Source organism: Anolis sagrei, chromosome 4 (assembly GCF_037176765.1).
Source record: "Anolis sagrei isolate rAnoSag1 chromosome 4, rAnoSag1.mat, whole genome shotgun sequence".
Taxonomy (NCBI): domain Eukaryota; kingdom Metazoa; phylum Chordata; class Lepidosauria; order Squamata; family Dactyloidae; genus Anolis; species Anolis sagrei.
In genome coordinates this window covers 189,816,940-190,105,297 of record NC_090024.1, presented here as the reverse complement: position 1 = coordinate 190,105,297, position 288,358 = coordinate 189,816,940, and the positions used below count along the sequence as shown (strand labels likewise).

At 40.7% G+C, this 288,358-nt stretch overlaps 6 protein-coding genes and 1 long non-coding RNA gene across 17 annotated transcripts; 3 read left to right on the top strand and 4 right to left on the bottom strand.

Annotated features, from left to right (window-relative positions):
• Nucleotides 1–89,026: 89,026 nt before the first annotated feature.
• LOC132772655 (triggering receptor expressed on myeloid cells 2-like) lies at nucleotides 89,027–100,649 on the top strand. The gene is made up of 5 exons (XM_060771532.2): nucleotides 89,027–89,208; nucleotides 94,160–94,504; nucleotides 95,922–95,976; nucleotides 97,816–97,982; nucleotides 98,583–100,649. Exons 1-5 carry the CDS (start codon nucleotides 89,070–89,072, stop codon nucleotides 98,600–98,602), a joined length of 726 nt encoding a protein of 241 aa, XP_060627515.2. The 5' UTR covers nucleotides 89,027–89,069; the 3' UTR covers nucleotides 98,603–100,649.
• Nucleotides 100,650–102,690: 2,041 nt separating this feature from the next.
• LOC132773385 (uncharacterized) lies at nucleotides 102,691–115,727 on the top strand. Its single transcript, XM_067467998.1, has 8 exons — nucleotides 102,691–102,929; nucleotides 104,960–105,358; nucleotides 105,841–106,248; nucleotides 106,998–107,046; nucleotides 108,098–108,139; nucleotides 108,547–108,650; nucleotides 113,412–113,464; nucleotides 115,191–115,727. Exons 1-8 carry the CDS (start codon nucleotides 102,884–102,886, stop codon nucleotides 115,425–115,427), a joined length of 1,338 nt encoding a protein of 445 aa, XP_067324099.1. The 5' UTR covers nucleotides 102,691–102,883; the 3' UTR covers nucleotides 115,428–115,727.
• A 1,306-nt stretch (nucleotides 115,728–117,033) lies between these two features.
• On the bottom strand, nucleotides 117,034–131,889 carry FANCE (FA complementation group E). Of its 5 annotated transcripts, none has more exons than XM_060773083.2 (11): nucleotides 131,731–131,889; nucleotides 130,106–130,339; nucleotides 127,626–128,295; nucleotides 126,622–126,666; nucleotides 126,233–126,292; nucleotides 124,754–124,897; nucleotides 122,217–122,340; nucleotides 120,859–120,934; nucleotides 120,074–120,140; nucleotides 119,377–119,502; nucleotides 117,034–117,468 (listed from the first exon to the last, which is right to left on the bottom strand). In XM_060773083.2, the coding sequence occupies exons 1-11, from the start codon at nucleotides 131,871–131,873 to the stop codon at nucleotides 117,364–117,366; spliced, it is 1,794 nt and encodes a 597-aa protein (XP_060629066.2). In that variant the 5' UTR covers nucleotides 131,874–131,889; the 3' UTR covers nucleotides 117,034–117,363. The 5 variants fall into 5 exon arrangements, with proteins under 5 accessions (XP_060629066.2, XP_060629062.2, XP_060629065.2 ...); XM_060773079.2 differs by lacking the exon at nucleotides 131,731–131,889 and adding an exon at nucleotides 131,428–131,690; XM_060773082.2 differs by lacking the exon at nucleotides 131,731–131,889 and adding an exon at nucleotides 131,609–131,690.
• A 3,871-nt stretch (nucleotides 131,890–135,760) lies between these two features.
• Nucleotides 135,761–159,003, bottom strand: LOC132773685 (probable E3 ubiquitin-protein ligase makorin-1). Its single transcript, XM_060773085.2, has 8 exons — nucleotides 158,885–159,003; nucleotides 150,964–151,083; nucleotides 146,981–147,303; nucleotides 141,791–141,894; nucleotides 140,298–140,518; nucleotides 140,001–140,111; nucleotides 138,039–138,183; nucleotides 135,761–136,679 (listed from the first exon to the last, which is right to left on the bottom strand). The coding sequence occupies exons 1-8, from the start codon at nucleotides 158,941–158,943 to the stop codon at nucleotides 136,530–136,532; spliced, it is 1,233 nt and encodes a 410-aa protein (XP_060629068.2). The 5' UTR covers nucleotides 158,944–159,003; the 3' UTR covers nucleotides 135,761–136,529.
• A 7,678-nt stretch (nucleotides 159,004–166,681) lies between these two features.
• PPARD (peroxisome proliferator activated receptor delta) lies at nucleotides 166,682–210,339 on the bottom strand. 6 transcript variants are annotated; one of them, XM_067468001.1, is made up of 9 exons: nucleotides 210,242–210,339; nucleotides 203,842–203,932; nucleotides 183,995–184,067; nucleotides 181,619–181,857; nucleotides 178,202–178,353; nucleotides 176,840–176,978; nucleotides 175,586–175,788; nucleotides 173,698–174,148; nucleotides 166,682–171,219 (listed from the first exon to the last, which is right to left on the bottom strand). In XM_067468001.1, exons 4-9 carry the CDS (start codon nucleotides 181,752–181,754, stop codon nucleotides 170,972–170,974), a joined length of 1,329 nt encoding a protein of 442 aa, XP_067324102.1. In that variant the 5' UTR covers nucleotides 181,755–181,857; nucleotides 183,995–184,067; nucleotides 203,842–203,932; nucleotides 210,242–210,339; the 3' UTR covers nucleotides 166,682–170,971. The 6 variants fall into 6 exon arrangements, with proteins under 6 accessions (XP_067324102.1, XP_060629071.1, XP_060629069.2 ...); XM_060773088.2 differs by lacking the exon at nucleotides 183,995–184,067; XM_060773086.2 differs by lacking the exons at nucleotides 166,682–171,219; nucleotides 173,698–174,148; nucleotides 175,586–175,788; ... (2 more) ...; nucleotides 181,619–181,857; nucleotides 183,995–184,067 and adding an exon at nucleotides 191,089–193,658.
• A 98-nt stretch (nucleotides 210,340–210,437) lies between these two features.
• Nucleotides 210,438–215,290, top strand: LOC137096997 (uncharacterized). Of its 2 annotated transcripts, XR_010909884.1 has the most exons (3): nucleotides 210,438–210,507; nucleotides 211,809–211,851; nucleotides 214,430–215,290. It is a non-coding gene; the product is annotated as an uncharacterized lncRNA (long non-coding RNA). The 2 variants fall into 2 exon arrangements; XR_010909883.1 differs by lacking the exon at nucleotides 214,430–215,290 and having other exon boundaries at nucleotides 211,809–213,121.
• Nucleotides 215,291–216,555: 1,265 nt separating this feature from the next.
• On the bottom strand, nucleotides 216,556–286,828 carry DEF6 (DEF6 guanine nucleotide exchange factor). The gene is made up of 11 exons (XM_060773089.2): nucleotides 286,658–286,828; nucleotides 244,137–244,277; nucleotides 235,443–235,628; nucleotides 231,333–231,560; nucleotides 229,600–229,746; nucleotides 228,172–228,280; nucleotides 226,778–227,076; nucleotides 224,988–225,154; nucleotides 222,392–222,590; nucleotides 219,959–220,049; nucleotides 216,556–219,440 (listed from the first exon to the last, which is right to left on the bottom strand). Exons 1-11 carry the CDS (start codon nucleotides 286,751–286,753, stop codon nucleotides 219,232–219,234), a joined length of 1,872 nt encoding a protein of 623 aa, XP_060629072.2. The 5' UTR covers nucleotides 286,754–286,828; the 3' UTR covers nucleotides 216,556–219,231.
• Between the last annotated feature and the right edge of the window lie 1,530 nt (nucleotides 286,829–288,358).

Below are 288,358 nucleotides of genomic sequence, written 5' to 3'. Positions count from 1 at the left end.
CCTCCTTACTCTTTATTTTATTTCTGCTCCTTTTGCGCTGCCTGCCACTCCTTCCCTGTCGCTGACCATGGCATATGTTTTGTATCAGAAACTAGAGCTGATGTGGTGTATCCAATGCAGTTTTCTGAATTGGCACCCCAAATAACCAAACTGAATCTAAAGTTGACCAAAAACTGATTCGTAACCCTTTTGGTACAAATGTTGTAGAGTGGTCCCTGGTCAAAATGGCCCCTGGTCAAGTAGTCCCTAGTCAAAAAAGATTGGGAACCACTATCTAGGACAAGGAACTGGCAAAACCACTGTGAGTTTTCTTTGTCTTAAAACATTATTTATTTGTTTATTTGCCCTATTTATACCCCGCCTTTCTCTACCCCGAAGGGGACTCAAGGTGGCTTATACGTATATAGGCAATTATTTAATGCCTTAAAAACATACAATTCAATGCCATTAAGATTAAATTAAATTACAATTAATACATATTAAGCATTTAAAAACATTACATTCCATATAAAATCAAGCCATCCATAATCGTATTTCAGAGCCGTTCCATAATCATTGCACATATTATAAATCTGTTATTGCACTGCACTATTCTCCAAATGCCTGATCCCAGAGCCAGGTTTTAATTTTCCTTCCAAAGGCTAGGAGGGAGGGGGCTGATCTACTATCGCTGATGAGGAAGCTCCACAGTTGAGGGGCCACCACTGAGAAATTAATATGAATTTAATGGGGTCACCATAAGTTGGCAAGCAAAGGCATACACACAATGTGGCTTAAATCTAGTTCTGGTTACCCCATTGATTTAATGGGATTTACCATCCAGCAACTGATTCATTTAGTCTATTCCAGCTGAGTCTAGTATTTAGGCAACAATCCCTGGACAAAGACAGTTCTGGATCCAAGGAAGTTCTATTTTATTGCCCACAGTTTTTGATTTGACAACTACAATCTGTTGTTGTCATCAGCCTTCAAAACAGCTTCAGCTTATGGCAATCGTATCCTAGGGTTTTCTTGGCACGGTTTTTTCAGAGAAGGTAAAACAGCAGGGAAGGGCTGCTTGATAATTTCACCCCAACCAGTTTACATATACAGGGTACACAGTGGTGATTATGATTGTATGAAGGATGCTCTGATTCGGGTCCATATCAGTGTGTAGCACTTTTGACAAAAGTGTAGCTTCAGCCACATCAGTCCACTTGCCTATGGATGTAACCTTAACTGAAATGAGACTCAAAACTTTGGATTGTGCCTGTTATTGCAATCAAAGGCTATATGCACACTACAGAATTATAGAATTTTTATCCTACATTAATTGTCATGGCTCAATGTTATGGAAATCTGGGATTTGTAGTTTTGTGAGATATTTACCCTGCTCAGTCAGAGAGCCAGTGTGTCACAGCAGACTACAAACCCTAGGATTGCATAGGATGGAGCCATGGCAGTTAAATTTGAATGAAACTGGTACAATTCTCTAGTTTAGATGGTCTGAAGAGAGGAGATGGTGCTCCTTTGAAAAGGGAAAGTGTAAGTGAAAGATGCCTCCTTGGCATAGTAAACATCACTAGCAGAAGCTGGGAAAAGTCAAGATTGTTTTACTACGATTCCCAGGAGCCAGGAATTAGCAGGACCACTGATCCAGGGAGATGTCTGGTCAAAGTTATTTCCATGATGGCGTGCAATGTCCTTACGGAGATAGCCTTTAAACATTTTGCAGAAAAGTCAAATGGTACTCCCAGTGGCAAAACAATAGCAAAAATAGCAACAGTAGCCGTCATAATAGATCAAATGTTTGGCAATTTGCATTCCTACTGGAAATAAATGACTTCATACTATTTAATTGAGAGTTTTCTCTGTTCTTTTAGTCAACCATGTTTCTTTAAAGGAGGGTGCTGTCACCAATGATACCATCCTATTGTTGTTATTCATTTTTAAAGTTGCCACCCTTGAAAGTTTGGAGACTCTATTTCTTGGAGACTAAAATCAACATTTTAAAAGAATCAAAGTTAAATTCTAAAATGTCAACAGAATACAACTGGCATGAAGTGTGGAACCTATCGTTTTGCTTACAACAATAGTACTGTTGTTACTAACAGGGACAGGAAAAGCGGCTTGGACCAGAAAACAGGTCTTAAGCTAAATATTTATTGGCTAGTTTCAGTTGTTTCACATCAGTTCAGTAGTGAAGGAGTTAAAGGTACCAGTCAAAAGCTCCTTTCTTGTCTTCCTCCCGCCTAACTCTTTGTTTTACAAAAAACACATCATCAGAAAACCTGCTCAGAATCCTCTCAGCCAGTGACACAGAAAATTCACATCCGAGGGAGCTGCCAGGGCAACAACAAATAGCAACAGTAAATACAGCTGCCTAAATTTCACTGGATGGTGTGCTGGCCTGCAGTCTAGGGATCAGAGAGGGCGTCATGCTTCAACAAGACTTGCATGGTGTCTAGATTTCAAGAGGACGCTCTGGGTTTTTTTCTTACTCTCCCCTTGCACCAGCCCAGACATTCTCACACACACCTCCTATTATTCTGCCTGTTTCTCCCTTTAAACAATAGTGAAGGCTCCATACTCCCCCCCCCCCGCCCATCTTCTGTTTTGATCCTCTTTGAACTAGTTCTCACAGATCATGATCTATTTCACATCCGCAGTCAACACTTTGTGTACTTTTCCTTCTCTGAATTCCCATTCTCAGTCTTCCCCTTCTTTCAGACCACTTTTTTCCAGTCCCTCCCTCCCAATTCTCTTTTTTTATAGTTAGGATCCAGCACTCAACTCTGTTTAACTCTGGTCATTAAAGTGACAAACTTTTTATTTAATGTATAATCAGCAGGAAAAGGGAGGCATGTCCCCATGGCAATCCAAACATCAGACATTGGGGGGAAACTAGTCACATAATAACAAGCTAATTGTCATTAGTTTTTCCAGTAGCATGTACTCCTGTTGTCATTGTTATTTATTACCTGACTCTTCCTATGGATCGAGGTAGGGAATAACATAACTATTGCCTCACAACTGGGGGAAAATCAAGAGCAACACAATTTTGCCATGTAGTGTTTTAATTGCAAAGGAAACAACATGTAATTTTAGTAATGTTCTTCCTACTGAGAAAGTCCTTGAAGACCATGTGTTTTTTGAAGACCATTTGTGGTTCAGGACCCATTTTATGTAAAATTCAAATGAGGTTTTATATGAAGGAAATAATATTTCTGCAGAGAAAAATTGCTATTTCCATCAAATGTGTGCATAGAAAATACTGTAATTATGGAATTATCCTGTGCAAAATTTGAATATGGGTTTTTTTTTGTTTGTTTTGCATTGAAAGCAGTCAGCAGAATCATAGACTGGCTACGTAGAGGCATAAATAAGTAATGTATTGTGACCTGGCCACCACTCCCAGCCCAGCTGAAAAATTGGGTGGCCCATTCAGCTAGCAATCCAAAAACTGGCAACAATGGACCCACAGCCTTGTTCGCTGGCGGAAGGGCATGGAAATATTATCTTTGTTGCACCTCAATCACCAACTGAATTGACTTGCTGATTTGGTGACTGACTCTTAAGATGAATTTGGGTGTCACTTACATGGGTTTCCAATGAGACTACATAGTCTCACTGAATACAAATCAGTCACATATTTATAACCCTAGGCTATGAATCTGAAACTCCAGTACTGAATAGCAGCTATGATCTTCTCCACAACAAACAACTTTTCTGCATAGAAAATATTAATGTGCAGAAAAATGCTGTTTCCTACATAGAACTGTTTTCTGTACAAAAAAAACCCCATGAGTATATTTTCCATAGAATAACTACCATCCTATCTGGTCCACTGTGCTATGGGTCCAATGTACTGGAGTCATTTTTCACATAGATTCCAATACATCTGGTCAATTATGGTCCCAGACAACATACAGTCTCTGCCACGCGTCCCCTGCCTGAGCAGAGAGTGATAAGGGAATCTGAGGAAACTATGACTATGTCCCCCAAAGCAAGATGCAAAATAATTACATCTCCCACTGAGGTCTGCTTTGGTCTTCTAGTGGTCTCAGCAGAGGATGTGATCACATCACATCTTGCAGAAGGAATATAGACAGATATTTTTCTCATCTCTCCTCTCCACTGCTCTTTACTAGGCATGCAATGGGTGATGGAGGGCTGAATGGGTGCAGCAATTGTATCAATCCTAGGACTGGATTTGATTGGTGCAGAGGAAGAAAAGAATACCAATATGAGTATTGGTCAAAAAGATATAGGTGAATTTGACTTACACCTGTGCATACCACTAACAGGATGTCAGCCAATGGTTCTTAAATGGTGAAAAGCCTTGTCAAGCCAGGATCCTCCTCAACATGGTTTCCTGACATTCATTCTTCAAGAAACACATTTTCAATTATTTTTCAACACTTCTTCCATATCTAATGTGGCTTTACTAAATGATGAAATGGAGAATATCACATGGTTTGAGTGCTGACTTCTGCTTTGTCCCATATTGCTATTGTGGGGATTCAGGCAATGACAAGGAGAAGTCAGGCAGAAAGTATGCGCTGTACTGCAGACCAAACAGCTACCCCTGGGAAACAGTACAATTTCAAGCAAGAAATAAGTAATTTTTTGCAGTATCTTCCCAAGCTCTGCCCCATAGACACAGACCTGCTATTTCAAAGTGGAAGAAGATCCCATAAGCACCACTGAGAGCTTTCCCCTCCTTATGAATAGCTGGGAATGAAGTTTCTCCGGATGGAACCAAAGGTTAATCCCCCTCCCACAACATGGTCCTCATCCAGCTCAGATCTCCTGCTGTGGCTGTCTGCTATTTGTTAAAGCATAATTAATGATGTAAGAGCAAACAATGTGGCAATAATCACATCTGGACTAACTGTAATTCACTGAGGATTTAAGTGCTGCAGATGTGTGTACCAGGCATCATAGATGGTAATCCTTTGCTCATCAGTGTTGGTTGAAGTGAACTTATGGTGATTACAGACTTATAGAATCATAGAGTGGAAAGAGACCACAAAGGCCATCCAGTCCACCCCCTGCCATACAGGAACACACAATCTAAGCACTCCCAACAGATGGACATCCAGTCTCTGTTTAAAAACCTCCAGAGAAGGAGACTCCACCACACTCCAAGGCATGACATTCACTGACAAACAGCTCTTACTATCACGAAGTTCTTCCTAACGCTGAGTTGAAATCTCTTTTCTTACCATTTGAATCCATTACTCTGTGTCCTAATTTCTAAGGCAGCAGAAAACAAACTTCCCCCCTACACAATATGCTATTATTTCAAATATTTAAACATGGCTTTCATGTCCCCTCTTAGGCTCCTCTTCTCCAAACTAAACATACACAACTCCCAATTGTAAAAAGACTTGGCTTCCTTTTACGCTTTTGGTTGTCTTTCTCTAGACCAATTCCAGCTTGTTAATATTCTTCTTGAACCACAAGGAAAAGACAATCATCACCAAAACCAAGCCAAGCTTGCTAAGTTATGTTTAAGAAGAAACAATCTAATAACACGTTTAAGTTGTCTATTGCTGAGAAGAATTAGAATGATGTTTTGGGGCATAAACATCACCTTTCCACTGCTCAGTTATGAATGGCTTCCACATGTCGTTAGGAGCCCCCAGTGGCACAATGGGTTAAACACTTGTGCTGGCAGAACTGAAGACTGACAGGTTGCAGGTTCGAATCCGGGGAAATCGTGGATGAGCTCCCTCTGTCAGCTCCAGCTCCTCAGGCGGGGACATGAGAGAAGCCTTCCACAAGGATGGTAAAATACCAAAGCATCTGGGTGTCCCCTGGCCAACGTCCTTGCAGACAGCCAATTCTCTCACACCAGAAGCGACTTGCAGTTTCTCAAGTCACTCCTGACACAAAAAAAATGTCATTAGATTCATTCTTCTTAAAAGTAACTTCCTGGGTCGTGAAACTAAGCAACAATGCCTCCAAACTAAATCGCCTCCCAGTTAACAGGCACTTCTTTTATCATGTATTCCTTGTGTCAATGAGATGCAGGAATATACATTTACAGTATGAAAACGATACATATTTTTATGTTCTGAGCATTTAATTCTGGCCACCAAATTCCCGAAAAGCTGCACAATGTAATCCTGTTTGTTGTAAAGTGTAAACATTTAGTCTCAACAACGGTTTGCGAAAGCTTATCTTAAGCTGCAGGGCACAATCTTGTGCATATTTAACCAAAATAAAACCAGAAAAGGAACCATTCAGGTATTATCAAATCATTAGACTTGCAAGCTGCTTTGCTCTCTTGTGAATTCTAAAGATGTAATTAAATTGTTTTAAACTACACAGGCTTTTACAGCAGCTACTCCAATGCAGGCTTATTAATTAATAAATACAGACCTGCCTTCTCCTTCTCTTCCTGACATGTTTCGTCCCATGGCAATACTAACTCATGTCTCTTTACTCTCATTCTTCTGCCCCCTTCTACAGCTTCGTTTTATCATCTTTGCCCCTTCTTTCCCAATTTAGAGTAGCCGCCAGCTCTCTTATTCTACAGAGAACTGTATATGTTTGAAGGGCTTTCAAAGTAATGGCTCAAACATCAGTGGGAGTGGTGACCCCATTCTGAGATTTAATCCAACCTTCAAAAGGAATTGTCCATGGTGCTTAACACATTTTGAGAATGGGGTCGAGCAGACTAAAGTCCAAAGTGGATTCATCATCCCACAGAATGGAGCACATCAACCATTGCAACTGGGGCTGAAAAGCCAAGGAAACATATAGGGACATAAAATGAATGTTGGCATCACATTAGTGGTTTAAAAATGACTTAAGTCCAATTTACACCAGTGCTACTTTCATCTTTGAAAGTACCCATCTACCCATCTCACAAAATGACTAAAATCTCCCTTTAGCTGCAGTAACATCTTCTCCACAACCTGATAGAGATCAAAGGGCACTGAAGAAGCATCTGGCTATGTTCTAAAAGCCAGGTCAAGGACATCATCCACTGAGACCTTCTGATGACTCCCCGAGAGATTTGTGAATGACATCATTGTTCTGTATCTGGCTATTAGGACATAGCCGGATGCTCCTCCAACATACCTTGCATAGAGGACACCTGAAAGGGGGAGGGGGGCACTGCAGTTAAAAGGTAGCTTTCCATGGGTAAGCAGGGAGATGCAACATAGTTCCATATGCAGAACTTTTATATGATGTCACCACAATTAACTAAAATCTTGACCAAAATCATAAGCAAGTTACTATTTTATTTTATTTCTCATGTCAGAAGCAAGTTGACGGAACAATTAAAATGCATTTAAAAATACAAAGTTTTTTTTAAAAGAAAAACTTGGCATTATGCTAAATGTCCTTTGACTGGAGGCTAGCCACTTGAGTGCTTCTGGTGTTGCTGTGAGAAGGTCCTCCGTTGTTCATGTGGCAGGGCTCAGGTTGCATTGTAATAGGTGGTCTGTGGTTTGCTCTTCTCCACACTCACATGCCATGAACTTCACTTTGTAGCCCCATTTCTTAAGTTTAGCTCTGCCTCTTGTGGTTCCAGAGTACAGCCAGTTCAGTGCCTTTTAGGTCATCTTCTGTGTGCCCAGGACGGAGTTTCTCAGCCAGTCTCAGCCACTGATTGAGGTGCTGGGTTTTAGCCTGCCACTTTTGGACTCTTGCTTGCTGAGATATTCTTGCAAGTATTTTTGTAGATCATAGGAAGCTGTTTCTTGATTTAAAGCATTGACATGCTGGCTGATATCCAAACAGAGGATGGGCCAAAGATGTCAATGCCTTGGTCCTTTCATCACTGGCTGCTACTTCACAGCAGATATCAGGTGGTGCAATACCAGCTAAACAGTGTAATTTCACCAGTGGTATGGGACGTAGACATCCTGTGAAACTGCAGCATGCCAAAGAACAACTGCTTTATGAACTGTGTTGAGATAAGAAATGTGACATGCTGTGTGTTCAAGAAAAAGGGATAAACAACAGAAAAGACCACCCCCCCCCCCAAAAGCAAGTTACTATGAGAGAAGCTATTTATTGCTTTCAAACCAAAGATGTTCAACCTTTTTACACTTGGGACCAATTTTAAACTCAAACATTTAATTGTGGATCTCCTTTTGAATTATTGATCATTTCTGTGAAATACAACTCTTATCAAGTCAATACAGCATCTCCCCTTTTACATCCTCAAGTCCATTTTTGATCTGCAGGAACCTCCTTTAACTTCATCCCAGTGATTTAGTAACTGATAGGGAACATCACAGAAATGCCTAGCTGTTTCCCTATGGCCAGACCCAAAATAGTGACATCACCTGCCACAAGCTCCAGAAGACAGACACTAACAGACTATGGAAGAGATTTCCTGCAAATGACAAATACTTTAGTCTCTGTCTTAAGTCAGTAGAACATTTCAGTCTTCATGAGGACTAAAGAAAAAATGGCTAATAGGATGCCCACCAACAAGCAGGAACCGTGCCTGGATTCCTCCCCACTTCCGTAACTATTACATCATGTTTAGTTTGGCCCCCAGTCTAACCTGTCTTATATAATTGTTGCTATCTTATAGGATTAATGATTCCCTGAGCTCTTTGGATAATAATTATGATGATGATGGGTGAAGATTATGGCAGCAATTGGATTACAAATAAAACCATAATACCAAAATGTTAAAAACTGCATTATTTTCTAATTTAACACCAAATAAAGATAGTGTGGCATTGTTCCTAAATGTCAGCATTTCTTTCTGGCGCTCTTTCGTCCACTGTTGACATTGCTGTTAAGTCCACAGTCACTGTCAAAAGTATTTTTTTTAATCGGTCCCTAAAATACATAGCAGAAGGACTTTTAAGCACCTAAGATTCCTAGAAATTAAATACCATAAGCCCAATAGTTGTGTTTAAAGGACAGGTGCCCCTGGCCTCCAGCTAACCACTACATGGAGAATGTTGCTTAGACAGTGATGATGTATCCTTGCAAAGGCTTCTAGGCACAATTTGACATTCATTCAAAGGTTTGTGTGACAGCCACTTGAGTACTGAAAAGGCTAGGACACGGAAACTGAAGGCAGAGAGGGAAACCACAGCAAAGGCAGGTAACATGATATCAGGCAACATCCTAGCTCTCCCCCCCCCCCCCCAAAGGCAGGTAAGGAGCAAATACTGTAGCCGATGGGAAGAGAGGAGGAGAGAACAAGGCAAGGAAAACTTTCCCCATCATATTTACTGAATGGTGCTGAGTTATGACTGGAGGCCAAGATCTGGCTGCAGGCGATTGCCTAAATCATTTAGGAGCTGACAAGGTAGGGAGGGGGAAGAATGTTCTTGTAATTCTTCAGTCTGAGGTACATTAAGGAGCCATAAGCCATGTCGAGAGCTTGAATTACATTAGAGAGATTATCCTGTTACAGTTCATAATCCTGGATAATATACCATCCTGCAGCACACCTGCCAATGATAAATCTTGCCCTGTAATGGGGCAGTCATGACCCTGGCAATCCTCAGGACCCTCCTGGCACAGTAACACTGGGCAGACAAGAGTCAGAATGGAAAGCATGTAGAAATAACAGGCTGGCACCACTCTCCACACAGGAGCAAAATTCACACCTTCCCAGCTCTTAAATATTTTCAGGACAGTGTAATTTGTAATGCTTACTCAAGGGAATGTCTTCAGTTCAGGGTGGCTGCTGCAGTGAAAATTATGTTATCTACCCCAGTAGTGGGAGAAGGACTACCATTTATCTAGACCAGCATCCTTCAGAAGTGCTGGACTATCACTCCATCACCCAAAGGCCAACATGATTATGAGAGTAATAGGATTTGTATTTGGAAGAATCTGCAGGGCTAGAAAGGGTCTTCACACCTTGCTAATAAATGTGTCCAGGGCATTCCATAAGGATGTGGTGGCCACAGAAGTGGCTCTGTGCAGCCCATCAAGTGTGAAAAACAATGGCCGTCTAGATTTGTTGGGCTACAACTCTCAGAAGTCCTAGCCAGATAGGTAATGGTGAGGAATAATTGGAGATGCTGTCCAACAAAATAAACTTGGATAGGTAGGGCCCCCTGGTGACGCAACAGGTTAAACTGCTGAGCTGCTGAACTTGCTGCCCAAAAGGTTGGCAGTTCAAATCCGGGGAGCAGAGTGAGCTCCTGCTGTTAGCCCCAGCTCCTGCCAACCTAGCTGTTTGAAAACATGCAGATGTAAGCAGATCAATAGGTACTGCTTCTGTGGGAAGGTAACAGCACTGCATTCAGTCATGTTGGCCACATGACCTTGGAGGCATCTACAGACAATGCTGGCTCTTCAGCTTAGAAGTGAAGATGAGCACCACCCCTGAGTCGGACACAACTAGACTTAATGTCAGGGGAAACTTTTACCTGTTTTATGGATAGGTAGCCAGCCTTCTGTGACAAAATGCTTACATGATTTTTTTTCAGATACAAGTGATAGTTCAAATAGCTTGATCAAAAGGGCAACCTCCCTCAACATGATACCCCCAGATGTGTAGAACTACAACCCCCATCATCATAGGCCAGCATGGGCTGGTGGCAGTTGCAGTCCAGAACAATTTGAAGATTACCAGATTGGGGAAGTCTGGCATAGAAGGAGCCATGAAACACTTGTTCCATGGAGGCAAAGGAAGAAGCTTAGACTGGAGACATATGCTTTCCAGAAGGTAGTATGATGCAGCCCCACATCATCATTATTATTATTATTATTATTATTATTATTATTATTATTATTATATTTATTATGTTTATTATGTTTATTATGTCAGATCTCACTTCTCAAGGAACGGGCACAGGTGGCACACAAGTTTTAATTGTTCAAAGGCCCTCCTGGCCACCACTGATACCTGGGCCTCTAGGTTCAATGCCGAGTCCAGGAGGACCCCCAAACTGCAGACTTGTGTCTTCAGCAGGAGTGTAACCCCATCCCACAAGCTGAATCAGTCTGCCCTCCAACTGACCAGGAGTACTTCTGTCTTGTCTGGATTGAGTTTCAGGTTTTTTGCCCACATCCAGTCCATTACTGATGACAGACATTGGTTTAGGGTCACTTTATGTGCACTCTTATTATTTTTTCTGTTTCACAGTAGCTCCAGTCAAGTAAGATTTGAAAATATATTAAAACTACCATACATGTATGATCATAGATACACATTGAATTTTTTAAAAGGAGAAAATCTATCATCTCACTTAAAGCTCTTTTTCCAGGCTGTTGCATGTTGAGCTTCTGTTGGAGACGATTCAAAGATAATGCTAAACCACAGTTTGTGCCAAACTTGTACATCATTTTCTGGAGACTAAGAGAGAAACAAGAAGCTTCATTTCCATGCTGTGTATGGAGTACAGGGTTTCTTTATGCTATCAGCCTGCTTGGTTTCAATGCTGTGTATTGAGTAGTGTGCTCCATTAATCTATTTAATTTGTTGTTATTGTTATTGTTGCCTTCAGGTCAACTTCCACTTATGAATTGGAAACATCCAAGTCACGCTATCATCAACAATCCTGAGCAGGTCTTGCAGACAGGACATGACTACTTTGATTGAGTCTATTCTCTGTGATGTGGATTTCTTTTTCTTCTCTTATTGCCTTCTACCTTATCAAGCATTGTTGTCTTTTCTAGTGAGTCAATTCTCCTCATAATATGTCCAAAGCATGACAGACTCAGTTTAGCCATCTTGCCTTCTTGGGAGAGTTTATGCAGTCTGTATAACTCTTCTTTAACATCATATTTCAAATTAGCTGATTTTCTCCTTACCATCTTTCTTCACTGACCAGCTTTCACAACCATACATAGTCCAGCTTACTACACATCAGGACAATCAAATTTTGTAGCACACTATTTTGTTAAGGATGATCCATAGTTTTTCATGATCTATGTAATCAAACACTTTGACAAGTTTTCTTCTGAAATTCTTCGTTGCTTCTTTTTGAAAGCACCCATAGTTCAGACATCAAATGTTGTCTGTGTGCCAGGCCCAGGCATGTAGCCGAAATTCTCATGGTGGTTCGCCAAAAGGCCTTACTGGTGCATTATTTAAACTGTTATGTTTATTGATATCATGATCTGATCACCATACTCAATATATCCCATATGCATGGGGGTATTCGGGTAATGATACAAAAGGTTTGCTAGGCTAGACCCTCTTTCACTCAGACTCAGCCCCCCCGAAACTCAGCCCCCCCCCGAAACCCCCCCTGAAAATTTTTTAGGCCCCCCCCCCCCCCGAAACGAAATCCTGGCTACGGGCCTGGCCAGGCCTATAATGGTTTGTGTGCCATGCCTATAATCTGTGGTTTTTCTTTGCCTTGACTTTCCTAAAGGCCAATTTACATGCTAGATTAAATGTTCTTATTTCACATTTTGATTAAGACATGCCATTTCTCTTTCTTAACAAAACGTAATTGCCCTGAACCAAACCAGGACCATGATGTGGCAAGATGGGAATTTCATTCTCTTCCCTATTTCCCCACCTAAAATTGTCCTTTCAAAGCTGATATTTACCCCCAAAGGTAATTAGTACTGTAAATAATTAGTCCATTGGTGAATTAGCTTGCAAAAGGTAAAATAATAGTTTCTGGAGGTGATTTCTGTTTGGAGAATGCAGCCACATTCTTATATGGTTCACAAAACACAAAGCCCATTACTGCTTTTTGTTTAGAAAGAGATGTATTATGTCCTCTTTAATTTGTAAATAATGTACCAAGTGAAAGGTGCAATTTGGCTCAGTGAATTTTGGCTCAGTGGATTCTCTGATGCCACAAAAGTAAGAAAAAGAGCCAATCCATCAAATGACCAAATATGATCTTTGTATGCCACCAGCCCAAGACTGACCAAGGTGTTTTGTTGCCTGAAGGAAAATAGCAAGAGGTGCCTCCCTCCGCCCAAGTCAAGGTGTACAGCACACTGAATCAGCTAAGTTATTTTGGCAGATGAGGCAGAAGTGTTTCTCCCATTCTTTGAAGTAAAATTTCAGTCATAACAGAATAAATAACAATTTGTTGCACTTTTGCAATATCCAGATCCTGCCACCAAATCAGCTATGTTGCACACAATCCTCTTCACACAGTCCTTTTCAGCCGTGCCATTGCACCAATAATTGTCAGCAAAAAAAGGGAAGGTCCGTGGCATGGCTTGTGGCACCCTGTGCACTCTCCCTCATTCCCTCATCTCATGGAGGGGATGGGAGAGGGTACACTGGTACCCTTTCCCTCCCCTCATCAGATGACAGAAAGGGTGGTAACATGCATTGTCCCACTGCTCTTTCTGCCATCACATGGCAAAAAAGGAAGGAAAGGGTGGGTAGCTCCATTGGAGCAACCCAAATGACACTTTCCTCCCCTTTCAGCACTTCTCTTCCGCTTTAGGAGTAATGTGAGTGGGGCCTGGCAAGCATTGTGGGATGGTGCATGGCAGGCCCTGTCCTTGCCACAATTAAAAGCAGCAAAACAGAGCAAAAGTGCCCTGTGCAAAGAGGTCCTTGATCTGTCTAAATGGTAGGGATAGGCTTACATCTGCCCAAAAGGTAATGAAAGTTCTAAATAGTAACAGTCCATAAACCAGTGGAGAATTACTGAAACATAGTAACAAAAATTTACAAGCTATCCAGGTGAGATTTAACTGCTGGAAATGGAAATTTATTGTTCTGCTATCTACCTTGGAAATTCCTAATTACCAATAAGCAACATTGTACTTTTCAGCATCATGCTTTTTAGCAATTCATAGCAGAGGCTTAGCTCTTTATTGCCCCAGGCTCAGAACAAAAACAGTTGCTGGACAGAAGAGCTTGCTGTTAAGATGAAAGACAAGATACTACAACAAACAGATAGAGAAAATGAACAAAGAGCCAAGAAAACCAAAATTAGTAACTGGCTTTGCAATGACTTTTGCTATTCAGCTCCACCTTGGTTAGGTCCCTAACAATGTCCACTGACTCCTGCCCTTCAGACTTTGCTATTGCTAAGAGGGCTTGTGTGAATTACAAGCTCACAGCCAAGGTAAAGCAGCCAGTGATAGCCTGACCCTACGGCACATTGCTCTGTTTTCACCAAATGCTCCATATAAAGAAAGTGCCTTTATATTGTGCCAAGGATTTGTGGTTTTCCCGATGGCCATGGCTGATACATGACAGAGTCTCCTGTCTTGGCTGGCCCTTGTGGGTTTTGTTTAAGTGCTTCTAGATAAAGCCCTTTTATCACTTTTAAGAGCACTGTTGCCCTGGTTTCTTGCCCTGGCCTGAAGGCCATTCTTTCCTTCCTTCTCATCTTCGACCTCAGGTTCAAGAGTGCCAGACCTCCCTGGTTTAAAGGAGGCTGCGGCAGCAGGCGCTCCAGTGAGTGTGGGAAAGGCCAAGAGACAAGGGCTTCTTCCACTCTGTTTTTCACCAGGGAATGCTAAATCAAAAGGCCTTGGAAAGTGGCTGTTTAAAAGGCAGATAACTCATTAGTACAGGTTGAGTATCCCTTATTCAAAAGGTTTGGGATCAGAAGTTTGGTTTTTAAGTTTTATTTTTGAATGCCTGTCCTTGTAGAATGAGATATCTTTAAGATTGGACCTAAGACTAAACATACATTTCATTTAGATTTCATATACACTTTATACAATTTTGGATTATTTTGGATTTTGAATTCCAAATTCATTTTTAAATGTTTATGCCCATTTTAATAATGTCAGTTTCATTTTTTTAAAAAAAAAACTAATTGTTAATCCTACAGCATTGAAATAGACAAGAGGTTTGCTTTACCTCTAGTATTTTGGCTTTCTGAATAGCAAAACAAAAACCTTTCCTGTTTGAATAATTTGGAGATTACGGAATATTTCCTGATGAGGGAAATGGATAAATGGCAAAGGTGGGGGGGGGGGATGCATTTTACAAATGCAGATTTCCCCCCAGCATTTGTAGAAAATGTTCCAAAACTGTTGACAGATGAAGTAGAAAACTACAGTACCAATGGACTTTCAGGAAGGCATTCAAGGCCCACTCTCTCAAATAAGTCAAAAGAATATTCAAATACTGAAAGACTAAGAGCACATTTTTAAAGTAAGCAGATATGATCACCTAAAAGACAAATGACAGCTAAACCAATAACCAACCAAACGAAATCAAGTCACATTACCAACTAAAGACATCCTCCCTTTAAGTTAACTAAATCTAGTCTGAAATAACCGAAGTGTGCCACCGAGTGGGAAAAAGATGCCGGAAATCCTCCTTGGATGTTTTCCCTCTCCTGTTTCCACCAGTGAATTTGGCCTGTCCCTGTTGTCCCCCCTCCCATGCCCATCCACCTTTCCCACTCATTTGTTCTTTCTCATCCTACTTTTGCGTTCCCTCTCCTCCCTCGCTCCTTTTCTTTCTCCCCTTGTGGCTTGCCAACTGCCAGCGGATGACATCTCCTTTCATGTTTGGGGCTGAGCAGAGGCTCTGAATATTCGTTTGATTCCGTTAAGATAATAGCTGGTTCACTGTCAGATGCAGACTGATCAGTTAAAACCTTAATCACTGCCTGTCTACTCACATGGCACTTATTTTTTAAGAGATTAATCCCCTAAGCACTGCACCAGCATATATTCAGTGTAGAAACAGGGGGGAAAGTGGGCTTTGTATTATTATTTGATGCTGTTTCTTTTCCTCTTTTCTTTCATTTTCTTTCAAACTGGCTCTTGTTCCCTCCTTCCCTCCCCCCCCCCCATTTTCTCTCTCAAAATTGTTTTTCTTTTTAATCTGGTTGTTGAGAAGTATTTGACCCCCTCCACCTCAGCGCACTTCTCCCTCTCACTAAAGTGGTCTGGGTACTAAGCGAACAGAGGCAGAGGAGAGGCACCAGGCAGTCCCTTGGCAACTGGCCTGCAAATAGAAGAGTGAGGGGAGGATCAGGCAGAGATTTCGGGAGGTATTTTGAGGATACCGGACCAACTTGTTCCTGCCATATGTAGGCTTCCTCCTTATTTGTTATTCCTTCCCATTACTTTTGGAATTCCAGGCTCACTTTGGGATTATTGAAGAATTAAATGCAATGATAAGTCCTTGTGGTTGTCTTAGAAATTTTAGGACTGAATTATACATTATGCAATAGACACACATAACAGTTGTAGTTTCTCAAGCTTTTTCTCATCCAAAAATGCTATGGGAAGTGGAGAGTTGAGTGGAGGATTGCTTTCTTCTTCCATTGACTTATTTATTATTTATTTACAGTATTTCTATGCTGCCTTTCTCAGCCCAAAGGCGACTCAAGGCAGCTTACAAATTGGCAACAATTTGAGGCCACAATAGTCATAAAACACAATTAAAAACATTTAGCACACATTATAAAACAATTTAAAAATCATTAAAAACATAATCACCAAAGACTTCCTGTTAACTCATTTTCCTTTTTAAACACAGATCTTTCCCTCCCAGGAATGGCTCAAAAACTGTGGAGGCAAATTTAAACAGAAACATGGGGTGGGAGTTAAGCAACATTTCCCTCTCCATTCTTCCTCTGTTGTTTCTCACACAACACTTCATTTTTTAAAAAAAATGATAAGAGATGGGAAATTATTACACATGTCTGTCATGTAAAATTTGGTTTGACCCTCAGATCCATGTTCTGACAGTCAGTGTGATAGCAACAACAACCACTGCGGCAATATAAATCCAACCAATAAATTGCCTCTGAAGAGGTGGAATCTTTCTCCATCTCTCTCTGTTCCAGCAACCTAATGCACATCAAGCATCTGTCTATACTGCTCCCCCACCCACACCCCCACCCCAAAAAGTAGATTCACACCTCAGCTGCTGCAGGGAGTCCAAATGACATATGGCTAGATTTTCAGCAAAAGCATTGCATCCAGCCATTAAAGCAGTTCCAAAAAAAACCCATGGATTTACTCTGAAACTTCCAGAAATCTCCAGAGTTACCAGAAAGACCAGATGTTCCTCTATGAACCTACCCATGCCTGAAGAGCCATGTGCAAAGGCTTTTGCTCTTGGGGCCACTGCCATCCCGGGCTCATTTGGTGAAGACATGGGTGATGGCTGTGAAATTTGCTTCCATGCGATTTTCTGCTAATCTCCTGTTCATTTTTTATTGGCAGACAAAGACCTTTTTGGCATTTGATAATTAATTGATTGTGAATAGGGAGGTGTTGCATTTTTATCTTACTTGTTTTTTAATTATTTTAAATTTTATTAAAAACCAATAGTGTTTTAATATGATAAAAAGGTAAAGGTTTTCCCCTGGCATTAAGTCTAGTCGTGTCTGACTCTGGAGGGTGGTGCCCATCTCCATTTCTCACCTGAAGAGCCAGGGTTGTCTGTAGACACCTCCAAGATCATGTGGTCAGCATGACTGTATGGAGGACTATTACCTTCCCGCAGAAGTGATACCTATTAATTTACTCAGGTTGGCAAAAACTGGGCCTAAAAGCGGGAGCTCACCCCGCTCCCCAGATTCAAACTGCCAACCTTTTAGTCAGCAAGTTTCGCAACTTAGTGGTTTAACCTGCTACATTTAATGTGATAGTTTGTTTAATTATGTTCTTAACTATTGTAAAGTTTATCCTTATAAAATTTTGAAATGTACAAAGTAATTCACAAGATCCAATCACAGCATATAGTCAACATATAAAAACAACATAAAAAGAAAAAGAGAACAAGAAAAAGAGAAAAACATCCTACATATACATAATCCCTATTAAAACCAAAATACCTACACAAGAAAAACACAATAAACACAATCTACGAATAATCACAAACACAAACTCCTATGCAAAAAAAAGAACCCAAAAAAGATAACGGTTATAGGAGGGCAGGTAATAACCGCACATCTGTAACCTTATAATGCAGAGCAAAGGGCAGCAAGGGGAAAAGATTCGAATAGAAAAATTGCTACTGACAAGAAAGAATGAAGCACTAAATAGATCTTGCCACTCCTTTGCTCAAAATCATAGCCTCCCAGGGCTATGTTATTTCACATACACACACACCTAGCAGATCTACATAACATTATCATGCAATATACTGTTTTCCCTTCATCTTGGGATTGCAGCAATTTATCCGTATTTTCCAAAATCTCCTGTCCTGTTCACTTGGGAATACGTAACATCATAAAGTATGTTCTTCTTTTCACTTGAATTTTTTCTTTTTAAATGAACATCATATGTATAATGTAGACATATCCCAAGAGGATCTCAGTAGGGTTTTTTTTTATAAAAAGATCTTTAAAAACATCACCCCATTACCAAGATATTGTACTGAAAACAAAAATAGCAGAACTGGAATTACTAACACACTCAATACATATGTCTCATCAGCCTTTTAGAGACTGACACTCAGGTGGGAAGTGGTGCAATTGAATTCCTTGCCAGCTTCTGCAGAACGGAAGAATTTCGCTCCAGGCAAACTAAACTGGCATGATGGATTTCTAAGAGGAAATGTTATTTATGCAAAGACAAACACATGCTTAAGCGGGCATACTGTCAAGGCAAGTAAGAATTTTAAACAATCACTCTACAGTCATTAATGTAAATACTGCAGTGTAGTAGTGGAGCTGCAAATAGGTTTAGCTCATGTTGAAGAAAAGACTCCTAGACAAACTAAAAAGATCTTCACCTGGAGCCGCTGAAAATATGGGGTGCCACAGATGAAAAGGCCCTCTTTCAGGTGGCAATCTGTCTACTTCCTGGTTTCAAGTGCATCCCATGAACAGCTTACAACAGCAGTCTAAACACGGCAACTATGTTCTACAGAAGATTCTGAGGACTCAAGCCATATATAGCATAATAATAATAATAATAATAATAATAATAATATAACAATAATAATTAAAAAAAATCTACCCTGCCACCATCTCCCTGAAGGGACTCAGGGTGGCTAACAAAGTACAGCAGTGCCACATATGAACTATACATAGATCTAAAAATGATTAAACCGTGAAATTACAATCACACACACACATAATTACATTATAAAACATTAAAATTCATAAAATTCAGTCATAGCTGTGGACAAAAACAAGTTGTTTTCAATTGACAGACACCCAGTGCCGATGTAACGCCAACAGTAAGTCCTCGAAACTAACCCTTCAAAATCTATGTAAGATCAAAGGCTTGTTTAAAAAGCCATGTTTTAAACTGAATCAGAAGACTTGAAGCGAGGGATCTCTAGGGAGGGCATTCCAGAGCCAGGGGGGCACCACCAAGAAGGCAATCTCTCTCGTGCCCACCAACCGTATTTGGGACAGTGGTGGGACCAAAATAAGGGCCTCCCTGGCAGATCTCAGAGCTTGCACTGGCTCATAGGAGGAGATACGGTCTCAAAGCTACAGATATAAGAGGTGGATCACACTAGAAAGCCCAGACAGACGTGGAATTCACTTCTGGCTTTTCCCACAGTATTTGTTGGGTTCTGGTAAGTATTGTGCATTTGCTAGTGTCTTAGAATACTTTGGAGCTTACTGGAAACCCCTAACTATCCTGCAAACTCAAGGCAATCTGGACAGTGAAATCAAGTCCAATGCATGCCAATCTACTGTCCAGATGGGACAGCCTTCCCTGCACTCATCAGCACAGGGAAAGTGGGTGGATCATGCCTGTGTCACCCCTGCTGCTACTAGCTAGCCAACCATACTGGATATCCTATTCTGACAAAGCAGAGTTTCCAGCATAACAAAAAAGATGGGTAGATCTCCTTTTTCCTGATCACGCAAGTGCTTCTGCAGATGTCAGAATGGGATGACCATCAATGGCCAAATCTTGCAAGGAGCTCCATGGCTGGCTGGTAGCAGCAGTGGCAACATGGAGAGTGAGATGACAGTACAATGCAGCCAATACCACTTTGGCATAGCTGTTTGGATGCCAATACAGCACAGAGGCAGATTTGGCCAGGTGTTTCTAAATACTTCTGGGGCCAGTCTGGTGCATTTCTGCTCCAATTTGGGCCCAGCTTTAGCAGTCATTGTGGATTCCCCCAAATACTCACTTTGAGCCTTGCAAGCCAATAAAGGTGTTTCCATACTGGCAAGATAAATCTTTATCAGAGAAGACAGATGCAATGTTTTGAACCAGTTAAAGTTTCTGCAAAGTTCTTAAAAATAGCCCCTTGTATAAGACCCTCCTGTAATCTAATTTAAATAATGATAAAACTGGAAGTGCAGACTCTTCTTTGTTTTCCATAATATCACTCTCAGTGGGGACACCAGGAGGAAAAAATCAGGGAAGATAAAGGGGCAAAGTATATTTCTACATGGCTGAACACCTTTGCATATTGGTGGCAAGCTGCAACATATATTTTCTTTAAGAATTAAATGGAAAGTTGCACAAAGGTGGCAACAAGATGCATGAAGCTTGTGGGTAGTACTATGCCTGCCTATGCCTGACATAAAAAATATAATATAAAACAACTACTTGTTATACTAAAAGAACTACAAAGTTGTTCTTATTCATTACAATACCTTTTTTAAAAAATTCTTTAAACCTTTGTTACAAAGAACTAACTACTTGCAAGTAATTACACTGTTTGTTGCTTTGGAAGTCTATGCCACAATAAGAAAGAGGGTGGGAAACTATTTTGTTCATTTCATCCAGTGATGTCTATTCCTGGCATGGTCAAATTTCAGCTTTTCAGGTGTTTTGGACTTCAACTCCCACAATTCCTAACAGCCTCAGGCCCCTTCTTTTTCCTTCTCAGCTGCTTAAGCCTGAAGCTCTTGGGAACTGTGGGAGTTGAAGTCCAAAACACCTGGAAGACCGAAGTTTTCCCATGCCTGCTCTAGTCCAACTGAGCAGTCTTTCCAATAGATTTTCCTGTTACCTGTTAACCCAATCTTTTTGAACTTGGGGCCTTCTTCTACATGCCTCATTAAGTCTGTTATCAATATGTATTATTAAGTTGGTTTCAATTTATGATGATCCTATGAATGAGAGACTTCCAAGAACTCTGGTCAAGAACAGCCTTGCTCAGGTCTTAGAGACTTAGGTGCATGACTTTCTTGAATAAATCTACCCAGAAGTCGGTCTTATTCCCCCACCACCGAAGTCTACCCCAGCCCTACTGCCTTATACTTTACGAAGCATTGGCCTTTTTTCAATGAGTCACATGATAGCATATGAATAAAGTATGAACGGCTCAGTTTCGTTATCTTGACTTCTAATGAGAAGTCAGACTTGATTTGTCCTCAGGCTCTTTGATTTGTCTTTTTTTAATCGTCCATGTATCAATAGAACTGTGCTTCCGTAACTGGTTGGTTTTCTTCCTGTCTGCCCAGCTTTCACAGCCATCCATAAGAACTAGGAATGCTATGGAATGAATGATTCTGACTTTGGTATAATTATCTGTTATGGACCAACTCCTCAAAATAACACCAACTCAACCAGAGGCAAAAGAAGGAGGAACATTCCTGACAACCCATTTTTATTTGTGTTATGACAGTGCTCTGGATAAAAACCTTGCAGAATGGGGAACTCCACATAACCAATGATTGACAGTCTTCGTGTTATTAATATGATTTTCTTCAACCACCATTATTATGTTGAATGTGGGAACTGACAGAGTACTCTTTAGTTGAAAGTGTTTTGCCATTATCATATGTTTGGCTCAACCCATAGGCTCTTTACAGCTATGCCCTGTTTAGCAAATTATTATTCCGGGTAAGTATTACTGCTTCCTGATTCAAAATTATAATAGTGGCAGTCCTAAAGTAAATAAATGAAATGCTAGTATTTTGCAAATATTCTGTCCTGGATTTATCAAAGCAGCAATATCCATACATGTGTAGCTAAATCATGTCTTTGTTGGTTCAATTTATACAGTATAAGGTTTGTCTTCAGAATAAGGATTCCAGTATAAAACTCCCAAGGTGAATGATGAAATTGGATTTGAGATTGTTCAGTAGGGATGCAAAAAATATCTGAAATTTTAAAATGGTAGAAAATATTTCTCAGGTGTCAGGAAATTTGAAGAATTCTGGGCTGATAAGATTCCTCAAATTTTGGATCTTAATTGCTTGCTTGTTTCATTTGTATGCCTCATTTCTCCCAGAGGTTCTAGTATCTAACATGGATCTCAGGCAGAGTCCATTAAAAAGCACCTTCACAATGATTTAAATACATATACAAGTATTAAGAGAGAGATTAGTAAGACTCTCATATCCACTAGTTGTGAGTTCCTGAACTTATTACAGAAGCAAGAAACTATAGGTAATCGTTAATCTATTGAACTGAATAGCTTTTGCTGGAAGTTAGTATGCTGGGGCACATAGATAATTTGTATAGAGGTATTCTTTCTAGAAATTGGTTAGATCCTCCAGCAGAAAAACACCATAGAATCTTGTGGAAGAGTTGGAAAATTCCCAGGGAAGACATATTTTATCAGGTGCCGATTGCGAAATCACAGGTACCAGTTCTGAGGATATAAGAATTGTACTGTAAAACATCTGAATAAGAAACTCCTCTACTTACTCAATAAACATCTGCTTAAACAAAAAGTCTGCGAGCAAGGGGAATTCAGGGAGAGGGCCAGATTCCTGCAGAAAGCAATTCCAGAAGATGGGAGCAACCACTGAGAAGACTCTTTCTCTCATACCACTCAATATCAAGTTTAACATGCGAGGGAAATATACCTGATTTCTTTTATTCTAAAACACACCTTAATTTCAGTACCACTACCATCCTTATGCCGGCTGAACTGCTGATCTGAAGACCTGATGGTCGGTGGTTTGAATTCGCGAGACGGGGTGAGCTCCTGTCTGTCAGTCCCAGCTTTCCATGCAGGGATATGAGAGAAGCCTCCCACAGGATGGTAACACATCCAGGCATCCCCTGGGTAATGTCTTTGTAGATGCTCAATTCTCTCACACCAGGAGCAACTTACAGTATATTCTAAATTCACTTCTGACATGATAAAAAAACATCAACATAAGATAACCTGCAATTCTGAGACAAACCCCATTTTAGAGATGTTTATACAGGATGGGAGTGTGTTGTAGAATTGAAGAAATACAGTATCTCAATTCATTCATTCCATGGGATTCCTCCCTTTGCCTTGAGACCTGGAGAAGAGCATCTGGCCCCTGAGATCTGGGAATGCCTCCATTCTACATTCCTACATACAGAAGTGATTCATGTTTGCCATTGAATTTCACTTTGATTGAACAATATCCTCCACTGCAACAGACTAGTTTAGGTAAGACAGTCACCTAAAGACTAGTTTGAGAGGTACATAATAGACTGTCTAGCACAAACATTTAGAGGAGATGGATCAGGAGGAATATTTTATTTATTTATTTATTAGATGCACTTATTGACCGCCATTCTCAGCCCTTACGGGCGACTCATGGCGGTGTACAGTACACATAGCTGCCAGGAGGTTGTTATTCCTATCCTCGAGGTGCTATTGACTGAAGCAGTTGCTTCACTCTGCTTAGTGGTAGGACTGGTCATGCCCTGGGAGGGTTAGGCCTGTGTCCCTATGCAAACTTAGTATCCTGAAGGAGATTTTTCAGAGCAGGTCAGAATATAATGTGGCAGAAGTAAAAAGTGTGTTTTACCTTTAAGCTGAAAATACCTTCAAGTGTACTGCTCTAATTTTCTCTTCAAAAGGGAAAGACATTTGGCAATCTGTGGAGACTACCAGAAAAATAAACCCGGAAAGAGAAAAGTGCACTTGAGGATTTTTTTTGGATAGAAGGTCTAACAAAGGCTGTACGCTCTATACTGGAAATTAAGGATAACAGTCACAGCTAATGTGTTAGTAATTGTACAAATGCAGTAGAAGTATACCTAAGTTTTAAAAGCCTCTAAGAAAGAAAATCCTTTTTAAAAAGGCTTTTAATGCCTTCCATTTCTCTTCTTGCTCTGTCTGGTGGCCCTTTTTCTAAAGCAGCATGACAGAAGGGCTAGAGAAACACAGATGCTCGGTGTTGAGTTGCAGCTGCAGTAAACAATGCAATAAAACTTGAGTGGTAAAAGAATGGGATTTTACTCTAGCTGACCCTATTGCAATTATGTGTACCTACCTACAACAGGCAAGCTAAAGAGCAGCTGCCTCTAGCATCACTTACTGAGCCTGCATGAATGGCAAAACAAAGAGAAAGAGGGAAAGCATAAAAGCCTACTTTCCCAGATACCTCCAGCATGTGAGTGAAGTACAGATTTATAAGTTTGGGCTTTGAAGGAGAAATCATAAGAAAAATGGCAGGTGGTGAAGGAAAGGTTGGCCCTGGATACATTTTGGAAGAAGACTTCAAGTGGTTTCTAGAAGGTTTGAAATTATTTGGCTGAGTGTCTTGCATGTGCAAGGCTTACCAACTTGGTTTTTTGTTGAAGAAGTAATGCCCAGGAACATATCAGCTTCATTCACAGTGATATACCTGTGCTTCATCTGGTTAAACAGTGTTCATTCACAATGTATATCAACCTCAGGCCTCAAGAGTTTTGCAGATGTGGCTCATATTTTCCCTTCAGGGGGAAAAAAAGCAGCTGTGGAGGAGCCTGGAGAAAAGAAATGACTGGACAAGAAAGTCCTTGTCCTCAATTACATGTCCACTTGGTGAGAGATTAGAAATCTTATATTGATGGAATAAATTGGCCATGTTTATTAGCAGATACTAGGAGCTGTCAAAAATAACTTACCTAAGCTTCAAACTTGATTCACACAAAGCTGCCTTTTGTTTGAAAAATGATGAAAGAAATAAGAGTCCAACAATGGATCATGTCTGTTTTGATATTAATTTCAAAATGAAGACATTAGGTGCTATCTGGCATCTGCAACTTTGGAAACATATTCAGCTACACTGTATCCAAAGATACATATTGACCTCAGCAGTGGATGTATATAATGTTTGCAGTGAGAAGAACCTAAATGGTCCTTTATAGAGACGAAAGATTGGATACTAGTGACAGTTTGGTTTTGGACCCCGTATTTCTTCCATCCCAATCTAACCAACCCAATTGAACACATAAAGAGAAGGATTTTTTTCCCACCAAGTCTTCATGGTCCTTTGCTAAGAAACACAATGAAAACCCTTGGTTTCCCAATGGAAAATATATAGCACCTTCTTCATTGCTGTAACAAGGGGATAAATTTTAAGAAGACCCTTTCCCTCTAAAGAGATAAATCCTTCAGGATGAATCATCTAAGAGAAGCAGGGAACAACCAGAAACCTATTGACCCTTTCCTCAACCGACAGAAATCCTGAAGTGAACAAGTGGTCAGTCTGAGGTCAAAGGCCAGTATGGGGCCAGGGAGAGCCTCTTTGCCTCCCCCAGACCCATCTGCCCGTGCACAGACAGCATCCACCCCAAAAGGTGCACTATTGATCGAGCTGCAGGCCTTGAATGCATCTTCCCCAGACAGTAGCAATTATCATAATCAAGCAGTTGACTCCAATTACGCCTTCTTCTCATTAAAGCCAAGGGGATGGCCACAGCCACCGCAGCAAAGGGAAAGTTCGCAGCCATGTCCCCTTTGCATATCTTAATCTAAAATGACAGGGTGTGACACAGGGGGCAGGTGACCCTGCCAGCCTTCAGCTGTTCGTGTGGCAACAATTTCCAACACCAAATTGCTCCCAGGCAGGCCTTGATTGGAGGTTCAAGACAGCCAGGGAGAGGAGGGAGAGAAGGCAGTTAGGGGACCTGAGCATTCTTCGCAGGCTTATTTAAATATGGTCAATTTACATTCAAGACCTTACTCTTTGTACATCATTAAATGCGTCTTATACCTTGGTGTATTTTCTATTTCTGATGTTTCATGCAAGAAGAGATATGTGAAGTTATTTTCCAGCAAAGGGAAAAGGACAGAGGAAAAATCTTGACTCTACTAATATCAATGGGACTATTCCTATTTTCTCAATGCTGCACCGATTACACCAGGGGTCCTCAAACTAAGGCCCGGGGGCCGGATATGGCCCTCCAAGGTCATTTACCCAGCCCTCACTCTGGATCAACCTAAATCTGAAATGACTTGAAAGCACACAACAACAACAACAACAACAATCCTATCTCATCAGCCAAAAGCAGGCCCACACTTCCCATTGAGATACTAATAAGTTTATATTTGTTAAAATTGTTCTTCATTTTAATTATTGTATTGTTTTAAAGTGTTTTTTGCACTACAGATAAGGTATGTACAGTGTGCATAGGAATTCATTCTTTTTTTTTTCAAGTTATGATCTGGCCCTCCAACAGTTGAGAAACTGTGACCTGGCCCTCTGTTTAAAAAGTTTGAGGACCCCTGGATTACACTTTCACCTGGGACTATGTAGGCATTGATTAGATTCTGCATTTTCTAAAATTCGGGTCAGAACAACAAACAGCCCCCCAAAAGAATCCAGAAACAGAATCTCCTTGGTAAGTTATGACATATGGAAGGTAAGCAAGTCTGTTTCAGAATGACAGGCTGAACTTGGAAAGTTACTTTTGGGGTTACAACCCCAGCAAACTGGCCATTTGAGCTGGAGGAGCCTGGGAGCTGTAGTCTAAAAAAGTAACATTTTCAAGCTCCAAATCTTAGTCAGTACTGCACTTATTCCCTCCAGTTGAAGAAATTCTGTACCCCACAGTATTGCCTTTTTTAAAAAAAGGCATCATGAGGGAGGGTTGAAAGCCTCTTGAGAGCAGGTAGCGCCATCTGCGCAAGGGCTCTACCTCCTCCAAGGCAGCAGCAGGGGGAAGGGGGAGGGCATGGAAGATCAGTTTACATAAGTGCTTTACCATATGAACAAATAATTTAGTGGTATTAATAGAGGTTAAAGTTTCCCAGGAATCCAAAACAGGCCCCTCAGGCACAGGTGGGTTGTTTCACTCACAGGGAGGGAGGGAGTAACCTGACACCAGCGGAGAGGAGATGACAGGAGGCAGAAACCCAGCCAGAATTTACACTGTGCAAATAGGGTGTGGTGGGTCTTTGCCTGCATCCCAGCTGATTTATTGGGAGACCTTCAAACAAAGGCTTTGTGGGGAATGTGCTGTCCAGCGCTCGGCCTCCTCAGACTCCATCATCAACAAAATGCAAGGCACGGGCGAAATGAGACAAGAAGATACAAGTTAGATGTCGAGAACAAGGATCATTTAAGAAGCATGAGGTGATGAGGTTGGCGGTCAGGGGTAAAGAAATAAGACAACTACAGGCACATAGGAAATAGTGTATAGCTTGGCGTATGAATAGAACACATAAATGTTTTGCTTTACTGGATCTGGCAATTAACTAATTATATCGTATACAGATTTTTTTCCCACTACTGGGACTCACGGCAGCTTACAAATGATTAAAACCAGTACTGATTAAAAACATACAGTAAAATATGTTTGTGAGAGTCATTGGAAAAAGCAATTATATCATTAATATTCATTAAAAGAGAATACGAATCAACAAAAACACATTTGTAGCCCATTGTAATCAATTCCTAAAAGTCCAACAAAATAGTCTTCCTTTCCAGCAGAAGGAGAGCAAGCTTCTCATGAAAGGAGTTGCAAGGTCTCAGGGCAACCACTAAGAAGGCCCTCTCCATTGCTCTCACCAATTGTGTCTGGAAGGTCGTGAGACTGAGAGAAGGTCCCCTCTTGAAGGCCTTAGAGTTCAAACAGTGTTCATATAGGAAGATGCAGTTCCCCCAATAGTATAAACCTGCTTTTCATGTTTTGAATATGCTTCAAAAGACAGATGGACATGCACATTCAAATATACAAATTGACACATTGTGTGTCGTGTCATCGTGTCATCAGCAACCATTGTGTTACAATTCTAACAGAGCAAAACAAACACAGAGTTTAAAAAGAAAAAGGAAAAAAAAGAAAGAAAAAAAACCCACACAGATTTTGTAAATTTGGTATTTGGTTAAATGTCCTTTGACCAGTATCTGGCCACTTGGAGTGCCTCTGGGGTTGCCACAAGAAGGTCCTCCATCGTGCATGTGGCAGGGCTCAGGGTGCATTGCAGCAGGTGGTCAGTGGTTTATTCTTCTCCGCACTCGCATGCCAAGGATTCCACCCTGTAGCCCCATTTCTTAAGATTGGCTCTGCATCTCGTGGTGCCAGAGCGCAATCTGTTCAGTGCCTTCCAAGTCGCCCAGTCTTCTGAGTGCCCAGGGGGGGAGTCTCTCATCTGGTATCACCCATGAATTGAGGTGCTGGGTTTGGGCCTGCCACTTTTGGACTCTCGCTTGCTGGGGTGTTCCAGCAAGTGTCTCTGTAGATCTAAGAAAACTATGTCTTGATTTAAGTCGTTGACGTGCTGGCTGATACCCAAATAGGGGATGAGCTGGAGATGTCTCTGCCTTGGTCCTTTCACTATTGGCTGCTACTTCCCGGCGGATGTCAGGTGGTGCAATACCGGCTAAGCAGTGTAATTTCTCCAGTGGTGTGGGGCGCAGACACCCCGTGATAATGCGGCATGTCTCATTAAGAGCCACATCCACTGTTTTAGTGTGATGAGATGTGTTCCACACTGGGCATGCATACTCAGCAGCAGAGTAGCATAGCGCAAGGGCAGATGTCTTCACTGTGTCTGGTTGTGATCCCCAGGTTGTGCCAGTCAGCTTTCGTATGATGTTGTTTCTAGCGCCCACTTTTTGTTTGATGTTCAGGCAGTGCTTCTTGTAGGTCAGAGCACGGTCCAAAGTGACTCCCAGGTATTTGGGTGCGCTGCAATGCTCCAGTGGGATTCCTTCCCAGGTAATCCTCAAAGCTCGGGATGCTTGTCTGTTCTTAAGGTGAAAGGCGCATGTCTGTGTTTTAGATGGATTAGGGATCAGCTGGTTTTCCCTGTAATAGGCAGTAAGAGCACCTAGAGCTTCGGAGAGCTTCTGTTCTACCATCTCAAAGCTCCCTGCTTGAGCAGTAATGGCACGATCATCAGCATAGATGAAACTCTCTGTCCCTTCTGGCAGTGGCTGGTCATTTGTGTAGATGTTGAACATGGATGGAGCAAGCACACTCCCCTGAGGCAGGCCGTTCTTCTGTTTCCGCCATCTGCTTCTCTGGCCCTGGAACTCAACAAAAAAGCTCCTGTTTTGTAGCAGATTTCCTATGAGGCGGGTGAGGTGGTAGTCCTTTGTGATATTATACATTTTTCTCAGGAGGAGGCGGTGGTTCACAGTATCATAGGCTGCTGACAAGTCTATGAAGACAGCTCCTGTGATCTGCTGCCTTTCAAAGCCATCTTCTATGTGCTGGGTCAGGTTCAGCACTTGCGATGTGCAGCTTTTGCCTTTTCTGAAGCTAGCTTGCTGTGGGATCAGACAGGGGTCTATATTTTCCATAATTCTATGCAAAATAAGTCTCTCCAGAACTTTGTAGAGGTGGCACAACAGGGAGATTGGTCTGTAGCTTTTTGGGTCATTGCGGTCTTTGCCTGGCTTCAAGATGGCTATGACTCTTGCTTTCCTCCAGATTTTGGGGATCTGACAGGATGCAGTGCAGTTGTTCATCAGCTCCAGCAGCCAGCGCCTTGCTTTTGGACCAAAGTTCTTGATTTGTTCCATCCGTAGATCATCCAAGCCAGCTGCTTTGCCATTCTTACATTTGTTGAGAGCCATGTCCAATTCAGTAGATGTAAAGGGTTCATGGAGGTTGTTGTTCTCAATCTCTGGTTGTCTGGCTATTGGTTTCTTTCCTACTTTGGTGGCAAGGTTGGGTTTCCCATTCTTCAAGAGTTGGTGTGCTATCTGATCTGCCTTTATGTTGGCATGGGTATTAGTTTGTGAGGGATCGTTGCTCAGCCGTCTCAGCAGCCTCCACGCCTTCTGGCTGCTCCTACCCATGTCGACCTCTGTGATCAACTTGATCCACTGTTCTTTCTTGGCTTCAGAGATGGAGGACACAATGCTCTGCGCTGCCTGAAGAGTCTGCTCACTGAATGGGTCTTCGTTGTGGAGCCTGTAATAGTTTTCCAACAAGGCAGCTGTTTCAGGAGTAATGCCCTGGAGGTAGTGGGTTCTGCAGCCTCTCGGTATAGAGGCCCGTGAGCAGGTTTTCACTATTTCAATAAAATGTTCGTATTCCTCAGGGATTGGCGCGACCGATGTGATCATGTCGTCTAACATGTCTGAGAATTTAGTCCAATCTGCCTTTCTGAAGTTGTATCTTCGTTTAAATCGAACTTCCTGAGGCCTTATTGTTGGGAACAGTTGGCATATTATTGGTCGGTGCTGTGTGTTTGGGATTGGTGGTCCCACTGATTTGGTGCATTGCTGTACGATGCTGTCGCTCACAAATAAGAGGTCTGGGTTATAACCTCGGTGCCATCTCCCGCTGTTGTAGGATGGTGGGAGCTTGCTATCATGGATGAGTGATAGTTTGTGCAGTTCAGACCAGGACAGGACAGCCTCTCCATTTCTGTCCTCTTGGGCATAGCCCCATACATGGCTATGGCTGTTGAAGTCACCAATTACTACTGCCCTTTGGTGCCTGTCAAAGTTCTTGGGGGAGGAGAAGCAGAAATCTTCATTTGGGGGCTTGTACACAGAGGTGATGGTGATGTTATTAAGCTCTACTGTTATAACCTCGATATTGTTTTCTTCAGTGTTGTGGGCACTGCTGACTTGGAGGCCTGGTTTGACAAAGACAGCACTTCCATACTGCGCATGTGGTCTTTCCGCCACTAGGATCATTCCTGGAACTTTGGGTCATTTCTGTCGTTCATCCCTGTGTGTTTCTTGGACACACAGCACGTCACATTTCTTATCTCGGCACAGTTCATAGAGCAGTTGTTCTTTGGCAGCTGACATGCCTTCGATGTTGATTGCGATTATTGTCATGGTTGGTCCTGAAAAGGACCGTTGGTTGTTTTGCTTCCTTGTTTGCATGCTTCAAGTCGTCTCTGGTTGCTTCTGGGTTGAGAGAATCGGCCGTCTACGAAGACGTTGCCCAGGGGACGCCCGGATGTCTTGCAATCCTGCGAGGAGGCTTCTCTCATGTCCCCCGACACATTGTAATATAATATAATCATGTAATCAATTGTATTATATGCAGACCATACTCATAGTTCACTGCTACATTCCAAATACACTTAGGTAACAGCAACAACATAGAAGATAAGCCCATGCATTGAACATGTAGAGAACACCATTTATAAACTAAAAACAGGAGCCCCTGGTAGCGCAGTGGGTTAAACCTCTGTGCCGACAGGACTGAAGACCGACAGGTCGCAGGTTCGAATCCGGGGAGAGGCTCCTCATGCGGGGACATGAGAGAAGCCTCCCAGAAGGATGATAAAAAACATCAAATCATCCAGGCGTCCCCTGGGCAATGTCCTTGCAGACGACCAATTCTCTCATATCAGAAGCGACTTGCAGTTTCTTAAGTTGCTCCTGACACGATTAAAAAAAGAAGAAGCTAAAAACATAATACTGTTTCCTTTTTTTCTTGGAATAAATTAAACTCGATTCAAGCCAAAGCCATGGCTACTCTGACTAATGATCAACTCCACATGAGAGATAGTTAGAGCACTTACTATGACAGCTTATTGGATATATCTGTGGGGTGGTAATAGCATGCAATGTGTTATCAGGGATTTCAGTCCTACCAGAAGGCTTTTTTTAGATGAGTACCCATTGCTGGGTGTTCATTTTATGCCCCAAGCTGTAAATATGTATATCAAGCTGCTAAATGAGGTCTTTAGGAGATGGAGTTGGGTGCCATCAGCGACACTCAGGTACAGCACATTTCCCCTTGTCAGCCAGTTGGGACTGTATATAGATGCTGTAATTTGCAAGATGAAGCCTGTGAACTGATGCAGAATCATGACAAGATGGAGGTTCTGCAGATGAGAACCAGGTAAGTAATAACTGCATAACTTGAGAATCATAGGATGCATCCACACGTAGAATTAACACAGTATGACACCACCTCAACTGCCATGGCTGAATTATATGGAATCCTGGGATTTGTTAAGACATCAGCACACTTTAGCAGAGAAGGCTAAGACCCTGTAAAGTTACAACTTCCATTACTCTACAGAAGTGGTTCTTAACTTGTGGGCCACAAACACCAGTGGGCCACGAAGATGAAAATCTGGTCCACCAGCCTTCTTCCTCTTTATTTATTTATTTCATTTATTTTATTTTCGCTCCTTTCGCACCGCCTGCCACTCCTTCCCTTTTGCTGACCATGGCATATGTTCTGTAGCAGAAACAAGATCTGATGTGGTCTATCCAATGTAATTTTCTGGATCAGCACCCCAAACTGAATCTAAAGTTGATCAAAAACTGATTTGTAACCCTTTTGGTATTAATGTTAGAGAGTGGTCCCTGGTCAAAGTGGTCCCCGGTCAAAGTGGTCCCTGGTCAAAGTGGTCCCAGATCAAAGTGGTCCCTGGTCAAAGTGGTCCCTGGTCAAAGTGGTCCCTGTTCAAAGTGGTCCCTGGTCAAAGTGGTCCCTGATCAAAGTGGTCCTTTGTCAAAGTGGTCCCTGGTCAAGTGGTCCCTATTCAAAGTGGTCCCTGGCCAAAGTGGTCCCTGGCCAAAGTGATCCCTGGTCAAGTGATCCCTGTTCAAAGTGGTCCCAGGTCAAAGTGGTCCCTTGCCAAAGTGATCCCTGGTCAAGTGATCCCTGTTCAAAGTGGTCCCAGGTCAAAGTGGTCCCTGGTCAAGTGGTCCCTGTTCAAAGTGGTCCCTGGGCAAAGTGGTCCCTGGTCAAAGTGGTTCCTCATCAAGTGGTCCCTAGTCAAATGGTTCCTTGTCAAAGTGGTCCCTGGTCCATAGCAGTGGGGCATGGCAATGTTGTACATCAACATTATACAATTAAAGCATTTTGATGCCATTTTAACATTAAAAATTCTGAAATCTTTGGACCTCATTATTTCATCTCAAATATTTTGCAAAACACTCAAAATCTGATTCAAAGTTATTTAAATGTGAACAGACCTGCTTTGCTCGACGTGATTGCTGGCTGTTAAGGTGAGCTTGAGGGGTTGGACTAGGAGACGTTATTTAGTTATGCATACATAACTAAGTGACCAATGTAGGATATCAGCAATCATTTTTAGAAGTGTGCAAAATGTGGGTCATGGAAAGGTGATGACAACTTCCAGGGCTACAGCCAGATATAGATAAAGGACAGGAAATGTGCAGGGGAGGCACTACAAAAGTTCTGGGTGGGCACCACAAATGGCTCCTAGCGTGGGAGATCGAAAGTGTGAATGATAGCTATAATCACGGGACTGAAATTGAGGTGTGAAGGCAACTTTACAGTCCTTGTTCTCTAATGGAATGAGCCAGTGTGAAAAGAACAGGTTGGATGCAAAAGCCATATTTTTTTAGTAGAATGGGAGGGCAAGACAATATCCCCAGGCATCAAAGACTTCCCATCATTCTTAAAGGACTAGGTTTTAATGCAGAAAGTAACATAGGAGGGAAAAATTCAGAGCTCAGCACACATTAATTATTACTCTCAGGGTGAAAGCCACATTATGATCCATTTAATTGATAATTAAATATTTAAAAATAGCTACAATTTGAATTAGCTCTTGCTTTTAAAAATATATTTAAAAGGCTCTTTTTGTCATCATTATTAACCACATTGCTAAAATGACACTGCCCTGAAAGTTTTGTAAAAAAATCATTTTAAGTTACTATAATTGTAGTATAGCACTCTAATTGTATATTACTAGGATGCAAATATTGACCAAAATAAAGTGTTAGGATGTCATAGCATTATACATATACCTTTTTAAGAATGGACATAGAAAAGCATTTTACTGCTAATTGAAATATCAGTTCAAAACAATTAATTGGTCTCTAGATTCCCTGTGAGTGAAACAACCCATGATCTAGTAAAGTTTATTCTTTCTTAATAAGTATAAATATAAGTATTGTAAACAACAACAACAAAAATAATAAAACTTTACTGTACCCCACCACTATCTCCCATGCGAAACATGGACTATCTACAGACATCACACTCAACTCCTGGAACGATTCATAATACATAAAATAAAATACATTAACAATAATAGATTACACAAACCAGATATATAAATTGGATAAAACAACCTCTATTAAAAATAGAATCAGTTAAAAGATCCATGTAATCAATATAGCTATACTAAACTGAGTTTGGACTATGTATTTTTTTTTTCCCAAAGCCAGGACCCACAAGATCTCACAAAATAAAATAAATAAAAACAAAAATGCATAGATGAAATATACAAAAATATTTTAATTGCACCTAAACTATACAATCATGTCTAAGTCTAGTAACTTTAGTAAAAAAAATCAATCTGAAAACCCTGGGTCAATTTATTTATGAATTAATGTCATTATTGTACATATTCTTACAAAAAAATAAATAAAAAGGAACCATCTCATTCTCTGAATATAGTGGCATAAGGCAAGAGCTCCCTGAAGAAGTTAAAAGAAATGTCAAACCCTTCTACTCTCTCTGGCGTGGCACTTTTTCTGGTCTATTTAAATGTCTGAGTGGGGAAATGGTGGCTAGCAGGAGTGGCTGGCTTTAAGGCCACAGTAGTGATGTTCCTCTCTCCACAAAATGGCCCTTAACTGATCCACAGGTCATATTACATTTCATAATTTTGGCCCTAAAACCTCCTTTCAATTTATACATGAGGCTGCCTTATACATGAGTAAATTCAGTAAGCTGTCTATAGAATTAAAACTATTTAAAATATATCCATTTTTAAATATATATATATATAATACAGAACATGAATAAACATATTTTCTTATAAAGCAATCATTTTCCAAAAGTCTGTAAGAGGAGAATCCTCTTCACTTGCAGATAAAAGGACAATACACACTGCCTCCTGAGGGGTTTCCAGAGCCTGGGGGCAGCCACCATGAAGACCATATCAGTTCATTACCAAATGTGGCTGTGAGAATACTGGGGTTGAGAGAAGGGTTTCCTTAAAGACCTTACAGCCCAGAAAGGGTCTATTTATTTATAGTATCAGAAGCACATTGAGAATACGGTTATAATGTATGAAAAAAACACAAAGTTAAAAACTCGGCATTATGCTAGATTTCCTTTGACCAGAAGCTGGCCATGTGGAGTGCCTCTGGTGTCGCTGTAAGGAGATCCTCCATTGTGCATGTGGCAGGGTTCAGACTGCATTGTAGTAAGTAGCCTGTGGTTTGCTCTTCTCCACACTTGCATGTAATGGACTCCACTTTGTAGCCCCATTTCTTAAGATTGGTACTGCCAGTCTTGTGGTGCCAGAGTGCAGTCTGTTCAACACCTTCCAAGTTGCCTAGTCTTCTGTGTGCCCAGGAAGGAGTTTCTCATCCAGTCTCAGCCACTGATTGAGGTTCCGGGTTTTAGCCTGCCACTTTTGAACTCTTACTTGCTGAGTTGTTCCTGTATCTCTGTAGATCAGTGGTTCCCAACCTGTGGTCCGTGGACCACCAGTTGTCCACAAGAATGAAAACATGGTCCACTGCCTCACCATTACTACACCATTGCCTTGAAACCACGTGGCAATGAGAGTGACTGATCTCACAAAACCCTCTTATAGTTCTGAGGTAATGGGGATGTCGGGAGAGGAGAGACTGACTACCCAGGAAAGATTACTACTACCACATCAGCTCTTGATTATTAAATACGTTTTTCTGTAGGAGAGCAGATGGCGACTACTGGATGGCACATGTTCTGTATCAAAAACTAGAGCTAATGAGGTCTATCCAATGCAAATAACCAAACCAAATCTAATGTTGGCCAAAAACTGATTTGTAACTCTTTTGATACTGATGTTGGAGAGTGGCCCCTGGTCAAAGTAGTCCCTATTCAAGTGGTCCCTCTTCATAAAAAGGTTCGGAACCACTGATGTAGATCTTGGGAAGCAGTTCTTGATTTAAGACATTGGCATGTTGGCTGATATCCAAACAGAGGATGGGCCGGAGATGTCTCTGCCTTAGTCCTTTCATTGCTGGCTGTTACTTCCCAGCAGAAATGGTGGTGCAATATTGGCCAAACAATATAATTTCTCCAGCAGTGTTGGGCGTAGACATCCTGTTATAATGTGGCATGTGTCATTAAGAGCCACATCCACTGTTTTAATGTGGTGACATGTATTCCATACTGGGCATGCATACTCAGCACCAGAGTAGCAAAGCGCAAGGGCAGATGTCTTCACTGTATCTGGTTGTGATCCCAGGTTGTGCCAGTCAGCTTTCGCATGGTATTATTTCTAGCACCCACTTTTTGCTTGATAGTCAAGCAGTTCTTGACTAAGTCAGATTATGCTTCAGTCCTTCAGGCACTGGGTTGCTCCCCTCTTAGAGAGCCATATAAGGCTTTGTATGATATTCTGATTATCAGGGCGATTTAATTCTGGTAATTGTTCTAATGTTTTACTGTTTTTACAATGTTTTTATAATGTTTTATACTTTTTTTCTAAGATGTATATTTATGCTTTTGTTGTCAGCCGTCCTGAGTCCCTCTGCGGAGGTCAAGATAGGATGGGATATAAATGTCCAAAATAAATAAATAAATTACAGATGAAACAATCTTAAATAATCCATCCTAGCAATAAATCTGGACCTATCTTTTTAAAAGTCTCAAGACATCTACCTATTTTACTAGTGCAACCCTAATTGTTCTGCTGGGCATTTGTACTCTGGAAGTGAACTTTGCTAAAGAAAGGGTCTGCTGCTGCCTTTGCATTTGCATTTTTTTATTTCTGTTACTATGGCTTTCATGTAGTTACTACGGTCTTTTTATTATAATATTCTGTTGTTCTAATAGTGAACCATGCTGAAGGTGGCCAAAGACTTGATTATAAATGAAGCAAATACTGAGAGCGTATATGTTTGGTGTTGCCACTAAAGAAATGGCAGATAATGCTATTGATACCATCCGCTTGGTTTAAAACACTATTTGGCTGTGTAGCAAATTTCTATCCCACTCTTCAGCAAAGCGTACAATTAAAAGAATCAAGTTACACAATAAAAGCATCTCACATTAAAACAATAGGGAATGGGAAATAGTATCCAGGCTCAAACATAAACAACTATTAAAACAACTATTCAGCATACTGAAATCCCTGGGAAGGTCTTTAAAAAGTCTTTACCTGGCACTGAAAGTACATCAACTTAATGTGAGGGGAGTATTTAAATATGAGGAATCTCTACAATTGAGAAGATTCTCTGAAGAGTGACCACCAACGTGAACTCAGATAGTGATGGGACCCTGAATAGACTTTCTGTTGAGGTTTGTGAGATTCAAGCAAGTTCACATGGGCAGAGAATGAGACAGACCATCTAGCTCCATACTTTCCAACTGTCTTCATTTGGAAGTTCAAATGAAAGAGTAAATGACAGAAAATTAATTTAAAATAAATCTGCCAAATCTCCACAAAAACTCAGGGTGGCTCACAACACAACCAAGTTATAATACATACATAGACAAAACCCAAAAAACAAGACATAATATGGAACCAATAATCATATAAAAGAAAATTTTAAAATATCACAGTTTAAAAATGTACTGGCTTTAAAAACATATTGCACTTCAGAGACAAAACCAGTTAAAGACCAATAAGTATTGATAGAGCTAAAAGACCACCATAATGATGAAAAGAAGTCATCCATTTTTGAAAGCTAGTTTCCCCATCCAGGTTTTTAGTTCTTTCCTAAAGTTAGCTAGAGAGGGCACCTGTCTGATCTCCTTAGGGAGAGCTTTCCAAAGCCAGGGGGCCACCACTAAGAAAGCCCTCTCCCTGGTCCCCACAAACCGTGAGAGAAGGGGGCCCCCAGAGGACCTTAAGGCCTAGGTGGGTTCATAGAAGGGATACAGTTACACAAATAGGCTAGACCCAAACTGTAAAGGGCTGTATAGGTGATAATTTGCACTTTGAATTGGTTCTGGAAATTCACAGACTGCCAGTGGAGCTGCTTTAACAAGGGAATAGTGTGCTCCCTGTAGTCCACTCCCATTAGAAATATGGCTGCTGCTCTGGGCACTAATTGCAGTTTCAGAACTGTCTTCATAGACAGCCCCACGTAGAGTGCATTGCAGTAATCCATCTGAAATGTAACTAAAGCATGGACCACTGTGGCTTGATCATGCTTTTTGAGGTATGGGCGCAGTTGGCAAACCAGTTTTAATTGTGCGAAAGCTCTCCCAGCCACCACCAACACCTGAGCTTCAGGAGTCAATGCTGAGTCCAGGAGGACACCAAACTGCGGACCTATGTCCTCAGGAGGTGTGTAAGGTACAGGTAGCCACCCTATACCCCGATCGGTCCCATGACTGTCCAAGAGAACCTCTGTCTTGTCTAGATTAAGTTTCAGTTTGTTAGCCCTCATCCAGCCATCACAAAAACCTGAGCGGCTCCCTTGGCACTAGCTAGAAATGAGTAATAGTGTTGTGTACAGATGGCACCGAACTCCAAAACTCCGAATGACCTCATCCAGCGGTTTCATGTAGATGACTACATGAATAAGAGCACCTTGCATGTGCTGTTGAGACTCCATTCCAGATGCCCTTATTTTGTTATATGTTCATGGGTTGCTAGTAGGAATCAAACAGTCATTTTCCATTATGGCGCCTAGATTTTAGAGTCTTCTCCCACAATCTCTTTATCCAGACTCTGAGCAATTATTTTCTATGTAGGCATTTAGCTTTCCTTAAAATTTAGACAACATTTAATTATTTATATTAATCCACTGATACTTGTTGATTGTTTTCCGTTTTATTCATGTGTTCTTTTTATTACAGCAGACTGTTTTCAACTTTTGCGGTAATCTTCAGAGCCTTCTATGTGTGGAACACTGGAGTCAAAATGTTTTCAATAAATCAAACTTAGTGTTGTTTCCAAGAAATGATTACCTTTCATCAAGCAAAATATATTGGCCAACAAATTTCCCCAAGTAGTGACAATCTGGTTTTGTTTATTTTAAAAGGGGGCGGCGAAGCTTATGTTGTAAAATCTGGACCCGAGCAGTTGCCTGATTAATAATATCCAAAATCAAGGACATGCAGGAGCGCTGTTGCCGAAAATAAGGAACACCCACTGTGTTCCAGGGACTTGTAAAAGTAAGAAATATCAATTCAGTCCTAATCAGGTTGTGACGTTCTATCGTACGGGGTGGCACCTGTTAAAATGAAGCCCATCTGTGTAGCCCAAGCTTCATTTGTGCGCAAGCGATGCCGAAAGAGGCAGCTCCAAGTAAAGAGTCAGCGTGTAAAAGATTGTGGCATTCGTATTTTTCTTCACACAGTTCCCTCTCTATGCTGGGACTGTGCTACACTGCTGGAATCAAAGGTTTTTCTAATACCCTCGCCAGTACATTTAAACATCAGTTTGTCTGGGGCATGAACTTTACACACTACAGCTCCTGCAAAACGCTTTGCTCTTTCCCCCCCCTTAACCTCCTCCCTTCTTCCTCTCTCTCTCCCTTTATGTGCTTGCCTTTTTTGTCTTTCTGTGCCATTGCCTGGCTTCCTCTCCTATCCCCCCACCTCCACATGCCTCCAAAGAAAAAATCCTCCCAGAAGCACTGGTGTGTTTTTGAGTCCAGGTATGAAACAATTCCTCAGCCATGGCTTGCGATGCTGCAGATAACGTAAGGAGAATGTAAATCCTCTCAGCAAGTGCAGCAGCCATAAAAGGCTAAAATGGATTCCTGTGGATTAGAAATAAAACACAGAAAGGGCCCTGTTCTCTCGCTTTCCCCATCCTACTACTCTACCTCCTGCCCCCCCTTTAAAAAAAACTGTTGGAAATGCAAAGGGCTTTTCAAAAAAAAATCACAGACTTAAAAGAAAAATAAAATACATTCCAGGAAAAGGACTGCTGCTAAGAAAACTAAAACCAGAAAATGTTTAAAGATGTTTTAATGACTTAAACACAGAGCCGGGATTGTGCCTAAAAGTTTCCACGTTTGCAAAAGAAAAAAAAGAGAAAGAAAGAAAGAAAAAGCAAATTCAATATTAAATATCCCCCTGCCACTAGTACTACCGCTGTATTTCCCCCCAACACACGCACACGCCGTCTTATTTAAGTTTCGTGTTATTAATACAGCAGACGTGGTCTTCATAAAGTTTTACTGTTACGTTCCCATTCCAGCTGCAGTTCCTTCTACCATTGACCAAGGATCCGAGGAACTTTTAACAAGCAGCTGACAGGTTTTCACACTAGGAATTAACTGTCATTTAGGGGAGGATTAGCTGGGATCTCCCCTCTAATTGCAGAACAAGCCTGGCTCATGAGATCCACCTTCCTCCCTTTTGATGACCGCACAAAGACACAGACGTTTCCGTCCTGCCAGAGAGAAGGGTCTGGTCCAAGTCTAGTCTGAAGGCCTTGAAATGAGCTAAACTGCACCAGACCTCAGCTGTCTCAGTAGAGTCCTCCTGCAACATCCCCAGCTGCCACTTTGTGTGGCCCAGCAGCTAACTTTAGTTCAAAGCCTGAAATGAAGCTTTTTTTGTGGAAGGGAGGAGGGGTAGGTCAGAGGGGAGGTTAGGGCAAGGCAGCTGTCTCCACTATATATGGTCCCTTGGTGCATTGACAGAGAGATGGGCATAGAAAAAAGCATGATTCCAGTGGAATTATCTCCTGGGGACTCATCACACTTGAGCATTTTCCCACTTCAATTCACTTTAAATGCTGTGACTGTCTCCTGCAGAATTCTGGGGTTTGTAGTTTAGGGAGGCCCTGGACTTCTCTGGATGAACAGTTTAAAGGCCCCTCCCTAAACTACAAACTCCAGAATTCTGCAGGAGGCAGTCACTGCATTGAAGGGGGGAAATGCTCAAGTATGCTGAGACCCAGTCTAGCTTGCTATTTGAAACTTTGATCAAGAAATGTATATGGAGGGATGTAGCAAAATTAGATCTTTGTCATCTTCCAACAAGTATCCTACACACATACAGCCAGGAAATTGTCCTTCAGCCTCACAATTTGTGGCATTACAGAAAGTGAGACATTGAATGTGATCTGGAACTCTTATTTTTTTTTTTTTGTGCTCACATTAATCTTAGAGTTGGAAGAGACTACAAATGCTATCCAGTCCAACCTCCTGCCATGCAAGAGCATATATCCGAAGCACACCCAGCAGATAGCCATCCAGTCTCTACTTTAAAACCTCCAGAGAAGGAAACACCACCACATTCCCAGGCAGCATATTCCACTGCTGAACAGCTCTTACCATCAGGAAGTTCTTCCTAATGTTTAGGTGGAGTCACTTTTCCTGTAGTTTGAACCCATTGTTCCAAGTCCTAGTCTCTAGAGCAGCAGAAGACAACCTGGCTCCCTCTTCAATATCACATCCTTTCAAATATTTAAACATGGCTATCATATCTCCTCTATGCCTTCTTTTCTCCAAGCTAAACATAACCTGCTCCTTAAGCTGCTCCTCAAAGATCTTGGCTTCCAATCCTTTGACATTTTTGTTTGCTCTTCTCTGGACAAGTTCCAGCTTGGTACCTTTGTCTGGCCTCTTTCTTTGGAAGCCTATATTTCATAATGTTCATCTGATGCTTCAAGTTACTAACAGTAACTTAGTTACAGCTAGAAATTTGGGAACTGATGGAAAATGTAATTGGCATGACAGAATTCTTGTTTATGGAGGCAATCACCTCAATTTGCCCATGTTGTGACTATACCTTTGAACATGTACAGCATGATATACAAAAGTGTATGAGAAAAATACAGCTTCAAATTATTAGAACAGATGGATGTCATAAATGGAAACCATTGTTTTGAAAAGGCAACTGAAGTTGGGAACAAACCCAATGAAAAGTAACAATTTTGGAATCATATTTCAGATTCTACCACCATGTATAGGAACACACCTAAAAATGTGCTTACTGATAGTCCTCCAAAGAAAGATCAGCAATTCTATAGGTATTAACACCTAAGCCAAAGAGAAACACAAATGAACACATGCAGACAAATACATAATGAGAAAGATATACAGGCAGGCAATCCCAGAGTTACAAACATCCAACTTACAAATTACTCACATTTAAGAACAGGAGTGAGCAACAGGAAGTGAGAGAAAGCTACCTCTAGGAAGAGACATTTTCTCCTGAAAGAGTTATCATAGAGGAAAGGTGTCTCAACTGAAGCTTTATCACCAATTCTTCTTTCCACAACAAGCCACATTTTTCAAAATCCAATTATCACAGGGACAGAAAGCGAGGTGAAATCTTCTGAACAGGGGCATAGACAGCAAAACAAACACCACAGGGTTGTTAACCCTTTTCTGTGCTATCCACTTCTTATATATAGTTTGTGTGTGTGTGTGTACATGTACCTGTATATTTTGCACTTGAAAACATACCTGTTCCGACTTACATGCATATTAAACTTAAGAATCTATCTTGTTCCTAACTTGGGAACTGCCTGTGCAATAGGATGTTGGTATCTGCTGGAGTTTGATTTGTGGATTCCCAAATCTGTGATTGCTCAAGTCCCATTATATAAAATGGTGTAGTAAAATGACATCCCTTATATAAATTGGCAAAATTAAAAAAAATGGGGATTTGATTTATTTATTGGACAACTTTCGGGCTATGTTTATTTGAATCTGTGGATGCCAAATCTGTGGATGTGGAAGGCCGGCTGTATTTTTAATGTTTTGCTTTTACACACCATAATATAAATCTAGATATATCTACCTTTTACCAAGTCAACCACACAAATGAACAAATACATGAATAACTAAATTAAATGACAGCATTCATAGCCTGTAATAATTTGAGGGGGCATTCTCCCCACAAAAATACAGTTTATTAAGACTGATACAATATTTTTATGACTTAGGGTGGAAAGAAAATAATGGAATTGTTCTGGAAATGTTGGCCTCTTTGTGTTGTTGCTTCTGATACTCTGTGTAGCTAGGTTAACCTGAAAAAAATAGTGTCTTTACATTCATGGGGCAGACTTTTAGCAATTTCAGTGCTAAAATAGGTGCTTTCAACAAATTGGTGTTCTTCGGTTTTATTAGCAGGCTTTTAAACATCTTTTTTAATTCTATTGTGTGTTAATCTTGTAATTTGCTTAGTTGTGTTTTGGCAGTATGACTCTTTGGCCAGATCCTGTTGATGACATATATACACTGGTATAAGCTTTGGTTGCATATACAAGAGCAAGTTCTATTCCACATGGTAAACTCGCGAACCAGGCGATCATCATTGAATAGAAAGAAATAGGGCACAACTTTATTTAGTTACAGTTTCAAATAGTGTTGGCACTCACGGATCTGAATCCAGACATCAACCAACCTACATGTTGATTAATAAACCCACCAATCCAGCCTAATATAAAATCCTGTAGGATGACCCAATATGCACCATCTGGATGGAATACTATCACAGGATGCATCTGCAATGCAGAAATAATGCAGTTTGACACTACTTTAACTCCCATAGCTCAATGCTATAGAATCATGGGAGTTGCAGTTTTAAAAAATCTTTAGACTTCTCTGCCAAAGAGGGCTGGTGTCTCACAAACTACAAATCCCAGGATTTCATAGCATTTTAATATGGCAGCATTTGTTTTGTGCATGTGTATGTCAGGAGTGACTTGAGAAACTGCAAGTCACTTCTGGTGTGAGAGAATTGGCCATCTGCAAGGATGTTGCCCAGGGGACACCCAGATGTTTTACCATCCTGTGGGAGGCTTCTCTCATGTACCCTCATGAGAAGCTAGAGCTGACACAGGGGAGTTCTCCCCGGATTCGAACCACCAAAGTGATGACAAACTGCATTAATTCTGCAGTGTAGATGCATCCCAGGTCACACAGACATCAGAATGTATAGGAAATTGTCCACCTTTAGCTAGGCATGACCATCTTCAAGTCTCCAAGTCGTCAAAGTTGAGGAAGAGCTCCATATCATTCCAACATTTAACAGCCACTGTTCACCCATTTCCGAATCTATAAGCCATGCCAACAAGTACCACAAAGTGGTGAGAAATTGCAGGAAGAGACCAATCTCAGAGAGAACTGACTCTCTGGCTACCTGGCAAAACTAATTTAAGTAACCTATCATCTGACTGGAGTGGAACTGGCACATCCAGGTCACTCCAGCTGAGGTGGGGAAAGCCACCAATCAATTAAGACTAAGCAATTTAAATTTATTGGCTGGAAGCTAAAGGAAACCTAAAGTTACCTTTCTGGGCAGGGAGGTGCCCTCCGAGGCTCCTATCCTGCCCTGTGCTGCAATATTGGCTATGGCTATCCATCAGTCAGGTCTCATGTTTATGCAATATAGCTTCTTGAGGAAAACTTGCAAAAGAAAGTATTTCATATTTCTACAATTTCTTCACATTGGATTATAGCCATTGCCAGGCATCACCCAAGTTAAGCTCTGTCCAGCCACTGATCAATGCATCTCTGTGATGCCTTCCAATTCTATGATTCTATAACAGAATGATTTTAGGAGATATTTTCATGGAGCAATTGCCTTGTCTCTTTTGTGGAATTTCTCAGGGGATCTAGATGTTGTACTCATGTTCCATTTGTAATCTAATCTTCCTGTGCTTTCCTGACATTCCTTCCCTCTTTTTTGTTCTCACCATCACCAACATCCCAATAATCCGTAAAGAAAGGATAGCAAAATAATGTTACGATTGGGAGCATTCACATCTAGAAACACTGAAGGATGTATATGTGCTCCATGTTTCAACACCTAGAAAGAGGTAAGCCAACAGTGTTTATAGAACTAATTAAATTAACATATACAGCAGAAGCAGAAGAACGGGGGACTGTCACTTTTTATGCATGTCCAATGTAACGAGTGTCATCACCACTTTGCATTGTGATTGACAGGTGTTGATGGTGTTAGCTTGGATGCTAGAGGTGTATCTGACTGTGTCCTTCATTATCTCTTGTCAAAAGTGGTGTCCTTTTTCTTCAGTTTGGCTGTTGTGAGTGCATGAGCCCACCTACACTTCACCTACATAAAACTAAAGTTAACATGCCAACAGTTTGCCAGGATCACAGAAGACAACAATCTAGACAACAAAATAATTAACAGTTGGGGCTTTATAGTACCGAAAAAATTAATAATTTATAGGAATGTGTTGTCGAAGGCTTTTATGGCCAGAATCACTGGGTTGTTGTGTGTTTTCCTGGCGTTTCGCCTGCATCTATGGCAGGCATCCTCAGAGGTTGTGAGGTCTGCATCTATGGCAGCCATCCTCAGAGGTTGTGAGACCTCACAACCTCTGAGGATGCCTGCCATAGATGCAGGCGAAATGTAGGAGTATATGTTGGTTCATATACTGTTATTTCTGGACTTTGTTTCAAACTGGAGTTTTACTCCCAAATTAGTGACTACGTACCTTGCACCACAAGGACACAGAGACCTTTTCTGTTCAACTCCTTTTTTGCTTTTCCAGCTGCATTCTTTTAGATTAACTTTTCAAATGTGAAAGAAAAAGGTTCCTTCTGATTCAAAAGTATTTTGGTAGGTTAATAAACCACCCCATTGCCTAACTGGGTATGTGTGTCAAGAGGGAAACTGGTGAGGGTCTTTAATCCCAGCTTTTAATAAATAGAAGACATTCTAGTCATAATAAAATGTGTTTTACACTCAAAGGGGGAGCAGGGGGTGGCAATTGGCTGGGTATCGCTGCCTTCTGAGCCCAAACAATGAGGTTAAGAAACATAACTGTAATGCATTAGTAAATTGACAATGAAATTGCAGTTACTTCACTGGCTCTTTATTAAATAAACACAGCCTGAAATGGACCTGTCTGCCCTGGAGGTATTTGTGTAGGGTTCATATTACTAACTCAACACTGCTGCTAACACACACTCTTTAGCCCTGCATACCCTGGCATGCAAGCGCATTCCAGAACAGCCCCTGCAAGGTGGAGCAGACCTCGCTTTTCCCCTTGTCATTTTTTCCTTTTCATTTTGACCTCAACTTTTATAGCCTCTGGCTGCTACCTCAGCATCTTATCCCCCACCGCCACCATTTTAGCTCCTTTGGAAACTAATAGAGAAAAGACTATGCTGGCTTGCACATGCCAACAGCACCTTCCAAGACCACACCACTCGAGAAACAACACACGCCCATCCTGTCTTATCCACAAGCAAAGGAAAATGCCTCCATCCACCACAAGCTCTTTACATGGCCTTTGAACAACGGCAGCCAATTCATGCCATTGCCAGTCTTGCCTCCCTATACAAGAATCATTTGCACACGTATGCACCTTTTTTTGAAAAAAAAATGTGTCATAGAAAACAGGCACAATCCACAAATATTCCAAGGGCGTAACAGGCAAATGTTAGGTTTGCAAAGGTTCTACTTAAAACAAAACAAAACAAAACAAAAAACAGGACCCCATGAGTCACCAACACCAGTTATACCAGGTTCAAATAGATAATGTTTTTAGAAATACTGAATCAGATGGTAGGGGATTTCTTTTTTGAAGTATCAGACTGATTTAAGATCTCAGTTCTTTCACACAAAATATCAACTTGAAATTACTCTGAGTTTTTGACATTTCAGCAGTATGAGGGTTGAGGGATATTTGTGGGTTTTACTGTTGATAAGCTGTTGTGAATATTGGGATCTCGTAACACCTTTGAGACTAAGGACCTTATCAAAAGTTCTTTGGGCTCAGTTTCCATGCACTTAGGAAATGGAGTCCCACAGGAGCCCCACGGAGACCATTACATGACGTGAGGGCACTTCCAGTGAAAATTCACGGGGCTCCATTTCCTAAGCACATGGAAACGGAGCCCTAAGCCTATCTTCGGTGTTACCCAACTCCAAAAAGTTTCCAGATAGGAAAAATGGATAAGTATATGAGATGGCTGGCTATCCCTCAAGACCAGGAAAGACAAGAGGGAACAGATTAAGACAGTTCCCCCCACTTTTCTCTGCTTTCCCCTCACTCTGTCTGGTGAAGTCCTCAGAAGAAATGCTGTTGGAGCATGCAAGGAATCAGTGTGTGTGTGACAATGTAAATTAAGATGCATGAAGCTGATTGGTCAGGCAATACATGGGGTGATAGCTGAGCCTAGAACTTTTGGATACTGTTGCATTTTTGTTCAGGCTCGAGCTATGCAGGTGCTCAGAGAGAAAATGTCAGAGAGATGAAGAGAGAAGCAGAAAAAGACAGACTGATTTCCTTCTTAGCTTCTGAAGGAAGATTCTCCACATGGACAAAGAAAGAGCATTTTAAATCTGTCTAAAAGGACATTACGTGAGTTGGTGCAACTGATCACATTGTACATGTGTTGTTCTGAACTAAGAAGAGTAAACTACTTGTTCTTTACTGTTCATCTGTGTGGCATATTTACTTTCTCTGGCAAGGCAGTGTTACAATAATACAATTCTTTATTGATTAGTCAATTTTGACCATATCAAAACATGCAAAACATACAAAACATACACATACAGTAAAACCATATATGAATACAAGGCATCATGGCCTACTGGCCTGTCGACCCACTCCTAAATAATTGAGCAACTACAAGATTAAAAGATTAAAAGGTTAAAAATTGATTAATTCCTTAAAGTAGGGTTTGGGCGGGGGCATGGGTAGGTAAAACTAGTGGCATGTCCATATTAAGTTTTTAAGTTTGAATTTTGTTGATGGCAGCAAGGTCACCTCTCTCTGCTTCCATCTTCTCGCGGATGGCCAGCGCTTTTTGGGTAAAAAGGGTCAATTTTAAAATAGAGTTTTTATCTGAACACTGAAGGAGGATGTGCAATTTCTTCTGTGTGGCATATTTACTTTTTCTGGCAAGGCAGTATGTGAGCTGATCCAACGTGAACTATACGTGGTTTATTTTACATTATGCCAAAAAGACTGTATTTCCTCAATTCACACTCACCCACCCACCCCCCACCCATATGAACATCTCTTAAAATGTGGTATCCTTAGAATCACAAGTGTGTTTTTCAAAAGCTTTTTTTCTGTTGGTGTTACTGAAATTATGCGTGTCACAATTGATGGCATCTTAGAATAGATGAAATATGATAGTTTATAATATACATCTTTTTAGGTGTAGTCAGATGAATAATACAGATTACCTTGCCTGTCTCTGAATACAACTATTGCAGATGGCATAGTAGAAAAATTTAAAATGTAGGGGTTCATAATGACAACCTCCTTAGACATGCTTTCCAAGAAGTGTCCAAGCATCTGAATTGATCTGTTTGTGTGTATATGTGCACATATGAATATGTTTCTATTCACTTGTTGGCCATTTTACACTTTTTTCTAACTTCTGGGTCAGAGAAAAAGGGGTTGACAGGAATGTTGGGATAAGAACCAGTGTGCATGGCCCCAAAACTCTTCCCACCTTCGGTTTTCATGTGTTTTTAGGACATTTGGGGAGGACATAAAAGTGTACACTAAATTGAAAGTGGCAGCCATTCCCACCTATGCCATGTAATCGCAGGCAATGACCATCTGTTTCTGTAATGAGGAGCTACATAAATTTTAACATAACATTTTTATTTGATTTTTTATGTTACATTTTATGCATAATCACAATTTTCTTTTAATCTGTGTTTTAGTATTGTAAATTGCCTTGAGCACTGGGGACAGGGAGGGAAGTTGGAGCATAAGTAAAGAAATGCCCATATAAGAACCAAGTTGGCTCTGAAGCTCAGCTAACTGAAGCATGGCATCACCATTACTAAAAAAAATCATTGCCCATCCCATGTTGACATGAATCAGCTGATGGAAACCTGGGGCTTGGTTGCCTTTCTCATTTGTGAGGATGAGATGATGAGAGTCTTGTTCTTAAGGCAGGGATGTAAAGAATACCAGTTGACTTTCCCATTCCCAAAAAGCAAGAATGTTTCATTAGGTTAAGCCACCCCATTAAAAGTAGTTAATTGCCACAAAATTTACACATTTCAGTGGGTTTTGCAGAAAATAAATACACAAAGAAAAACTGTGCAATGTGTTGTCGAAGGTTTTCATGGCTAAAATCACTAGGTTGCTGTGCGTTTCCCAGGCTGTATGGCCATGTTCCAGAAGCATTCCCTCCTGACATTTTGCCCACATCTATGGCAAGCATCCTCACAACCTCTGGTCCAGATCTATCATTGTTTGAGTCCACAGTGCTCTCTGGATATAGGTGAACTACGACTCCAAAATTCAAGGTCAATGCCCACCAAACCCTTCCAGTATTTTCTGTTTGTTATAGGAGTTCGGTGTGCCAAGTTTGGTTCAATTCCATTGTTGGTGGAATTCAGAATGCTCTTTGATTGTAGGTGAACTATAAATCCCAGCAACTATAACTCCCAAATGACAAAATCAATCCCTTCCCCAACCCCATCAGTATTCAAAGTTGTGCACATTGAGTATTTGTGCCAAATTTGATCCACTGAATGGAAATACATCCTGCATATCAGATATTTACATAATGATTAATAACAGTAGCAAAATTATAGTTATCAAGTAGCAGTGAAAATAATTTTGTGGTTGGGGGTCACTGCAACATGAGGAACTGTCTTAAGGGGCCGTGGCATTAGGAAGGTCAAGAATAACAAGAGATAAAGCGGGACACCACTTGAATTCAAGTAATAAAACATGTCCTCCCTGTGACCACCAGCAGCATCCAACCTCTGCCATGCAAGCAAGGGAATAAGTACTGCAATGAAGTGCTGATTTTGTTTTAATTCATCCACGATGGCATAGTTGGGTGTCACCCAGATTGTGGCTTCGGAAACAGTAGCAGACTAAGGAGAAGAAAGTAATAATAGTGGTTGTCCTGGCAAAGTAGATCTCTCAAGCCTGAAGTTTGCCCATCCCTACCTTAAGCCAGTGTAAGCACAGGATGCTTTTATACAGCAGAGATTTTTACAGTACAGTTGTGGTTTTCTACCATGTCCCATTTCTTTGTCGTTTCCTTGACATCTGATAGAAAACACTGTGTGCAGTTCAGGAACTAAACTCCACCCATTGTCTCATTTTCCTGTTTACCAAAAAGCCGCAGAAAGGAGGTTGTGGGATGTAATGGGCGCGAAGACTACAATAACATGTTGCAACATGTTGATTCAGTTTGCTCCATGGGCACTTTTTATTTATAGCATGCTGTTTATAATTAAGTGGTATATTTCCATGCCTTTGCTAAACAATGTTATGTTTTGCAGAAACCATAAAATAAAAGCTCTACAATTTTCCCCACTCTCTGTAGACACAGTTTGTATGTGTGTGTATGAGAAAGAGAGAGACTGAGAGAGACAGAGAAAGAGGAAAAAGAAATATACCTAACCTAATCCAGAATAATCATAGATTTCACATATTGCACTGCAGGTATCATTAAGGTAACAAGCCAACTGTTTCAGTTCATATGATTCTTTCTTTATAGCTGCATTATAATCCATATAAAATGTAATTTATTTCTCTCACACATTCTCTATTATGAAGAAATAAGGCTGTTTCAATCAAATGTATTCATTTTTTCCCAAAAAAAACAAAAGGCCTTTTTGACTTTATAAGTCCCACTGGCCAATGTCAAGGAACTGGAGGGAAAGTGCAAAAAAGTAACTTCCCCAAGTCATAGAAAGTTTTTAAATATATAAATTGAGTGACGTCTGTCTGTTTTTTGTATTTTTATTTATGAATGTGTTTGACACTGAATGTTTGCCACATCAGAAGGACTGACTACCAGAAAAAGGAAAAGTAGAATATTTCAACAGAAAAGGTGAAATGGGAAGGTATTCTCCTTCTGTGTTCAGCATGAAGCACATTTACAAAATAACGAGTATGCCTACTTAGGTCCATCGACTTACTTTTTTGACACAAGATTGACTAGAACTATCTTTAGATGGTTAGATTATGGTTAGTTAAGTTTGTATCAAAAATAGTCTAAAAAGTAAAATCAAATTCAGAAAACCTGACTTTGAAACAGAGCATTGGAAAGGACCCAACTGGTTCCTGGCAGTGTGGAAATCAAAAGCATCCTGAGAGATGACTATTGAATTTCTGTTTACTCAGTAGAGGAGATCTACACTGCCTATAAAACCCACATCATCTGTTTGTAACTGGATTATATGGCGGCGTAGATTCATATAATCCAGTTCAAAGTAGATAATGTAGATTATCTGCTTTGATAATCTGGATTATGGTAGTGTAGAAGGTGCCTTTGCCAGCTTTCAAGGTAGTCTGCTTTATTCTTCAATAGCTTTTAAAATCTGGAAGTTCTTACTTGTGTTTAACCAGAATCATCTTTCTTACATTTTGGATCCATTGATTAAGGTTCTACCTTGACCCAATAGAGAACAAACTGGCTCCACCTTCCACATGATAGCCCTTCAGATATTTAAAGAAGACTAACTTATCACCCCTCAATGTTCTCTTCTTCAAACTAAACATATTCAACTTCAGCATCTATTCTGTACTAGTTTTGTTTCCAGACCTTTTACCATCTTGATCCCTCTTCTGCAGACATGTTCTATTTTGTCAATATCCTTTTAAATCTGTCATATCCTGTACTGGATCCACTACTTCAAGTGAGCTCTGACCAAAGCAGAATACTCTGCTTTCTACAGCTCACTATAGTTTGGTTGAGACAATCTAGAATTTCATGGTTTCTGCCACATATCACACTTAATTTATTATTTATTTACTTACTTGTTTACTTCATTTATACCCTGGGGGGACTCAAAGCTGTTTCCAACATATTCACGGCAAAATTCAATGCCTTACAAAACATGAAAACCCAACATAAAACAACAGTAACATAAAACTATCAAATAATAAAATGTAACTACAGTTAAACACTAAAATGAGGGATTAAAAACATATTAATAGAAACATTAAAATCACATGATCCAAAAGCATGAGCTAGGGCCGTTCCAGTATCAATAGCAATTGCACATAATCCATGTTCGTTTCTTGTGCTGCTTATGCCCAAATGCTTAGTTCCACAGCCATGTTTTTGCTTTTTTTCTGAAGGCCAAGAGGGAGGGTGCTGGTCTAATTTCACTGGGGTGGGTGTCCATATATGAGGAGGCCACCACTGAGAAGGCCCTGTCTATCTGGATGAGAGGGCGGATCTGGCATGCATTACTGAGACCTGGTTGGATGAGCTGGGGGGAGTAAATCTCACTCAGTTGTGTCCACCGGATTTCGGAGTACATCAGCAGGCCAGACAGGGGGGGCGGGGAGGAGGGGTTGCAGTAGTCTTTCGGCAATCCATCGCCGTGGTCAGATGCGCTGTTCCGCAAGCACCTGGGTTTGAGTGTGTCCACCTGAAGGTGGGGAACCGTGACAGTGTGGGGTTTCTGCTGGTGTACCGTCCACCCCGCGACCCAGCTGTTTCCCTGTCTGAGCTAGCAGAGGTGGTCTCTAATTCGGCCCTGGCTTCCCAGCGCTTGGTAGTGCTGGGAGATTTTAACATCCACGCTGAGACCTCCTTGTCTGGTGCAGCTCAGGACTTTATGGCCGCCATGACGACCATAGGACTGTCACAAATTATATCTGGACCCACCCATCAGGCTGGACATACACTCGACCTAGCTTTTGTGGCGGACAGCGGAATGATCAGAGTGGAAGAACAAAACATCCTTCCGGTGTCATGGTCTGATCACTATCTGATCAGTTTTAGATTCTCTGCGACCCTCAACCTTCGCAGGGGTGGAGGACAGATTAAAATGGTCCACCCTAGGAGACTGATGGATCCGGATGGATTCCTGAGGAATCTTGGGGTTCTTCCTGCCTTGGAGCCTGGCGATTCTATCAACGCCTTGGTGGATCTCTACAACAGGGAGATGTCCAGGGCGATAGATACGATAGCTCCCGAACGCCCCATCTCGTTGCATCCAGGCCGTCCCCCTGGTTCACCGAGGAGCTGGCTGTGATGAAGCATACGAGAAGGGGGCTAGAACGCAAGTGGAGGAGATCTCAGGACGTGTCTGATCAAGCACGGGCTAAAGCCTCTCTTAGGGCTTACTCCGTGGCTATACGGGTGGCCAGGGAATCTTTCATGACCACCCATATAGCGTCTGCAGCAAATAGATCATCGGAGCTGTTTCGGGTTGTCGGGGAGCTCCTTCACCCACCTGTGGTGGAGGAGATCTCAGACGACCCAGCAGCTCGGTGTTGCGACTTCGCACACCATTTTGCAGGCAAAGTTGCTCAGGTACGCCTTGAGCCCAACTCCAATTTCATCGCAGTGCCAGAAGAGGTGATGGAGGTATCTGCTTGTCCAATTTTGTGGGATTCTTTTAGGCTTGTTCTTCCTGAGACCATGGAAGAGGTCCTTGGGGCTGTGAGGGCGACCACTTCGACTCTAGACCCTTGCCCATCCTAGCTTACTAAATCTGCCAAGGAGGGGTTGGTTGATTGGTTTGTGTTGATTGTTAACGCATCGCTGGAGCAAGGGATTTTTCCATCTAATTTGAAACAGGCTGTGGTTCGCCCACTCCTTAAAAAGGCTTCCCTTGACTCCACGGTGCTGAACAATTACAGGCCAATCTCCAACCTCCCTTTTTTGGGTAAGGTGCTGGAGCGGGTGGTTGCCTCCCAGCTCCAGGGCTTTTTGGATGACATCAACTACCTAGATCAGTCACAGTCTGGTTTCAGGCCTGGCCACAGCACCGAGACAGCCTTGGTTGCCTTGGTGGATCACCTCCGTAGAGAGCTGGACAGGGGGAGTGTGACCCTGTTGGTTCTCTTGGACATCTCAGCGGCTTTTGATACCATCGATCATGGTATCCTTCTGGATTGCCTCTCTGGGATGGGTCTCGGGGGCACGGTTCTGTCGTGGCTCCGGTCCTTCCTGGAGGGACGAACCCAGATGGTGAAGCTGGGAGATGCCTGCTCGGATCCCTGGCCTTTGACCTGTGGGGTCCCGCAAGGCTCTATTCTGTCTCCCATGCTCTTTAACATCTACATGAAACCGCTGGGAGAGGTCATCCAGAGTTTTGGAGTTGGGTGCCATCTCTACGCAGATGACACACAACTCTACTACTCTTTTCCACCTAATTCCAAGGAGGCCTCTCGGGTGTTGGACGAGTGCCTGGCCGCTGTGTCTATCTGGATGAGGACGAACAAGCTGAAGATCAATCCCGACAAGACAGAGGTCCTCCTGGTCGATCACAAACTGGATCGGGGTATAGGGTGGTTACCTGTGTTGGACGGGGTTACACTCCCCCTGAAACCACAGGTCCGTAGCTTGGGTGTCCTCTTGGATTCATCGCTCACGCTTGAGGCTCAGGCGTCGGCGGTGTCCGGGAGGGCTTTTGCACAACTGAGACTTGTGCGCCAGCTGCGCCCGTACCTCACGAAGGCTGATCTGGCCGGGGTGGTCCATGCCTTGGTCACCTCTAGATTGGATTACTGCAATGCGCTCTACGTTGGGCTGCCCTTGAAAATGGCTCGGAAATTCCAACTGGTCCAAAGGGCAGCGGCCAGGATGTTAACCGGGGCTCATTACAGAGAGAGGTCAACCCTCCTGTTTAAGGAGTTCCACTGGCTGCCGTTTATTTTCCGAGCCCAATTTAAGGTGCAGGTGCTTACCTACAAAGCCCTGAACGGTTTGGGACCACCCTACATGCGTGACCGTATCGCTGTCTATGAACCCACATGCTCACTTCGGTCATCTGGAGAGGCCCTGCTCGTGATCCCGCCCGCGTCGCAAGCGCGCTTGGTGGAGACACGAGACAGGGCCTTTTCTGTGGTGGCCCCCCACCTTTGGAACACCCTCCCGAAAGATCTCAGACAGGCTCCTACATTGGCAGTCTTCAGAAAGAATCTGAAAACCTGGCTGTTCCGATGTGCCTTTTTAGATTAGGAACCTCCAGCACCAAGTCCTAGAAGCATTTTAGTAGAACCAAGATCACTGCACACTGCACACTGTGCTTACTTTATAATCCTACATTCCTCCCGCCACATCAGCACTTTTAATCCTGTACCCCTACTCTGGCCGGCCCAGTTTTAATAGTGTCTTGTTGTATTGTTACTGTTATTGTTTTCTGCTTAACTGTTTTTAATTTGCTTTAGGTATTGTATTGTTGTATTGTGTTTTGGGGCTTCGGCATGTGTAAGCCGCATCGAATCCTTTGGGAGATGCTAGCGGAGTACAAATAAAGTAATAATAATAATAATAATAATAATAATAATAATAATAATATCGTCCCCACCGGTTGCACCTGTGAAGGAGGTGGGACCGAGAGCAGGGCCTCCCCAGACAATCTTAGCCTCTGAGATGCTTCATAGAGGGAGCATTCAGACAAGTAGGCTGGGCAGGAACCTTATTTATGTTAAGCTACTGATCTATTAAGATCCCTAGACCCCTTCTGCACACTGCAGTCAAGCCAAAAGACATCCAATATTTTTACATTTCCTTTTCCTGCCTTTTCAATGCCTATCTTACATTTTCCCTGATGAAATTTGTTAGTACTGACCCCATCTCTCCTATCTGTTCTAGAACCTTTTGTGGTATTGACATCAAGTTGACCAATTGGCATTTTCCTGGGTCATTTTTCTTCCTCTTTTTGAGGTTGGGGCAGCATTTGTTCCCCTCTAGTCTTACCTGTTCTTCAAGAATTTTCAAAGATTATAGCAAGCAGATGAAGCCTCTGAGATTATATCTGTAATTTCCTTCACTACCTTTGCATGTAAAAAAAACACATTTATTAGAAGCAAACTGGGAGAATTACCAAGGTGTTACAAAATCTTATGCATTCATTTCTGGCCAGTTCCTCTGGAAGGAAAACACTGCAGTGCCCACGGAGACCTAGTTTCCTAGGGAGGCATGGTACTAAAGGTAAGTTCATCAAACCCCCTTTTCACCCTCCACGTACAAAGGGCAATCCCCACAACTTGTAAATTGAAAAGCCATCCAACTTGGCTCGACTGAACTCAGTCAGTGCCATAGTTTTTTCCATCTTCTACTAAAATAACCGGTTCCTGGGGGACAATGAAGAAAAATCATGGCTGCTTCTACTTTTTTCCCCTTATTATTAATTTTTTTCCCCAAGCAGACACGAGGCAGACATTGCTACTGATCCCACACGCCTGGCCTAATTGTTGTACTGGGGTTGCTTGGCCCATATGAGGTGATGGAAAACATTTTCATCAGCATCAGGTGCTGCTGTCGAGGCCAGCCGTACTCTAGTTACACTATCAGCAAATGTTATAAACACAAAAGCACATTCCAAATATTTATTTCACATGAAATATCCCACCTGCTATTTAAAAAAAAGGAGAAGTGGGGGAGAGCGCTGGAGAGGAAGGGAGAGGGAGAGACTTTTTTAATACTGGCTAACTGAATTAAAAATAAACTCAGGGTAGAGCTAGAAAAAAAAACAACACAGTGACAGAGCATGAATGACAGTTTAACCTTTAAAGAAGACTGAAGTAAACAATGTTCCATAGTTGTATATTCTCATCCCCCCCCCCACCCATTAATCCTTATTAATCTAATTTACATTCCACACCTTGTGACTTTAACACACTTACAGTGCATCCTCATTGTAGAATGAATGCAGTTTGACATCACTAACTGCCATGGCTCAATGCTATGGAAACCCGGAGTTGTAGTTTTACAAACTCTTCAGCCTCCACAGTCAAAGAGTGCTGGAGCCTCACCAAACAGGGCATGGTGGCACAACAGATTACACTATTGAGCTGCTGAACTTGTTGACCAGAAGTTCAGCAGTTTGAATCAGCAGGATGGGGTGTGCTCCCGCTATTAGCCCCAGCTCTCGCCAGCCTAGCACTTCAAAAACATGAAAATGTGATATCAATTAGGTACCGCCTCAGTGAGAAGGTCATGCTGGCGACATGACCTTGGAGGTGTCTACGGATCACACAGGCTCCTCAGCTTTGAAATGGAGATGAGCACCACCCCCAGAGCTGGAGATGAAAGGGAAGCCATTACCTTTGCCTGTGTATCTGTATTTCATTGTTTTGAGGCATTGAATGTTTGCCTTGTGTCTTTATATGTCTGTATATACTGGAATCCACCCTGAATCCCCTCAGGGAGATAGGGCAGATTATTATTATTATTATTATTATTATTATTATTATGTTATAGTTATAAATTCTAGGACACTATAGCATTGAGTCTTATCAGGTAAAGTGGTGTCAGCCTGTATTAATTCTAGGCAGCAGTTATTTCACACTCGCTGTGGTTTTGTCACACTTAGAAATTATATTGGACAAAACAGTTGATTATAAGTGTGAAACAATGAAGACATTGTAAAAAAACAAAACAAAATCCTACTGAATATTGTAGGAAGCCTGAGCCAATTGAAACAAAAGAATGACACATAAGAAGGGAGGGTCCCTCAAAACACTTTCTCAAAAGTCAATTCCCTCAGTATAAATAAAGTTAAGCACAACATGAGTTCGACTGCAGCTCTGATTATGGATATGAAGGCATGCCTTCAGGAAAGGTGGGGTCCCTGTGTTATTTTTAGCTCAGCATAAATACCAGAATAGAAGGCTTTTTATTTTATTTTTTCCCCTTTGCAGAGGATCTCATTCAACTAGCCAGTTGCAACCTGAAGTTAGAGTTGAAGTAAACTTCATCACGCTTAATATTCAAACTCAAGTTGGCTACAGCAATAAAAAGACGAAGCATGCAAGGTTATTGCCGGAATCTGTCAAGACTAAGTTTGCTCCTTTTAATCATGGAAGAGTGTGCTATTTCCTTCAGACTGCGCTCTCTCTCTCTCTCTCTCTCTTTCCTGCTCTTCTTTCTTCAACAGACAGTGTAAACACCTGCAAATCTTTCTGACTTCAAGGAATAGCTCCAGGTGTCCCTCAGCTCCGTGCTGGCTGCCAAAGTAACCAAGCAAGCTGTCAGCATCAATGCATCTCTTAACTGTCATAAAATGAATCACCATCCAAGAGAAAGTCAGAATTGATTCTTAATTCAGTGCAAACTATCACAGTCACAATTAGAATTGACATAAGACCAAAGTCTATTGTAACAATAATAAGCACATCTGTAGCTGCCGTAGGTTTACAAGCTGACCAAAACGAAGCAGGAAAACATTGCATTAATTCATCTGGGAATGGAAGATTTTCTCTATTGGGACCCCTTCTTTAGAAGGTTTCCCTGAATGCAAAATTACTGATAGACTGCCACCAGTCAGAATGAATCGCCTAATACACCTAGGCCTGTCCAGTTGTTTGGGGAGTTTTCTGACTAAAATTCCCAGGAATGTCAAATTTGGATGGGGATTCTGGCAGATGCAATACAACATAACTGTATTTGGAAAGCATCTGGTTCAGGATGGCTGCGGTACTATCACCCATTGCTGGAACATAGCCAGCTCTGGCTGTTGTTGAGCAGCTTACACAGTGGATAAATAGAAGTGAGATTTACTATGCAGAATTGCAATTTCATGGTGAGACTGGAATTGCCTAATCTGAAATGAATGTAGAAGATTTGACTGATAAGCATCACCTACAATGAAAATTTGCCCATACATCATGAGATTTGGCACTGTGGATTAAATCCTATGTCTGTGCTCACTTAAGGATGACAACAAAGGGCATGGATACCAAAACTAACAAATTCTGCCATGAGTGGTGCAGGTGGAGAAATTTGGACTCTGCAATGGAATACGGAATGCTATTTAGATGGTAAGTGCTTATTACTTCACTTGCTTCAAAATGCACTGAGCCAAACCTTCTGATGTTTTTGAACATCTTGCTTATTCTATTTTTAGAAGACCTGGATCTGGGGGCCCCAAGCCCTGCTCTGATGGCAGCACAGCACTTCATTAAAGTCAGAGAGATTATCTAGATAGAAAGGATACTGTCAGAATAAGGACTCCAAGCACATCGAGTTGAGAGTTTACAAAGCTACTTTTTTCTTCTTCTTAACTGATAGTCAGTAGAAACAAAGAAATGATGAAAAAGCATAGGAATGCGATATGGACTCCTGTGAGATGTATGCAATTTCTGTGTGCATATGTCCTGTTTTGAATAAGGCACAAGGACCATTCTCTAGCCTTTTTTAGTAGCTGAATGAATGAGATAGTTGGCACTGATACTTCAACCGTACTTTTGTAAATAAGGCACCAATGGACTACCTCATCCATTTCTCCCCTACTTCCAAGTAAGGTAGCTCAATATACAGTGCCAATTTGGAGTAGTGGTTTAAGTATTGAACTAGGACTTTAAATCTTAGAGTTTGAGTCTCCATTCAGACATATAAGCCCACTGAGTGACTCTGGGCAAGTTACAATTTTCAGTTTCAAAGGAAGGCAATAACCAATCCCCTCTAAACACATCTTGCCAAGAAAACCCTTCAGTCTGGTTGTCTTAGGCCCACCATAAATGGAAAATGATTTGCAGTCTAGTAATAACACAACAACAACATTTCAACATGCAATTAATTGAACCAGAACTTGGAAACCACACATCTCAGAAGCCCCATCACTCCTATCACTCGGGTACAACCAACATTATTAAAACTAGTGGATCACACACATACTTTTTTCATCCTCCTTTTAAATAAGTTAAGCAAACACAAATGACCTTCTGCATTCCACCTAAAATCGGGGCATGACCTATACCATTCCCAATCAGCAGTTGATGATCCATAGATTAACAAATTTGGGTTGGCTTTAAGAAGGGTTTTATGCTTTCACAGGTTAGAGCTCAATTTACTCACTTCCATATATGCTACCCTGCTCCACAAGCCTGAGAGGATTCCTACAGAGTAGCTAATAAGTAAAAACATTTGCTTACCAATATTTTGCCCATATGCTTTTTGTAGGGATTACATCTCAGCAAACTGAGACTGTCTCAATTCCTTGAACATTGTGTTCAAATTGTAACAATTTTGGAGGGAAACAGAGGTGATCCTAATATGCTTTATAGGACATACATCACTGAGAGAATTGTGTGCATGTGCATGAGACACTGGAAGGGGAACAGAAGAAATGCAACTGGTTTATGGTGCCAGGGAAGTCTGGTTCACAGATTCCTAGAATGGATAGCACTGATACTCTAATGGTCCACCTAATTGATAAAATCTCATTGACAGTATTCCTATAATGCAGTGGTTCTTAAATGGATATTATGCTGCAGGGGTCTGTGAACTAGTTAATTGTAATAATTAGCTGTAATTTTTCATTCCAGAATAGTCTATGTGAAGAAAAGCAATTTCCTTTGCATCAAAATAATTTGTATACAAATTTTTGTGTATGTCTCATGGGTAATTTTTATGGGAAAGTGGTTCATCGCTTTTGTTGCATTCTCAAAGGGGTGAATGACCCAAAAAAAGAGCTTCAGAATAAATGCTAGGATGACAAAAATACATTTAAGATGTAGTAAGCCACAGTGAACATAGAGACCTAAATACTCTTAAAGGGACCAGATCCTATCTGATCATGGAAGCTAAGCAGAGCTAGTCCTGGTTAGTATTTGGACAGAATCATGCTAATTAATATCAGTGCTATAGGCTATATTTCAGAGGAAGGAAATGGAAATAACACCTCTAAATATTCATCACCTAAGAATTTCATGGGATTGCCATACATTGGAAGCCTGCACACATACTGGAGTCTCAAGCCAGTTGCTAATTCCAATTAGCATAGGAACTTTGATTTGATGGGATTTACCAGTGTTGATTTACCACCCAAAAATGATTCAGCAGGCGACTTGGAAGTAGATATACACAGTGAAAAAATACAGTTTATATTACATTTCTGTGGTTATTTATCCTTATTCACTTGGTTATTTATATTCAGGTGTTTTATACAAGTATTATAAATTGTTTCTGTAATTTCTTTGACATTGTTCATTTCTTCATTATGATCCAGTATGGTATGAGAAATATATATATATAGCAAAAACAGATAGTGTAAAGAACTGACAGTGACAAGCCTATTGACGGTACCTTGAAAACTCAGCTCTACCTTTCACACTGTTTGGTAAAAGGTTCAGTGCTGGATCCAGCTGGACATTTCCTTTTTTCAGAACATGATTCAAGTTCATTAAGGAGCCCAAAGGTACATATAAGTCCATCACACTATTCAAGAAACCTCTTCATGTTCAGGATGAGCAAGTAGTTAAGTGCTCAGGTCTCAGATAAATTGACCTGAGTCTGCCGTTATTTTCAGTAATCTGAATCCCCTTTTTTGTTATTTCTACTTGTACATTCCCCTTTCAGGTGTCACCCGCACAAAGCACACATTTAATCTGCAATGTGTATTTATTTTAATTGTGTGGATTTTCCTTTTTTCCGTCACCCCAGGTTATCTTGGCTTTGCTTTAATAATGTCTTACGTTGGCTAAAACTGAAACAGAAAGCGAAGGGGAGAGCAAATACAATATGGAAAAGGAGAGGATTTAAAAAGAAACTTTTGGCAGCAAAAATTATAAAAAATAACAAGCTTTTACGGTCAAAACCTCACCCAATGAGCTGCAAAAAAAGGTTTGTACTCTGAAAACTTTGCCTTTCTTTAATTATATGGATGACATTTCAGGGATTCAGATTTTTCCCCTTTTTGCATATTGAAAATACCCATTAAAAACCCTTTTAAAAATAGCTGCAATTGAACATTTATTTAGTATAAAGTAAATCTTATAAAAATTCAATTGCAAAGTAGTTAAGGTATTTGAATTTTTTTTAAAAAAATAGGGAAGAATCCCAAGAAAGAAAGTATTTGATGGCTAATAATCTCATTTCAATATAATAGGACCTTTCTTTTGCAAAGAGCAAGACAGGTTAAAAGATATAATTATGACTTTGCAAACTCTCCCAAGTGCTGGAAGATCATCTGACAGTTCTGATCCCGGGCTCAGCTCTCAAAGGGGAAAAAGTCTTTGTCTAGTTACAGAGTTAAAGAGACAGGATCCCCATTCCACACTCTGCCTACATTGCAATTTAACTGTCAAAAAAATCCAAGCTGCAGAATTGTCTTATTCCAACACAGCGTAAGAGAAAGAGAAGGGGAGGATTGAAACTGACCTGTCAAAAGCACCCTGTTTAAAAATGTATAATATATTTTAAATATTTTTTCAAGAGGCACTTAAAGGTTAAAGATGTGCCAAAGAAGCAGGACAATTTCTTTCCTGCTCATGAAAGCATTTTAAAACAATTAAAAAGGAACGAATCATTTCAGAATTAGGAATTGTCAATGCACAATCCCCTAAAGATCAAAAAGAAACACATTAGATTCACATTAATTCTCCCCTTTTAAATAAATACATAATCAAACCGCTTTTTCAATGAAAGAAGAACTTTAAGGACACTGAATAATGTTTTTATTGCCAGAATTTACAACAAGGTGGAGCTTAATGTCGAGAAGAGAACAATCTTTGCAAGCATATTGCAAAAGCAAAGAATGGGATGGAGACAAGAGCGCTGACAACTAACTCTACCGCCGCAGTTCCAAACTCGCTATTTCCCTCCATCCGCCCTTTTTTCCACTTTCTTAAAAGACAATATATCAAGCAGCACAAGAGAAGAATGACATGTTCTCTGCCAAAGCGATCCAAGAAAAGAAGGCTATTTTCAAGCCGTTAAACCTGTGTGTGTAGAAGTAAAAATCACCTTCGGAATCTGAGAGACAACTAGGGACAAATTAGACTGTTAGGACAGTGAGAGTACCAGTGCATGGTTCAAAAGACCAGTGAGAGCTGATCAATGGGAATCAACTAGTGAAAGATGATATTAAGACAACAATAAACCTACCTATTCTAGGTTGTTGTGGGTTTTTCAGGCTGTATGGCCATGTTCTAGAAGAATTCGCTCCTAACGTTTCGCCTGCATCTGTGCCAAGCATCCTCAGAGGTTGTATGGTTTCTAATTTGTCAGAGAATACTATGCTACCGTTGTGCTCTGCCTAGAAAACACTCTCCATTTTGATACCAAAAATTATGGTTTTGTTTTTTTACTTTGAAGTAGAAAGATGTGGAGTGCATCTACTCTGTAGAATTAATTCAGTGTGGCATTGCCTAATTGTCATTGCTCAATGCTATGTAAACTTGTAGTTTTACAAGGACTTCCATCTTCATTGCCAAAAGAAAGCTGGTGTTTCACCAAACTGCAACTCCTGGAAATCCATAGCATCAAGCTATGGCAGTTAAAGTGGTGTTAAACTGCAATGATTCCACAGTGTAGATGCACCCGTGGTTTTCTCAGGATAGGGACAATTTAGTGACTGTGTTAATTTTTTTTTCTTTTGCCTCCCCATCACTAAACACACACAGACAAACAAGCTGCATGGACACATAATAAAGAAAGGGTCCAATCAATCCAGTCAGCTTCAGTTCTCGATGGGAGCAGCTGGGCTTCCTCTTTTCAGTTGACACATTGGCTTTTCATTTTTGAGCAGCAACAATGCTTGTGTCTGCTCTGTGGCCACCATGAACCCAAATACAAACAGCCTGCATTGAGCTTCCTGCTTCACATCATGGTGTGCAAAGTGGCAGTCAATGCTCTCTGCAACTCGTTCACAATGTGACTGATTCACCATTACATACACTCACCTTCAGTCTGTCAGAAGAGTCATAGTGCAAATGACACCACAGTCTCACCATTTTGTAGCAGACTCTAAAAATCCTCAGCCATATCAATATACAATCACAGAGCAGACTCAGAAAAACCTTGGTCGACTTATCCACAGGTCAATATAACTACTATACACTAAATTTTATCACAAAAAAAAGAGAATCCTCCCCTTCTCTGAGTAGAGTGGCAAAAATGCAAGAGATTCCTCTGTCCTAGGAGAACCTAAAAGAACCATCAGATCCCTCTACTCTCTCTGCCATGATGCTGCTTCTGATCTTTTTGAATTACTAGGTAGTGGAATGGCTGCAGTAGCCAGGTTAGCCCCCTAAGGTGATATTGGTGTTTTTCCCTCTCTTCAGAAGGACCCTCGACTTATTCATGAGTCATGTCAAAATTAGCAATTTTGACCCAAAAACCTGGTCTCGGCTTATACATGAGTATATGGTATATAAGGTAATCCACTTGATGTTGCATAGTTTAATATACCCCTTTCACTTATCACTAATGTTTGTTTTTCTATATATTTTCCTGTGTCTGACCCCGTAACTGACAAATATGATGTCCCTGATACTCTTTTTTAAAAACATCACAATGTAAAGCTTATCTAGAATCCTTCAAAGCAGATTTATGGGTAAATGTTCTTGACAAATCCTTGGGTTACAAATTCATTATCCAGAAAGGAGGAAAAGTCCTAAAAAATTAATTTCATGTTTACCCAATTATAAAATGTTTCAGTCATCTGCCCTCCCTGCTAATCGTGGATATGCTGCTACTTGCTGGTAGAGAGGGATGGAAACCTGGGAATTTATCCCTTTTCCTTTCCCCTTCAGAGCTGAGACCAGCTGCTTTTTCCTTCCCTGAAGTGCCTCCTTCACCTCTTTACCAGTAAAAAGAGGGGCCTCTTGGGTTTGGCAGTTTTCTTGGCAGAAGGAAGATACAGAACTGTATTAGAGTATTATACTTTTTGATATATTATTTTTGCCCAAAAGCTCTACAATGTTTTCAGGGGGACAAATTCACAAAATGTGGGAAACCATCCAAAATGTTCAAGAACTTTTGTAATCCCACCTGATGGAGAGGGGGAAAAACCTGATATTTCCATTCTTGAGTATAGGAATGGAGTAAATGAAAATGTTTAGCCACAGGATAAAAGAGCAAAATCTGTGATCATAACACAGCAAAATGATTTGTTTTAAAACAAAAAGCTGTCTTTGGAAGATATGTCAGATATAAATTTATATATTTCGTGTCAAAAGTATTGCATAAATAAATTAGTATAAAACTGATAAAATAGAGGGAACGCAAGTGACTAAATGATTTTAGACCAAAACCAGACAATGGTGACCACGTAATCTGTAGCTTGAAACAGTTCTTCCTCTATGCATGAGGCAAGGCATTGTGGGCCAGCATACAGATGCTGAGTTGTTTGTTCTGCTCCACAGTCGAAATGAATAACCCAGAAGATCAAAGCAGAAAATCCTACAATAACTGCTTTGAACTGGGTTCACACTGCCATATATTCCAGTTCAAAGTAGAAAATGTGGGATTTTATTGAACTGTGTGAAAGGAGTCCCAGTTAAAAGCAGATATTGTGGATTATCTGCCTTGATATTCTGCGTTATATGGCTGTGTGGAAGGGTCCTAAGTATATTGAGGAGGGATGCTATATCAGAAGAGGGATATTCTTCTGATATCCAGCTGCACGAGCCTTCTACCCATATTCTGTTCCAACCCACTTCCCTCCAAACGTATAGGGCCAAATGTCCCATCATTATTATCAGCCAGTGCAGTGTTTGGCCAAATAACCTGTTTGTCTGCTTAGCCTGCCATCAAGTGCTGTTGATGGACAATTTTAGGGGCCCTTCTCTCCACTCTCCTGTTTCTCCATCTTTATACCAGACTGGGAAGCCTTTTAAAGGATGCCTTCTAACAAGAGATTTCATTCCATAAAGTAGTGCACAGAGGTTTCCCATAGGAATGTAACAATCCAAGAAGTAAGCACTTGAGTCAAAATTCCCTAAGTCCACAGCTCAGTTTTGAAACCATCAATGGCCTGTCGCTATTGATTTATTCCTCATTTAGTCATTGATTAGTCATTGGAATCAGTGGCTAGGATCCCCATCATCTCAGCACAGCATAAAGAATCATTGGTGAAGTTTCACTGAATTACTTACTTACTTACTTACTTAGGTGATCCCTCGTTGTCCAAGTAGAAGAATCTTCCAGGGTGGATCCGTAGGTGACTATGGAGCCCTATTCTTGGTCTGCATCATCCCCTGCAGTGAGGGCATTGGTTTCCAGGTGGAAGGCGGCCCCCTCTCAGGTTTGGCTTGACGCACCTTCCTCTTGGCACATTTCTCTTTTTTGCCCTCCATCCGTGCCTCTTCAAATTCTGCAGCACTGCTGATCACAGCTGACCTGAATTTCACTGAATACCTCCATAGTATTATGTATGAGAAACTGTGAATGGGCACAGTTGTCACCTCCTTGTATAATGAGCTATGTAGTACATCATGCACAGTGAGCAATGCACATTGACATACTGCTGTAAGACCATACTTGGCAATTCCATCGATTTTGCATTCTTTTGCCTCCATCAACTGGATACATCTGTTCCACACTGTTCAAAAAAGTCACTGCACATATAAAGTGAAACTTCTGCTACACATGTCACCAACTGGATTTCAGCACATGGGACTTATAACTACTCAGTATTAACTAAAGTTCCAGTTATTTTGGAGGGTCTGTTCTATACATGACTGAGGTTGTATCTACACTGCCAAATAATGCAGTCTGCTCTGCATTGAACTATATTATATGGGTCTACACTGACCATATAATGGAGTTCAAACTGCATTATTTGGCAGCATAGATTAAGTCCCAGCATGAGCCCAGATTTACATCTCTGATAAGCATTATGGTAACTGACCTTCAGAAAACAGATTGTGCCTTAACATGGAAAATAATAAGGTTTGCACAACTAAATACATTTATTGGGCATTCCCTGATTAATCTTTAGTGAACAGTTAGACTTTCTTTTATTGTTCCAATCAAGCAATATATAAAATTATTACTGCTCATTAGTGGCTTAAATAAAACCTTTGCCTTATATTTGGCGGTGACATATGGCAAACAGTTTTGCATAAAACACAGCAGTGTTTAACAGAGAACAATTTGACGCAGAAAGCCAAGAGAAAAGGGTAGGTGGATTTGCAATGTTTTGGAGAAAGTATTGGAACACATTTCTCACGCTGTCTCCAAATCCTGAAAACATAAACATATCTGCAGACTTCCTTGTTTTTTATACAATGAAGATTATTTCTAAGTTCGGAGTAGTCTGCATGAAATGTTTCCCTGTCAATTAAGAAAAGTTACTTTTTGAATCTATAACTCCCAAACACTCTGCACACATATCCAACCAGTATGGCCAGTGGCAATTAAGAAAAAAGTTGCAGTTTGCTAATCATGTCCAAACCTGCATGAATACATTAAGCTGGATCAAAATTGGTTCAGAAGTATGCATTTTAGAGTAATAGTAGTTGTTGTTTGGGGTGAGGGCAAGAGAGAGATTCAGAAATGTATGTTTGGAAGGTTCCTAAAATAATTTTTGTATCAAGTCCAAAACTTTAGTATGGTCTTAAGTAAATAATAGAAGTTTGGAAACTATGATTAGGCATGTGGACTTGTATAATGTAATGGAAAGACAACATATGTAAAACACTTTAAATTGTATTGTATATAAGAACTATCCACAGTGCATGGGTGCAAATAAAATAATTTTATATGCATACATTGTTCAGAGTTCTCTTATGTATGTACATTTAGCACGACACATTTTGCATAATGTAAATGTGAAGGTATCCCATGTTGCCTTGGATCAATGGGGAGAAGCCAGGAAGCTGATGCTTGCCCCCGTGGGATGGGGATGTGGGTGAGTCAGGTGAAGCAGACAAGCACCACCGGAATCACCATGATCCACCATGTGTGAAAAGGTTCTATAACTGGATACCAGGGTTTAAATCCATGGCATGACTGACATTGAGCAAATCACACTCTCTTAGCTTCAGAAGAAAGCCAAAGCAAACCTCTTCTGAAAAAAAATATTCCCAAGAAAGCCCTATGCTAGGTTAGCCACATGGTCTCTATAAATCAAAAATAACTTGAAGCCACACAAAAATAACAACAATAACAACAAATGTGGAAAGACCAAACATTGTAATGTGTGGTGAATCAACCACACAACAGCTTTAGCATTGGTGATGCATATCACCACCAATAGCAAATTGCTCCCAGAACAAATTTTTTGAATTGGTTTTGACAAGCATGCTGATCAAGACACCAATAACACTCTGTTGCAGGTCACTTAACAAATAACAGAAAAGATGGCTTTCAGTGTTTCCATCAGAAGTTAACTATGGACCTCATCAGAAAACCCAAGTGAAATGTTCTGCTTCATGAGGGTTCTGGTGAGAAAAAAGGGAGCAGTGGGGCAAATTTGTTGCATCACATGGGGAAATGTCACCCTTGCAGGAAGCCCCACCAGTGTTGGGGTGCCTCCCATGTTGGGGTGGAAGCACCCGATGACGCTTTCACTCCAGTTGTGGGCAGGGCCTCTGCCAGATGTCACACAATGTCGTGTGATGTCTGGCATTGGTCTCCATCCCCCCAGATGGGGTGAAAGTGTCCTAGAACACTAAAATCACCTTGTCTGATGAGGTAGCTCATGTCATATCAGTAGTTTTTGAAGGTCACTGTGTACTTCTGTATCAAATACACAGTGACCTTCAAGTACTAGTAATATGACATGAGCTACCTCATCATACTTCTGTATCAAGAAGTATACAGGGCTTGCCTGTGTCTGGAAATCTACAACCCAGGCATGTAAATACTCTAAACAAAAAAAGATATGGACACAGCCATACCTTCCACAATTTCACTTGTGACCAAGTGAGATTGTGGTCAAGAATGCAAAAGTTACCAAGGAAGAACACTCAAGCTAGGAGAGGTGAAGCAGTTGCTTTTCCCTCCTCACTTCTCTCCCCTATTGAGTACATTGAGAGCAAACCATTTTTGTACTTTGAACTCAGTATGAATCAACTCAGGTAAGCTGAGGACAAAATGGGAAAGCAGGAGAAAGATAGAGAAACTGGGACTTTTAAAAGAAGATGAAAAAATGGGACAGCAAAGGATTAAACAGGACTGTTTCTGCCAGAATGGGAGGGCAGCTAAAGTCCTATTTCAGGGATTTGGGAAACTGTAGTTTTCAAAATGTAACTGGACAAAAGATCCCATTGTCCCTGATGTGAGATGGAATCCAACAATATCCAGAAGATATAGGTTCACCCTATACCAAGTTTCCAAGTTTTTAGAAAGTTATCAAATAATGCCAAAGGAATGTCCTACTTTTCAATGCTTTCCCTAAAAGAAGCATGCCAGGCGCCTACTTTACTATCTTTTCAGTAGCAGGTTAAAACAATTTTATATCCACAGGCATTTTAATTTGTATAATCCTCAAGCTGCCTTTTATCATAGTTGTTAACATTCATTGTTGTTAAACTGGGTTTTAAATATTTTTATATATTACTGTACATAACCCTAGAATTTGAATTGATGAAGGGCAGCATAACATTGTTTTAAATAAATAAAGAATAAAACACATAAAAATGCAATAAACTTGCCACTGGGAGCCATGATTGGCTGAAGCTCCCAGATATGTGTTTACCAGACGCATGCTTTCAGACTTACGAATGCACCACAGTGGTTACAGAAAAGACAGGCTGCTGCTTTTTCTGTAATATGTGAAACTGCCTGAGAGTCAGAACTCCTCCTAAGGGCTTCTATACACATTACAGCAAATAAATCAATTAAAAATGGCAGGTATCTGGCAAGGATATATATGATATATATGATATAAATAAAGATATATTTGGCTCCCTATGCTTTTACTGAGGGACAAACATGTATTTTACGCATCATTAGTATTTAAATTTATCCAACATATAAGCCAGTTCCCATCCCAGCTTTCATCCAACAAACTGAAGTGAGCATAGCTGGCTCTCTTCTTTCCACATCATTTACTCACAAGGTCAGGCTGAGAAGAAGAGACTCACTCAAGAGAGGCCAGTAGGTTTATGCCTCAATGGGGATGAGAAACAAAAACCCAAGTCCTAGAGTTGTCTAAACTGACCACAAAACTCAAAGTGGCATCAAAGTCACTCCTGGATATCTACATGATGTCCAGGGACTTCCAGTCTTTAATGTGAGGTGCAGACCCAAAATTAATAAGAACATCAGCCCTAGCCTTGTCTTACTCAACTGCCCTGTTTGGCATAAGTCTGTCCGTGCAAAGCAGATGGACATAGTATTGAATGAAACATGCAGAATAATCACAGGATGCCTTAAACCTACACCTGTTGATAAACTCTACAAGCTAGCTGGCATTGCCCCCCCCCCCCGATGTGCAATGGGAAGTTGCTGCTAAATTTGAAAGAAATAAGGCTGAACACTGTGAAAGCCATCCACTCCATTCCTCTTGCCGTCCCCCCAGCAACAGCAAGGGTATCCCTCTGGGCAGGTAAACCAGGAAATCCCAACTGGATGCCCCCCCCCCCCCAATGAAGGTCCTCCTCCAGGGGCAAACCAAGAATGGGCAACTTGGAAGTCCCTGAACAGACTCAGAAGTGGAGTGGTCAGATCAAAAGACAACCTGGCAAAATAGTAGGCTTGGGCGGTTTCGTTCGTTAATTTCGTAATTCGTTATTAATTCGTATTTAAATTAGCTTACGATCCAATATTGAGCCATGCAGGAATAGTGTGAGGAGTAAATTAGATTCGAAACAATTTTTTCAATTTATTTTGTAATTATTTTGTAATTATTTCATAATTATTTCGTAATTATTTTGTAATTATTTTCGCATGTCTGGTGCAAGTTTTATAGTTGTTGTTTGTTTTATCACACCAACAGTCAACAACAGAGGGAGAGGGAAGCTTCAGAAGTTCCCCCTGTCCCATTTGGAGGTTTTTTTTAGCATATTGCGCAATTGCGTCCACCATTAACGAATCGATTCGTAATTATACGAAATTTCGTATATTTCAAAAATTTTAAAAGGAAAATTTCGGAATTATTAAAAAAAAACGCAAGGGCCTCCTAAAAACAAAACGAGTTTAGAACCAAATTTTTCCGTGGTTACCCAAGCCTACAAAATAGCACTACCTAAAAGAATCCCACACCTTGTGTGACTGAGGAGCAGAACACACAACTCTGCATCTATATGCTTGTCCACTATGCCCTGCCTCATGTACAGAGGAAGAATTGTTGGAGGCTACAAACAATGCCATTCCTGTTGCCCATTTTCGGTCAAAAGATATTTAGGTGCCTGCGCTCCTTCTATTTTTATCAGTTTTATACTAATTTATGCAATGCTTTTGATACGAAATAAATAAATGTGAGGTAAACCAGGTTGAGCCACTTTAGCCACTTTAGCTCCATCTGAAGAAAGTCTGAATTCTCCAGAGTTTTGAGCAAAATGTGAACAGCATAATTGGCTCCAATGTGAACTGCTCCGTTCTACACATGGGTTTTTGATTATGAAAATGACAACAGTGACAGGGCAGGAAGTATTAGATACGGTTATTCAGATGGTGCATCCAGAACAGTTCCAGAGTAGACTACTCTGGATTATTTCTCCTGGTGTAGACACAGCCTCAGAACATGGTGTGCTTCCTAGTGGCATGCTCCCCATTTGTTTTCTGGCACACAAATATCAAACCAAATTTAGAGTCAACCCATGATGGAAATGGTTGTATACAAAAGAAAAAGCCAGCCCAAAATCATAGCCTGCCAGACCTTCTTCCAATGTGGTAGGAAACTCTAGCTAACATTGTATTGTAAATTGAGTCCCCGACCCACTTCCTGTGGACTGAGAGCAATGAAACTTGGCACAGTTATTAGTCTGTTTCTACATAGGTGCCACCTAGGGACACACATATCTCCCATCTTTTTAAGAAACTGTAAACACCTCGCTTGTAGAAGTTGGCAGGTTGATCCAAAAGCCACATTGTGACTTCGGAAATTGGAGTCATCATCTGAAAAATGCTTGCCCTTCAAAAATAACTTCATTGTTGGAAAGAGGTGGAAGTCCAATGGTGCGAGGTTGTGTGAATTAGGGGGATGTGGTAGAATTTCAAAGCCACAGCAGCATGCTTCCATTTGGGCAACAGGTAAGTTGTGAACTGGTGCATTGTCTTGTAGAAAGTGGACAACTTTGGTGAGCATGCCATGTCTCTTGGTTTTGATGGCCTTCTGCAATTTCAGCAGTAGTGAAGCATAGTATGCCCCAGTGATCATGGTACCCTTTGCTAGGAAATCCATCAGTATTATTCCATGCTGGTCCCAAAATACTGTGAGCATGACCTTGTCTGCCGAAAGTTGGACATGTGCCTTCTATGGAGGTGGTGGGCCATGATGTTTCCATTGCATCGACTACTCGACTTTAGTCTCAGGATCATAGTGAAGGACCCAGTTTTTACCTTCTGTGATCAGTCTGTTGAAAAAGTCCTCCTGGTTTCCATGGCACATTGTCAATAAAGCCTGAGAGCATTCGACTCGTTGCTGCTTCTGGAAAGGTGTGAGCAGTCAGGGGACTCAGAAAGAGGATACCTTATGCATGTGAAGATGGTCTTGGATTATTTTTTCCACAGACCCCACACTAATCTTGACATTTTAGGTAAATGGTTACGCGGTGATTTTCCAAAATGGTGGCCTCCACTTGCTGGATGGCATGTTCATCAATAGCAGTGTGTTGTCGCCCTGGAATTGGAGCTGTTTGTACCAAAGTCTGACCATATTTGAATTGACGATGCCAGTTCTTGACAACATCATCATATGATGGGGAAACATCACCATATGATGGGGTAAACATCACCATAAACCTCTTTCATCTCATCAGAATATCTCCTTTGGTGTGTGGCCTTTCAAGTAAAGGAACTTGATGACTGCTCTGTATTCCGCTGGGTCCATTATCAAACCTCACACCACTTTAGCACCTGTAAAATAAAGACCGTTATCAGTTCTGAGTTGTAAATTGGCACATAACCTATAGAGACCTAAATCATTACACATGTGCAGTTTCAGCATCCTGTGATAAATAGAAGTGGGTCAGGGGAAATCTTTAACAAATGCCCTATTGGGAGAAAAGGTGGATGGAAACAAAATAGTACAAAACAAGCTTAACGTTCTCCAAAAAAAGAACAAGGCTTCCAGGCTACAATAACTGAACCCAATGGAAAATTGACCACAAAAGGTTTTTTAAGCTAATTTGGGGGCTTTGGGGTTTCTGTGCATGTTAGTAGAAGCAAACTGACAACTGATGCATTTGTGGGTAGTTTCGGGGGGGGGGGGGGAGGCAGGGTAAGAGCTAATTCTCTGGCAAAAAATCAGTGAAAGTCTGCTCTCAAGAAAGGAAAAAAATGATAGGGTAGTATAATTCTTTGGAGGTCTTTGGGGGTCAATCTAAGGGTCTCAAGAGATGCATGTGACCCACTAGCCATATTTTGCCAACTCCATATTGCTGCCTTACGTAAGGTAACAAATGCTGCCTCTCATTCACCAAAATGGAGTGTGTGTGTGTGTATATATATATATTTAAAAAACCCAGCCATTTAGAGAGAGAAATCTCCTAAGCAATTCACTCTATCGCAGGCATTGTAGCTATAATAACAACAAATTAACTAAAAATATCATATTCTTTTATGACGCCCAATTTTTGCCATGTGAGGCTATCACTCAATTGTGCCTAAAGGTAGAGCTAGGCCAGATAGCTTTAACATGAATTAAGTCCCCATGAACAGATTTCCCAATTAGAAATGATGGCTCTCTGGACAGCAGAAATAGGATTTTACATTCTTATTATTGCTAGCTCATATGGATTAGCCAAACTGTAGTGACCACATGTGCAGACCACATGACCATTTATTTAATGCACACCACACATGGACTCATTGGGCATATGTGAATGTGATGCCTGCAAATGCAGCGTCATATACTGCATGCCATACACTCACAGTCTGCATCTTTACAGCCTGTTAGGATATCAGAGTACAAAGCCTGACAGGCACATGGGAAAGATTACTTTGTTGATTGTTCAGCTCTCCTATTTAGAAAGGGACAATTCTACACAACTTCCAGCTGGAGTCTGCCTCCATCTTCTCCTTTCCAATGCATGTTCATAGTGATGGAGTCAGTCATCAACAGCAGCACTCATACCATACAACTGTCCTGTTCTGGTAGAGATAAATCTGCAGCCATCCCACTTTTTGCTTTTTAAATGTCCCAGTTTTTCCTCTCATTTTTCTCCTTTGTCCTCAGCTTACTTGGGTTTTTGCAAATCGAGTTTAAAATACAAAAGTAGTTTGTGCTCAATTGACTTAGCAGGAGGATTGGAGAGGAGTGGGTTGACTGTTGACCTTCCCTGTAAGTTTAGGCGAAAGCAAACTGCTGTAACTTCTCTCAGCTTGTTCTTTGTCTTTGAAAACATATGCCGTCTTGACCACTCTTTGCTGTTGCTTTGCCATATATGTCTTTGTTTTCATCTGTGATATTTTGGAGTGTATAAGCACTGTCACTACAAAACTGGGTGAGAGGAGGTAGCTACTTGGGTTAGTGAACAGTTTCCAGGGATTCATAGGTGGTACAGAAATGTGGCTTGATCACTGGTGATTTCAAGCAGCAGGATTTGGCTTTCTTGATCCTGTGTGAACCAAAAATGTGTGCTTGTGAGAAGGGCCAGTTTGTCTTGTGTATCTGGAATATGACTCATGTCCACAAGCCTCTCTACAAGGTGTGATGAAGCAAGTTTATTGGAGGACGGACAGCTAATAAGCGCTTTGCTCGGGTGAGTACACTGCGCTGGCATGTGTCAGGAAGAGGATAGGAAGGCCCAGACAGGGTCAAGGGCTAAGGTGCATGCAAAGGCCAGAGCTCTCGGCTGCTCCAAAGCGCTGGAGATCAGGTTTCAAGAGAGACACACGAAGAAGCCAAGGGGACAGGAGGTGGACTCTGCTGGGCTGTTTGCATTTCCCTGGCAGGCAGCAGAAAGTCAGGCTTAAACGAATATCCTTCCATTGAGGAGTTTGTTTATTGTTCTTAACTCAGCAACTCAGACAGGCAGCCTGGCAGGCCCACATCCACATGGACTTCCCAGGGAGGGGATCAGAAAGGAGGCAGTTTTCCAAGCTGGGGGCACAAAGGGATTTCTGTATGACTCTACCTGAGGAGCGGGGTGGAGGTGGGGGCAAAGGTTCCATAAAATGCTTTCCAGGGAAGGTGGATGAAAGGAAGCCTTGCACTCCAGATGTGAAAAGGCAGCGCCAATATGTACTTTTAATGTCCTCTTTTTTCTACAAAAAAATCTCCTTGTGTAAGGTTTCATGGCAAGGAACACATAGTGTAGAAAAGTTGCTTTTTGGACTGCATCTCCCTAAATCCCACAACCACTGTGGCTATTGATTTTTTATTTTTTTTACACCTGCAAACTTTTATTCTGGAATATTAAGACATTAGCTCCTTCTACACAGCTGCATAAAATCCACATTAACTGATTTGAATTGGATTATATGGCAGTCTAGACTAAGATAACCCAGTTCAAATCAGATAATGTGGATTTTCTACTTTGATAATCTAGATTATCTGGCAGTGTAGAAGGGGCCATTGTGTACAATGGGAAAGGATAAATGTACTCACTCCACGTTATTTCTGTTCACAGTCCTTGTGCATCCTAATCAAAACCCTCCTGAGTGTGGAACAGGCCATCCACCCAGAGGCCAGCTGGTCCAGCTGGGACAAAATCACATTGGCCCTGCTGGGCAGTCACCTTACCATCCATGTTGGCATCCACTCTGCACAACATCCACAAAGCACCATGTGAACTCCTGGGCATTGTGGGTGCTGAGATCAGCAGAGGTTTCAAAGTGACTAGAAATAAGCAGAACACTGATCCCTCCACCTTTTTTCGGTTGCACAGATGCCTCTGCTGATATCAACATGGGATACCTGTGATGGACAGAAGCTCACCCACAATTGACAGAAGCTCTAGGAGCAGTAACGGCAGCAACATGGGCATGACCCATCTCCTTTTCTCTGTATTGATGTGGAATGGATCCATTCAACACAACTTAGGATGACCTTATATGAACCTATCATGGACTTTTCTTGGCATGATTTGGTCAGAGAAGATTTTCCTTTGCCTTCCTCTGAGGCTGAGAAAATAACCAAGATTGCACAATAGGTTTCCATGACCAAATAAAGATTCAGGCCCTCTTCTCTAGAAACTTGCTCAAAACACTACACTACACTGACTTTTAGTATAGAAAGAATCAAGTTCTACAATAATATGTCAGAGGTACTAGTCTAGTGTAGTACCTCTAGTCTGGAGCAGCCCAGAATCCAGCATGGTGACCCAAGACCACATAAGTCCCAGTAGACTGACTCCTTGTCTTCTGTGTTGCCATTGCCTCTCCTAGCCAGCCACAAAGTTCTATGTGACAAACAAGAAGGAGGGAATTGATCTGTGCATTCATTCTGAGTAGCTTTCTTTTGGGGGGAATGGGGGGGAGGTCATGCAGACAGGTCCCTGGATGAAAATACCGTAGTCTGAAGACATTTTAGGAACCCCAGTGGATGTATCAGGCTACACAATGATAGCACTACAGTTCTAGGACCTCATCACATTAGGAAATAATCCATTTCTATCCGCACTGATCCTGTAGTTTTTTCTGACTGAAAATATACTAGATGCAGATGGGATGCATACAGACTCCATCACACTCAAATACTATGATTTTTACCTTCAGAAAATGCTATGTTTTGTCCCATCACTCCATGGAAGCCTGGCTCCTCCCAATCCATTCAAAAGATTCCCTACATCCCTACATGACCTTTCTTTTAAAAATTTCTAAATCTGTGCAGTGACATAGCCTTCAAGTCCTGAACTACCATTCTTGCAAGATTTGAAAACATACTCACATCTGCGCAGTAAATGCATTCTCCTGATCACTACATTTTGTTGCAAAATACAGAGATCTGAGGAATCTAATACAAAGTTCTGAGGAATCTAATCTTATTGGATTTCTAAACCATAGTTTATTGATAAATTAGATATGGCTCCTTTGCTGCATCTACTGATTATGCTGCTGTGGTTAATCATTTAGTTTCATGAGACTGAATTCCAGGTGATGTAGAGGCAACAGCAGCTTCTGATAACATTGCTTCTCCTCCTGAGTAGATGTAATAAAAGTAAAATTTTGCCACATCAATACAGATACAACAGAGGAAGAAATTGTACAGATTCCAGATCTATCTATCTATCTATCTATCTATCTATCTATCTATCTCCTGGAGATCTTTCTCCTTCAACGTCCGAAACAGAAATGGCGGGCACATCTGTCATGAACAGTCATGAGGCTACGTGATGACAAGTTGTATTGTTGCTGACAAGATGGATACTGATTTCCTGATCACACGAAATTTAATGCTGAAGCGATGGAAAACTTCATAGTATTTTAAATACTATTAGAATATCATCAAGAAATACTCTGTTTCTGCAATGTTTTGCAGATGGATTTCGACGGATTACTGACAGGATGGAGTAAACATCATGTGATGGGACAGGTTGGAAATCATCCCCAATCAGTCTCAGAAACAATATTTCTTAATGTGATGGGGTCCCTACTTTAACTGCCATGACAATATAGTATGGAATCTTAACATCTGTAGTTTCATGAGATATTTCATTCTTCACCAGAGGCCCATGTGCCACACAAACTGCAAATCCCAGGGGATGCTGCCATGGCAGTTAGCATGAAACCATGGTGCTGTAATTATGCAGTGTGAAAGGGCCCCTTTTAGCAAAACACATAAGGCATGGGGGAGATGCATATGTATCCTCTGCATAATTATACACATGTGCTCTTGCTGTCTTGAAAATGAGGTCAGAAAAGGGTCACGCTGCTCTGTGATATAAATCAAGTTATGGGAGAAAGCTCAAGGGGCAATTAATCCCCCAGAGAGCTCACCAATGGGTGAGTGAGAAGTGGTGGAATTTGGGAGAAATTGGGTCTTTTGACAAAATAGAAATCACAAGAGTTCAGGAAAGTTACTTTTTCCACTAATGGTCATGAGGAAGCCAGAGAGTTGTGGCACAAAAAATCATTTTCTCAAGCTCTAAGAAAATAGCTCCATGAAGGGCGAAGAAAAGAAAGACAAGAAAAAGAAAATAACTTTGAATGAAACCAGCCGGATTTCTGCAGCCAAAACAGGAGACAGGAAACCCTCGGTTTGGGGATTATTTATCCTAAACTCTAACCTATGAGCTACACGCTGGCTCTGTAACCAGGGAAGACTGGCTCCACACCCTCCCAAATCAGCTTGCTACGGCCAACCTTGCTCTCCTTTGATTAGAACACAGCAATTCTCACTTCTGTTAACAATTTGTTGCCAGGAACAAACATCCTGCATGGGAGTGCACAGCAGGCAGAATGAAGACCCCCCCCCCCCCCGCCGCCCCCATCTCTCCCTCCTCCTTCTCATCCTCCTCCTCCTCTGTTCTTGCAGGCAGGGCAATCCCACCCAGTTACCTGATAGCCTTTCACCATCTCGGTCTGCCCCATCTCACTTTCACCACTTGTTTTCCCATCTTGCCCCTCCTATGGTGAAATCTTTCTCAGCCATCCCATTTTTTTTCTCTGACTCATGGAATCAAGAGCCCCAGGTGGCACAGTGGGTTAAACCGCTGAGCTACTAAGCTTGTTGACTGAAAGATCGCAGGTTCAAATCCTGGGAGCGGCGTGAGCTTCCGGTGTCATCCCCAGCTTCTGCCAACCTAGCAGTTCAGAAACATGCAAATGTGAGTAGATCAATAGATACCGCTCCAACAGGAAGGTAACGGCACTCCATGCAGTCATGCCTGCCACATAACCTTGGAGGTGTCTAGGGACAACGCCGGCTCTTCAGCTTAGAAATGGAGATGAGCACCAACCCCCAGAGTCGGACACAACTGGACTTAATGTCAGGGGACAACCTTTACCTTTACCCATAGAATCAAAGAGTTGGAAGAGACCCCAATAGCCATCTAGTCCAATCCCCTGCCATGCAAGAGGACACAATCAAAGGACACCATCCAGCTTCTACTTCCAGAGGAGATTCTGCCATGTTTTGAATGTTCCTTTACTGCCAGTCATTAACACAGGGAATATTTTTGTCTGTTTACTTGTCTTGCCGCACAAGTTCCTAATCCCTGAACAGATTTTTACTCAGCTATTGTTACCCATCCCAAACTTCTAAGAACTTTATCACACAATACAGGCAAACTGGCATTGCAGGTGACTGTTCCTATTACACAACATCATGCACATCCCTATGTGGTCTGTTTTCCTCCATGCTTCTCCCATCCCTAGCTATTGACGTAAGAGAGCCATTCATAGCTCCCAGTGTCACAACATTCCCATCACCTGCTTTGGTGTGATGTGTCCCTTCCACTCCTGTGTCAGCATGCTGGAAGTAGTGATATCAGGGGCTGGGATTCTTCTCCTCACCTCCCTCTCCTTGCTATTCACAAGATCACTGTTTATATTCTATTTATATTTGCCTTTTTTGGTTTGTTTTTAAATGCTGAAATTACACAATTGCATGGAAAACAAAAATATGTAGTGCAAGAATGCATGGTTAGAGTGTGCAGAAGTATGATCTCAGACCACAGAATGGCAAAGGACCACAGAATGGCAAATCAGTACAATTGCACTAATGAAGAGAGGTGTGACACTGAAGCTACTCAATCCAATACGCATCCACTAATTACGTTAACCATGACTATACTGTAATGGGTTGTTGACGATTTCTTGGGCTATATGGCCATGTTCTAGAAGCATTCTCTCCTGACGTTTCACCTGCATCTACGGCAAGCATCCTCAGAGGTTGTGAGACCTCACAACCTCTGAGGATGCTTGCCATAGATGCAAGCAAAGCGTCAGGAGAGAATGCTTCTAGAACATGGCCATATAGCCTGAAAAACCTACAACAACCCAGTGATTCCAGCCATGAAAGCCTTCGACAATACATTATACTGTAATGTCAGATAATAAAATCCTAATACTGTGAGCCCAAGCCATGCACACTCCTTTGGAACTAAATCACACAAAAACGAATGAGACTTGGAAAAAGAACTTGAAGCTCAGAGCCCCTCTTGTGTGATTTTTTTTTTGTTGGTACCACAGGTGAATTTTGCAAGGACTCGAAAAGAAACCAAATATGTAGTGATTCAATATTGATTTTTACATTCACATTACAGATCATCTTAAAGAAAAGCTGATGTAAGCCTCGGGCTGTGAATCCACCCTTACTCCCCAGTAAACGTGGTGGGTGGAATGTAAACCAACTGAATTGGTAATCCTTCCCTCATGTGGCAGTGGGAATTGGGTCTCAGCACACGCCTTTTAGACATGGTTCTGAGATTCGAGGGCTCAGCAAAGTAAACATCTCCCCCGTTTAGGTAGAAGACACATACTCTCTCTCTCTCTTTCTCCCTCTCTTTCTATCTCCCCCCTCCTAATATTTTCCATATGAAGAAGCCTTCCTAAAGCTACACACTGCCCTGTCGGTGATTCTTAGGCGGGTTAGAGACGACCCTGGGAGCCTTTAATCCCCTCTTTCTCTTTCATCCTCAGCCACAGCTGGACGCCCCATTGATGTGGAACAGACCAAACACCAGGCCTCTCACTAAGCTGCTGCTGTTACCTCTGTTGCTGCTGGGGGGGGGCTCTCCTGCTTTACAATGCAACCAGGAACACTGCTCACATCTTTCGACATCCTCACACAGCCCAATATATATACCCACAGCGCTGGTGCACATCCAGGCGGTGCTGCAGCCACCTCTTGCCGCAACCCCAAAGCTCACGCAGCTCTTCCCCAGTACAGAGGGGCTCTTTCTAAGTCTTTTGCTTTCCATCCACATCATCCTTCAGTATCTGCACCCTGGTCTCTTCCTCACAACAGCTCTGCAAAGCATCCAACCCTTTTCCTCTCAAACATCCTGCCTGGAATTCCTTTCTGTATCTCTCCTTCTCACTGCTTATAGCTACCCATTCCCTATAATCAACTTTTGCCCTCCAGATCAACCAAGTATCAAGACCAAACATTAATGGGACCTTTAAATAGTGAACACTTCTAATTCTTTTATAATGCCATGATGCTTTTAAATGTATTGTAATATTATACTTGTATTTTAATATTATAATTTATTCTATGGTTTTCATACTATAATTGTGAGAATGTATTTATGTCTCTAAGTATTCCTTGACTGAGAAAACCCTATTAAATCCATGGGGTCACCACTAGTTGGCATGAAACTTGAAGGCACACACAAACACTTGTGTGTATCTTTTAAATTTTATCTTGAAGTCCAGTCTTGAGAGAAAAGTGGGATAACAATCAAATCAATCAATAAAACCTAGTTTGTAGTGGCTTACGGTTTGCTCTATTTAATATGGTCTTTCTTTGCCCCAAGAAAGAAGAAAGGTATATGAGGAGCATGACCAGCCCCAAGGCATTTTGATGCCTGAGGCAGAGTAGCCAAGGACAGCTCCAAGTCACAGGTGCCAAGGTGCATAGTCCCCAAAACCAGCCAAATTATTTTAGCACAGGAAGTAGAAAAGCCCTCCAGCACTACACCCATCTTTAGCACTAAAAATGTACTGGGTTGTTGTGTGCTTTCCAGGCTGTCTGACCATGTTCCAGAAGCATTATCTCCTGATGTTTCACCTGCATCTATGGCAGGCATCTTCAGAGGTTGTGAGGTCTGCTGGAAAGTAGTAAAAGAAGGTTTATATATCTGTGGAATGTCCAGAGTGAGACAAAGAACTCTTGTCTGTTTGAGGTATGTGTGAATGTTTCAGTTGGCCACCTTGATTAGCATTTAACAGCCTGGCAGTTTCAGGTGTGGCTTCTTGCTGCCTGGGGAAATCCTGGGTGATTAGCTGTCCCTGATTGTTTCTTGTCCAGAGTTTCCTTGTTTTGAGTGTTCTTTATTTACTGTTATGATTTTAGACTTTTTTAATACTGGTAGCCACATTTTGTTCATTTTCATGGTTTCTTGTTGAAATTGTCCACACACTTGTGGATTTCAGTGGCTTCTCTGTGTAGTCTGACATGGTAGTTATTAGACTGGTCCGGCATTTCTGTGTTCTCTAATAATATGCTGTGTCCAGGTAAAAATGTACTGCTGTTTTTGCATGCCTTCAAGTCCTTTCCAACTTGTGACGATCCTATCATGAGGTTTTCTCGGCAAGGACTATCTCCTTCACCTTCCTTGAGGGACATAGTAGGAACATAAAGCCAGCATGATGTGGTGGTTTGAGCATTGGATTAGAACAATGATTTGAATCTCACTTGGCCATAGAAACCTACTGGGAGACTTTGGGTTAGTCGTATTCTCCGTCTCAGAGGAAAGTAAACTCAAGCCCTTGTTGAATAAATCTTGCTGAGCAAACCCTGTTATAGGGTTGTCTTAGGGTCACCATAACTCAGAAATGACTTGAAGGCATAGAGCATGACAAAAAGAAGCTATCTTATACCAGGTTATATACTGCCATGTAGCTCTAGCTCAGGGTGTTCTGCCATAGCAGAGCCTTTAATATTGTCCACTATTTCATCACATCTTAGAAAAATTACCATCCTTGGAATACAAATCACAGAACCACCGCCACCCCGGCGCACACTATTATGAGCAGCAGCTGGGAGATTTGGTTAGTCCAGCATGATTCTTTTGTGTTTCTTATCTTTACACAATGTGACTTCATTGTATTTCACAGAAATGTTTTAGTTAAAGTGTATATTTTCATACTCTGTTTCCTATCATGTGTAGTGGAAGGATTTCTAAGTTTTGTTTTGAAAATACGTATCGACTCTTACCACTTCCCTAAAAAGTCATGGCTGGGGCTATGGAATGGACAAAGTGACAGAAAAACCAGTGTAAACCTATGTGTATTTGGAATATGTCCAATCACACCAGACACCGTAATTAAGGGAGGATGAAGATGATGACGATAATGATATTGATATCGGTATATCCAGCGGACACTGGTAGGAATATGGTCACAGACTGCCATCTACTGTCATCATATGTATTGCAGGCTTCTCATACTAGAATGAATACATCCTCATTTTTCATGTTATATTGGAGGTACAAGGTCTTCTAAACAGCAATAAGGGACAGTCAAAATCCATTATATGCAGAAATGCCAATCAGGCAGGAGTTATTAACAATTTTGTGTTCTACCTAAATACCAAATGAAAGTACTGATTTACTTTAACTACATTTTTCTCTGTAAAATTAACATATTGTATACATTCATAAATTACATGATGCACACATTTCTAACTTTATAAAGTATCCCACACCCAAAACATAAAGGATATTTATTTTGCATCTTACTCATATAAAAGGAAAGGCTCTCCAACCCTCAAATAAGGAACTCTATTTGTTAATAAGGGAAACCAACTATCCCTACAGGAAGAAGCTTTCAAACCTGTACATCCCTTCCAACAAGGGACACTTGGCAACTCTATGAACCTATGAGAACCTGATATATACTGCTGGTGAATAGGACTACTTGTGCTTAAAAGTAAAACAACAAGGAAAAATTCCAAATGCGAAAGAATTCAAGAAATGTGAAGGGCGACCTTCCCAGTGTTGGCAATGTCGGCCTGTCATTAAACATCGAGAAAACCAAAGACAACTCTTCCAGCAGTCACCGGCCAATCCCTCTCCGATGCCAGAAATATAGCTTAATGGTATAACATTAGAAAATGTTGACCATTTCCGCTACCTTGGCAGCCATCTCTCCACAAAAGTCAACATTGACACTGAAATTCAACACCGCCTGAGCTCTGCGAGTGCAGCATTTTTCCAAATGAAGAAGAGAGTGTTTGCAGACCGGGACATCCATAGCGATACCAAGGTGCTTGTTTTAAAAGCTATTGTCCTCCCAACCCTGCTATACGCCTGCGAGACGTGGACAGTCTACAGACGTCACATGCAACTCCTGGAACGATTCCATCAGTGCTGCCTCCAAAACATCCTGCAAATCTCTTGGGAAGACAAGCGGACAAATGTCAGCGTGCTGGAAGAAGCAAAGACCACCAGCATTGAAGTGATGCTCCTCCGCCATCAACTCTGCTGGACTGACCATGTTGTCCAGATGCCCAACCACCGTCTCCCAAAGCAGTTGCTCCATTCTGAACTCAAGAACAGAAAATGGAATGTTGGAGGACAGGAAAAGAGATTTAAAGATGGGCTCAAAGCCAACCTTAAAAACTCTGGCATAGACACAGAACTGGGAAGCCTCCAGTTGGAGGTCAGCTGTGACCAGCAGTGCTGTAGAATTTGAAGAGGCACGAATGGAGGGTGAAAGAGAGAAACATGCCAAGAGGAAGGCACGTCAAGCCGACTCCGACTGGGACCGCCTTCCACTTGGAAACAGATGCCCTCACTGTGGGAGAAGATGCAGATCAAGAATAGGGCTCCACAGTCACCTACGGACCCACCGCCAGGATACTACACTTGGAGGACCATCATCCTCGGACTACGAGGGATCGCCTCAGAAGTTGGCAATCTAATTGTTTAAAGCCCTCCCCTTAGAAGGCTTAAAGGAATCCTTTTAGAAATCTGTTGTCCTCACTTTTTCTCACCCAGGTTCAGGGTGCATCTACACTTTGGAATTAATGCAGTTTGACCCCACTTTGACTACCATGGCTCAATACTATTGAATTGAGGGATTTCCAGTTTGGTGAGGCACCTGCACTGTTTCACAGAGAAAGCAAAAAAAAAAAAACTTATAAAATGACAATAGAATTGAACTATGTTAAAGTGGTGTCAAACTACATTAATTCCACAGTATAGATTCACCTTCAGTCAACATAACTTGATTTCGCTTCATGGAAATGAGGATATTTATTAGGTTGAATTTTCATCAACTGTTTACTTTGTTTTAACGTTATTCTAGTTTATCGCTTTTTTATTACATTTCTATACCACCTTTCTGCTCACTGGGTCTCACAAAAAGTATACATTCCTAGCAACATTTTAAAACATGCTTTTTTAAAAAGAAGAAGAAGAAGAAGTCTGTACAATATAATATGGTTTAAGTTGCCTTTTGCAATCAAGTAAGAATGAAGAAACCTGACTTCCATTGGGAGAGAGCTCCGCCATCATAGCGCTGTTACAGAAATTTAGGATTTCTGATTTAGATGGCCTAATATGCTTATATAAAATGAAATAGAAGCCAAGCAGGGTTGAAAAGCTCTCCTGTCCAAAACAATGCAGGATTGAAGCTGCAAGGCTATTCAATGCTGATCAAGTTGGCCAATTGCAACATTCACACTTGCCTCAAACAGACAAGAGTTCTTTCTCCCACCCGGAACATTCTGATATATAAACCTCACTTGCCTAGTTTCCAACAGAACTCTCAACCTCTGACGATGCCTGCCATAGATGTGGGCAAAACGTCATGAGAGAATGCTTTTGGAACATGGTCATACAGCCCGGAAAATCCAAAACAAATCCCGTTGCTGTTAGTTCTTAAATGCATGTTGAAATAGGAGAAATTTCACTTGCTGGTTGTCAGAGAGCAAGGGGAAAGCCATCCTGGCTTCCCAAGAATGTAAACTTTGTTCAAGGCTCAGTTTATTTCTGATCCTTGCCTGCCCTCTAGAGGTTGGTAAACATCATTGACTATAAGAAGTCAATCATGGATCTGCACCAATTTCTAATGGGTCCATTCAAAACATCCAAAAACAGCCATGGATCTGCACTACTTTCTAATGGGTCCATTAAAAACATCCAAAAACAAACAATGCCTTTTTCAAATAGCCCAACATCACTAGCTACCCAAGCCAATTTAAAATAAAAAATAATTTTAACCAAATACGCTTAACAGTATTTCAGTGGAAGACCTTAGCGCCCTTCCATGCCAGAAAAGGGTTCTGGAAGCAATGAAGGCATGGAGGAAACCTTCTGCATGGTGAGGAAGGGAAGGGAAGTTGCTCCCCCACTGGTGCTTCGGCGGTGGAGGAGCAACCAGCTGACTGGTGCCTCCTTCCCTGCTGCTGCATGCTTGGAGGGGGAGGGAAGCATGGAGCCCTGTCTGTGCCCTAAGGACTCCGCGGAGCACACTTTGAGAACCACTGCCATAAGCTATCATTCAGAAGATGGGAACTAACAAGCCATCCCTGGATATTCATTGCCTAAAAAGATCCAGTGAGATTCATGGGGTAACCATAAGTTGACTGGCAACTTGAAGGCACACTCATTCATATATCTTTTAAAAATATAATCTGGAGAGAAAGCTGGAGACATAGTTAATACTGCTTTCATTTTAAAAACCTATACATTTGTAACAGGCAACAATTAAACAATGCAGTTCTTCCATAAACAGGCAGGTTATATCTGTTGGATTTACAGAAATCTTAGCACACTAGAGAGGAATGTTCCAATGCATACAAATATTTGTGGTAAGCAATGCTTAAGTGGTATCAAACTTAGGGCCCTCCCAGAATATTCCTGGCCATTGGATAAGCTGGCTAGGGTTTCTGGGGGCCCTTCTACACAGCCATATAACCCAGAATATCAAGAATATCTGCTTTGAACTGGGTTGTCTGAGTCCACACTGCCATATATTCCAGTTCAAAGCAGAAAATGTGGGATTTTATTCAGCTGTGTGGAAGGGGCCTGGGAGTTGGAGGTCCACAAAACCAAAAATTACAGTTGCTTTCCATGACTAATTTTAGATTAAGAAATTGAAGAATTGTGTTTTAGGCTTTGTCAATGCAATGTATATGTTTGCTCAGAAGAAGTCTCTCTATGTTTAATGATATGTACTTGCTAGTAGGCATGCTTGGGATAGAGCTTTCAGAGGGTGGTTTTTTTTTGTTTGTTTTTTTTGTTTTGTTTTTTGTTTGTTTGTTTGTTTGTTTGTTTTTTTGGTTTGGTTTGGTTTGGTTTGGCATAGGAAGTCACTAAGGCAAGAATCAGAGTCATAATACTTTTTAATCGGATGGAAGATTAAGATTCCTGGGATTTGTAGGTCAGTATATTACAAAGAAAGTCATAATATGGTGTAACACTGATTTTCTTTTTCCCTCTTCTTTGTTTCTGGCTTTTCCCCCTTTCCTTGTTGGCCTGCAGGTTCCACCAACCCCAACCAGGAGAGCTAATAGTGAGAAATGTTGGGAAGTGCACTACTTCCAAAAGTACAGGGCCATATAATGCTTATCCAGCAATTTCCATTCCAATTCTTCTAAGCAAGAATGGCATTTTTAAAATCCAGGGAATATGAGTTAAGGCATGGGGTATTTCTTGCCAGCGAGAAATCAGCATGAACTGTAGACCAGTGCCATGAAGTGTGAGGCATTAAAACTTTCCACCCAAAGCCACCCACACAGAACAGCTGTGAGAGGAGACAGCCAAGAAGTTTGTGGTGGGAAGGCAGAAAATATTTGCACATACAAGCAGACAGAAGGAATTGCTAAACTAAGCAAACAGAGGGCAAGGAACTGAGCTTGTGCAGAGAAGAGGAACTAGAAGTGCAGCCTGCTCACCCAGGCTGGATATCAGGATTAGGTGGCAGACCAAAAGTATGCAGAGGAAATGGCTGCTGCCAAGGATACAGGCATGGTGGGTGACCTGGGGCACAGTCCACAGAGTGATGGAATTTATTTGCCCTTCTTTTTTCCTTAAAGATGCCAGCCACCAAAATGAATCCAAGTGGAATCTGGAATGCCATTCTATGAAAAAATGGATTATCTCACTTAACTTAGTTCCCAAATATACTGTATTTACTATGATCTGCATCCCAGAATGCATCGTCAAATGTTCCAACTAAAATTGAAGAGCTGTCTCTGGGTAATTGGTTTTCTTGAGGACTATGCCATCTATTTTAAGAATCCTTGTGAAAATCTGATTGCTTTTCATTTTCAGAGGGATAGCCATTCACACCTGCACCAGGAGCAGGTCTTTGGGAAAGTCAATTATTTTTGTTTGCCCAATTAAAATCAAGCTGGCACCAACATCCAAATACTTTGCATTACTACAGGGATAGCTCATACCAGCATGTTGCCTAAGAGTCTTTGCTTACACCAGTGATTACATTGGCAACAATAGCAGCAACAGACTTAGTGCATCTACTCACAGTAGAATTAACACACATGGACACCACTTGAACTGTCATGACTTTATGCTGTGGAATCCTGGGAACTATAGTTTGGTGAGGCAGCAGCACTGTTTGGCAGAGAATCCCAGAATTCCATAGCTTTGAGCCATAGCAGTTGAAATGGTGTTAAGGTGCATTAATTTGTAGTAGAGATGCACTCAAGAACAGATTGGCTCAAACTTCATAGGGCCCTTCCACACAGCTGTATAAAAACCACATTGAACTGGATTATATTACAGTGTGGACTCAGATATTCCAGTTCAAAGCAGATATTGTGAATTATCTGTCTTGTTATTCTGGATAGATGCTGTGTGGAAGGGCCCCTAGATATTCCATTGGAGACTACCAATGGATACTAGTTGCTGTAGGCTACAGTATATTTCAGAGAACAGAATTGGCGAAACCACGCCAGAGTATTCCTTGCTGAAGAAAACCCTATGTAATTAGCGGAGCTGCCATAAGTTGGCAATTGACTTGAAGGCATGCACACACAGAAAAGCTCAACAGGATTCCAACCATAGTCACTGTTGAAATCTGTTTTCTGCCCAAGTTCAATAAGAATTACTGCTGTGCTACTGAATCTGTTATAGGGTAAGCTTTCATAGACTTCACTCTACTTCATTGGATACATGTAGAGCAGGCATGGACAAACTTCGGGGTGATAAATGTTTTGGACTTCAACTCCCATAATTCCTAACAGCTTTAGGCCCTTTCCTTTTTCCCCTCAGCCGCTTAAGCCTGGCAGGCCGAAGTTTGCCCATCCCTGATGTAGAGTTATCCCTCTCCAGCTACCAGTGTATAAATGCACATAATACACGTGGTTGGAGGGCAAGTAAATGCTGAGATCTACTGGGAATAAAATGTAAAAAGTACACTGACAATTCAATTAATGCTTAAGGTATGCAAGATAACCAATTAAGGCACAGGGTGTAATTGTGCCCATGTTTTTGTGTTGTGTAGTATTACTGCCTATCAGAATTGCTTATTTGATATAGTCTCTGTCTCTTATTTCTTCTCCCATCTCTTGCTTTTTGTACCTGTATACTGATGAGGAATTTGAAAGAACTCAGAACTTCATACCTCATATGTGGAACTAAGGTAGTAATAAGTATGGTGTGCAGTACATAGTAAGTCACTAAGATGAGAATTTAGTATTACAAATTATGCAATAACAGCTGCATATATCAAGTGGAAATTGTGTGCATTTGTTATACATTTTCCCAGAAGTTCTAATGGGCTCAGAAGTAATAGGCCGCCCCTGTAAATAACTTCAGAAATGAAGAGAAAGCTAGTGGGACTTCAATTGATATATCAGCAATGATGGCTATGCAAGGGTTGTGATTAGCAATCAGTCCCTAACTTCAGGATTTCCTCTCCTGATGCAGTCACCCCTCTTGCATTGCTGATGCCCACAATATCCACAAGTGTCATGATGTTGGCTGGTACATTGCTTAATCCACAACAGGCTTGCACAGAAGTTCCTCTTGTATGTATTTAACTGAGGCAAAAGACTATTTGCTCTTGTGCAAGACCATCTTTTCATTTTTAGTTGGGAACTTTTCTCACTTGATCAGCCGAAGAGAGATGGAGAGATTTCTGTATCTCATCTGCTTGATCTTCTTGTCAGGTATGAAATGAGGGTCTTTCTGTACTGACTGGAAGGTTGATTACCTGGTTCTGTCAATGTATTCCAGGTGTGGTCTGACCAAGGCTCTAATCTGCCTTGAGGGCTCTAATTGCCCTCCTCTGGACACAATCCCGCTTGTCAAGATCTCCCTTCAATTGTGATGCCCAGAATTGGACACAGTATTCCAGGTATGGTCTGACCAAGGGAGAATAGAGCCTTGGTCAGACCACACCTAGAATACTGTGTCCAATTCTGGGCATCGCAATTGAAGGGAGATGTTGACAAGCGGGATTGTGTCCAAAAGAGGGTGATTAAAATGATCAAGAATCTGGGAAACAAGCCCAATGAGGAGTGGCTTAAAGAGCTGGGCATGTTTAGCCTGCAGAAGAGACGGCTGAGAGGAGAGATGATAGCCATGTATAAATATGTGGGGGAAAGTCATAGGGAAGAGAGAGCAAGTTTGTTTTCTACTGCCCAGGAGACTAGGGTTCAGAGCAATGGCTTCAAACTACAGTAAAGATTATTCCACTTTAACATGAGGAAGAACTTCCTAAATGTGAGAGCTGTTCAGCAGTGGAACTCTCTGCCCCAGAGTGTGGTGGAGGCTCCTTCTTTGGAGGCTTTCAAACAGAGGCTGGATGGCCATCTGTTGGGGGTGCTTTGAATGCAATTTTCCTGGAATGCCCACAAGATTTCTTCTAACTATGATTCTATTATTCTATTATTGTCCAAACTATAGCATGAGTAGTCATAACAAGACTAGAAGTATGCAATGATGCTGAAAAAAGAACACCACTGATCCTTCTAAGGGTCCCCCTTCATTTTGCCAAGTACCTCTTGTTTGCGTCTTCTGTCTCTGCAAACTATATAAAATAGAGTCATTTGCTTGAGATATAGTATGAAAAAAGTACAGAAGATTAGTACATTGTTACCTTAATGGTTTATCTGCATAGCTCTAGAATCCAGTGTATACAAAATGATGAAAGCTCAAACCATGACAGAATGGAAACAATAGTATTCCTAGTGTTTTTCTGTCTCAATTCACATGCAATTGTGATTGTTAATTTTACATATATCTTGACTACATAGCTTCAAAGTGGTTTGTATTAGTTGTCAAAAACCTTACTATCTCAGAGGATAACAACACAAGGAAGACAGATGGTTTGGAACCGAAGAGTGTTTGATTAAAATGAAACAGATTTTAAACTTCAAAGTCGAACACGGTATCCTTCTGGGACGCCTCGCAGGAATGGGTCTTGGAGGGACTGTTTTGCAGTGGCTCCGCTCATTCCTTGAGGGTCGGTCTCAGAAGGTGTTACTGGGAGACTCCTGTTCAACCTCACAACCTTTGTCTTGTGGGGTTCCTCAGGGTTCAATATTGTCTCCCATGTTGTTTAACATCTACATGAAGCCGCTGGGTGAGATCATCCGGAGTTTCGGAGTGCGATGTCATCTGTACGCGGATGATGTCCAACTCTGTCACTCCTTTCCACCTGCTACTAAGGAGGCAGTCGAGGTCCTGAACCGGTGCTTGGCCGCTGTGACGGTCTGGATGGGGGCGAACAAATTGAAATTGAATCCAGACAAGACAGAGGTACTCCTGGTTAGTCGCAAGGCCGAACAGGGTATAGGGTTACAGCCTGTGTTGGACGGGGTCGCACTCCCCCTGAAGACGCAGGTTCGCAGTTTGGGTGTGATCCTGGACTCATCGCTGAGCCTGAAACCCCAGGTTTCGGCGGTGACCAGGGGAGCGTTCGCACAGTTAAAACTCGTGCGCCAACTGCGCCCGTACCTTGGGAAGTCTGACTTGGCCACGGTAGTCCATGCTTTGGTTACATCCCGTTTAGACTACTGCAACGCTCTCTATGTGGGGTTGCCTTTGAAGACGGCTCGGAAGCTCCAATTAGTCCAACGGTCGGCAGCCATGTTACTAACAGGAGCGGAGCGCAGGAAGCATACATCTCCTCTGCTGCACCAGCTCCACTGGCTGCCGATTTGCTACCGGGCTCAATTCAAAGTGCTGGCATTGGCCTTTAAAGCCCTAAACGGTTCTGGCCCAACCTACCTATCCAAACGTATCTCGGCCTATCAGCCCACCAGGACCCTAAGATCTTCTGGGGAGGCCCTGCTCTCTATCCCGCCTGCTTCACAGGTGCGGCTGGCGGGGACGAGAGACAGGGCCTTTTCTGTGGTGGCCCCTCGACTATGGAACGCCCTTCCCATGGAGGTAAGATCAGCCCCCTCGCTGATGGTGTTCCGAAGAAGATTAAAAACCTGGATGTCCGGACAGGCATTTGGTTAATTCTGTGCAATGAATGTGAGGATTAAAGGATTGGTAATATGGACGACGAAACTGGATCACGATTTTAGTCAGGAGATGCATTGGATTGTTATTGATGTACCAATATTGTGTATTATGTTTTTATGGTTTTAAATTGTATACTGTTGACTATTGTATTTGGTATTTTGTTGTAAACCGCGTTGAGTCGCCAGCTAGGCTGAGAAACAGCGGTATACAAGTACAGTAAATAATAAATAAATAAATAAATACTTTTAAACCAACTAATAATCCATACTACATTACAAATAACAGGGCAAAATGTGTCATACAAAGGAAAGATGTTTAGATCATCACCGCTTTCCTTGGCAAAAAGTTACTGTGAAGTGGAGTAGGCAATCACAAAATCAATGTTTGTTTCCTCAAGTACCAAGAGATAAGAAATAATCCATCTGTTTTTACAATTTGCAAAGAATCGCAAGAAGGTTCATATATTTGCTTAATTCATTTCCCTTACCCCTTATTGCACTACCAGGGCTCCTCTCTGCTCTGCAAGCAGCTCAGATTGAATGTTCCTGTCTCCCCAAGAAGTGAGAAGGAATAATCCCCTTATTGCACCCTGAGTGAGCTGGTACCATCCTCTTTAAGTAAGGCAAGGTTCCTCAAACTAAGGCCCGGGGGCCGGATACGGCCCTCCAAGGTCATTTACTCGGCCCTCACTCAGGGTCCACCTAAGTCTGAAACGGCTTGAAAGCACACAACAACAACAACAATCCTATCGCATCAGCCAAAAGCAGGTCCACACTTCCCATTGAAATACTAATAAGTTTATATTTGTTAAAATTGTTCTTCATTTTAATTATTGTATTGTTTTAAGTGTTTTTTGCACTACAAATAAGATATGTGCAGTGTTCATAGGAATTCATTCATTTTTTTTTTCAAATTATAATCCTGCCCTCCAACAGTTTGAGGGACTGTGACCTGGCCCTATGTTTTAAAAGTTTGAGGACTCCCGAATTAAGGTGTCTGTCTTAATTTCAAAAAATGAAGATATATCTGTGAATGAACAAACTTGGTTGGTACTTAAATATATAATGGTTACTGATGTCACCAGGAGCTTTCCCTAGGTCTCAGGTTAGGCCTGGAACTATCTTGAGCTGAGAACCCTGCTTGACAGGTTTAATTATCAATTATAATTATCCATCTTATCAAATTGAGAAATTTTCCCCTCGTATGACACTTCAGCCCAGGCCCATAGCCAGGATTTTGATTTCGAGGGGGGGGGGGAGTCTGAGTGAAAGAGGGTCTACCCTAGCAAACCTTTTGTATCATTACCCCAATACCCCCATGCATATGGGCTATATTGAGCATGGTGATCAGATCATGATATGAATAAACAGAACAGTTTAAATAATGTACCAGTAAGGCCTTTTTGTGGACCACCCTGAGAATTTCGGGGGGGCTGAAGCCCCCAAGCCCCCCCCCCCCCCCCCCCCCGGCTACATGCCTGCTTCAGCCTCTTTCTCCCATTCTCTCCCGCGTTCTGAATCGTCACACAACTGAGTACAATCCCCGCCCATTCTGCATTCTTTTTTAAAAAATCAGGGAAAACTTCAGTATTGAAAGTTAATATTACTATGGACCTCAACCCATTTTAGGAGGAAAGCAGGGTAATTTCAAACTCCTTTGACATGATCTGTCTTCCCGTGCTTTCATTCCATCCTTCCATTATGCCACATTGCCACGATCCCCTCCTCTCAGGCTTTCTTTCCCTCCCTTATATACCAGTGTTATCTTAAAAACCTAGCAATAGCACAATTTCAAAAGCCTTGATTACTATGAAGGAGAAAATGGAGATAAAGCAAAGTGCTCATATCTTACAATAGCTCTATTCCTTAAGATTACATTATTTTTAAAAAATTACTCTTCTAGGCTCATGCAGAAGGATTTAGTAAAAGAAGTGCATAGGAGACTGCCCATAGGAATGCACATTCCTCCACTTCACTGAACCGAAACTACATGGGGAATCTGACAGATCCCATCCCATGTGTTTTTCCCATCTTTCTCCCATTTCCACCTGCATTGGGAGCTCTACACTTCTACTACATTTCAGGGATGAGAGGCAAAAGATGACAACTGGAAGTAGTTTTACGTTATGTGAAGGACTCTGTAGCACTTATAGAATTATTTCTATAATTATTCTATCATTATAGAATCATTATAGATTCTATAACCCCTTGCATTGGAGGAAAAGCACTATCAACAAATCTCTGACAGATGGCCATCCAGCCTCTGTTTAAAAGTTTCCAAGGAAGGAGCTTCCACCAGACTCCAAGGCAGGGAGTTCCATTGTTGAACAGCTCTTATGGCCAGGAAGTTCTTCCTAACTATAAGAGCTGTTCAACAGTGGAACTCTCAGTTCCGGAATGTATGGAAACGGGAGGATTTGTGTTGGATTCAGTTCCAAAAATTCTGGTCAGGAAAGAAGCAGGTATTTAAAAGATAAAAACAAAGAAGCAGAAGGGATTTGAATAATTCTTCTGCTTTCTAATAATATCCACAGTTGAAGAGACCCAAAGAGCCATCCAGTTCACTCTCTGCCATACAGGAATATACAGTCAAAGCACTTCCAAGGGATGGCCATGAAGCCTTCTTTCTATCTTTCTTTCCTAGATGCAGATACAACCGAGGATGTTACTGTAGTATATGGCATTGAAGGGAAGCCCATCTCCATCAACTGCTCTTACAACCTCAAAGAGAACCAGTGGAGGGAGAAAAGTTGGTGTAAACACATCAGCGAGACAAATTGTCAGCATGTTGTTAGTGCCCGGCGGTTTTGGATGCCATTCCTCAAGAGGAGAAATGGCACCACTGCCATTGCTGACAATATCCATGAAGGGATCCTTACAGTGACCATCAACCCACTCAAGAAAAAAGATGCTGGTCTGTACCAATGTAAGACAGACTTCCTGGGGGTTGTGAATACTCTCCAGAAAGTGAAAGTAAACGTCCTAACAGGTAGGTCCCTTTTGGACTGAAATACTCTCCAAGTATTACTTTTAAAATACGGGCAGTCCCCAAGTTACAAACATAAGGGTCATACTTAAGAATGAAAGTGAGACAACAGGAAGTGAGAGAAATCTACCCCTCAGAAGGGAAATTCATTCCTGGAAGAGTTGTCATGGAAAAAAGTCGTCTCCTCTAAAGCTTTCTCACCAATCCTTGCTTCTACAACAATCCAATTTTTTCAAAAGTCAATTATAACAGAGACAGAAAGTGAGGTGAAATCCTCTGAACAGGCACAGACAGCATAAGAAACATCACAGGGGTGTTTGTCCTACCCTGTGCTATCCAACAAACCCTACAGAACCTATCTTGTTTGTAACTTGGGGACTGCCTGTAGTTGTTTTTCATCCTGTGCAATGATATGAATGAAGATCTTATCACCAATGCATGCCTTAATAGTGTGAAAGCACTCACAGCCCTAAATACACCTTTTCCCCTTCTTATGTAGCATGGTTGGGTTGAGGGACCTAAAAAATTGAGAACTAATTTTGGCCCACAGCAGGTCATACCGTTTCTTTAAATGAGAAGCAGCCAGAGTCCACTTGTAACTTTAAAACATTGTTTTCACTTTAAAAAGCACATGGCAAGTCTGCTACATACTCCTCATCACTTTGGCCAGCAGTCCACTTCAGGGCGAGGCATGGGGCTCCCATCTCGCAAGACAATCACATGTAGGGAGGCACTCCCCTGCCCCTGGAGCTGGCATGGATCTCTCAGCTTTGTCCTCAGATTATGTCAGTTCCTGCAAACGAAATTCAAAGGACATTGAATTGAGGAGAGGAGAGGAATGGGCAGGAACCTGCATTTCTCAGTAAACTCGTACAAAAGCAAACTGTTGCAGTGTCTCCTAACTTTTGTGTTCTCCTTCAATAATACTTTTAGTCATTGGAACCACACTCATATATTGCTTAGCCACACATGTCCTGGTTTTCAGCTGTAAAATAATAAAAGGTATGCTGCTCTAATATGAAAGCAGATAGTATTACCTGGCGGACTCCAGAAGCATGGTTCTCAATTTTAAAATACTTTTTCTCAGCATGTTTTGGAGAGTTCAAAGGCTTTAAAATAGGATCAGATTTCACCTGTTGTTCACCTTTGTTAGTTTGACTCATCCCTTTTCATCGTGATCGAATATACAGTCCAGAGTACAGTATTTATAAGGTTACAAATCTGTACATGTAGTATCTGGCAATAAATTCAATTGAAGGCAGTGACATTTAATTCTGAATAAATATTACTCAGTAGTTTAAATACTATATGTATACTTCATTTGTGTGTTATTGGCTTCCTTTTTTACAATGATTTGTTCATTGCCATTGCCCTAATACTGTCATTTTTAGTAACTAATTTTTTGCATGTCTGCCACCAGACTTATGGGGGGCTGAAGCACCAGAGGAGCCCAGAGTGGAGCAAAGCATCTCCAGGTAAATATATACATTAATTTTAGGGAATGGATTGGTCCATTGCAACAGCCTTTAATACATTTGTTTGTTACAAAGTATGAACCAAGGCAAAATATTTTTTTAAAAAAGATCTAGTAGAGTATTAAGCAACACAAATGTTAGAAACTGCTTAGAGATCATCCAGACAGGCCCATATCTCAAGATCTGTTGCAGTTTTACCAGAGTAATCCAAACAACGCTGAATTAATTCAGGACAAAGCAAGGTTTCCCTGCTTTGATCTGAATCAAATAAACTCCTGGTAAGACCTTGATCTTAGATCAAATCCGGGTCTTACTAGGTGTCGGCCCTGTGTGGATTGGGCCCTGAGATCATGTCATGCGATCCCCCAGACCCAAACCACATAGCCACCTCAGTTTTTTGGGCTCCAGGACCCCATAAGAAGCCCTTAAAAGATTAAAAAAACTTACCTGGCCACCATTATGGTCCTCCTGATATGAGGAAATTACATGCCAGGAAACAGGGGGCTTGTTTTCTGCTGTTCCAGAGACTAGGATGTGAAGCAAAGAGATTCCACCTAAACATTAAGAAAAACTTTTTGATAGGTAAAAGCTGTTTGACAGTGGAATATGCTTGGAGTGTGGCGGAGTCTCCTTCTTTGAAAGTTTTAAAATAGATGGCTAAATGTCCATCTCTTGGGGGTGCTGGGATCTCCTCCCCACCATCACCACCTCCTAACACACAATTTTCTCACATCAGACATACTGTACAGAGAAGCCTGCACTGCTGGCAACCCCCTCCAGTAAGTTATTTTGGGGGAATTGGGGGTCTGGAGGGGAAGGGGTGGGAGGCTCCTTCCCACTTCTTCATGCTCCAGGAGCCTAAAGAACCGAGAAAGCTGGGGGGATTGACCCTGCGACTGCAGAAGCTGTCCTGGGAGTCAAGCCTCACAGACCCAGCAACTGGAAAGACCAGGACCTTAGCTTAAGATCCAGATATTTCCAGGTGTCAAATTAATGGTGAGCAAACTGTGAAAACCCAGTTTTCTCTGCATTACTCTATTTTACCTGAAGTGTTATTTGAACACCTCAGGTAATAGCAAGACAGGTCCTGCATTTTGGGCCTGTCTGAAAGAGCCCTTAAATAATTTTTGAGAGCTTCAGCAATATATATTAGAGCTTAGAAAATATTTCTTTTGGGGCTGCATTTCTCAGACCTCCTAACCAGCAGAGCCACTGTTTTTAAGAAGTACAGCAGTGGAGTTCAAAGTTCCTATAACCTATAAAGCTCTGAACAGTTCAGGACCGCATCCTCCCCTACAAGGCCACGCAGTCCTTAAGATCTTCTGGGGATGCTCTTCTCTCACTCCTGCCCCCGTCTGAGGTGTGGCTGGTGGGGACGAGAGAAAGGGCATTCTCGGTGGTGGCCCCTCATCTCTGGAACTCCCTCCCCAGGGAGATTAGGCTAGCACCCTGCCTATCCACATTCCATAAGGAATTAAAGACGTTGCTGTTTCATTGTGCATTTGATTGACGCTCCTGTGACAGGTGATCTGAATCACGTCATGAATCATGTTCTGTATCCAAATTCCTATATTTCATTATTACATTTTAAAGTTGAACTGATCCTGTTTAATTGCTCTATTTCTACACTATTATTCCTATTATTCCTATGCCACTATACGTTTCTATCCACCTTATTGACCACCCTATACTCAACATTGCAACTTTCCCCAGACCTCCTTGTTGCCCAAATGAAATACAGAAAGAACTACTGAAATTGTTTCCCATCTTCTTTATTATATTTTTCTTGTACTAAATCACGTCCTTCATATAATGCATTTTATTCGTGTCTTCCTAAAGCACCCCATCAGATCCAGAAGTCAAACTTCACATAGTTGTGGCTGGACTCCTGGGTGTCAAATTCTTGATTGCTGTCTTCATTCTAATTATTGCCCGAAGCCTGAAGAATAGAACAACAGAAGATGGGTGCAGAAGAGAAAATGAGCACCAGCTCTTCCCAGTTACAGGTGATGTCAAATGAATATTAGAACAGACCAAAGGCCTGGCTGCAATCTGGTGTCCTCCAAGTGATTTGGAACCATGATAGTAAGAGCGGATAGGAAATGTAGTCCAAAACAACTAAAGAAAACCACATTGGTGATGTCTGGCTATGTAATATGGCATCCCATTTTCTACAGGGACCAACCTGAGCAAGACACGAGGCCAAGAGCAAACTCCTGTTTTTTCCACACCAATTCAAATTCAGAATAAGATTGCCTTTGATATTGGTGGTAATTAAGCAGCCATCTGATGTCCTTATCCTTCTTGAATTTATCTAATGACCTTTTAAAGCTGCCCACCTTGACATTTGTCAGGGCACCTTATAACAACAACAATCCAACTGTGGATTACATAAAAAAAGCATTACTCTGGATTGTTGCAGAAGCCTTTGGCATTTGGGACACTGCTGGCTGGATTTTTCCACCTAAATGCTGAAGAATTCTGCTATGTCTCAGATAGAGCTTCACGTGAAAAAGGTGGCCATATTGAAATAGCGGACTTTATTTGTCTCCAAGCTTCATTTCATTTTATAACTCATATGCCTATTCCTGTTTCCATCATAATAGGAAATAGCTATCACAGCTGAAGATAATGGAAGAAAGGAAACCAACACGTAAGACTTCAAAGGAAGATATATGTAGAAGTGGATCCAACAAGCAAGACCAAAAAAAAGACTAGTTTGCTCTATCCTGCTTTCCACATCCACTGCAAGAACTGCTCTGGTTTTGCCTGCTTTATCCTGGCATCTCACAGAATACTAAATATAAACTTAAGTGGCTGTCGGTGAATTTTTCATTTAGATTGCAATTTGCATCTTAAAGAACTGACTCTAAAATCATAGAATTGCAGCTTTCAATGGAACCTTAAAAACCATCTGGTCCCACCTCTACCATGCAGGAATCCAGAGTTGAAGCGCCCCTGAGAGATGGCAATTCAAATTTCATTTACAAACATCTGATGAAAGATAGTCCACTAGACTCAAGTCCTCCTTAAAATCACAACATCAACTTTAACCTTTGAGCTGTTTTGACTCCTTCTCCATCCCCTGCTTATTTTACCACCAATCCTGCACAGTTGTTTAAAGAAATCGTTCTCATCATTTTCAGTGGTCCTGCTTCTCATTTTGGATTGCTTTGCTATAGTGAATGTCAAATGGATACTCCATGCCAAGGCACTTTTCATTATACTATACGTTGAGAAGACTCTATAGGGCAGAACTTTCCAAACTATGCATTGTAACACATTACTGCAGTGCTTCTCAACCTGTGGGTCCCCAGAAGTTTTGGCCTTCAACTCCCAGAAATCTTAACATCTGGTAAACTGGCTGGGATTTCTGGGAATTGTAGGCCAAAACACTTGGGGACCCACAGGTTGAGAAGCACTGCATTACTGTATTGTGTCATCTGTAGTGTATAGGGACCTCATCATACAGATGCCCCCCTCTCCATGATGTTCTGTTTCACCGGCAATCACTGGCGAAGTGGAAAGTGTGTATGGTGCCTTGCGGCAACCCACGTGCCCTTCGTCCTTCCCCATCACATGAGTGCATCAGGATAAGGTGCGTTGGTACCCTGTCCTTTCCCCAATCAGATGGGGGGAAACTGTGGCAACACATGTTGCCACGCTGCCTCCCCCCCCCCCCATCAGATGGGGGAGAAGGCAAAACAGTAGGTAGCTCAGTTGGAGCTACCCAAAAGATGGCTTACCTTCTTCCCTTGTTGTCAAGAAAGCATCTTGTGACACTTCCTTGCCACTTTGGCCGTCAGTGGGGCAGAGCCATGGCCTGCATGATGTGATTGCACTCAGCAGGCTCTATGGCCAAAGAACAAGGGGCAATTTCCTCTTGTGTGATGAGGAGGTAGTTGTGTTACACAAATGTAGCAAGAAACCTCTGAGTCTGTGTGAAGCAATAAATCATTTATTTTAAGTACATAAATATTTTGTGTCCCCATACCTTGCATTATTACAATTTATGTATGTGTCTGTATCTCTTATAAGGGATTGGTTTAACCACCAGTTCACTAGTAAAACTGAATTACTGTATCACAGAATGGTGCATGTCTATAAAGCGTATCATCAACATGAAATGTTTGAAGAGGTCTGCTATAGAGCCAAAGAACAAATGCCGCATCCCTCTCTCTTTTCTTTTACAAAAGGTGTGTGTAGAGAAGTACAATAAAGACTGCAATGATGTGTACTTTAATGCAATAACTCAAAATTATGAGCAGTTAATCGTTCCTTTCCAGAAAGCCTTGACTGAGTTTTGAGTCATGCAAAACACTTTTTGTGGATAATCCTTAATGTCAAGTGAATTTGCAGCTCGAGTAAATTTTAAACCTTGGTGCAGGAGTTGTGTTTATATTTAAAATTGCTTCAGATGCAAATTCTTTTCTAGATGTTTAAATTAACCACCTGTACAAAAGAGGAATGCATCCATTGGTTGCTGTCATAAATGTCAAGTTCCAGTCTGAGATTACACACACTATTATGAGGAAGGGAAAAGAGTGAGGATATTATTGTCGAAAAGTAAAGGGTGTTATTCCATTGTCTAAAGATTCATCTATATAAACAATTTGTCCTTCTATTTATATGCTGTGTATATACAGTGCCTTAATAAAGATAAGATATAGCGATCCTCGCTCATAGTGCTAACTTGTTTATGTATATGAGAAATACAGCAGTGTTCACTGGGACTTACGTCTAGATAAATTGCACTGAATTGTAGTTTCAAATGTCATTTCTATATAATAATAATAATAATAATAATAATAATAATAATAATGCTTTATTTATATACTGACCTACCACCCTATCTTTCAAAGGGACTCAGGGCGGTTTCCAACAAAAAAAAAGGCAAACATTAAATGTCAGAATACTCTAACAAAGAGAAATAAACAACCCCTCTCCCCCCCCCCCCCCCATCCCCAAAATTTCTAGAGCAGCTTTCCCAACTGTGGTTCCCTAGATGTTGTTGAACTACAACTCCCATTGGCCACGCTACCCAGGATGACAAGAATTGCAGTGAAACAAGATCTAATGAGCTCCGTTTGGGAAGGGCTATTCTTCCAAAAGAGCCAGAGTGAAGATGTGAACATTGAAGAATACTGACTTGGAAAAAATTAAAAAAAATGTAACAAGCATTTACAAGAAACATCATTTGTATTTAGGAAGCTTGAAACTCTTTATCATAGCTCTGGAACACCAAATCCTAATACTAGCTAATGGGGGAAAATGGAGTGCTAAGAAAATCTTGGAAAGCTACAGTTAACTGGAGCTGCTGCCTTTTGGTGATTTCCAATTCTGAAAGTCCATTTCCTAGTTTCATGATCAACAGGCTCCAAAATAGCAGCCATGAGGTGAGATGGCTGCTATTACTCATTGTGGTTAATCCTTCCTCCAGTCTTTGCCTTATCATTGCTTAATCTATGACTCCTACTCATCACAAGGTCTGAAGCAAAACAGCCTTGTTTCCTCTATTTGAGGATCTGCAGCAGAGTTTTAGCTATACATTATCCATTGATACAGCAAGATGAGAAAAACCATTTGGAGAATCTGGATTGAAGATTGTTATGTATAGTGATGCTGATCTGATATGAGCACAATCTGTATCTTTTTGCCACCCAAGTGGGAATCATGTCACTTATTCCCTATCCGCCCTCTGAATGAGAGTTCTCTTCTCATAGATCCTGAAGAGGAAAATTACTGTATGTAATTTCCTTTCTCATGTATAAGTCTAGAAACTAACCTAGCCATAGATCAAGGTAGGTCCAGTCAACCCTCCACATTTGCAGATTTGACTTTTATGAATTTGATTATTCATGGACTTGATTAAAATGGTATCTCTAGAGATCTCTAGGTTCTTCAGAACAACTCGGCTGAATTTCTCCTTCTCCAAGTAGAGTCACAAAAAAGCAAAAGCTTAGTTAATCAAAGGAAAACTTTTTAAAAGAACTGACCTCTCACCCTAATCTCTGACCTTTTTGAATGCCTGTACCAAAAAATGGCATTTATTTTATTCCTGTTGGTTCAGTAGTATGAAGTACTGTGAACTTTGTTATCCAAACCAAATTTCTATGTGTTTACTTTTAATTCTGGTTGGCAGATCTTCTTAGACAAATTAGATTCCACAGAACTCAGATCTGCCTGCTAGGCATGATCTGCTCTGGGCTTCAAAGGACTGAGTCATGCTGATCTAGCTTCTGTTTTAGGAAGTGATGTTGCCTCACCCTGCTTACTTTAGGAAGGGTTGGCTTTTTCATGGTGCCCCCAACAACTTTATTATATCAAATTTACCCCATGCGAGGTCCCCCCCCCCCAGCTCAAATGTCTTGAGGTGAAGAAATTGGGAATAGGTTGATGGGACATTTGGCTGGTTGGTTGGAGTTCAAAGGGCTGCAGTAGACCTTTCTCATCTCTGATTACATGCAGCTACAAGGTAGACAATTGCTATCTTTGCTTTAAACAATTACTTACATCACAATTCTCAAAGTCCAGTACCATGCACACAGAGATACTTATACGCCTATGTGCATGCATAAAGAGAGGGAGAGATACATGGTCATAGCACAGTCACCTCATTTCGTAATGCAATGTTGCAAGAAAAAGAACTGGCCTTATCTGTAACTGTTCAGCCCAATGCTTTGTCTGCTAGGGAACATCTGGAAAGCAGTTTCCCACAATTTCAGTCAGACAACTCATCGACGCTAAATTTATGACCATTTTTAGAAGCTCTTCCCACAGCTCCAACCCAGCATTGCTGATCTGGATGAATAAGTGACAGACAATGACAAAGAAAAATTATTTCCTTCCTGCAAGGGTAAATTGAGTTGTACCCTAGTCTGCAACCTAAATTATATTCAGCTACACAATGATGGGATTTTCGGGTCTCCCACTAAGATGCTTTTTGTTAACAGGTATGGTAAAGAACGCTGCCTTTTCATGGCCACCAATATAGAACACAGTGGAATTAATTAGAGGCCTTGTCTATTTATTTTGTATTTAATACATTTGGGTAACAATAAACAGGCAGCTACTTTTGTGCCCATATTTTGTTTGATTTTCTTTTGTTTTTGAGAGATAGGAAATAATTATATGTGTGCCAACTAAAAAATAAGCTCTACTGACTTAAATGGGGCTTAATTCCAGGTATGTTACAGGTGGATTTCCTGCTTCAGCACTGAATTGAACTAGATTATTTTTTCATGTGACTTTCAACTCTACAATTCAGTGACCAGAATCCTAAATTGACAAGCAGTTCACACAATGGATTGTAGCCTAATCAGTTTTACATTCTTGGCACTCATGGATGGAGCAGTGGCCGTAATGGGTTGCCATCATTAGATGGCTCACAAGTACAAGAAGTCCAGAAAATGTTCTGTGTTTTTTTAAGTGTTGCATGTATTTCTCCCCTCCTTGTCTCTCTAGTTTGTTGAAATTGTATTAATGACCTATCATTTTAAATTAAATTAATTTTTTACTGGATATAAACAAAGTTGTTTATGGAATTTTTGTGTCTCAGGTACCAAAATAATATAGCTGGGCTTGAGAATTGTGTCCTATGACTTCAAGAGAAGGTATTTTTTCTACTTGATGTCAGTCAGCAAAATGTCTTGGGTCCTACATGGGTAGAACCTCTATTTCCATTAATCTAGTGGCAAGTACCCATAGAACATATTCATCTATTTGTTCAATTACCTTTGGGGTCAGGCACATTTTCCTCTCATTTTCTAATAGAAACAAAAATAGACCTGTATATAGAACCTAACCATATTTGACACAAGAAGCAAAAGAAAATGCCTCCTAAAGATGCAATGCTATATGGCTCAGCATGGTGCAGTAGCTCTGCATGTGGATCTACACTAGACTGAAACAGATATTATTTCATGACTTGTGGATCAGAGGCAGGATTTAAGAAGCATTTGCTATGCAGACATAGATGCAAAATTCAGCACTGAGATCAGCCGAATCTGAGGGTCTTAGCACTAGTACAGATGTTTTGCATCTGGCTACAGTGAGTTAAACCACTAAACTGCTGACTGAAAGGTCAGAGGTTTGAATCCATGGAGTAGGGTGAGCTCCAACTGTTGACCCTAGTTTCTGTCAACCTAGCTGTTCAAAAACATGCAAATGTGAGCATATCAATAGGTACCACTTCGGCGGGAAAGTAACGGCACTCCTTGCAGTCATGCTAGCCACATTACCTTGGAGGTGTCTATGGACAATGCTGGCTCTTTGGCTTAGAAATGGAGATGAGCACCACCCCCAGAGTCGGACATGATTGAAACAGATATTATTTCATGACTTAATGTCAAAGGGAAACATTTACCATTACTTTACAAGGACATAGCCAGACACCTGTTCACTTGTGGCCTCTCCCCACAAGGCACAGGAAAGTGACAGGGTGGGTTGGCAGTATAGACTTATGGTAAGTTAAGTGAGACTTTGCATTCTTGGGTGGGAAGAAGGGAATGCCAATCTCTATGTATTACCAAAGGGGGGCATGATCAGATGCCAGATATGCCTCTAAATTTCAGGTTTCTGTACCAGAGTGCTATATCAGAGGCAACAAAAGCCAGCAAAATAGGAGCAATGTTATATGTTGTGACAAAGGGGCCACATAGCACCTATCAGTCCCTTGTTTATTGTTTCTAGAGGTATGAACTGCTGAGAACCAGCATGTGCAAGAATTACACAGAAAACCACTTGACCAATTTCCTACCTCTAAAACACAAATTCTGGAGATGCTTGGTTGCTCCTTTGTCGTATTAAATCAGATTTGTGGTCATTAATTGCGGACAAATTGTTGAACAAACTATAGTCAGAAGCATAAACAGCATCATAGGCAGTACCTCATTTTATAGTCTATTTGCTTGTTTATCACAAGGTTAAAATGGTGTATGCTAATTGCACATGTTAGAACATGTTTTTCCTGTTCTTGTTCCAGGCCTTTTTATGTATGGAGAAACACACTCATCTCCAGCGTCTGCAAGTTCTTACCTCACAGAAAATGCAGGAGGGAGCTCAGAAGAGGTGGTGCTAACACAAGGAATGTCTCTCAGAATAACTGCTTTCTGTGCCTATCAATATTTACCAGGAGACAAGATGTGGTGCAAAGAAACCGAGCAGAAGGAATGCGATCTTAACAAATCTTTCAGCCTTTCAGGATGGAAGCTTCTATCTACCAGACCCAACCAAAAGATCACACTGGAGGGTCCAAGAAATGGATGCCTTTCTCTATTCATGACTGCTCTTGAAGTAGAAGATTCGGGGACATACTGGTTTGGACTTATTGATGGCTTGAAGATGATCTCATTGAAGAAAATTAAAGTGGTGGTTCATGAAAGTAAGTATAGTCGGCTTTCTGTATCCATAAATTCAACCATCCATGGCTCATTTTTATTATTCCAAAAAGCAATCTTTGATTTTGATTTTGCTTGTTTTATACTGTATAAGGGGCACCATTTTATTGCACCATTATCAATAATGAAAAAATGAACATCCACAGATTTTGGTATCCATGAGGGTTCTGAAACTAAAACCCAGTGGATACCAAGGATCCCCTTTGGTCAAGGTGGGTATAGCATACACCGATCCCTTTATCATAATAATCAACAAAATGGAACAAAACTGCTCACATGTATTTTTACACATTTCTTTCTCAAAAAAATTTCACACATACAACATTAATTTCCACTAGTCTGTCTGGGCTGATTATACTACATACATGGCAAAATATCTAATAATGAAGCTGGAAATGACAACTAGTTCAACACCATGTAGAAAAAGTCTAAATAATTGTACATATTGTAACTATTATTTTTCCAGATCCTCTGGTGCCTACAATGATATTCTCACCTCCAACCTCTACAACCCCTTCCTTTGGAAGTCCTAACAAGTTAGGAAGGAGATTACAAGAAGTGATTAAGGAGCAAGGAGAATCTCTAATCATGAAAGCTTTCTGTTCCCAGCAGCATCAAGCAAAGAAGGTCTGGTGCAAAGGAGATATACTAAAAGAATGTAATCTTGACAAACCAGTAGGCATCTCAGGAACAGGATGGCAATATCTGACTCCTGAACCAAACCAAAGAGTTGTGTTATTGGAGTCAGGAAATGGCTGCATTTATTTTTTCATATCAGCTCTTCACATGGAAGATTCAGGAATATATTGGTTTGGGATCCTTGGGGATTTGAATATTATCCCTTTAAGAAAATTCAAAGTGATTGTTCAAAAGGGTGAGTACTTGCAGATAATGAGGTGGATGTCATCTACATATAAGGGGAGTTCCTGACGTATTTCAGAGCCAATTATTGAGGAAAAATTGGGCACCAAACAAAACCAACGAACATAAGCTTACATAACTTTAAGAAGTGCTGTAACAAATATGTATACCCCCCTCCATTTGCTTATTTTAAAAATATGTCCAGGTACTTTTATTCCTGTGGAAAATTCAAATGTGTTACCCTCCTAATTATAGCCTGAAGTGGCACAGTCCCATAGGAGTTTCATTTATTCATCTGCATATGCAGATTCAATGTAAGTGACAGATTTACAAGAAAAAATTGAGAAGCACTGCCAGGAAAACTTAGATTACTGAAATGGGAAAGCAGCAACTTTTTATACAGTTAGTAACACACCCAGTTTCCCTAAAAAAGATTCCGAGCATTCTAGAGATCTGTACTGTTGTTTACTATAACGATGTTGAGAATAAGGGAACAATGCGACAAAGGGTGGATCTACACCTGGGATATGTGATGTAGTTTGATGAGGTAATCATTACACTCTTTGGCAGAAAATGCTAAAGATCTTGAAAAACTACAGTTCTCTTGATTCCATGGCACTGAGCCATGGCAGTTAAAGTGATGTCAAACTGCATTAAATTAAACAGGGTAGATGCATCAAAAGACATCCAAAATGTTTGTGGAGAGCAACAAAGACAAAACCAGAAGTTTCATTCTCTTTTACAGTACCATTTTATTTTCAGGACATAAAAATAATGGCATTGTGGCAGTAACAAGTGAAGATGAACAAAGGTACCAACATTACATTTATACCTGGAAACATCAGGATTAGAGATGTGTGCATGTTGCAACTGTCACTCCTTTTACTTCCCTAACATTTTAGCCCAAATAAATTGTGCAAGCAAAATGCAATTGTGTGTTGGGGGGTCAACACACAGAACTTTAAAACCAAGTCTGAAGTCCACTAAGTTGAAAGTCCACTTTATGCCCTGCAACATTCAGTTCCCACCACCATCTCCCTCTGATCGATGTAACTTATTTCTGTATTACTCCCACTTTGCAGGCAAATCTCTAACACTCTGCTTGGCTTCAGTGCATGTGTACAGTATATGGTGATATTTTGTTTTACTGTATATGTGTATTGATCAGGCACAGACAGAAGAAAAGCAAAGAGATATGTATTTGGGAAGACAGGGCAATGGGAGGAACTGCCTTCTTTCTGCACCCTATTTAGAGTCCAATCCTGTGACTATTTACTAGCAAACATGTTCCATTGAACTCAGTGGAATTATAAATGGGCTATATATTTTCCAATCCAGTTTAGATTAAAAAGGACAGCTGTCTCTTTACCATGAAAAAGATACATGTGGACAGAATAAATATGTACAATGTCCTTATCAGATGGGGTTTACTTTGGTGGCATATGCCAGTTCAGCCCTAGCTGACCCACAGAGCCTGCCAGCTCCCATCTCACAATGAAGAGGAATGTCCAGCAGGGCTCCGTGGGTCAACTAGAGTGGAGCTGGCATGTCTCGACATGGTGGCAACACAGGAGGCTTCCCATGTGACACAGGAAGCAATGAGAAGCCACATGGCTGATGCTTTCCCCTATGGGATCAGCTTCCTGGCAAGCCAGGCGATGTGGATTGCATGGCGGCAGGTTCCCCACACCCCCAATGGCGGTCGCCAGATTTGCCACAGCACATGGCCGTTCAGGCAACCTGTGTGAAGAGGTTGCAAGTATGCAAGTGTGAGTGGCCAAGTGTGTATTTGTGCATGTAACTACTCTGTAAATAAAAGGACAAGACTTTTCAACCAAGTTTTGTGGTCCTTTTTCACCCAGGCCAGAACCAAGTGTGACAATTCCCATCTCTTCTGCACCACGGTACGATCCTAATCTTCCATTTAATTAAATGCACTCAGACCTGGCAAGTCATGAAACTGAGCAATGAAGTAAATCTTTTTCTGCATGACTTCTGATACACCTTCTGCACCATCAGCCCCAATGGGTAAAAGCCACCATTAACAATGATGGACAATTGGAAGACCTCTTTCTTTGTGCACTGGAAGCACTTTTATTCTCTACACCTAACATGGTAATCTCTGTCTTTACCTTTCCTCTGGTGTATTATTGTTCTGCAAACTTTAAGACATGTGTATGCTTCTAACCCCCTCTGAAAGCAAGGGAAAACATAATTATGAACTGCTGGTACAAAAGGTATCCTGCCAAATTTATCAAGTACTTGTTTCTGCTGAGGGCGGGTTTAATTAATACATTGTGAATTGTTTCAGAGTTTACCAAGTTATCTTGGTGCTGGGCTCCATTGTGGTTGGCATAACAATTATTGCAGCCTTCATATTAGTTGTCACGATGCTCCTCAAGAGGAAAATGAGAGGTATGTTTCATAGGCCTGTCGGTTTTGTTTCGTTAATTCGTTATTTCGTATTAAAATCGTTATTTTTTGCATATCCGAAGCGATATCAAAACATATTTTTAAACCCGGAAGGGTTTAAAAATATCGAAGCAGCAGCCCCATGTATTTTACGAGCTGAAGCTCCGCTCGTTAATGGCATGGAGGCTGCTGCTGAGCGCGCCATCCGGCTCTGGCTCCTCCTCTTCCTCCGGAGCCCATTGGATGGCGCGCGCGCGCGCTCACAAGCGGCCTCCGCGCGCCATCCGGCTCTGGCTCCTGCGCCCCCCTCCTCCTCCTCCTCCTCCTCCTCTTCCTCCCAGCTGGGAGGAAGAGGAGGAGGAGGAGGAGGAGGAGGAGGGGGGCGCAGGAGCCGGAGCCCATTGGATGGCGCGCGCGGGCTCACAAGCGGCCTCCGCGCGCCATCCGGCTCTGGCTCCTCCTCTTCCTCCGGAGCCCATTGGATGGCGCGCGCGCGCTCACAAGCGGCCTCCGCGCGCCATCCGGCTCTGGCTCCTGCGCCCCCCTCCTCCTCCTCCTCCTCCTCCTCTTCCTCCCAGCTGGGAGGAAGAGGAGGAGGAGGAGGAGGAGGAGGAGGGGGGCGCAGGAGCCGGAGCCCATTGGATGGCGCGCGCGGGCTCACAAGCGGCCTCCACGCGCCATCCGGCTCTGGCTCCTCCTCTTCCTCCGGAGCCCATTGGATGGCGCGCGCGCGCTCACAAGCGGCCTCCGCGCGCCATCCGGCTCTGGCTCCTGCGCCCCCCTCCTCCTCCTCCTCCTCCTCCTCTTCCTCCCAGCTGGGAGGAAGAGGAGGAGGAGGAGGAGGAGGAGGAGGGGGGCGCAGGAGCCGGAGCCCATTGGATGGCGCGCGCGGGCTCACAAGCGGCCTCCGCGCGCCATCCGGCTCTGGCTCCTCCTCTTCCTCCGGAGCCCATTGGATGGCGCGCGCGCGCTCACAAGCGGCCTCCGCGCGCCATCCGGCTTGTGTGACTTTTCAGGGCTGTATGACCATGTTCCAGAAGCATTCTCTCCTGACATTTTGCCCACATCTATGGCAGGCATCCTCAGAGGTCTGTTGGAAACTAGGCAAATGGTGAGTTATATATCATCTAATATTATCTATGGAATGTCCAGGGTGGGAGAAAGCCATTCAATGCTAATCAAGGTGACCATTACTGCAACATTCACACTTAGCCTGTTTGATCAAGAAAATTTTTTTTTCTAAAATGTTTTGTAAATAATAACGAAAATTCGTAAATAACAAAACATTTTTTTGGAAAGTTTTGTAAATATTTTAAATATCGAAACAAAAAAACACCCCAATTAAGAATCGAATTTAGAAACAAATTTTTTCTTGATCAAACAGGCCTAATGTTTCATCTTCTTTTGTCTTCATGTAACTCAGTTCTATTTTTAAACTTTCAGTTTTTCATGCTAAGTGCTAGGAATGCTAATGAATAGATATGAGCATTATGTAGCACGACAACAGAAGAGACACAGCCATGCAAGTTAGAAGCAATACAGCTATTGGTAACAAGCTACTTTTCTGCAGTAATTATGTAATTTATTTTCAAAATAATGCAACGTGAGAACAAAGTTATTAGTGTAAAAAGTATTGTTTGCCAGTAGTTTTAACAAAATTGCCGTTAAATGATATTTTTGAAATCATTTGCCAAGGATTTTTCAAGTTTCGAGGACTCTTTTAGCATTTCTGATTGGAATTCTTTTGAGCAATTCCAAATCTACAATTACGCATTCATAACAGCTATGTATTCTCATTCCCTACGTAATACCCAGTTTAGGGGCTACGTAGGGACTGTGAAAGCATCCCAATCTCTACTTACCGCTAAGCAGTTGCTGGGATAAATGGGGGCTTATTCCCCTGCCAATCAAATGGATGCCTGATGTTTCCACATCCCCACCCTCACTCATGAACAAACAATGTCCAGTACAAGGGGAATGTGCAACAAGGGTCCTTTTCCTACTCTCAAACTCATGGAAGAGGATAAGAACATCAGGCAACCACTTCTTAGTTCACAAAGGAATGGAGCCCTGTCAATCTCAGTAGCTGTTTACTAGTATGTAGCATGGGGGGTGTCCTGGCTAGAATCCACTACATAGCACTGTAGGTACCATTCTATGTAGTAGTAAGGTAAAGGTAAAGGTTTTCCACTAACATTAAGTCCAGTCGTATCTGACTCTGGGGGTTGGTGGTCATCTCCATTTCTAAGCCGAAGAGCCGGCGTTGTCCGTAGACACGTCCAAGATCATGTGGCCAGCATGGCTGCATGGATCACCACCTTCCCGCCAGAGCAGTACCTATTAATCTACTCACATTTGCATGTTTTCAAACTGCTAGGTTGGCAGAAGCTGGGGCTAAGAGCGGGAGCTCACGCCATTCCCCGGATTCAAACCTGTGACCTTGCAATCAGCAAGTTCAGCAGTTCAGCACTTTAACCCACTGTGTCAGCAGGGTGATAAAGGATTTGCCAAGTTGGTTCTAAAACAGGATTGGTGACAAACACAACAGTATCAACAATACGAGTTGCCTTTCTTCCTTAGTGAGAAATTCTCTTTAAACATTTCAATCTGCAACAGGATTTTTAAAAAATCTATAAAAGGATTTTCTTTCATCTGAGACTGTTATTTTTATTGCTATTTCAAGCCTGCTCTGAATTTCTTTATCAATTTTTTCATTTCTAAATTACAGTGAAAAGAAAAAAAACCCTCTGAATTTAGGACTTTTTTGTGTTAAACAACTATAATAATTTGTTATGGGACAAATATTGTGAGCCTCACCTATTAATGGGCTGCTTTCACTGTTTATTCATGACAGACAAGTAATATAGAAGGAATCAACTTGCCTTGTGCAGCAGCTTGTTTAAAATAGCTACAGATTGGAACAGGATTCTCCTAGCCTTTTTCTGGACTGATAAAAGACAGGCTACTGATATCTGCATAGATGAAGAAATGAACTCCCCAGGCTACAAATACAAACTATACAAACAACTGAAAACTTTTTTTTACAATGTATTAAATCAGACAAGCATTTGATCTCCCACAAGTGTAACCTTTGAAATGGAGTTTTGGCTTCTTAAATGTTATTGAAATAGGTTCTATAGCACTTTCTTTTGAAGCCATACATTTTTGAATGGTGGGCTTCCTAGTGGTGCAGCGGGTTAAACCACTGAGCTGCTGAACTTGCTGACCAAAAGTTTGGTGGTTGAAATCCAAGGAGTGGGGTGTGCTCCCGCTGTTAGGCCCAGCTTCTGCAACCTAGCAGTTCAAAAGCATGCAAATGTGAGTAGATCAATATATACCACTTCGGTGAGAAGGTAACAGCACTCCATGCAGTCATGCTGGTCACATAACCTTGGAAGTGTCTAGGGACAACGCTCTTTGGCTTAGATATGGAGATGAGCACCACCCCCCAGAGTTGGACACGACTAGACTTAATGTCAAGGGGATACCTTTACTTTTACTGTGTTTGAGCTAAGGATTTTGTTCTTGGTGGTTTTATCTTATTTCCTGTACATTTTATTTGTCTGTATTATTTAAAGTTTCATTTTTAAAAAGCACACTCTACCCCCCACTAGTAACGTGAAATGCTTAGGTCTTCTACAAAGAAAAAGAGAAACCAGAAACACGTCCCTTTAGGTGGACAGATCAGTTAAAAATATAGAGGGTGTTGGATTGGGAATGTAGAGAAACTCTTGACTTGTGTTGCCAAACAGCCCTTGCAGCCACCATCAACATACAGGAGGAAGACTGTAGTTTGGGATTTGGTTAGTGTTTCCCACTTAGTTGTGTTCAACTAGGGGTCCACAGGAGACAGTGAATTGGCTTTGGAGAATGCAAGTTTTCAAGTACGCATCTTCCAAGACCATGCCCAATATGTGTCTGGATATGAGACGTCTAACATCACCTCAAGCCACAAGACGTGGTACAGGTGAGGATGCTTGTTTTGCAAAACATGTGCAGTTTCCTATCATTGTTGGGGAAGGGATGGATATTCAAAAATTACCAACATTAATGTTTCTTGAGATTTTGGAATCGTGACAAAGGAAATCCTGGACTGCTGTGAATCATCAGTTCAGGAATTATTCTGTGCAAAATTTGCACATAGTTCTTTTGCACAAAACACAACATTTTTCCGCTCAGGCAACAGCATTTTTCTGTGCACATTTCTATGCTGAAATACTATTTGCTGTACAAATAAACCTCCATCTACAAATTTTATGTAGAGCAATTCCTTAATTCCAAATAGTCTTCAAGAACCGTAGTTTCATGTAGAAGGGAAATAATAGATACAATCACTCATTGCTTCCTTTAAGATTGAAATTAGCAAAGAATTACAACCTGTCTCCAACCATTGGTGATGTACAACATCTTATTGTACATCAAGATCAGGGTCAATAGATTTTTCCATTTCCAATAATCCACTTTTTATCAAAAAATATCAGGGTACTGTTGAAACATATTACCTGAGGTTTGTCAAAACCTTGCAGAAGCCAAGTGTTCTCTTTTGCATTTCAAAATCTGTAAACACAAACACAATCATTTCTTGTTTAACACAGGTGGCCTGCAACTAATCATGGCTTCCTGACATATATCTGTATAGTATGTGTTTGGAACAGTGCCATATCTAGGTATATGCTTTTTGGTACTCAGAAAAAGTGTAGTATGTTATGTGGACCATAGATAAGTACATTTATATACTAAATGAGATTTTCTTCTTGATAACAGCAGCAGACCTGGATTTTGGTGATAACCCAAACTGTAGAGTAATAACATTGCAGGTGAGTTACCCTTTCACAAGCTAGGTGAAGAAAGACAATTTGTTATATGAGCATTATCAATTTCTATAGATATATATATCTAGCTAAGCACTGCAATCCTAGTTTATCTTAATCAGATCTGAAGGAATTCTAGAGATTCTGTTTGTAGTATTGTAAGCACCGGAACTGGTGCAGCAGGCTTGGAGTCAGCCGCATTAAGATAATTACTGACCAAAAGGTCATGAGTTCGAAGCCAGCCCGGGTCAGAGTGAGCTTCCAACCATTGTGTAGCTTGCTGTCGACCTTTGCAGCCCGAAAGACAGTTGCATCTGTCAAGCAGGAAATTTAGGTACAGCTTATGCGGGGAGGATAATTTAACTAATTTACGACACCATAAAAATCTTCAGCAATTGTGCAAAAAGAATGGGGAAGTACTCCATCATTGTCACTAATGGATGGTGAAGTGACAGCTCCCCTGATGGCCAGAATACCCTCATGTAAGCTGCAATGTTAGATAGCCTCTGTGTGTCTGTCTATATATGTTGTGTGTCTATGGCACTGAATGTTTGCCATGTCCCCTATGGGGTGAGAAGGGCGGAATATAAATACTGTAAATAGTAACTAATAATACATTTGTAGTAACTGAAATATCTTCCAAGAAAACTAAAACTCAATTTCTTGTTTTTGTGTTTCGTTTACCTTTCTAAAAATAAATACTTGCCCTTTCCTAGCAATGTACTAAACAGTAATGTGTACTACTAGTGCTGTATTCAAAGCCCAGAATCAGTAGTGTACATTATAAACCATTTCTCAATTACTGGGGGGTTAATGTGGAAATTTAATTCATAGTCACATACAATAACCACAAAGATTCCTGTAGATTGTGTATTTTCGCATTCACACAATTTTAAATAATGAAACAGGAGTAGCGTGTGGGTATATGATTATTTGTGGATTTTTAAAACCTGTTTCACATAAGATTTGTATTAGGTTCTGGACAGAAGAGCACTATGGCAGTATGATGGTTTTGATATGACTGTAAGAAAAGAAAAAAAAACTGATATTAGAAATTGCCATTGAAATAGTGATCCTATGGTCTCTGAATATCCATTGAACCATTCAATATAGTGGTTCTCCTTCTCTGCAGAGAAAGATGCCTGCTCTTGAATAAAGTTCCACAGCAGCGGCAGAAAGATCTGCCACCATTATACTCAATACTAGGGAGGGATCTTTACAGCTTCCTTCCTCAAACAGACCCCCCAAAAAGGAAAAAAAAATCAGTATTTCCTTCCATAGAAAGATAAAAATCCTCCTCTTTATACCCATTTTCTACCCAACTGGTCTAATCTGATTCTTCCTTTCTGTCACAGAAACCATTCCTCTGCCAAGTGCTTCCTCTACTTGTTTCCTCTACTTTAAAAGCAAGTGTGTTGGGTTATAAAGTACCTACTATATGCTTATTGAGCAGGTACACTCAGTAATTTGGCAGCTCAACTAGCCCAGAGGTGGAAAACCTATGACCCTTCAGACGATGCTGGACAAGAGGTTCACCACTTAAGATGCCCTATTTGAAAAAAAAGACTTAAATGCAATTTAGGATAGGTTTTAAAAGACACAAACTCATTAACACACACTAAAATTAATATGGATACTTGCACAACATCCAGAATGGTGTTCCAGGTGAAATATAAGTAGCTGGTTTTGTTTTATTTTTTAAATGCTCTTTGGTTTTCTTACCAATTCTCAGATACATGATGTCCAAGCTGCCAAACACCCTTCAAGTAAAGAAATGAATGCCATATATGCCATACCAAACAAGCCCAAAACAAGGATAGAGGACGTCACGTATGTCAACACAAAATTTCCACTGAGGTCAAACATCATGAAACATCACAGTGAGCCACATTGTGTGCTTCCATCTCCTGGATCTGTGGAGTATGCAAACATCATATTTGAATCTGGAATTCCACATATCAGGGACTAAAGACAAACTGAATCCTATTTCTTTTATCGATTCCAAGGCTTATTTGCTGAAATGTGTGAGGTATCTTTGTTTTAGAGATAAAAGGTACATTTGAGATATTCCCAGCTTCTGTGTAGTGCTATATTGATATGAAGCACTGGTAGGCTAATCTGAAAGCCTGCAGGTCCACTATTTAGAACCAGTATGTGGGCCAGTTTATATTAAGAAGCACTTCTTATCTATATGAATTGGCCCTACCATCAGGCAAAGTCATGTCATTCTCTAGATGAGGTATGGGCAAACTTTGGCCCTCCAGGTGTTTTGGACTTCAACTCCCACAATTCCTAACAGCCAGTAGGCTGTTAGGAATTGTGGGAGTTGAAGTCCAAAACACCTGGAGGGCCAAAGTTTGCCCATACCTGATTACACTGTAGAATTAATGCAGTCTCACTCCTGTTCTGAACATAAGATGAGTATACTGACACAGCAATATTGGGTCCATCAGTACTGTTGAATTAATGCAGCCTGGGTATGCCTTTGTTGAAGACCAGAACTGTTGTGTGCCATAAAGTCAGCTTTTCACTCCTGTAAATTAACTCACCATCTTCAGGTCTTATTGAGAACAATGAATACAATTGTTAGGCCAATATTTGTACACAAAATGGATACTTGCAGAGTTCAGGCTTGGAAAGGGACCTTAGATACTATATTTAAGCTTTGTGTTATAGCTGTGCCTACTTAAGTTGAACAGAAGAGCTGTATGTTCAAGCATAGCAATAGCATTGAATAGCAAAAAGAATGTTTTCAGGAATGTAGTGTACATTCTCGACTCATTCCCATCATAGCTTACTTCCTGATGTATTTTATTCCTTAGTGGAACTCCAACATTCTGTGAAAGAAGCTGGGGGGGGGGGGGGGGCTTACATTCCACAAACCCCGTTATAATGAGCCCTCCTCCACAAATAACCTGCTTCTCTTTTATCTCGCTCGAGTTTTTAATTAGTTTTTAATTAGTTCTCCTTTTAATCATTACACGTAGCTTGCCCATTGTCATTGTGTTTGTGCTTATTGTAATTTTATATTGTTTTGTATTCACATGTTTTATGTAATTATGATATTGTTGTTTATTGTTCGCGTTTTCAGTTTGCGTTTTTGGGTTTTTTTTATTGTAATTGTTTGGGCTTGGCCTCATGTAAGCCACTCCGAGTCCCCATCAGGGAGATGGTGGTGGGGTATAAATAAAGATGATGATGATTATGACGATGGTGATGATGATTATTATTACAGTAGAGAAAGGAATGCTTTAAATAAGGGCTCCTTAAACTTTTCCCATTTGCAATTCCTTTTTGCCTTATAACCTTTTGGTAACCTCAGGTATATAGGTATATCAAATAGGTAAAATTTGTGAGGTTTCCAACAGACGTCATAACCTCTGAGGCTGCCTACCCTAGAGAAAAGAGAAAATGCTTCTGGAACATGGACATACAGTCCGGAAAACTCAGAGCAATCCATTGATTCCGGCCACGAAAATCTTCAACAACAAATCTCTCATCCACCTCAAGGTGCCTGAAGAGACAGGCATTCCTACTGACCCCAGCAATGTCATAGTAAGAAGTTACTACACCCATTGTTTACATGCCCTATTTGTTTATATTTAACAATTAATATATATTTAAAAACACTGAAACATATAAATAAATAATCTTACATTACAACTGAGGAAAAATATACATCAAATATGACTCGAGGGATGAAATATGACTGTATTTAATCCCTCAGTCAAGCAAGAAAAAGAAAAGAGTTAATGGTATAACAGACATAGGGGCTTTCTGATTCTTCCATCTTGAAGCTGATCTGCAATCATTCTCATCTCGTGGTTATCATCAATGAAGAATATGGTTGACTTCCTGTATTTCCCATGCAGAAAAGCCATTCAATTTTTCATCTGAAATATTTTTCATCCAGAAACCACTCGCTTCAGTGCAATCTGCAGAGATTTCTTTAAAAGTGTTTTGTTGAGGTCAAGAGCACAAGATAAGCGCTGCTGGTGGGCCAAGGTAATCTAAGGAGGAAAAGAAAAAAATAAGCTACCTGGTAAATGTTACTGCAAGACCATAACTTCTCAAGTAACGAAAGTTGCTTCTGATATAATCTCTCAGTCCAATTACTTAGTTAATCCACAGTGGATATAGGCAATTCCTGGCCCTCCACATACTGTTTGGCTACAACCCCCATCTTCTCTATCCAGGATGGCCAATAATAAGGGATGATGGACCTTAAAGGCTGCAGGTTGCCCACTCTTGTCTACTAAATATACACAAGCTGGAGGCCAGAGACTATTTAGTTTATCTCAATATATCAATCACACTTTACTTTCTAGAGCACCACTTCTTAAACTGTGGGTCCCAACCCCAAATGGGGTTCTCTTGGCTCAATATTGGGATCACGGAAAGTTTGGCAACAGTAAACGGTCCCTGAACACCACCTAGTGGCTGTTATAGACAGTCACACAAATCTGTTGTGCAGTGTTTACAGTGGACTCTGCAGAAGATGCTTCAGCTGTACTTCATAGAAAGGACAAACAGTCTGTTTAGCAATCCTTGCAAATGCTGATTTATTATCAGTAACTGTTTGACTTTTATACTTATTTCATGTAACTATATACTCAGGGTCACATAAACATTTCTCAGGCTGAAAGGGTTCCCGAATGGAAATATTTAAGGAGGTTTGTTCAGAGGTCTGTTGTAACAAACCTGAGGTAAAACATCAAGAGGGAATGCTACTGGAACATGGCCATACAGCCCGAAAAACTCACAGCAACCCAGTGATTTTGGCCATGAAAGCCTTTGACAACACAATGTTTAAGAAATCCTGTTCTAGAAGATGCCACTATTGTATCATTCCTACAACTCCTAACAGCTCTGTTTTTTTATTTGTAAATTCTTATAAAAAGCATATTAATATATGCATCATCTCCCTAATTTTGTAAATTCAAAATATAATAATAAAGCAAACAGAAACATGTATATTCCCATAAGCTTCAATGTGTGATTTATTTATTTATTTATTTATTTATCATATCAGAAGTGAACCAAGGATAGAGTTGTAATGTATTTAAAAAACATAAAGTTTAAAAACTTGGTATTGTATTAAATGTAAATGTGAGATAATAGGAGTAGAATCATATCAAGTAGCACCATATTCTATAGGAGCCCCTGGTGGTGCAATGGGTTAAACCCTTATGCCGGCAGGACTGCTGACCAAAAGGTCGGTGGTTCGAATCTGGGGAGCAGAGTGAGCTCCCATTTGTCAGCTCCAGCTTCCCACGCAGGGAACATGAGAGAAGCTTCCCACAGGATGGTAAAACATCTGGGCGTCCCCTCAGCAACATCCTCCCACAGCAGAAGCGACTTGCAGTTTTTCAAGTCACTCCTGACACAAGAAAAAAAAAAGGAAACTGGGAAGAAAACAGTTTCTCAAAACCACATTATCTATGCCAGTTTTGTCTCAGATCTTTTTAACCAAGTTTCTGACTAAGCCTTAGAAGTCAGCAAAGTGGAAAGAGGGGAAATGAGGAGGTGTGTGGTCTCTCTCACCATTTACACCTGTACAAATCCATGTACTAGAAAGTGATCAACATTTTAATAGAAAGCAATATGACAATTTGATAGGTTGAGTTTCCAGAAATTGTTAGTCTTTCCCACCTGCACTATCTCTCCTTCCAAAACTTCTGTTTTCTCAACCTAAAACTGTGTAGGCATATGTATGCCATCCCTGTCCATCCACCCCCCAGGCAAAATCAGGTGCAGCAATGTGGCTGATAAGGTAATGCTTCCCTGCAGTATATGAAGGAATCACCTATATGTCTGTTAACATATAAAAAAGATCCCTTTCACTTGTGGGAAATGAAGGTATGTAACACATTAATTTGCCATTCTTTGTCTTCAAAATCCCTGGTGCAGTTACTCACACTTTTTTGGTATTTTGTCAACACTGTCAGAACCAGTTTTGCATAATGCATTGATGTGGAACATTCTGGAGCCATGTGACAAAGATTTAAGACCAAAACATTGAAGTCCTCAGTGGACAGTTCTACCTGAAAAGAGAAGTAGAGGGATGAGGTTGTGAGGAACAGGAGGATGTATTGTCAAAACATTCACACCTGGCTCCAACAGACAAGAATTCTTTCTCCCACCCTGGACTTTCCACAGATATATAAACCTAATTTTCCTAGTTTCCAACAGACCTCACAACCTCTGAGGATGTCTGCCATAGATGCAGGTGAAGCGACAGGAGAGAATGCTTCTAGAACATGGTCATACAACAGGAGGATGCTTATGCAAAAGCTTAATCACCCCAACTCATTACAATTGCTTTGATTTCTCAGCACAAAAGCCATTTTGATGAAGAGTCAAAATTAACACAATTTGTTGCCCAGGCAAAGTGTTCTAAAAAACCAAAGATGCTCAGACCATAATCACTTAGATCCTATGTGTCAAGATGCTGGCTCTAACATGCTGCATATTTCACAACACACTTGTAAAGAGAAGGGATTGAAATGGGAACCCCAAAGAACAGGAAATCTATCTGTCTGGGGAAAACAAATGCGTTCAATTTCATTCTTTCTAATTAGTGAAGTCCAGGAGGACTTAGATGCATTTAGTTACCTGTCTTCCCAGCAAAGAATGCAAAATTGTGAGAATATCTTCTGACCATGCAACCTCTGTAATGTGGCTGGAAAGGAAAAATAAAAAGGAGAGAAGATTTAATAGTGCTCTCTCTCTATCTATAAGTGCCACTCATGCAGATTATGTCCTAATCAATGAATACATTGGTAGGCAAAACAGCCATATTCATATATAACTCTAAGCTAAGAATCCTAAGTGAATAATTGCATTAATAAACCTTTATTTATATCCCGCCACCATCTCCCCATAGGGACTTGTGGTGGCTAACAAAAGCACTAAAAAGTGCAACACACATAGAATACACTATACATAAGCATATAAAACAATGACAATATTTACACAATTTATATAAACATAATATAAACCCTTATTGATTTAAAATTCCAAAAAAATAGACTGTATTCAAATATCAGTCCCATAAAGTGCCAGAGTGAAACAATCACTAGGTCCTCGAGTTTAATCATCGTCTAAGGCCTGTTTCAAGAGCCATGTTTTCAGATTTGACCAAAAAACTTGGGAGAGTGGGGGGTAGCCTAATTTCTCTAGGGAGAGCATTCCAGAGCGAGGGGGTCACCACCGAGAAGGCCCTCTCCCTCGTCCCAAATACTGTGCTTGAGACAGAGGTGGGACTGAAAGGAGGGCCTCCATGGCAGAATAAACCAGGATATGTGTTAAATTTAGGCTAACCCTACTTAATACTAAAAACCAGATACAATTTGATGCAACTCCAATACAATATATCATTTTGCATTAGAAAAATTTACCTGAAAACCAGTCTCACATACTCAGGTTCCAAACATTCCTCGATTAGCTTGCACACTATTTTTATCTGCTCGTGGCCTGCATAAGGGAAGATAGACAACTTAAAAGTGTTCAAAGGGTGTACAAGGAACATTTTACTTAGGAAATGTGAGGCACTCTTTTATGTCCAAGAAGCAGAATTCACATGCAACCTGCTCATTATTGTCAGTGGTTTGTTTATTCTCTTTTAAAATGCAGTGGCACTCGCTGGCCTACAACCCACACTTTAATACTAGTTGTGTAAGGGGGGAGAGGTATTGTCTAATGATTTGGAAGGATGTACTTTCTGCATGGGGCCGTGGTAGCGCAGCGGGTTAAACCACTAAGCTGTAGAACTTGCTGTTCAGAAGTTTGGTGGTTTGAATCCGCGGATGGGGCGAGCTCCTGTCCTTAGCCGCAGCTTCTGCCAACCTAGCAGTTCGAAAACATGCAAATGTGAGTAGATCAATAGGTACCGCTTCAACAGGAAGGTAATGGCGCTCCATGTAGTCATGCTGGCCACATGACCTAGGAGGTATCTACTGACAACACCAGCTCTTCGGCTTAGAAATGGAGATGAGCACACACACACACACACACACACCCCAAATCAGACTCAACTAGATGTAATGTCAAGTGGAAACCTTTACCTTTTACTTTCAGCATATGATCACAGACACTATGTATAACTTTGGATATTTCTGAATAGCTTCAACCAGGGGAAAAGGTTATATGTACAATTGAGCCAATGTAGCAAAATGCACAGAAAGCTGAGACTTGAACTTAGAAGAACTGTGGTCACATCTCACCTTTGTTAAATGCACAGAGTAGAGCCTGGATTTTGTGTGTACGTGTAAAAGAGGAGGAATGGGGGAGAAAGGAATAATAATTTTTTTAAAACTTTATTTATATCCTGCCCTATCTCCCTATGTAAACTCAGGGTGGTTTACAACAAGCTGCAGCAAACATTCAAGGCTGTATGATATTAAACAAAGAACAAACTAACTGAACCCATCCAAATCCCAAGGGAGGGAGGTAGGGAGGGAATTTACTGTGACAATAAATAAAAAAGACTGAAAAACATGTTGCAAATTAAGATAATAGAGAAGAGTAGGACATACTAGGGATTGCTGTAATCTGGTTTAGTTCAAATCTGGATGCAACACAGTTTTCGTTTTTTTAAAAAACATTATAGAGCACAGAAGCAAAACATCCATCTCTATGCTTCTGTTGATCTTTTTTCACTAGCATTCAGCACAAGAGCAAAGAAGACACGATGGAAAAACATGGGATGATAACATGCAAAAAAGCAAATGGATATTAGTATACTTGACATGATCACCTTTCCCTGGAGCCTGCATAATTGAAGATATCAAGGTGCAACAGACAGAGCGAGTGTACTTGGAAGAGAAGACCATCAGGGCAGTTGTGAGAGCCCAGGAGGCTGGTTCTGTCAGTAAAAGAACCTACAGGCCAGAAAAGTACAGAGAATACAACTTAATACCCAGATAACAGGCTTGCATCCCAAGATAAGTGGTGTTACATACACCTTTAGCAATTGCCAACTATACCTATCTATATAAATAAAAATGTAATGTTCATTTGTGGGATTAACATAAGTCAAAAACCACTGGATAAATTGACACCAAATTTGGACACAATGCACCTATCAGGCCAATGAGTGACCATCACTCATGAAAACACTGGAAAACACAGCAGAAGAGACTTAAAAGCCAAAAAAACAAAACAAAAAAAATACATTACAATGCATGTGCAAAAACACACACACACACACACAAACACACATACACACACAAAACACATATACACAGACTGGGCCACAGCAACGTGTGGCAGGGGACAGCTAGTATTTATTATATGAAGGAGGAGCTTCAGTCTGCCCTATATTAAGAGTAACAAAATGATGAAGGAAAGAGCAGGCACCTTTATCAGGTTATTTTGCTGTGAAACTGGAAATCAATGTACATATGGGTTTATGCGCTCTTTACCACATTACCTAAAACTCACAAGCATCAAAGACAACTGCAGCAAAGAACTATTCAAACCACTGGATGTACTTCAGGCTGATTTATGGATGGCTACCAACTTATTCAAATATCAGATTATTGATATTTTAGTGTTGTTATAGGTTATGACCAAATCAATACATTTTATTTGCTTAGTTATGAAGCTCTTTCTCAAACACAGAACAGGATAGTGGAAATAAAACCACAAAAAATTAATGTCTCATGTTAACATCTGGGAAAGCTGTCATTATGAGGCCTCCTTTTGATCCATCCTTAGGTCACTTGGCTTTGTTAATGCATGTTGTTACTTCCCACTGGAGCTGTGGTGGTGCAATTGGTTAAACCCTTGTGCCGGCTGAACTGCTGATCTGAAGACTTGAAGGTCAGCGGGTCAAATCTGCAAGGCAGAGTGAGCTCCCATCTGTCAGCCCCAGCTTCCCATGTGGGGACATGAGGGAAGCCTTCCACATGTGTCCCCTGGGCAATGTCCTTGCAGATGGTCAATTCTCTCACACCAGAGGCGACTTGCAGTATATTCTCAATTCGCTTCCGACATGATTTTAAAAAATGACTTCCCACTGACTTCTTACTCTTTAAATTGCTTCCCTAAGAATCTGCAATTCCTTATTCAGTATTCAGTTCTCAAATATATATATCGCTTTCTCTTTCAGCTGAATCAGTGCCAGTCACTTGAGTTAGCTGGCTAGTTTATTTCTCTTAAAAGGAACATTAGCGCTTAAATTAAAATGTATATGCATATTTGTAACAAGACAGGCAGATAAAAGACTATGTATAAAGATGACGCAATGACCTTTTCTGCCAAACTAAACATTATACTGAAGACACATGAAATATTCTGCTGACTTATCTTTTTTCAAACAGAAGTAATTGTAAAGAACAAAGGAAATAAATCAGGCTAAATGAGCAGGAATAAGAGTAAATCAGACTGCTATCAGAATTAAAGGGAGCAAACGACAGCTCAACCTCTCAGATCTTTTCTCATATCAAAATCCTTCTCAGATTATTTTCAATCTGAAGGGAATAAAAGATATTTGCATTCCCTTATATATAGGAAGTGGGGGATATTTTTGAATAGAACAATATTTGTGGAAAATCCACTATTTTGTTTCTGTTCACAGTTAGCCTTCCACAAATGCTACTGGTTTTCCCCTTCGCTGCTTACTTTTAGGAATAATACAGATCTCTTCGCAGGAGTCGCGGTGACACAATGGGTTAAACCTTTGTGCTGGCTGAACTGCTGACCTGAAGGTTGGGTTGCTGACCTGATAGTTTCCACTTTGAATCTGCGAGATGGGGTGAGCTCCCGTTTGTCAGCCCTAGCTTGTGGGGACAGGAGAGAAGCCTCCCAGCAGGATATTAACACATCTGGGCGCCCCTTGGGCAACAACTCTGCAGATGTTTATATTGATGTGTTTTTAATTCCATGTTTTAATGTTAAATGATGTAGTGTTTTATGATTTAATTGATAACTGTATGTTATTATCATTATGTTAAGTTTCTGTATGTCAGGCATTAAATTTTGCCATAATTATGTTGGAAACCACTTTGAGTTCTCCGCTGGGGTGAGAAAAGCAGTATACAAATGAGGTAAATAAATGAATGAGTACTAGACAGTCAATTCTCTCACACAAGAAGCGACTTGCAGTATGTTCTCAAGTCATTTCTGACACAATAAAAAACATTAGTAGTGCTCCTGAAAATGTTTACCATGGAAAGAACTAAAGACACTTCTACCATTTATAAAGTAATATTATTCTGGTCAAAGAATGACTGGAACTTCTACCAAAATGAAAGTTTTGATTCCTCATTCAAACAAATTGCCAATACATACCCGGGGTAGGAATAGCTTTGCAACAAGTACTGTTGTACTACTATAGCTGAGATCGGGGGAAAGTGCCACTAGCCAAGTACAGAATTGCAGGAGTTCATTCTCTGGACACTCTGAGAGCTGAAGTAATGAGCACAAGCCCTCCAACTACAAGAAAAGAAAAAGACACAAACATTATTTTGAGTAATCTGTTTCCCAGTTACCACTAACACCCGGTTTATCTACAAATGTGACTGAACTTTCATTAGCTACTTTCAATAACAGTTCGAGGTTTAGGAACATGCTTATATTTAAAAGCAGATTCTAATTAATAAAGTAGGAGTTAATTAAAATAAGTTTGCTTAGAGTTTCTCTGTCAGTCTGTCACCAGAGTGGGGGAGAGAATTATATAGCACCTTAAAACAAGTTTTATTTGGCATAAACAATTGTGAACAGCATTCCACTTAATTAGAGGCAGAGTGATGCTATAATACTTAATTTTTAATATCCAAATATAAGAGATAGAATAATTAGTTTTAATAATTATTATAACATATGATGTAACTGTTCATAACATAGGTTCAGGACATCCTCCTATCACTGTTTACTTACAGCGAAGCCATCTTAGCCACTCTTAACAATAAGGGCCCTTCCACACAGCCCTATATCCCAGAATATCAAGGCAGAAAATCCCACATTGTCTAAGTGTGGACTCAGATGACCCAGTTCAGAGCAGATATTGTGGGATTTTCTGCCTTGATATTCTGGGATATAGGGCTGTGTGGAAGGGATCTATGCTTCCATGTTCTAATAGAACAGTAATTCTTAACCTGTGGGCCATGGACCACCAGTGGGCCACTAGGATGAAAATCTGGTCGGCAAGCATCCTTCCTCTCTGTTTATTTTATTTCCGCTCCTTTTGTACTGCCTGCCAGTCCTTCCCTGTTGCCAGCACTTACTACTACCACATCAGCTCTAGATTATGGTTTTCTGTGGGCAAGCAGATGGTGACTACTGGATGGCATACGTTTTGTATCAGAAACAAGAGCTGTTATGGTATGTCCAATTAATTTTTCTGAAACAGCACCCCAAACTGAATCTAAAGTTGACCAAAAACTGATTTGGAGGCCTTTCAGTACTAATGTTGGAAGGTGGTCCCCGTTCAAATGGTCCCTATTCAAAAAAAGGTTGGGAACCACTGTTCTAGAAGATGTCACATTACTTTTTGTTGTTTGTGTCTAGGACTGATAGTAAGTCATCATGTTATTGATGTTATGGCATGCCTTAAAGTTACGGCAACCCTAAAGTAAATGAGTTTTTAAGGCTGAAAGTGACTTGCTGAAAGTGACTTAAGTGCTGAAAGTGACTTAAGGCTGAAAGTGACTTGAAACTATTCCAGTGGGTTTCCATGGTCAAGTGTCTAGAGTTGTAGTACTGTGCTCAAACTACTACACTTCACTGGCTTTTGCCTTAGTGTACATATACACTTCTCACCCTACTAACCTGACTTGGAGTACACTCATTGAGAATCTGCAACTCAGAAGGAACGGTCCCAGCAGAATGCTAAAAGTAAAAGGAGAAGCAACGTTTTTAAAATATCTGAAGACGAGATGACCAATGACAAAATGAACAAAGCATAGCTGATGTTTCTGTGAAGTTGTTATAAGACAACGCCCTAAATCTTCTTGTTAGTCTTTACTAGAATAGACCCATTTAATGAATGAGTTTTACCATATATTAAATAGGCCCACTCCACTTTGGAATAACAGGATGCCATCCTATAAATGTTATTGAATCATGTAAAGCAGGACAGTAGGATATACAATAAACATGCCTGCATTTAATTTTAGAGTAATTTCAACTATAAGGGTATTTCAGTTACTAATACTTACATCATACTGCATCTGTAGCCGTTCCTTAAGTTTTGGTACATGTACCTAAAACCCAGGAGAAAAATAATTTAAGTCATTCTTTGGTCAAATTACCATCAAATAAGCCATCTGAAAAGTATCTGACTGCAAAAGTAATTAAGAGTCAAGCTTTGAAACCCTTCACATTAATGCTGATTTTGATATTCTATTATGTTGCTAGTAAATGTGCATAAAGATTCCTCATTCAGAGGGTACACCTGTAGAAATGCATGGAGGCCCCTTTAAGCCATGTGCTAAGATGGGCATACTGAACATGGATGAGGGTAGATATAGTGTCAAGTCTTCTAAGAAGTGCAATGGCATACATTTTATATTAAACTCCTGGAAGATGCCAACACATTTCACATGGCTGCTATATTTCTTCCTCTAACCACATCCTTCCCTTCCTAGGAGCAGTTTCTCCAAATGAAATATCTTGATTTGTCCTTTCTTGACTTTTCTAGCAAATGATATGACTGCTTCCAGCTTTTTCTCAGGTGAGAAGTTCCTCTGAGTCCCCTAAATAATTCTCACTGCTTTACCCTTTTAAATTGAAAGCAGGAACTTATCTTTTTTCAAACTACTGAGCAAGTTGCTCTGAGATTCTTTCAAGAGATAGAGCTAACTATGAATGCAATACGTAAAAGAGCAGTATAGGCAGCTCTTTACCAAAATTACAAAAGTGTAATATTACTGTGGGCCCTGCTATCAACCTACTTCAAGACATGTTACTGTTTTATACCATCTTCCTTGCTTTTATTGTCCTGGCATAATCGGTCTTTGCTCCTTTGGATATTTTGGATGTCAACTCCATCGCAGGCAATAGTAAGGCATTTCAGGGGTTAAAGAGACCAAAACATCCAGAGGGTGAAATGCTAAGAACTATCATCCAAGCAGTGTTGTCTTAGTAGACAGGATACCTGCAAGGCCTCACTGATTTTATATGCTTGCACAAGGTATAACAGAAGCTAAAAATTTGTTCATACCTTGATATGATCAGGAACGTCGGCTGCAGGATCTTGTGGAGGATTCTGATTTGTGTCCCCTGTTTCTATTACACTCTGCTTAGATGCATTTTGACTGACATTGTCACTCAGATTGTGAATATTTTCATTTGCAGAGTCTTCCATCATGCGTTCGTTCCCTGCATTAGGATCATCAAATCCCTTCAATACACCAAGCGGTTCCAAAAAGTCTGTATCCATTTCTATGTCGAGTCGCAACCTCTTTGTCTCTCTTCTCTCTTCTTCAGGATCCAGAGCTTCTTCAGCAGGTTTCTTGTTTTTCCTACTCTGAGTTGCAGAAACAGGTGCATCTCCATGAGGAACTAGGCAGGGATCTGCCTGTTCAACATGCCAGCTTAACTTTTTTTCTGAAATGGGTTTCCTACGAACAGCCATAACCTTCTGACACAGATCTTTCAGCTGCTGTTCACAGACACCTGATAACAAGCTTGGTGTCAAAGAGCTCTTCCCTTCCATTCCCACTTGTAGAAAATCTCTCAGTCTTTGAACCCATAGATCTGGGCAAGGATCCTGCCTAGAGGCATGAAGAAGACGGTTGAGGCAGTCTTTGGGAATTGCAGACTCCAAAGTAAGCAGCAGGGAAAAGAGATTTCTTTGGCACAACACTGGGAGCAACAGCAGTACTGGTTTTCTAAAGTAACCATGTGAAAAAGAACATTGAGTTATTTTTGCTATTCGTAAGATAAAAATATTGACATTGTAATAAGCACCAAAACCAAAACCAAAAACCAAGAAGGCAAAATGGTTGTCTGCTGAGACACTGGAAGTAGCCCAAGAAAGGAGGAAAGCAAAAGGAAACAGTGCTCAATAAAATGTGCTATTCCAGAAGTTAGCCAGAAGAGATAAGGAACTATTTTTTAACAAGCAATGCATGGAAGTGGAAGAAGACAACAGAATAGGAAGGTCAAGAGACCTCTTCCAGAAAATTAAAAACACTGGAGGTAAATTTCATGCAAAAATTGGCATGATAAGAAACAAAGATGGCAGGGACCTAGCAGAAGCTGAAGCGATCAAGAGAAGGTGGCGAGACTATACAGAAGATCTGTATAGGAAAGATAATAATATCGAGGATAGTTTTGATGATGTGGTGAGTGAATTAGAACCAGACATCCTGAGGAGTGAGGTTGAATGGGCCTTAGGAAGCATTGCTATCAACAAGGCAGCAGGAGATGATGGGATCCCAGCTGAACTGTTTAAAATCTGAAAGATGATGCTGTCAAGGTGATGCATGCCATATGCCAGTAAATATGGAAAACACAAGAATGGCCATCAGACTGGGAAAAAATCAACTTATATCCCCTTACCAAAAAAATGGAAATGCTAAAAAATGCTCAAACTTGCATACAGTGGTCCTTATTTCTCATGCTAGTAAGGTAATGCTCAAGATCCTGCAAGGAAGACTCCAGCAATACATGGAGAGAGATTGCCAATATCCGCTGGATAATGGAGAAAGGCAGGGAGTTTAAGAAAAACATCTATTTCTACTTTATTGACTATATTAAAGCCTTTGGCTGTCTGGATCATAATAAATTGTGGCAAGTTCTTGGTGGTATGGGCATACCAAATCACCTTATCTCTCTCCTGAGGAAACTGCATCAAGACCAAGTAGCAACAGTAAGAACTGACCATGGAACAACAGACTGGTTCAAGATTGGGAAAGGCATACGGCAGGGTTGTATACTCTCCCCCAACCTATTCAACTTGTATGCAGAACACATCATGAGATGTGCGGGGCTTGACGAATGCAAGGCCAGGGTTAAAATTGCTGGAAGAAACATTAACAACCTTAGATAAGCAGATGACACCACTTTTGGCTGATGAGATTGGATTGTTGTTGTTGTGTGCTTTCAAGTCGTTTCACACTTAGGTTGACCCTGAACGAGGTCCGGGTAAATGACCTTGGAGGGCCGTATCTGGCCCCAGGGCCTTAGTTTGAGGGCCCCAATTTACAACATTCATTCTGCTGATAGACGGAATACCAAAATTCAGCAGAATGAATCCATACAACAAATTTTAAGTACAAAAATTGAATCTATATAGAAAGAACCAAATTTATTGTATTTATTTACTTTATTTCTACCCACTCTATCTCACCCCGAGGGGAACTCAGAATGGCTTTCAATTTTGGCAAACATTCAATGCCAAAATTATACAAAGATTGAACAAAACATACACAATTAACCATGAAAATCATATAAACATATAAAATACAAATTAAAACCAATCAAAACATTTTAAATTCATTTTATTTGCAACTGATGTAGTCTACTAAGATCAATAAGCAAGAACAACACATCTGAAATTAATCCTTCCTTGTGCTGAGCAGTGCCTCGCAGCCGACTATGATGTCACAGAAGCATTCCTACTATTTGAAAATAATCTTGACACAGATGATAGCATCCTCCCAATCTTTTCTAAAATGAGAACTATAAACAACTCACAAGATGAGGGTCTTCTCGGGTCCTTTGAGTACAGGCTCTTGAGAACACAAATACTCTGTGAATACATGCCAGTTGAAGCCTTGTCTTCCCTCTTCTCCAAACTGGGATCGCTGAAGGGTCCGGAACGCAGCTAAGGCCCCGCTTGGCCCAGACATCAATGTACACAGAAGGAGACGAGAAGCTTTATCAAATCGTTGCAGCCATGGAAGAGAGGGCCTCTCCATGTTGAGAGCGCTGTTGATCAAATGAATACAAATAAAACCAACATTCAAACGTAATTCATTGTAATCGTGCCTTGAGGAAAGAATCTCAGTTAACATCAGCAGTCCACTTCCAACTTCCAAACAATGTGCCAAAAAGCCTTATACACATTAAAAACAATCAGTTAGTCATGAAGAACAAAAACAAAAGTCATCACAAAAATATGCCTATTTTTCCACATTATGTTATTTAGGACAATTTGTAGTCAGCCCTAGAAGTCTTGCTCCAGTTCTTATACTGACACAATACTGCAGGGTCCACAATACTATATAATTAATGCAGTTTCACACCACTTTACTTGCCATGGATCAAAGGGATGAAACTCTGGAATTTGTAGTTTGTTGCACTAGCATTTTTTTTTTTTGCAGAAAAGGCTATAGGCCTTGTAAAACTACAAATCTCAGGAATCAATAGCATTGAGCCAGGGCAAGTGGTATCAGATTGCATTAATTCAGGCATGGGCAAAATTTGGCCCTCCAGGTGTTTTGGACTTCAACTCCCACAATTCGTAACAGCCTGCCGGTTGTTAGGAATTGGGGAAGTTGAAGTCCAAAACACCTGGAGGGCCAAAGTTTGCCCATGTTTGGTATAGATGGATCCTATATTGCAATGTCAGTATAAACATCTTATGCTCAGGGCAGGGGTGAGCCTGCATTAATTCTACAGTGTAGATGCACCCGTTGAGATGAACTGTGTCTACAAAATACTGTGTTCTTTTGTACTTGTTGCAAGACTAAGTACTGGGACTACACACAATACTGCAATTACCAAACCCAAGCTCACCTAATTCCTAGACACATACAGCCTTTTCCCCATGTTTTTGGGAAATTGTTGCCTTTTCTCAAGGAATTAGAACTTTTACTGAATGTCAGTCAGGTTGCATCATCTCAAAACCTACTATCTGCCACTCTACCTATTAGATTCTATAGGTGCATCTACACTGGAGAATTAATGCAGTTCTGACACCACTTTGATCAGTATGGCTGAATGCAATGGAATCATGGGAGTTGTAGTATTACAAAGTCTTTAGCTATCTCTATTAATAAGTGCTGGTGACTCACCAAATTACAAACCTCAGGACTCCATTGCAGACAAAGTGGTGCCAAACGGCATTAATTTTACAGTGTAGATGTATCCTAAATAAATAATCCATTCTTGGGGGTGGAATCCTTCCCTTAACCAATAATGAGGTTCACCCATGGAGGAGGCAAAGCCATTAATGAATGAACTAAAAAGTATTGCCTCAACATGCAATGACTTCTACCCCAATTTAGGACTCCGCTCTGCAAAAGCAGGAACAGTATTAGAGGATGCAAGGGGCTGGGCGGAGGGCAACTTAGCTGTGCGCACGCGCACTCCCATACCTCGCTCGCGCCGCTTCTTCTTTCGCGCGCGCGCGCGCTTTCCGCCAACGAGCCTTAACTTCCACCCAATCCGGGAAGGAGGGGGCGGGGCTAGCTACCTTCTTACAACTACAGAGGCATGAAATTATAGACTGCCTTGCCATGCTCTGCAGAGATGGAACTTCTACTTTCATTCAGTCTCTGAGTACCTCTATAGACACTGTAGAATGAATGCAGTTTAACACCACTCTTAACTGAACTGCCCCAATACTATGGGATCCTGGGAGTTGTAGTTTGGTGGCAGCTAAAGTGATGTACAAAAGAGGACAGCATTTTTCTTCTTTACTTCATTGAGAAAAAAAATGCAGACTGTGTAGTATGAATGGAATGTACCACATCTGCAAATTTATATCCTATTCAAGTGCAAAAGGTACAGAAACCTTTTTTTTGCTCATGCAAATAGACAGGTTTGGGCTAGAATAACTCCCAAGATGAAGGCAACAGGTTCCATCTGATCTTGGAAGCTAAGCAGGGCCACCCATGGTTAGTTCTTGGGTGGGAGACCACCAGCAAATATCAGGTGCTGTGAGCTGTATTCCAAAGGAACAAGGCAAAATGCAGTGCAAAGAATAATTAGGAAATATATGTAATGACAAAGAGCCTCTGGTGGTGCAGTGTGTTAAACCACTGAGCTGCTGAACTTGTTGACCAAATGGTTGCAGGTTCAAATCAGGGTAGCGGGGTGAGCTCCCACTGTTAGCCCCAGCTTCTGCCAACCTAGCAGTTCAAAAACATACACGTGAGATCAATAGGTACTGCTCCAGCGGGAAGGTAACGGTGCTCGATGCAGTCATGCCAGCCACGTGACCTTGGAGATATCTATGGACAACACCGGCTTTTTGGCTTAGAAATGGAGACGAGCACCACCCCCCAGAGTCAGTACAATGACAATCAGAATGGGTATGGTGTGCGATTTTTGGATCATGTGGTTTTTAATATTTATACAAGTATGTTTTAACGCTTTATTTTAATGTTCAAGTGTTTACATCTTATGTTTAATGGTTTTTAATTATTTTGTTTAATGGTTTTTAATTATTTTAATTTATAGTTATATGTTACGTGTTCAGTTAACCCCCCCCCCCCCCCCCCCCAAGTATATGTACGTATGTGGCAATGAATTTTTGCCTTTAATATGTTGTAAACTGCCTTGAGTCCCCGTCTCCTGCGGGGTGAGAAAGGCGGTATATATAGTATAGTAAATCAATCAAACAATAAAGAAAAGCACCTCCAAGTATCCCTTGAATAAGAAAATCCTATGGAATCCTATGGAGCCACTGTAAATGAATCCAAGGTGACTTGGAAATGAGGCATAGACCCACACCTTCCATCTTAGGAAAGAAGTTGTAAGCAGCATTTAGCACTGTTTATTTCACATACAAAATCCCCACAGAAGTTACATACCGTCCTATAAAGTGATCAGATTGAATATATATCACAGCCATCATTTCTGCATTCTTGGTTCTATTTGGGATTAAATAAACATGCATAGGATTTATTGTCAAAGGCTTTCATGGCCGGAATCACTGGGTGTTGGTTTTTTCGGGCTATATGGCCATGTTCTAGAGGCATTCTCTCCTGACGTTTCGCCTGCATCTGACAAGCATCCTCAGAGATAGTGACCTCACTACCTCTTAGGATGCTTGCCATAGATGCAGGCGAAATGTCAGGAGAGAATGCCTCTAGAAAATGGCCATATAGCCCCAAAAAAAAAAACCTAAAACAACCCATGCATAGGATTGTCGTATAGCAGGTCTCTTTGTTCCTGTGATAGCAGGTGGGGTTTGGAAAACCTCAGGATTATTTGGCTCTCATTCTATACCATCCCTCTTTTCCTGCAAGGAAGGAATGACAAGTTCTCCACACCTACCTTGTAAGATAATGTGGAAAAGGGATGTAGTCCTGCCTTTTGGATGTTGCCGAATGCATTTTTCCACAGGCCCTAGCTAACCTAGAATCAGAGTTGGAAGACTCCACGGGCCGTCCATGCAGGAACACACAATCAAAGCACTCCCAACAGATGGCCATCCAGCCTCTGCTAAAAAAAAAACCTCTGAAGAGATTTCACCACACTTCAAGGCAGATAGCCCACTGCCAAACAACTCTTACCATCTTCAAGTTTTTCCTAATGTTTAGGGTGAAATCTTTTTTTCCTGCAATTCCAATCTATGGCTCCATGATATAATAAATGGTCTGTGATATAATACGCACAGTAGTTCCTGCAAGGGGATTAAGATCTCTATGCCTGACCTGGACTGAGAATGTTTTTGGAGGGGGAGGAAGTATAAAGCAGCTGGTACTAAGATCTTCAGATAGAAGGCACAAATCCTCATCTTAGAAGCATGCTTAGAGGCTAATCTTAAAATTGAAATTACTGTATTTTACTATTAAGTCAATGCAGTCAATCCCCGAGTTACAAACTTTTGACTTACAAATTACTCATAGTTAAGAGTGGGACAACGGGAATGAAATCTACTCCTCAGAAGGGAAATTCACTCCTGAAAGGGTTATCAAGGGGCAGGCCTGTAGCCAGGATGTTGATTCGGGTGGGAGGGGGGGGGTGAGTCTGAGTGAAAGAGGGTCTACCCTAGCAAACCTTTTGTATTGATATATTGAGCATGGTGATCAGATCATGATATGAATAAACATAACAGTTTAAATAATGTACCAGTAAGGCCTTTTCGCAGACCACCATGAGAATTTCGGAGGGGGGGGCTGAAGCCCCCAACCACCACCACCCGGCTACATGCCTGTCAAGGGGGAAAGCTGTCTTCACCCAAGTTTGTAGTGTCTGTCCTTGTTAACTGTATAACAGCATTGAATGCTTGCTGTATATGTGTTCTGTAATCCGCTCTGCGTTCCCTCGGGAAGATAGAGCGGAATATAAATAAAGTATATTATATTAATCCATTTTTTTCAAAATCCAATTATCACACAAACAGGAAGTGAGATGAAATCTTCCAAATATGGGCACAGACTGTAAAACAAACAGCACAGGGGTGTTATCCCTATGCTATCCATGTTATGTTAGGGGCCCCTGATGGCGTAGTGGGTTAAACCACTGAGCTACTGAACTTTCTGACCAAAAGGTCAAAGGTTCGAATCTGGGGAGTGGGGTGAGTTCCTGCTGTTAGCTCCAGCTTCTGCCAACCTAGCAGTTTGAAAACATGCAAATGTGAGTAGAGCAATAGGCACCACTTCTGCAGGAAGGTAACACTGCTCCATGCAATCATGCTAGCCACATAACCTTGGAGGTGTCTACCGACAACGCCAGCTGTTCAGCTTAGAAATGGAGATGCGCACCATCCACCAGTCAGACATGACTAGACTTAATGTAAGTGGAAACCTTTACCTTTACTTTATGCTACCCAAAACGTGTATATATCTGTGTGTGTGTGTGTAGTTTCTGATTGCTTAAGAGTTACTTTTAAAATAGGTATAATATTACAGCTCAAACTACAGTATACCATATAATATACTGTACAGGCAGTCCCCAAGTTATAAATAAGATAGGTTCTATAGATTTGTTCTTACATTGAATTTGTATGTAAGTTGGAATAGGTACATTTTTAAAGTGGAACTCCAGCCATATATATATATATATATATATATATATATACACACACACACACACACACACACACCAATACATACATATGTGTGTGTGTGTGTGGCATCTACCAAACCCCATGGATGCCGGTTAACTAAAAGTCTACTGTAGTAAGAAACAAGGAAAGAACAGGCTGTTGCAGAAGAAAAAAAATTCTGAAAATGTGTGCAAACCCGATTCAACTATCACACCATCAAAGCATTTTATTTGCTGTGTCATTGCTGTACACTGCATTGTTTATTAGCTAGTTGTATTATACGGTACTGAATATTGCCATTATATGCTGTTTGTCGCCCTGAGTCCCCATAGGAGAAATAGGGAAAGATACAAATAGGTTGTTGTTGTTGTTAAAGCAGGAAGCAGTAGTTAGGAAGAAGAGGACACTTTGTACAACTTCGTTTTTATTTTCCATATGATTCCAGGATAAAAAAATACGTATGGGGGCTTACTGATCCCTGATCCTAAGGATTTCATTACCGAGTAAAGCTTCTGGTACTAACTGATCACTGCATCAATAAAAAATAGAGGTTTAGCTTACACTCCCCCACACGCACACACTAAGCCCCTCCCTACACCTACATCTGGCCTACTGTATAGACACCCAATAACAGTACTGCTACACAACAAAGTGAGATGCAGGTGCTGCCTGCTGTAGATGATTGCACTGCTCAGCAACCCTGCCTTCCTGAGGACACAAATATGCAGCAGCATGAACACACCAATTCATTCAGACTCTCCAGAAAACCTGGAAGAGGAACCACTGGCAGGCTCTCCATGGGCCCTATGTCAAGAAACCCAGGATGTTATTGACTGTAAAAGAGGCGATGTAAAGATCTACACAAGCAAAGAACAAGAGATTGGCAGTGCAATTGGTGCAATATAAAAAATACAATGTGCCAAAAGTGGAAATAGCATTAGCTGGGCCTGTGAATCAAGGAGCCTTCCCCAATATAGAATGAGTTCTTGCATCGTGTTTCCCTACATGGTAAAGACCTGCCAGACAACTAAGAGCCATTAAGCTGATCAAGAGTCAAGACATCTTTCATTCCACACCCACCCTTTCAAGCCACAGCTTCACATTCCATTATGACTGTTCCCAGAGCCAGTTATACACAGCTTCCAGAAAAGACATAGTTGTCGTCGTTATCATCAACTAGTCAGAAGAATCACTTGAATCCCAGAGAAAGTCTGAAAAGTCGAAGTCTCTATCACTCTGCAGGAGGGCAAAGGTAAGAGCCCACTGGACAAGGTACATGTCATCATCGTCCTCGTCCGAGCTGTCTGATGGAGACAGATTATAGGCCTGCAGTGAAAGACATAAGGAAAAAGAGACTTGAAATCACATCACTGATCTGTAAACAGCAAACAGATTTGTGTCAGAAGTACAGACATAGCAATAGTAATCATGTACATCAAAATAAGGAGCATCAGCCTTGCCTCCTGTCATCTGAACTCTTGGAGGTGGGGGGAATCTACGAATCAATGACAGTCATGTTACTCATACAAAGGGATCTAGCAGCACACCTTTGAGGCTGAAAATGAGGTTTGCAACATAAGGTCTTATAGACTCAGTCCATGAAAGCTTACAATACAAACTTCTTTCTTTGTCTCAAAGGTGCCATTAGACTCCTGTGTATGAGTAGAAATTACTAGGACTGGCCCAACAAGTGGAATAGATGTCTAGGGAAACAATACCAATTCCAACCTGTGTACATTTTTATACTGTATCATCAATGGGGAAGGAATGATAGCATGTGATTCTGCAGATACCGCACTGCAAGTCTTAGCAGTCCTAGGCACTATTGAGAGGAATGATAGGAGCGCTACTCCATATTATACTATGTAACACATTTTTTGTTCCTGGGTTATAAATGTTATTTCCTAATTGGGTTTATCATAAAATATGGAAAAAATTTATTAAACTGCAAAACCTTTGTTTTTGTGGGACATCTAGAGCACACTTCGCTATAGTTTTTCAATAAATATCTCATAGAGTCTCAAACAATTCAACATAGTTTGTGACAGCCACAAAAACAAAGTTTCTGGAGTATAACAACTACTTTCAAAGTATGCAACACATAATTAAATAGGAAATAACACTTCCAAACCAGGAACAGATTTTTTTCAAATTTTGTTACATAGTTTTATCTGAAAGGTCACGTGTTTCCTTCTGTGGACAACAGCAGGATGGGTAGAAAGTAGACTAGGGTGCATTGTTAGATCCATGTGTGATTCAAAGTTGATCATAATGGACTACTAAATACAAATAGGTTAATGGAGCAACAAAACTTTCATACCTCTGAAATAAAGAAAGCCTACTTGATAATACAAGCACTGGATCCTTCTGTTAAAAGAACTGTATGCTCACTGTTGGAATTGAACCAATTTTCTTGGTCTGTACTCAATATCCCTGTTTTTCTTTCTACAAAGGATGCATCTACATGGAGCCACCATTTTGCATTCTGCTCTAACTGGACCCAATAATGAAAAATAAAGTCGATCCCAAGAACCTGAAATCTGTCCTTCTCTAAACAATTATATGAATACTGGTGCAGACAAGCTCAGGACAGCAGGATATCTTGGGACAGCCTGATAAATGAATCTTAGTGCTCAGTTTAGTGTCTGATCCTATCTTGAGTATATAAAAGGTATTTTAACTTACAATGGGTTGACGCCTCCTCCGATCAGGTCGTTGTCGTGACCTTGCAGTAGGGAGCTGGCCCCTAGGAAGCTCATGCAAGTAGATGCACTCCGATTTAAATGGGCAGTGACCATTTCCTCTGACAAAGAACTTGCATCTTATTTTGCTAGGGGGAAATGGAGAGAACAATTACATTTGTAACATTTGTTTGGATTGCTGTACCAGAAATGGCATCCAAGATCAACCAAGTTGACTTGGCTATGGTGTTTGTAGCTGCTGCTGCATCAGCTGAAAATTCATAGTGTTCACCTAAACCTGTGGCACCAGGGGCACTCCAGTCCCAGCTCCTGCCCCATCCTGGTCCGTGATGCTCAAAGGGTGAAGAAAAAAAGATGTGTTTTGGAGAGGAGACAAATTTGCCTGCAATTCATTTTGATAATTTCCAGACTCCTCACCTTGATACCCATCATTTCCCTCATCCTATGAAACCTCCAAAAATCCTCAGCTGCTTGCTGAGCTTTTTCAGGAATGTAGGCAGGCATACTGACATTTTATGGCACGGTGCCAGCTACTGCATATTACAATGCACACTTATTCTTGGTAGAGGAATATTTATTAATCAACAACCTGCTCTCAAAAATATAAACTACTTCAAGAGACATGAAGCCAACAGAAGTCACAAATCTGAAAAAACACTGAAGATCAGGGTTGCAGTCATATGGCCTTCAAAACATTATCGGAATGAAACTGCCATAGCTAGAACAGACAGTGTGGCTCTCCCAAAATATGGAAGACCACACAGTTCCCATGCTTGTTGAAGATCAATATTGTTACCCAGAACCGAGTACAACTTCATAACATGGAACTGTTGCCCTCCTGGCCTGGAAACACCTATGACCACTGCACCACATGAGAGCCCAGGAATATAAGCAAACCGTTTAGTGCAAAAAGATATAAAAAGCATATAAAAATCAGGAATAAGAAAGGAATATATATAATCTGAAAAGGTTTAGCAATAGGCAATAGCAATAATCCAAATATCTCATAAAGTTCCAGCGGTAACAAAGTCCAAGAACAGCTAAAAATCACAACATAAGTCCACAATCAAGAAAGTGTAAAAAGCAAAACTTGAATAGGAGCATATGAACAGGGACACAGAAAACTTCCAGGATATATTAAATTCAAAATCAAAGCTTGACTTGAACCAGGAACAAGAGAACTCAGGCTTAGCTTCTCACTCTAACACAGCATTGCCTGAACTGACCTTAGGTAAACAACTTGTTTTATAGACACCCATTAAATCATTCCATCTCCCATGAATTTCCTTCACAACTTTCCCATATAATCACTCTGAATGACTCAATCTATTTTCTGCTCTGATTTGGAAACAAAGACTTTTGTTGATCTCCATAGGTATAGGTGGGTTCCCATGGGAACCCTCCTTATTACTCAACTCTTCACTCGATTCCTTATCTACTGTCACTACTTCTGACTCCCCTGAATGCCCTTGAGGCCCTGCACTTTCCGAGCTAGTTTTTTCAGAGAGAACCATCATTTCCCAGACTTAAGAGTCCATCACTTTGTGCCACAGAAAAGCTCACAATCCTCTCTAAATCATCAACCTCTGGTGGCTGATCTACAACAGGAACTGGGGGTATAAATCAAATCAAAGAAATGGCAGCAAAATGTATTAAAAAGTGAGCAAAGCATCATGTTCCATGACCACAGATGAAACCTTTCCAGTGATGCAGGTCCTTTTTTAAACAAATCTGGACAAACTTCCTTCAGCTCTAAATTGCAGATAGAACAGCTGAAGGTGAAATGAAGTCTCCAACCTGATTACCATCCACCTTATCTGGAAGCGATGTAGCCCAAAACCACTGGAGAGCACCAAGTTACCAGCAGTATTGGATCATGCTTTTTCCAAACTGGAAACATGGAGAAACACTCCATGTAGCTTTCACTGATGAGGCAGGTACTTACCTAGTCCGTGCCTTGAAAGTCTCAATCAGTTTTTCCTTCTCTTCCGATTCAAAAACCCAGTACTTGTTGGGGATAAAATAAGTTGAAGTGACTCTGCACTCTGGGCAGCCCCTAGAGAATGAATACAGGATGAAGGGAATAAAGATCACTATCAGTTCACCATTCAATCCAGCAGGTGCCTTAAATGCTAACATCACTCATGGTTTTGATTATGTAGCAAGATGCCATGAAAAACTGGTTCACGACTGAACCATATGCCAACAGAAAGAGACAAAAAAAATACCACGGATCCCTTACTTTATCACTGTACTATGAAAGTCCCGACTCTTCCGCCACTTCCTGATGCAGCCAACACAATAGGCATGGGTGCAGTTGGGAAGGATGCCGAAAAGGCGTTCCTCAGGTAAGGCCTTCTGAGAAATCTTGTCCATGCAGATGCCGCACACCACATCCTCACTCTGGGACACAGCAGCCGTGGCACCTGCTGCCGCAGCTCCTGCTCCTGAACCACCAGCTGCCTGAAAAAGATCACACCTGGTTAGTATATTTCAAAAATAGATACTGACATTATTCAGAATGCAGAGGTAGAATCAGGCAAATTTTGATCAGGACACAGTACCTTTTGAGCAGCTTCACTGTCTGTAGATAAGTTGCCATTCCCAATTCAAGGTGCAGGTTATGACCTAAAAGCCCTAAGCGGTTTGGGCCTTGCCTATCTTCGGGATCTCATCCTCCCCTATGAACCGGCACGGGCTCTAAGATTCGCCGGGGAGGGCCTCCTCTTGCTTCCACCACCGTCACAAGTATGGTTGGTGGCAACGAGGGAGAGGGCCTTCTTGGTGGTGGCCCCCCAACTTTGGAACACCTTCCCCAAGAACATTAGGCGGGCTCCCATACTGTCCTCCTTTCAAAGGGATTTGAAAACATGGATGTTCCAGCATGTTTTTGAGAATGATTATTCCCTAGGCCCAGTCCCTAAATAGCCAGATAGCACTCTGTCCTGCACTACATCCACTTCCCTGGAGAAAATGCCTGGTGTACCAGGAAAGTTATGTTGTTTGGTTTTGTCCATCTTAGCTCATCTTCCCAACATCTCATTTTCTTTCCTAATAATGACCCTTTGGTTTATTTACAAATTTGTCACTTCTCTTGATCTTTTCACTCACTCCACATCTATCACTCTTCTGTTCCCTCCCTATGCACTTTCTACTTCATTTTCCTTGAACTGTTCTTTCCCTATTGAATTTCTTCCTCTCCCAAGACTGGTTGGCCCAGCTTGTTCACTACCAGTAGAGCCTGTCACCTTGTCTTAAACGTGGGTGGAAGTGAAGGAGGGGTAAAGTAGAAATGGCAAGTTTGACTTAAACAGTGCTTCTCTGAAGCATTATCTGGTCCTTATGATCGCAATGTTAGATGCTCATCTGATTATCATGGAGATTTTTTTTAAAAGGACAAGAGATAAGTGGAACTTTGCACTATTCCTAAATATACTAACAGAAGTTTTAAGATATGCAAGTCACATTGTTTGCTTGGATCAGCAAGTCCCCTTTATTTCCCATTTCACTGTGTGGCTACTATGCTACTATATTAATTCTAAATCACATTGGCAAGAACTCAGCACAAAACCTGTGTAGCACCAACACAGCAGCCTGCAAACTTCCCTCTAAATGGGTTTTTTTTAGAGATGAAGAGTTTAATATTTAAGTAAAATTCCACTACAACAAGCCTTCTGAATAATTTTGTGGCAACATTTAGTATTATGACCGCTATTATTTGGACATTTCACCTACCTTTGGCTCCTCTGAAACCAGAGAAGCAGGAGCAGCCTCCTTAATGGGCGCACTTTCTGGCATCAAGGGTGTAGCATCAGTTTTCTGCTCATGGGATCTAGAATCTGACCAACAGATACAACTAAGGAAAATATCTTTTTTTGCTAATGGATCACATAGTAATGCTATGTTTACAAAAGTGCTCTAAAATGTTTAAAGCTATACAAAATGAAGAGAAGAATCACATCAGAAACACAGGTCTTCAAACGTCTCACAAAGGAGAAGAAAAAAAAAGAGTGTAAAGGAGTGAAGTGAGAAAAATCAAAGGAAGGGCTGTCAACATGTCCACAGAAGTGTCTCTTGCCCCTTTCATTCCACAGAGATTTTGGTTACTGCAAGGATCAGGAAATCGCCAGATCGTTAATTCAGCTCAACAGGTTTGTTGTTCATTCGTTCAGTCGTCTCCGACTCTTCGTGACCTCATGGACCAGCCTACGCCAGAGTTCCCTGTCGGCCGTTACCGCCCCCAGCTCCCTCAAGGTCAGTCCAGTCACTTCAAGGATGCCATCCATCCATCTTGCCCTGGGTCGGCCCCTCTTCCTTTTGCCTTCCACTTTCCCCAGCATAATTGTCTTCTCTAGGCTTTCCTGTCTCCTCATGATGTGGCCAAAGTACTTCAACTTTGTCTCTAGTATCTTTCCCTCCAGTGAACAGCCGGGCTTTATTTCCTGGAGGATGGACTGGTTGGATCTTCTCGCAGTCCAAGGCACTCTCAGCACTTTCCTCCAACACCACAGCTCAAAAGCATCGATCTTCCTTCGCTCAGCCTTCCCTAAGGTCCAGCTCTCACATCCGTAGGTTACTACAGGGAATACCATGGCTTTGACTAGGCGGATCTTTGTTGCCAGTCTGATGTCTCTACTCTTCACTATTTTATCGAGACTGGACATTGCTCTCCTCCCAAGAAGTAAGCGTCTTCTGATTTCCTGGCTACAGTCTGTATCTGCAGTAATCTTTGCACCTAGAAATACAAAGTCTGTCACGGCCTCCACGGTTTCTCCCTCTATTTTCCAGTTGTCAATCATTCTTGTTGCCATAATCTTGGGTTTTTTGACGTTTAGCTGCAACCCGGCTTTTGTGCTTTCTTCTTTCACCTTGATTAGAAGGCTCCTCAGCTCCTCCTCGCTTTCGGCCATCAGAGTGGTGTCATCTGCATATCTGAGGTTGTTAATGTTTCTTCCAGCAATTTTCACCCCAGCTTTGCATTCATCCAGCCCCGCACATCGCATGATGTGTTCTGCATACAAGTTAAAAAGGTTGGGTGAGAGTATGCAGCCTTGCCGTACGCCTTTCCCAATCTTGAACCAGTCTGTTGTTCCGTGGTCAGTTCTGACTGTTGCTACTTGGTCCTTGTACAGATTCCTCAGGAGAGAGACAAGGTGGCTTGGGATGCCCATCCCACCAAGAACTTGCCACAATTTATTATGATCCACACAGTCAAAGGCTTTAGAATAGTCAATGAAGCAGAAGTAGATGTTTTTCTGAAACTCCCTGCCTTTCTCCATTATCCAGCGGATATTGGCAATCTGGTCTCTCGTTCCTCTGCCTTTTCTAAACCCAGCTTGAACATCTGGCAACTCTCGTTCCATGTATTGCTGGAGTCTTCCTTGCAGGATCTTGAGCATTACCTTACTGGCATGAGAAATAAGGGCCACTGTACGGAAGTTGGAGCAGTCTTTCACATTTCCCTTTTTTGGTATGGGGATATAAGTTGATTTTTTCCAGTCTGATGGCCATTCTTGTGTTTTCCATATTTGCTGGCAAATGGCATGCATCACCTTGACAGCATCATCTTTTAAGATTTTAAACAGTTCAGCTGGGATCCCATCATCTCCTGCTGCCTTGTTGTTAGCAATGCTTCTTAAGGCCCATTCAACCTCACTCCTCAGGATGTCTGGTTCTAATTCATTCACCACACCGTCAAAGCTATCCTCGATATTGTTATCCTTCCTATACAGATCTTCTGTATAGTCTCGCCACCTTCTCTTGATCTCTTCAGCTTCTGTTAGGTCCTTGCCATCTTTGTTTCTTATCATACCAATTTTTGCCTGAAATTTACCTCCAATGTTTCTAATTTTCTGGAAGAGGTCTCTTGTCCTTCCTATTCTGTTGTTTTCTTCCACTTCCATGCATTGTTTATTTAAAAATAGTTCCTTATCTCTTCTGGCTAACCTCTGGAATTGCGCATTTAACTGGGCATATCTCCCCTTTTCACTGTTTCCTTTTGCTTTCCTCCTTTCTTGGGCTACTTCCAGTGTCTCAGCAGACAACCATTTTGCCTTCTTGGTTTTCTTTTTCTTTGGAACGTACTTTGTTGCCGCCTCCTGAACAATGTCGCGGACTTCTGTCCATAGTTCTTCTGGGACTCTGTTTACTAAATCTAGTCCTTCAAATCTGTTCTTCACTTCCACTGTATATTCGCTGGGAATGTTAGTGAGATCATATCTAACTGGTCTGTGTATTTTCCCTGATCTCTTTAGTTTTATTCTAAATTGGGCAAGAAGAAGTTCGTGATCTGAGCTACAGTCAGCCCCAGGTCTTGTTTTCACCGACTGGATGGATGTCCGCCACCTTTGGCTGCAAAGGATGTAGTCAATCTGATTTCGGTGTTGACCATCTGGTGAGGTCCATGTATAAAGCCGTCTTTTAGGTTGTTGGAAGAGAGTATTCGTTATACACAGCGAGTTTTCCTGGCAGAATTCTATCAGCCTGCGTCCCGCTTCATTTTGTTCTCCCAGACCATGCTTGCCTGTGATCCCAGTTGTCATTTGACTTCCCACCTTGGCATTCCAGTCTCCTGTAATGAAAATAATGTCTCTTTTTGGTGTATTATCCAGTAGGTCCTGCAGATCCTCATAGAACTGATCTACTTCTGCTTCTTCAGCAGCTGTGGTTGGGGCGTATATTTGGATCACTGTGATGTTGAAAGGCTTTCCTTGCACTCGAATTGAGATCATTCTGTCATTTTTTGGGTTGTATCCAAGCACCGCTTTAGCGAATTTCTTATTAATTATGAAGGCTACTCCATTTCTTCGATGTTCCTCTTGTCCACAGTAGTAGATCTGGTGGTCATCTGATGTGAAGTGGCCCATTCCAGTCCATTTCAGTTCGCTGACCCCCAGAATGTCTATCTTTAGTCTTGACATCTCACCAACAACAACATCCAATTTGCCCTGGCTCATAGATCTTACATTCCAGGTTCCTATGGTGTGTTGATCTTTAGAGCATCGGATTCGTCGTTCGCCTCCAGTACCGTCGGCCGCTAGCCTTCCTTTCGGCTTTGAGCTAGCTGCGTCATCACATCTGGGGCTAGTTGAACTTATCCTCTGCTCCTCCCCAGTAGCATTTTGGCCATCTTCCGACCTGGGAGTCCCATCTTCCAATGGCATACCGACATATCTCTGGTTGTACTGGTCCATTTAGTTTTCTTGGCAAGGATACTGGAGTGGTTTGCCATTGCCTTCCCCAGGGATCAACAGGTTTATGAAGGGCATTATACTTAGAATCATAGAATCAAAGAGTTGGAAGAGACCTCATGGGCCATCCAGTCCAACCCCCTGCCAAGAAGCAGGAATATTGCATTCAAATCACCCCTGACAGATGGCCATCCAGCCTCTGTTTAAAAGCTTCCAAAGAAGGAGCCTCCACCACACCCCAGGGCGGAGAGTTCCACTGCTGAATGGCTCTCACAGTCAGGAAGTTCTTCCTCATGTTCAGATGGAATCTCCTCTCTTGTAGTTTGAAGCCATTGTTCCGCGTCCTAGTCTCCAGGGAAGCAGAAAACAAGCTTGCTCCCTCCCTCCCTCCTTGCCCTACTCCCACTTCCAGTTCTTCCCTGCAGTTTGAAAACTGGTCCAAAAATCAGTTGCCACAGAGAACTGGAGTGTGGAAGTTGGAAAGAGGCGTGTCAGCATTGTCCATAACTTTGGTTAACTGGAAAAGGTGGATTTGATATTTTGACGAGTAGGATGAACAGGTTGGTGCTTATCTCAATGACAGGAATGTGAAAGAAAATGTTTTTCTGAAGATACATTAGATGATAGCCTTTTATTTCACTTCTATTTGTAATATAAGTATTATAACAGGCAGTTGTTTAACAAACAGTCAGTTCACAGCCGGAAGCATCTAAGTGAGGAGAAAAGTAAAAGTGGGGATGTACTACTTTAGTACACGGAACTGAACCAGAATTGAAATTTTTAAAAATGTAGAAATATAAATAAAAACTCTCCCATTGCCACACTTACTCCTCTGTGGACAGAAACAGCTCTACTGGTTGGGAGGGTGAAGCCTAGGAGAGTTCTCAAATACATTTAATGTATTTTAATTGCCTTTTCTAGGATTTATGTCTAAATTGTTAATTTATGTTATTAGTATAATTAGTTTATTTAATTATTCATATTTGGTCCTCATTTTGGTATTAATTTCTCTTTTGTCTTACATTTATGATTATTATTTTTGTATTATTTTGTTTATTTTAAAATGTTTGTATTTGAGTTGGACATTGAATGTTTGCCTTTCTTGTGTGTAAACCGTCCTGAGTCCCCTTGGGGAGAGAGGGCTGTCTATAAATAAATTTCATCATTATTATTTATTATTATATTTAAAATGGAGGCACAGTATGAACTTGACTCATATTGCATACTGACAAATTGAAACCTTGTGGGTCTTAAAAACCAAAAGACCCCTTTTATTTCAAAATATGAATTATCAATCACCTGTCAAAGCAAAAGAGATCAGGAGAAACAGGTTGGGTAAGTATGAATGAGAGGATAAGGGTGTTCAGCCAGGTCACAGATGAATAATTGGTGATGAACCCCATGACACTCTGCCTCTCATAGGCAATCTTGGTCTATCTGATTGTTTTGAATGGCAGTTCCCACAGTCTTGTATCATTGCCATCCAGAAAGAATTGAGAGGATTTGTAGGCCACCTGACTCTAAGAAATCCCCAGAACTCATTGTTTAAATCGGTAGCTCTCAATCTGTGGGTCCCCAGGTGTTTGGCCAACAACTCCCATAAATCCCAGCCAGTTTACCAGCTTTTAGAAATTCTGGGAGTTGAAGGCCAAAACATATGGGGACCCACAGGTTGAGAACCACTTCTATAGATAATCAAGGTTTATAATCAAGCTTGCCCCAATCAGAGGCTTACCTGAAGCTGCCTTCCTGGGGACAAATTCTTTACTGAGAGCCCAATTCGGGGGATGCAGAGAAGAGGTAGTTTTTTCAGCATCTTCATCTCCCTCATCGAACGACATGCTCATGCTTCCGAAGTTTGTCTGCAATTGCGCCATGCCCGAGAAAGCTGGTTCAGAGTCACGCCGGGCACTACCCCAGCTCCTCACCGAAGCTTCTGGAGAAATGGCTGGCTCTGAGCCTCGACGATTCAGCAACAACATACTTCCTAGCAGTGCAGGACGGGCAGACTCTGACCCACATCTGCTCAAGACGGGTGCTTCCAAGATATGCTGGTAGCTGAGAATGAATAATGACACAGTGACTCGTTTAAGGAAGGACAATGCAAGCAAACGTATGCCCTCAGATAGGAAAAAAAGATCTTTGTGATTTCGCCCCTCTCTCTGCCTTCTGAGAAGCTGCTCTGAAGGGCCATAGGACCATTGAGCAGCAGAAGGGATTGCAGAGAGAATTAGCAAATATCTCCTCCATGTTTTGTTGATTTCAAATATCATTGTGATATAATTGTGCTTAATCCTAATGCTTTCCATGAATGGAACAGCCTTTCATTCATGGAATGGTGAAACTGGATTCCTTTGAAATCTATTTCCTTAGCATGAATTAATATATGTACATGGAGAGTTGTTCTACCAGACCAAACAACAACTTATTTCCCTTCTATGATCATTTGGGAGCTACTGTACTTGCTCCCAACATTCAATCTGAGAAATAGATCTTTTTATGGAACCCAATACTGTAGAGATGGAGCCAGAAGAAAATCTAGTTGCTTAAGTATAGTGCCTAAAGATGAGAGTTGGAAAATCTTCATTTTACCTTCAGGTCTCTACTTTCAGCTGTGCTGTCTGCAGTATGGAGACAGAAGTCCTGTTGTCATAGTTACCTAAGGATATACCTACACTGTAGAATTAATTACTCAAAACTTAATCTAAGGTTTCCTCTAGCTGTAACATTAATTTACACCACTTAAACTGGTATAACCCAATTCTATGAACTCCTGAGAATTGTAGTTTTACAAGGTCTTGAGCCATCTCTGCCAAAGAGAGTAGTGCCTCACCAAACGACAACTCTCATGATTCCATGGCATGGAGCCATGCAGTTAAAGTGGTGGCAAACTCCATTAATTCTACAGCTAGAGGACCCTTAGATGAAGTTTTGAGTAACCAATGCATTATTTAGTTTCAGTTCAACTATATGAATTGCTACCACTTTCTTCAGTGCAGTATAATAAAATATATCCAGTAATTAGGGATCAAGAACAGAGGAATAACCAAGGCAATATAAAAGTGGCCTTAGCAAATGGTTGCAAACGAAATCCTCACCTCCAAACAATTATGTGCTATGAATTCACCTCAAAAATGATGCTAAACTAGGAATCACATTACAGCTCTAGACAATATATACTTCTATAACTTGTATTTATTTATTTATAAAACATCCAAGAAGTGATAAAGCAGTATGTTCAAATTTTGAAATATATTAGTAATGAATACACTAATTAAGTGACAAAAAGAATAATTTACAAACCAGAGAATTTTCACATAAACAGGGATGGGCAATTTGATTAGGCTGATAGAGAAATATATGACCAACTACAAGAGTGTTGGGATTTATATGCTCTAATAATGTCGGGGGGTCATGAATTGTGGGATTTATAACCTAGCAATATGTTATTAAATGTAGAAATGTGATTTTTCAATATTTCTTAAAGGCAGCAGACTACTTAGAACTAAAAAAAAATCAGACAGTGAGTAAGTAGTCTTTATTTATTTCGTATCAAAATCATTGAATAAATTAGTATAAAACTGATAAAAATAGAAGGAGCCCGTGGCTAAATAGCTTTTGACCAAGAAATATGTAGATCAGTTTTTATGTTTTTTAGTCTTGTTTTAGTATGTATTGGTCTGTTTCATTTTTCATTATCTTAGTTTATATGTAGTTTGTGCTGTCACTTATAGTAGATTTTTCTGTCAGAAATTTGTAATAATTTTAATTAAAAGCTTGGCTCTGAGATTTTGCTTAAAATGTTTAACTTTGGAATTAGTTTTTTTTAGTCTATCTGTTGATTTCTTCTTTCAATAATAATCAGTATTAGAATATAAACAGGCATGTTTTGAAACCAGCAGTTTCTCCATATCAAATCATGCAGCTGGGTGGAGTTCCAAAGGGAAGATTGCTACCACTGAAAAATCCTTCATTTGCAAAGTTAGGCAACAGCATCATATTGGTTGGAGAAGAAGCACCAAAGCCTCTTGTAAAAATTCTTAGGCATCAGCTGGGCACATACAAGGAAAAGCAGTTAGGTTCTAGTAGTAGTCCAGATGCAAACATTACTTTCATCATCTCCATGGATGAGAAAAAACAAATTAAAACTGAATGCAGACAAAACTGAGGTGCTTGCCATCAAGGATCCTAATCTAGGGGTGGAGCTGTGCCAACCAGTTCACTCCTCCTGAAAGACTGTGTTCACAGCTTGGGAGCGCTCCTGGATCCATCCCTCCAAATGTCAACCCAGACAGATGCAACAGTCAGGAGAACTTACTACCAGCTTCAGCTGATATGCCAGCCGCACCCGTTCCTAGATCTGAAACACTCGAAGATGGTAGTACACACCTGGTAACCTCAATGTTGGACTTCTGCAATGCGCTTTACATTGGGCTACTGTTGCACCAAGTTTGGAAACTCCACTTGGTACAAAATAAAGCAGGCAGATTGGTTACAGGAACATCTAGGAGTGAGCATGTTACACCTATCCTAAAGTCACTCCACTGGCTGCCAATTAGTTCCTGGGCAAAGTATATAAGGTGTTGATATTGACCTTTAAAGACCTACATGGTTTGGGTCCAAGTTACCTACAGGGTTGCCTTCTTTTGTATAATCCACCCCAAACACTGAGGTTCTCTGGAGGGCATCTGCTTCAGCCTGCCAGAACTTGGCTGGCAACTGTCACCAAGAGGACCTTCTCGTTGGCTATCCCACGAATGTGGAACGACCTGCCAATAGAGCTTCAACAGCTAAATCAGCTGTCGGAATTTAAGATGCAAGTGGAGACCTATCTCTTCCGGCAGGCCTAGCCAGACAGTTTCAATGGAAAATTTTAAAATTCCACTTTATGTCTAATTTTTGTTTGTGTATTTTAATATGTATTTTGTGGAAATATGTTTTAATATGAATATGTGAATTCTATGGAATATTTTTAAATGATTATGTGTTTTAGCAATGTTGTAACCCACCTCGAGCCACGAAAAGAGGCGGGGAAGAAATAAATTATTATTATACAGGTTTTCTCCCTCTATTTTACACCAGTACACGGTACATATTTTAAAATTAATTACTGAACAGTGTATGTTGGTTAACTACAGGCTATCGTTGTTTGTCTTAGACCATGAAAAAGCTCCTTCACTGAATCATAAGGCAAGTTTTCAAGATCTCCCATTTGTAACTTCAGTATGACCCCTATCCATGTATTTGATATATCCGGTTACAATTATCCATGCTCCAAAAAATATTCTGGAATTGTTTCTGGGACTTTTATGTCCTCCAATGTGATTCTATGGTATGCTTTTGGCCCAAGTACACACAAAATATATGGTTTACTATCCACAGTTCAGGTATCCAAAGGGGGTCTTGAAATGTATCTCCTATCTCCTTATTTATTTATAATAAATAAATAATAAATAAATAAATAAATATGGATACAGGGTCATAATGTATTATATGGCAGAACCATATTGTTTGCAAACTCTAACTAGTCCCATGGAGATGTTTTTGTCACTGCCAAAAGGCATGTGATACATCCATCCAATGCAGACAGTAATAAAATTAAGAAGTCTATGTTTTCTTTATATCTATGGCATTTCTGTGCAGCCTTTGGCTTATTCAACGGCCCAGAATTGCTCTTTCTATTGAAGTGTAACTTTTCCCCCTCACTTTAATCTTTACCTGCAGCGGTCTCCATAACCACAGTTTCCATTCTGGAAATACTTGCAGATCTGGGTCGTCTTCCTATCATGGGAGAATCGGCAATTCTGACCCCATCTGCAGGCACCACGGGCAAAATTTCTGAAATAAAAGTAAAAGATTATTTTTTAAACTACCAATTAAAATTCTGTCACATAAGTAGAAGATACCTGGAAGACAAAACACTAGATAAATCATACTGACAAATCTAGACATTTCTAACCTGGGCTGACTTGAACATAAGGATTAAAGACTGGAGTGGAAGACAAAATACTAGAAAGTTAGTGAACAGTATACCCATATTTGAATTTGACTTTGCAGATTTGTTGATTTTCGTATGTTTTCTCTTTAGGTCCTGCAGTGCAAATCTATGGTCAATTAATGCTGGAAGTTAATAATACAGCCATGAAGGAGGTCCTCCAGTACAGCAGAGTCATGTTGGAGAACCTAGATCAGTGGTTCCCAACCTTTGGTATGTGGACCACCAGTGGTCCCCAAGAACTAAAATATGGTCCTCGACCTCACCATTACTACACTGTTGCAACTAGTGACTGGTCTTGCGAAACCCACTTATAATGCTGAGACAACAGGGATGGGGGGGATGGACTGAGTACCCACAAAAGGCGTGACAACAAGCCTCCTGGCTGCTCCTCCTCTTCCCTCCCCTTGAGCAGAGCCATTCCATGTGGTGCCTGGAAGAGTAGATGGCTTATTGCCTTCATTTTTAGGCCTGTCCCTGTGGTTATTTGGGGCACTAATTCAGAAATTTGCATTGGCTACACCACATCAGCTCTAGATTATTAAATATGGTTTTCTGTGGGCAAGTAGATGGTGACTGCTGCATGGCATATGCTCTGTATCAGAAACTAGAGCTGACATGCAATTTTCTGATCATCACCCCAAATAGCCAAACTGAATCTACAGTTGACCAAAGACGGATTCGTAACCCTTTTGGTACTAATGTTGGAGAGTGGTCCCTGGTCAAAGTGGTCCCGGATTTTTAAAAAAGGTTGGGAACCACTGATCTAGATAATCCTAGAAAAGTGTTCTCTTAGGTTTAAAAACAGCAATATTGTTATTTGTGGGGTGGGGGGTCCCACTTCTGCAGGGATCCTGTGCCCCTGATCCAGCAAATGCAGAAGGCTGGCTGTAATGTCAAAACAAGAACAGGTAAAAATACCAGCTAGCTGAAGATATATGGAGCATCTGTGGAAGTCAAGAAAGAGAAATAGGAAGCATATCCCACTTTTGGACCATGTGCTTCTTCCAACTGAAATGATCCCTGGCAATTGTGTCTCATCCGCATGTAGTAAACAAGGCTTTGCTCTTGTGAGAATAAGAATGCCAGAAAGGTATGAATTAAAAAGGAGACTGCTATGTCAAGCCTGCCAAGACCGAGAAGTGGTTCTTTGTGCATCTGGAAATGTCTGAAAGTTCAGAGTTCAGTCTGCTTTGGAGAAAATTGGCTAAATATGTTGCTATTTAAAAGCAAAACACAGGTTTATGTGACAATTGATCACCAGCACTATGAGAGGTGTGTCCTGTGCTATACAGTCAACCCTTCACATTTAAAGGTTCGACTTATGTGGATTTGTTTAAACTATTTTCTCCAGGTTTTCCAGTTCAACTCTATGATCAACTGCCACTAGAAGCTGATCAAAGAGTCACTCTGGAGAATCTAGAGCAGAACTTTCCAAACTGCATGTTACAACATGTTAGTATGTTGAGGCTTTTGACCTCAAGTAGGGTGCAATGGGCCTATATGACTTGACACTCTGGCACTTTAATTTATGAATTGCTGGCAGCTAGTTTTATCTACAAGTGTTCTGCGTTTTAAAATTGAGCAATTTTATTTAATGTTATATGTGTTAGTAGTGGTTGTTGTTATAATTGTATGTGTTATTGTTTTATACTTATTTTATGTTATACGCTGCACCTTGGAGTGTCTTTGTAAGCCACCCCGAGTCCCTTTGTGGAGATGGTAGTGGGATACAAATAAAGTTTATTATTCATTATTATTATTATTTAAGATATGTTGTATCCCCTTACATTTTAATATTACACTTTATGTATCTGTCAATATCTCTTATGAGGGGTTGGTTTTACCTTCAGTTTGCTAGTAAAACTCGAGTCGCCTTCAGGCTGAGAGAGGCGATATATAAGTATGGTAAGTAAATAAATAAATAAATTCCTGTGTTGTGGTATGATGCATGTCCCAAAAGTGTGTCACCAATATGGTATATTTGGATATGTCAGATCTAGAGATTTCTAGAAAGGTGTTCTCTCATGTTTAAAAAAAGCCATTTTTATTTGTGGGTTTTTGGTTTACTTTCATGGGGCCCTGTGCCCCTAACCCAGCAAATGTGGGGAGCTGACTGTATTTTTATTTACAATTATTGTGGGCTGCATTTAAAAAATCAGAAAAGCACCAAAGAAAGATATGACCAGAGTTCAGCAAATTTACTTACAGCTATTCAGAAAAGCCAATGCAATGTTTTAAGTTGATAAGAGGAAGAACAATTTAATAAGCTGAAGTTACAAGCTGCACCTACTCTATGACAAGGGAACAGAGGAAGGGAGACATAAGTAGTACACAGGGACATATTCAAAATATCCAAAACAAGTTCAAGCAGGAAGAGGATCAGCAACATTCCTCATGCCAAAAAAACCCAACAGATCATAACGCCTGAGAGGAGGGTGCAGAAACTCACAACAACTAGGCAGTGGCCATATTACAGGTGAAAAGGGGAGTATGGGGGAGGGAAGAGACATTGAAAAAAATGATGCAAGAAATGCAGTGGGTTGGAAAATCCAGGAAAAGTAAGCAAATATTGAGTCTAGAGAGCCTCTCTATCTGATTGACCTCAATAAGTTATGCTCTGCCTTATTCTCCCACAAATATTTTATGGATATATTTTATTATATCTATTACTCTGCATTTTAGTTCCCTCTGACTAACTGCTTACAAACTCTTCCCTTTCCTACCATGACTCCGTATGTAGGTGTAGGTATGTATATGTGTGTATACACACTTCTACCTATAACTCAGCATGAATTTATTTCATAGAATAATTGAGTTGGAAGAGACCTTGTGGGCCATCCAGTCCAACCCCATTCTGCCAAGAAGCAAGAATATTGCATTCAAAGCACCCCCGACAGAAGGCCATCCAGCCTCTGCTTAAAAGCCTCCAGAGAAGCCTCCACCACAATACGGGGCCGAGAGTTCCATTGCTGAACAGCTCTCACAGTTAGAAAGCTCTTCCTAATGTTCAGGTGCAATCTCCTTTCCTGTAGTTTGAAGCTATTGTTCTGCGTCCTAGTCTCCAAGGCAGCAGAAAACAAGCTTGCTCCCTCCTCCCTAGGACTTCCCCTCACTTATTTATACATGGCAATTTAATTAGATACATGTATTAGGAGTGTGCATGTGCCTTGAAGTTGTCAATTTATGCATATGGATGGGGTTTTTTAAGGCAAGAAATACTCAGAGGTGGTTTTGCCAGTTCTTTCCTCTGAAAGATAGCCTACAACACCTGGAATTAATTGCCTATCATAGAATCATAGAGTTCGAAGAGACCTTGTGGCCCATCCAGTCCCACCCCCTGCCAAGAAGCTGGAAAATCGCATTCAAATCACCCCCATTCAAAGCCTATCTCCCATCCAAGTACTAACTAGGGCTGACCTTGCTTAGTTTCCAAGATCAGAGAAATTTTAAGACTCTCACCTTTCCTATAATGAGGTCAAATTGGAAGGCGTAGCTCTTATTCTTGTCAGGCTATTCTTGCAAACAACCCCGTGAGATAGGTTAAAAGTAAGATTTACCTAGCAGGTTTTACAGCTAAGTGGTGGCCTAGGGTACACCTACAATGTTCATTTAATGCAGTTTGATACCACTTTAATTGCCATCGCTCAATGCTATGAAATCCTGGGACAAGTAGTGAGGTACAACCCTCTTTGGCAAATAATGCTAAAAACTTTGAAAAACTACACACACACACCATAATCCCCTAGCATTTAGTCATGCAGTTAAAGTGGTATCAAACAGTGCAAATGCACTCTTATTTATTTATTTCCAATATTTCTATCCCACCCTTCTCAACCTCTGAGGGGTGACCCAGGGCAGCTTAAAAACCGGCCACAATTCAAAGCCTCAATATAATGCAAACATAAATACAAATAGCAACAGTTTAAAACAGTAAATAAAACATTAAGTTAAAACACGTTAAAAACATTGTCATCAACCATATAGCCAATGTCAGTCCGGTTCAACACACAAGGTGCTGTCATGCTTGCTGTCCAAAGGTCTGGTCCCAGAGCCATGATTTAGCCTTCTTCCTAAAAGAAAGGAGGGAAGAAGCCAACCTGACCTTGCTGGGGAGCGAGTTCCACAGGCATGTAGCCACCACCGAGAAGGCCCTGTCCCTCGTCTCCACCAAGCGCACTTGCGAGGCTGGCAGGACTTTCCCGGAGGATCTTATGCTACGAAGTGGGACATAGAGGGAGATACGTTCAGACAGGTAAGCTGGGCCAGAACCTTATAGGGTAGTGGTTCCCAACCTGTGGGTCCCCAGATGTTTTGGGCTTCAACTCCCAGAAGTCCTAACACTGGTAAACTAGCTGGGATTTCTGGGAATTGTAGGCCAAAACACCTGGGGATCCACAGGTTGAGAATCAACCTTTTAGGGCTTTATAGGCCAAAGCCAGCACTTGTGCTCGGAAGTGGACTGGCAGCCAGTGGAGCTGGCACAATGGGGGGGGGGGGGGTCCCTGTATGTTGCTGCAGCCAGGTGGCTGCTGCCCATTGGACTAGTTGAAGTTTCTGAACAGTCTTCAACGGCAACCCCACGTACAGGACATTGCAGTACTCTATTCGGGATGTAACAAGAGCATGAACCATCGTGGTCAGATCAGGCTTCCCAAGGTATTGGCGCAGCTAGTGCACAAGTTTTAACTGTGCAAAAGCTCCCCTGGCCACTTACAACATCATCACACTAGAGAATGAATCCACTTTAAATCCGGTTTCTGCCTCCTGCAGAATTCTGGAGTTTGTAGCTTAGTGTGGCTGTTAAAGGCTCCTCCCTAAACTGCAAATCCCAGAATTCTGCAGGAGGCAGCGACCGGATTTTAAGTCGATTCATTCTCTAGTATGATGAAGTAGTTTGATCTCCCAAATCCCAGGTGAGTACTCCTAACAATTTCAGCACACTGGCTCTGTATGCATCTCATGGTGTAAACCGTACTCACTAAAAAATCTCCAAATGTGTAAGTCTTGAAGATGACTACATGATGATTGTGTATCCTAAACAACTTCATGTCTCTTATGCTCACACAAGTCCTCATAAATAATAATAATAATAATAATAATAATAATAATAATAACAACAACTTTATTTATACCCCGCCAGCATCTCCCAAATGGAGACTTGGGGCGGCTTACATGAGGCCGAGCCCTAGTAGTACATTACAACAAAATAAAACCAAAACAACAGAACAAACATCACAATAAAATAGATATAGCATAGGAATACAATCAAACAATGCAAGATAATACAATGATCCTAAACCGACAATACATTGACATCTTTTTGAGCCAGCTAAAAAAGAACAAAATACATCATGCAAGTTTTTACAGCTTCACAGGCTTAAAGAGCATACAGGAGAAGAAAGGGGAAGATGTTAATTAAGAGTCATAGGTATTGCTTTGATCGACAGTGAAGATGGTCCGGGATGGATGGATCTCAAGGCAGGCAGAGGCCATTCCCCTTCTTGGCCATGTGGGGACTCCGGACAAAGAGCAGTAAAAGCCAAACAACATTTCCTCAAATTCATTATCAGCAGCAACTTTCACTAAATGTATCACATTTATTATTACCCATGGAAAATACAATTCACACAGGAAAGAAAAGTAATTAGAATGTAAACAATTCTTTTTAAGCGAGCACACAGCCCTATATCCCAGAATATCAAGGCAGAAAATCCCACAATATCTGCTTTGCACTGGATAATCTGAGTCCATATTCAGATGTCAGATTTTCTACCTTGATATTCTGGGATATAGGTCTGTGTGGAAGGGCCTTAGACCACTCCCCTTCTATTGCATGGTTTTTAATATCTAGGCCTGATGAAGACACTGGTGAAGCATCAAGAGCTTGCATGGTGCGTTTTGATTTTATCATGGCTTCAAAAACATGCTTTGTGGATTCTGGATTTTTGTGTTATTTTGCCGCACGGCCAACACAACAGCCCCAGAATAAGTTTCCAATCTGCAAAGTTAGTTGGGCTGTCTAATGAAGTTTGAAACCACATTACATGGTCACTATATAGACTCATACAAATTAAACTGTGTTATATGAGTCTACAGCAGGTATGTGGCAAACTTGGGCTCTCCAGCCAGGTGTTTTGAACTCCAACTCCCAGCATTCCTAACAGCCTCAGGCCCTTTCCTTTTCCCCCTCAGCGACTGTTTGACCCATGTATGAGCTATCTCGACCTACTAATTTGCATATGGTTTCTGATTGGCCAGCCTCAACATTCTAACTTTCTTAAGCGGCTGAGGGAGAAAAGCAAAAGGTCTGTGGCTGTTAGGAATGGTGGGAATTGGAGTCCAAAACACCTGGAGGGAGGGCTCAAGTTGACCTATGCATGAGCTATCTCGACCTACTAATTTGCATATGGTTTCTGATTGGCCAGCCTCAACATTCTAACTTTCTTAAGTGGCTGGGGGGGGGGGGGGGGAGGAAGGCCCAAGTTTGACCCATGTATGAGCTATCTCGACCTACTAATTTGCACATGGTTTCTGATTGGCCAGCCTCAACATTCTAACTTTCTTAAGCGGCTGAGGGAGAAAAGCAAAAGGTCTGTGGCTGTTAGGAATGGTGGGAATTGGAGTCCAAAACACCTGGAGGGAGGGCTCAAGTTGACCTATGCATGAGCTATCTCGACCTACTAATTTGCATATGGTTTCTGATTGGCTAGCCTCAACATTCTAACTTTCTTAAGTGGAAAGGGCCTGAGGCTATTAGGAATTGTGGGAATTGAAGTCCAAAACACCTGGAAAGCCCAAGTAGAATTAATCCCGTTTGAAACCACTTTAATTACAATTACATTACCTCAATACTCTAAAATGTTGGGAACTGTAGTTTAGTTAGTAAGATACCAATTCTTTTTGGCCATTAAGGCTAAAAACCTTGTCAAACTACATCTCCCAGTGGCTGTTCAAAGTGGGATCAAACCGCAACAATTCTACAATGGAGATGCGCCCGAATTAAAGGCGTGGAGGCTATTTTAGGCTTCGCCACGCCCAAAAACCGGGATTTTACAAGCCAGAGTAAAGTTGGAGGACTCCCACTCCTACTTTCCTTGAGAACTACACATCCCAACGTGAGGCTGGAACCTTTACTTCTCTCTTGGGAGCATTAAGCTGCAGGAAAATTCAGAAATTGGGAGGAAACTTGTCCCAAAGTTATAGGAAAGGAAGGCGAGGTAGCAACACAACAAGGAGCAGGACTGGGCGGGATGTGATGTCAGAGAGGTCAACAAAGTTTGCCCGGAACTTTGCAGGAGGAGCTTCACCAACGAAGAGGGCAAAACAATGCCTTTCCCGCGCTGCGTCTACACGGTGGAATTAATGCGGATTGACACCGCTTTGAACGGCCCTGGCTCAGTGCTTTGCAATCCTGGGAGTTGCCAGAGGCAACTCCCAGGATTGCAAAGCACTGAGCCAGGGCCGTTCAAAGCGGTGTCAATCCGCATTAATTTCACCGTGCAGATGCTTTCCTAAACTTCAACTTCCCCAAAAGAGGACTTTCCCTTTGCTAGTTACTTCCCGCCACGTGGATTCAGAGGCGAACCCCCTTCCCAAGCCGGTGTAGAAGCGGATCCATTCCTCTTCCTGAAGGAGCTTTACCTGCAGGGGATTCTGCTGGCCGGGCGGGAACCGCCTCCGACGGTCCACCAGGGCTCCATCTCCCAGCGCCAAAAAAAACACCCCCCTCTCGAGTGTACTTGGTCTTCCCCGCCTCCAGAAATAGTGATGGAAGAGGAGGGGTTTAGGGCGGGAGAGCCCATTGGAGGAGGGAAGCGGGGGGCGGAGTCTAGAAGCTGGCGAATGGCGCGGCTCTCATTGGAATTGGGACGCGCCTCTTGGCTCTGATGGATTGGAAAGCAACAGAGGCAGCGCCAGGTAGTGGTTTCAGTGCAGGACTAAGGCTTGCATCCACACCAATGTTTCTCAACCTCTCTAATGCCTTGACCCCTTAATACAGTTCCTCATGTTGTGGTGACCCCCAACCATAAAATTATTTTTAATTGCTACTTCTTAACTATATTTTTGCTACTATTATGAATCATAATGTAAATATATGGTATTCAAAATGTACTTTCATTCACTGGACCAAATTTGGCACAAATATCAGATATGCCCAAATTTGAATACTGGTTGAGTTGGGGAAGGGATTGATTTTGTCATTTGGGAGTTGTAGTTGCTGGGATTTATAGTTCACCTACAATCAAAGAGCACTCTGAACTCCACCAACGCTGGAATTGAACTAAACTAGTTACACTGAACTCCCATGACCAACAGAAAACACTGGAAGGGTTTTGGTGGGCATTGACCTTGAGTTTGGGAGTTGTAGTTCACCTATTTCCAGAGAGCACTGTGGACTCAAAACAATGATGGATCCAGTCTAAACTTGGCACGAATACTAAATATGCCCGAATATGAACACTGGTAGAGTTTGGGGAAATCTTCCTTGACATTTGGGAGTTGGAATTGCTGGGATTTATAGTTCACCTATAATCAAAGAGCATTCAGAACTCCACCAACGATGGCATTGAACTAAACTTGGCACGCAGTACTCCCACGACCAACAGAAAATACTGGAAGGGTTTGGTGGGCATTTACCTTGAGTTTGAGAGTTGTAGTTCACCTATATCCAGAGAGCACTGTGGACTCAAACAATAATGGATCTAGACTAAACTTAGTACAAATACTCAATATGCCCAAATGTGAACACTGGTGGAGTTTGGGGGAAAATAGACCTTGACATTTGGGAGTTGTAGTTGCTGTGATTGTTCATCTACAATCAAAGAATATTCTGAACTCCACCAACGCTGGAATTGGACCTAACTTGTTACACAGAACTCCCATGACCAACAGAAAATACTGGAAGGGTTGGTGGGCATTGACCTTGAGTATTGGAGTTGTAGTTCACCTATATCCAGAGAGCACTGTGGACTCAAACAATAATGGATCTGGACCAAACTTGGTACAAATACTCAATATGCCCAAATGTGAAAACTGGTGGGGTTTGGGGGAAATCTTCCTTGACATTTGGGATTTGTAGTTGCTGGTATTTATAGTTGACCTGCAATCAAAGAAAATTCTGAACCCACCAGTGATCAAATTGGGTCAAACATCCGACACAGAACCCTCATGCCTTGAAGGAACTCGCTGGTGCCAGCTTCCCTCCAGCTTTGCACGCTCTCCCTCGCCCGCATATGCGCACAACGCTGCCATGCACCAATGTCGCCTGCTCTCTCCTCCCTGCTTGGGAGTCTCAGAAACAGGCCTCACCTTGGCTGAGAGGCTGACTGAGAGGCCAGCCAATTACAGCAGGAAGAGGGCTTTTGGTGGAAGGATTCGCCATCTGTTTCCAAAAAGGAAGAGAAGGACAGGCAGAGACATCTTCAGCCTTCTCTGTCAAAGGGGTTCCTAAGACCATCAGAAATACGTTTTTCTGATTATCATCATCATCCTGATGATGATGATGATGATTATTATTATATGAGGCCTACTTTCTACAAAGTAGGGCCCTTGTGCTGCCCTCCTACCAAGGAGTCCCATGTGATTCTCCCTCTTAAGCAGGCATGGGCAAACTTGGGCCCTCCAAGCTTTAGCGGCTGAGGGGGAAAAGGAAAGGGCCTGAGGCTGTTAGGAATGGTGGGAGTTGCAGTCTAAAACACTTGGAGGGCCTAAGTTTGCTCATGCCTACTTGGAAACAAGCCTATAATCAGGCGAAAACATTAGGTTTTTGGTGCGATTTGAGACCCCAATTTCTCTGCCATTTTCTGCAACATCCACTGCCTGAAATATTGAAATACCTCCAGATGGATGCAGATTGTATAGCACCTGCAGTAGATTTTCAGGTAAGCACCAGGTTAGTCTGCTTGAGTATAAAAAGGAGCGGAAGGAGGATCCCTTAACAAGGTCCTACATGACCTTGTGGCAAACAAACTAGTCCAATGTGTTCTAGGTAGTTAGATGGATTTGTCATTGGTTAAGTGAACAAACCCCATATAGTGCTTCTCCCCAATGCTTCCTCTTCATCCTGGAAAGAAGTGACAAGTGTAGTGCCATAAGCAGGGTTGTGTCCTGGGCCTGGTTCTGTTCAATCTCTTTATTAATTACACTTATCCAACATTCCGTCTTATCCAACGCTCTTATTCGACGCCTTTTTCCTCCAGCATTTCCCCTTCAATTAAAGGAGTGCTCCTCAACTCTCTCCATATCCAATAAGTGAAAAAGGCAAGACGAGTAGGAGGGAGGAAATGGGGAAAAGAGGAGGAACTGGAAGTGTCCTCCCTCCTTCCCTCTGTGATTTCTGCACTCCTCTTCCGCTGCTCTAGCCCCGAGGCGTTGCCTTGCCTTAAACCTTTGAGCCCCTGTTTTTAGTATTCTAGGTGTCTAGTGCTGCGCCAGACAGGTAACTGCCACTAATGCTATACTTCTGAAAGTATTACTTGACACCATTGGAACTAAAGCTGATTTTTCTTTCTGGTTCCTCCTCCCTGATCCCAAATTTTGTAATGTCCAACTTCATGAGCAATTCTGAAGAACCCAGAAGTTTGTTTTCTCTCTCTCTCTCTCTGACATCTTAGTGTCTTTAAGGGAAAAAATGCCTTTTTAATTTTTTACTCATGGACCACATGGGTTTTTTAAAAAACCCTCTGTCATCTGTTCTTCTTTATTCCTCTATCTTTCTCTCTTCTTTTCCAGAAACCTTAGGGATATGGTGAGAGAAATTAAACTGGGTTTTAGTTTGACTATAGGATGTGGCACATCTCGCTCCCCACTTTCAATCTAATTGCGCTGCCCTGATGTAATACGGGGCTTTCTTTCCTCAGACATGCCAGCTGCAACCGCAATCCTTTGATCAAAGATTACTAAGTCATTTGGCAGGATGTTGTAAAAAGCACTGGAGGGAGGGGGCACCAAGTGGAAGTCGGGAGAACTCTGATGACCCTGACATTTAGTGGAATTTTTGCGTCATTCAGAAGGCTAACTTGGTTAGCAAAAGGAAACTGATTAATTCATAGTATCACTCTAGCATCCATTCTCTACCCTAGTATATTCAGTTAACCGATTTTTAACAAACAAACAATGCCTGCTCTATAAGAATCCTTCAGCATGACTCTTATGGTCCAACTCTGCTGAAAGCTGACCAAAAAAAATCATGCTGGAGAACCTAGGCACCTTCTCCCCATTAGCCATATAATCCAATTCAAATCAGATAATCTGGAATTATATGGCAGTGTAAAAGGGGCCTGTCTGTATAAAGAAATAGTATGCTGGAAATGGTTGGAAAATGTACTGAACCAGGATTCAGGGGCACTTTTATAAACACAGAAGCCAACTACTATCTTCATGAGTATCACATGAGGTTTCTATCATAATAAAAATGTGCGTTGTTGGTGTTTTTCTTGTGGAGATTGGAACACAGACTACACATGGTTACTGTTTCTTTTTTAGAATATGTTGCAGATTGTCTTTCTTTTTTAATATTGTTAATACTAACAGCCTTGACTTACTTAGTTGGCCTTGGGAACCTGTTGTCCCCTTTCAAGGCCTTGCAATCTGTTGCGCAAACAAAAATAGGTGGAGTCAGCCTTAAAGCCTCAGTGGGATAAAGTAAAGGCTGTGAGCCCTTTAAGGAAGAGCCGTTGGGAGGGAAAGCCCTAAATTGTGAAGAGATTATAATACAACATATCAAGAGACATGGTACTCCTGGCTTTATCCACTTTAAGATAATAACAATAGTAGTAGTAATACATTTTTCTCTTACCCGTTCTCAAAACAAAGTACAACATTGTTAAAATACATAGAATCATAGAGTTGGAAGAGAGTTCATGGGTCATCCAGTCTTGCTTATCCGACATAAACGAGCTGGCAGAATGCCAGAGAAACAAAAATGTCGAATAATACAGAGCCTCCTACTGTTCTCAATTCTCTAGAGAAGTTTGGGAGACACTTGATCTATTCCTTAGGGAAATTTCAAGTATTCTATTATACCGCTAGCCATCCTCTGCCACATGTTGCCATGGCCCAGTCTGTGTATATGTATTTTGTGTGTGTGTGTGTGTGTGGTTTTGCACATTTCTAATGTTTTTATTATTATTATTATTGGTTTTCTAAGTCTCTTCTGCTGTGTTTCTCGGTGTTTTTATGAGTTATGGTCATTCTTTGGCCTGATAGGTGTATTGTGTCCAAATTTGGTGTCAATTCGTCCAGTGGTTTTTGAGTTATGTTAATCCCACAAACGAACATTATATTTTTATTTATATAGATACTATATGTTTAAGGGAAGGTGGTTTTAGTGTAAAGTACATATCTAAAATTTCAAACAGATTTCTGTGGCACTTAAAACACCAACACTTGATTATGTCTTCAACTGTTATAGATTTGAACCAGCCTCACTGTGTATGATATTTTTTAAAATGCAAGGCAATAAAGTGTGCAGGAAAAGCACCATGATCAAATGCCCAAAAATGCCTATGGCATTATAAAGTAGTACCCCAGGACTCTTGTTTTCACAGCAGCAGCCATTGAAGAAAATAGTTTTCCTATCTTCGTTCTTTTTTTGTCTTTATGAATAGTATTGCTCTTTTGTTTGTTTAAGCTTTGACTAGGAATGTCTGAAGACTAAACTCTTTTAATGTTATGGCCTTGTTGCCCCACTGTTTACATGCGCTCTTTCTCTTCTCTCTTCTGCCCCCAATTTGTTTTCATCCAACTGATTAAAATACTTCCATGCTTCTGCCAGAGATTCCCCATTCTATAAACGTTAACGGTGACAAATCTTTTACACAACACCCACAGTTTCCATACAGTGGGTTTCAATTGCTCTTGGTCAAAAGTCATTGTGCTGCAATTTTATCTCTAACTCTGTAAACATTTTTTTGTTTTGTATGCTTGTGAGGAGGAGGAAAAGGAAGCGACAGAAAAGAGTGGGAGTATTAGAAGTAGAATATGACATTGTCTAAACCAGGGCTTCTTAAAATTTTCCACTTGTGACCCCTTTTGGTCTGAGGAATTTTTACGTGACCCCCAAGGTGTGTGGTTATAAAATAGGTATAAAGATCAAACATTTACTGATAACAAATCAGCATTTGCAAGGCTTACTAAACAGGCTAATTTTCCTTTTTTGAAGTACAGTTGAAGTGTCTTCTGCAGAATCTACTGCAAACGCTGCACATAAACGCTAACAGATTCATATATACTGTATGTCTAAAGCAGCCACTAGGTGATGTTCAGAAAACCTTTCCTAGATAACTTTTGAAAGATACTGGAAAGGACAGGCTGTAACTATAGTTCTCTGAGTAGTCACCAGTGGACTCACACAAATAGGGTAATCTACACAGTGCATCATTCAGAACTTTCTAGACTTTTCATCATATGCCAACTTCCCATTTTAACAGTTCCATGGATGAAAAAGGAGAAGGCAGGACACACCCAGGACCTTATCGTATTGGGGTATACTCCATTACTATCAGTATGCATCCTGGTTTTTGTTTTTTTTTAGGACTGAATGCACACTGTATTCAACCGGGATGCATACTGACCCCATCACATCTGAATCTTACATTTTGAAAATACTGGGCTTTTGGACTCATCTCACCACCGAAGGCTGGCTTCCCCAAATCCATTTGAATGCCTCCCTACATTACTTTTTAATTACTTTTCTTAATACTGTGCAGTGACATAACCTGGAAGTCTTCAACTACCATGCTTGCAAGATTTTTAGCTGACAGAATGCATACTGATTTTCCGATCACATGTCAAAACAACATCTCAGGACCATATTACATCAAATAAATGATCAAAATCCCCTGTACAATTACTCAATTTCTGTGACATTTTGTAGATGAATTTCAACAGATTGCTGATGAAACAAACGTCATGAGATAGGACTAGTTCAGAAATGCGTTCAAAGAGTCTCAGAAACGAAGTATATCCCAATATGATAAGGTCCCAAGAGTCAATCTTTCTGACATTTCTCAAGTATCTGAAGATCTGCTTATTTCAAAGTGATGTCCTTCTTCTTAACCTTATGATCAACCAGGGCAATGCCGATCTTTTGAGAGGTTTTAGATTGGAGAGTGTCAACAATAACTGAATTGGCAAGTTGGTTTTAATTTTTAGTCAAGAATGTCCAGTTCGAATCTTATGTTTGCTGTAATATTATATGGCACTTCTTCAGAGTGCTTCACATATCACATAGTGAGCTTTTCTTGAGAATAAGCGATGACCACACTGTGGTGCTCAGACCTTGTGTGAATTCAAATCCTACCAACCTGATCTACCCAGCACAGTCAGTAGTGAGGGATGATGGGAGGTGCAGTTCACTAACAATTGAAGAACTACCCTTCAAGGTTATTTAGTAAATATATTCAAGGAGGTTAGTAAATACAGTATATTCTTCTTCTGGGACAAGTAAGAGGCAATTAAGGCTTGGAGTGACTGGATTTCCTGAGAACACCAAATACCATAAACAAATCATGAAGTCTCTTAACATAGAATCATAGAATCAAAGAGTTGGAAGAGACCTCATGGGCCATCCAGTCCAACCCCCTGCCAAGAAGCAGGAATGGTGCATTCAAATCACCCCTGACAGATGGCCATCCAGCCTCTGTTTAAAAGCTTCCAAAGAAGGAGCCTCCACCACACTCCAAGGCAGAGAGTTCCACTGCTGAACGGCTCTCACAGTCAGGAAGTTCTTCCTCATGTTCAGATGGAATCTCCTTTCTTGTAGTTTGAAGCCATTGTTTCGCGTCCTAGTCTCCAGGGAAGCAGAAACCAAGCTTGCTCCCTCCTCCCTGTGGCTTCCTCTCACATATTTATACATGGCTATCATATCTCCTCTCAGCCATCTCTTCTTCAGGCTAAACATGCCCAGCTCCTTAAGCCGCTTCTCATAGGGCTTGTTCTCCAGACCCTTGATCATTTTAGTCGCCCTCTTCTGGACACATTCCAGCTTGTCAATATCTCTCTTGAATTGTGTTGCCCAGAATTGGACACAATATTCCAGGTGTGGTCTAACCAAAGCAGAATAGAGCAGTAGCATTACTTCGCTAGATCTAGACACTATGCTCCTCTTGATGCAGGCCAAAATCCCATTGGCTTTTTTTGCTGCCACATCACATTGTTGGCTCAACAATTATGCTTTAGGAAATTACTGTAGACATGGACTTATTGAAGGCAAGGGCCCAGATCAGTGCTTTTACAAAGAAATACTTTCACCCTGTTAAAAAGGTTAGCATCCAGACTTGGTAAAAATACAGTGTAATTCAAAATGCATTAAAAATATTAGATGGTCCCAAATAAAAGAATTACACATTTTACTCTTACTGATGGTTTTTACAAGGAATAGCTAAAGGAAGGCCTAAAGAGAGCCAGAAAGGGATAAAAAGAAGTGCTACATTGTAATAGTTTCTTAAATATTTATTTCCAATTTATATAAAGCCGTCAGTCACTATATTATTAAAAACACCTGGAGTTTGAACTTCTAACAAAAATATACATTTCAATTTGAGGATTGCTACAATATCCCATTCAGCCCCTTCCCCAAAAGAGAGAGTGCATACTCCTCAAGCACTGAAAATACATGCCCAGCAACTCCTGAGGGAAAGCAGAGAATTGGGTGAAGAGACCTTCAAAAGGTTTTGAGTGAAGATGCAGGTCCAAGGCTTTTGGAAAGCTTTTTTTAAAAACCCTTTTCGATGATTTGCCCATCTCTGGCTCCTGCTACATAAATACTCCAAACTGTTTTAATAAGACACATTCCATCAGCCTCACATAATTCCTGTGAGGTAGAGGTGGATCACTCCAATCTGGAAATAGGCACAACACAGTACCAGCAGATAATTCAGTGCAGAGCTGGAAGAAGATAGCAAGGATTAAATAACTTGGTTTCCCTGCACTAACAATAACATTCCAGCCGATTACACAAAGTAACGATCATGTTTAGGTAGTGATTGGAACTATTCTACTGTCAACTACTACAAAAGATTTGACTGAGGACCATGGAGTGTAGAAACGAACAATATGTAATGGTTTTGCTTCCCTGGTAACCCCAGAGATTGGCAGGACACTCAACACAGTTGTTAACTTCCCTACCAACAGTGATCTCTAGGCATGATATCAAGGATAAACATCTAGATTCCAAGCACTGTACACTTTTATATTTGGTTTCGGTAAGATCCAAAATGCCACAGACAAGCATGCCTGTAAGACCCTTTGAGAATTTTCTTCATTAATCAATGTAAAAAGATGAACTGGATACTGTAACAATGTAGGGCAGTGGTTTAGGGCAAGGGTTAGGTCTCTGAGATGGATTACAGTACTACTGTCACTGACATTTTATGTTGCAGGGAAAATGGGCTCAGTTTATCTCCTACTGGCCCCATCTTCTAGGTCTTTAAACAAAGCCTCATAGATTGGTCTCAAGAGTCAAGGCAACCACCACTATTATGATTTTACCATGGTTTATGCTTTTTTTATGCAGTTGTTCAAATAGGGCTTGTCTTTGTTATGTGCCCACACTACCAGCCAGGTAATCTGACATCAAAAATGCACTCTTCTGTCTTACTACTGACCAGAGGTGCTTTTAAAATATAAAGCATAGGGTATCGACTGTTCTAGGGACAATCCTGCTGATATGATAAGACTGTGAAAGTGCCTGAAAAAGATCTGGTGGCAAATGAGCCTGGCCCTTCACTCTTTCACTACACAAGATCCTTTGGATGGATGGTTTGCAAGGACAGGATTGCAAGCTAAAACTACATAAAAAAAGAGAGGCTCCTTTCATACTAAACTATTGCAGCACCACGATTCCATTCTAATTGTCTTGGCAACATCTTTTGGAATCCTGGGGTTTGCAGTCTGATGGTGCACAAGAGCTCTCTGAATGAGAAATCGAAATACCCCTCATGAAATCATAGATCCCAGGATTCCAGAGGATGTTGCCATGACTTGTTAAAGTGGAATCATATCATAACTGTGTAGAGTGAAAGGGCCCTGAGACTAGTGTCACAACTTTTGTCTCCCTTCTCCTCATATAGTCAAGGAAAATATGAAGTTATATGGTGCAGTTTGCAACACAATATGATACCAAATCACAACCTCTGTTCATCCAGTCCAGCATTGCTTCTTCTAATCGGTAGTAGCCCTCCAGAGTCTCTGGAATAAGAACTCCATATAGCTTACTACAGGATGACTTTAACCGGATACTGAACTTGAGCCCTTTTTCATGCAATGCATTTGATTTATCATTGAATTATGCTACCCTATGCGAAACATTACCGTATATACTCATATATAAATTGATCTCATATATATGTTGAAGGCAGGTTTGAGGGGCCAAAATTATGAATTTTGATATGGCCCATGAAGAAGTCAAGAGTCATTCTACAGAGAAAAGAAAGCACCAATGCTGCTTCAGGGGGTTAGTTGCCTCTGGCCATTGACACAATATTCCCACCAAGGACTTCAAAAAGGCCAGAAGCACTACCATAGTGGAGATAATAGAGCTTCTTTTCAATGTTTCTTTTGAGCTCTCGCATGAATAACTACATTCTTGCCTTTTGCTACTCTACAAGACAAGGGGATGGTTACCCTTTTTTGATAAGCATTATTGACCTTGGTTGACTAAACTTTTTGACTAAAATTTCTAGACTTATACATGAGTATATAGGGCAATTGTATTCTGAAAGGAGTAAAACATTAATGCACTTGGTACTGCCATAAAAGAGGTTACTGAAAGCTCCTTCCCTAAATTTAGTCAGGAAAACAAAATGTTAAAACTGCTGCATGGGAGTCCAAGAAAAAAGTCCATGGTTTGAGCTGAAATGGTTGGGACAACTGGTAAGTTCAAACAAATTTCCATCACCAAAACACATATCATTGCACAGTAGTGAAATTATTACATTCCTTTTGCTATTTCCACGATTTTTTAGAAACATATTTCAAAATTTCCCCTTCAGCATGCAACTGATTTGAAAATGTACTAAAACCGATAAGCTTGCTTAAGGCCATGTAACAAGAAAACAGTACACAAATCTCAGTGCTAAGGTTCTTAGATCATTCTCCAGCATGATGACCTAATCCAGTGATTCCTAAACTCTTGTCCTCTAGGTGTTTTGAACTTCAACCCCAAGAAGCGTCAGTTGCCTTCGCCAATGTTTATGGATTCTAGGAGCTGAAGTCCAAAACAATTGGAAGACCAGAGTCTGGGAAATAATGAACTAATCGGATGTCATTAATGTTGAGAATATATTGGAACCCAGAGATGGAATAAATCTGACAAGTCACATAGTGTATCAACCACTGTTATCCAGAACAGCCTCACAAGGACTATACAGTCCCATGGTAATAACTGGAGAGCTTCTGTATTAACTAGATTAAAATTGACAAAAGGTGAGATCTCTGTGGACTGGAGCAAAACCAGTACAGGGGATTAAGAGGAGTGTTGGAGCCTGCTCTGAGCCCCAGGAAAATCTAAAACACATGATTGTGTATGCCTATAGAGGAAATGCTAAAATGCTCAATGCTAGTGCAATGCTTCCCGCTATAACTAATGACAAAGGTGGAGGGAACAGTGGGCTAACAATTGTAGGAAAGGCACAGATGCAATTCACATATCGGGAATAACCTTTCAAATGTCTCCAACAGTTTTGGAAGACCAAGTAAAGGTGGGGATATGCAATAATCATTGTCTTCTCCAACATCCCCAAATCACACCCATGTCATAGTCTGAGTGCTGCCCTTTTAAGAAAAAGATATTCTCCCACAAAAGGAGACTATCAAGTGCTTACAGTCATCCCCTCTCTCCACAAACCCATGGAGTGTCATATCTACTTTTACTCAAGTGAAAGAAGCAAATTGACTTTTGGCAGCTACCATATCATCCTAGAGCAAGATCCTGGAATGACCCCATTATTTGGCAAGCACTGGAGTGCAGTGAAATAGAAAAAGAAGCCCTTCGTTCTTCGGTAAGTAAGGAAGCACTTTACATGTCTAGAAAGAACTCCAGCAAAATGCACTGTAGATCAACACAAAAGGGAGGGGAAAAAGCAATGAACAGGTAGGATAGAAGGCATGGTTGTTCATGCAGAAGGCATATCTGTTTTTATGCACTGAGGGAAAAGGCCAAGATCTTTCCCGTCAAAGTGACTCCACAAGGAGTGTCTGTACCCTTCATGAAAGACTTTGAACTTTCTTTGGGAAATGTATATAAACATAAATACACATAATAAGGGCCAAACTAGAGTCCAGAGTGCAATATAAAAACATAAAACAGATATATGATGGAAGTGCTGTTCCTGCCAGACAAGCTCTTGTTTGCTTTAATTGTCTAGACACAGTCTGTGTTGACCAACAGAACAATCCAATCAATAGTTCCAAAAGTATTTGTGAGGTGTGTGTAAACGCATCATCAGCTGCTCTGTAACAGTGTAACAGCTGAACTTTAAAAACAGATACTTAGCTTATGATGTGCCTTAAAGTTTCACTTAGTGTATGCTAACGGAAGACCTGACCTATCTCTGAATAGTAGGTGCCGAGTCTTTAGCTGTACACTCTTGTGCACAGTACGCAGCCATTATCTAGAGAAGCAACTCCAGTAGAAGGGACAGAAGACACCGGCAATTTCTTTGCTAATGTACAAAGCATTCTGCTGTATTCCATGGCTTTAACCTATCTCTCATGAATGCAGGCTCCTCAATACATGTCCTTGTAGATCTCCTGCAAAAGCGGGTGCAGAGAAGTCTCTGTCTCTGTCTTTTTGATCTTCTGCACTAGCTGGGCATTCTCAGTCACTAACTGGCGCAAATCAGCCATTTTTTGCAGCAGCTTAGGAAAGAGGTATTGCGTATCAGGATGATTGGCCTGCAAGTGGAACTCGAGGGCCTGAAGGATATTGTCTTGAATCTCCTCCACCTGTTTGACATTCATCAAACCAGGGCGATCTAAAAGAAAAGGAGAGAGAGAGACCAAATAATTAACTGAAGATTTGCCTTTGGAATCATACTTCTTTTGAGTACATTGTTTTATGAAGAAGCCTAGTCTGCTCAAGTGTTGCATCAGTACTAACTAGGCTGAAAGTGGCAAAAGGGATCTGGTGAGATTTCTGTGGACTGAATCACAGAATCATAAAGTTGGAAGAGACCTTGTGGGCCATCCATCCAGTCCAACCTGCTGTCAAAAAGCAGGAAAATTGCATTCAAAGAACCCCTGACAGATGGCCATCCAGCCTCTTTTTAAAAGCCTCCAAAGAAGGAGCCTCCACCACACTCTGGGGCAGAGAGTTCCACTGCTGAACAGCTCTCACAGTCAGGAAGTTCTTTCTAACATTCAGGTGGAATCTCCTTTCCTGTCGTTTGAAGCCATTGTTTTCGCGTCCTAGTCTCCAAGGCAGCAGAAACCAAGCTTCCTCCCTCCTACTTATGACTTCCCCTCACATATGTTATACATGACTATCATGTCTCCTCTCATGAAGTAGGGAACCTTCTTCACGAAGGAACATTAATCCATATGAAGAACCCATCTCCTAAACATATACTGTACTATTACAGTTTGAACCAACACAATATGTATGCATATAAATCCAGCACTGACTTCTCACATTAGAAGTGACTGGACACCTATATAAAATACATTTCTAGTCAGCCACCCATTTCAGTAACATTTATTAGAAAACAACTTTCAATGAATCAAAAATAGTTTATTGTACGGGCCCAAGGCCATGACAAAAAGCACCATACGCGCACAATAGTACCCTCAGAGTACAGGCACCAAAGATGCTAAACAACCATGATTGGCTCCCACAACAAAAACAATGGAAGTTAATAAAACAATGGAAGAAAACAACTTTTTTCACAGATCCCTTCCCCCTGCCTTTGAGAGGCCTTCAATGTATTTTACAAAACAACTTTTTTATTCTTAGTGCACCTGTTTTCTTGACTTTTTAATACCCTGTCTTGTTGAAATAGAATTAAATTGAATGAAATGGTATGATTCATGTGGCTTCTTCATCATTGTTACATTATTTAGAATATTTCAGTGATAAAATCTGTTTAAAATAAAACAGAAATATATTTTAGATTATCTGAAATGCAAATTCCTGGCTGATTAGCAAAGTGCTGGAATATGGCCATACAGCCCGAAAAACCTACAACAACCCAGTTAACAGCTGTATGGCTAGTGCTGGATAACATCCCTCTTAACAGTAAAGGTGAGGCAGGCAAGTTTTTGCAGCAAAGTCTGGCAAATAATTGGAGCATATTTACTGTAGAACATGGCAGCCAATGCAAAAGCCAAGGGGATTGTAAGGCAATGTACAAGTACCAGAGACATTTGGAAATAATCACCACGTATGGATATTTTTCTGCTGATACCTGAAGCCTTTGAGCTAAGATGGGGGGAATGCTTGGTTTTGAAGGACAATATAAATAGGAACATTAGGAAATCATTGCTAGATTAGACCTCTGTAGTCTCGTATTCTGTTCCTACAGTGAGAAGGCAGAGTGGGAAAATAAGATGGTGAGTGCACTCCTCCAGATTCACTAATTCTATCTGGAAAGTTTCTGCTCCTTATTACATTCTAATTATTTCAACAAAACAAGATTGGGGCACTGTTTTGGAAAATGTGTCATGAAGTTTGACCATGTGAAAAAAAGGGCCTGGAGAAACAGAAGAGACTTAAGACTTGGTACACTTTGAATGTCACACTGCTTTGGACTAACTCCCAGAAGTGCCAGCATGTATGGATAAAGGAAGGGACTGATGGAGCATTTGGAACTCTAAACGTTCCATATGCCTGCTACCAAATGACTCCTCTCAGACAGACTGGAGATCTGAAAAGGACCAACAAGTACATAAAAATAATAAGAGATAATGAGTTGCATGGGGCAAGGACAGCAGGAAATTGACAGAAAGAGAGAACAGAAGAGAAAAAGGGATTTGAATAGGATTAAAAAGGATGATATTACAGGTAAGCCAAAAAATGAAGAAAATAATAAGTGGAGGACTTAGATGAATGTGGTTGTCTTGACATAGAAGGAAAGGCACAGTAATTCAAATCACTCTTTGGAAAGGGGTTTTGGAATTTGGCTTGTGTTCTGGAGAGGAAGGGGAAAGATGTATAGCACAATCTAATCTCATGTATGTTTACTTTAGAGTTAATTCTACTGTGCTCAATAGATTTTACTTCTCTCTCTCATGAGACTGCAGATACAAAACTATCAGATTACCAAATGTAACTCAGATAGCCTCTTTCTGCTATTTGTATTGCTCATATAATAATCCAATTCTCAGGCCATCAATAAGTACCTGCAGCCTCATAGTGCACCCTATGTTACTACGATCCTGCCCCCTTTTAGAATATAAATGATAGTTGTTAGAAAATAACTCTCCTTCCCACCAGTTCCCTGGATCCCCGGTCTCACCTCCACACAGGATGATGGCGGCTACAAACAGAGACAAATCACTGTCATCCAGCTCCAGAGCATTGAACTTCACAGCAAACTCAAATTTGGGCTCCATGATTTCACTGAAGGGCTTGCGCAAACTGCGCAGGAACTCGCGTGTCACAAAGCCATTCCCATTGGCTACTAAAAGTCCGTCCTTGTTCATAATTGAGGGAAGCATGGCAAAGATGGCTTCGTGCACCCCATATTTCAGCAGAGTCACTTGATCATTAAGATAAAGGCTGATGAAGCTAGGGATGCTCTTAGCAAATTCCGTAAGTTCCCGCACTGTCTCCACTGTTGTGCACTGGCAGCGGTAAAAAACATGAACACCAATCTCCTTGTATGGTGGTAGCCCATTTATCAGCTGTTTCCACACCAGTCCTTTCTCTGCTTGCCACAAAGTATCCATGTCATGGATCACAAAAGGCTATAATGAATAAATATGCAGTTAGAATTTTGTAGTGAAAACTCCAGCCACAGGCAATAAATTGCAGTTACAAGAGTTCTTGGGATTCCAGATTCCAGAGATACTTCTGTCATTTTAGAAGCAACACAAGACTACTCTATACCATATTTGTTATCTGTTAAAGCCACTTAACCACCCATAAAGTATAGTTAAGTACAAACATACACTATTTCTACCATTTTTGAAATGATTTGGATTGTATACAGAGGCCTTAAATTTTCTCAAACTGTGTCCTCCAGATGTTTTGGACTTCAACCCCCACAGATCCTAACAGCTGGAAAGCTGGCTGGAGGACACAGTTTGAGAAGCATTGCCTTAAAGTAATATTAAAATAATATTAAAAGGTAAATGTTTCCCCTTGATATGAAGTCTAGTCATGTCTGACTCTGGGGGGAGGTGCTCATCTCCATTTCTAAGATCTCCATTTCTAAGACAAAGAGCCAGCATTGTCCGTAGACAACTCCAAGGTTATGTGGCCAGCATGACTGCACTGAGCACTGTTACTTTCCCGTTGAAGCAGTACCTATTGATGGTTGGCAGAAGCTGGGACTAACAATAGGAACTCACCCTGTCTGTGGATTCAAACTGCTGACATCTGATCAGCATGTTCTGCATCTTAGTGGTTTAACCCGCTGTGCCACCACGACACATAACTAATTCTCACTGTTATTAATAACTCTGATCCAAGATTCAAAGGCAATTATGTTATAAATTATTATATTTCTACTGCATTTAACTCAATTGAAACTGGAACTGTCTGTTTGAAATGAATCTTAAACTTTTGAGAATGTAAAGCACGATTAGATATATGGTGCAGAAAGGCACAGACTATTTTTATTTCTCATGTCCTTCAGATTATTCCATCTTTCTTTAGAAAAAAAACAGGGTATAAATCATGATAATAATAATAATAATAATAATAATAATAATAATAATAATAATTTTTAAAAATCACAGTAAAGAGACTGCTAAGTGGAAAAATTAATAGGGAATCTTGTTTAGTTCATATAGCCCATGGCCTAAATCCAATTGTTAAGTCTCACTTACAACAGAGCACTTTATCAATTACTGAATTTTAATTTCAATGCATATGCCAATGCTATTGATTAAATGTGTCTACCCTGGTTGACACTAGCAAAACAATTTTGGCCTACAAGGCTGGTGAAGGATGATGACAATAAGAAGTTATGCATTTTTCAGAAACCCTTTCTAAGTACAGAGATAAATTTGGATTGAGCAGCATTTTTCAAATATATTTCATTGCCTCAGATGGAGGAAGGTTTAAATTTCATCTTTAACAAAGGCTAATTTTAGAAGCTCCTACATAGCATGAACTCACTGGAACTACAAATGACTTACTTGACTTCATTTTCAGGCTTCTGGGTCTGAGGTACTCACCGGGGTACTGCTAGCTTTCCCTGTCAGGATGCCTCGTGCTTTCTTTTTGGTCATGTTGAAATTCTTCAGGTAGGCATTGTAAATGTGCTTGGAAAAGACTTTCAGGTCAGCCAGCTGCTGGTTCTGACAGTTGATCTCTGTAGCCGTCAGTCCTGCCACTAGCTTCCTTTTCTCAGCTTCTGGCATACGCCCAAAACGAATGGCTAAAAAAGCACAAGAAAATGAGGACAAAGTTAAAGGCCTTTGACTAAAAGACTAGAAATGGATATTTTTACATTTCCATTATACTATCTTTCCAATTGGCAAAGAGTTTTCCTGAGATACAATTACAGTTGGAAGAAGAGAATCAGGAGTGAAAGAAAAAACAAGTTTCTATTTTTTCTTTCCTCCAAACAGCAAAAGTAGAGCTTTGAAAATTAGTTTTGGGGGTGACAACTGTCAGAAGCCCCCAGGCAACATGACTAAAAAGGCAACTTTTAAAGCTCTGAGGAATATTAAATATATACAGACCATCTCCATGTTATGCTCAAAACCATGCCGTGAGATAGATCATCCAGACAGATCACTTCAGCGACTGAATGGGGATTTCCAAACTAATTATTAAACTGACAGTGAACTCAAAATAATGTGCAACTACAGCAAACATAAGTTATTCAAGGGGAGTAGCTGTTAAAGTAACTTAGAAAGAATATTTACATATACTGAACACTCTTAAAAGGCTAAGAGAAAAAGAAACCCAAAAGCTTCCCCTACATATTGTAGAATAAATCAGTTTATTGCACAATACTATGCATGTTTACTGAAATTAAATCCTGCTATCTTCACTGGGATTTTGCATTTCCGTATGTATTTATGATTGCAGTCTGAGGGTCAAAATATACAATATGCTAAGCAGTCATTTCAAAACATACATTCACAACTATACACTCTCTTTTACAGAAAGCAGTTTTAGGGCTCCAAATCCAGATAAGGACTAAGATGTGCAGAATGGGTTTGCTCCCCAAGTAATTCTAATTAAAAATCCCATTGTGTTGCCATTTGCACCCGTAAACTTCTGCTTGGTAAAACCTCCACAGAGTCCTTCCAGGAGCAATTTTACTTTTATTGTAGAGAAGTATGTACATTGCACGTTGACTGGAATACCTATAGATTATTTATTTTCTGCTATAATAGCACAGGCTTTTACAGTGAAAACTGCTCCTTTGGTCCTTTTCTCTCTATCCATCATCCAGAGACAGAGGAAAGAGGACTCACCATTGTGCGACATGCCTAAAGAGAGGCATTTCTGAAAGCGGCAGTACTGGCACTTGTTTCGGTTCTTTTTCTGAATCTTGCAGTTCCGCTCACATTTTTCATACTCCAGCTTCATGCGTATTGTTCGGCGAAAGAACCCCTGTTGGTAAAGGAGAAGAGCAGTTCATCAGATGTTGGAAAGAAACTGGAAGAGAAGTTGATTCTAAGGATAGCACTTCATGTAAAACTGCTAGATTAACTGCCAGGTTGACTCTTGGGGCCCAGAAACATTTTCAACAACAAGGAATGGGATTTCAAAACAGAGGACCACATGAAATAAATGTACACACAAAGAAAAGATTACAGCAACTTACACATTTTCATCCTATTATAGGTTGAGTATCTTAAATCCAAAATGCTTTGGACCAGAAGGGTTTTCTATTTTTTCAGATTCTGGTATATATGTGTATATATACCTCTTGGAGATGAGACCCAAGTTTAAATATGAAATTCATTTATGTTTCATACACACCTCGTAAGTACACATAGCCTAAAGGAAATTATAAACACATTTTATATAATTTTGTGCATGAAATGAAGTTTCTGTACACTGAACCATCAGATAACAAAGGTGTCACTGGATCAGCTGCCCATGTGGACAATTTTGGATTGTGGAGCATTTTGGATCCTGGAAAAGGGTACTCAACCTGCATACAGGAAGTAAAGCAAGAGGCTGACCAGTAATATCTCAAGTGGCCAGCAGAGGGAAAGGAATCAACAAATCCCAGCCTCTAGACATGCTTGCTGTCTCTCCACACCCCCCCCCCCCCCCCGCCCACCTTTTTTTGTTTTTTGGCCTTGAGGATTTTGGCACCAAGTAGCTCTGTCGGCATCTGTGAGCGGGGGATGGAATTTTATGATTGTGAAGCCAGCCAAACCATCTGGGGCAGAATAGATTCACAGGTGCCCTGTGGCATATGTCAACCAAAGATAACTAATCTCTAGATTTTCAGAAAGACCAAGGACACACTGGGAAACAGTGACACTAGAGACACAGAGCTATACAAAATCCCTAGATATACTTACTGATAAATTCCAGAAGGGTAGCCATGTCAATCTGAATTACTTTTAAGTCTCTTAGTACTGTTTTATTTCAAGGTGATGCTATGACTTTATGTCCTCTGAATATAGCACCTTGTTTATTCCGTTCATTTGAGGTGTGGAGCTTGTGTTTTGCATTGCCAGAGCAAAGGTCTTTCTTAGATTTTTAACCTAAGAAGAAAAGATTCTGATTTCCTTCTCCTGTTTACTCACTGAAGACCAGTGGTATGCTTCCTCTAATCTACAGGTTGTAAAGAGGCTGTATGCTGCTTTTGGCCATACCTTGCAACCTTCGCATGCGTGTACCCCATAGTGAAACCCAGATGCCTTGTCTCCACAGACCCTGCATTCGACATTCAGACTTCCCAAGGCAGATTCATCACAACCCATCTGAAGTTGGTCCGACAGGGAAGGAGAAGAGCTCTGTGAAAGATCTAGCAGGGAAGAAAAAGAGAAAGCCATTGTACTTTCTACAATGCTAGGCAGACAAAAACATAGCAATGCTACTGCAGAACCTTCTCACATCCCTTTCACATTCCCCAGACATAACCAGATAGTTTGCATTCACGCATTGCTGGTTTTTGAAGGAAACACCATGATCTGTAGACTCAGGTTCAAATCCTTGCTCTGGCCATAAAACCCCAATGGGTGACCCTGTGCAACTGACCTTGGGCACTCTCAGCTTCAGAGAAATGCACTGGCAAACCCACTGCACTTATCTGTGATAAGAGTCACCTTAAATCGGAAATGGTTTCAAGACACACAGCAACAGAGCAGGTTTTGGCGTGCATCTTGCATCTCTGAGCTGAACTGCAATACAAACTCAACTATCTAATCTATTGTTTATAGCATGTATGTCATTTCCTAATTTTGTTCATGCTCAGAAATGAAAAAGGGTGTGTGTGTGGAAATGAACTTATTCCACCTCACAGCTCAGGAAATCTGGCTGAGTTCTTGCAATAGTCCCCCCAAACAACGCAAAATGTGCAGGCAGCGAAATATCCTTAAAATATGGTTGTGAAGAAAACTTCTGTTCAGATTGGAATTCCTCATCATTGGAAGCGAGTTAATGTTTCTTCACAATACAGGCATTAGAGCTGCTCTGTGTGTCTTTATCTTTCTTTTTCGCCCCGCAATCATGCAAAATCATATTTTTCTTCGTGAAGAGAGCCACGAACCCTTTTGTAGCCTTGGCTGTCAAGGAACAGATTATAAAATTATCAAAATAAGTTAATTCGATTTGAACACAAGCAAATTGTATTCATCTTCACTCACTGACAAAAGTTCAGGCCATAAGGCCTGAAATAAACAACAGCCAGATTTAGAGAGATATATTCCCACTATTTAGTCCACAAATCTAAACAAAGTTGTGAAAGAGATTTAAAACTTTACACTAAGAAGTTAATTTGCTTGGTTGCTTGCTTTATTTATTTCTGTCCTGCTTTTCTCCCCATATGGGAGAATTGCATTTGTACTTCAATCTTGCATTCTTATTTGCATTTGCATTACACTCCAATCTTCTTTCATTGGAAACCTAAAAAATTAGACGTCTTCATGGAATGGAAATATTAATATTGCATCATAATAGCATCATTTCTAGAGCATCTGTAAACAAATTCAGAATTGGAATTGCACTAGACATACTTCTGTGAGATGTATTCAGTACCACTTGCCTTCACAATATAAGTGAGAGATACAAGTACAAGCAATTTGAATTGTTTCTTGGCAGGTGGTTGGACTGGATGGCCCACAAGGTCTCTTCCAGCTCTATGATTCTGTGATTCTATGAATGATTTTACCACATAAAGCTTTCCAGTAATCTGAAGACATTGTGGAAAGTATTTTAACATGGCACAAAATGAGTTGATTTATTAATCTACTATTTTATTTCTTAAAAAGAGGAAAATGGGAGAAGAAAAATCGCTAAACTCATTAAAGTATGCTGAGGTATAGGTTTGTTCTACAACAGTTACCAACACACCAGAAATGTGAACTAATAGCTTACGTTGTACAATACTGAACAAAGTGAGAAAGTTATTTATGAAGTGAGAAAGAGTCACCATGCTATATTTACTTTGATAGTGGGTCTAACACAGATAATACTATAGCAGTACAGGCAGTCCCCGAGTTACAAACATCCGACTTACAAATGACTCATAGTTAAAAACGACAAAGAGACAACAGGAAGTGAGAGAAATCTACCCCTAGCGAGGGAAATTTATTCCTGAAAGAGTTAGCATGGGAAAAAGATGTCTCTACTGAAGCTTTCTTACCAATCCTTGTTTTCTCAACAAGCCATTTTATTTTCAAAATCTAATTATCACAGAAAGTGAGATGAAATCTTCTGAAGAAGGGCAGAGACAGCAAAACAAATGTCACAGGGGTGTTAACACTTCCCTATGCTAGCCAAAGCTATATGGCTGGAATTACACTTAAAAATGTACTTGTTCCAACTTACATACACATTCAATTTAAGAACAAACCTCCAGAACCTATTTTGTTCATAATCTGGGGATTGCCTGTATACTATTTTGAGGCAAGATTCAAGTCTGTAGGCCAGTGGTTGTCAACCTTTGGTCCCTCAGGTGTTTTGGACTTCAGCTCCCTCAATTCCTAACATCTTGTAAGATGGCTGGGATTTCTAGGAGTTGAAGTACAAAATACCTGGAGGACCAAAGGTATGTCAACCACTGCTGTAGGCAAACCTAATCTCAATTTATTCTACTTTCAATAGCTGTACTGTGTACTATAAAAATACAGCACTGTATATTACACTAATCATAGCAATAGTAGAATAATATGGCTATTCTAATGCTACCGTTTTTACAAAACATATTAGTCTTGGGTTCCTCCACCCTGGTCCTATTGCAATTAAAGAGTAGACTATAACTGTACTAATTACTAGAAAAACAACAAAAGGCTGGGGGGAGGGGGGCTAGCATACAGGATGGAATTTTGTCAGTGCAAAATTTAGACATAGTTATGTCAGCATATGAAAAGATGCAGAAAGCAAAAGTATGGAGAAATGTTGTCTTCTTTCCCTCTTCACCACACCATCCTGGAAAAGCATCAGGGCAGACCACCAACACGATCCTTTTCATTAATTCCTGTGCAGGTTCAGTAAATTAATTGAGTCCTGCTGATGGATAATCTGCATTGTCTACCTCTTCTACTGGAATATGAACCATCTGATCACTGTCATTCATGGCCTGGGAAGAACCAGGCATAAGGGAAAACTCGAAGCTGAGATTATGGTAATAATGCAAAGGGAGAGCAATTTATGCATGGAGCTCAGCAGACATAGCAAGAACAGCAGATGAGGTAGGATATAGACTAGTGGTTCTCAACCTGTGGGTCCCCAGGTGTTTTGGCCTACAACTCCCAGAAATCCCAGCCAGTTTACAAGCTGTTAGGATTCCTGGGAGTTGAAAGTCAAAACATTTGGCGACCCACAGGTTGAGAACCACTGATACAGGTAAAGACATTAACTTGAAAGAAGACTTCTACATAAAGGCACTGTTTAGAAACATGAGAAGAGGTGAAATAATTGCAACGAAAAGGACATAAAAATTGATGTTTTCTAAATTCACCCAACAAGGAACCTGCAACAGCTTAAACTGAAGCAAGTCTATTCTACATATAAAAGGTAAGCATTTCCTAAAATGAATGTGATGTATTGTTCCACCTCTCAGACCTTACCGGTGTAGCTGATAGAAGGTGCTGAATTATCTGGTCCTTCATTTGGGTCTGAGGCTGCACCTATGGCTGTCACTGCCTCTTCCTCTTCCTCCTCCTCTTCCCTGACCTCAGGTACTTCCTCCTTTGGCTTTTCCATAACTGATCACCACCCTTCACTGCCAAGGCTGCAGCCCCTGTCATAGCTCTGGCATCATCCACGTCTGTCTGGAAAAGGGCCTCTATCAGGCTGCTCTGCTAACCTTCAGGAAAAAGAAGAAAAATGCTGAAAGATATGCATCAACAACAAAAACAGCCTGCATTACAGAGTTTTCTCTAATGCTTCACGGCCAACTAAACCTCATGTGCATGTTGGTATTTGAATAATTTTTGCAACAACATCCTCAAACTGTACTCAATGCAAGCTCATTATTTTTTCTAACCATGTGCATTTTCACAGATTAAGAATATTGATGGCAAAGAAAGTGATAACATTCAAGAAAGAAGGTTTATGAGCTGTTCCCAGTGACATATGAAGAAAAATAGGAACCTAGGAAAGAGAAGGATGTCCTACTGTTTAACCTTTGAATCCATGGAAAATCCCTTTAACATGCACCCCAAACTTTGAACCCATTATTTGCAAAATCGATCTTTCTCATAAATAAAAGAGAAGTCCCTAAGAGCAAAAAAAATCTACCATTTGCTGCTAATCTCTGCCTATTATGCTAACTCTGTAGAAACTATGTGCATTTTTCAGAATGTTATTTGCACCTTGGTCATGTTTCCTCTTTGATGGGTAGTTTGCACAGTGATTGTTACACACATAGGAATAGTTCCTTATTTTCTTTGGGAACAAGCTGAAAGACACACTGAAGCTGGCAGCCATATCCTGAGCACTCAGCTCATTCATTACATTTATCCATGTGAAGGTTTGCTCAAGAATACTTGACCTATGTATATACATAAAACATACTGTGTGATCAGGCCTTAAAAATGTCTCACTTTCATTAAAAAAATCAAGTCAAAGTATTTCATTCAATGAAGCTGCTGAAGCAGCTGACTGATGCGTGTACAAGTGTGTGTTTCTTAGTATTTCCCCCTCAGTTCATTTTTTTGGTAAAATGTTTCCCTGTTTCACTCCCATCAAGCTGCCAGAGAATATTATACAGTTGTAAAAAAAAAAAAAAAGCTTGAAGGAAGTGGCAGAAGAAACTCCTCTCCCCTTTGAGTTGTTTCCCACTTCATGTGGCTGTTTTAGTATCTTATTTACAAACTAAACAAACAAAAAAGAAACTCTACCACAATACACTTAATATGCAGTTCCACCCTATGTTTAATATACAGTTCAACCTTTGTGTCTGATTCATGGAGAAGTCTCTTGCTTCTTTATTCAGGCTAAAGATTAGGACTTATTTCCTTGTGCTATAGACTTAAAACCACTATCCTTTCCCACAGAGGTTCAACATGCAGGAATCATGCAGCCATAGAGTTTCCTTTTATGCCAAACGAGGCAGTGCAAGTGATATGATAATGATTGCTTTTAATCTACCTTTAGATGAGGAAATTAAATGTTTGTGGTGTGGATAACAATCTATTAGGCTAAAGGATAACATTTTGCATATGTAAACTCACCTACATTTCTTCCCATCAGAAAAAAACACCTATAATCTTTGCTCTTTATGGACTTCCTTCAAAAAGTACATATTCTTCTTCCCAAGCTCACAAAAATGTGGACTCAAGAGGAGTGCAATATTCTATGGCTATCACCTCATTTAATGCAAGGGAGTTTGCTAGGAAGTGTGCAGAGAAAGCTAGGTTTTACAATGGCTCTTATTTTTTTAAACAGATGTGAAAAATATGATCAGAATGAAAAAACAAAAGTATGGGGAGGGGGAAAGGAATGTAGATAGGAGATGTTTTTTTTCCTATAATGCTATGACCTAGTACTTTTTTCTGAATCATCGTAAAACATTTTGAATATGGGAAAATAAGGACGCTATAAAGTGGAGACAATATAACCGGCTGGGCCAGGAAAAGCAACAAATATATACTCAAACAGTCACTCTTTCCAAGGGTGTCCGAGTTACAATAAGGTCTTGGAATCAGACAATCCCAGATGTTTTCATATATGCACACTTTTATCTAAAAATGTACATATGTAAAATGCTTGTTTCCCTCCCCAGAACTGTATTCAGTTATCTATTTTCTGATCCAGAGAAGCTATTTCTCCACTAGCTCATATAGCCACCTTTGTTTCATTTTTAGTGGAATTTTATTTGAAAAGCAGAAAGTAAAATATTGCTGTGTGCTTTTAAATAAGCGAAGAGAGCCCCCCCCTTAGTTCCTCATAAAGAATACTGAGACCCCATTCACGTATAATGTTATCCTTGGCCTACTCACCCAACTTGCACTGTGGGAAATGGCAGACAGAGAGGAAAATGTCCACTGTAGTTTGAAAGTAATGAATGAGGTCCTTAAAAAAAAAAAGAAACAACCCACCTACATAAAAATGAATCTAGGACCTTCAGGAAGAGCATCTGTTAGAGACCTGGTAGGGTTGTTATGAAGTGTGGTATAGAGAACATACTGAGACACCTAAACAGCAATTACTTAATCTCCAGTTAGATTTTTTGGTCTTTAAAATCCATCAGAGCCACAACATTGATATTTTACTTAGAGCACTTTAATATTATGTTGGCCCATCCCCTAATTCTGCTGCTCCCACAACAGTAATTTGTTCCTTTGGGCAAACTCAAATTTGCTGCTAACTCCTTAAGATGAACCGTCACAGTCACCCCACTTTGAAACATTAGCCTTGCCTGCTCAAAATGACAGAAATCAAATCTCCTAGATATATATCCTAAAAACTTTTACAGTCCAAGTGACTTACTGTATACACTCATGTACAGGAAGTCTCCAAGTTACAAGTTGAATTTGTTTGTAAGTCAGAACAAGTACATTTTTTCAGTGTAAGTCCAGCCACACACACATACACATATACACACACATATGAGATAGCATATCACCTCTGTGGTGTTTGTTTTGCTGTCTGTGTCCCTGTTCAGAAGATTTCACTTCACTTTCTGTTTCTGCAATAACTGGATTTTGAAAAATTTGGTTTGTTGTGGAACTAAGGATTGGTGATAAAACTTCAGTGGAGACACTTTTTCCCCATTACTCTTCCAAGACTGAATTTCCTTTCTGGGGGTAGATTCATCTAATTTCTTGTTGTCTCACCTCCGCCCTTAACTATGACTTGTTTCTAACTTGGGAACTGCCTGTATACATCTAAACTTTTAAATCAAAAACACTGAGCAATATAACCTGGGTCAATTATCCGAACAGGGTAATTCTCTAAGGAAAAGGAACCCCTTCTCTAGAGAGAGCTTAGACCATTTTAACAGCACCTAAAAGAAGCACAAGCCCCCTCTACTCTCCCCACTGTCATGCCATTTCAGGCGTTTTTGATTGTGTAGGTGGGAAAATGACAGAGGCTGCAGCCAGGGGTGAACACCCTCTTAGGGCCACTCTTAGCTTTCTATGGAATGAGCTTCAACTTATCCACAAGTTATATCAAAATCCCTAATTTTGGCCTCCAAATCTGGATTTGTACACAAGCTTGATTTACACACAACTATATACAGTATATGAAGATTTTACCAAAAAAAGTGTAAGCCTAAAAGAAAAATATAACATTCTTTGTGGCCCTTTCAAAGATCATGACTCCAAGATGCAAGCATGAAAGGGAGTCATCTATAGTCACTTTCTGGGAAGATTCAGAAATATATATGGGTAACAGAAAATTATTATGATTTCAAAACAGAGTATATCTCATTTACTAGAGTTGTTCTCTCGCAGGCACAATTTACAACCACGATTTACAGTTTTGCTCAAGTAAGGTACTTCCTCTTTGGTGAAATTTCTCATTCAATTCTAGCTTGTTAACCGAAAATAAGGGTGCTTCTAGGTAAGTTGTAGAAGTATCTCATGCATGGAACTGAACAGGCCCGTAGCCAGGATTTCGATTTGGGGGGGGGGGGCTGAGTTTATTTCGGGGGGGGGGGCTGAGTCTGAGTGAAAGAGGGTCTACCCTAGCAAACCTTTTGTATCATTACCCCAATACCCCCATGCATATGGGATATATTGAGTATGGTGATCAGATCATGATATGAATAAACATAACAGTTTAAATAATGCACCAGTAAGGCCTTCTCGCGAACCACCATGAGAATTTCAAGCCCCCACCCCCTCCCGGCTACATGCCTGGGACTGAAGGATTAGATGCCAGCATTTTTTGTTTCTAACCCCCTGGGTACGTTTACTGCTTCTTCCAATCTTTCCTGCTACAGAAAACCAATTAAGAAAGAAAAGGGAGAACATATATACCAAGTCTTTTCACTGGTAGTGTTAAGTGGTATTATACCTGCAAAAAAGCCAAGATGTAGAATATACCTATATTGGACTTAATCCTTAGTTAATACTAGACCTTAGTCAAATCAGCAAGACCAAATCTAACAATGTCAAACTAAAAGCTCACTAATACTGAACTAGTAAAAGCTATCTTTTAAAGTGAGATGTTTGGGATCAGGGCATACGTGTTCTATGTAGTAGTTATTGCTACATCCTACCAAATTAAACACATTATGCAAATCAGGAAAACATCTATTTTTTATACCTCTATTTTTCCTCTGCATTCCAAAGGTGTGTATGTGTATGGGGTGGGGGATGTTCCTGCAGAGTCGGTACTTATTTTAAAGCCTCACCCATTTCAGTGGTTAAAAGCAAGACTAAGTAAAGCTAACACAGCAAGAAGGAAAGCAGCTGTTAACAGTAGTAAGTAATCAAAACACAGCGAAGGAAGCTGAGAGCAGCACAAACACAAAGGAACATTGTGCCTAAGGCATTTTAGTGGTTCGCTCCAAGGACACCACATGAGAGGAGTTTTTTAATTGACTATAAAATGAGTGAAGAAGGGAAGCTTTCTGCTACTGTCACTGAGATGACAATAGCAAAAATGCTCCAGGGCGGCCCGTTCAAATTTCCAGCAGAGCTTGTCTACACCAACAACACTGTGGTTACAGAAATGAGATCTAATTTAAAAGAGTCAGAACTGAGACTATTTTCCTTTTTCAGTCTGTCAGGAATCTTTGCCTCCTGATTTCCTCCTTCCTTTCCCAAGGGTTTGGAGGATAAGAGATTAAAGCAGGGAAAAACATTTTCCAAGAAGGGGGGGGGGGGAGGCTAATCCACATGTGTCAACATTAAAAAGAAGCAAAATAAAAATAAACTGCAGGTGCACATGTGCTAAATCACTCCTCCTGTGGAGTGTTTGGCTTAGCTTCAAGAGTCATACTGGCCAAATCAAGCAACTTCCACATATACTCAAATGCTGATCTCCTCACCACATAAACAAAATGTAGCATTTGTTGTACATACCCAGCTGTTGTGTTTAATGTTCCTGTTGCATTCCCATTTGTACCTAGAAGTGATCTAGGAAACAGCAGTGAACATTTGCCACAAGTGTATGCCTTCCTACCCCCTACTTTCACTGATTGTGGGGGAGAGTACGTGCATTTGTAGCACAGGTTCACTGTAACTTCTTAGAACCTCTAATTAGTAAAGAAAAGAGTGTGTACACTAAATACAATAGCTGTGTATGTGTGACAAACTGCTCTGGGAGTTAGCAATCATTGTTTTGCCATTGTATTGTAGCTTGGTCTGAAATCCCTGTGGGCTTTTTTTGAACATGTTAATAGCTTTGGGCAATCCATGGCTGTTGGACTTCAACTTCCATCAATCCTAGTCAGCACAGCCAAATGACAGGGATGACAAAGAGAATCCAAAACTATTTCAAGGGTCAAATATTCTGTAACCTTGTTGTACAAAACTATGAACCTTCCTACTCTTTACTGGCTATTGCTAAACTTGCCTGTAACAGCTCGAAAACCCCTCCACTTACAAGGTTATAGGGCACTTTACGTTCTTGTTCTCCACTTCTTTGAACCTTACTTGCTTCAAGTTCTTTGCTTGACTCACTTCCTCTGTCCTTCTGTTCCTTCATTTCCTTATGATCTGGGTTCGACTGACCTCTTAATATATGCCCTTCTCGGCTTTCAAGACTGGATTATATTTTATGAGGATCCCAACTAATCAGACCTGCCCAATCTTCTTGCTTCATTCACATTTTTTAAACTAAAGGGAAGTAATGTTTAATAAATAGTTTTTAATAAGGACAAAGAAAAATAAACACAATCTGCATTTCAGAACTGCATGAGACCTTCCCTTAGGAGAAACTCTCAATTTTTTTGCATTGTAATGGAAGTTAGGCTTTGGGGGGGGGGGGGGATCATAATACCCAAGTATTGCCTTGACTTTTTTATAGTCTGCGTCATGCTCTTTAATACTAGCATTTAATAGCAATCACAAACAGCAATCCCTGTTCAAATTGTAATCTTCCTGCTGGTAATAGAAATCCTGGAGCAAGTCTAGGAAGAAGGCTTTCCCACCTAATAAATAAATAAATAAATAAATAAATAAATAAATAAATAAATCAGAAATCGGAACAATTACCAAGCTAATTAAATTTGACGTGGATGATTAGGACGGTTTTAAATGGTGTGTTTAAATATATTGATAAATGTTTTTAATGTTTATGTATGTATATAAGAATTTGTGTCCCAGCATTGAATGTTTGCTGTATATATGCTGTGCTCCACCCTGAGTCCCCTTCAGGATGAGAAGGGCAGAATATAAAAATAAATAAATAAATAAATAAATAAATAACTGCTAGCCATTACTGAGTATTCTTTCAAAAGACAAAATAAAGGTAGTAAGTTGCCAAGGGTAGTCAGTCATCAGAGAAAAGACTTAACTAGGACATATGGAAGTGCATGACATAGTGCCAAGAAGCTGGTGTGTGAGGCAGAAGGTTCAGAGAACTCATGCCTTTAAGAATTTCATAATTGAGATGAATCCCTGCACAAATGGCCACTTCACCTCTAAAATATGAAATAGGACATACCATACTCACAAATATTTTAGCATGAAGGTTGGTTAAAACCTGGTATGTTCAGGTGTTTAACTAAACCACATTTTTTCTATATTATTAATTTACTTACATATATGCAGTGACTAAATTCTCTGGTTTAGCAGAAAATCCATAATAGAAACCTGCAAGCTGAACTTGCAGTGAAATGTTGCAGGGTATCCACATCTTCTGAGAACAGGTTAGAGAAGATACCCCTCCATTCAAAATAAATAAAATATTTTTTCTATTTTTGAAAACCTCTGGCTTGACCCCTAAACTCCTTGTTCCTCTGTGGATATATTTTGGCATCAGTCCTGTTGGCAAATACTGTCTGAATGTGCTACTAGAGGAAATGCCTGAATCACTCCTCAAAAAATCCATTGTGGGCATTTGTCCTGAAAACTCAAAAGGCTCATTTGGTCATCAGCTGTTCACTTTTCCTCCCGGCCTAAAAATAATGTAGATATTTTTGGCATATTTTTAAACTGCCACACTTTCTTCCCTAAAGATGTATTCTGAGAGAGAAATAGCAAATATGTCATTAATAACAAGCTATGCAGTACTGTGTATTAAGCAAAATGAAGCCTTATGGTCAAGTTATAGTGAAGCATTGCCTTGTGTAAGATATTTATTTATATCTCAAGTCTACAACCGTGTGTGTGTGTGTGTGTGTGTGTGTGTAATCTCTATTAAAGTTAAGAACAGGCTATTGATTGTAAGAAACAGGCGATCCTTTTTTTTTTTTTTAAGTTCATAATCTACACATATATTGTAGGGGTAAGTTCTTTTCTTCCATGCATCAGTAACCAGTGCAGGACATTTTACTGAAGAACACACTGATGACACCTGAAGCAGACAGATGAGATTCTTCACCAATGTGTAAACAGTGGCACTAAATGAGTAATTCTTGATCTGAGAACAGTAATGTGTGGATGTCCATTTTTATCTGTGAAATTTTGAGGGAATTAAATCTTGAAAGCCAGCATGGCATAGTGATTTGAGTATTGGGCTATGACTCTGGAGAATATGGTGCAAATCCCCACTCAGCCACTGGGTGACTTTGGAAAAATCACAATTTTTAGCCTGAGAGGAAGGCAAACCCTTTCTGAACAAATCTTCTCAAGAAGATCTTGTAATAAGGTCACTTTAGAATCACCATAAATCAGAAATCCTTGAAGGCACACAACAATAACAATTTATTCTTATTCAAGAAAAGCAAGGTATGATAAATATTTTAATTTACTGATGAACAGAAAATCCTACTTTTCTTCAACAGAACTTAGTGTATTTAGGATTCCCATGGAAATTCCATTCAAGTATTGGTAAATCCTAAACTTATTTAGCTTTAATAAGTTTGCTCCATCATCTGTCTACCATTATAGACTCCATTGAAATTAATGGAACTTAATGATGTCTTAAAGTACTAGTTAATTCAGAAGGAAGCAATGTGCCTTAGACTAACCATAAAATAGAACAAAAATATATTTCTTTCCCCATCTAAGTATAAAAATAAGACTTTCTTCGCTTGCTATTCATTCTCACTTAATACTTATGATCCATTTTGGATTTCTTGATAAACAAGGGGATATAAAAGATGCTCCTACATAACTTATTGTGTGCTTTATGCATCATAACAGAATTGATACAATGCATTTGCAGTAGTGTTGTGTCTGATTTTGTAGTTTAGGTGAAATTTTTGTCTTAGCCTAGCTCACAATTCACAGCCTAAGCTTTTCCTTTCAGAATTATTTAAAGAGTCACTGAATCCATGTTGCCTGATGCAACCATAAAGAAAAGTGTGTGTATGAGAGAGAGAGCAAGCAGACCTTGTATGGGAAGTGGACCAGCACACGAGCCAAAGTCTAGATACCTTTCCAAAAACCCCAGAGGAACAAGCATTGTTTCATTGCTGTATCTGGACGTATATATTTATCTCTACTCACTTCCATTAAAAGAAAGGACACATGCTACCCTCCTGTACCTACTCGTGTACATAAACATACAAAGAATTTTCATTAGAATATATGCATTGCTTGCAATTTATTCTTTTCGACAAAAAAAATAACTACATGTTTTTCCCCTTAAGTGTATTATTTTCAGATTTTTATATTACAGCAGCTGCCACTGTAGTTTTTAGGTACTGTCCCAGGCCTTCTCAAGTGACAAGGCAAATCACGTTGGCAGACAACCCATCACATTGGCTGAACAGGCTGGAAAACAGGAGGTACTCTTAAGTGAGTGCAACAGCTAGAGATAGCCAGAATGTCTGGAAAGCTTCCCAGGGACATTAGATTGTAAATAAACATCTTGAGGGAATAAGAAAGTTCCTGTGCAATGGAATCAACTTATGCTGTATCAATAAAGCTCTTCTATGGCATGCGGTCCTGCGCAGGATCGAATGCAAAAGGTAAGAATTAATAGCAGTCTCAAGTAAATTGATTATCCAGGACAAACAACCCTGAAGGAATAAAAGCAAATGATGTTTTATTTCTTAAATCACCACTATAATGTTAAGGTAAGGGTAAAGTTTATACAAAAGCTAAAAATACATTGTCATGTCACAAAAAGGTAGGTCAGTTCTGCACTCTTGTGTCCTTGTCCTTAGGTGTTATACCCTGTCAGCTTAATCGCAATTAACAGAAAAGAAGGAAACTGATCTAGTAAATATACTCTTCACAACTTCAACCTGGCTGCACGAATTTGGTCTTCTAGATCATGGAGTCTGCGTGTTTGCCGTTTCATCCACCCAATCAATAATAACAATGCAAATACCAGTGTAACTTGGAATATTAAAATCACCACAATGGGGTGGAGGGCAATATTTAGCATTCCATTTGAACTTGGCGACCATCCAAGAAGCACCTCCCACCAAGCGTGGTCTCCAGATGACTTAACTTTAGCTACAATCTGAGCAATTGCCTGGTTTCTGTGCTGAATCTCCAATGTGGCATTTTCACCCATGTCTCTGAGTTTCAATAATTCCTGCTTGAGGGAAGGGTGAGAAAGCAGATTTTTCAGAGTTGAAACACCAAAGCCAAGAGAGATAGGGGAGATCTCTCTGTACAAAGAGGGGTATGTCTTCATATGTTGAACAGTCCAAACAGGCACCCGAAATTGGAAATCACATCCTACAATTACACTAATATTACAAAAACAACGATTAATATAAGGCAGCATAGGTTGAATTACATGGCCATTAATGATTACGAACTCACATGGTGTTCTCACACAAATACATCCCTTCCCAGTATACACAACTGTAGAAGATTCTTCTTCAATTACTTCAAATGAGCAATGAGAATTATTTATAAGTTGAGGAGAGAAGCATTCATGGTGCTCTTCTAAACTATCACCATCACATATAAAACCCAAGTTTTCCCTCTTCACACAGCCTTGCACATTAACTGTTTGCCAATCACCATCCCTCATGTGTGCCCACCGATTGGAGTCTCTAGAATACATAACCAAATTCTTTTCAATCTGGAATCCCAGAGGGACGACTGGATAGACTTGAATAATTTGGGTGGCTTCTACAGTTATTATGAACAGCCGCAGCATATTGTGGGTAGAATCATAAGATGCGTTTAATAACCTCCACCAAGACTCTAAAGTTCTTTCACCTGGGGTAAGCTCTGGCCAGATTAACTTGTTTACCTCCATGGGAACCTTTCCTGCTTTAGCTTCTCGAACCATTCCCATGACTACATTCTGTGTGATTGCTTGTGCTTGTTCACATGCTAGAGCAAGAGAAACATTGTTTTGAAGAGACTGAATTCCAGAGACTATCATAATATTGTCATTTTCCAATATTCCTTCCCAGACTGGGAGGACTTTACTGATGGCCTGTGGTTGTTCTGTGAGCTGCAGGAGAGATTTGGTTAATGGGGCAGTCAGTTTCCCTATCTGCTTTGTTGAATATGAAAGCTTGTTAGCTAACACTTCTATATTGGCTGCATCTATGATAGAAATACCTGCCCCAAGAGAGCCAATCCAATCTTTTAATTCTCTCTTAATCCTTTCTTCATGATGCACTCCCTCCCACATTTTAACCCACTCCAGCCAACCACTGTGGCTTACTTTAAGAAAGGGGGCACACTGGGGGACTCTTTGTGACACATTCAAGCCTTGGAAATGAATCTGCACTTCCTTCAGAGAAGTCTGGGGCTGTATGACAATCTGCTCAGGTTGATCCATTTTCAGTACATGGGACCCAACAATGGGATTTGTCATGTGACGGAGAGGGAGAAGATCTATGATCAGAGGGTTGAATTTAAGAACTGTTTTGTTTTGAGAGCCCAGTTCAACCTTGTATATTCCTTGTTCACTTATTTCTTCTGTGATGGAGATTTGTCCATAGAATTTAAACCTAATAGAGGATGTTTGCTGGTCACAGTGTGTTCCTTGAATTGGTACCACCCAATCTGGGGGACCCTGCTTCATTAACTCAGTTCTCTTTAATTCCCACTCCTGTGATTCCCAATTAACAATTAGGTGGGTGATGTTATTTCCAGAGGGTGAAATCAAGGACAACTGCAACTGATCTCCAGGAACCCTAGTAGTTTGAGTTCCAACAACAGCTCTCAAATGTAGGGGTGCGCCAGGTTTCCATAAGGCAGCAGATATTAGAGCAACATCACACGAACTGTCTGGGGTGATGCTGCTTCTGGTTGAATGGGAGTCCATGTGTGTTTTTAAGGGTCGGCAAAAAACAGGAATACGAAACCTGTCTGCCTGCATGTCATAACAAAAATGTCCAACTTCACCACTGGCCTTAAGGGTACAATTTGCTAAGTCTCTCCAATGACAGCTGGTTGAGTCAGAGGCAGCATGGAACATGTATAGACTTTGGAACACTCCAGGGTTGGATCGGTTGGCATACAATCCATGCATGCGGCAGAGCAACTTTGCTTCAACTCCTCCTCCTTTTGGTGAACAGGCCCACAGCTTCACAGGGATGGCAGACTCATTCTGCATGGCAGAAACAAACATCCACCCATTCCACAAGACCAACAGCAAAGGCAACATCTTGGAAAATATCTGAGAGAAAGAAAGCAAAAAAGAGATCTCCAAAAAAACCCAATGCGTGAGTGTGGGGTATAACATGAGAGCATCTGGTTTATACATGCCAACCTCCATACTAGATAGCCCAATTCCTAACATAACTTCTGCTTTACTAAAGATTATGGAAGTTTGATAATTAGAAGATAATAGTGGTCTGAACTAGTCACACTTCTAAAACAAATTAAAATTTCTACTTACTTAGCCTATTGCTACTCTAGTGAAACACTGAACTGACTGTATTAGAAAGTGTACAAAGTATAACTCAGAGTTTATTACGATAGGAGAAACTTTATGTAATGCAAGGACTTCCACAGCCCAAGTCATTTAAGGTTTGTATACTCCCCTTTCCATGCCAGTGCAGTCTAATTAACAGCCACGCATCCTTGTCCTTAATTGCTAAACTCTATCAACTTATCAATGACAAACAGAAAATAGAAGTTGAGAAATAAAATAGAATTGACCTAGCAACCACAAATATCTGCTCAAACATTTTGTAATCTATTATATTAAGTGAGATTGTCTAAATAAAAAACAAACATTCCTTGTTCAGATATAGCTTCATGGGCCAGTTCCTGGGAAGACCCTGGAACTGATAAAATCTAAAGCCAGGCTATTAAGCAAATTTATACTAAGAACAGCCAATAAAAGCTCTTGATGGCATGCTGAAAAACTATCAACAAAACATGTGCAAGGGGGGGGGGGGGAACAAAACATTTTCCAAATCCTTTTGCATTTTAACCTTGAGGAGCCTTCAAAAACAACTATAGAGTCAGGTTTAAGAGAAATAGATTTGAAACAAAATCAATATAATGAAGTGTTCAGACTTTCTGGTCTTTTACAGATAGTAGTCAGACAACACTAAAGAAGGGGTTTTTCTGATAGAAAGCTATGTTAAAAACAGTCCTTAAAATCATGCTGTACAAAAAGATGCGGGGGGGGGGGGGGGGGGCAAAGCTAAGTTAGCTATCATTTATAAGAACTCTGATATTGAGAAATTTGAGCCATTAAAGTAGAAAATCTGGTCTCTTAGTAAGTATCTTAGAGATAAGTCCTATACACATATCCTGTTTTAAATCAGCAGTATAATTACTAGTATAACTACTTGGCAACTTCTTGCTTTCCATTATCGGGTACCAAATATAGGTGCCTAAAACTCCTTTTAAGCTCATAATGCTCCAAGACCCTGAAACAGAGAGCTTTTGGAGAAAAAAAAATGGCCACAATAATCACATAACAGAAATCATTTTTTAAAATTTTTAATTATGACATTTTAAAAGTTTCCACTCTGTGGCACTGGAAACTTCCATTCTGCATATTTTTACAATACTATAACTATCATTGTCTTTAAGGATTATTTCTACAGAACCATCCAAAAGTAACAAAGACATGAGGATCCTACTAGAAACAAGAATTACTGATAACAAGTCATCTCTATAAAGGTCCTCAGCTGAACAATACATGAAACTATATACAGTAAGTAATATATATAAGTACACACATTCATATTACTCATAAGAGGTGAACTAGTACATTGTACTCTGCAGTACAGCTGTATATATGTTTTTCTTAATAAAAATGAGTGCCTTGAAAAGAATTATTAGTAAAAGAATTATTAAAAGAATTCTGGCAATATTATATTACTGCAGGAAATAAATATGCCATCTGAACAAACTTACTTTTGTCCAAGCAGCCAATGCTTTATGCTCTGAATTCAACTTTGAAGTGCCATGCACTTTACAAGCTGTTTCTCCAAAACTTTCAAGCCAAAGTTAGCCTATTCTTTTCTCTTTCGGCCCCTTCCTCTGATGGCTCTCAAGATGGAGAAAGAAAATGCCTGCTAGCCCAATGATTCAGCTTTGGACAGGAAACATTTTTAGTCTGCACTCACCCAAGATTGCTGATAAATATTTAGCAAACCATATGCCTCCTCCACAGATGGGCTTCGAACTGCTCAGCATGGATCAAGGATAATTGTATTTACACAGTTACATTTTCCCACCACATTTATCAATCATATAAACAACAACTTCCTGCCTGGTACCTAACACATTTGCAATGTGCAAAAACCCCCGAAAACAACAACAAAAACTCTGGAGCACTCCTGCAATGTTTAGACTACCAGATACTATGCCTATTAAGATCCATTAAGAACTAGAGTATGCTTACAACACATTTGAAGAAAAGAGCATTAAAATTATTTGAAGCATTTCACATTAAATGAAATGGGGTCAAAATACCATGGTATCAAATTGCTTGTGCAACGGACAATAGCATAAACTATATTTATCTGGCATCTAGCAATCTACATGGGTGCCAGTTAACTGGGAGTCTACTATACTCCATTTTCAATTATGCCTAGCATTTGTATCCTACAGACCTGAATAACTGTGGCATGCAAGTTATACATCTACAGGAATGGCAATGCCTCCATTTGTCATAACTGAGATTCCATCAGCATTTTCACTATGACAGCTCAAGTGTGTTTGGCCTATGCACTGAGGGAAGAATGATTTCCTACAGAGTTTGTTTCAAATAACACTGAGTTTAGAAATGAACATGATGTACTTCCAGTATATTACTGCATTCAAAATTATGCAATTTTTCTCACACCATGAATCACACGTCACTACTGGTAGTGGTCAAGTAATATTAAAAGGAGGTGTGCAAGATCTTTATTTCTAAGAACAAATTATCCAGTACTTAAATGTAATTTGCCAGGAAATCGTGGTTAAGTGTTGCACACTCATTTCTTTCATAAGGAAGTTTTGTTTCCTTCAGATGAGAGAGAATGAGATTGAGCGTATCTTCTGCTGATTTTTCTTTTAAATACAAATGCAGTAGTGAAACACCCTGGAAGCAGATTTCTACAAACAGCACACTACCAAATAGCGTATCAAGTTTACAACACAGCAACTGCATCCCAAATATGCTTAAATTCACTAAAATTTAAGCATACTTGGAATGCAGTTGCTGGATAAGTGTTCCAACCTTTCCTACCCTCTGTATCCAATTCAAAATATCTACAAACTTTCTGTCTGTCTCCAAACAGGCAACACCATCACCTTTCAAAGTCAAAAGATTTATAGACATCCTTAAGAAATTTAAAAAGAAATAAAAAAGCTCTAATTGTTCTCACACATTATTTAGCAATTCATAAATCCATCAATAAAAGTCCAGAACACTAAATATTCTTCTCGAGTATATCTCATATTGTCTGAACAAAATCTTTAAACCATGAAAAATAAAATATCATTACACATGGGAAATTAATCGGTGATCAAACTAATGCCCTTAGACATTAAAGTAATTAAGCAATAATTTCACCATGTAGGACAGCATCCTAGATATCCATTTGTCCGTCCCCTTTTCACAGTATAATAACAAAAAGCACACACAGAAAAGCAACTCGCTCTCTAGGAGGATTCAACAGAAGGCCTGTATCACTGGAAAAGAGCATGTGATTTTGCATACTACCACACTGTTTCTTCTCTGAAAGTACCATCTGCTCTGAATGTTCACGGAATAGCTGGGAAAGAAAATAGTACAGCCACTGGTTCACAACTGCACTCAGATCATTTACTCTTCCCCAGTACGGTTTGAGAACAGGGCTGTACATGAAATGCTGTTTCAGCAGGAGGGAGCAGAACATCGCCCCAAACCCAAAAATGGTGTCAGGGTCAATTATTCAGGCACATGTGATCACTGGGTGCAGAGGCCTACTTCCTTGCAGTGAAGGAAGATGACTTCTCAGGGTGATTCAGAGATTATATACCATACTTGTTTTGCTCCATACCTCCAGCTTTCTTTGTTTAGGCTTACACACTTCCTGAAGAGAGCTTGTGAAATAAAAATCACAGAAGTGGCTCAAATGACTCTTCTGCAATATAAATGATGACGCCACTGCACAATGCAATCTACACATAATCTCAGCAATGCAGAAAGATTCTTCTCTCTTTTGGATCGATTTGTAAACCTCTCTGTATTTGTGGGAGTTTGATTCCAATATCCCCGATGGATACTAAAACCTGCAGATGCTCAAATCCCATTATTAACAATGCCATACTAAAATTATATCCCTTATATAAAATGAGAAACAACTCAAAGAAGTGTTGGCAAAATCAAGGGTATATTTTTGGGATATTTTTAAGAACTGTGGTTGGTGGAATCTATAGAGGCAATATCAGTGAATATGGAGAGCCAACTTATAAAACCAGAAGTAACAGGGGGTGATTTTTAAAATCAACCTCAAATACAAGTTCAACTGCATTGCACAGAATTCTTCATCTACACACACTTTGCTAGAAAACTTCCAGACCCGTAGAGACCAAGATTCCACAACAGAAAAGTGTTCTAGAGGATTAAATACATTTTTATTTACTAATGCTCCAGAAAATAAAAAAGTTTAAATCTAATTAATTCATTTAGATTTTTTACTGTAGGTTTTTTGTAAACATGAAGAAGATTCTATAACATTTCCTACATGAAGACTTCACGATTTAATTATTAAAGAATTTTGCATCAAGCCCCTTGTTGGCAAATCATTTGACCCTCTTCTGCCTTCTGTTCCCATGTCAGAAAAACAGAAATGCGGCTTCCCTTAGGAGGGGAACAAAATGGGTTGTGTACTTGCTCATGTTACACACAGACAACTGTAACATGATAAGTCAGGTCTAACTGAGGCTTCACAAATAGGAACTGGATAAAGCAGGTGCACTCCTAAGTGCTTACAAGTTCCCCTTTACCCACCAGACTGGGAAAGTTGGAAGAAGCAGAGTTGGAAGCCGCACTTAAAGTTACCCAAGGATCTAGTAGCCAACGCAAGGTCACGTAAGCATCATTCTAGGATTATTTTGAGAAACTGAAAGGACAGGTAGATGCGGCTCCAGCCTATGACACAAGAGAGCTATGTTACAGAGGACATTATAATCAGTTTTCCCTCAAACAGGCATGTAGCCGGGGAGGGGGGGGGGGCTTGAGGGGCTTCAGCCCCCCCCCCCCCAAAAATTCTCATGGTGATCTGTGAAAAGGCCTTATTGGTGCATTATTTAAACTGTTATGTTTATTCATATCATGATCTGATCACCATACCCAATATATCCCATATGCATGGGGGTATTGGGGTAACAATACTAAAGGTTTGCTAGGGTAGACCCTCTTTCACACACATTCAGCCCCCCCCCCCCTGAAAAAAAACTCACACACACTCCCTCTCCCCGAATCGAAATCCTGGCTACGGGCCTGCCCTCAAATCTGTAACAAGTCCTGGGAAAGAGAAACCTGGACTAGCACAGTCTAGCCATCTTGTATCTGGTTGTTGCAGAAGACAGAATATGTAAGTCAAAGACAGCTTTGTCATTTTGGCCAAATCTGATAAATTTACTTATTAAGAGTTAAGGATTTCCTTCACAAGGTTGTACTCTAAGACTCGGGGATGAAGAAAAGGTTAGTGCCCTGCTGGATAGGGAAAATGCAGTCATTTCCCTGACTGCTGCTGCTAGAGAATACTTTACTACAAATTGTTTACTACAAATTGTGAAATATACTACATAGTGCACAAGCATACCTTGGAAGCTGCATGCAGATGTAGACAGGGCTCATCCTTGACCTGTCACTTTACATATTACTCTGGAAATAAAATGCAACCACTATAGGGGTGTAGGAGATATAGTGACATTTGGGGGAAAGTATTAACTCTCCCCTCTTTCCATGGCATTTCCCCTAATCAAAGCCACTGCTATTTTCTTTTTGCAGAGCTACAGCAGGCTTCACTACATTCTGATTGTAAAGCTTTAGGATATCTCCCATTACATCACTGCAGAGCTGCATTTATGAAAAATGAAATGTTGGGGGAAATTACCAATCATACTTTTTTGTGTAATATATAGTTGACTCTGGCAGCTAAGCCAAATATTATGATTATTAGTATTTTAGAAAAAAAACAAAAACTACTGTGTTCTGGAAGGTACTTTAACTAACTGTACATTTTGTTAGTATTATTTAAACTATCCCCTTTTACATGTAACAGTTGTTTTCAAATAAGAAATATTGAAAGATACAATCAAATAATCTGAGTGACCGATTCACAATGCTCAACACAGATCTTTTCTATAAGAATAAGATCAGCTGATAGGGAAAGAGTACAGCCCTCTATTTATCTTTCCATTCTTCCAGTCGAATTATCTCAAGAGACTTCAGTGTATTTAAAAAGTCCTTCCAAAAAAAACTTGTTAGAATTGTATTACACTCACTCACATGCAATGTCTATAATTTGCCCCTGGCCACTCTGGGACTAGCTGCATTTCCTGTGTCAGTCTAACATGGCTTTCTCCTTGACTTACTCATTTTCTCTCTGTAAGGAAATATTATTTTGCTTTGTTTTCCCATGGCTAAATAATCACACAAACTGTCAGAAGGACACTAATAATAATGATATTCCAAACTGTTTCATTAACAATAGTTAAGACTAATACATACAAAAGATTCTAAGTACCATAAGAAGAAAGCTTTGAAATCTGACACATGGATTATGGAACTTTCTGCTTTCACATTGTTGCTGTTCTTGCATACCCTTCAAGTAATCTCTGATTTCAGGCAATCCTTAAGTAAACTAATCAGGATTGGGATTTTGGACTTTTCCAGATTTTGGAATACCCCAATTTGCCTTTATGTATATCAGAAGATATCTTGGAGATGGGACTCAGGTCTAAACATGACATTCATTTGTTAAACAACTCTTAACTCAAAATGCTCTTATCTCAAAGAGAATTTTCCCATTAAATGCATTGAAATGCTATTAATCTATTCCGGGACCCCAAAACTCCCTTCCCCAATTTTTGTTATGTATTTCTAAATAATAAAATTTACTTTATAAACAACAAATAATGTATAAATGCACATTCACATGGAATAATAAAAAGGTCAACTTTAAAATATTAGAAGCACAGCGTTGTGGCAAGAAAGCACATTTGAGGAAACAAAATGTGTGTTGGTCAGTATAAAAGCAAGGTAAAACCCACACATTTACATGGCACAATAAAAAAGAAAAATAAACTTTAAAATGGTAAAAGCACAAAGTTGTGGCACAATGGTAAAAGTACAAAGTTATGACAAGGAAAAACAAAACACAAAGTGAAGAGGCAGAAGTATCATTTTCTTCATACTGTAGTCATCCCAGCCTCCCTCCCTCTCTTCATGAAGCCAAACACACTAGGAATAAAAGCCACACAAAATCAACTAGCCCACTGGTTCTCAACCTGTGGGTCCCCAGATGTTTTAGCCAACTCCCAGAAATCCTAACAGCAGGTGAACTGGCTGGGATTTCTGGGAGTTGTAGGCCAAAACACCACAGGTTGAGAACAAATGAACTAACCCAAACTTCCTCAAAGCAGACAGTGATTTTCCTAAGCAAACAAGAGCATGAGACATGGGGCACAGAGGCGGCTCCCTTGAAGCCCTAAAGCCCTGTACTCACTCACTCACTCTCACTCTCTCTCTCTAGATCTTAACTGAAAATGCTGCTTCTATGTCAAAGTGAAACCCAGGCCAAGCAATAGTGCTTAACTCAAAATGATTTTAAATTGGGTTGCTCTTAAGTAGAGGTTCCATTGTACTTTTAATAATTTTGTCAATGAAACAAAGTTAACATTAAACCATTGCAAATCAAATATATCACTGTCTTAGCCACATATGTGGATATTTTAGGTTTCAGAATTCCTGATAAGAGATAATCAATCTGTAATAATGCAACGGAAAGCAAAATATTTTGTAATGTTTAGTTGTCACTCAAAGTTACTAAGGAAATCCTAAATCTCATGATGTTTCAGTACAAGCTCTTATGTACAAATACAAATGTGATTCAGAATGCACTAATGAAAACATTGCAAACTAACACTTTTTCCCTTATGATGATATCATGCCAACTAGACAGCAAATAGCTGCAATTAAACGAACTCCTTACTCCTAATTCCAAAGAACTCCCACAGAATTCTAATCTGTAATTCAAACCCAAAATCATGCCAAAAGGAGGTTTAATGCAACTGAACCACTGTACCAAAAAATAATGTGTCGACAGTGAGGAATCTTAGCAGCACGCTAAAGGCAGGATTTTTGCTAAGCTAAATGGGCTATCCTTAAGTTTCAGCTGTACTGCTTTAGCCCAGCCACTCTTCCTATGGTACAGAATGACAACACCAATCTAATGCTGTGAGTCTTCAGTCGTCATGGAAACAACAAGAGCAACATAAAGGATAGGAAATCATAACGCAACATAATTCCAGGAAAACGCAGTTGCTGGCTCCTTCCAAAGATACTACTTAACTTCATTACCGAAGTGTCTAACTGCTATTGTGGAAATGTCATATATATTTAAACAGAACTATTGAAATACTGAATGTTCATTTTTTAAACATTTGCAGAAGGGATGTATATACCACAAGACAGATTCTAAAAACGAGGAAATACACATCTTGCAGTTTGAACTTCTTTCAGCCAAAGTGCTGGAGAAAGTGATAGCAAAAGTGTACAAGTCAGTTAAGTCTTCTAAGAACAAGTTACAATACATTTACAAATTACATCAAAATTGTTTTGTTTGAAGTGTCATTACACAGTACTTGGTGTAAAGGATTTGCAAAACAGAAATACTACTTCAATATTCTATGAAGTATTGTCAGAAATCACAGTCACAGGAAACTAATTTGGTTTCCAATGATTCTTATGTTTAAACAGAGATCTTACCAAAATAATGCATAGAGAAGAAGAACTTTAAAATAATTGGTGACAATTTATCACTCAACACTTTTTCTCATATTCCCATGCAGGATATCCAGTAGTATTCTGACATGCACACTGGAACAGTACATTGACATCCACCCACTGATATATCATTATATTTTAAAGTTAACACTTCAGAGATAAGTTAAGTAGATTCACAGGATTCCAATGCATCATATTTCAGCTGCGCAAACGTATCTCACATACAAATGTTAAAAGAATGGGGCTGGCATCCTGTTAGTAGTGATCTTAATGCAGCTAACTGCAACCAGCTGTGCCACAGTCCCGGTCCTGGCATCCTGTTAGTAACATATGTGGGTATATGCCTGCTTTTTTGTTGCTCTGGTTATTGTAGAGAAAGGAATTCTCTACTTTCCTCGAACATTGACCAACCCTCCACCAGCCAGCCTATTTCATGTCGTGTTCATCAACCCCTCAGCCATTTAGCAAATTGTGGAAAGTAGTACTTGGCTTATAAGTGTCTGTCTCTGTGACTGTAATCATATGTACAATGCTGAAGGCATCTTCCAGGACCTTCTAGGAAAGGATGATACTGTTGCTGTGTGTCTTGCTGTAGTCAATTGCCAGATAGGTTTCAGCCACTCTCCACCCTCCACAGGCCAATAACTGATCAAGAAGAGTCAGAAGAGGGAAGTGGATCCTATAGCGTTTACATCTTATTTTATTTTTCTGGTTATTTAATATTTAATGTTTATTTTACTTACGTGATATTTGTCTTTACTGTTCTAATGTAGCACAAATCCTATGTAAAATCAAACTACGTATTTTTGACATTAATATTGAAATTTGAAATATATACAAAAAGTCTTTACTTTACTGACCGAAAGGTCGTGAGTTTGAAGCCAACCCAGGTCGGAGTGAGCTCCCAACCAAAATTGTGTAGCTTGTTGTCAACCTTTGCAACCCGAAAAACAGTTGCATCTGTCAAGTAGGAAAATTAGGTACCACTTTGTGGGGAGGCTAAACTGATTTACGAGGCCATAAAAATCTCCAGGAAGTATGCAAGTATGCAAAGAATGAGGAAGCAACAGCTCCTCTAGTGGCCAGAAACTGGAAAGTTAATAGCCTCTGAGTGTCTGTCTATATATGTTGTGCGTCTATGGCATTGAATGTTTGCCATGTATATGTACATTGTAATCCGCCCTGAGTCCCCTGCATGGTGAGAAGGGAGGAGAGACATCTCATATTTCAGCTGAAAGTGAAACTTTACAATATATCTTCCAATACAGGATCTCAGCATGTCAATCATCCTGCTTGTAGTACTGCACTGTACTGAGAACCATCCAGTACATATACAAATACATGTATAAGTTTCAAACTGAAATTCTAATTTTATTGCAAAAAAAATCCTTTTAAAAGGTGTAATTACCTTTTTGGAGCTGATGTTCCTGTTCACCTTTTGGCAAGGGCCGCCTTGTAGCTACCATGTCAGCATAATGGAAGTCCCAGGTGAAAGAGAACTGCAAAAGAGCAAAACATATTTTCATTCCATGCAAAAGCATCACTGGGAGGAAAACATGGAATAAAAAGCCAAGGCTTCAAATGCAAGTACACTTCCCTGGAAGGAGATTCTACTCAGTGGGCTTATTTCCAAGTAAAAGTATGTAGGGTTAGAATTCTACTTCACCTATGCCCCTCTAGGCCACATAGCTGAATTCTCTCTATAGTAAGAGAAGGCTCGAGTCTTTCACAATTTTTTTTTATCATGGTGCTTAGATGATCTTAAGAATTTTTTCAGCTAATTCAGATGAACTAAGTCAGGCTTACTTAGAAAAGAGGGTATGGGCTGATGTTTTAACTGTGGAATCCTACACATTTCTATTTAGAAGCAAATTCCACTGAGTGCAATGGACATACAGCCAAATAATTCAATACATGATTGCAACCAAATTAATCCATCCACATTCACCAACTTTTTATTTGTAATAAAATTCTGCCATCCCTTGTATGAAGTTTCTGTGGTATATTAACAGTCAAGTGAAAGAGAAAACGTTTATTAAATTTACACTAATTTCTCTAGACTGGCAGTAACTATTATCTGTCACAGACAAGCAAGTAGTTATTTATAAGCCTACACTATACTTTAATACCAAACAACCCATTGAAAAGCTTTTGATTGGATAAGAGCCGCAGTAATAATCTATTTTTATATCAAAGATATGATACAAGATTAATAAAAAAAACAGCTTGGAAAAGGCTGATTTTTTATTTGATTAGATGTGAAAACTTTTAACAACATGGGACATAAACACAGTAGTCTCAATTATTGTATCCTGAAGATTTCAATCTTACTAGCATCACAAAAATCTGGGACATAATACCATAGCTGGACACTGAAAGACAAAAAGTAAAATGAACATCTATCCTTTCCTCTGTAGTTACAGCCACCAACACCAGAAGGATCTACTATAATCACTTTATCCCTTTTTTTTGGTCGTGTCAGGAGCAGTCTGAGAAACTGCAAGTCGCTTCTGGTGTGAGAGACAACGTCTGCAAGGACGCTGCCCAGGGGACACTCGGATGATTTGATGTTTTATCATCCTTGTGGGAGGCTTCTCTCATGTCCCCGAATGAGGAGCTGGAGCTGATAGAGGGAGCTCATCCACCTCTCCCCGTATTCGAACCTGCAACCTGTCGGTCTTCAGTCCTGCTGGCACAGGGGTTTAACCCACTGCGCCACCGGGGGCTCCTTTATCCATTAAAACACATACACAAACTCTACATGTGAAATGGGAGTATGGAAGCATCAGGAGGAACAGCCACACTGACACTATAATGCAGCTTGGAAGAACCAGATCTGGTTTGAGATCAGGAAGCTGATTACAGAATCTGGCTGTAACCCATTTTGTGCGTTTCTTACCCATTTCCAGTAGAGATGCATACCAACACTCCAGAGGCATAGGGGGTAGAAAAAAATATGGGAAGTGATAGTTAGCGGTAGAGGTAATCAATTACCTCTCTCAGAAGGTCACTGCAAGCCAGCCATTCCAAATACTACAAAGTACCTTAGCAAGTGCAGATGTCTACAATGCACTCCACATTCTGTGGAACCAATTTCTCCCTGGGAAACTATGAGATCTGCTGCAGCACCTTAAAGGGCATAATTCAGACTTTCCTGCAACTTTCTTAAACGTGCTGTATACGCTTTCATCTGTGTTACAGCATGCTTTGGCAGCATGTGTTTTGTGGTCCCCACAGTTTTGAATCAGTTTGGAGCTGCATTAAATGGTAAGCATAGATAAGCCCTGAAACATTTCCATTTTTATACAGACTCATGTAAGTGGAGTCTTTCCCTATATTCCCCTCTTCTCTTTTGGCTGTCAAATTTCTGACAGTGGTTCAGCAGAGACTCTTTGAAAAACTCAGTGGGTGCTGGATATGTGACTATTCCCCTTTCCTGAAGAAGGCAAGTTGAAGCAAAAAGTTTCAGTTTTGTGAGCTTTTCTAAAATCTGAATAAGGGAGATTCAACTTGTATTAGCAATGGGGTAGCATATCTGAACCTAGCTACACATGCATGGCAAAAAGATTGTGCCTAGTTCACCAAGTAGGAAATAATTTGGGCTGAAAAACACATTAAAACCTCTCACACTACTACATATCTGTGTATTGGCACAAAGTAATGCTTGCGACAGCAGTACAGGAATCAAGTCCATGTAACTTCTGAACATTTCCCACACGATCCCAGTTTTTTTCAGAAAAAAAACCAGAATTGAAACACCTATTCAAAGTATGAGAATTTCAAATCAAAAAGTGTCTCATACAGAAGGAAGACCCACATAAGAAAACAGGCGCATGGATGTTAGTGATTCTTCTTCCTAATTATCCTTTTATTGTTTTGACTTTAATGGAACTTTGGAAAGCATAAACATTCACAGAGCCAATAAAGCACCTTACCTCAAACAAGGGATGGGCACATCTCAAAAGTCTATTTCCACGCACTGCCCCATTTTCCTGCCTACTTGTTCTGTACCAGTTCCATGCAGACTGCAGAAAGCCAGCAGAAGTACATGGATAAAGTATGTAATAAGGGAAAGTTCAGTAAATCTGCCATTCATGTGGATGAGTAAGAGGTTAAACTACTATTTGGTTCTGGTCCCTGACTCATTCCCTTGTGACCCAAGACACAGACAATGATGTGCCCCTTTATTGCTCAACTGATTCCTGTTAAAAGTCAGTTGCAGACTAGAGTATATTCTGTAATGGTAAGTGAGTGGATGACCTTTTCTCTAGACTTTTGCGTAACTCTAGCAGCTATAGTATAGTTAAAAGCCTTTGATGACTGGAGGCTACTTCAGTTTACTGGAATTATGCCATGCACATGTCCATGAATTAGATTTGAACAGGCCCGAAGGAAACAAATACCTGTAGTTTAAGTATAATCAGCAAAAGAGGGTAAAGTTAAGGTTGTGTGTGTATCTCAAGATCCATTATGACTTTAGGGGACTATCTGTGTTAAGTAATGCTGTCCTATGGCTTCACTAGTTCTTGCATAATGTCCCCTTCACCCTGATCAGTGTGTATATAAACATACACAATTACAATATTATCTTCTCATAAAGAAATGTACCCACTCATGTATATTTCTAGAAATTTTAGTTAAAAGATTAGCCATAAAAACCTTTGTCAATGTGAGTACAGTACCTTATGAACCACCCTCTTCTTTATAAATAGAATAACAAAAGGTAAGTCTGTCCTAGGAGAAGTGTCCTAAAAGAAGAACACATCCCCTCTATTCTCTCCACCATGGTGCCGCTTCTTGCCTTTTTGAATGCTTAGGCTAGCCCCTTGAGTTGGCATTGGTGCTTTCCCCTCTCTGTTGAATGACTTGAGTTTGCCACGGATCATATCAAAATCCATAATTTTGAACCCAAAACTGCTCTTGACATACGTGAAGTTGACTGATATATTATATATGGTATGTTGACAAATCTAGCATCCCTACACTATTAACTTCCTACTTCCTACTCTTCCTATTCTTTTGCATTATTTCCTACTTTTGCATCATTTCAACAAGGAAATGATGCAACTTTCAATTCTTCTAGAAATCTTTACCGTAATGATGTGCATCAATATCAGTAAACATATATGCCATGGTAAAGAAGACTGCATTAGGAAAGGCTGATACCTATGTACGAGGGGTGAACAAATTGGACTTTATCAGGGAACAGATTTTCTGCTCTGGAACCAATTTTATTTTCAACATATAAATATTTTAAAATATATCTCTCATATCTATACCATTCACAGTGCAATGCTAAAATGTTTACATAGAAGATAATTAAGTCCTAATGGATCCAGAGGAATTTTAAATGTATTAATTTTATTTATTTACTATCTGTATAGGATTGCAGTCTTAATTATTTAACTGCAATCTTAATTATTTAAGCACAAGTGCAATGGGAACAAAATGTATATGTCATGAATAACAGCTCTAAACACATTCTCTATTTTACAATAATATATGAAGCAGTAGTAAAGCACAGCAGGACAAAGAACTCACTAATGATTGAACAAAACCTCAGACAATGGCTAATCTAACCTGATTTTTCTAACAGCACAGCAATTCTTCCCAAATTAGAACACAAAATCCCTCTTGTCTGTGATGGTGGATTTCAGAAAGGTAATAGAGGAATATTCGTGTTTCCATCACATCGGAAAAAGTGAAGCAGGGAATAACAATATGCCTGGTAATGGATGCCTACTGCTTCTGTCAAAAATGAACTATAAACCTCCCTTGGAGTCCTATTACAGAAATAGCCTCCATGCCCCATTCAAAGCATTCCAATTCCTAAAAAGAAGCATTTTACATAATTGGAAAAGCCACCTGCTTTTCCCACTTAATTCCCAGTCCAAAAGCAGCAACATTCTCAATTCCAGAATGCCACATCAGATTAAAATAGTCTATATCTAAATCATGACCAAATGGGCGACTTTAATACAAAAAAGTATCTAATTTCAAAGTATTTTGTTTCTCTTTTTTTAGATCACTTTTCTTAATAATTTCCAAATTGTTACATCAAAAGGAGAATAACCAAACTTAGTTTAAAATATATTACGAAGCATTAATAAAGAACTATTGAGAATAAAGCCCATAAGAATACTCCTTATCTATTTAGTTCGCTTCTGACGTGATAAATAAATAAATGTATTTAGTTTTGTTGCTGTTCAGAGCTTGGGGTTGGTTTTAGTGAGTAAACTATGAAAGTAATAAAAACCAAGTGAGAATTAACAAAGAGATTAAAAAACCAAATTCTGTCTATTTTACTTTTGTGAATCATCACATCAACTTTTCCCCATGACTGCTGATGAATGACTTTGCATGTGCATGATACATCTGTCAAACTTTACTAAAATTAACGTCTTTTGAAAAGTGATTTTGTTCATTTGGGATTTTTATCAAACAGTTGTGTGCCTTCAAGTCTTTCCCAGCTGATGACAACCCTAAGGTGCACCTATCACAGAGTGTTCCTGGGAAGATTTGTTCAGAAGGAGTTTGTCCTTGCCTTCCTCTGAAGCAGAGTGTGTGTGACTTGCCCAAGGTCACCCAGTGGGTTTCATGGCCGAACAGGGATTCGAACCCCAGTCCCCATAATTGCAGTCCAACACTCAAAGCACTACACCATGCTGGTTCATATTAAACAATACATTTAATGTATTGTTTAATTAAACAGTTTAATTAAACAGTTTAATTAAACAGTTTAAATAATGCACCAGTAAGGCCTTTTTGCGAACCACCATGAGAATTTGGGGGGGGGGGGGCTCAAGCCCCCCAAGCCCCCCCCCCCCCCCCCCGCTACATGCCTGGTTGGAAGTGACTACAATGGCCATCCAGTCCACATCCCTAGTATGCAGGAATACACAATCGAAGTACCCTCGACAGATGGTCATGCAGCCTCTCCTTAAAATCCTCCAAAAAAGGTCCTTACCTGGAAGGGCAGCATGCAGGCAACTACTATCATTTGCCAAGTTGACCTTCGAAGTGGAGTGCCTGCCCCAAATATTTTGCTGCCTGAGGCTGGGAGGAAATAAGATCTGACCCCGCTCTCTACTGAACTACAAACCCAGACGATGTTGTCTAAGGGCCCTTCCACACAGCCATATAGCCCAGAACATCAAGGCAGAAAATCCCTCAATATCTGCTTTGAAGTGGCTTATCTGATTCCCCATATATTCCAGTTCAAAGCAGATAATGTGGGATTATATTCAGCTGTGTGGAAGGGGCTTTAGGGTACATCCGCAATGTGGAATTACTGCAGTTTGGCACCACTTTCTCTGCCAGGGCAGGGGCATGGGCAAAGTTGGGCCCTCTAGCTGTTTTGGACTTCAACTCCCACCATTCCCAAGGTCTTCAGCTTCCTCTGTCAAACGGAGTATTGAGTATTGAGACCTGGCAGTTGAGGTATTCACAGATTCGCCCTTAGCGCATAGCCCTTTGAGGTCAGCTCAGATCTGCTGCCTGAGGGGACACTCTTCTCTTCCAGGTGTTTTGGACTCCAGTTCCCAGAATCCCTGCTCACTGGCTGAGGCAGCTGAGGCTTCTGGGAGTTGGGGGTCCAAAAAACACCTGGGGGGCTGGAATTCGGGGATCACTGGCCTAAGGGAAGGCCTTTCTTCCCCTCAGGCCAGGGATTCCCGGGCTCCAGCCCTTCTTCGGCTGTCGCAACTGAGGCGCTGCTGGGCCTTCTCCCCACCCGCCGCCCCAAAGAGCCCTCGCCCCAAGCGGGGTTGCCCCTGGCAACGCCGCGCGCGCCCCCGCCGCCACCTCACCTGCTGGCGCGCGCTCCCACTCCGCGCACAACTTTTGCCATTAAAACCCCCCGCTGGCCCGACAGCAGTCCGCCCGGCCCCGCCCCGGCTCGAGGCGCGTCACGCGCGCCGAGCATGACGCCACCGCGCCCTCGCTCCCCATTGGCCGAACCTCGGCGCGGGGGCGCGGTATTAGCATATCGCCACGACGACGGCCCAAGCCCGCCCCCACCCCTTTCAGGAGTGCCCTGGACGGAGACACAGCGCGACCCAAACAAGACGGTGAGGTGAGCGGTTCTTGGTTTTTTGCCCCCACCTCCCTCCGGAAATCCGAAACATTCCAGGATCCTCCACGTGGGTGGCTGAAGGGGCGTCTACAAGTTTTGGGATACCCTCTGAACATTGCAGAAATACAGGTCTTGGCATGCACAGGTCTAAGAGAAAATACAATTTCCTCATTCATATATATAAATAAAAATGTAATGTTCGTTTGTGGGATTAACAGAACTCAAAAACCACTGGACGAATGGACACCAAATTTGGACACAAGACACCTAACAACCCAATGTATGTCCTTCACTCAAAAAAATTGATTTTGTCATTTGGGAGTTGTAGTAGCTGGGATTTATAGTTCACCTATAATCAGAGAGTATTCTGAACTCCACCAATGATGGAATTGAACCAAACATGGCATACAGGACTCCCACGACCAACAGAAAACACTAGAAGGGTTTGGTGGGCATTGACCTTGAGTTTGGGAGTTGTAGTTCACCTACATCCAGACAGCACTGTGGACTCAAACAATGATGGATCTGGACCAAACTTGGCATGAATGTTCCAAATGCCCAAATATGCACACACATGGAGTTTGGGGGAAATAGACTTGACATTTGGGAGTTGTAGTTACAGGGATTTATAGTTCCCCTACAATCAAAAGAGCATTCTGAACTTCACCAATGATGGAATTGAACCAAACTTGGCACACAGGACTCCCCTGACTAACAGAAAACACTAGAAGGGTTTGGTGGGCATTGACCTTGAGTTTGGGAGTTGTAGTTCACCTACATCCAAACAGCACTGTGGACTCAAACAATGATGGATCTGGACCAAATTTGGCACGTATACTCCATTTGCCCAAATATGAACACAGATAGAGTTTGGGGTAAAAGACCTTGACATTTGGGAGTTGTAGTTACTGGGATTTATAGTTCACCTACAATCAAAGAGTATTCAGAATCCCACGAACGACAGAATAGGGGCAAACTTCCCACAGAACCCCCATGACCAATGAAAAATACTCAAGGCCATCCAGTCCAACTCCCTTCACCAGGGCAAGAAAATGTAATCAAAGCCCTCCTGACAAAGAGCCATCAAGTCATATAGATATATATGATTCACACACAGAGAGATATCGTATCATAGATTTGAAAGGGACCCGTAAAGGAGTATTATATGTTGCATGTTCCAGAGTAGGCAAACCAGACACTCTCCACATCAACACTGACAAAGAAACAACAAGAAATACTGTTTACCCACAAGAATAAAGAAATTAGATATATTAGAAATCAACTTTTACTTTATTTTCCAGATCACCAGACTGGGCAACAGCAACACATGGCAAGGGACGGCTAGTAATAAATAAAGTTTATTATTATTTATTGTGGTTTTAATTGTATGAAGTGATAATTGTTTATTGTTGTTTATTGCCTATTGCTTTTCTGTATCTGTTGATTGTTGAAGCTGCCCCGAGTCCCTTCGGGAAGATGGGGTGGGGTATAAAGATGATGATGATTATTATTATGCGGTGTAGGTGTTTTCAGAGAGTTCAAAACTACTGATTTACAAAAAGGACAGTGTTTGGCTTTAATTTCTGTCGTACATATTCCATATGAAAACATCAGAGTCTGTGCATGTTCAGGGGCACATGGCTGATGTTTAATATTGTTGTGCTCACCCCATTTTTCCAAGTGTTGAAATACTTTGGGGGCAGTTTTAACCATGTTTTCCTTTGGAAGGGGTCACTGAGGACTTATTAATCTTTGGTCATGAGTGCAAGCACAATTTTAACATGCCAGCATATACCCCCCTTTTCTTATATCACATAGAACAGGAGTTTTTGATCTGTGGTCTATGGATCTAGTAAGCTTCAGAAGGTCCATGAACTACTTGTGCACGCACACACACACACACTTCAGTTTCAGCTACTTTGAAGATTATATACAAGCACAAGGAAGTGTTTGACCAAAGAAGGGATGAGAACCACTACTGCAGGAAGAGAACCAACACCCTAAAATGATCACTTAGCCTTGGTTCAACTTTGAGTCTCAGACTCAAACTGCAATCTCTCTTTGTAAAAACACACCTACATAATTTCTTCCTTATCCAGACACGAAGGAAAACTGGTTTCTACCCGTTTTGGGTATCCCTTAGCAGCCACCCAAACAAAACGAAATGATCTAACAAGCATTTTTCAAAGAAACATATTGATGAGTAATTCCCTATTCTATCATGTCCAAAATCTGGCGAGGCATTGCCTTTGGTAATTCCATACTGATAGCACTGCACAAAGAAATCTGTAACCAAAATCACATCATTTTAATGGCTCTTCGAACAGGCTTTCAACTAAGCAGTACAGTTGATTGATTACTGGAATATGGATTAATGGACAACAAGATCGGATGCTGATTCTATTGATGAGACGTGATGGATTGTTGTTTTCTGTACTGTTGTATTGATATTGATGTTAATTGATTGATATTACTGTTTTAAATGATCATGATTTTGTACTGTATTGCTGATACTGGTTGTTAACCGCTCTGAGTCGCCTAATGGCTGAGAAGAGCGGTATACAAGTAAAGTAAATAAATAAATATAATAAATAATAAATAATACTGGATACTATGCATTGCCTAGCCTTTCCTGGCTCAAATTAAATGATATCTTTACTGAATTTATGAAGAAGCTGAAAGGATGGTGCCTTTTAGTCTTCAAGCTTGCAGTGGTTCCCAACCTCTGGTCCTCCAGGTGATTTGGACTTCAACTCCCAGAAATCCCAGTGATCTTACCAGCTGTTAGGAATTGTGGAAGGATCATAGTTGTAATGCATCATAGCTTTAAACTTTGGAGAAAAACCTTCAGCATTAATTAACAAGGAAAAATGTACATGACTACTGACAATTTACCTTTGTGTTTATATAAATAGTTTGCAAAAATATGTATACACTGAACTCTGATGGATACTCAGGCACAGCTATTAGTCATGTTTCTATCTGTGCAGTATTTGACATTTATGACTAGATATGAGTATACGTATTAGATGCACTCACTTCTTAATATATTTATTAATTTCCATAAATATTTGAAGTCTTATGAGTGGCTCATCTAGAGAATATTTGCATGGTACAGTGGCAATCACCTAGACATAAACATATTATAGTGGACTTGCATTCGTGGCTTTTTTCTTTTACCTATTTGTTGGGGGTGAAATCTTGGAAAGAAGAGCAACAGGATAAGATGGTAACATTTATAGCAACATTTTAGCAGCTAGACAGAATTTTCCCCCCCTCAAAATCGTATGTAATGTTGTACATATTAGTTTATATTCTAAATATTAATCTCAGAAGACGGTCTGTTTTCCTGAGCACGTTGTCTATACCAGCTCACTATAGTCTGTTTGAATTTTTTATTATAAACTATCCTGCAAATCCAAACGCAGTATTATCAAATTGATATTAGACTATGGTCATTGGGGTTCTGTGTGGGAATGTGATCCAATTAGCTGCATGTTCTTAATGGAGGCAACTGATGTTGAACTGCCTAAAAGAATTTCAGCTCTTAATAATCCAACTGACATGTTCACAAAAGATTTTAAAGTGTATGTAATTTTGGAGATTATTGCATCAGATTCAGGAACAGCAGTGAAAAACATACATGCATTGTTAGTGGAGTCTGGCTGTCTCGCTAATTGCGAACGGACCTAACACTATGGCTTTGCCTGAAGTAACACCTGATGGGTGAGATCAGAGACTGAATAGAAGATGTAGGTGTTTCTTAATGAGTCTAGACTTTGAAATATAACTCAGGAAAGGTGGGGCAAACAGATGTTAAAGCAGTTTGCAGTCTCAGAAGGAGGGTGTGATTGGGTTATATATTACAAAATATTTTATGTTCATGTCCAACTAAAATTGCCAATGCATCTTTTGGTTTTAGAAAATGATGAAGACTCAACAGAATACACAAGCAAATTACCCTCTCCATGCTCATTCATTTTATCTGCCTGGTGCCTCTACCTTCTGTAATCAGATGGTGGAAATTATATAATCGACCACGAGGGCCACCCAGTTCAGCCCGCTGCTGTGCAGGAATACCCAATTGAAACACTCCTGACAGATAGCCATCCAGTCTCTGCTGCAGAAAAAGAGTCCATCACATTCCAAGGCATCATATTCCACTACAGAACAGCTCTTACCGTCAGCAAGTTCTTCCTCATGTTTAAGTGGAATGTTCCCCTTGCAGCTTGAATTCATGGCTTCACGTCCTAGTTTCTGTAGCAGCAGAAAACTTTCCTCAATTGAACCTCCTTTCAATTATTTGAACACGGCTATCATGTCCCCTGACAGCAGCCTACTTTTCTCCAAACTAAACATTGAGTAAGAACATTTATCTTGTTACATGTGACAATCATGATTCTCTCTCTGGAAAACTGGGATCTACTATTCTTTTTTTTTCAACCCGGGCACACTTTTAAAAACTTCCAGGCATTGGCATTAGGAACTAAATTGAACAAAAAATGAATGAGAGACCAAATGAAGATGTGTAAAACTTAGGACACTCCCTCTGCGGACTGAACAGAAGCCACTAATGGACCTCACCCTTTTAAAAAAATTATTTTCTTTCTTCCCCCCCCCCCCATGTCTGCATACCAATCTATCAATTTTCCAATCTTTCTATCACACCGATTGTTCCCCCTCTTTCATTGTTATGGTGAAAATCACAATAAAGATTATTTAAAAACAAAATAAAAACTTCCAGGCATTAAAAGTGTAAATTGAATTTGATTCTACTTCTGGGAAAGTGCTGGCCAATACCTTAGCTTTACATTGTGATTTACCAACCTAACACAATTTAACTTCTATCGGTATATTATTTGACTCCAATAATTTTCTGTCTTCCCCCTCCCTTCTGATGGAGCACAAGCATTGTGTACTGTAGAAAAGTTGAAGCAAATTAAGAAAGTACACTCTCTCTTTTATTGTTTCTAATTATCCTTTCTGCAGGGAAGGAATCCAAATAATCAGTAGTCTCATCTCACCAATTGGGTCAGGTGATGTTACAATAAAAAGGGTCCACAAGTACCTTAAATACTAGCAGATTGATTGTGGCACACAATGACCTGGAGAGTTTAAAAACACAAAAAGTCAGGGAAAATATAGTAACTGTCCCATTTCCCATCTAATATGTATTGATATGTTTTAGTATTTTGAATTTCCGAAGATTGTTCTGAAAGGATAGGTGTGACTTAAAAAGTGTTTCCGCAATCAACTGGGTAAGTGGTTATAGAACAAGTAGCTCTGTGGTTTTCTAGCAGAAAATGTCATCAGCAGAAAGTTGTAGCTAGTGCTGACACAAGGAGTTTCTTCTCCAGTGAACATTAGTGGAACCAGAAATTATGAGAAAGGCTGCAGCTTTGCTCAGAGAAATTTCAGCAGAACTTTCAGAAGTTCCACATTCTCTGAGAACACAAAATACTGTAGAAAGGAAGATGTGTTCAACTTCATTTCCTGAGAAGGGAAAAAAAGTCTGATTTTTTTCAAGTCACATGATGACTTATGGTGATCCCTGAATTTTGTAGGGTTTTCTTAGGCATGGAGTAGTTTTGCCAGTTCTTTCCTCTGAAATGTAGCCTACGGCATTCATTGGTATTCACTGAGGTCTCTGACCCTAGCTAGCTAGCTTCCAAAATCAGATGAGATCTAGCTCCTTTGAGGTATTCTCTTCTTTAAACTGAATTTTATTAGAGCCAGAGATGGTATTTTAAGAGCTGAATGTCACATGTCCAATCTCTTTGTTGTTAGCTGCCACCAATATGACTTCCATGTACAGTGACACCATAAATGAGACACCCCCCCCCCTCGTGTCACTCTATCATCAACAGCCCTACTCTGGTCTTGAAAACTCTGGGGTGTTGCTTACATGATTCTATCCATCAGTAATGCAGTCTTCTTTACCAACTGCCTTCTGCCTTAACAAGCATTATTGTTGTTTCTACTGAATCATTTCTATTCATGATGGGGTCATAAAATTAGAGTTGGAAGAAATCTCAAGACCACACAGTCCAAAATACAACAGTCTCAATTTAGTCATCTTGGCCTGATTCATTCTTGGATCCAGTTATCGGTCTTTTGTAGTTGTTCACAATGTCCATAGAAATCTTTTCCCACACCACATTTCAAATGAATTGCATTTGCTTCTTATTAGATTTTACAAACATACATAGAAATGTCATGGACAATCCTCACTTTGCTATTCCATGATATATTTTTACACTTCAAGGTCATGTCTAATAATTGCAAATAGTTTCTATTTTCTGCTAATAGTATGGTGTCATCTGCATATCTTAAATTACTGATTTCCTCCCTCCAGTTTTCACACCTCCTCTTCTAAATCTAATCCTGCTTTACATATGATATGTTCAGAGTACAAGTTAAACAGATACGGCGATTAAATGTGTGGCCTGCTTTTCAATTGAAAACCATTCTGATTTTCTCAAGCATCTTGGACTGAGTCCAGGTTACATATCAGAACAACCAAATGTTGTGGCACATCCATTTCTTTATGAGCAGTCCATAGTTTTCCATGATCTACACATTCAAAAGTTTTTTTATAATCTATAAAACACATGCTGATTTTTCAAAAAAATTCTTAGTGTGCTCTACCATCTAACATATATTTGCAATATGATCCCTAGTGCTTCTTTCTTTCCTAATGAATGCAAAGGTCATGTGGTTGTTGCAAACCCTGGTACCCTTTCCTGACAACTGAAATTTATATTAACAATTTCTGATCTGTAGCTCATTGTTTTGTTTTCCATTATTTGTTGATAGATTTTAATTAGAACTAAATTAGACTCTGTCTCTGCAGATTGAAGCAGCTCTATTGGTATGCCATCTGTTCCCAATGATTTATTTCTCCCAAGTGCTCTGAGTCAGATCTGTAATTGTTTATAATTTGGATGTAATCCCACTACCATTCCTGGTTGAACAGGTTTTCTGGACTTTTTTTAGTGCTTCAAAGCCCCGTAAAGCCTGTTTAATATTCATAGCGGTGTCAGAAAAGAATGAGCCTACACACAAGTAGCAACAGCTCTCTAATACCACTTTGTTTTTATCTGCCAGACTCCTAGATTACTTTCTAAATGAAAAACTTCTAGTGCTACAAGTCAAAACACACGCCATGCAATTATTCCATCTTTCCCCTTTCAGCAGATTATTGTGTTACACAAATATTTTGGGCTGTAAACAAAAGACAACAATGTGTGGACCCGCCCACACTAAAATTCCATTAATGAGACACAGTGATTCCATGATAAAAGGCTTGTCTAAGAAGCATCCTTAGACTTCAGTCATAAGCACACTTACTAGAGAATAACCCCATTAGAGTCAATGGGATTTATTTCTGATGAGATGAGGTTAGGTTCACATTACAACACTGTGAAGTTATGGCATTAAAATGTTTAGATCTTTGCAATTTAATTAAAGATGCTGTAATTTTGCACCATAACATGGAATCCTTTTTCCTTCCCTCACAAGCTCTTAACTATTATGATGCCTTCCTTCTCCTTGTTCACTTTGCTATTCTATTTTCATTTCTGCTACTATCTTTGAAGATTCTATGTACAGTGTTTTTTCCTGTGAAACTCTTCTTAGGATAATGTTTGTACACCTCTGACCCCATCAAAGTCACAGTGTTCATAGCCCATCTCCAAAAAGTTATGCCGACTCCTCCAAGCACCCTCTCTTCTAAGTACTTTGGCTCCTAAAATAAAAATAAAAAATACACATATGGACATATTCACAAAGTCTTCTAATGAAAAATAAAAAAGTTCAATGTAAAATGCATATTATATGCTACTTAGCCACTTAGTACAGCCAACTAAGTATCCATCCTTCTACAGCCACTTATTTTAAGCTTCCAGTCTCAAAAAAAATTGAGAAAAGTTTGCAGAGCTTGGAAAAATTATTTTTGGTCGCAACAATTCCAAGACACTGGCTGGGAATTTGAGGAATTATTGCTGAGAAAAGTAACTTTTCCATATCCTACTCAAATTTTACGTCAGGCACAAAGTATTTTCCGAATCCAGTATAAATGTTAATTCTTGGATATCTTCTATTCAGCAATGTTTTTTTTTCCTTTTGTTCAAGGGGGAAAAAAGATTAATGAGAGCTCTAAGGCAGAAAATTAACAGTATTGACCCCAAAAGAACAGGATCCAGTCTTTTTATATCTCAAAGCAATATATATATATATATATATATATATATATAAAGGTATATTTTACAATTTATAAAGACAAACAGGCATCTTGACATATTGCAGCAGTGGTTACCAGCAACAGCAGCTGTTAGGAATTCCTCATGCAAGTAATAGCATAGTTTGGTGCAGTCAATGTGATCACGACGTTCCTCCATCTGCCAAACGGGACTGGGTATGTCAAGGGAGAGCTGTAATCCAATCGTTCTGTATGAGTGAGGCATGGATTTTTTAAAGGAGGGCTCCATTTTGTCCAAATACATCAGATATATGTCTAATATACTATAAGCATGTTGTCCGTGTAGCCCTTGGCTCAAAAGAGCAGAATCATCACCGCAATCCCTGTATTGTCTTTCCTATGTAGTCTTTACATCTGTCCAGTTTTCAAATATATAGGCACTATAGTTATTGCTAAGCTGTTACGATGTTTACTACTTGGTCTCTATATTTAAACAAGTAGGCTTGCCTCTGTCCTGTTGCTAATCAGAGGATTTTTGAGGTAGGATCATCCTCTTCAGGCACTGGCTGCTGTTTTTCAATCTCTCCATTTATATTTTCCTTCCCCTCATTTTTTATAGCATCAGATTTCTTCTTTTCCAAATTCTGTTTCAGTTTGAGAGAGGAATCTCTCCTGGAAAGAAGTGCAGGACTAAAGCCAGAGAACCCTCCAGTGGTCACTGTGGTACGCTTCTCTAGAAATAAATAACAGTACAGAACAGAAGAATTGGTTAAAAGAATGGAAGTCTTTTTAAAAATATTTTGAAAACCTTTGTTATGCATGCACTAATTACCATAACTACAACAAATTCTCTGTGTGTGTACACATATGTATATTCTACAATTATATTCTGCCTACTGTGACCTGTATCCCAGCAGGGATAATAAATAATAGCACAGAACACAAGCCATCACGTTGGAATGTCTTAATCAGTCCAATTCAATAAGGACATTTGTATTTGTATAAGAAGACAAAAGATCTTAAAAACAATGGTGGTCATAAACCCCAGAGGGATCTGAACTCTGTGCACACTTAGCAGAAGATCAAAAGAACCATAACTATCTATTTCTATAACATCAGATTATTCACTAGTAGACAAATAGCTACCAGATACAATATGTTTAGCTTGCAAGTTTGAAACCATGAGAGAAATAACTAGCGATGACCACTTCATATTTAGCTGCATATATTTGTTTCAGATTTGTCATTTACCTCCTGGTGTAATGGGGTGCATTAGTCGATTCATCTGCACATTCCAGTGCTTTACATTGGTACTGGCTTGTTGGAGTTTCCGCTGGGCCAGCTGCAATAGAACAGGAAAAGAGTACTATAGGAGTAAAGAATAGCTCTGCTTGACAAGTATAATAGCACTTTCAAGCATCTAAAAGGCATTGCATTCATTAAATACATGAGTTACAAAGGATGATAAACCCCAAACCAACTGCCAACTATAGTAATTGTGTCTACTGAAAAGAGATTAATTTTCTATATTGCACCATTGAGAAGGCATCTTAAAATCAATAGCAAGACTGCAGTGTTTACTATATACACTATTTTTAGTTTAAAAAAATAACCCACCCACCCCCAAAAACCATGTGTCAATGTGAATACCATACTTTAACACCCAGTGAAAAAGAGTGCAGCGTTAAAGTACACTACTGAGTAGAGTGATGAAAGGTGAGAGCTTAGTTCATTTTGGGAAAACCTAAATGCACCAACTCCCTCTACTCTCTCCAAAAGGGTGCTGCTTCTGGCTTTTATGAATGCCTGGGTTGGAAAATGGCAGTGGTAACTACTATAGGCTACTAGCCCCCTGAGGAAATGCTGATACTTTCTCCTCTCCACATAATGACCCTCAACTTATCCACAGGTCATATCAAAATGTATAGTTTTCTCCCCAAAAGCTGCCCTCAACTTATACACGAAATCAACTTGTACATGAGTATTCATGGTATTAAATTGTAATAAAACTACTATTTTAAAATGCTGATAAGAAATGTATCTCGATTAATCAGTAAGCAAATTGAAAAATTGTTAAACACATGAGAGAAATGTGAGTGAACAGCAGATAAAACAAAGTCTCATTTTAAGAAAATGTCCATGTGACAAGTGTACCCTCGACTGCCCTCAACCTCTACACGAAGTCAACTTGTACATGAGTATACATGGTAATAAATGATAATAAAACTACTCAGTTTTAAAATGCTGATGAGAAATGTATCTCGATTAATCAGTCAGCAAATTGAAAAATTGTTAAACACATGAGAGAAATGTGAGTGGAAAGCAGATAAAACAAAGTCTCATTTTAAGAAAATGCCCATGTGACAAGTGTACGTCATCTAAAAATCAAGGAAATGGGGAATTCTTTTTACTCTGATCCTAATATAGTTAATTAAATGAACAATTTGACCACATGCACACACACACAAACACACACACACACGAACTAGGATTCTTCTGCTCACATCACAGTCCTAAGCAAAAGCCACTGAACAATCTCATAGTTTTGATAATCCTTTAATAATTTTTTGGGCAGTGATTACAAAACCCCAGATAGCTCTCTTTAAATATACACTAGTGTCAAAGTTTCAAAATTTTCAGAATGATACCTCAGTTCAATAATCTTTTGCTAAAGGTCACTAACTGTACTGCTTAATATCTCAACATGGATGATAATCACAGTAAGGTACTTGGGCAGTTTTAAAGATGATACAGCAGATTTGGATTTCTTTACTTGGAGGAGTATTTTTTTAAAGTTAGCTTCTTGTAGAGCATTTGCATTAGACTGAAACAGTGAGGAACTGAATTTCTTTAAGCTTCTTTGAGCCCTCAATAAAAACTTGTGGACAGAATTGCAACATCAATGCAAGCAATTACAACTGTTTGCTGGGAACCATAGCTTCAGGAATGCCTATGAAGCAGCATTCAAGACATTATGTCCCCTTGTAGCATCATCCAAAGCTCTGCTCAGATTGGAACAATATCTATGGGGCCATCTCTCTATGGCATAATTACTATCTACTAGTGGGTTTCTTTGATTTGAATTGCCCTGGGTAATCTGATGATTGTATGAAGCAGAAGAATGAGGATTTGGCTTTGGGTACGAGGTTACGTGAGATGGCCTTTGGACCCCTTTACCACCACGATAAAAATAAGAGCAAGATTGGTGAGATGACAATTGGTGAGTTAACAAAGTAGATGTGTTCATCTGCATTACTTCTTCAACAGAAAATTTGACACCAGAGGCTGAAATACCATGGAATGAATAGGGAGGCATTCCTACACTACAAATAATATGAGCACTTCAATATGTTCCAACAACTTTTTATCAAAACCTAACAATATGTATGTGAAATGAAACAACCTAATCAGGCAAGTCTTGCATAAGTAAATAAAAGCATTCTGAGTCTTCTAGGAGTTCTCTGAAAGCTTGCTATTCATGCTAATATTAGCAATTGGGATATTGACTAGAATCATTTTTAAGGCATGCACCTCAATCATTTCCCAATTTTACATTTTGTGTATCCAGCAATTGGAGAGAAAAGCTGAAAGAGGATACATAGCTGGTTTCTATGGGGACAGTGGCCCTTGAGTAACTAGTTCCACAAGAAAAAGTGAAGAGGAGACACCTTCACTTCCACTCACCATAACATCCTGGTCCATTCTCTCTCTGTTAAATCTCACTTCTTCTAGCTGCTGTTGGGCATCTTCCAGAAATTTGCTCTTATTTTCCATCTCTTGCTTCAGGACCAGCTTTTCATGCTGAGTCTTGATGATGTATTCTTCTTGCTCTTCCTTCAACTTCATCAGTTGCTTCAATTTTTCCTCTTCTTCAGCCAGCAGCCTAGCAAAATTTCACTGGAGTCAGTGACACTTGGCAACATGAGCCGTTTTATTACAGGTCAATCCCAGGATATATAAACAATCATTGTTGCTATGAATAAAAATAACAGATTCTACTTGTAAGAGAAGTTGACCATTGCCTCCATTCTAAAAAAAATTGCTTTCAGCATAAATGAGAGCGAGTTTGTGGATAAACATTTTATACTGGGTTAAATCTCTGCAAAGCCGTTATTTTATTATCTTTTTCATTTACTTCCAGTATTTATCCATTGCTAAAACTTGTTAGCTTTTGCCTGTGTAACATTGTAAAGTATGCCCATTCTTCTCCATCCCCTATTCCTGGTTAAGGCCTAGTAATCTCTCATCTTGGCTATGTTCTTCGCTCTCATTTTTAGTTTTCCTCACTTTAACTATAACTATGTCCATAAAAGTGACATCAAAATCATTCATCTTTCTTTCAATTATATCATTCATTTGTGTGTGTGCCTTCAAGCTGCCTGTTGACCGATGGCAACCTCATGAATTTCACAGGGTTTTTACAGGCAATGAAAACTCAGTTTTGCCAATTCCTCCACTGCAATATAACTTACAGTACCTGATATTTGTCCATGTATCCAATCAAAAAACTAACCAGTGCTCACTCTACTTAGCTTCCAAAATCAGACAGGATCTGCATGTGTGTATTATTCTAAAACATTTAAACCATCTAGATAGTGTTTAAAGTATTTAAAATGAGCTGAAACACAAAATATAAATATCCACCAAACAGCATACCATTAAAAGCTTGTTGGTCATTTTCTAAATGCCTTAATAGAAAAGTCTTCACTTCCTGATGAAAGGAGTGGAAGAAGAGAGCCGCCACCACCAATGGCGGCTTTCCTAGAAGCCGCCATTGAGAAGGCCCTCTTCTCTTATTTTCACCAAACATGCCTGAGAAGGTAATGAGACACAATGACAGGCCTCACTTGACCTTCTAACTTTTAATGTTCTTCCCTAAACACCTGTGCTAACTTCCTGTGTTTTCCAAGTCCTACATAAACTGTCCCACTTGCACCTTAACTCTCCACTTCTATATTAATAATAATACACCAAGGATGACCTTGACTTTAATACAGATTGAGCATCCCATATCAGAATTCCAAAATATGAAATATTTCACTATTGTCCACATGGGTGACTGTGATAGTGACACCTTTACTTTCTGATGGTTCAATGTACACAAATATTGTTTCATTCAGATGTTACAAATACATTGTATGAACTTACATTCAAGCTTTGTGTACAGGATTATATACTTGTACACATCATACTTTATTTTCATGATTAGGTTTGGGTCTCACTCTTTAATCTCTCCCTCCCTCCCTCCCTCTCTCTCTCTCTCTCTCTCTCTCTCTCTATATATATATATATATGCAAATACAGGTATTAAAAAAACACCCAGAAGTTCAGAATATTTCTGGTTCAAAGTATTTTGGATAAGAGATGTTCAACCTGTACTTTATTATATCTTTCCACTTGAGAATCCTGTCTAGTTCCATTATAGCTACCATTCCAAATCTTGACTAATTTCAAATCTTCTGATTTGACTACAGTCAAATAAATACGATGATTTGTTTGTGAACCATTTTCAGAATCACAAGTTAGAGAAAAACTATAACTATTTTAACGTCTTCAACCTATTTCTTAAAAGTGACATGAATCATGTGTGGCCAATATTTTTGTTTTCTCAATACTCAACTAAATTTTGTACATTATTCCTTGGTTGTTGTTTTTTTTTACCATTCCTTAGTGTGTATGAGCATCTCCTGAAAATTTCCCTTTTTTTATTAAACCTTTGACACAACCCCTAAGTTCTCTTTCCTCACTTTAAGCCTCAGTGTAACTGAAATAGAAATTCACATTCCTTCACTACCTCTGCCCCCATTTTGATTCCTTCTTCTACTTTTTCTAAGTAATTATGTTTAGATTGAGAACTTCTTGATCTAGGAACCTTTCCTCTTGAACTTGGTACATGTGCATCCATGCTGATGTCAATAACATGGAACAGGCTAAAAGCAATAGATCTGAGTAGAAGGGGCAGCAGAAGGCTAGTTTTGTGATAGTTCTGGCAGACATTTTGGTTCCTGGATTTTAACCAAAACAAAGATAATAGTCATCCAAGTACAGATAATAATGACCCGGAAGGTTTATAAGCACCGTCAATACAAATGTTGTAAAGAGTAGTGCTCAAGTCTTGGCCATTGGAGTGTTTATAGCTCTTTTCAGCAAAATAGGTGGTAAGGAACATGACAAAGCATGAGAAATCTGACAACTGCCCCACTCTACCATTCTTTTCAGTTGCAGAATTTGTGATACAGTATTGTTTCCAGACGAAAATAAAGCTGGGCACTCTGCATACCTGGCCTGTGCATATCTTAGAGCTTCTTCATCCTGGCGAGCTCTAACCTCCAGGTGCAGTGCATCTTGAAGTTGCTGTTGCATCTCTTCCAGTTCTATGATGCGCTTACGCTGACGTTCTGCTTCTGCCTCCTTCAAAACCATCTCAGCCTGCATGGAAGCACGAGCCTACAGGCAAGAATAGAAAATGCCATTGGCATGTAGAGTGCACAGTAGTCAACAGCAGAGGACAGTGGCAGTTAGTTAAATTTAGCCTATCTCAGAACTGTCTGAGCCATTAGCAGCTGTAGTGTCACTTTCAATAAAGAGTAATTGATTATTATAATGACAAAGAAAAATGCACACTATATGGTCCTCACACTCCGAATTTTGAGGGGAGGGGGTAAAAAAAAAAATTGGAGCATTTTGAACTGAGGAGCTCCAATCTCAAACTATGAAAAGTTTCCATATGCTTGTTTCTGTGCCTAAAAATTATGTTGCAAAGAACATTACCATGCAGAATTACATGGCACAATATGTGCCTGAAATATGGCCATCCCTTTTGAACTGAATTTTAATTGCACATAATTCTTTTAAAAGCAAAAACATGCAAGTATAATGTATCCCGAGTTGCCCAGAAAACATCCTCCCTTCCTCCATACATGCATACAGGTGATAATAGCCTTTCTGTACAGGTTCACAGCTGGCTGCACTTACAACTGTGAGACAACTGGAAGTTAAAAAAACAGTCAAGCTGAGAAAAAAGTGCTAACAATAGCAAGAAGAGAATCACAACAGCATGAGGCTCTCCACTGCATCATAGCAAACTTTCTGAATTTGTTGCCTTGATGTATGAGTGAAACAACTGTGTTTTGCTTTAGCAGTGTAAGCACTATTCTTAAGTTGAGGGTGCTCTCAAGGGTGAGCCACATGACTCACCAAGAGTAACGTGATGGCCCAACTCTCCACTCCACTCCTTACTACCACCATCAAAATTCAGCAACAATTGAATGGCTGCAAGGGCATCATCCTGGAAAGATGAAGGCCAAAATGTCCTCTTCCCTTTCTGAAGTGACAGGAAAGGAAGAAAAGTGGAAAGGGATTGCAATTTCAGCTGCATGAATTGAAGTCCGGCTGGACACTGCATGTGGGAGGAACAGTGAATGTGTGTATTGCATGCGGCCTGAAAGGCATGTTATACCTAACACCCTGCTTTCTGGAGCAGTTCTACACAGACACTATAATTCAGTTAGTAGCTGGATTAAAAGAAACCAGTTTTGCTGCCGTTTTGAACCAGGAAGGTGATTACACTGAACATAAAACATGGCCTCAACCCACTTTTTTCTCATTTCCAAGGGAAATGTGCATCAGTGTACCAAAGGAATACAAAGTGGAAAAAAGAGGAAGTGACAATTAGCAGCAGCCAATTAGCCCCTTGCTTTGCAGCCATGCCCTTGGAGTGTGTTTGCCAGCATCCTTTTTGGATTGTTTATTGTGCTTCAACAGGGGCCAATGCCTACAATACACTTTGCGTTTTGCAGCACTGGAATATAAAGGTATCATCTACAACACATTTCTGACAGAACTTGTTTTTGGGATTCTTTTTAAAAGCGTGCATTGCTGGTGTGTGTCTTGAGGACACATCCCACCCTCAAGCCTACTTTGAACTACATTATAGTGTCTGTGTAGACCCACCTTGGGTTTCAAGCACATGTATTTTGGCTAAACCAGGATGCCGATGCCTGACATCCCTAGGATCTATTGCATTTTCTCTTAATCTGGATCCTCAATTTCTGTCTTGCTTGAACTCACCTGTTCTGCTTCCCGCAATTGTATCTCCAACATCTTTTGCATTTCTTCATGTTGCTGCTGGCGCCGCTGCTCTTCTTCCTGGAGCAAAAGCTCAGCTTGCCGTTGAGCTTCCTTCAATAGCTCCAGCTCCTGTAGCTTGCGCTCCTTCTCCTCCTGCAGCTGCTTGAGGCGCTGCAATTCTTCCTCCTTAGCGGCCTTCTTGCGCTCTCGCTGCTCTCGTTGCTCTCGCCTTTTCTGCTTTAAATCCTTGTGGAGAGACTTCTTGCCCTCAGCTTGGAGACGAATTGCCATCTGAATGGCTACCAAAGAAAAAAAAAAGATTGTGAATTCACTACTCAGGTTGGAATCCTTAAGGAATGCCTTTTGCCATATCAGTAATCCATCCCATCCTTTTATGTCATTTACTGAGGCCCGTTTCACAAGGCCACCCTTTTCAGTAGTGAGGAAGGGACTTTTCAGTTATGGAACAGCCCCTCAAAAAAGGCTCACCTGGTCTCAACATTGTTTTTTTATATGTCAAAATCATTCTAATTCACTCAGGCTTTTAATTCACTTCTACAATAATTTGCTCAAATTCTAATTTACTGAATACTAAATGAAATTTTAAGTATTTCAGTACCTTTGTGGTCCAGATATTTAGGACAATAGCTTTCTTGGCTTTAATAATAATAATAATAATAATAATAATAATAATTATTATTATTATTATTATTATTATTTATAGACTGAGGGGACTCAGGGTGGTTTACATACATAAAAAGGCAAACATTCAATGCCATGGTCAAAATCACGCACATCAAAATAATACAAGATAGCATCAGTCAACTTATGATTAAAGAAAAAAAGAATTAAAACTAAAAGAAAAATACAATACTTAAAATGTAATTACACTAAATAAAACGTAATTACACTAAAACAGGTACTCTAGACAATTAAAAAATGTGAATAAATTAGCCAGCGTTCCAGTGAGTTAGAGTGTGCTAGTCCTCCTTCTCTCCATACACTAAGGTGCATAAGCGTGTTTTCAGAAGTTTTTGAAGGAGAGGAGGGTGGATGCCATTTTTATTTCTTTGGAGAGGGAGTTCCAGAGACAGGGAGTGATCACGGAGAAGGCCCTCTCTGTCATTCCCACCAACCGTGCTTGTGATGGGGGGTGGGACCAAGAGCAGGGACTCCTCCGATGACCGCAATGTGCGAGGTGGTCTATATAGGGAGATGCGGTTAGACATGGCCAGTCCATAAATGAAAGTCAATTATAAAGGAGAGAGGCTTCTGTTACTGACTATCTACAATTTAACCTCTTTATTTCACAAAATCTCCCAAATGGTAGGAAAGCAACCCATCTTTCAAAGAGCACCAGCTCAAAAGTACTACAGTAGTAACAGAGTACTCACCAAGTGTCCATTCTTGCCTTTGTCTGGTGTCCGAAGCACTCATTTCATATGTCCGTGAAGCTGTTTTCACACAGAACATACACCGTTTTCCATCTTTGTCAGGTAAAATCTTTAAGCCAGGAAACAAGAAATGTAGTTATAACCTCCCTCTGCTATAACTCTGAGCAATGTAACATACAAGATGCATTGCTACCAACCTAAAATAACAACAATCTCTATGGGATCCCCAATTTTTAATTAGCTGCCTTCCTTTAGGGGTTATGCAAGTAATAAAGGCTAAGGATTCTTGTCCTGTGGCTTGTTCTCTACAAGGGAACAACTAAGGTGTTGTTCATATAACTATGAAGATGACTTAAAATGATCAGATACATGTGAAAATGGGCTAATATAGGCAAAGCCTTCTCATCACAATAATGAAATAAGAGGGGGAGCATAACAGATAAATACACTAAACACTTTTTAATAATTTACTCAAACTAATCCCAAATTCTGCAATCATATTTTCTCTTCCCTATCCCATTCCCACAGAGCATCTTTTCCACATAGGGCATAGAAACTATGTTAGTTGGTAAGCAGAGAACCTTGACTCTTCCTATGCAAATCCAATTGCAAATGCAACACAAATGCAAGCCTCAGGGGTTATCTCCATAAGCTTGATCTGCTTATGTCAGGAGTGGATCACTACAGAAAACAATGGGTCTGGGTGCCTATTCCCCTTCAAAAGTCTAGAATTGGCCAGAACATCCCATTTTGGTTTGGATAAAATATAGCTTTTGATGTTAAGTGGTGAAGGGGGGAATGGACTATGACTTATTTAAACATGGAATTACTGATCTCAAGAGCTTCAAGGAGAGGCTATCCTGAACAGTAAAAGGATAATTCAGTAAATGTAGATAGGTCAAGAACTGCGAAAGCAGCCTAGTACTGTAAAATCACTCCAGAGAAAAAGACAGGTGTCAGTACAAGCTTTCTAGTCCCTCTCTCCAGGTAGTGGATGTTTTTATTCACTGAGCTTCTATCCTCCCATTTTCAGTATCACAAATTAGTAAATCCCTTCCATTCATCATGTAGCCTACTGTTGTCCAATGTCATATGCATGTGAGTTTTTATTCACAGCTTAAAATGTAACCAATGGGTGGAACAATGAAAGTAATATGTTGTATGGTAAATCTCATAAATGAAAATCCACATTCTGTTATTGTATTCTGGCCTTTATACATTGTCTTGATTTGACCGAGAATGTCATAGGGCAAGCCATCCCCCACTCAGCCTCAGAAGTGCTTTTTTCTCAAGTAGTATCTATTACCTATTGGTAAAAACTAGCTATTTATATACTGTACACATAATCACTAGTTCCTTAAATACACTTAAAAAGTCAGTAAAGCAAAGTTTAAAGTTCCTATTGTGTACCAGGGCATGTCAGATTACCTCCACACAGGAATTTCTGTCCAGAGAAATGCTTCCCTTCTTCTCCTTCCGTTCCTCGGTCATGTAGTAAGAGAGATCACTGGGCTTCAGGGTGAACCATCGCTCTGACCAGTTCCTCCTCAGGTGACCTTTCTTCCACAGATAGCCCTGCTCCCAAACCAAGATGGAGGTTAGAGAGAGAGCAGCAACTTTAGAAAGGAAAGTAGTACCAAAGACCTTTGCATTTAACAAAGATTTATGTCACAAAAGACTCTTAAGTGTGCAACATCCTTGCCAATAGAACTAGCATGAACAAGAAAACCTGTGTGGCTTGTGAGTCTCAGGGATGCTAATTTGTTTTTCTTCCTCTTTGTGTCCTTCAGTTAAGCAGAAAAGCCTATAATATAATACCAATATACCATAATAATACAGTATAATAATATAATAGTTATATATTACGTGTAATATTACTAATAATATTGCAGGATAGTGGTATAGTACAATATAGTAATATATAATACTAATATTGTGCTATGCTAATAATATAATATCTTGTATATACATATTACTTGTAAGCCACTTTGAGTTCCCTTTGGGGAGAGAGAGGGTGGGGTATAAATATAGTAAATAAATAATAAATAAGTATGTCCTCATTGGTATTATTTTCATGATGTACTGAAGTTCAGGATTTTTTCCTGAAAGTAAGGGAAGTTGTAGCTCCAGACATGCTGATCTGGCACACTTGCAAGCCACAAGGGCACTGTGATTCCTGATGGCCTTATCAGGAGTAAGCAATATGAGCAAGATTCTAGAGCAAGGCTTATCAAGTTAAATCCACAGTAGCTAGTGATCACCAACTCTCTCTTGGTTCACTGAACTCAGAAGGAAATGCAATATGCACACAAACTTCAGATGATTGCCACAGACTCTTTTTCACATGTAGCTGCCATTCCAGACATTAGTATGGATTCTCTGGCATTGCCACACCTAGCTACTGCTTAATAATAATAATAATAATAATAATAATAATAATAATAATAATGCTGATGATGATGTTCTTTCCTGGCTTGGATGCCATGAATTAATCGATAACATGTCATACTTTTTGAAAGGCAGAATGCAGAAGGCGCAATCCGCATCAAACTAATCAAGACTTCACCCAAAGGAAGCTGCTTCTGCTGTAGATATTTCAAAAATGTACATTATTTGCAGTTTTTCTAGGTCAGTGATTATCAAAATGTCTATCTTCAGGGCATGCTAGAAAAAGATGGAAATAAGCCCTTCCCCATCACAAAATGATAACAGATGGAACAGGCATTTGTCACTACCACATACCAGTTGCTGATATGATTTTGCATTTATATTTCACCCCTCTTCCAGAATTGCTGAAGTCTTTGAACTCATTTCCTTGCAGTCATTTCATCTAGCTTGCATTTTCTTTAATGAACTCAAGGTGGCATACATGGCTCTCCTTTTTCCTACGCTATCCCCAGAATAACCCTGTGAGTTCAGTCAAGCTGAGTGTGTGTCCTTGACATGTGGAAAGAGAACAAGAGTCCATTGACATGTTTTCACACCTCCCTCCTTCTCAAGGAAGGGCCATAAGACTGAAACCCATTGAAAAGTGAATAAAGTCCCGCTGGATTCCCCAGCACAAGGTTTGAGAATCACTAAGCAAACCCTTCAACATAACTAAGCAAAGCATTAGCATTTCCATTCCCAACAGTGGGAGAGGGTTGGGGTTTTTTTTTAACCTGTTTCAACACATCCCCAATGATCTCCTGGTAGACCTCTTCAATGGCCATACTGATGGCCTCACGCTCTATTCCCCGCAGGAACCGGCCTGAATTTACCAGATCAAGGAATTGCCAAACCGTCAAACCACTTTGCTGTTGAGTCTCTTGAGAAAGGTAATCATCCAGCTCTCCACTGTTGAACTCAATACTCATGGCTGTGCAGATCTTTTTCAAGAGATACTCCACCTGAAAGAAGTGAAGGGAGCTAGTAAATATACTACCAAATGTGCCTGGTGGCATGGTTCAGCAAATGGTAAGGCTCTAAGGCCCAAACATGCCTTCACTGGACTGAGTCTAAGTCTCCAGATTCCCCCCCCCCCCCCCCCCAGATTCATCTAAGCCAGCTGTGGTGGAATACATACAGGGAGACACTGCAACAGCAAGAACAAATCTAACACTCATAACAATGTCTCCAAGATCCACTGCAGCCAGCCAGGAAGATCCAAGACATTTTGTTGCCTGAAGCAGAATAATGAATAGCATCTTCTCCACCTCACCACTGGAGTCATGTGTGCATAATATTTAAAGTCAGCTGAGTAATTCTGGCATCTGAAACCACATGCACTTCTTCACATTCTTGGTAGGAAAGAATACTATAACAAAATCAATAATTAGCAATTTGACACCCTTTAATCACACTCAGAGTTTGTTGCCCCCCTTATTCCTATCCCAACATGCCTATTGTGTTGCCTCTGGGGCTGAGGGTCCAATCCAGAAACAATGAGGAAGAGTGGCCATCTGTCAGGAGTGCTTTGATTGTGTTTTTCTGCATGGGAAGGGGTTGGACTGGATGGCCCTTGTGGTCTCTTTCAACTCTATGGTTCTATGCAAAGGAGGGCTGGGAGGAGGAGAGTTTGCTCAGCAAAGTGGGGATGCGAAAGAGACCGCAAGAATCCAGGAACCAAGTGGTGACGACAGAAAATGGTGTTACCCAGTCTTTCTCAGTCCTTGAGTAAGGCCTTCTACCAAAAATAAAATGCAAACTGATGCTAAACTCGAAGCAGTGGTTTAGTAAGAAAGGCTGCTCTTTTTTTTCAAGGCTCTGAAGAACAGGAAATGTCTTGGTGAGGAAGAGGAAGTGTAGCTGTTGAGTATATGTGCATGCAATGCTTTTTTCTCTGAACTGAAAGGAAGGAGCATTGAGAAAGACCAGCTAACGGCAACATACAAGGAACAGCATTCAGGTGTTAGCCGATGTGTGTGAGACGTAGATATAACCAAACCTGCACGGTGTATGTCTTTCTATTTAGATCTTCAATGACTTTTGGACCAATGTGAATGCAATCTCATTCTTCAGTCTCATTCTGAAGATTTACAAATCACCTGACTGGGATTTCTCGTCTACTAGGAAACAAAAGAAACCTCCCTCTTTCCAACATGCCTTATGGAATTTAGAGATTATTACTGTTATTAGTGGTTTTGCTTGACTGAGCAGCATTCCTTGGTTGTAATTAACCCTTTGTTTCAGAAATATATATAACCCTTTTAGAAGCGTAGTATACCTTCCAGATGACCCTTTTCTTTTTAAAGTTTTAACAAAAACACAACCTTATCAACCTGCTCAGTAGCTTGATATCACACACACACTAATCACACACACACACTCTAATGTAGCATGAGCAATAGCAACAATATCAGCAACTCTAAAGAATTTCAGCAGATGTTGTTTGTTACCTGGTTGCATGACAAGCAACAACTGCTGAAATTCCCTCTTCTAGACAAGTTTTAAAGATAAAGGAGGTCTCACCAGTTGCAATCCTACTTTAGGGAAAATCTGCTGGGCTCCAAGCCTACTGGCAGTCAAGCCCACTCCTTTTCTCCTTGCTTTCCGCCTCTCTTTTGTTTTCTCTCTCTCTCTTCTACACCCCCATCCTCATCTCCACCCCATCCCCATGAGAGCTGGTGGGGAAGGAAGAAAAGGGTTCTTAGAGTCCTGAACAGATCACTAGCTTTTGAAATTAGGTCAAGAGCTACAAGTTGCCCTGCCTCTGCAGTATACTAAAAGCAGGGACTTTTTGTTTGGGTTGTTGACTTTTGGTTTGTTTCTTTACTGGGTTTTTTGTTTTTGCATGATTAGCACAGATGGAGGCCTCTTGCTTCCCAGGTCCTAGCCACTGTTCCACATCCTTTTCAAGCTGACTTGCTTACTTAGTTGTAGATGGTAAATCCGTGATCTAAGAATTGCTCATCTATGCATGCAGACCAAAGGCTAGGTGATTGTCGGATAGAGGGACCCATCGCTTTTCTTACATCTATATAGGCTTTTAAAATCTGCACATACCTGGTGTTGTAGTGGCTGGGGCAGATGTTCAGAGCCTTAACCCACCAAGAAGATGCAAAACACTTGAAAATGTGTTAAAATGACTACTAGTACATCCTCCCTGAGAGGTTTAAAAATGCTGCTTGCTATTGTGGGGAAACTATTTTTCATCTGCTCCAAATTCAGGGGGCAGGATTCAGAGATGTGACATGAATGCAAATCACTGTGTCCCCACAATTCCTCGCAATTACCCGCCACCACATGGACACATTTATTTCTCTTCTAATAAGCTTGTCAAAGTGAAAATTGGAGAAGGTTCCTATACTTTTACTTATGACAAGCAACATCTAATGAAATCCCTCTTCTACACTCTACCCAGTGTTGGATTAGGACACTGAGGGCCCAGGGTTCAATCCCTTGCGTGTTCATGGAAACCCACTGGATGAACTTGAACAAGTCTCAGAGAAAGGCAAGTCAAACCCTCTGTCAACCAAACCCTACAATAAGTGCACCTTATGGTTGGCATAAGTCATGAATTACTTTAAGACACAAAACAGCAACAATACACCTAGTACCTATACAGTCATCCTCTACAGTTTTCAGTTTTAGCAAACTCTAAACTGAGTCTATACACATGATGCTAGAATCCAACCTACCTCATAATCTCATCTCAAACTCTTTCAATACTACCTTGCCTGCATACTGAATCACTAATGAACACACATGTAGTTGATGCACACTGGAAACAGACTAATCTATTTAACCTACATTACCCTTTTTGGCAAACGGTACAAAATGTTTCATTGTGTTCACACGTATGCGTGCAAATCTGCAAATTCAGCATTCATGAACCAAATAAGCCTCTTTTTGATGGAGCATCACACATGAAAGCACACAAAGATCACTATTTCAGTGACATTGGGCTCTCTCTTTTAGTAAATAGCTGCTGCTCAGTAGCAAAATGCATGTTTCGCAAAGCCGAACATTTCATCTTGAATTTCTGCAGCCTCCATGTATGGCTTCAAGTGGCGGAACCTCTACCCGTCAGCCCAGATAATTCTGAGCTTGATGAAGCAGAAAGCAGTTTCCTATATTCCTATGACAAATGTAGTAGTTTGGATGCATTGCAAAACAATGCATTTTTAAAATGTAAGGCAGAGCTGTCTACAGAGGAGAGGGCACTAGATTTAACTGTGTTAATAGCAGGATATGAAGAGGGAAATGAAGATCTAAACTGTACTGAGTCATTCTTAAAGATCTTGTACAGGCTATTAATAAATGCCCCAATGAAATTGGGGCTGCAGAAACTAAACTAATGTATTTTAATATTTAGATAAATGTTGTTTAATGTTTATGTATTGTACCCAGGCATTGAATGTTTGCCATGTATATGTTGTGCTCCGCTCTGAGTCCCCTTCGGGGTGAGAAGGGCGGAATATAAGTGTTTTAAATAAATAAATAAATAATCTCCATGACTGCTTGCACTGGGATGTGTAGGAGGGTGAAATGTAGGAGATGTTTCTATTTTCAAAGATCCATTATTTGGATCCCAGGGTGCAACCTTCAACAATGCCACCATTTGTGAGATATTGCTTAGTATGAGGTGCAAATCTATTTGCCAAAAGCTAGGATAAGTTAGATGTAGAATGAAATCTTGCTTCAATTTTTATGATGCTCATTAACTGGGCTCTATGTAGTTATTATAGTCATTGCTAAGCCAATTATCATATAAACATGTCTAGTGTGACTACTCCCTTAGGGTAAGTGCAACCACAACAAGGAAGACAATAACTTAAAAGCAATCATACCTCATCTGGCACCATAACAAGAGGGTACTTGTCTTCAGATAAGAAATTAAAGAGACACCAGAGCTTGAAGGCATCTTCATGGGATACAACACTATTCCCATTCCGGTCTGGCTTGTAATTCTTCTTTGCTGTCAACGTCCAGCAAAGCTCATCAAAACTCTCCTTCACAAAGGCACCTTCTTCTACCTGCAAATAAAACAGCACTGATCATGTTTGCTTTCTGTGTTTTTCTCTTGCTGCTTTATTATTGGTATTGTCACAATGCCTCAAAATCAACCTGCAAAAAAGTTTGGGTGTTTTGTATTTTTCTAGCGTTGTTATCAGGGAACGACAACAAACTGCATGAAAAAGATGATAATCTATATTCCTATGTGACAGATTAAAATGCTAAAAGGTGAACAGATGCAACAGAGAAAAGGCCCTCTTTTACTTTTAACCATTATTTAAAAGAGAAAAAGCCAAGGGGTGGATGTTGTCTTATGTGGTATGGCAGCAGTCAACAATGTTTGGCCTCTCAGATGTTGTTGGAGTATAATTCTCATAATCTCTAGCCATATAGCCAATAGTGAAAACTGATGGGAGACACAGCCCAATATTATCTATAGGGCCACACATCTCAGATTTAACTGCAAAGCAGTAGCTAGGCCACACTGAATCAAACACTATTAATTCCTTTAAAATCATTATAGGGCATTTTGTAAAGGCCAAGCCTATATCTTTTGATATATATTCACTTTTTGACGATGGGCTGTACTTAGTCTGGCTTCAGCAGAGCAGTACTTTCCATTATTGCATAATTTGCTTAGCTTTTCATTTAAAAGTTCTCCCTTGCTGAATGTACAAGTTCTGACAAAAAAATCAATTTACAAAGAATCCGCTTCATTCCATTAAATGCAGAAAACTCCATTTTAAAAAGACATCTCAGTTGAGCAGCCTGGCCATATACTGTACTTAATAGCAATCAATGGAAGTTTAATCAAGAGTAAGGGGCTAATCTGTAAACAATTCAGATAATATGTCTACAAAGTAAACAGCCTAGAAATAACTTATTCACATACAGAATCTATTTTACATTCTGAATAAGAGAAAAACCGGGGAAATCATGTTTGATTCATATTGTAGGAACAATGGTAACATTTGTGTAGTACTTTCCAGTGGTAAAAGCACATTACGTGCATTTTTAGTTATTCAATGAGACATTAGGGAAGGATTTTTAAAAACAAAATTTGGCTTTTGGGAGACATATGGCAACTGCAGTATGAACTGTGAATTCAACCTTTTAAGCAATGAAAGTGTTAAGAATAGCTACATTTAAGAGACAGAGGTGAACGATGATTTACCATATATACTCATCTATATGCCAATCTCATGGATAAGTCTGCTGCTGAATACATGTGCCCAGTGTGGAACACATCTCACCACGTTAAAACAGTGGATGTGGCTCTTAATGAGACATGCTGCATTATCACAGGATGCCTATGCCTCACACCACTACAAAAATTATACTGTTTAGCCGGTATTGCACCACCTAACATCCATCGGGAAGTAGCTGCCAATAATGAAAGGATCAAGGCCTTGACATCTCCAGCCCATCTGAATATCAGCCAGCACGCCAATACCTTAAATAAAAAAATAGCTTTCTAAGATCTACAGAGATACTGACAAGAACACCTCAGCAAACTAAAATCTAAAAGTGGCAGGCTAAAACCCAGAACCTCAATCAGTGGCTGAGACCGAATGAGAGACTCCCTCCTGGGCACACAGAAGACTGAGCAACTTGGAAGGCACTCAGCAGACTGTGCTCTGACACCACAAGATGCAGAGTCAACCTTAAGAAATGGTGCTACAAAGTGGATTCCACAACATGCAAGTATGGAGAAGAGCAAACTACAGACCACCTATCAGAATGCAATCCGAGCCCTAATACATGCACAATGGAGGACCTTCTTATAACAACACCAGAGGCACTCCAAGTGGCCAGCTATTGGTCAAAAGACATTTCGTATAATGCCAAGTGTTTAATTTTGTTTGTGTTTTTAAATACATTACAACTGTACCCTCAATTCACTTCCGACACGTTAAGCCAAGCCATGGATAAGTCGAGGGTAGACTGAACAAAATTGTGGGAACAATGTGAGGGAAGCTCACTTTGGACTGCACAAGCTTTTTCTGTGTTTTAGAATAAAGACCAAAAGATATTGTGCAGCAAGGAAAGTTAGACTTGAATTGTCACCTGGCTTTTTAATAGAGGATAGTAGGCTTTCATTTGTTTGTTTATCCATTTCTTCTTGGGGCATTTTGCAAATCTGGCCTTGAGCTTCTATTCCATAATTTCATTCTGCTATAGACTGAAAATGCCACCAGTGCACTGAACAGATGTTTGAATTCTGCAACTGGCTGACAAGAGTAATAAGAATAATCAAACAGCCATAGTTGTTCTTGTGATTGTAGCTGGTTGCTGCTTTCATTGCTGTCTGAATATAATTGGCATTCAGATCGCTTGGAGTGGGAAGCAACTGGCAACTAGCCGGGAATTTAGCTCATGTCCTATGACTCAGGCCTGTGCTTTATCCCTGCACAATGCATAACTGGAACGTACCACGTCCTGGAAGCAAAATACAGCACGTTTCTCCTGAAGCCTTAAGTTCAACGTGACCACTAAAACTGAACAATACTCTTAGGTTTTGTGCACTTTTTAACAGTTGCATACAATGTGCATTTTATTTAGAAATATTCTGTAGGTTCAGTATTTTACCCAATATATTTACTTCCTTTGACTTTTCTACATTATGTTGTGTTAGCTGGAACTGAAATTGGTATTTTTACTCCTTGTACACAAGATGCACAACTCTGTGAAAGTGCAACATATTTAAGTGTGATATAAATGTTAGCAAATAAACTGGCACTTGTTGGTTCTAGTCAACCCATAGCTGCCAAAAGTCATACATGTAGCTCAATAGAGTCAAACTGTCTGCAGTTCAAATATCAGATTCAATATACCAGTTTGTGTAAAACCCTGGAGTTTGGTGGAGTGTATATTTAAACAAATGGCAATATAAAGATCAAGAAGCTAATAAAACAAGTACAATATAAAAATGGCAGAAACAATCAGGTATTTTCTGGAGTACTATTAAATCCATTACTGTGAAATGGAAAGAATATGCTTCAATTATGACTCCGCCTAGAGAAGGCTATCCATCAAAACTTTGTTCCTGGATAACCAGATCCTGTCTGATCTTGGAAGCAACGTCAGGCTTGGTTAGTACATGGATGGAAGATCACCTACGAACACCAGATGCTGCGGGCTTTATTTCAAGGAAAGGAACTGGCAAAACCGTATCTGAATATTCTTTGCCTATGAAAACCCTATTAATTACATAGGGTCACCATACATCAACGAATTACTTGAAGGCATATCCACACAGAAGGATGGCATCAGTCAGAAAAGCAACCAAGAAGCAGTGATTACTGTGAATGAACTGGAGAGATGTGCAGATGCCATGGGAGATACTGTCTTGGGATACCTATCACCTAGTTGCTCCACAAGCCTGGACTTTATAGAAGAGTGGCAAGCCATTGCTGAGGCAAACACAGCAAAACTGATGAAAGGGTTCTTTGGTCTGATAAAACCAACACTGAATCTCTACCAAAGGCAAGTGTATTTTTGCTCAGTATATAAATCCAATATTAGTTAAAAGTCTTTATGGAAGCAGCACCTTCTATGCTGGATGTCCAATGATTCCGGTAATGAGTCTGACTTGATGGATAAGCAAAGAACCCGGAAACCACTAGACCATCACATCCTGTGGTGCTTCAAGTGTTTGGGACTCCAACTCCTAGAAGCCCTAGCCAGCTCATCCAATGGCCAGGAATTCTGGGAGCTGAAACCAAAACACCTGGAAGACCATAGGTTGTGAAGGCCTGCACCAGAGCACATGGCTTACAGAAAATTAGACACTCTGTATAAATGTATCTAGCAGTGTAGCTGTAAATTTTCACGCACAGGTCCTCATCCTAACAATGCAGGCCATTTTTAAGACCCCAAAAATATAAATAGCTGTTGTTGTTTTTTTTTTTTTTTAAAAAAAAAGAGCACAGCTCATCTCCTGCAGGGTTTTTTTAAGCCAACTATTCTCAATTGCACATTTAAGACCAGTAAAAAAGATAAAAGTTTCTCCTTGACATTAAGTCCAGTTGTGTCCAACTCTGGGGGGGGGGGGGGGGGGGTGGTGCTCATCTCCATTTCTAAACCAAAGAGCCAGTGTTGTCCATAGACACCTCCAAGATCATGTGGCTGGCATGACTGCATGGAGTGCCGTTACCTTCCCACAGAAGCGATACCTATTGATCTACTCGCATTCACATGTTTTCGAACTGCTCGGTTGACAGAAGTTGCAGCTAACAGCAGGAGCTCACCCCACTCCCCGGATTCGAACTGCCAACCTTTCAGTCAGCAAGTTCAGCAGCTCAGCAGTTTAACCTGCTGTGCCACCGGAGGCTCCACAACTTAAAATCAAGCCACTCCCAAATATCCACAGTGTTGACTCACAACAATACATTGGCGCTGGAAAAATAAATTCCCCTTTCTGACTACAAAGGGACTGGATTTGTTGAGGCAGATGGCATCTGTGTCCTTTCTAACAAAAAAGTCCTGATCTTGTGGCTTAGTGAGCCTTAGTCCTATTACAAGTATTAGATAACATTTAGAAGGCACTACAAAATATAGCATAACATAAGACAGGAATAATTTGCTTTGTTCTGGTATGATAAAAATCAAATGTGTTTACATTATATACTCAGAGTTAATAGAGTTAATTTGTTTAATATGGTCATACTTTAAGCTGATTACGAGATTTGGAATTTTAATTTTGTAGAATTCTGGAATGTACTAGCAGAGGGTGGAGTAAGAAATGGGTGGCAAAGACAGGGAAAGCAAGGACCAGAGAGAGGGCAAAAAATGTAGCAGCAAAACACAGAAAAACTACAGTGAAAGCTCAGAATCCCTAAAGGCTTAAAGAATGTAAGCCTTTAGAATATCTAGGAAGATAGAGAATTGCCCTTATACAGAGGAAAAACATCAGAACATCTATCTCAGTATTTGGAAGTCCTCCTCCTTTCAAACCTGGACCAAACTTTAGCCAAAATATGCAGCTGATGACCATTTCCTCTTTGTTTTACCATGTCCTTGTATGATGATAGTGCCATTGCTATGTGAATGAACCACATTGAGTCGGGTCTTACTACAAGTGGACTTTCTCAGCAGAAGATTAATGGCAGTGACAGAGGATGAAACGGGTCTTTCCCAACACTATCTGGAGATGCAATAGTGAACCTGGGGAGTTTGTATGAAGAGTATATTATGGAGCAATGTTTTTTTTTTTCCATAAAGGAGAATACGACACGTATAATGTTACATCTTTCTTCAAAACTGAGTGCTAGAAACGTTCACGATGAAAGGTAATTTTGCTGCAAGATTGAGAGCCAGAGGGATGAAGTATGATTTTGCCAAGGCCCCACCATGGGTTTCCATGTCTGCCTTTTATATCAGAGGAAAAGGATAGCCTCAAGAATACACTCCATATGCGTTCCATCACTCAAATAGCATGCTTTAGTGAGTAACTGCAAGTCTACATGGACAAGAAAATCCAGATACACATCTAATTGTCTTCTGGCTGTTCCCACAACAATCATTGACTTCCAATGGGGATCATGGTTTTTTTAAAGGTTAAACTGACTTTGCATTGTTTTTGGGCAAAGTCAGAGACACTCTAGGGTTTGCTTGAAAAAGTATGGATCATGTCTGTGTCAATGCTGCTCTCACCACTCCCAGCAAGCAACTGAGCTCCATCTAAGCTCCTGTCCAACTTGGGCACCATGTTCTGACATCAACAGAGGCGCCCTTCTGATCAGAAAGGGAGGGGATTGTAGGAACCTCTGCTGGTGTCAGAATGGGGTATCTGCAATGCTGAAGGTGTTCAAATGGGCCATTGCAGTCTCAGTCCAGTTGGACTCTGTGAATACCAACATTGCATCACAGTGGGTTGAGCGAGGTGGGGCTGGCCCCGGATTTTACGACCTCTGTAGGTTCACCCAAGGAAAACGTTTTGCTGATGGCAAGCCCATTCCATAGTAATCTCAAAAGCCACACTTTCTTCATGTGTATGTCTTTTCTATATTGTTGCGCACCTGAGTTGTTTGGCTTGCTCCTCGTAGGGTTTTTCTGGATAATAGTTGTGGAGTCATTAGAGAAAGAAAATAGCCAGCTTGATAAAAAGCTCTCTCCAACTCAATCCAAGCTTGAGGCAAAAATTTTTATTGGACTGGCTGCTCCACTGAAAGCCAAAACTGCTTCTTGCTCCTGAATATCTATAATTGTGGCATCATAGGATTCCTGTTTAAAAGGACTAGTTTTATGCTCCAGTAGCTTTAAGATACCATAGGCTTCACATTCTGCTATTTTGGAGTGTAAAAATAAATTCTACACAGTTAAACCAAAGGGGACAAAGCTGGCCTGGGTGTCTCCTTTTTCCAAAAGCCCGAGTAAGACAGTTCACAACCTTCCCTTTCCAGAACAAAGATGTCTTTTATAGGCAGAGAACCAGAAAGAAAATCAGGTTTTATGAGTACAGTTTCTTCTTTTTTAAATTCTTCCCTTCCTGACAAACATCGGCATAAGTTAACAAATTGGAAAGACTCCACCCATCACACACACACAGTTTTGCCTGCAGCCTCTTAGTTCTTCATTGAATGTTTTCTTTAGAGATCTGAAATATTTATATTGCACATTCCTCAAGGGTCTCATGGCATGAAAAGGACTATCTGCTACTGTTAGCTGCCCCGTTTTTTCAATGTTAAGCAGGATCAATTCATCCTGAAATTTTCTGTTCAGACACATACAGGTACAGTAAACTGTCAGTTAACCAACACCAATGGGAATTGGGAGATGCTGAATAAATTTTGTTTCTGCTTGCTTGAGAGTTACTGTTAAAAACAGGCCAAACTAATAGGCCTAACAGGGGGTGTTGTGGTTTTAGCTCTGAATATTATTTAAATTAGTTGAAAGGTTTTTAACTGTTTGTTTTTAATACAATTAATATTTAATTCTATTTTAATGTTTGTAATTTTTGAGAAACTGGCAAGTCGCTTCTGGTGTGAGACAATTGGCTGTCTCCAAGGACATTGCCCTCTCATGTCCCCGCATGAGAAGCTGGAGCTAACAGATGGGAGCGCATCCCACTCCCTGGATTTGAACCGCTGCCTTTTGGTCAGCAGTCCTGCCGGCACAAGGGTTTAACCCACTGCACCACCAGGGGTTCCGGGTTTTAAATTGTATTGCATTGGTTTTGTGGCGAGTGGCTTTCATTTTTTTTTTGTAGAGAGAAAAAGCAGGGTATAAATAACCTTAATTATCATCATCACCATCGACATACTCTCTGTAGTGACTTGATATTAATATTGAAATTTAGTCATTCAAAGCAATAAAGACAAACTTTACATAATATTTCAGCATCACTTTCTTCTTTTTGTTGTGAGTTCTGGTTGTTTTACTTCCAGTTCACAGTTACACTCAGGCAGATCACAGAAATTTTACTTTTAAAGCCACAATTTCTAGAAAGTGCATGGCCTCCAAAACAGCAACTTTTCTAATCCCTGCTCTACACATAACAAACATGAATCTGCAGAGTAAACCTAATGACTCCACACTCCCCCAAACAATACGGTAAGAGAAAGAGGCTGAAGCAGGGTAAGTTATTGAGATGATGTGCACTTCTGTGCCTTCTAGTCACTAGTTAACTTATGGTGACCACATGAACTTCATGGAGTTTTCTTATACAAAGAATACTCAAGAATACTCACAGGTGGTTTTGCCAGTCCCGGCCTCTGAAATATAACATAGAGCAGCTAGTATTTGTTGGGGGCTCCTATTCAATTATTAATCAGGGATGACCCTGTTTAGCATCCATAATTAGGCAGGATCTAATGTTTTAGTGTATTTAGGCCCCTATGATTAAATCATCTTGATGCCAAGCAATTCTAACCTCACTTTGAAACCGATGAAATTGGATAATTTTAATACTTGGAGTTATTAGTCTTACTGGGAGTGTCAGATGCTTTAATTTAATTAATTAGTCAGAAGATTTATATCCTGCCCATCATCCAAAAGTCTTAGGGCAGTTTAGAATAAAATCTATTTGACAGTTTAAAGCAGTGTGAGTAATCTAAAATATTTTAAAAGTTTTAGAAGTATTTTAAATACAAGAAGAAAATATTAAAATAATGAAAATACTTTAAAATATTTTAATACCACATACATGCAGGGTATCAACTAGCAGTAAAAGGTTTCATAAACCATTTTTTTCACTTAAGTGTCTGAACAACAATGTTTGTGCCATCACTGCCAGCATTTTGGGAAGTTACTTTACTTGAACCATCTGAGAAAGAGGAATCTCAGGCAATGAAGGAAAATAGCGAGGGCTGGAAATTGTTACAAGTAACAAAGTCACCTATAATTCATTGAACCTCTTTCAGTCACAAGAACATAATGAAATTATGTTTCAAAAGTAATACAATGAATGGGAATAATGTTTATATTTGGGAGGGGGAAAAGACCTAGAGAGGTTTGTGTCACACCTTGTAATAGTTTGTATACTACCTTTAAAGGATAATTTTCCAGACTATGGAACATATGTTTACCTTGTCCAAGATGTATTTGTTGAGATATGGCATGTATCCTTGACTTGATACTGGACCATCATCATCATCTTTGAAATGTTCCTCCAGGGCCACAGGATCATGGGGGATGCAAAGCACAGTGTATAGGTTGTGAGAAAGCACCTGGGAAAGTTAAAAGAAAACAAGCATTGAGGATATTATGGAATGAGAGGTGTCAAGGCCACCTAAAAGAGGGAAAAAGAAAGAAAGCTTGGGGTGGGGAGCATTTTCCCATTTCTCCTGAGAGCATATTTTCCCTGAAAAAGAAAAGACTCTAGAATACGATTTTAACAATGAAATATTTAAGGCAAGTTATTTATATATTTACTCCAGCAAAATTATTTCTAAAAATCATGCAAAATTAAGATTTTAATGTAAGACTATGTACAGAATCAGAACATTACATTTTTTAAACTTGGTTTCTTTTTCTCAATTCTTTTAGAATCATAGAATTGAAAGAGACCTTGTGGGCCACCGAGTCCAACCCCATTCGGCCAAGAAGCAGGAAAATCGCATTCAAATCACCCGATAGATGGCCATCCAGCCTTTGTTTAAGGATGGATGGCCAAAGACTTCCACTGCTGAACAGGTCTCACAGTCAAAAGGCTCTTCCTAATGTTCAGGGGGAATCTTCTTTCTTGTAGTTTGAAGCCATTGTTCCGCGTTCTAGTCTCCAGGGCAGCAGAAAACAAGCCAGCTCCCTCATCCCTGTGACTTCCCCTCACATATGTATACATGGCCATCATGTCTCCTCTCTGCCTTCTCTTTTGCAGGCTTGTTCTCCAGATCCTTGGTCATTTTGGTTGCCCTCCTCTGGACAGCTTGTCAACATCTCCCTTAAATTGCAGTGCCTAGAATTGGACACAATATTCCAGGTGTGGTCTGACAAAGGCAGAATAGAGCAGTAGCATGACTTCCCTGGATCTAGACACTATACTCCTATTTATGCAGGCCAAAATCCCATTGGCTTTTTTAGCCGCCTCTAAATGATTACTGAAATGATTACATTATCTCTGGCACTATGGAGAACTGTTTTGCTAATTCTGCTAATTCTAATGGTTTATTCTATTTACATTGTTTTTGTTGTGCCTGTACTTGCAGTTTAGGTGTTTAATAGGTGTTATGTCCTTTCTAGGAATATTCTAAGTTCTCCAAGCAATTTTATGATATGCTTCAACTGGAAGTCACGACAGAATCAACTGGGAGAACCTAGCCTCCCTAAGATTTTTAAGGAGCTCCATGTCAACTCTATGGTAATTTTTGGCAGATATTGTTCATTTGTTCATTTGAATGGGGTTCACTTTTATTCATTTGAATGGGGTTCACTATAAGTTCAGGAACATATTTCCTGTGGCTTCAAGGGTTATAATGTATTTTGGGTGTTCAAATACCCAACAGGGAAAAGGGAAAGTTACCGGAGAAAGAGAGGAACTAACTTTAGCACTGATGCGGATGAGAAATTAAGATTAGCCTTGTGCTAAAAATAGTCCTATGCTAAAATTAGTTTGATTTATATGGTAACAGTGCAGACATACACAGCATGGCTGCCAATAACCATCAAATACAATGCCCATTCAATCGTTCAGAAACATTAGACTTGGTACATTGTAATGCTTTACAATTTGTCAAGGGGCATTTTGATGGTTCAAGTATTTTATATCACAGCAAAAAGATAACATCCAATACTACAAGGGCATCCCACAGTATACTCTTATCTCCACACCTCAGCACAAAGGAATTACTATCTTCTCTAAACAAAGTGTGGACTAAAGAATTTATTAACTTATCTAAACTTGCAGCCAAATCATAAAAAATGTTTACTTGGAAGCAAGTTATACCAGTTCTAGGTTGACTTACTATGAAGCTCGCATGCAGGATTCAAACATTCAGTGCAGGACAGGGTCACCTGTATCTTTTAAATTTACTGTTTTATTATATCAGCAATACTAAAATGAAAGAGAATTTCCTTCAGTGTAAATGCAAGAGATACAGGTGACCCTGGCTGCATTAAATGTCCCAGGTGCCACAGTAATATTCCATAACATTAAAAGAAGGCAAGCACAAAATAAAACAGTGATTCTCCCTCCAAAATTAAGCTGTATTTCACTAGAATCATCTAAAATGTTCCCTGTGAGCTTTCATGTCCAAACCACAACAATGCGGATGTCAAGTACTCAGCTGATGGCAGGTAAATAAACTCCAAACAATGCAAATGCCTGTCCTTTGTTCTGGAATGAAGCAGTTCCAATATTGATATCTGTTCCAATTGTATAGATGTGATGCTTGCTGCAGACGGATAAACTGCCACAAATAACTTGAGCTTAAATTGGCACAATAGGAAACGTTTGCGTAAAGACCAAGCTGGATCTTCCAGAAGGTTAAGAGACTTAGTGGGAAGAGCCTAGCCTGCATCTGCACTGTAGACTGAAAGCAGTTTTGACATTACTTTAGCTTCTGTGGCTCAGTGCTATGAAATCATGTAAGTTTGGAAGAGAAGGCTAAAGATCTTATAAAACCACAACTTCCAGGTTAAAATAGTGCTAAACTCCTTTCAATCTACAGTGTAGATGAAGCCTTAGCATACACCTGGAACCTCAATCCATGGCTGATACTGAATGAGGGACTCCCTCCTGGGCTAATTGAGGGGTGCTGAACAGACTGCGCTCTGGCACCATGAGATGCAGAGCCAACCTTAAGAAATGGGGCTACAAAGTGGAGTCCATGACATGTGAGTATTTGTTGTTTATTCATTCAGTCGCTTCCGACTCTTCATGACCTCATGGACCAGCCCATGCCAGAGCTCCCTGTCAGCCATCACCACCCCCAACTCCTCCAGAGTTAAGCCAGTCCCTTCAAGGATACCATCCATCCATATTGTCCTTGGTCGGCCCCTCTTCCTTTTTCCTTCCTTTTCCCCCAGCATAATTGTCTTCTCTAAGCTTTCCTGCCGCCTCATTACATGGCCAAAGTACTTCACCTTTGCCTCTAATATCCTTCCCTCCAATGAAAGTAGGTTTTATTTCCTGGAGGATGGACTGGTTGGATCTTCTCGCAGTCCAAGGCACTCTCAGAATTTTCCTCCAGCACCACAGTTCAAAAGCATCTATCTTCCTTCGCTCAGCCTTCCTTATGGTCAGCTCTCACATCCATAGGTTACTACAGGGAATACCACTGTTTTGACTATGCGGATCTTCGTTGCCAGTGTGATGTCTCTACTCTTCACTATTTTATTGAGAATTGGTCATTGCTCACCTCCCAAGGAGTAAGCGTCTCCTGATTTCCTGACTGCAGTCTGCGTCTGCAGTAATCTTTGCACCTTGAAATACAAAGGTTGTCACTGCCTCTGCATTTTCTCCCCCTATTTGCCAGTTACCAATCAATCCTGTTGCCATAATATTGGTTTTTTTAAAAAAATATTTAACTGCAACCCAGTGTTTGCACTTTATTCTTTCACCTTGGTGCGTATGTATGGAAAAGAGCAAACCATAGACCTCCTATTACAATGCAATCTGAGCTCTGCCACATGCAGAATGGAGGATCTTCTTATAACAACACCAGAGGCACTCCAAGTGGCCAGCTATTGGTCAACTGACATTTAGTATAATGCCAAGTTTTTAACTTAGTTTGTGTTTTGAAATACATTACAACTGTATCCTCGATTTGCTTCTGACACGATAAATAAATAAACAACCTAGGAAATTACGACTGTTTGGGGCCTGAGAGCCAAACGAGATGCACTCTAAAATATTTGTGATTGGATTTTCCAGCAGCATTTTCTTTACTCAAAAGGAACTACAGAAGGCTCCAATATGGGACAAAATTAATCAGCTCAAAGAGGAGATTTCGTTTATCTGTCTATTTCCCACTGGTTTTTTTTAAATTAAATTCTTCTCCGACAGGCTAATGTATCAATGAAAAACAAAGTATTTGATATAGTATAAATAAAATAAACCACTAGACCTAAGCAATAATAAAAACAATAGTAAGAAAAGTTAGTTAGTATTGGTGCAGAAAATGAAACTGATAAAAAAATATCCCAGGACACTGGCTAGTTCCAAACGCCTTTAAAGAGAATCCCTTTTCTACACCCTTTTATCATTTTTTTAGCCACTCCTTGAAGATAGTCTCAATCCCATTTTATATAAAACTGATCTCCCTACTAAGTGTATTTGGAATCCCCTTTCTTCTAATTTGAAACCACTGGCTTGTGTTCTATCTTCTAACAGTACAAAACATTTTTCCATGTGACTGTCAGGATAGTCAAAGTTAACTATTATATCACTCTTAATCTTCTCTTCTCTGTATCTAAATCCCTAAGCAGTCTTCATAGGGTTGGCTTCTAAACCCTTCAATAGCTTGTTTTGGACCTGTTTTAGCATGTCAATTCTTAAGCTGTGACACCCAAAGCTGGACACAACAATACAGGGGAGATATGACCAAAGCGGAATAAATTGGTTCACTACTATCATTTCCCCTAATCTGGGCACTATAGCACTCTATGAGTGCTTTGAGTCTCCAAGCCCTTCCACACAGCTGAATAAAATCCTACATTATATGCTCTGAACTGGAATATATAACAGTGTGAACTCAGATAACCCAGTTCAAAGCAGATACAGTGGCATTTTGTCTTGATATTCTGGATTATATGGCCGTGTGGAAGGGTCCTCCTTCGGGAGAGATCAAGCGGGGTATAAATAAATATAATAATAATAATAATCATCATCATCATCATCATCTTGATGCATCTTAGAAGTGCACCTCCCATTATGAATTGTATATCATATTTGTCTTGTGGTTTAGTAAGACCTCTAGATCCTTTTCACACAACCACTACCAAGTCATATGTTGCTTTGTAAGTACAAGCCTAGTTCTCCGATCTGTTAAAGGAATCCTGATTTATTATTCTAACGTATTAGTTACCTCTCTCAGGCCCCTTCTACGCTGCCAAATAAAATCCAGATTATCTGCTTTGAACTGGTTTATATGGCAGTGTAAACGGGGCCTTAGTTTGGTGTGATTTGCAAGGTTGATAAACATTCTGCTTCCACATTGAAAACATTTATAATGATATAGAAAAATGCCAGGTTTAGAACAAAACCCTGTGGCATTTCATTTATCACTCCTTTCTGGGATGATGATGAATCACTGAAACCTTTGGATCCAGTCTGTCAACCAGTAACAAATCCACCTACTAGTAGTATTGTCTAGCTCACATTTTAGCAGCTCTTCATCAAGACTATCACAGAGGATTTTATCAAAAGCATTGCTGGAATCAAGTTGATAATTCTATCAGAAAGAGGCAAAAACACATAGAGAGGTAAGATAAGCCTGATATTAGTTGTTTTTGAGACACTCATGCTGGCTCTTCGTAATCACAAGCACACTATTTAACTATTCTAGGACAGATGTCAAGCTGACAACTGGTAGTTGCCCAGACTCTCTTTTTTTGCCATTTTGAAGATGGGAGCAATATTTACTCTGCTCTAGTTGCAAGGATGTGACCTCTTCTCCAATAGCCAAGATTATAATAAACCAAAATCCGCAAGTTCCTTGGGTTCATCCAGCACTGGAGACGTGAATCCATTTCAAATAGTTTAGAATTTCTGTACCATGTCTTAGCCTATTTTAGGCTACAATCCTCTTTGCTGCTTCTTATTAAAAATTACTATTTTCAAATAATAATAATAGTTTACCCATTTCACGTTGTGGCTCTAAGTGGGGTACAGGAGAGTTAAAACAGAGAGATAAGACACAACTTTTCGAGTGAAGCCAAAAGCAAGCAGTTATTAAGAAATTCCACTGTCTCTCTATCACCACCAGCATTTTGCCACCTTCTTCATGCACCACACTAACCTTTTTCTTCACTTTTCCACATCCAATGAACATAGCTGAAACACCTTTTAATTTTTAACTTCTCTTACAAGCCTAACCTCATTCTGTGCTAAAGCCTCCATATGAATACTTCCTACATGTTTGTACTGTTCTCTGTTGATTTGCCCCTCCTTCCATTGTGTCTACATACATCTTCATTTTAAACCTCAACTAATCAAAGAGTTGCTTATTCATTCACCTGGCTTCTTTAGATGAATAATAACAAGAACAACAACAACAACAACAACAAGAACAACAACAACAACAACAACAACAATATTTCTTTGTACCCTGCCACCATCTCCCCAAAGGGACTGGGGCGGCTCACAGAAACACTCCAAATGCCACATGCAGACAACAATACATCTATATCTATGTATATAATAAAGGTGAAAGTTTGTATGCAGCGGACAAAAGTGTGGCGGTGCGACGGGAGGAGTATGTGCCAGCGTTTTGATTGGCCAGCCTGAAAGTTTCAACATTCTGATTGGCTGCCGCAGTGGTGCTATTTGCATATGGTCTCTGATTGGCCAGCTTCAATAGGAGCCCCTGGTGGAGAAAAGAGTTCATGGAAGAAACGGGGACATGAGAAGGAAATTTGCATATGGTCTCTGATTGGCCAGCCTCAATTCCAAGATTCCGAGATGACAAAGAGAGGAAAGGAAAGGGCCAGAGGGGGCTGAGTCAGAGAATTACCAATACAGACCAGACTTGGCACACAGAGCCTGCAAGACCGACTCGACATCCTACTGCAACCATGGATGATGGGACTTGCAGTACCATCACTCACATTCTGAGACCGCTGTTAACCTCATCCAATGACTGATCAGGACCAAACTTGGAACATAGACCTCTCATGACCCACTTTACGTCTGGTGTGGTTTGGCCGGGGATGGACCATGGATTATGGGACTTGCAGTACCTTTGCTCAATTCTTGAGACCACTGCAACCCTCATCCAATTACCGATAAACACCAAACTTGGCATACTGAGTCTCCATGACACACTCTACATCCTGCTGTGGTTTGGAGGAGGATGCACCATGGACGATGGAACTTGCAATACCTGCACTCCCTTCCTAAGACCATTACAACTGCCAACAATGATGGATCAGGACCACAATTTACACAGAGAGCCCACATGACCCACTCTACATCCTGGTGCAGTTTGGAAGAATTTGACAATGGATGATGGGACTTGCAGTCACTTCACTCACTTCCTGATACCACTGAGACCCTCGCCAATGACTGATCAAGACCAAACTTGGCACACAGAGTCCCCATGACCCACTCTACATCCTGGTGCACTTTCGAGGAGGACAGACCATGGATGATGGGACTTCAAGTACCTCCACTCCCTTCCCAAGACTGCTGCAACCCTTACTAATGTCCGATCAAGACTAAACTTGGCACACAGAGCCACCTTGACCCACTCTACATCCCCATGCTGTTTGGAGGAGGACGGACAATGGATGATGGGACTTCAAGTTCCTTCACTCACTTCCTGAAAACAATGACCAATAAAGACCAAATTTGGCATACAGAACCGCCATTACCCACTTTCTCTAATAACCCGGGCAGCGCCGGGTCCCCAAGCTAGTATATAATAAAAGTCAAAGTTTGTATGTGCCGTAGGACGGAGGTAGGACGGAGGGAGGACGTAGGGTGGAAGAGTTTGTGCCAGCTTTCTTATTGGCTGCCACTATGGTGCTATTTGCATATGGTCTCTGATTGGCCAGCTTCAATAGGAGCCCCTGGTGGAGAAAAGTGTTCATGACAGAAACAGAGACATGAGAGAGGGAAATTTGCATATGGTCTCTGATTGGCCAGCCTCAATTCCAAGATTCTGAGATGACAAAGAGAGGAAAGGAAAAGGCCAGAGGGGGCTGGGTCAGAAAATTACCAATACAGACCATACTTGGCACACAAAGCCCCCATGACCCACTCTACATCCTACTGCAGTTTGGAGGAGGATGAACCATGGATGATGGGACTTGCAGTACCATCACTCACATTCTGAGACCACTGCAACCCTCATCCAATTACTGATAAAGACCACACTGGGCAAACTGAGTCTCCATGATGCACTCTACATCCTGGTGCGGTTTGGAGTAGGATGCACCATGGATGATGGGACTTGCAATATCTGCACTCCCTTCCAAAGACCATTACAACTGTCAACAATGATGGATCAGGACCACAATTTACACAGAGAGCCCGCATGACTCACTCTACATCCTGGTGCGGTTTGGAAGAATTTGTCAATGGATGATGGGACTTGCAGTCACTTCACTCACTCCCTGAGACCACTGAGACCCTCGCCAATGACTGATCAAGACCGAACTTGGCACACAGAGTCCCCATGACCCACTCTTCATCCTGGTGCACTTTCGAGGAGGACAGACCATGGATGATGGGACTTCAAGTACCTCCACTCCCTTCCCAAGATGGCTGCAACCCTCATCTAATGTCCGATCAAGACCAAACTTGGCACACAGAGACCACATGACCCTATCTACATCCTGTTTCAGTTTGGAGGAGGGTGGATCATGGATGATGGGACTTGCAGTACCTTCACTAACTTACTGAAACCACTGCAACCCTAATCCAATGACTGATCAAGACCAAACTTAGCACACAGAGCCCCCATGATCCACTCTACATCCTGCTGCAGCTTAAAGGAGGATGGACTTTGGATGATGGGACTTGCAGTACCTTCACTCACTTCCTGAAAACAATGCAATAGTCATTCAATGACCAATAAAGACCAAACTTGGCATACAGAACCGCCATTACCCACTTTCTCAAATAACCCGGGCAGCGCCGGGTCCCTAAGCTAGTATATAATAAAGGTGAAAGTTTGTATGTGGAGGAGGACAAAAGTGTGGCGGTGTATGTGCTAGCTTTCTGATTGGCTGCCACTGTGGTCTCTGATTGGCCAGCCTGAAATTCCAAGATTCCGATTGGCAGGCCAGCGGTGCTATTTGCATATGGTCTCTGATTGGCCAGCTTCAAGAGGAGCCCCTGGTGGAGAAAAGAGTTCATGACAGAAACGGGGACATGAGAAGGAAATTTGCATATGGTCTCTGATTGGCCAGCCTCAATTCCAAGATTCCGAGATGACAAAGAGAGGAAAGGAAAAGGCCAGAGGGGGCTGGGTCAGAAAATTACTAATACAGACCACACTTGGCACACAGAGCCTGCAAGACTGACTTGACATCCTACTGCAACCATGGATGATGGGACTTGCAGTACCATCACTCACATTCTGAGACCGCTGTTAACCTCATCCAATGACTGATCAGGACCAAACTTGGCACATAGACCTCTCATGACCCACCTTATGTCCTGGTGTGGTTTGGCCGGGGATGGACCATGGATTATGGGACTTGCAGTACCTTTGCTCAATTCCTGAGACCACTGCAACCCTCATCCAATTACCGATAAAGACCAAACTTGGCACACTGAGTCTCCATGGTGCAGTTTGGAGGAGGATGCACCATGGACGATGGGACTTGCAATACCTGCACTCCCTTCTTAAGACCATTACAACTGCCAACAATGATGGATCAGGACCACAATTTACACAGAGAGTCCGCATGACCCACTCTACATCCTGGGGCGGTTAGGAAAAATTTGTCAATGGATGATGGGACTTGCAGTCACTTCACTCACTTCCTGAGACCACTGACTGATCAAGACCAAATTTGGCACACAGAGTCCCCATGACCCACTCTACATCCTGGTGTACTTTCGAGGAGGACAGACCATGGATGATGGGACTTCAAGTACCTCCACTCCCCAAGACTGCTGCAACCCTCACCTAATGTCCGATCAAGACCAAACTTGGCACACAGAGCCCCCATGACCCACTCTACATCCTGCTGCAGTTTTGGAGGAGGATGGACAATGGATGATGTGACTTCCAGTACCTTCACTCACATTCTGAGACCTCTGCAAACCTCATCCAATAACTGATCAAGACCAAACTTGGCACATAGACCTCTTATGACCCACTTTACGTCCTGGTGTTATTTGGAAAAAAATGGAGATGGATGATGGGACTTGCAGTAACCTCACTCACTTTCTGAGACCACTGAGACCCTCGCCAATGACTAATCAAGACCAAACTTGGCACACGGAGCCCCAATGACCCACTCTACACCCCGGTGCAGTTTGGAGGACAGACCATGGATGATGGGACTTCAAGTACCTCCACTCCTTCCCAAGATTGCTGCAACCCTCATCTAATGACCGCTCAAGACCAAACTTGGCACACACAGCCCCCATGACCCACCCTACATCCCGGTGCTGTTTGAAGGATGGACGATGGATGATGGGACTTGCAGTACATTCACTCACTTCCTGAAACCATAGCGACACTCATTCAAAAACCAATAAAGACCAAACTTGGAACATAGAGCCCCCATGGCCAACTCAACATTCTGGTGAGGTTTGGGGAGTACAGACTATGGATGATGGGACTTCAAGTACCTCCACTCACTTCCCAAGACCTCTGCAACACTCATCTAATGACCAATCAAGTCCAAACTTGGCACACAAAACCCCCATGACCAACTCTCCATCCTGGAGCAGTTTGGAGGGGGATGGACCACAGATAATGGGACTCACAGTAACTTCACTAACTTCCTGAGACAACTGCGAGTCATATAAATAACTGATAAAGACCAACCTTGATACACAATTCCTTTCTCAAATAACCCGGGCAGCGCCGGGTCCCCAAGCTAGTAAGGTATAAATACAACGACATAAGTATAATCAACAGTGCATAAAAAATTCATTAACACAATTATAAAAATTTGGAAATGATAAAATTCCTAAAATGCAGTGGAACCTGCTGGCTGGCTATCTGTCATAACAATCAATCGAAATGTGGGTCAGTACTATCAATGATTAATTACATTCACCATGGATTATTCAGGATCAAAGGCCTGTCTGAAGAGACATATTTTTAGACTCACTCAGAAGGCCTGAAGAGAGGGGGCTAATCTAATTTCCTTAGGGAGGGTATTCCAGAGCTGGGGAGCCACCAACGAGAAGGCCCTCTCTCTTGTCTCCACTAACCATGCTTGAGACGGTGAAGGGACCAAAAGAAGGGCCTCCCCAGCAGATCTTAATGCCTGCACTGGTTTATAGAAGGAGATGCAGTCTTGAAAATAGCTTTGACCCAAAGCATTTAGGGCTTTATAGGTAATCACCTGCACTTTGAATTGGGCCCAGAAACTTATCAGGTACCAGTGGAGCTGCTTTAAAAAGGGGGTGGTATGCTCCCTAAAGCTAATCCCAGTTAATAATCTGGCTGCCTCTCTTTGCACTAGCTGCACTTTCTGAGTTGTCCTCAAAGGCAGCCCCATACAGAGTGTGTTACAATAGTCCATTTTGGATGTAAGGCATGGGCCACCATGGCTCAGTCAAGCTCTCGGGGTAATGGTCACAGCTGGTGCACAAGTTTTAATTGTACTAAGGTGCTCCCAGCCACCGTCGACACCTGAGACTCAAGCGTCAGCGCTGAATCCAGGAGGACTCCGAGACTGTGCATCTGTGTCCTCAGAGGGAGTGTGACACCACGGAGCACAGTCAGCCACCCTAAACCCCAATTGGCCTTGTGAATGACCAGGAGGACTTCTGCCTTGTGTGGATTAAACCTCAGCTTGCTGGCTATCATCCAATCTGCCACAGTTGCCAGGCACTGGTTTAGGATCCAAGAAGCTTCCCTGGAATTAGGTGGGAAACAGTAGTAGAGTTGTGTGTCAGCTGTGAAGAAATGGCACCCAACTCCAAAATTCCATATGACCTCACCCAGTGGTTTCGTATAGATATTAAAAATCACGGGGAAAAGAATGGAGCCTTTCAGGACTCCACAGGTTAATGGCCAGGGATCAGAGCAGGTGTCCCCCAGCATCACCATCTGGATACGATCCTCCAGGGAGGCACGGAGCCACTGCAGCGCAGTGCCCCCAAGACCCATTCCAGAGAGCTGACCCAGAAGGACACTATAGTCAATGATCTCACACTGCTTTCTTACCTGAATTGACTGGAATTGTGCAAGTAGATGGAGCCATGACATTTAAACTGAAATATAACCTCCTAGCAGAACACATCTCCTGTCTCTCAGCTAATTCAAGCCTTCATGCATCAATGGCCGATTGACTAAAGTCAGAATCATCCAAACCATAATATTTCTAATTACCATGACTGGTTGTGAAACTTGAACATTTAAAAATACATACAGTGCTGGAAGACAGTTCTACAAATAACAATCTAAAAAGACAAATGAATAGGTCCTAGAGGAATTCAGGTCAAGGTGGCTAAACTGAAGCTTTCACAATTTGAACATGTGATGATATAACATGACAATCTGGAAAAGACAAAAAAGCTCAGGAAAGCAGAAGGAAGCAGGAAAAGAGGAAGATGGTGAACCAATTCAACCAAGAAAGCCAATTGCCTTGAGTTTTCAAAGACCTGAGGTCTCCGAGGGCCCTTCCACACAATCATATAACCCAGCATATCAAGGCAGATAATCTACAATATCTGCTTTGAACTGGGTTATCTGAGTCTGCACTGGCATATAATCAGTTCAATGTGAATTTTATACAGCTGTGTGGAAGGGGCCTTATTCATAGGGTCAAAGTCAACTTGAAAGCAAATAACATCATTTATCTCTTTTCTCCAATGACTGCAATGTCTGCAGTTATTTAGGGTAAAGACAGACATAAAATTTCACACTGCTTCTTTGAGGAATTCAGTCCAAACAAATATTTTTCTCCAGGAGTTTTTTGCTCCAATTACTTGGAGCAAAAGACAAGCATGCAAAGTGCTAATTAACTAGACTCTGAGGCATCATCAAAAAATCCATTTCCCATTCAATCTCCTGAGCAATTTCATTTTTTAAAAAAATCCACTAAAACAAGCAGGTTATGGTAAAGGTGGGAGGGACTGGGATGATGTCTTGCATTTGATTCACTGGTATGCATACCATAAAAGCAGTGCCTGCCTCATCATGTTGGCCAATACATTTCAGACTGTTGCAACCTTCTTTATCCTTGATCACTCCTAAGGTTCCTGTTGATTTCTCATTACTCAGATGTTGTTGCCAAAATGGCACATTTCACCCCCCCCCCCCACCTTCTTTGTTTTGTCCCCTCTCTCATACAACACTATGGCACAAACTGCTTTCCATCTTGTTTTCTTTGGTGAAGGGAAGCCGAGCTGAGTTTTGGGTGGCCAAAGCGAATCAAACTGAAGTTTCCAGCTAAGTATTTCCTATTGGCATGTACAAGGGATCAATCCCCTTTTGCAATTCAGCTACCAAAGGATTCTTGCAGGTCATAAACATTCTTTCATGCCTAATGTAATCAAGCATCACTGAACACTTGATGAATTGGCCATTCAAAGCCCTCAGAAGTAAAAGGCACTGTATCCACTGTAAAAATTCAGAGGAAAAAGCCTGCCACATTTGTTAATCGAATTCAGGACAATTGCACTTTTGTTTATGGCTGGGAAGCATCCTTTCAGGACCACCCTTGTGGACCTCCAAACCCCCTTTCCTCAGAAACTGTGCTAGCATACCCAACTGCTCCTGCATTTAAATATCCTACAATATTTCTTTCCTTGTGTCACAAGCTCTTGGTGGAAGATAATCTGTATCTTGGATTGTGTTTCAACACCACTCCTTTTGTCTTGGGTTTAGTTGAAAGATATGTAATGATATCCCTTTTCCTCTTTCCGTAAGTTACTGCTGAGGAATGTGTAGCCCTTAAGATCTTGTTGAGTTCCAAAATTGATGGTCCCTTGTCACTGGCTATGCTGGCTAGGGCTCACATGCAAAGGCAACATGTTACAAGGAGGGCTACATATTCCTCATTTCTAGTTTATTTCTCTGACCATTCCTAATTTCACTGCACCTCTCTCTTCTCTTCCCCTTCGAAGTCAAAGTAATATTGGGCAGCTGCATTGTTTAAGCTTAAAATTGTCTTCCTTTTTTCCCCCACACTCCCAAGAATTCTCACATTCAACCATTCAATTGCTGGCTGAGATCTTGCATTATCAGACGTAGCCAGGACAAGAGAGCTCTATGTTGTAGCTACACATCATGACCCTGCAAAACACGTTGGTGTAGCTGCTATCAGAGAATCATAGAGTTGGAAGAGACTACAGTACATGGGAAACTCTGAACTTGACACATTTACAGTGCACCACAAGTAGTTTACTAGGACACTCGTCTGCTCAGAGTAATTAATATTCTTGGCTTCTGTTCTTGTTTGTTTTGATTAGCATGCTAACTGGACCATGCTTGACCAAACCAAAAGCAGTCTGGCCCCTAGGAAGACATTTCAACTGGCATAAGATCTGTGCTAAATCTCCCCTATTCTTGAGCATTCATGCCCTGAAAGAGCTTCTTTCCGGAACACAGAAACAGGCATATTTAATGGCATATTTTAATCAAGGAACAATGTATTTCAAAACACCCAAAAAGTCTTAGAATCTTTAGGAAAGGCAAATTTTATCTTGTATCATCTTAAACGACTCTTTGTTAATGCAAATGTAGAAATGCCAGCTCTACCCCTAGGCACTGGGAAGAGCAAAGTACATGTGTATAAATATATTTAGGGAATTGTTGCGAGCCTTTAAGTCATTTCTAACCTATGGCAGCCCTAAGGTGAACCTATCATGGGGTTTGTGGCAAGATATATTCAGTCTCCATTTGAGGCTGAGAGAGTGATCTGCCAAAGGTCACACAGTGGGTTTGGTGGCCAAGCAGGGATTCAAGTCCTGGTTTCCAGAGCCCAATGATCAAACCACTACACTACGCCGGCTTTCAGTTAAGGGATACGGAACAAATTGTTTTAAAAATGATTTCATTTATTGTATGAATGCATGAAGATATACCTGAGGGCTTCTAACTGTCTGAAATTGGTAATGGAAGAATTGAGAGCTCAAAACTAATTAATTGTGGCATATCTATAATCAACTTGAAGTGGATTGTAGCCTATGAAAGCCATCATAAAATTATTAATCTTATAACTACTGAAAACACTTGGTGTAGGAGATTAGATAACTCGGTATAGGATTCAATTGTCAGGTAACAGAAAACTGAAATTTGATACAAACATACTCCCAATCAACCTAGTCAATTTAAAGGTATGAGAACAAATGAAGGAGTAAGTGAGAGAGAGAGGAAAAAAAGACAGTCAGTCAGAGTTTAAATTGTAGGAGGTGAGAAGATGAGTAATATCGCCTCTGTGGTTTATGTTAGGCTCTGCCCAAGCCTGTCTGCATTGTCAAATTAGAGGCTGATGCCAGTGCTGCAACTTCTGACATCATTAAGAAAAAGTCAGTGGTGTTGGGAAAGCTGACTTGCAGAGGGGAGCAGCCAGAGGGTGGAAAGTTAGTTTTCAAATGTTATTCATGCTTGTTACTTAGGAAAGCAATTCATTACTGTTTCTGATGCTGCTAGATAGTAACTTGTTCCATTGTTCGTTTTCCTGTATTTCGTTAAAAAAACTTTTGGAAAAAAAGTAAATTCAGTAAGAGAATGAGACCTATTTGGACATTATCTAGTAAATGCACTTGGATGATCTGATGTGATACAATCCCTACAAAGATTCTGACCTAGAAACAGCCAAGCCAATCAACCATTCCATTTTTGTTTTCATTGTCACCACAGTTGAAAGGTTGTCTCCGTTTTTCAGTCTGCCTTCAATTTGTCTTTCCAGATCTCATAGATTTATCATCTACATCCAGGAGAAAAGCCACAGTTTATACAAAACTCTACAATAGCTCCCAAAAGGATGTTCTAGGAAATTCTTGGAAGCCAAAGATCTTAGGAATTATCTCAGCTTGTTGGAACAAGCTCCAGGAAACCTTCATGTCCAAGTTATTACTGAAGCCATCTTCCTTTGCACATCTTGTCTAAACTCACTCATGTCCCTGTAACTGTAGGCAAATATATGTTCTGTACATTATTAGCACCAGAACCCAGTTGGTTCAGACCAATGGCCTAGCATTCTGTTTCTCTGAAGTGCAGAGTATAAGGGGAATCGCTCTATCTCACAATATATTTCTTGCTTTCTCTCTTTCTCTGTTGTTCCTGCCCAGCAATTTATACATATTCATTGGGATAAGTAGCCATTGATAACATGGGTTGTTGTAGTTTTTTCGGGCTATATGGCCATGTTCTAGAAGCATTCTCTCCTGATGTTTTGCCTGCATCTGTGGCAGGAATCCTCAGAGATTGTGAGGTTGCAACCTCTGAGGATGCCTTCCACAGATGCAGGCAAAACGTCAGGAGAGAATGCTTCTAGAACATAGCCTGAAAAACCTACAACAACCCAGTGATTCCAGCCACGGAAGCCTTCGACAATACATTGATTATTTATTTATTTATTTATTTTACAGTATTTATATTCCACCCTTCTAACCCCAAAGGAGACTCAGGGAGGATCACAATACACACATAAACAGCAAACATTCAATGCCATTTTTGACAAACAAGACAGACAGGCAAGCTGCTTAGGTTGACAGTGAGCTTGGCAATTTCTTTTTTTAACAGCTTTTTTTTTTTAAACAGCGATTAACAGTTGGACGCTCAACCCTGACTTGGGCTTCGAACTTGCCACCTTTTGGTTGGCAGTGATTTATTGTAGCTGATTAACCAGTTGTGCTACATGATAGCATGTTTCATGAATTTGCCTAATCCTATTTAAAACAATTAGTGGCCATCGCTAAGCCATGCAGTAGCAAAATTTATAGTTTATGTGCCATGTGCTTTCTTTCTGTTTGCCTGACCATTTAGGTCTATCATATAATGTCAGAACTGACATTCAATAAAAAGACACAGAGAGAAATATTCATTACACTACTTTCTCCATGTTTTGCATATTCTGTAATCTTTTGTCATGTCCTTCCCAGCTACTTCCTATTTTTCTCTAAATTGAAACACTCCAGACTTTCCTCACAGCTCTATAATATTATTTTTCAGAAGGAGAATTGCATGATATTCTAAGCTTCATAGATTTACATAAAAGCATTATGATATTAGTTCTAATTTGGAGAACTAAATACAGACACGTTCTGAAATGTTAATCTTCCAAAATTTCAGGGAGGCTCTCTCGATAGCTTTGTCTGAGCATCCATGACTTGGACAACCATCCAGGAAAAAAATTGATTTTTAGTGTGATTTTAAAAAGTCATTCTCAATAGATTCTCTTCAATAAATATACAATATTTTAAAAGCAGTGCAATAGGAAAAAAGACACTAAAATACAGAACTGGCCCATTTTTCAATAAAGTCTGGAATTCTTTTTGTGCCTTTAGCATCACCCATGAAATCTCAAGACAGTTGTCAACTATGTGGGCCCTTCCTGAGACATTAACAACCTGAGCTTCATGGAAGCTTTCATTAGTTTGACATTCTATGTTGCATTTAAGAAAATCTGAAGTTTATCTTATATCAATGCCGAGAGATAAAAGAACTTCAGACCCTGAATTTTCATGAGGCAGTGGTCTTGGCCAATTTCTCACATTTATTCATTTTTAATCAAAACCTTTCTCATTTTTAAGAGTGTCCTTTTTGTAAGCATTTTTATTTCTTCATGCTTTTATGTGTCTTTCCCAACCTTTCTACAGCCCTATAAAAACAATGTTATGTGTTTGGTCTATTCTTGTAGCTTCTGGATAAGTGTTTGTTCTATGAGGTACTTATTTGGTTGATTTATTATGACATCTGCTATTGAAGAGGTTATTTACTGGAAAGCAACATAAAATAAAACTTTTAAAATTTAAAATGGTCTTAGGCCCCTTCCACACAGCTGTATAAAATCCACATGGAACTGGATTATGGCAGTGTGGACTCAGATAATCCAGTTCAAAGTAGATATTGTGGTTTATCTGCCTTGATATTCAGGGTTATATGGCTGTGTGGAAGGACTCTTAGTGTATCTTAAGAGGAACAATTTGGTTGTGGAATAAACTCTTCTAGGGCAAAAATCACTTGGTTAGATGCCTTTGGCCTACTAAATTCTCTGTCACAATAAATGGGTCAGTCTTTCGAATGCTTGTTAAGTTTTTTCCCCGCAATGTAGTAACATGACTATTTCTTTGGAAGTGCAAAGAGGACCCAAAGTAATGAAAATTTCCCACCTCCTTCCTCTATCTATCTAGTCATAACAGCAAGCAACAAATAAAGATATGAAATGAAGTCACCTTAGTATTGTCTCCTCATGACTCTGCATTTCTGATGCTATGATGTCCATACAAATTGAAACAATGACTTGCACAAGGCAGAGGTCAATATGGGACAAAGACAAACGTCTAAAGGAAATGAAAGTGGCATCTAAGCAATAGGTTAAGGGGGATTTCAGTGGCTGGCCATTTCCTCCAGTAGCCACACATTAGACCAGAGTGGTTAAAATGTAGTCCCTGATGCAGATCTCCATGGGTCTTTTCTTAATGTCCCACCATTGCCTTAGTTGGGATGGCTTTTCCTCATGTTTTTGTCCCAAAAGAGGAATTTCATTTGAACAGAAAGTAAAGTGGAAAAAACATCTTGTTGCTATAAAAGGACTTCTCCATTTCTAAATAGCTGTGCTCACCATCAAAATGACCACAATGCATCTCGCACCTACTATAGGCTATTTGGGGATATTTTTTGAAAGGAGGTAGAGCCCTTCAAAGTCTTTGCTAGGGGCTATTTCAGCTTTCTGACTCCCAAAATTGCACCTCTCTGCACCAGATAGTACTATGAAAGGGGCCATATTAGTATTGAGTCTTGACCTCAACTGCTTTACATTGCACAGGAACCTCTTAGAAAAGACATGAAAACCACCAAACTAGGATCCCTAGGGAAATACAGTTTGAGTTGGATTACGAGGAACTTTTCCCATTAGAGTGCCTACTAACCAGCACAAATACACACCAGAAGGGACCAAGGCTGGTATCACAGTAGGGCTTAAAGAGTAGGCATCCCATCTGAAATCCTGAGGCTGTCTTCTGCAGAATTCTGGGGCTTGTAGTTTAGTGAGACCTCTGCGGCTTGTAGTTTAGTGAGACCTCTCTGGCTGAGCATTTTAAGGGCTCTTCCCCTAAACTGCAAACCACAGAATTTTGCAGAAGGCAGTGGCAGGCGTTTAGATGGGATGTATACTCTTTGCCTACTCTTTCTGTTCTAGTGTGATGATGCACCTAATTGACATAAGGCAAAAATAACTAGGGCTGAGCCAATTGCTAGACATAACTAGAAATAACAAGGGATATCTGGAAAGTAGATTACAAGGCATGTAGCTCTCGCAGGGAATTTTGATGGGAGAAATTGGTCTCACTGCCATGTAGCAGGAAGCCCACGGAAGCGAAGGAGCAGAGTCAGTCATCAGTAACTCAACTGACATTGTGGTGAAGGTTAGAGATGCATGTCCTCATTCCGTTTCCTTCCAAATGCGAAGTTCGCACTGTAACACGCTACCTACATGCTAAGGGCATGAACGCCACTGCGATTCATCACGATATCATTTCAGTTTATGGAGAAGACGTAATGTCAAGACAGCATGTGGAAAAATGGGTATGGAATTTCAATTGTGGAAGGACGGAAATTCACAATGAAGACAGAAGTGGACAGCCGGCCGTTGTGACTGATGTGACGGAAAAAGGTGGCAGGAGACTTCTATGACACAGGCATCAAAAACTCATGCCATGGATGACAAAATGTATTGAACTGAATGGTGATTACGTGGAAAAATAATGTAATACCTATGCTACAATCCATGTAAGTTTTATTAAAATACAGGGTTAGTGTATATTCATTCTTTATATTTTTTAAAACATCTTGTAACCTGACTTTCCAGGTATCCCTTGTACAGCGCAAACTTTGCACTTGGAGGGAAATGGAATGAGGATGCTTCTCTCTAACCTTCACCACAACACCGGTCGATGAACTACTGATGACTGGTACTGCTCATTCGCTTCAGCTAGCTTCCCGCTACACAACAGTGATACCAACCTATCCCGCGAAAATTCTCCACGAGAGCTACATGCATTGTAACCTAACTTTCTGGATAACCCTCATAATTGAACCTGTTCATCCCAACAAACTTAAGACCCATTGATTTCATTTGGGTCTATTCTAGGCTTCACCTCTGAGCTCTTAGTCAAAAGACTATCCATTCAAAGTTTTCACTTTTTATGAAAGGGGCATAGCCTGCAAGGGATAGCCTAGAAGACTAAAAGGCCTTAATTCCATTCTTGAGGTTAGTACAGTTTATTGACCTGGAGCTATCCAAGGTTCTGTAATATCTGTTATGTCTAATGCCCTGTAGACTCCAACTCATGGCCAGCAGCAGATCACAGTGATCAGGGTTCCAGATCACTTGAGGGAACTATGCATATATCCAGATCTATGTACTTAGAGCCTTCTTCATATCAGTGCCTAATATATGGCCATCAGGAGTTATAGCCAAAGAGTACAATCCTATTTCCTGGCTGGCCCTGAGTACAGCAATCTTGTCCATGTAGTCAATAATACTGTGGGTGTGCCTGTGCAGGAGTGTTAAGTGTACACCTCAATTATACTCCTGCAAATTAAACAACTAAGTAATAAAAGTAGATGTCTGTACTTACTTCTAAGTGTGCCAACACGCAAAACTGTAAGAGCATTTTGCACGGACCACATCTATAGTCTCTCATTCAGAACCTCTCCATTCAGGATCAACATTTAACATATTGTATCTTTGTTCTGAAAGGCTTATTGGATGTATTTCTGCTTATTTGTTTGATATTTCTTCATCAGATTTCTACAACCTGGTGTTTTTCATACTGTTTAGAACTCAGCTTCCATGAACACTGGTCAATCTGACCAATGACAAGGAAGGATAGTTGTAGTGTAAAATCTTGGATTGTTTGGGAGAGACAGCGTTATATGATCATCCCAGTTCACTACTACTTTGAGTTGGTTTCATGTTGATTCCTTCCCGTTCTCCTATCCATATGTTTGTGTTAGCTTAGCAAGGCCAGGTGTTTCCACAGGGGTGTGTCATTCCAAGTCTTGAGCTATAAGTTTACTGCAAAATACAGGGACACATACTTTCCCCTGTTTCTTCTGGCATTCCCAGTTCTAGGCAGGGAGCTGTGAACTGGGCTGTGACAACATCTCCTCTGTCTGAGATCACGTAATGCCTGGAGCAAACAGCATGCTTTGCTCCAATTCATAGCAGCAGCTGTGTTCGTCCAGAGTCTCCTGGGTTGGAGACTTGTAGATTCTTGGCCCAGCTTAATAATTAGGCACATCCAAATGCTCATTTCTCTTTTTCTGTTCTTCCATTCATGTGCCAGCACTGGCGCAAAATAAGAACATCCTCTGCAAATACTTGACTGGGCCCCTGACAGGGATCCAAGCAATGAAACACAATCCAACCTGTGTTTGCTGCAGATTTCACTGATGTTCACACTGCAGTGCATGTTAACCTGGGCAGGTAGCCAGCTTAATGCTTGAAGCATTTGCTAATTTACAGTAATTTAATTCTCACTGTTGTAACTTTAAGCATAATATAGACAACAATTACTGATCTTAACATGCCCTCTTTTTGAGCCAGACAATCTGTTTGAAATAAATCTCCGCTCACAAGCCAAATTGTAACCCAGCTTTCTCTGACCTTTCACTCTTCAGATGTGTTGGAATACAATTCCTGTTATCCCCCATTGTTAGGAAAATGCAAGCCAGTATACAGTAAAGGACAGGAAATTTTGAGTGTATATTAATTTAATGCATGTCTCAGAAATCTTCACTGTCATCACTAGAAAACAAGGGTAGGAACCAGAACTGTTGACAATATTGATCTTCATGCTCCAGGCAAAAAGCAGCACCTGAGAGACTGCGTTAGTGCCAACAGCTTGATAGATGTCTTGTGCCAGATGACCATTGATTAAGTTGTTTACTTATTAAAATATTTAAACCTCATCCTATATCAAAGATCACAGCAAAGCTTACAAAATGGATTAAAGCAAGTAACCTAATTTAAAAGAATAAAATAATTTAATAAACTGAAAAAATGTTAAACTTTAGTAACAATTTAAGAATAATATAGTAATAAAACTTTGTTTATATTCCACCCTATCTCCCCAAGGGTACTCAAGGTAGATTCCAAGCAAATAAAAAGGCAAACCATCAATGGCTCAGTACAGTACCAGATAAAATATAATAACCCAAAATTTTCCCACTTATAAAAGCAAGTTAGAACATGATACTAGAACATGATACTTACAGATTACCTAACAAAGAATGATCTCCACATAAGAAACCTAAACATAAAACATTCACAATTAAAAAACACCTACAGAAGTTCACTAAGGTGTGTTAATTGATTATGTTAGTTTAAAAATGAATGACAGGTAGAAATAGCAATAACTATCATCAGCATACTGATGGCTCCTTTAAAATTTTTTTTAAAAATTACAGACATAAGTAAGTAAAGGTAAAAGTTTTTCCCTGACATTAAGTCCAGTTGTGTCCAACTCTGGGGGTTGGTGCTCATCTCCATTTCTAAGCTGAAGAGCTGACATTCTCCATAGACACCTCCAAGGTCATGTGGTCAGCATGACTGAACGGAGTGCCGTTACCTTCCCGCCGGAGCGGCACCTATTGATCTACACACATTTGCATGTTTTCGAACTGCTAGGTTGGCAGAAGCTGAGGCTGACAGTAGAAGTTCACGCTGCTCCCCGGATTTGAACCTGTGACCTTTTGGTCAACAAGCTCAGCAGTTTGACCCACTGTGCCACCGGGGGCTCCTATAAACACAAGTAGAGCAATACAAACCTCAATTATGAAATTCCACTTACATTTTCACTCAGTATAAAGTATCTTATTTACTTAACCTTACTAATCCCAATTCCACACTTATCAACCACTTCTGTCCAGCAGTTTTACTCCCCCCCTTCCTCTCCCTCTTTGCTCCATACCCACTGGGAACAGCTGTATCTTCAATTCAAGTATTACTTGAATTGATCAATCATGAAGAGAGTGTAATTAATTTCTTTACATTTTCTTTTTTCCTTGTACTCTAGCTATCATGTCCAAATTCTTCTTACAACAGCCTGTTGTATATTTCATCCTCCTTTCAAAAATATAATCTGAGAGCATACAATCTGCTAAATTGCAATTTTTCCTGCTCTTTCCAGCTTGGGTCGCTTCTAGTATTTATTTGTTTATTTCCCATATTTATACCCTGCTTTTCTCAGGCTGTGGTGGACTCAAAGTGGCTTACAGATGGTCACTTCAGTGCCCCATTGCAATACAAAGTATATAAAATACAACACATTACACATCAACAAATAAGCATACAAATACATAAACTGTTAAAAGCTGTTAAAACCACATAGCTAAAACAGCTTTATGATATCTGCCCATTTGCTAGTACCCTCAATTTTCTGAATAAAAATAACAATGATTGTCATCAGCATACTATGATTCCTTACTCCAACCCCAGCTTATGACTTCCACCAGGAGCTTTATGTAGATATTGAACAGCATGTTGGACAAAGCCAACAAGCTACAAAGAACCTCCCAAAGCTACTCCATGGAACCAGACCTCTAGATAGGAATGGAACCATTGCAGAACAATGCCTCCTGCTCCCATCCCACAGAGTCACCACAGAAAAATATCATGATCAATTATATCAAAAGCTGCTAAGAGATCCAGGAAAATCAAAAGAGTAGTATTCTCCCTGTCCTTCCTCCAGAACAGATCACCAATTAGAACGAGTAAAGTCAATTCAGTGCCATATCATGGCCTGGAGTGAAAAGGGTTCATATAATACATTTCCTCCAAGAATGACTGAAGTTGCTTATCCACCCAACAATCAAACACCCTACCCAAAAGGGGTTATTTGCAATTAGGCAATAGCTGTCTTATGTCATTAGGTCCAGAAAGGTTCCCTCCAGGAGAGGGCATAACACTGTTTCCTTTAAAGTAGCAGGCACCTCCTATTGAGATAACAAGGCATTTCACACCCTTGGACTCAATCAATCAACCTCTGATAGATTTTGTCTACAAAGATGGGCAAGGGTCAAACTTACCTGTGGAAGGCCAAACTATTTCAAGTGCCTTGTCCACATCATCTGGTCTCAATAACTGAAATTGACCCTATGAACAGCGCACCTGACACCTCCTTGTGCTTTGTAACAAGTGTGATTCAACTTTTGAGAAAATGCAAGTGTCTTTTTCCTTGAAGTACCTTGAATATTTTTCACTGCAGTTGGCCATTGGGTTACATATCTCTCTGGGCCTATTCACATTTCCAGCACTTGAAATCACAGAACATAAAGTTGGAAGACCATGCAGTCCAACTCCCTGCCATACAGGAATACAAAATCAAAACAGCCCTGACTGATGTCCATGCAGCCTCTGCTTAAAACCCCCCACAGAAGGAGACTCCACCTCATTCTGAGGAGGCTACATATTCTACTGCTGAACAAGTCAGAAAGTTCTTTTTAATGTTTAGGTGGAATCTCTTCCCCTGAAATTTGAATCCATTGCTCCATGTCCTAATCTCCAGGGCAGCAGGATTCTATTGGGTGGGAAACTGAGTCCTAACAGTGTGATTTTGGGGCTCTCTTATTGCTGCATAAAAAGCAGATTGAAAATTCCCAATCACAACACCTCAAGACCTACGCTGTTGTGACTCAGGTTTAACTCATTGTGCCACCAGGGGCTCCTACTTGGAGATGAGTTCATTACTCTGACAGTGGAACTTGAAGGTGCCGACCACATGGCTTGAAAAAAAACCCGATGTTTTTGGACAACAGCCCAAAATCCCTCAGACCACGACTCCATGGTCAGAAGCTGGGAGTTATAGCTTTTAAAAGTAACTTTCTAAGCTTGGGTTGTGAGTTTCTCTGTGTCTTAATCTGGCCCTGAAATGGCTTCTGCAGGTGGTAGAGATGCATGATGCCATGTCCCTTATCTTCAATACAGTGGGCTTGTTTCTCTCAGTTGAATGTGGAATTATAATCAGCTTTTGTGTGGCACAGGATCGTGCTCTGAAGCAGGCGCCAGCATGAGTCAGGCGTGGAATGTTTAATGCAGGAAGAGAATGACAGCTTCTTTCCCCGTTGCTGGTTAGGATGCTTTTGAGACAAGTGCTGCGGTCTGGAACAAGTGTTCTGGCTTTAAGCAGGTGTTTGCCTTGAATTTTAAAAGGTAATGAGACTGTGCTTCTATAGAACAACCAGAAAGGAGAGGTCAAACTATAATGAAGAAGTAGTGGTTAGAGTGCAGGGGTCTCAGAACAGCTTCCTGATACTCTATACCATGGGACCTCAACCTGTGGGTCCCCAGGTGTTTTTGCCTACAACTCACAGAAATCCCAGCCAATTTACCAGTTGTTAGGATTTCTGGGAGTTGAAGGCCAAAACATCTGGAGACCCACAGGTTGATTACTACTGCTTTATACTCTTGTGAAGTTACTTCAGTGTAAAAAGGATTCCTGCATCCTAGAAATAAGAGCAAAGACCAAAGCCCTGCATTTAGTGTGGGAAACAGAAAACCAGATGTGCTGCAGGTCTGCCTGATTAAGATATTACATCTCTTTTTCTCAGATTAGGAAATCCATGTCTGTTTGTTTTCTGGACCTAGGGCATCAAAGCATCTCTCATCTCTTCCATAGGCTCCATGTGTGGTCTTGGGCAACTCATTCTCCTCATCTCAGTTTCCCATTAGCAAAATGGAGAAAACAGCGATAAGAGTTATCACTTACAATATTTTTGTGAAAAAGAAGAGTGGGAAGAACCTATGTTTTCATACAGATAGAATAATTACACTATATATATGTGGGAATTAACTTCTTGAGTTAATTGAGTTAATATTAGTTGCAAACTAGTGTTGCATTCAGGGAGTTGTAGTCCATCAGAAGTCTTTTTTCCAGTCCTGCTACAAGAGAAAGCCCAAATCATTATGGAGGTGTTGCAGAAGGAGGGAAGGGCATAGTTCTTGCAACTGGTGATCTTCTTTTCTACAGTAAAAACATATGCATTTCCTTCTAATGTTTTGTACAGGACGTATTTTCTAATACAGCAACCATCACTACTGCCCTCCTCTAAACCCATTCCAATGTGTTCCTACCCTTCTAAAATGTGGGGGCCAAACCTTGACAATAGGCTGCAGATGTGGTCTCACCTACTGCAGTAAATGATTGAATTATTGATATTTTCTTTCTACTTCTAGTCCCTGCAACTAAAGAGCCATCAGCTCCACAGAGATTACTATTTTTTCCTCTGTATTTCTTGGAATCTTGCTTTCTTGAAATACCAAGCCACTTATTTTATTTTGTTTTCACTTGAAGATCATCAATTTGGGGGGGGGGGGGGTTCAGGTGACTGAGTCACGTAGTTCGAGCCCGTGGGTTCTTTGTCTGTCACAGTTCTCCCCGCATTTCCAGCAAATGCAGAAACCACATTTTCTCAGAGAGCGAACTGGTGTCAGAAATGGCTATGACGGCTCTTCCTAAAGGAAAATCCAAATGTGGCAAGCACCCTAACAAACTGCCCAGAGCTTACTGACAACTTAGTAGGCAATCCTGCTTCTCCCCCATGTTTTGCAGGACATTACACAGACATCATCTCAAGTCATTTGCAAGATGTGAAAAGGCCCCCCTGGCTGCCAGGATACGACAAAATGTTGTGGTAGTAAACGCCATTGAAATAGTCAATTTACTTCTGTGCAAATGTGTCAGATGTGGTAGCTAGCTTCTAATATCCTGTCTTTAAGGTGAAAAACATGAATGTATAATTAATTTTTTCTATAACTAATCACCTGGATTTGTTTCCTTTTCCTTGTGCTTTGCTAGATCCAGTTCCCATTTGTATTTTCAGTTCTCTTTTCAAACCTGTTCGCCGGCATCCAAAAGCTTATTTCAATACTTTTTGTGCTTTCGAGGTAATTCAATTCCTACTTCAAATTACAAATGTTCTTGCACTTTATCTAAAAAGCATACTGTTGATGCTCCAATTATGGACTTGAGCACTAAACAGCATAGTAATGGTTATCTTTGTTGTGTTCTCCTAGTAGTTATAGCAAATCACACATCTATTATTATAATGTAAATAGAGGATTTTTCATCTACTAAAAGCTTTTTGTCTAAAGGATTATTGCCTCACAGGTAAAATCATAATCAATTGAAAACTACAAGTGATTGTGGCCAAAGCCAAAAATAGCCAGGGTTTTCAGGGCTGCTTCACCCTTTTCTCTTTTTCTATGCCCCATCACATGTAATTAGGCTGAGCCTGGCATAAGATCCATAGGCTGCCAGCTCCCCAATGAGTGCAGCCATTTATGCATTGCCAAGAAATAAGAAAACACATAATCCCCCACCCCTAAAGAGGATAAACAAAAGAAAGTCTACAGACTTGCACAAAGTTTGCATTTCCTCACATATACGTAAATTGCAAATACAATTATTTTAACTTCAAGCAAAGATTGGGGGGGGGGGGAGAGATTGTAAATATTGATTGTAAATATTGCTAAATTTCCTTTCTAGATGGCCACTGTTGATGGCAACACCAAGGTTCCTGCTTTCCCCCCCCCCCCCCCTATAATTTATGAGCCTTGAGCTAGATTTTAAGTAGATGGGGGAGGCAAAGTGTAGCCAAAATTTCCCAAAATGAGTGGTTTCTCTTCCCTTAATAATCCAACCCTCCCCAAGCCCAAACCTTTCAAAACACAGGGACAAGATTTGAAACTGCCCAAAAATCAATCAAAGTGGCAGCTGGACATAATCACAGAATTATAGTGTTGGAAGAGATCACAAGGTCCATCCAGACCAACTCCCTTTCATGCAGGAACACACAATCAAAACATCCCTGACAGATGGCCATCTAGCCTCTGCTTAAAAACATCCAGAGAAGGAAACTCATGCTCTGAGGTCACATATTCCATTGCCCAACAGCTCTTGCCATTAGGAAGAGGAATAGAATGGAATGGAATAGGAATGGAATCCCTTTTCCTGCAATTTGAACCCATTGCTCTGTGTCCAAAGCAGAAGAAAGCAAGCTTGCCTCCTCCTCAATATGACAACCTTTCAAATATTTAAACATGGCTATCATGCCCTCTCCAGGGTTCTTTTCTCCATGGTAAACATCCCCAACTCCCTCAGCCACTCCTCATAAGGCATGGTCTCCAGACCTTTGATCATTTTAGTCGCCCTCCTCTGGACACATTCTAGCTTGTGAATATCCCTCTTGAATTGTGGTGCCCAGAACTGGACACAATGTTAGTCCAGGTTAGATCTGACCAAAGCAGAATAGAATGCGATTAAGGATGTTATCCCACACATTCGGGGCTCTGTTTCCATCACTTCAGAAATGGAATCCCATGGGAGGCCATCACATGACGTAATGGCACTTCTGGTGGGACTCTATTTCCCCAGTGCATGGAAACAGAGCCTCAAATGCATCGTCAGTCTTGAGTCCGGAAACACCGCACTCCAAACTGAGGAAAACAGGAAAGACAGGGAAAGGACATGGGATGACTGGCCATCTCAGAAGACAGACCTCTGAGGTAAGAATGAAGTAAGATGGTTCCTTTTGCTTTATCCAGCTTCCCCCCCCCCCCCCCCCCCGGGGTCATGGGATGAGGTTCTAGCATTTCCTTCAAACACAGCACTATACTCCTGTTGATGCAGCCTATAATCACTTTGTCTTTTTTTTAGCTCCAGCATCACATTGTTGACTTATATTCTGTTTGGAATCTACTAAGACTCCTATATCCCTTTCACATGTACTGTTTTGAAGCCAGGTGTCACCCATTCTATATTTGTGCATTCATTTTTATTGCCTGGGTGTAGTACCATACCTTTCTCCTTGTGGAAATTCATTTTGTTAGTTTTGGACCAGCTGTCTAATCTGCTAAGGTCATTTTGAATTCTGATCCTGTCCTCTGGAGTATTAGCCATCTCTCCCAATTTAGTGTCAGTTGCAAAATATGAAAAACATGCTTTCTATTCCACCATCCAAGTCATTGATAAAAACACAATATACATCACTTTTGATGTATTAAAATCATCCCATGCACAGTTGCATGGTCCTGAAATAGTTAGTCCTTCAAAAAGAGAGATGTACTGTACAAAGTAGGACACCTTAACATCTCCAAAGGTGTCTCTTTATCAAGTGGCCCAAAATTTTATTTTTATTCATTAGAATACAAGTTAAGTATCCCTATTCGAAATGTTTGGGATTGGATGTGCTTTATATTTTGGATCCCTCCCCCCAGGTTTTGGAATATTGGCATAAACATAATGAGATACCTCAGAGATGGGATGCAAGCCTAAACATGAAATTCATCTATGTTTAACTTGCATCTTCTAGATCTAGGCTAAAAGTAATTTTTAATACTGTGCATGATACAAAGTAAATTTTAATACTGTGCATGATACAAAGTTTGCATACACGGAACATAAGAAAGCAAAGGTGTTTCAGACATCCATGTGGATAACTTTGGATTTTGGAGTGTTTTGGATTTCTGGATAAGGAATGCTCAACTTGTACTTATATCCTGCTCTTGGGGTAGCATGCAATAAAAAGAATGTGAACATCTTAAAATTGAAAGCAGTGAAAATAAATTACACATTCTGAAACATATTGAGATATATAACCATTTTAAACCAATTAAAACTATGCAAATGTAGGAACTGGACCCCAAAAGCTTGAAGAAAAGGCAATTTTTATCTTAGTGACAGATAAATATTGACACCACTTAGGTACAGTAGAGTCTCACTTATCCAACACAATGTATAGACACAACCTGCCAGATCGTAGCTATGCCTTTATCCTCTGGTAAGACAAGAACACCACAGCACATGGATCCACTTCAGGGAGGAGACCATCTGTGTTGAGTTTTGGATCACAGAGAAGTTCCTGCTCCGAAGCTCAGCATGTTATTCCAATTTTCTCTCATTTTGAGGATGGGTGGAGTGGTTCCCTTTGGACACAAACATTTGGAATATTGCCTAACCACAATTCACAAGTTTCCTATATCCCCTAAATTCTCAGGCACACAGTGAGGAAGGGACCACAGAGGATGTAAGTAATGGTAGACTCATAAGACAAGCAGGAAATCAATTGGCCTCTTCTTCAGTTGAAGAATACTACTAAAAGAACTCTTCGAGAAGTAGGAAGATGGCTCCATCAATAACAATGCTACTTCTATGCTTCGGTTTCTATGTTGTAATTACATAGTAATTGTATTCAAAAAAAGAAAATAAGCACAAGGGCTTGTGATCTTACAGCAAAAAGGAACATGGCCTGAGGTTAAAGACTCTTAACTCGACAAGGTTAAGCAAAGCAGCTTCCTTTCTTCCAAAGTCTGCATCTCTGAGCAGATCATGTGATAACTGCCTCTGCTCAGAAGCCACAAAGCAAGTTTAGAAGGTGGTTTAATTGCTTGGGTGAAAATGAGTATGATTAGATTTCGATTCAATATAACAAGATGCAACAGACAGCCTTTCTCACAACATCAAATGTAAAAACTCAGCATGGCTGCTATTTTGAGGAGATGGAGAAAATACCAAAGCCCTCATTTCTGCCTTTTATTTAGTGATCCCCCCCCCCCCCATTTGGCCCAATTCTTCTTCCAAAGAGTTCAGGCTGACAACTATGGTTCCCCCTCCCATTTTGTCATCACAATGACCATGTGAGGTAAATTAGTCTAAAGGTAATAGTATATCTACACTGTGGAATGAATGCAGTTTGATACCACTTTAATTGTCACGGCTCAATTTCAATGCTGAAATTTGGAGTTCGGTAAGACATCTGCACTCTTACATAGAGAAGCAAAAGAGGATGTAAAACTACAACCTCCATGTTTCCATAGCATTGATTCATGGCACTTAAAGTGGCATGAAACTATATTAATTCTATAGCCTGAATGCATCCTAATACATCTTCCTTCCTAATAAAGATCACCCTGTTTTTTAAAAATATATAAACTGGTTTGCTCTGGCTCAGTGGTTCTCAACCTGTGGGTCCCTAAGTGCTTTGGCCTACAACACCCAGAAATCCCAGCCAGTTTACCAGCTGTTAGGATTTCTGGGAGTTGAAGGCCAAAAACATCTGGGGACTCACAGTTTGAGAACCACTGCTCTGGCTGATACTATAACCCAGTGGTTGTCAACCTGGAGTCCCCAGATGTTTTTGGCCTACAACTCCCAGAAATCCCAGCCAGTATACCAGCTGTTAGGATTTCTGGGAGTTGAAGGCCAAAAACATCTGGGGACCCCAGGTTGAGAACCACTGCAAAAGATTTCTAGAGCAACACATCCCTCTGTGAGCTTCTTCTTTTAAAAATGAGTCTGGAGAGAAGTTACAGAGGAAGTCATGTGTAACTATATAGATTTTGGCATGCATGATGCTTAACGTTCTTTTCCTCAAGAAAAACATTAGATTGAAAGAGGATAATGAAGACTATTATCCAGTGACCCACTGATGGAAAGTATGAACATGTTACTAGTACAATGACTGCCAGTGTTGCCAGAACAGCTAGTTGGCTTAACAGTTTCTCAGACTGCCTGCTGCCTAGAATGAGACTGTCATAAGCAGGAAAGATTGCTAAACGAGACTAAGAAATGTTGTTTCCTGAGGTAAAGAACAACATTGCTCTTCCCCTGCCTTCCATTCCACACACGGAAGCCAATTGCCCTAGCAGCACCGTGGTACTAAAACACTTTTGACAAGTCAACATCTCATTGTATCTGAGGGCAGAAATGCAGCTTGAGTAGGGCACAAGCAATGTTGTGTAGGCTAGCGCTAGGTCAGTGGAGGTCCACAGACTAGTGCCAGCCATTTGGTGACTTTCCAGGAAATAATACAGGCAGTGGCTACAAATAGATTCTGGCAACATGGAGGGGGGATTGCCAGCCCCCCACCCACACCAGACAACTTTGGAAGCACATATGTATGTTATACAACTCCATGCTGCAGCAGAATGACTAACAGGATCAAGATGGATATCTGCAGAAGGTATCTACTGGCTGAAGTAGGTACTCACTGAGTAGGGCTGGGAATAATCCTACACAATTATTTAACAAAAGTACTAAAAGCATGGTAACATGCTTTTATTGTGAGATTAGAAGGCCGTGAAATAAGGGTTTGAATCCCTGCTTAGTTACAGAAACCAACTAGGTGACCTTAGGTAAATCAGACTGTCTCTGCCTAAGGAGAAAGCAATGGCAAACATCCTCTGAATAAATCTAGCCAGACAACCCTATGATAAGGTTGCCAAAGGTCAAAGTGAACTTGGAGGCACATAACAATAAACTTCTCAAGGTAACAGGTGTTAAGCACATTTTACAAGAGAATCCCACCCCTTACGAGAATGAAAGAAATGGGGGAAATCACCCAAGATGATGATGCCAATGGTAACCCTGCCTGGAAATGAAGACAGTGTGTTCTCATCCTTTTCCTTTAGAACTAATGCTATCCTTCCAGATTTGTGGGTTAAGTATTCATGGATCTGACACTATGCGATAAAATTAGGAAAAAAATATGCTCCTGGTTTGAAAGTGTTATTTCTGTTTGATTGTGTAGTGCTTATTTTGAACGTAGTTGTTATACTCCAGAAACTTCATTTTTGTGGCTGCCACAAACTGTGGAATTGCTTGAGACTCAGTGAGATATTCATTGAAAAACCATGGCAAAAAGTGCTACAGGATGTTTCGCAAAAATAAAGTTTTTTTGCGCTTTAACAAACTTTTTCCATGTTTTTATGATAGAACTAATTAGGAAATGACATTTATAACCCAAGAACAACAATTGTTTTACCTATTGTTATTCATGAATTGCTATTCTTGCTGCAGCCTCAGCTGCTGCCCTATAAGCAACAGGGGAAAGTGTTATCTTTAAACATTTTAGGCTCCTCGCTGTGACTCTATCTTCAACTTGAAAACTAACCATGGAATTATGCTGGAAGACTTTAAAATGCTCAGAGAAGTGCTTTCTCAGGTTAAAAAAATAGCAGGCCTATATTCGCGTTTTTCCCATTTTCATGGGGGTCCTACACTTCTAATCCTCATAGATATGGAGACCCAATTGTTTGTATTTTCCAAATGTTCAAATTTAGATAACTATACTTGTATCCACAGCAAATATTTCCTTAAATGTGGTGTTTGCAGAACTTTAGTTAACAGAAGGAGGTACAAACTATCTAAGAACAAGTGCTGAGCTAAGGCTTTGCATGTTTGACCAGACAGATAGAACTCTTCAAAGTAATATATTTTAGTTTTATCAGCTGGGTTAAAACTGAAACGTTAAGTTCACAAGTTATCCTCCTGCTTCCCTTAAAGAGCACACAGGTTTAAAACTTGAGAGAAAATACAAACCTTGTTACAACAAGCAAAGCAGAAGAAGAGCAAGCAGCAGCAATGTGTTCCACACCTGCAAAAATCCCCTTCAGTACAGAGCACAGGAAGCCACAAATGCCATTGCGCTCACTGTTTTTTTAACTGTAATGTCAGTTTTAGAGGCTTGAAATTGAGCATTGCTAAAGGCTTTGACTGTATTAGTGACAGGAGGAGCAAGGCTCCAGAAGAAGCAGGCTGGGTGAAGCTTAAGCATGCCATATTCTTAATACGAAAGAATGTGCTGCTGAAGCCCTGCTCACAAACACCTTTCACACCAGATAAATACAGTGCTATGATTCCACTTTAACTGCTACAGCAACATCCTCCGTATCCCAGAATTTGTAGTTTAGTGAAGCACTAAAGACCTGTGGTTAAAAAAATTAAATGCGTTTCTCTTCCATAGAACATTGCCTTGCTAGTTAAAGTAGAATCATAGGACTATAGTTGTTTACTGTGAAAAGGTCCATGTGTTGGAAAGGGCATTCTGCACAGATACATTTAGGGCCACTCTTATTCTTGCACTGAAGCGGGCTAATATCTGAAATTAAGACTGTGTTCTCAGCTGATATGCAAAGGCAGGAATGCAACTTTATTGAGATTGGACTGAAAAAGCATGTGCTTTGCATGCAGGAGAACGAAGAGATCTATCATTTGTATTTCCAACTGAAACATAATTTTGTAGGAGGTTAAACAGTGCTGTCTGAGCTCTTGGAAATTTATTTATTCCAATACAGATTGAGTATCCCTTATCCAAAATAATTGAGACCAAAGTGCTTGGGATTTTTTCAGATTTTTTTGAAAGATTTGCTTAGACATAAGGTGATATCTTGGAGAGGGTACCCAAGTGTAAACATAAAAGACATTTAGGTTTCTTACATATATAGTCTGGAAGTAATGTTACCCAATATTTTAATAACTTTAAGCATGGAATTACAACACTGTGAATATTACTGTGTTTTGATACTGACTTCATTAGTGTGCGCCCCTGGTGGCGCAGCGGGTTAAACCGCTGAGTTGCTGAACTTGCTGACCGAAAGGCCGGTGGTTCAAATCCAGGGAGCAGGGCAACCTCTCGCAGTTTGCCCCAGCTTCTGCCAACCTAGCAGTTCGAAAACATGCAAATACAATAAGTAGATCAATAGGCACCGCTTCTGTGGGAAAGTAACAGTGCTCTATGCAGTCATGCTGGCCACATGACCTAGGAGGCATCTATGGACAACACTGGCTCTTTGGCTTAGAAATAGAGATGAACAACACCCCTCAGAGTCAGACACAACTAGAATTAATGTCAAGGGGAACGCTTTACTTTTACCTATGCATGAAACAAAGTGTGTGTGCATTGAGTCATCAGAAAGCAAAAATGCTACTACCTCAGCCATGTGGACAAATTAGGATTTTGGAACATTCTGGACTTCCAGATAGGGGATGTTGAACCTGTACTTATATCCTACTCAATATCTAAGAATCTCAAGAGAGTATGTAATAAAAACCATTTGGACATCTTAAAATTTAAAGCACTGAAAATAAATTACACATCCTAAAATGTTGGATTTCTGGATAAGTGATATTTAACTTGAATTCCGATACATGGAAAAAGTCTGACCTAATGGAAAACAGAGTCTTGCTTTATCAAACAAAGTAGAGGAAGCCACTTCATGTAATTTAATTGAAGGGTAGCAGATGTGCAGTCCTCCAGATACTGTTGAACTGTAATGTTCAGCAGCCTTAGCCACAACAGCCAATAGTGAAGAATGTTGCAGTTCAACAACATTTCAAGGGTGACATAATTTTCACTCTGATCTAAAAAAGAAAAAAAATGGGAGAACAATCTAGACATAACTTTAAGATTGATTTGTTCTAGCATGAACTTTCTTGGACTCCAGTCCACTTTTTCAATCACACTGATGAAGCCAATATCAAAACATTAGCAGTTTCATAATTGTGGTGCTGGGATCAGAGCGTGAGGGAGTGGACTGGCATTCATGAAAGCTCATTCTACAATGAATCAGGTGCTGATAGATCCTTCCTCCATTTTCATCTCTTATATGTGGTTGCTGTTGCCAGTTTTTGGTCTAAAATTATTTAGCCACTTGTGCTCCTTCTATTATATCAGTTTTATACTTTTGACACAAAATAAAATAAATAAATCTCTTACATTCCAAAACCATCAAATTACAAAACCTTTTACCTACAGGCAGTAACTTCAAAACCACGAGGTTCTGCAGATGTTCTATCCTAAGATAATACATTTCTAGAGAAGTGTGTGATGTGAATAACTAAACAGGAAGACAAAATTGACTGCAGATGCTAGAACCACCAATACCTGCATGTGTGACAACTATGCTAACACATCATGAAGGCCCTACGGATGTGATCTAACTTATCAAATTACCATATTTTTCTTCGTAGCAGGATCTCTGTGCTTTTTAACAACCTCATGGCAGGTTGACTAGATGATGCTGTCTTTAATATTACACCCCAATATTGGAAAAGTGATCACATATTAATTGTTTGCCTATGACACAGAAAAAGTAAAAGGACTTGGGGAAAGGCAGAGTGCTAATTTTGGTAAAAGAAGTATTTTTTTTCTTGATGATAATCAGATTTTTTCCTTCTACTGTTGGAATCACTTTTGTAATAGTTAAAGGAATTAATATAACCAGTGGAAACATCAGTGGGCAGGATTTTTTCCTCAGAAGGGAACAGAGTACACATGAACCGAAGTAGCACTAAAGAGAGCTCGATAATAATAATAACAACAACAATACTTTATTTCTAGACTGCCCTCTCTCCCAAAAGGGACTCAGGGCAGTTTACGCACAGAGACACACAAACATTTCTACCATTTCTTGTAGATCTGTTAACTGATGAGGCTTAGATATCATTAATCTAGCAGGATGTTTAGACCTGGGGTTCTTTCACACTACATAATTATAGTGCGTTGATTCCACCCTAACTGTTACATCCAATGAAACCCTGGGATTTATAGTATTTTGCAGCATTTAAACTCTATGGCTGAGAATTCTAAATACCCTTCCTACATTGCAAACTAGGATTCCATAGGATGGAACCATGGAAGTTAAAGTAACATGATAGCATTGAAATTATGTAGTATGCAAGTGCTTTAGTACTCTAAGAAATCTTGAAATCCATGGGAAAGACTGATAAGAAATAAATATTATTATTTTTCGTGGTCTTTAGTCCTCTTGTTTATCACAACAGGAGTACACTGAAGGTATTTATTTACATGTTGATTCAGTATTCAACAACTGATTAAATGTGTCCAATATAATTGGAAGTAACTAGTAGAACTCAGGCTATGATGTCTTGCATGTTTGCATCCACAGCTGACCTCTCCAATCATTTTACTGGATGCTTGCCAACCTTCTAGGCCTTACTTGATTGAATGGTTGCTAAAGTAAAATTCATAATTCAGAAAGCTCATTGCACCTCTGAAGAGTTGGAAGAGACCACAAGGGCCATCCAAGAACATACAATCCTTAAGCTCACAGACAGTTATTTATTTATTTATTTGCCTTACTTATCTACCGCTGTTCTCAGCCCGAAGGCGACTCACAGCGGTTCACAACAAATACGAACAGCAAAAATTTAGTGCTACAGTATAAAAACAGTTAGCAACCTAACACATTACACAATTAATAAACAGTTACTACAATACCCATTCACTGTCGTCTCGTCATAAAAACATGTTCCAGATTTGTCATTCAATGTTCCATTCCAGTGTTCATTAACCAATCATTGCACTAATTATTCGAATGCCTGCTCAAACAGCCAGATCTTCACTTTTTTGCGGAATACCATTAGAGATGGTGCTAGTCTAATGTCCGTAGGAAGGGCGTTCCGCAGCCGAGGAGCCACCACCGAGAAGGCCCTATCTCTCGTCCCCGCCAGCCGTGCTTGAGAAGCAGGCGGGATCGAGAGCAGGGCCTCCCCGGAAGATCTCAAAGTCCTGGTGGGTTCATAGGCAGAGATGCGGTCGGATAGATAGCTTGGGCCGGAACCGTTTAGGGCTTTAAAGGCCAATGCCAGCACTTTGAATTGAGCCCGGTAGCAGATCGGTAGCCAGTGGAGTTGGCGCAACAGGGGGGTTGTATGCTCCCTGCACTCCGCTCCTGTTAAAATCATGGCTGCCGAGCGTTGGACTAGTTGGAGCTTCCGAGCTGTCTTCAAAGGCAACCCCACGTAGAGAGCGTTGCAGTAGTCTAAACGGGATGTAACCAGAGCATGGACTACCGTGGCCAAGTCAGACTTCCCAAGGTACGGGCGCAGCTGGCACACAAGCTTTAGCTGTGCAAATGCTCCCCTGGTCACCGCCGAAACCTGGCTCAGCGATGAGTCCAGGGTCACACCCAAGCTGCGAACCTGCGTCTTCAGGGGGAGTGCGACCCCATCCAACATAGGCTGTAACCCTATGTCCTGTTCGGCCTTGCGACTGACCAGGAGTACCCCTGTCTTGTCTGGATTCAATTTCAATTTGTTCGCCCTCATCCAGACCGTCACAGCGGCCAAGCACCGGTTCAGGACCTGGACAGCCTCCTTAGTAACTGGATCTCTGTAAGTAAGTGCAGCGATTTCAGTATGACAATACTGTACCATGCTGCTTCTTAAACAGTGGGTCCCAACCCCAAATGAGACTTCCTAAACTTAATGTTGGGGTCACAAAAAATTTAGCAACTGAAAAAGGTTCTGGAATGCCTGAGTCGCCTGAGGGCTGAGAAAAGGGGTATATAAATAAAGTAAATAAATAAATAAATAAATGCCACCTAGATATTTACATGAACTTGTTAATAAAATCATGCAGTGAACTCTGCAGAAAATGCTTCAGCTGTACTTCATAAAAAGGAAAATCAGCCAATTTAGCAAACCTTGCAAATTCTGAGTTATCAATAAATGTTTTATTTTTATACCTATTTTATATACCTATATACCCAGGATCATACAAAAAAAATGAAAGAAGGGGATCACAAAAAGATTTCTCAGGCAGAAGGGAGTCACGAGTAGAAAAAGTTTTAGAAGCCCTGACATACTATATAAACCACGTGTCAAACTCAAGGCTCGTGAGACAAATCTGGCCCATCGTGTCATTTTATGTGACCCTCCAGATGCTGGACTACAACTTCTGTATTCCTCATCTTTAGATATCATGATCAGAAATTATGAGAGCTGTGACACAATAACATCTAGAAGGCACTTGGCTCTATTTAGTCAGGAGAGTAGAGTTTGAATTTAGGTATAAGACTTAAGATAAAGCCTACAATGACTGGCCAATGCAAGGGCAATTATTCCCCCAACAGCATCCATGATCCAGGATGGTTTCCCATCCTTACAATGGTAAAAAACAGAGCCTGATTAATTCCAGGAACTATCCTTGTTAGAATTAAGCTGATTTTATTTCTGGCCATTTTCAGGATGGGAGACTACCTGGGAATTCCTTGCATAGGCCACTTTGAATTGTATGTGGAGGAAAAGTAAATGTGTACAGAGCTTGGGGTTAAGGCCATGCAGGTTGGAGATCGTGCAGCAAACCTCTCCCAAAATTACATTTACAGGTTGTGAAATATACCTGTTTTAAAAAGGGATTAATTTGACAAGGAGTTTTTCTTTGTTTGTTTTGCAATTTGAACTTGAATCTATCCACAAGGAGGCCTGCAAAGCTGTCGTGATATTGCCTTCTCCCCCAACATCTCAACTGTTTCCCCTGCTATAATACAATTTGAGGCTGAGAAACGGAAGTTGCTAACACAAGCATATCAAAACCTTTGGTCTCTTTGCAGTCAGCAAGATTCCATGAAGAAACAATGATGTAATGACCGTGATGTCTCAATGGCTGTTTGTTTTGCTCTTTACCCTTCACGCGCTGCCCTGCCTCTGCAAGTATAAGTAGTGTGTATACACAAATCATTTGGCTCTCCTCTGGACTCCCTTCCTCAGCTGCCTGTTTTAAATCCACTTTTCTCAGAAGCCAAAATTAACAAGCATTCCCACACCTACACCAAAGTGTGGCCTGGAGCAGCTGGAAGTATATTCAATAATGCTAGGTTTGGACTCATTCTAGGGCAGTGTTTCTCAACCTGGGCGTCGGGACCCCTGGGGGATCACGAAGAGGTGTCAGAGGGGTTGCCAAAGACCATCAGAAAATACAGTATTTTCTGTTGGTAATGGGGGGTTCTGTGTGCCAAATTTGGTCCAATTCCGTCATTGGTGGAATTCAGAATGCTCTTTGATTGTAGGTGAACTATAAATCCCAGCAACTATAACTCCCAAAAGTCAAGGTCAATTTTCCCCCAACCTCACCAATGGTCACATTTGGGCATATTGAGTATTTGTGCCAAGTTTCGTCCAGATCCATCATTGTTTGAGTCCGCAGTGCTCTCTGGAAGTAGGTGAACTACAACTCTCAAACTCAAGATCAATGCCAATGACCACCAAACCCTTCCAGTATTTTTTCTTGGTCATGGGAGTTCTGTGTGCCAAATTTGGTCCAGTTCCGTCATTGGTAGAGTTCAGAATGCTGTTTTATTGTAGGTGAACTATAAATTCCCAGCAACTACAACTCCCAGATAACAAAATCAATCCCCCCAACCCCCACCAGTATTCAAATTTGGATGTATCGGGTATTTGTGCCAAATTTGGTCCAGTGAATAAAAATAAATCCTGCATATCAGATATTTACATTACGATTCATAACAGTAGCAAAATGACAGTTATGAAGTAGCAACGAAAATAATTTTATGGTTGGAGGTCACCATAACATGAGGAACTGTATTAAGGGGTCGCGGTATTAGGAAGGTTGAGAAACACTGCTCTAGAGTGATATTACTCCAAACCTGGGACATTATAATTCAATTGGGGAGGAAAAGGAAATCTATCACAACTCTTAATACAGGACAAAAAGGAAAAATAACAGAAGTAATTAAACAGTATATTTATATCAGGAAAAGCACGCTTAATACACTGGGGTGTAAGAAGGTCCTTCCAAGAAGATCTTCCAAAACCCAAGAACTATGTCAATGTGGGAGTTCTCCGAAGAGTTGGCTGTGCCAAACAGCTGCCCAATTTCTGCATTCATTCCACACTGGAAATGAGCACAGGATATGGATGACGGCCCAGAGAAACCAAAGAGACATCTTGCATCCTCTGAGTCAATCTACACTAGGCATGGGCAAACTTGGGCCCTCTGGGTGTTTGGACTCCAAGTCTCAGCATTCCTAACAGCCGCTTAAGCGGCTGAGGGGGGAAAGGAAGGGGCCTGAGGCTGTTAGGAATGTTGGGACTTGGAGTCCAAAACACTCAGAGGGCCCAAGTTTGCCCATGCATGATCTACACTATCCAATTAATGCAGTTTGATGCCTCTTTAACTGCGATGGAATCCTGGGATTTGTACTTTGGTGAGGCCCCACCATACTTTGGATCTTGCAAAAATACAGCTCTAATGATTCCATAGCATTGACTCACAGGCCATTAAAGTGGTGCCAAACTGTATTAACTCATCAGTGTGGATGTATTTGTGGTGTCGAACTGTATTGATTCGTCAGTGTGGGTGCACTCTCCATGAGACACTGAAGGAAGACAGCCTCTGACATTATCTCTTGCGTGTATCAGCTTGTGTTGATTGATTTCCCCGAGGTGTCGCTCACTATTTACATCAGGCACGAACCAGTGTTTTCTGCCCTACTTTCCTAGCACACCCTGGCATCTTATCTCCCTCCCCAAGTTCTGCAATTAAGCACTAAACTCCCATTCATGCCACTACTTGTATTAGTATTTAGTATGAAAAAGCGGGAGCTGGGAAAGCTTTCTTTCCTCCTCCTTTCACAAAAGAAAACATGGAAAATAGTCACATTAAGGATCTCATCACACTGGAACATGTGGTTCTCCACCTGTGGGTCTCCAGATGTTTTGGCCTTCAACTCTAACAGCTGGTGGCAGGGCCGTAGCCAGAAAAAAACTTCGGGGAGGGTTGACAATTTCGGGGGGGGGGTTGAAAATTTTGGGGAGGGTTGAAAATTTGGGGGGGGGGGGTTGAAACTTGCCTCCTAGCTCACGCTGAAGCAAAGAGCACAGCAGGGGAAAGAGCAGCCTTCAATAGCCTGCAACTCCACCCCTGTCAACCACCTCCACCAAGTCTGGCCTCCTTAATGAGAGCATTCAACACACACACACCCAACTTGGTTGCTTCACTACATCGGCTATTGCTGCAAGTAATGACAGTGTGAATAAATTGTCAATATTTGTTTGAGATAGTGCTTACAGTTCTGGAGGGACTCTTAATTTTTTGCATCTCATAGACTTAGCATGGAGATTTGGTTAACCAGTTAAAATTCATGAGTAAACTAGGTTTTTTAAAAAAATCTGAAACATTTCGGGTGGGGTTTGAACCCCTAAAACCACCCCCTCGCTACAGGCCTGGCTGGTGGTGCCGTGGGTTAAATTGCTGAGCTTGTTGACCGAAAGGTAGTAGGTTTGAATCCGGGGAGCGGTGTGAGCTTCCACTGTCAGCCTCAGCTTCTGCCAACCTGGCAGTTAAAAAACATGCAAATGTGAGTAGATCAATAGGTACTGCTCCAGCAGGAAGGTAACAGCGCTCCATGCAGTCATGCCAACCGCATGACCTTGGAGATGTCTATGGACAACGCCAGCTCTTCAGCTTAGAAATGGAGATGAGCACCACACCCCAGAGTCAGACAGGACTGGAGTTAATGTCAGGGGAAAACCTTTACCTTTAGGCTAAAAACACCTGGGAACCCACAGGTTGAGAACCACTGCACTAGAGAATGAATCCACTTTAAATCCGGTTTCTGCCTCCTGCAGAATTCTGGGGTTTGTAACTTACCGTGGCTGTTAAAGGCCCCTCCCTAAACTGCAAACCCCAGAATTCTGCAGGAGGCAGAAACCGGATTTAAAGTGGATTCATTCTGTAGTGTGATGAGGTCCTAATAAGACACTGCTCACTTTCAAAGGCTGGGGATGTGGAAAGGATCAGGGAGAGGTTGAGAAGCAGTTGAGCATCTCTTGTCTGGAATGAATGCAGTTTGGCACCACTTTTAACTGCCATGGCTGAATGCTATTCAACCCTAGAGTTTTTCAGCTTGATCTCTTTGGCAGAGAAGGCTAAAGACCTTGCAAAACTACACCTCCAATGATTCCAGAGCATTGAGTTGAAAGTAGGGGTCCAACTGCATCCCAGCTGCAGGTGTGTCCCCTCTCCAAACTTACTTTGAGCTGCGACTTTGAGACTTTGCCGCTCTTCTCGGTGTCCAAGGCGGTGAAGGCGTACCAGATGGACTTCAGGAGCTCGGCTCGCAGCTCCATGATGCCGGGAAAGAGAGAGAAACAGTCGCTGACAACCCCGTCACCGCCGCTCAAGCTCCGCAGCCAGGCGCCTCCTCCTCCGCCCTTCCCTCCTTCGCTCGCAGGAAGCGCGCCGCAGCCCTCCGCGGGAAACCGCTTGTGCCACAGCGCCATCTGCTGGTCGCAAACGCAACAGCACCTTCCCCTGCTGACCTAGCAATGCTTCTGGGTACATCTATACCAAGCAGGGGCAAACTTGGGCCTTCCAGGTGTTTTGGACTTCAACTCCCAGCATTCCTTCCATTTCTCCTTAGCTACGTAAGCTTGGCTAGTCCACGTAAGTCCAAAACACCTGGAGGGCCCAAGTTTGCCTCTGCCATCAACTCCACATTGTCCGGATGCCCAACCACTGTCTCCCAAAGCAGTTGCTCAACTCCGAACTCAAGAACGGAAAATAGAATGTTGGAGGGCAGGAAAAGAGATTTAAAGACAGGCTCAAAGCCAACCTTAACTCTGGCATAGATACTGAGAACTGGGAAGCCCTGGCCCTTGAGGTCAGCTGTGACCAGTAATGCTGTAGAATTTGAAGAGGCACGAATAGAGGGCGAAAGAGAGAAACATGCCAAGAGGAAGGCGCATCAAGCCAACCCCAACCAGGACCGCCTTACACCTGGAAACTAATGCCCTCACTGTGGGAGAAGATGCAGATCAAGAATAAGGCTCCACAGTCACCTACGGACCCACCACACACTGCACACAGACCCTGGAGCAGTGGTTCTCAACCTGTGGGTTCCCAGATGTTTTGGCCTTCAACTCCCATAAATCCTAACAGCTGGTAAACTGGCTGGGATTCTGGGAGTTGTAGGCCAAACACCTGGGGACCCACAGGTTGAGAACCACTGCCCTGAAGGATCATCCTACTCGCACAATGAGGGATCACCTAAGAAATTAAGTAAGCCCATGCCTCATCTACACTACTTATCTACACTGCCCAAAGGATATGGATGACGGCCCAGAGAAACCAAAGAAACATCTTGCATCCTCTGAGTCCATCTACACCAGGCATGGGCCAACTTGGGCCCTCCAGGTGTTTTGGACTTCAACTCCCACACTTGCCTGCCAGCAATAAGTTCTTTACACTAGTAAAAGCTTTCTGCTTTATACACCAGTGGAATCAATAAATAATAACAGAAACAGAAATGAGGAAATCATGAAAATGAACAAAATCTGGCATTTACAGTGTAGATGCTACCAGTATTAAAAAAAAAACTCTCAAAGCAGGACAGTAAATAAAGCAGGGGAAATCAAGACAATAATCAATCACGGCCAGCGAACACCTCCCAACAAAGGATTCCCTCAGGCAGGAAGCAGCCAGGCTTTGAAGCTGCAAGGCCATTAAATGCTAATCAAGATGGCCATTTGCAACACTCACATTTATCTCAAGCAGACAAGATTTCTATCTTCCACCCTGGATATTCCACAAATAGATAAACCTCACTTGCCTAATTTCCAACAGACCTCACAACCTCTGAGGATGCCTGCCATAGACGTGGGCAAAATGTCAGGAGAGAATGCTTCTGGAACATGGCAGTACAGCCCAGAAAACTCACAGCAACCCAATAACAG

Coding starts and splice junctions, on each gene's coding strand:
- LOC132772655 (XM_060771532.2), top strand. CDS start 89,070: ATGTATTTAACTGAGGCAAAAGACTATTTGCTCTTGTGCAAGACCATC. Junction 89,209..94,159: donor CTGCTTGATCTTCTTGTCAG/GTATGAAATGAG, acceptor TTTCTTTCCTAG/ATGCAGATACAACCGAGGAT. Junction 94,505..95,921: donor GAAAGTAAACGTCCTAACAG/GTAGGTCCCTTT, acceptor GTCTGCCACCAG/ACTTATGGGGGGCTGAAGCA.
- LOC132773385 (XM_067467998.1), top strand. CDS start 102,884: ATGATGGGATTTTCGGGTCTCCCACTAAGATGCTTTTTGTTAACAG. Junction 106,249..106,997: donor CAAAGTGATTGTTCAAAAGG/GTGAGTACTTGC, acceptor TTTTATTTTCAG/GACATAAAAATAATGGCATT. Junction 108,651..113,411: donor CCTCAAGAGGAAAATGAGAG/GTATGTTTCATA, acceptor TCTTGATAACAG/CAGCAGACCTGGATTTTGGT.
- FANCE (XM_060773083.2), bottom strand. CDS start 131,873: ATGGCAAGGCAGTCTATAATTTCATGCCTCTGTAGTTGTAAGAAGGTA. Junction 120,935..122,216: donor TATGCAGGCTCCAGGGAAAG/GTGATCATGTCA, acceptor TCCCTTATGCAG/GCCACGAGCAGATAAAAATA. Junction 117,469..119,376: donor TGACAAAATACCAAAAAAGT/GTGAGTAACTGC, acceptor TTTCCTCCTTAG/ATTACCTTGGCCCACCAGCA.
- LOC132773685 (XM_060773085.2), bottom strand. CDS start 158,943: ATGGAGCCCTGGTGGACCGTCGGAGGCGGTTCCCGCCCGGCCAGCAGA. Junction 151,084..158,884: donor GCCAGCAGAATCCCCTGCAG/GTAAAGCTCCTT, acceptor CTTTTATTTCAG/AAATTTTGCCCGTGGTGCCT. Junction 140,112..140,297: donor TTTCATAGTACAGTGATAAA/GTAAGGGATCCG, acceptor TTCATTCTCTAG/GGGCTGCCCAGAGTGCAGAG.
- PPARD (XM_060773086.2), bottom strand. CDS start 193,646: ATGTTGCCTTTGCTGTTGGTCTTGTGGAATGGGTGGATGTTTGTTTCT.
- DEF6 (XM_060773089.2), bottom strand. CDS start 286,753: ATGGAGCTGCGAGCCGAGCTCCTGAAGTCCATCTGGTACGCCTTCACC. Junction 244,278..286,657: donor TCTCAAAGTCGCAGCTCAAA/GTAAGTTTGGAG, acceptor TAACTTTCCCAG/GTGCTTTCTCACAACCTATA. Junction 231,561..235,442: donor TTGTTATGGTGCCAGATGAG/GTATGATTGCTT, acceptor CACTTCTTTCAG/GTGGAGTATCTCTTGAAAAA.